The sequence below is a fragment of the Micromys minutus genome (assembly GCF_963924665.1).
Source record: "Micromys minutus genome assembly, chromosome: 1".
In the NCBI taxonomy this organism is placed as follows: Eukaryota; Metazoa; Chordata; class Mammalia; order Rodentia; family Muridae; genus Micromys; species Micromys minutus.
Window position 1 is genome coordinate 167011744 of NC_137969.1, and position 288358 is coordinate 167300101.

The following is a 288358-nucleotide window of genomic DNA, read 5'->3' on the forward strand; positions in this document are numbered from 1 at the left end:
CTTAGTCATTAGCATCCCGCACTTGGGAAATATACACAAAATGACCCTCTGATGGCATTTAGTCATCTTCATAAACCTAATTCCTGCATCAATTCTTGATGTCTTACGCTCCATAGGCCTTGAGAAATGTCTAATGGCATGTAGTCAGCGTTATAATGTAGTAAAGCCACCATAACTGTTAAACATCCTTGATGCCCTACCTATTTACCCCTCAGTCTCTCAGGAACCAACATTTTTTTTTATCTCTATAGTTCCTAAATGCTATGTTTTATACTCACAGCATATAGCTTTATCTAATAGCCCAGTTTAGCTGAGAGACGTTTGCTTCATTTTTGTTCATGTCTTTTTACGTGTTGATCAACAGAGTTATAACATTTCCTTATTTGGAAGAACAGTGGTTTAAATATCCACTTACCTACTGAAGAGCACTTGGGTTATCTAGATGTGTAGAATTAGGGATGAATATGTTTTAAACATTTAAGTTGAGGCTGTTTTGTACATATATGGTTTTAGTTTCCTTCATTGAATACCAAGATCCAAGCTTGTCTATTCTCTGGAAAGATCATGCTTGGCATTATGAGAACCAGTCATACTTCTCAGGTAATTATAGACAGTGCATTGTAGCAGGAATGAACGTGTATGGAGACATCTCACATTTTCATTAGCATTGGTGGACTGGAATTCTTGATTTGGGACTTTCTAGTACATTCGCATTAGGCAAGGCAATGCTTTGATGTGTATCCTATAGATAGGAGGAGCTCACAGACCTTTGAAGAATAAATAGACACCTGTTTATATTACTTGCTCTAGTTTTCCTCTATCCCCCTCAGACCAGGGAAGCACACTGTGTGACTCTTTCTCCTCCACAATTTCTTGCAGATTTTGTTCCTTGGCAGGTCTAAATCTGGCCTCATATCTTTTCCACTTCCTTTTCAAAAGTATGGTCCTATCAAAATTGAATTTTGCTGAGTAATAAACTTCTAAGTTCTAATGTCACTACTATCTAAAAAAGAATACTTATATGACTCACCCTGAGATTTGGGCTTAAAATATGCTTTTAGAAAAGCTTCCACTTTTTCTGAGATAGTCAAAGAGGAGTTTGGCTTGGCATTTCTGTCTGCCATCTACATTAGCTTCAATTTCTGACTTACAGTTATTTAGATCCTGTTAGACAATGTAGACTTTCCTGTATCATAGGAGTTCTGCCCTGAAGATTTTGGTTTTGGTGAATGTCAGTAAACACAGGCAGCATTTTAAAAGAAACCACTATAGGTACATATTTGTGCATATGTATTAATTTTACCCCATACCAGAAGTCTAATAATCTTCTCTGCCCCAGAAAATTATGGTTCTGGTACAGTTAGGTTTATAGTATGTATCACTAGTTTATAGTCTATGGCAGGCATGTCCCTTATGTGGTCTCTCGGTGGTAGGAGGAGATACTTCAATAATCTCCCAAAGTGAAGTGATTCACATAATGACAGCTAAGTAATCACAAGTCAGAAAACCCCAAGAGCTCACTCACATCAGCATTCTGTGTGAAGCATTGAACACATACACAGACCCTGAGACTTGGAACCCAGTTTCTTCTTAGAACAATAGGGCTAGAATAAGTTTCAAGGGAGCAAGAAAATTATAGTTTTTTCTATCAAGGCTACCATGTTTCCTAGAGCTGCATAGACCAAAGTGCCATGAATTGTGTGGAAGAAAAGAATAACAACTTACTATCATCCAGATCAGGATGCTGGGAGTTTGACATTAAAGTGCCAACTGAAGTTTTGGTGGAAGCCTTCTATGTAACCTTGGGTTGTAGCCACATTACTACAATCCCTGAGTTTGTTCTTGGGTGATGTTCTTCCTGCATGTCTCTTTTCATATAACTGCAGTTGTGATGCCACAAGTAATATGTACACTGGCTTATTATTTCCCGGGAAGGTCACATTCATAGGTTCTGTGTATTAGGACTTCAATATTGTATATTTCTGGTACACCTAATTCAACCAAAACATATATCCACAAAGTTTGAGACAGTTGGCATTTACAAACATCTGTGGCTTCAGTGCTCAACAAAATAAATGATTTGCCTTCCATCTCTCTTGGAGCTATTTAGTTCCAACATTCAGAATATCTGTTTTTTTAATTAAAAAAAAATGAATGAATCTTCTTAAAGGTGGTGTATGCATCTCCAGCCTTAAGTCTCTCTCTCTCTCTCTCTCTCTCTCTCTCTCTCTCTCTCTCTCTCTTTGTGTGTGTGTGTGTGTGTGTGTGTGTGTGTGTGTGTGTGTGTATGTGTGTGAGAGAGAGGGGCTAGAAATGAAGGGGGAGGCAGAGGTAGAGGGAGGGGGAGGGGAAGGGAGGGAGTAGGAGAGGAAGAGAGGGGGGAGAGGGAGAAGGAAGGGAGGAGTAGGAGAAGGAAGAGAGGGAAGGGTAGAGGGAAAGCAAGAGCGAGAGCGTAAAGGAGAGAACATGTGAATGGAACTTACGAAGGACAGGGAAAAAAGCACACAGGTTTCTATTGGGCCTGTTAGGAGTATGATTTCTGGAGTCTGAGCTTCCTAGATGCAGTCAGACATACAGTTGCAGGGGACATAGTGATTGCATTCTGAGAATATGTGCATAGAAGGAATTACAGTTCTTCTCAGAAAAGAGAACAAAACATTCATGAGAGGAAATACAAAGTCAAATAGAGGAACAGGGACTGAAAAAAAAAATCAATCAGAGACTACTTCACCTGGAGAACCACTCCATATGCATGCACCAAACCCAAGCACTATTGCTGATGCCAAGAAGTGCATACTGGGAGGAACCAGATATGGATGCCTCCTCAGAAGCTCTGCCAGAGTCATAGAGATACAGCTGAGGATGCTTGCAGCTAACCATTGGACTGAACACAGGGATCCCAATGAAGGAGGTAGAGAAAGGACTGAAGGAGCTGAATGGGTTTGCAACCTCATTGCAAGAACATTATCAACCAACCAAATCCTCTAGAGCTTCCATGGACTAAAACACCAACATTGAGCACACTTGTAGAGATCCATGACATATGTAGCAGAGGATACCATTGTCTGGTATCAATGGGAGAAGAGGCCTTTGGTCCAGTGGAGGCACATTTTCCCAGTGTATGAGAATGCCAAGGCACTGAGGTAGATTTGGTGATTGGGAGAGGAATCACCTTCATGGAAACAAGTGGAGGGGGAGGGTGGATGGGAGAAAGGGAGAGAATTAGGGGATAACATTTGAAATGTAAATACAGAGAATATCCAATGAATAATTTAAAAAAAATAAATCTAAATGCACATTACATTTATGAACTAATTATTTAATGTGTTCATGGGAGAAGACAACTAATAAAACAATCCCATTTTACCTATTTATTCTCATGAAGCTCAAAATTGAGTATGTCTGGATGGGACACACTGATAAATGCAATGATGAATGCAAAGTCACCATGCCTATTCCAACACCTTTGACTATAATATTGCCTTGTTCTTGACAATTTACAGCTTCTCCAGTGTCCTCAGCTAGACATAAACCAAACATCTTATTTCCAAACAGGTCCAATTCATCTTATATGTATTATGTTATTTCTAAATGATGCCATATGGAAGCTTGACTCCACCTGAGACCACACTCTTACCCAACTATTGCCTCTGTTTGAGAGTGTTCTCAGGAAAGAGAGAGAGAGAAAAAAAACAATGGGGTAGATGATATGTAAACAGACAGTTAATAGACAGATATGAATGATAGATGATAATTATTCACCTCTCATCTGGGACAAATAGTAGTCATGTTTATCTCAGTCATCAGACATGTATAGTGTATTCACTTGTATGATGCCTGGACATGTATCTAATTTGTTACTTGGAAGTCATTCACATGCACCATTTTTTTTCATGAAATGTAAATAGACATTTGAGTGGATGGATGTTCAGATATCAGGACTGGAGAGATGGCAGCTTGCAAGACGGAGAAGATGATAGATATCAGGGGTTTTTCATGGGCTTTCTTATATGATTATGGAATCTGAGAAGACCCACAAGACTAGTCTCAAACTTGAACAAGGGAAACAGTAAAGATAGCTAAAATCAAGTGCAATGTCATCTGAGCCATGGTAATCAATGAATAACTCCAGGCTGAGGGCAAAGGTTTGAGAATCTTCAGGGGCAGTTGGGTACTGTTATAAGTACTGGGGATTGAATGATGAAACTCAGGTTCTGATGCACATGAATATAAAATATGTGTTTTATTGTGAGAAAAAAGAGCAAACTCACTGCCCCTTTGCATTTTCTCATGCTTCCAGCAGACAGATGTTGTTTGTCTCCACTGAACTTCTCTAGAGACACTCTCACAGACTCAATGATTTCCCAACTCTCTGGGTATGGCTCAGTCTAACAGTGTCCCTACTCTCTCTAATTTGTTCTCTCACTTCTCTTGTCCTCATGGAAGCTCTTTTGTTAATCACATAAACAGAATATCATTTCCGACCTCACTACTACAAAAGCCAGTTGGCATAGCCTTATCTGCCTAATACAGATGTTTGCCACAGTCCCAACCAACCTGAACTGCATGTTAGGATCCATGTCATTCTGTCTCTCATCTTTAATTTTTTGGTTTCTGTATGTTGCAATCTGGGAAACGTTCTGCATTATGATTGACTTTTTTGCCTCCTCTCCCCAGTTATGTCTTAACCTTTTAAGGAAGGTCCTAAACTTTACTTTATCTGGCTCTACTTGAATGTCTTTCTTATGCCGTGGAAATCATGAAAGTACAGATAATGAGGCCACAACACCAACAGTTGCCTTGGGCTATCTGCCCCTAAGCAAGCTCAATCAGTATAATTAGTTCAGGGTAAACAAACGGTTACTGGCCAGGAGAACTGGTTACAGGTTCAAAACCTTCTTTTATAATATGCTTAGAGCTCTCTGAAAGTGTAGTTTAAACACAGGTTTTACGGAGTTCATTCCTGGAGGAATATATCCCCATAAATAAGATAGTTTGAGTAAAATAAACATGTCCTACTTTATAGCATACATGATGAAATAATATAGTAAAATAAGCAAGAAATTAATATTTGCTATTCATAAAAAGACTGATTCATATATTTTCTGTTTATCGGGAGTACTTTGAAACTGTAACTACTGCCTGCATAAAGGCAGGCAGCCATATAGTAAATGTGGTTGCGTTGGAGCAGACATTCCTTAGAATATTTGAATTGGAGTTACAGGGCTGATAGTAAAATATAAAATTTATTCTTCTTGTACTTTCTAATTGTGTCTAAAGTTGTAACCCTGGACATGAAATGAAAAATCAAGCACATAATCTGTACTTTTTGGATAATCATTAGTCTGTCCTTATTTTGTGAAATCTTTATAAAGAAGCAATCAGATTCATATTTAGAGCTGTAGGGTCTGTGACTGACTCACTATTCCCTAGATCATTCCTTATTTCCTCTTGAGGTCAACAATGGGCTAGAGAGATCCTGGAGGCAGTCAACCTGAGACAGACAAAAACAACTCATGCTTATCTAAATCACCAAACATGTATAGTGTTCTCTGGTATTAGACACAGGGCATATATACATGTTTTGTTCTCTCTGAATAAATTTCTTTCCTAGGCATGTATATGTGTATATATGATGTTCTTTAGTAACCATGTGCATAGTATTCCTTGCAATCTGAGTCAAAATCATCACATCTTCATTTTTACACATAACCCGGTGAATTTTATTCATTTTTCCTTATGGTCTATAAGTTCACTAGACTTCCTAAGTGATCATATACAATCTACTTAGAAAGAGAATGAAAACCCACAAACATCCCAAGATAGCCCTATAATGCTCTATAATGTTAGAGCTTCTCCTATGCACATTATGTATAGGCAGTTTATTGTTGTTGTTGTTTTCAGTCTTCATGGATGCTCCAGTGACTGCCAAGCCTGACTGTAGTGCTTTCATAGCAACTCTTATTGCATTTAAGAGTACATCTAGTGTTAGCTTTTGTTTTTCCTTCCGGCCCAAATGGGCTTATTCAGTCACTCAGACACCTCTGTTCTTCTCCGTTTATCCCATCCTCTCATTTGAGAAATGAACCATTTACCGTGACCTAATTTAAATTTCTTCATCTCTCTAGAGGCATTAATAATGTGGTAGTTTATTGAAAATGAAAATGTCCAGGATGTCTCCAAAAATTATAAACACTCTATCTTGTCACCTTCCTTCTGCCAACAGTCCATTAAAACACATTTCCCCTAAATGCTCTAAGTCATTTGCCCTATAAGGCCAAACACTAAGCGTAAAAGAAAAGATGCTCTAAATCTTATCTACCCATAGGCCAAACTATAATCATATAAGAAAAGACTGTCTTCTTTTCTCTGACACCCAGTGTTTCTGTGAGGAAAATGATTTGATGACATTCCTAGGAAAACGGATGCATCTAGAGAATATCATCCCGAGTGAGGTAACCCAGTCACAGAAGAACAGACATAATATGCACTCACTGATAATTGAATACTAGCCCCAGAAACTCTGAATACCCCAGAAACAACTCACAGGCCATATAAAGCTCAAGAAAACAAAGGCCAAAATGTGAAAGCCTCAGTTCTTCTGAGAAAAGAAAAAGTGCATAGCACTCTCTCAGAGTGTGGTACACCTGGACCTTAAATATGTAATAATCCAAGAGCTGCGAATATAGCCCCGTGGCAATTATTGATATTCGAAAATCATTGTGTTTAATCTATACACACCAAGAAAACTCTGTTTCCCTGTTACATTCTGTTCTACATATACTTTATGCTTATGGTAACTAGTAAGATTTCAATGCATACTATCAAACCTCTAAAACAATTAAGTACTGACAAATATATATTCATATAGTGTTATGCCAAAATGCCTTTAAAAATCTGTATATGTATCTCTTTTTTAAAAAATAAAGTTGAAAGAGAAAAAATAAAATAAGAGAGAGCGACTGGGCCTGGCTTGTGTTCTTGAAACCTCAAAGCCCACCCTCATTGATACACTTACTCCAACAAGGCTATACCTATTCCAACAAGGCCATGTCTCCTATTCTTAAACAGTGGCATTTCTTGGTGACTAAACATTAAAAGGAGCATATGGGGACCATTCTTTTCAAACAGCACACTAAGCAAACTTAGACAGACAACTTTCAGGTGTTCCTAGTCACAAGTAAGCATTAACTTAGCCGAGACAGCATGTGCCTTTGGGACTGACAGAAGAATGGTAACAATGGGAATAGAACCGATTTTCCATGGAAACTGCATTAAAAATGAATTATGATATTGTTTGTAATTTTGGAAGGGTAAGAACATGAGGACTAGAATTGGCTTTGTTCTAGGAACACACCAGAAAATTAGAAGACAAATTGGCCTCGAAATAATTTGAGTTCAGTTTCTGTTTTTTCTGCTGTTTGTGCAAAACTGAATAAATGGTTTACTTCTTCTCAACTTTGATTTTTATCATGTAGATATAGAGATTGTCTAAACTTAAACGACAATATTAACTTTCATATATTTAATAGAGTAACTCAATAATTTAAAATTACTATACATATTAGAACTCATAATTATGAAGACTAATTCATGAACTAAACCCAAACTTTACATGTTATCAATTTATAGAGAACATCAAAATCTTAAAATATTTCTGTTGCAATAAAGCTATTATGTGTGATATAAAATAGTTATCTGTAAAAATACATTTGAGTTACATATAAAATAACTTGGCAAATGATAACTATATAATAATTTGTTAAAATATGTGTTAGGCAGAAGTTATATGTACAGAGAAAATTAGGTATGCAAAACTAGTAAACTTATCTTAAGTGTTTTGCTTTAGGTATATGCATGTTTTCTACATGTATGTCTGTACGCCATGTGGAATACATGAAGAGGGTAGTGAATTCTCTCTAAATAGAATTACAGATGGCTGTGAGTTTCCTTGTGTGTGCTGGAAACTAAAGATGAAATCTCTATGAGAGTAATAAATGTTCATCACCACTGAAACATTTCCCTGGACCCCCAATTTATCATTAATAAATATTTTCAAATTTATCTCATTAAGATATCAACTAGGGGTGTTGCTACAGAAGATGAGAGGTTCGGAGAAGTAATCCTGGCCTTCTGAGATCTTAGGCAGAAGGAGGTTATCTACAATCCAGGAATGATGGTTTCCTGGCCCACTTACATGTTTAGTCTCATCCTGATGAGGAGTCTTCTTCCATGATGTTACTTCTGAGGAACTTGAAGCCTTTTAAATTTCTCTTTTTATAGGTGCTTCTCTATTTACCCCATCACTGGGCTTCCATGTGTGCCCTGATCTTACTTTGTACTTTTGTTTTTATCTGCTACAAACATCTACTTACCCCAAAGGTCCTCTAAGAGGCATGCCTGTTAAGGTTTGAACACTAGGCAGGACATTCCTGCTGCGGTTAGAAACTATTATGTATCCTGAAGCTTAGTTCTTCCACCCTAAATATTTTGGATAGTCATATCTGGCTCATGTTTTCAATAATGCACAATTCAACTATATCCCATTGATAATTATAGATTATAGACTAGTACGTCATTATATTTTGAACAACACCAAATGTTAACTTTGGCTTATCTTTCCTGTCTTTATTACCACCCCATTACCCTTCAGCTCAAAAGGATAAATGCTATGAACTTGAAGGAGAGCTAGGAGGGGTATATGAGAGGGTTGAGAGGAAGGAACGAAAATTATGCAATTATATTATAATCTCAAAAAGTAAAATAAAAATATTAACTTAAGGAGACAATCTTCTGAAATGCTCTCAGGTAAATTAGCTACTTGCCTTCTGCATATTCCCATAGGCCCATGCTTTTAACATTCATTCATCAGTAAAAGCTATAATTATTTCTCTGTATCTTCCACACTCGTGAGAGGATAAAATCAAATCACAGGGAAAAATTATTGCATGCATCTACAGAGGGACAGACAACAACCCTGGAACTAGACTCAACAGATTCTCTAATTGATGTTGTTCTTTACAATGCAGCCATGGGAGGCTTCAGGGCACAATGTCTGAGGACACAGGCTCTTGTGCCAGATGCTTTAAATTTAAATACTTCAGAACACACTTCCTCTGTTGCTTTTTTAAATTTTTCTGGAAAAAAGCTCTCTAGTGCTTCAGTTGTAATATATGTGAAATAAAGATAAACACATGCTTACATAATAGGGATTCTGAGGGAACAAAATAAATTAAAAGACACAGTATATCTTAAAAGCTCACTCACAAGTTGTAAATATATAAGAAATATTAAAAAAACATCTGCAAGAACAGCAATATACATTTCCATCTCAAAATCAACATAAAACTTCAAGACCGAATGACATTTAGCACAATGGTAAAATTAAGTTTCTTGATCCCAATTCAACCTACCATTAATAATATATAAATTGAAGAAGAAAGTCTAGTCACAATTTCATATAATAGTACACATATATTGGTATTCCATAACACAGTACTCATTTGCTTAAAGTGCACTGATAAGACCTCCACAATGTTCATAGCAGCCTTATTTATAATAGCCAGAAGCTGGAAAGAACCCAGATGTCCTTCAGTAGATGAATGGATACAGAAATTGTGGTATATTTACACAATGGTGTACTACTCAGCTCTCAGAAACAATGACTTTATAAAATTTCTAGGAAAATAGATGCATCTAGAGAATATCATCCTGAGTGAGGTAACCTGGTCACAAAAGAACAGACATAATATGCAGTCACTGATAACTTGATAATAACCCCAGAAATCTCTGAAGACCCCAGAAACAAATCACAGGCCATATGAGGCGCTAAAAAAGAAAGGCCAAAAAGTGGAAGCCTCAGTCCTTCTTAGAAAACAAGTGTAACTGGAAATCTGTCTGGCAATACCTCAGAAAATTGGATATAGTAATACCTGAAGACCCAGCTATTCCACTTCTGGGCATATACCCCAGAGACACTTTAATACACAACAAAGATATATGCACCACAATGTTCATAGCAGCTCTATTTATAATAGCCAGAAGCTGGAAAGAACCCAGATGTCCTTTAGAAGATGAATGGATACAAAAATTGTGGTACATATACACAATGGAATACTACTCAGCCACCAGAAACAATGACTTAACCAAATTCTTAAGAAAATGGCTGCATCTAGAGAATATCATCCTGAGTGAGATAACCCAGTCACAAAAGAACAGACACAATATGCAGTCACTGATAGTGGGATGCTAACCTCAGAGGCTTGCACTCCCCCAGAAACAACTCACAGACTGTATGAAGTCCAAGAAATAAAGAAAACAAAAAAATATACATATATTTACAAAACAAGAAGACTTTGACAATTTCCATGTTGCGTTTTGTTTTGCATGTACTTTACGCTTATTGTAACTATTAGGTTTTCAATGCATACTGTCAAGCCCTTGAAAAAAATCAAGTACTGACTAAAAAAACATATTCACATGGTTTTATGTAAAATTTATTTTAATGTCTGAAAAAACAGTACTGACAAAAATGTATAATTTTAAGCAAAAAATGTTTAAAATCTGTACATTTATCTTTGTTTTGTAAAATAAAGTCGTTTAAAAAAAAAAAAAGAAAACAAGTGTATAGAACCCACTCAAAGTAGGGTACACCTAGACTGTAAGTTATCAGTAACTCAAGAGCTAAGAATGCAGCCTTGTGGCAATCCTTGGTATTTAAAAATCATTCTGTTTAATCTTTCCACACCAAGATAATTTTGACTATTTCCATGTTACATTTTGTTTTATATGTACTTTATGCTCATTGTAACTAGTAAGATTTCAATGAATACTATCAAACCTTTTCAAAAATCAAGGACTAAGAAAATATATTCATATAGTTTTATGCAAAATGGCTTAAAAATTTGTACATGTATTTCTATTGTTTTAAAAATAAAGTTGAGAAAAAAATTAAAAAATGGTGCCTTTTTAGAAACCTTGGGAGTAGTATCACGGTTTAAAAGATATACTTCCTCATCAATCAGAGATAAATACAAACATTAAAACAGTATAAATAATAAGCAAGTGCATTTGTATATATGAAACAAAGGGAGAAGGAGTTTATGTAATAAAGAATAATGAATTGAGTGTCCTCTCTGTGCAGAGTCCATAGATAATTTCTTTAGGTATTGTTCTTCTGATACCTAAATATGAGAGAGTGAGAAGGCGTCCATGTAAGCAGTGTAGACATGGTTACAGATTTAAAACTCAAGTCTTTTTTTTTTCAAAGAGACAGAAGAAAGGGCTTTACATGGGTATGTTAGACAATATGAAAAATGAGCTATGATGCTGAAATGGAAGTTTGTTGAGCATTTGTAGTAGTTATGTAATACAGTTGCACCTTATATGTTTAAAGGAGGAGGACATATGAAAGAAAGGTACATTTAACAACAAGGGACCATTAACAGTGAAAGAGATAATATCAGGGTTCAGTAGCAAGAAGGGTAACTTGACCTGGGTCATTGCTAATGTTGAAAGGAGGAAGGGTAAATTAACTCTTACTATTCATCTGTTTTCAATAAATTTATTGTCTATTTTTCTTCCCTCTCCTATCTACCCTCTCTCCCTTTCTCTTTCTTTTACACACACACACAGAGACAGTGCCATATGCCTATGACTCTCTTCCTTTTACATACACATGTGTGAGTTTGTGTGCGCGCGCACACACACACACACACACACACACACACACACACACACACAGAGAGAGAGAGAGAGAGAGAGAGAGAGAGAGAGAGAGAAAGAGAGAGAGACATATACCTATCCTTTTAGAAATATAATCAGTTACACCCTTTATTTGGAATATAAGTCAGAGAGAAAGGGGGAAAGAAGGAGAGGGAGGGAAAAATAGAGAGGGGGGTGCTAGATGCCTCATCACAGTAACTTGATCAGTTGAATGCATGAATGCATAGTGTTATCACTTAATGGACTGTGGACATATTTGGGATGATGGAAATTTTAGAAGGGTAATCAACAATTCACTGCTTCTTGTATTATATTTGAAATGTGGCATAACATGGAGTCATTCAGAAAATATTTGGGGTTACAAGACCAGATTTTCAAGAAGATCAAGAATAGATGAAACTTTTGGATTAATTAACAAGTAAGCAGTGTTTATCAACCTTTGTGTAAAGACACTTTTGGGGTTGCATTTTAGATATCCTGCATATCAGATATTTACACTGTGAAAACTACACTTAGGAAGTATCAATAAAAGAATTTTATGGTTGGGATTTGCTATAGCATAAGAAACTATATTAAAGTGTTAAAGAATTAGGAAAGTTGAGAAACACTAAATAGGGTTTAAGGTCCTGTACATAGATGACATGCTATGAAAAGTAACCTCAGTAACAACTTTGAGCAACTTCTCCTTACTTGGAAGGTAACAAGTCAGCATTTGAGGGGTAGAGGAAAGAAGGTGTAATCAGAGAACCTAGAAAATAGGAGTATTACAAGAAGTTTCAAGGTCTTGGAAATATTGAGATGAATGTACATTTCATAACATTAATTAGTAAAGAAGGAAATTTCATTGGGTACCATTGGAAGAAAAAGAACAGGTCAGGGAACTAGAAGGGAAATGATGAGGAGACAAAATATAGGCAATTGAAGAAACTTGATAGTTACTTTGGTAGGGACTGTTCAGTACCTAAGGGAGACTATATTTTAGGGATGCCTTTGTTAGGTTTGCTTTAGAGGAAGGCAAACTAGGTAAATTGGAAAATATTGGAAATGATCCAGAAGCTGAACAGAAATTAAGAGCACTTGCTCTTGCATAGGACCTGGATTCAATTCCCAGCACACTTAAGTTTGTTCACAACCATGAGTAACACCAATTACAAAAGATCTAATGCCCTCTTGTGAGTAGGCATGCATGTGATGAACATACACAGATGCACATAAAACACTCCAACACATAAAGTAAAATAAAACAATAAAAATACTCACCAGATCAGACCAACTCTCCAGGTTCCTTAGCTTGCAAGAATGTCTATACTTTATGGCCTCTTTTTCTTCTCTGACCATTTGCCTCTGAAAATTCTTTACTGTTATTTGTTAAACACCTATTAATAACACAGTTTCACATTACTGTAGAAGCTATGTTCCAAAGATTATTGATAAAAGCATGGTTTATTTGAATCAATGTTTCTGCACATTTCTATATCACTCAAAACTTTAGTATTAAAATATGGGATTTGATGCCAACCATGCACTGTGTGAAGTTTCAGTGTTTGCTTAGAATTCTGGATTTGATACCTTCAAATTTTATGCTGTTCAGTATGAACCTATATTATAATTTTTCTACTTCCAAAATGGGTTAATTAAATATTAAATTAAGTATATTCTGTACAGCTTTGATATATTTGGAATATTCCACGTTTCCACACAGAGGTCTTTGCCACTTCTACAGTTCAATTCGCATATATTATGAACAATTCAGTGGCTACAGATTTGACTCAGAAAAAACAAATGAACAAAAATTGACCTAACTTCACTAAAAGAAACTATAAACATAATTAATATTATTAGATTTTGAAATGAGAATTCTGCCTTGTACAATAAAAAGTATTTATAAAGCAGTTTTGATGAAGATTGAAGCTTTTGTAAATATATGAATTTGAATTTTTCTTTGAGGTCTGAGTTAACTAGCCAGTTTTTCTTTCAAAATACATCAAACTCATCTGAAAGAACAAGGAACTAATAATATATATTCAATTGAACTTAAATTATTTGGCATATATCATTTCATAATGTACAAAGTGAGTCTATTAATTCAAGGAAAACAAATAAAACATTTGCCAACAGTGATAAAAAAATGTCTAAATTTTTTGTGGAATATCTGCTTTGGAAAATTTATATTCATGTGTTTGACTGCCTCTAAATACCTGCTTTTGTTCCTATTTATATTAGTAGTGATAAATATGGTGCCTCTTTCTGATATCAGGTGGCACATATTTTAAGATGTGAATACTCTCCCATCTGGATCAGCATATATACTCTTCAAATGGTCAATGACCTTGACTTAAAGGAAAAAGTTGCGTGTGAAAATAACCAAAGTGCAATGTATGCATGTATGAGATTCTCAAAGAATGTATAAAAATATCAAAATAATAAATAAATTAAGTGAACGACAGAAGCTGGGTGTTGTATCTTGTCACTAAGGTCATATCTCTTGGGAAACAGAGGTAAGAAGTTCATTGCAGAAAGTTCAAGGCCAGCCTCTGGTCCAGAAGAAGGATACATACTTTTCTCATGAGTGCAACACAGTATTTAGCAAAAGCATCTAAACAAAAGAGTGGCTCATTCAGGCTCATAACTGAAGAGTTTAGGTCATTATGACAATGAAGTCATGGAGCCTGGACATGCTGCCTCCACAATCAAGAAGCAGAGGAATATGAATGCACTGTTCAGCTATTACGTTTTTCCTTTATATTTAGTATAAACCTCTAGGTCATGGAATGTTCTATTTACCTTTAAGGTGGAAGACTGCATGTTAATCGACTTAATCCAGATCCTCCTAGGTCACTCAAATTGACCTCATTAGCTCTCATACTAAGGTTTTAAATTTATGCTGCACTTTGAGAAATCATCACTAGTCAGTTGGACTATAACACAACTGTAAGAGAAGAGAGAGATTCAAATCTCTGTCTTTTTCAATCACCCCTAGTAAGTTAGGGCATATGAACATTATAGAAGAGAGATATTTATCATCACAATTACCCAATAATTAATGTTGGAAATCCAATATCAAAAGTCCAATTATATTTCTACATGAGGCTGAAAAATGACCTAACATAACAGATCGAATATAATAGCAGAATATTTTACTAGACACAAACTTTAAGCAACTCATTAGAGATGCTGTGAAATTAGAAAGCTATGTCATTCTTCAGAATCATGTTTTCCTACATGAAAAGAGTTACTTTTAAACAATGTACACCACTTATGTCAATATGTTATATAATATCTTAAAATTAAACACATTTAAATTTCAATACTTTTCATTTGTCATGTTAAATATGAAAAGGAACACACACGATTTACCCTCTCTGGCATCCTCAGAAATTTACAGCATCGATGCTGTCTGAGCTCAAAAAGAAGGAAAGCCAGAATGTCAATGCCTCAGTCCCTCTTAGAAGCGAAAACAAAACACTCACAGGAGGAAAATATTGGGACAAATAGGGGAGCAGAGTTGAAGAAAACATCATCCAGAGACTGCCTATCCTTGGGATCCATCCCATATGCAGCCACTAAACCCAAGCATTATTGCTGATGCCAAGAAGCCCTTACTAGCAGGAGCCTATGGATACCTCCTCAGAGGCTCTGCCAGAGTCATACTGATACAATGGAGAATGCTTGCAGTTAACCATGAGACTGAGCACAGGGACCCCAATGAAGGAGCTAGAGAAAGGACCCAAGGAGCTGAAAGGTTTCGCAACCTAATGGAAAGGACAACATTATCAACAAACCAAACCCTCCAGAGCTCCCCCAGAACTAAAACATCAACCAATGAGCACACATGGAGAGAAACATAGCTCCAGGTGCATATGCAGCAGAGGATGGCATTGTCTGGTCTCAATGGGAGGAGAGGCCTTTGGTCCACTGAAGGCTTATTTTCTCAGTGTAGGGGAATGCCAAGGTGCTGAGGTGGGAGAGGGTGAAGGAACACCTTCATGGAAGCAAGGGGAGGGGTAGGGGAGATGGGAGTGGGGAGAAAGGGGATAACATTTCAAATGTAAATACAGAGAAAATTAAAATAAAGGAGAAAAAAAAGAAGCTGTTCTGAGACCCAAACACTGTGCATTCCTCACAGCACTTCTGTAGCGTGAATTGGGTAACGCTTGTAACATCCTCCAGCAGCTCCCATATAGTATTGCACAGGTGCTTTTTCACACATGTCACACTGTGTTATTTTTTATTAGATACAAAATAGAGCAGGTGGAATTGGAGAAATTCGGCCATATGGTAAAAATTGTAATAACACCCAATCTTCATATCCTTTCTACCCCCTTCTTCATCTGAATCATAAATCCATAGTAATGCATAACTTGTGAAAAAAAAATTTTCTTTTAATTTATGCTTATTTTCCCTCTAACTTGTCTCTACTTCATTATTTCTCATTTTCTTGTTTAATTTGGACACAGTAAATGAATGTGCTCTTTAACTATGTTTCATGTTACTGGGAGCTAAGAAGGAAATGATTTGTAAGACCCAGGATTTTCCTAAATTTAGCCTAGTGGGGGAAATAAAAATACAAACACATAATTATAGGCTTGTATATAATATATAGATGAAAAGAAATAAGTAACCATAGAGAAGCAGGTGCCTACTTATTGAACAAATATCTCAAATAAAGGAATTAATCTTAAATGGAATTGTAAAGAGAAATAATTTTCTGGTTAGACAGAGATGGATGTATTTCCAAGAATAATTGCAACACAACAAATGATAATGAAATATTTAAAGGCTGTAAGTTTTAAATTTTATCAAGAAAGTTGGATGAATCTGGGGAAGACATGAAAGAATGAATAAAATGTGTTGGGGTGTCTTGATGTGGATGCTCATGTTGCCCATGCTGAATAGCTTCCTGGAGCCTTGAACAACTGAAAGAAGTGATAGCATGTTATTACTTTTCTCTTGTTTTATCCCAAGGTGGGACACCTTTCCTGTAAGCAGAATAGTGTGTCTAGATTCTTTATGTTGACGTTGATGTCCTTAATATTGGTGGCAGTGTCAAATCTGGATACCTATAGACCTCTGGACCATTCTAAAATTCACAATCAGAATTGAATTTCTTGTTTCTGAAATTTGCAGGGGTGGGCCAGAAAAGTACCGTAGCAGGAAAGGCATCAGCAGAGCAGAGTACTGAAAACCTAGTAATGAAGACAGAGTAACAAAGACAGAGTACTGAAGATAGAGTACTGAAAATAGAGTACCAAAGACAGAGTACCGAAGATAGAGTACTGAAGACAGAGTACTCAAGATAGAGTACTGAAAATAGACTACCAAAAACAGAGTACTGAAGATAGAGTACTCAAGATAGAGTACTGAAAATAGAGTACCGAAAATAGAGTACCGAAGACAGAGTACCGAAGATAGACAGAGTATGGAAGACAGTACTGAAGACAGAGTACCGAAAAACTGCAGAAACGAGCAGCCAGCTTTTCTGTGAAGGACAAGCTGATAGGGGAAGTTAAAGAAGAGTGAGTGTGACAATGTTTGATGGCGTAACGGGCAAAATTGTGATGGGTACATATATAAGAAAGATGTGAGTGTGTCAAAGTGACTTGCCGGGATAAAATTTCTTCAAAGTTTAAGATTGTTTCAAAACTAAAATTTCTCCCACACTTGTGAAGGTTTTAAAAAAAGAAGAGTATTCTATCTCTGTTCTTGTCTTTGGCCCCGTTTAATTTGTGTGGTTTCAAGCCACCTGCTCTATAGTCCACTTTAGCCTTAAATTCTGTCCTCTGAATTATCTTTCCAAGTGGCAATGAGCCTGATCACAGAGAGAGTGCAGCAGTGTGCCCGCACACAGAAAGAGTGCAGCAGTGTGCCCGCACACAGAGACAGTACAGCAGTGTGCCAGCACACAGAGTGCAGCAGTGTGCCCGCACACAATGGGAGTATAACAGTGCCCCGGGACACTATTCTGAAAAGTGGGACATTTTTTTTACCTTGACTTTGAAAACTGAGAACAAAACAAAATAAAACAAGAATTAACTACTATGTTTTAAAGTTTAGATAGTTTTCCATGCAGTTCATCACCCTTCTATAAAATGTTTACCTTTACTTTACCTTCTGATTTTCTCAACACTATGACCAGAGAAAACATTACAGCAACATTTTTCAGTGAAGTCCACTGTAGAGCAGAATTCCTCTGTATCCATGGGACACACTGCTATAGCAGGCTCCATTCTCTGTTATAACAGGAGGATGCCAGAAAAGTGGAAGGCAGCCCTCTGACAGCCTACCAACTTAATCAGACAGTAACTCAATCTTGCACCACAGGGCTGGTGACAGCAGCTGTTGTCCTTATAATTATGTTTCCTGAGGCAGTGAAGGGGAGTCCTGTGGCCAAGCGAGTGTGACTAGCCCATACTCCCTGCCTCAGGCTTGTTTGCAGGGGAGGTGGATGAAGCTATTCTCAGCAACGCTTACAACCAGTTATAAATTACTTTCAGAGAGCTAGGGTCAAAGGCATGGGAAGAACGGAAAGTGACGCTGGTAAGGATTTATATTGCCTCTTCCTACATGAAGTCCAAGCACTTCAGATATATGATCTAATTTGCCCTCCTCTGATCCCTGGGAAATAGAGGGCTTGGGGAGAGGCGGGTAGGAAGCCTTTGGTTAACAACCTTGAATTATCAATAAGACAGCGTGGTTTCTTCTCTCTCTCATTTTCCTTTTATTTTTTTTTTAAGGCAGTAAAGCTGATTGACTTTTCTAACATGATTTCTAACCACTTTATTTTCCTGATCCATTTGGTCAACATGGGAAGGATAGTGAAGAGATCCTACATTTAGCAGAGTGCCTTTGACTTGATTGCTTGAGAAATTGTCATATAGTGATCAAATGCACATTTGATATCAGGCTAAATAAACCAATGGAGCTTGCTGTGAACAAAAACCTCCGATAAGATCATTTAAAGCAAAAGCTGTTAAATATTGAAGAGTAAGTCCTCATGGCTGAAGGGTGTGCCCAGGATTTATTTTTCTTGTATTTGTATCCACAGTGAGCTTTCTGCATCCCTTCCATGAATAATAATCCCAGGCACTGTTGATGGTACATATCTGAGCTGTCCATCTTCACTCAGAGTTTGCAGGAACATTGGCCTTGTTCTAGTTTTTCAGATGTCTGGCATCAGGCTCAGTTTCAGTGGAGAACTATTTGCTACTATTTTCTCTCACACAAAGAACAATGGTGTTAATCAGGTAGAAATAAACTATGTAGAGGCAAAGTAGCAAGGTAGGATGGGAGGAGTTCACAGGTAAAGATGGGTCAGGTATTTAACTGCATACTCCTTTATTTAACAGGAGTGTGGGTGTAGGTTTCTCTGGGTACATGTGTGACCACATATGGTATATGTGTATGTGTATGATTATTGACAGTTGTACAGAGCTACAAAACGATTTGAGGATCCTGGACATAGCATAGAGTATGTGCATATATCAGATTTTTAGGAAAGTCATCCAAAAGAAGAAATCAGTGAGGACAAAAGGAAATCAATGCCAACAAAGGAGACTTTGAGATTAGCTGAATATGCTATAAAAATTAGACATATTTCATTTTTATGTACTGGACAAGGGAGGGTTTCATATAAGAGTATATTTTCTAAGTTTAGCGCACTCCATGGAAAACCACATATCTATATTTGGGCAGCACAAATTTGCTTTGATATTTGTTTTTAAGGACACAAAGTTAGCAGAGAATGGGAAAAAGTGGCTCTGAGAGGAGGTGAAAAGGAATGAATATGATCAAAGCTATTAGTATGAAACTTAACCTTTCACAGAATTGAATAAATATATACCTATGGTATATATGGTAAATATAAATGACTTAATGTCTTTATCCATATTTTAAATATAAATAATTTTTATATATGGTAAATGTATGGTATTTATTTATTCATATATTTACCATAGTCATCTAGAAATATCAAAAAACGAAAAGGAAAAACAATCCACTGTGACAGAAGATAAGGTGCGTGTAGCTAACAGCCTCATGGGATGTAATTAGATGTTGATGCTGAAATTTAGCCAGTAGTGTTTTTTATCTAGATACTAGAGTTCAGAATGAGGGTACAGCATGGGAACAAAAAAAAAAAAATAGCTGCAGGAAGTGGGTACATCAAATGATTTTTTTTTTGGTTCATGTGCATTAGATATCTGTTTTAAGAATTTTTTTAAATCAAAACTTCTTGTTTGTAAGCAAAAGAATGTACTTCTAAGAAGTGCTTAATCAGTACTTGATTTTTTTCAAGGTTTGATTCATATAGTTTTATGTAAAAATTATGTTAAAATCTGAAAAAAAGTACTGACAAAAATGTATAATTTTAAGCAAAAAATGTTTAAAATCTGTACATTTATCTTTGTTTTGTAAAATAAAGTTGTTTTTAAAAAAAGAAGTGCTTAGAATTCCAATATTTTCAGAGATAATCTGGGCATAATATGCTGTGTATAGTTTCAGACATACTTTAAAATCTATTCCGTGTTTTCAGTGATTCTTGAGTCATAATTTAGGAACAAATATGTCACAATATTTATTTTTCTTTTTAATAGAAATTAAGTGAGTAAGACACTTTACCCCTTTGATGAAAATCAGAGTCCTGGGAATAGATAACTTTATATCAAAGAACAAACTGACATCTGTAGACAGTAATTACAGCTGTATATTTTATAGAGGAATCGAGCTTAGGGGATTTATACAAACTATACAAGGGGATTCATTAACTTGATTTACAGGAAAGGGATTTGGTCTTCTAGCAATGGTTCTCACATGCTAGAGAGGCTAAGATCATGGGAATATTAGGTCCATGAACCTGGGAGCCTCAGCAGTCCCAATCTGATGCTGAAGGCCTGGAAGATTGGGTACTCATCTCACTGAAGTATACCAGATGTAGCTAGGATGGAACAGACATATTCCTCAGCAGAAGCACAGACTGCATAAGCAACGCGAGTTTGCCTTAGACCTCTTTTTAGTGCTGCTTCCTACTGGAAGGTGAGATCCATTCTGAAGATTCTGCCCTCAGTTTCTCATTCCTCAAAATGTCCTTTCAGACTTGCCAAGAGAGACAGGACTTAGGGGATTTCAGCAGCCATCAAAATGACATTCCTGAACAAGAAGAAAATGAAGCTACAGCACTAATTTCTGAACATGATGAACACCTAGAGAAGAGGCATCTTGTCATTTCAGCATGTGACAAAAGAAAGCTGGGGAAGCCAAGGCTGGGGATTTTGAGTTTCAGTGATTAGTATAGATTTTTCCCCCTGTCTCATTGTCTTTCTTTCTTCTCTCTCATTTTGTTTTGATTATCTTTCTTCATCTAATATCACAAAATTAATAATTTAAAACATTATGTAAGTGGTAGGTTTTACTTATTCTTTTTACCATTATATTTACTATTTCTTGTCATTTGATGTTTTCATTTTTGTTTGAAAACTTATCCTATTATATACACTATATTATGAATTAATTATCCCATAGGAATATTATAATTAAAGAAATAGGTACATGCACTTATTTAGTGAGCAAAGAATTTCTCCCTTTTTTCTTTCTTTTTTTTTTTTTTTTTTTTTTTTTTTTTTTTTTTTTTTTGGTTACCTCACTCAGGATGATAGCTTTAAGTTCCATCCATTTGCCTAGGATTTTCATGAAGTCATTGTTTTTTTTTTTTTTTAAACTTTATTTAAAAAAAAAAAAAAAGATAAAAAATTTTAAACATTTTTGCATAAATGGATACAAATACAATTGTGTCAGTGCTTGGCTTTGTTTTATTCTTTTTTTTTTTTAAGGTTTGATACTCTGCATTAAGGTCTTGCTAGTTACAATGAGCAAAAAGTACATGTAAAACAGGATGTAACCCCGAATTAGTCGACGTTTTCTTGGTGTGTAAGGATTGAGCATGACATTTTTTTGTTTGTTTTGTTTTGTTTTCTTTTTTTCTTGAACTTCACACAGTCTGTGAGTTGTTTCTGGGGGCAGTCCGAGTCTCTGGGGTTAGCTTCCCACTATCAGTGACTGCATATTATGTCTGTTCTTTTGTGACTGGGTTATCTCACTCAGGATGATATTCTCTAAATGCAACCATTTTCTTAAGAATTTGGTTAAGTCATTGTTTCTGATGGCTGAGTAGTACTCCATTGTGTAAATGTACCACAATTTTTGTATCCATTCATCTACTGAGGGACATCTGGGTTCTCTCCAGCTTCTGGCTATTATAAATAGAGCTGCTATGAACATTGAGGTGCATGTATCTTTGTTGTATATTGGAGTGTCTCTGGGGTATATGCCCAGAAGTGGAATAGCTGGATCTTCATGTAGTACTATGTCCAATTTTCTGAGGAATCACCAGACTGATTTCCAGAGTGGTTGTATCAGTTTACAACCCCACCAACAGTGGAGAAGTGTTCCTCTTTCTTCACAACCTCGCCAGGATCTGCTGTCATCTGAGTTTTGGATCTTGGCCAATCTGACTGGTGTGAGGTGGAATCTCAGGGTTGTTTTGATTTGCATTTTCCTGATGGCTAAGAATGTTGAGCACTTCCTTAGATGTTTCTCAGCCATTTGAGATTCCTTGATTGAGAACTTTTTGTTTAAGTCTGTACCACAATTTTTAATAGGGTTGTTTGATTCTCTGGTGTCTAGCTTTTTGAGTTCTTTGTATACCTTCGATATTAGGCCTTTCTCTGATGCGGGGTTGGGAAAGATCTTTTCCCACTCTGTTGGCTGAGGTTTTGTTTTTCTGACAGTGTCTTTAGCCTTACAGAAACTTTGCAATCTCATTAAGTCCCATTTGTCAATATTGACCTTAGAGCTCGAGACATTGGTGTTCTGTTCAGGAAATTTGCTCATGTGCCTATGAGTTCTAAGGTTTTCCCTACTTTCTCATCTAATAGTTTCAGTGTACCTGGTTTAATGTGGAGATCTTTGATCCACTTGAGCTTTGTACATGGAAATAAGAAAGGGTCTATTTTCATTCTTCTGCATGCTGAATGTCAGTTGGACTAACACCATTTGGTTGCTAACAGCAAGAGCATGAATCCCCTGAAACTGTAAGCCCAAATAAACCTCTTCTTTTCATAAATTAGTTAATTCAGACATTTCAGGAAAGTAACAGAAAACCCACTAACAAATACATGCTCAATGAAACTTTACTATTGACACTATTTACAATATTTTGTTGTTATTTTAGGTTTTTTTACCTCTAGTTTGCTTTGTATTTCGTAGACTTGGGTCATTTATAAGCTCTTTAAGGTGAACATGTTTCTACTTGAACTTTTGAACACTCAGCAGTCACTATAAACACTAGCAAACTATACCTACTTAGTCAAAACGCATGTGGATTTTACTTAGGCACTAGACTCCTAAATACACTTAGGGAGACTTAATTTCTTCATCAAGTTAACAATATAATGCATAGGGGAATACTTGAGGAGTTGAAAAAGCTTTCTCAGCTCTTGCTGTTAGCAACCATGATGAGTTAAATGGACATTTCTCATTAAAGTAAAATTTATAGTAATATTGTAGCAAGTAGATACCTGATTTTAATTGTTTATAGTCAATTAATTGTGTGCTTTTTTTTTCCATTCCAGTCAGAGACAGTGAAAAGGTAGAACTAGAATATACAAAACAAGCATGCACCTTTATCTGAATGATGAAAATTAAAGCTGTTTTAGCATTTCTTGGAAATTGTTCTTACCATAGTTGCAAAGAGAGAGTAGTCTGAGTTTTTTCCAATCCAAACAAAAAATATTTCTATAGCAAATCTCTCTCTCTCTCTCTCTCTCTCTCTCTCTCTCTCTCTCTCTCTCTCTCTCTCTGTCTCTCTCTCTCTCTCTCTCTGTGTGTGTGTGTGTGTGTGTGTGTGTGTGTGTGTGTTTGCATCTCCATAATAACACTCCATGGAAGGTGTCCACATGTTCCTTTTTCCTTGCCAATTCCTTTTCTTCCTCCATGCAGTTATACCTTAGTAATGGTGAACTCACTGTTTCCTTCAGCTGTAAATGCAGCATTCTATTAGCTAATCAATTGCTGGAATTGATTGGCAGATAAGGGTTGACCATAACCAGGGAGAGGAAATGAGAGTCTATGGATTTCCCTTCTTCATTATGTTTGTAAGGTAATTTGGACTTGCTGCTGCCAGCCTTAACAGCCTTTCTCATTTTGCATTTTGCCTTCCCAAAGGCCTTGCAGAATAGAGGGCACAGTGCATATCTGACTAAGGCCATGACTGGCTCATTCTGCTTTGATTTTTGTCTGCAGCTAATAGCTGTGTTGAACTGTTTCTGAAACATCTTTTACTTTTCCACTCCCATTTCAACAAGCACCATTGCAGAAATGACTCCCTTGACTAAATCTTAAATGATGATCAAGAGGCAATTATAGAAGAATGTGGAAAAGAAAGGATAGGATTTTCCTGTGACATTTTATAGGCCTCAGATGCTGTTATTGCTGTTGTTGAAGGCGGTATTTCCCATAGAAGTTAATACCTATGTAACTACACTCTTTATATATATTTTTTCCAAAAATTAGCATCTTATATGAACATGTATACAAACACATATATAGCTATATATAATATTTGCTAGTTCTTTTGTCAAGTTGACATTAGCTAGATTCATCTGTTAAGAAGAAACTTCAATTGAGGCAATACCTTTACCAAAGGGTCTATAAATTTGTGTGGGAATTTTCTTGCCAGATGACTGTGTGGGAAAGGTTAGCTCACTGTGCGTAGTGCTATTACTTGGGCAAATGATATCTGAAGTATATAAAACAATTTGTGTGAGTCACAGTTCTGTCTATTCCTCTACTCTCTCTGCTTCAGTCCCTGCCTTCAGGTAAATTTAAATTCTTTCCCTGACTACCATCACTGATGTTCTATGTTGGGGAAATAAAAACCAAGTTACACTCTTTCTTCTTCAAGTTTGTTTTGGTTATTGTATTATTATAGCCACCAGAAATCAAAAGAGAACACATACACACAGACACACAAAACATAACATGTACACAACATGAGCACACACACACGGGCATACACACACACACACACACACACACACACACACACACACACACACACACACTCAGGACAAAATTGTAAATACATTTTAAGACTTCAAGAAATGACTAATGACTAATATCTTCTTTTTAAAATAAAATTTTCTGTTCATTTTAGAGAAGAAACATCCAAATTTCTCCAGGGGATAAAGTATTTATGCAAAACTCTCTTCAGTGCCTGTTTGTTTGTTTATAAGAAGAGGCAGAGATCAGAGTAATCTTCCTCCAATAAACTGTTCCCAGTCTGCTAAAGCTTTAAAGAACATTTCAAGCAGCCTCAGCATTAACTCCACTTGAGGCAGCATTTTATTTTCTGTTTTCTTTTTATTGGGCATTTTATGTATTTACCTTTCAAATGTTATCCCCTTTCCTGGGGATATTTCCCCCCTCAAGAATCCCCTTTCCCCATGCTTCTATGAGGATGATATATAGGGGGTCCAGAATTTGAACAGCTACCAGCAAGTTCCAAATGCCAGGAAAGCAAGAGGGTCCCTGGACCCACCAGGGGTGAGATTAGCTAAAATGCCTAGGAAAGTATAGGAAGAACCTGTAGAAACTATATCCAGAGGTTAGGCAAGGGCTAAGGTTGAGGGATGAGGCCTCTCACTCATCTCCACATTTTTAACACAGAATTGTTCCTGTCTAAAGGAAACACTAAGACAAAGTGTGGAGCAGAGTCTGAAGAAAAGGGGGGGGCACCCTCATAGAAGCAGGGTGGTGGAATAGGTTGATTATGAATGGGAAACTGAGAAAGGGGATAACATTTGAAATGTAAATAAATAAAGTATAAAATAAAACTATTTTATGTAAAAATATTAAACAAATCTTTAAAAATTAATATCAATAAAATTACTGTGGACTTTTCATTTTTGGTAAGGTAAAACCTGGATTGGATCAGTGGATAGCTTTTGTACCTCTATAATTTACATACATGACTGTTTGCTCAGGAAAGAACATGAAATTTCAAGTAAGGCTAGGGCCTTAGTCCTTGACTTTATCTTTTCACAATCTTAATGGTGTTAGTGGCATTACTGTGTGCCTGATCAATGGGCAAAGGTTTAATGACATTTTATCAGTGAACCTTATCAATTATATACTTTGAAGATGTTAACAATCTTATCTCATTTTTCTCTTCCAAAATCAGAATGATTTTGTGTTTAATCTATAAGTTGTTAGAGGTGCCCAGACTCTAAGCACTTGAGAAACAGAAGCAGAAGGACCAGGATTTTAGCAGCATCCTTGGCTAAATACCTTATTGATTGACAGTATAATTGACAATTTACCAGTTCTTCTATGTCTCCTTTTAAAGAATGGCACACACTTAACGAATGGTTTTGTTTGTTTTCTACTTTGCCTTTGTAAATAAGAATATAAGAACATAATATATTGTTTAAGGTAATTAGGGAAAAATTTAAGAAACTCTGGAAGTTTTCACTTTCTGTTTACCACGTCAATCTTTACACAGGACAGAAAACAGGTAAGTGAGTTCTGGGTTGACCTGCTCCTGACTAACTAACAAACTGTAAAAGCTATTGCTGTCTGGTTTTCTGCTTCTGAATAAGAAAAATGCTTATTGGCTCACAGGCATATCATCAGGTATCTACATTGCCTAAATGCTAGCTGATAGTTCTCTGATAAGAACAACAAAGTAATAATTGCACAGAAAAGGTCTCAGAGAGAGTAGTTTCTAAGACATGCCCCAAGATTCTGTGCTTTTAGCTAATGGGACTCATTCATTGTTCCTTAGAAATAACTAATGGCCTTATTCCATTCTGATTCTGATAGGAGAAAAGGCAGTGCCTTGTAGCCCAACCCAGACACTAATGTATAGGTAAAGAAGCAAAGAAAAGCATGACCAATAGTTAGAGCCTTAACTCCACCATCTGACTTAGTCAGTTTTCAAATCTTAACATAGACATTTGTGATGGTTAATGTTGACTGTAAACCTGACAGGCCCTATGATTGCCCACAAAACAAGCTTGTGGACATATCTGTGATAATCTTCCTGGACTAGAATATCTTCTGGGCATGCCAGAATTATTATACTGCTTATGTTAACTCCAATGGAAAGCCCAATCTGGAATATCTATGGCTCTCTGTTCTTCTTGCCTATACATAAAGAGAACTGAAGGAAAGTTTTTTTTTTTTTTTTTTTTCCGCGCTTTTCTTTGTGTTTTGTTTGTGAGTTAATCCACTCTGCTGCAGCAGATAAACTCCAGGGACCTCAGAATCTAACTTCTTCATCCTTTCAATATGAACTGAAGACTGTGGGTATCCAGGAATACACTAAGCCATCAGTGCCACATTCATCGACACTGCTGAGGTATTTAAACGCACAGGCTGATCAGCTGCTAGGTTTATTGGCTCTAGTATGAAGACATATATATTGTATAATCCAATAAAATAAACTCACCTTGAATATGTATTCACTATATCACTCTGTTGGCAAATATAGCATGCTGTTTAGCATCTTTCAGATTCAGTTGTTTTCCTCAACTCTCAGGAGGTGTAATAAACAGTGTTTGTAGCTGTGGATATAATATGGGTCTCATAGAACTGAGACCAAGACTGAAGTCCTGCCTGCAACTGAAAGAGCTTCTGTATGTGATTGGCCTAAGCAATTGAATGAGTCATCTTTTCTTTAAGCTCTTCACAGTTTTCAATGTCTGGGAGGACTGAAAATAAACAAGCAACACACCTAATAATAAACACATACATTACTGCCAGTTTCCTCTTGTAGGAATGTTGCAAATTAATTACAAAATTAGTGAATGGGTTATAGAACAAAAGAGTATCTAAAGAATAACACTTTAATCAATTATCTTTTCATCAAACCAAAATCTATTAAGTATAAGTATGATTTATACTTAGTAAAACTAGGTGATTGTCATGGAGACGATAATACGTGATTCTTTTAGCAACAGCAGTATCAGCTATTTTGCTGTAGGTCATCTTTTAATTGTCAACGATAACCCATTAAAAGCTCTTTCTATCATTGAGTGCAGCCTCTTTTATGGAACTGCATAGTAGACAATTGTCTGATATTGCTCCGGAGCAGTGCTTAATAGAAATCTTTGAACTTTGAAAATTAGAGACACAGTCTTTATGGGGATTTGATTAGTTGGGAGTTGGTGGGCATGGCAATTCTTGACAGCTCCTGACATTTTATCCAGGGACATGTAATTGGAGACTGTGAAAGACTTTAAACTTCAACAGACTAGTTTTCCTTCCCTACCCCGTGTATACCCATTGGGACTTTACTTTCATGTTTCAGTAAAACTTTGAAATCTGAAACCTGAGAATAGAAGACTCACTTAGCTTTCTTACAGTTGACATTTGTTTAATGTCACTGTCTGGTTTTGACTAAACAGTTGAATCTGTTAAAAGAGTAAAAAAAAAAAAAAAAAACGGTGTAAAGTTAGGCACATTAAGTTTTCCTCCTATGTGAGATGAATTGCTTAACTTTGCCAGGATTTCAGAGTGTCATGGTTTAAGCTTGAAGTGGGAATGTTGACAGCTGTGCTTCTGATGCTTTCTTAAACCAAACCCAGTGACAGCAGCACAGCCATCAAGAAATCAGGTTTCAAAATGGTAGATAAGGAGCTTTCCACTATTGAAAGAAGACATGTTTACTGTAGTGCCCTCAAATTTTATTCATCCCTCAAGTTTTATGTTGTTTTCTCTCTTTGTTTTGGTATTGTTTCACTCTTTCCCCTGACTTATTTCTAGATTCTGGCTTATGAATTTTTCATCCGATGCAAGCACTTACTGCCACAGAAGCCCCCTCATGATTGGACTGACAAAACCGTGCAAATTTGGTAAATTTTAACTTTCATATATATACCTATAATCTCTCTCAGATTTTTTTTTGCCAGAAGTGATTACTTCTACCCCATCCCAATTTTTCCTGTAGCCCCTCAATACAGACTCTCAAATTGATAATCGATTGCCATGATTTGGTATATTTACACAATGAAATTTTGTCTAGAAGGAGTGTCAGAGACAGGAAAAGAGGTGGAAGATGTTAAAGAGGCAGAGCTAGAAAGCAAAAAAGGAAAGGTGCTAAGGAGAAGAGACAATAAAGGAACAAGATCCATGAAGAAGGAAATGGCAATGTGGAAGCTGCTTTAAGTTGAAAGCCAAAGAAACAATCTCCCACGCACCTTCAGGAAAAAACATAGTTGTCTTGATTAAAGAGAACAGATCCTTTATAATGTTTAGGATATTCGATATAGAGTATTTTTAAAGTCTTGTGGTAAAGTATTAGAACAAAATGGCATTTTAATATAACATATTTTAGTTTATATATTCTCTTTGCATTATGTACAACTTCTTTAGGCAAATGATTTATTTTATTTTTTATTTTTAACATAGCATATCTTTAAATATTTTTCAACTCCCCTCCTCATTCTTTTCTGTTAGAGGCCTTCTGTAACTACAGAGAGCATCTAATAAAAAATATACATAAAAATAGGGGCTAACAAGGCTGATGGAATTTTTCTGTTATGGTTCTATAGTTATACAGATTATCCATAACCAGTCTAGTTCTTTAAATTTATCAGATTATATTTATTTCCAAATTCTTATTGTTTTCCTTGGTCTTTTCTATTCCTCTATAAAGCCTATTTGCTAGTTTTAATACATGTACTCATTAGATGTAATCCAAATTTTTAATATATTTTTATATATTATATTGCTTTATTGAGTATTTCTGTCTCTCTTTCCCTCTTGTAACTGAAGAATTATTTATAACTATTCACTGAAAGTTTTTCGTGATGTTTCTTTGTCCAAAAAAATCTAATATTTCTATTGTCCTAAAGTAAATACTTATTGTGGTTTGGAAAGGTTCATATTTTCCAAGCTATTGATGGACTATTTTGTATAAAAACTAAAGCATTTTCATTAATTGTGAGGGATAGGGAAGTCGGGAGATGGAACACCTTCATGGAGGCAATAGGAGGGAAGATGGGATTGGCAAAAAGGGGATAACAGCTGAAATGAATATACAGAGAATCTCCATTAAAAATAATTGTGAGGTAATAGGTTTTGTTACATTTCCTTTAGCTGACTTTCACTACCTTCTAGTCAGCGGAGCATGTAAGGCTCAACTCTGTTTACACAGAGTCTAAATTAGTTACTCTTTCTCTGTTGATACCAACAGATTTCATCACTGCTGAACATGAGTGGCAGTTCTGGATCTCTGGCCAGCGTCTGCTGTTAACATCCTGGGGATGGTGGTATGAGTCTCTTGTCAATGCTCCTATGCTGGTCTCCACTGATACTACCTTAAGCCTTCCCACTGACTTCTGGGATGTGGTCAAAGTGAGACTTCTCATTAGTTCTTTATGTCATCAAAATGAAGTACAAGAAGGGGGACTCTGGGTAGTAACAGTAGTATGTTGGGATAGAATCCAGGGCTCTTATGTGCTCCAGGAACATGTGGGTGGATGAAGAAAGGTTAGAATTTTTTTCAGGAGCCATTAGAGACACTTTTTCTTCCATTGGCATATTCTGCTCTATCCCATGGAAGCACTGAATACTTTTTATTGTTACTTTTCTTTTTTATTCTTCTTTTACAATCCATTCACCCTTCTCCTCATCTGTCCTCCTACAGTTTCTCATGCCATCCCTCCACTGACTACCCTCCCCATTAGCCCCACTCCCTGATTCCTCAAGTCTCATGAGGGTTATCTCTACTCTCACTGAGGCCAGAGCAGAAAGTCTCCTGCATTATATGTGTTGGGGATCTCGGACCAGCTCTTGCATGTTGTCTGGTTGGTTGCTCAGTGTCTGAGAGATCTCAAGGGTTCAGGTTAGTTGAGACAGCTGTTCTTCCTATGGGGTATACTTTTATAGAAACTGTTGAGTTGGCATTCAGGGCTTCCAATTCAGCTTTTCAGATCTAATTGAGAACAGATCACATTCTTTATTTTTACACCATAGTTTAGATTCTCCAGACTGACACTTTTCTTTACAATTTGAATGGAAATAATAGGATTTTGGTTAAAAATTTGGCCTGCCATCATTGGCATGTTTAAGTTGCAACCCAGTATGGTAAAAATCTCAGAAATTGTGCTACAAGTTGTCCTTTAGATCATCAGGTTATTTCTCAGCCCACTGCTTGTCTCCACTTTTCAAAGTTTTCTTGCAATGGTTTTGTATGTGTAATACCCAGGGATTTGACCTATAAAGTCAGGAAACAGGAAAAATATATTTTCATTTTTCTGAAAGCTAAAACTTATTCTCAGTGATTGTCTTATTGCTATGGCTATGTTTATTACATTTAAAATCTATTTTGCTTTATAGTTGCTATCCCAATATGTAGTTTTGTATTTGAATAGCTCTTTGTTTCTTTATTCTTCCTTTGTTGATTGATCATTTCTTTATCTCTACTAGTGATATTTACTTAGTATTTATTGAGAATGTATATACCTTTTCAACATAATTGTTTTGGGAATTCAAATAGGCATTCACTTAATTATTTCTTTTAGAATAATTAGAGTGTGGGAATTGTTAATTAAAGAAGACATTGGGTATAATCTTCCTACTCTGTTTCTATGTGCCCACTTGCTCATGTCCAGTGGCTAGAGACTAGGAGACCTAATTAATAATACTTTAATTTTGGAGAGATATTTTGCTTGAGATTAGTTTGAAATCATGAGGCTTTAAAAAGTCTATGTATAACTGAAATTGCCTTGCTATGTGTGTGGACTCATGAGGAGGTTATAGCATAGACAGAGGGCGTGAGAACTTACTGAGCTGACACTGGTACTACCCAAATGATGTTTGTCCCTGGAAGAAAACCAATGATAGAAGGAAAGGCAGGGTTTACAATAGAAACTACTCAACTATTTGCTTTGAAAAAAATAAAAAAATTGTCTTCTAAATTTGAGAATACATTAAAAATGTTCTCAAAAAATGCTACCAAATCATAATCATTACAGTCTACATGACATTGCCAATAATTCATTATGAAGCAAAACTAAAGTTTGTAGACTATTAATAACAAAGTAAAATTAAATTCATTCAACCATTGAGGAAAGATTAAATTATCTTCTGATATGCTAGCCACAGGCACTGCCACTCAAGCTCTTCTTTCATTCAAAATAATATTGCAAAATTGTTGTCTTGAGAAGATATAGCCTATGAGTGTGTACACAAAATACATAAGGAATATGCCTCAGAACAGGATGCCACCAGACACTTCTTTTAGTTTTTAGATTTTCTTGATTATAGTACTATCTAACTTTTGAAAAACCTGTAGTTTAAATTTTATTCTTTACAAAATATTCATGTTTATACCTAATATTATAACTCTTGTCTTAAAAATAACTCCCAAATATATATAAAAAAAGGCTTTATGAAACTGGCCTGTTTCTAGAGTCACTTTTACAGCCAGCTCCACAAGCCGTTATATGAAAGAAATATAAATTATTTTAAAGAAATATTAAAGGTATTTTAATAATACATACTTTCCTTTTATTCATCACATTTCACTGAGTACAATATGGAACTAAATACTTTATGCTTATGGTAATTAGTGGGATTTCAATGCATACTATCAAACCTCTAAAAAATTAAGTACTGACAAAAATATATTCATATAGTGTTGCCAAACTGTATGTATCCCTCCTTTTTAAAATAAAGTTGTAAGAGAAAAAAAGAAAAAATATTCTAATACCAGGAATGTTAAATGAGAATGTGAGTTTTAATTCAACAAATTGTTGTATATTAAAAGACAGTGCTCACAGGCATATGGAGACATATTTGTTTTATTGCAAAAAGTTCATTTAAGAACTACAATTACTTTTATAATAAAGCTAATAATTGAGCATATTTGGGGAGTTTAAAATTTTAATCTTAGACATTGCCACTGCCATCACTGTAATTCTGTTAAGTGGATCATTTCATATTTTTTTGGGAACTGTGGTTTGGGAAATTTCATACTTATGTTTTCTATTCAACATGTGGCTTATTCTTTCAAAGACATTTCAGAACTATTGATGTTAAATATTGGTAGCAACTGATAATAATTTTCTGTTACAACTATGACAAATCATCAAGAAGTCAGTGGCTTGAAACCACAAAGAATAACTCTTTTATGGTTCTGGGATCTGAAGGTTGGATTAGGGCTGACATCAATATTGGAAGGACTAAATCCCTCCTAAAGTCCCTGGGGGTCACCTTTCTATTCTATTTCTGAGAAAAATTTATATATCCTCTGTCTCCTGCCATTTCCTGTATTCTAAAAAGATAACACTTCATGCTCAGGTGTTTCTTCTCATAGGTTACTTTTTCCAAAAGTAAACCTCTGTATTTACATTTCAAAAATTTTCCCTTGCCCCCTCATTCCCATTTCCTCTCCCCCCCAATGTGTCTCCATGAAGGTACACCCTGAACCAATCACCCTCTTCACCATAGTACCTTGGCATTCTCCTACACTGGGAAAACACATTGGACCAAATGTCTCTTCTCATATTGATGCCAGGCATTGCTGTCCTCCTCTAAATATACAACTGGAGTGATGGTTCTCTCCATATTTACTCAATGGTTGGTGTTTTAGTCCATTGGAGTTGTGGAGGATTTTGTTAGTTGATAGTGTTGTTCTTCCCATGGGGTTGTAGACCCTTTCATCTCTTTCAGTCCTTTTTCTAACACCATCATTGGGAATCCTATGTTCAGCTGCAAGTATGCTCACCTCTATCTGTATGACTTTGGCAGAGCCTCTGAGGAGACATCCATGTCTGTTTCCTGCCAGTAAGTACTGCTTGGCATCAGCAATAGTGGTCAGGTTTACTGGGTGCATATGGGGTGGATCCCCAGGTGAGGCAGTCTCTGGATAATCTTTTCTCCATTCCCTGCTCCTCTATTTATCCCTTTATTTGCTCCTGTGAATGTTTTGTTCTTCTTTCTATGAAAGACTGAGGCATCCACTTTCTGGCCTTCCTTCTCTTTGAGCTTCTTAAGTTCTCTGGATGGTTTCTTGGGCACTCAGAGCTTTTTGGGCTAGTATCTGCTCATAAGTGAGTACATACCATGAATGCTTACAGGTCCACTTTTTGTTCTTTCAAACTCCTACCATTCTATAGGAATAGGTGTGTCTTAATTGGATCCATCCATACAATGTGTTGTTTTATCATTTTCTTAGCTTTTGTTAAAATTTCCATTAGCAGTTGAAATTATTAATATCTTTCATTACAGTATTCACAGAGGCATCCGATTCCATATGAGGAAGTTCACAAACATACCACTGTCTGCCTTTGTTCCTAGTGTCTAAGTGAAAAGAATTCCCCAGGACCTTGTAAGTGTGTCTCAAACCACTCTTTTTTTTTCTAAATCATAGTTCAAGATAAGTACCTCAAATCTAATTCACTTCTCAAAACCTCTCTTCATCACTTTCAGCTGATAACCTACCTTCATATTTCAAACTGAAAACTGGAGCCAACAGATATGAATTGCTTTATCATTTTTGTCATGGAATCCCTCTTAATATGTACTGTGTGACAGCTGGTGTTCATCTCTCAGATGTGTGCATCTAGGACCATAAATTCTAAGATTAAACTGTAACTCCCTTCACATCTTCCAAGTTGTTTATAGGTTTACCCTATATTTATCTTGAGGTGAATTCCTAACTGGGAGCCTAGGCTGGTATTTTTGCCATAATAAAGCTGTTCCACCAACATCCTCATTAAGATTTTGTTTTCGAGAAATACCCATTTTCAGGACAGTTGGCAATCATCTGCATGGAGCTATGAATGTGGACCTCACAGGGCATGGAAGTGTAAGGACATTAATGCTGTCTTTGTAGGCTCCCATCTTTAAAAGCACCCTATTATATTCTGCAGCAACTCAGCCACCTCTGGAATCCACTTCTACCAGATTCAATTTCAGAGGCAAGAATAGAATAGAAGGTTCCCTTAGTTTTTCACTCTTCACTGGCAACAAAAGCTCCATGTAAGATGATCTGTCAAAATCAAGCAGGAGACTCCCAATATTATATTCCAAACTGTATAAACTTGACCCGCATTTTCTTTCTGTCTTTTTGGTGCATAAAATATTTCTATATCAGTGACTTCATTGCTATATTGAATGCCTTTCTCTTTTGCTTTTCAATGGCACCTGTCATTGGCTAGTCATTCTCTCACTTGAATCGTAAATTTCTCCAGTGAATTATTCTGTTTCTTAGGAATCATATTTAGCTTTAACTATCTGAAAAACAAATTATTTTTCTCCATCACTCAGTCTTATTTTACAAACTATTCTATTTATTTGGTCTCCACTAATCAATTTATTAGGAGGCATCTTACTCATTTTCTATCTGTTCATCAAAAGTTAATACCAGAAATTTGTCCACCTTTAGAACCAATAAAAATATCTCATTTTATGTTATTTATTATATCACTAGAACACTAATCATGTGATGCTTGCTCTGCTCTACTACTTCCCCTCTGAAACTTTGTCCTTACTATGGCCATCTGGAATTTGTGGTACAATTTGGTATTCATTGTACCTCATGTGTTCATGGGAGTAACACCCCACTATTATAGGATTTAATATTGTGAACTAAAAAAAAATTCAGCTAGAATATGTTAGTTTCACAGTAGCTTGTTGCACAAATGCACAGCACTATTTGTGCTGCTTTAGGACTTTTATTACATTTCTGAATTTTTATTTTGAATGACTGAGGGGCTGAATTTCATTGAAGTAAGATGTGTATGTTTTAGTTCTGTCAAGTTTTTAATTATTTTCCAAATTAGTTTTATAAATGTCATATCAGGCTCCCTGAAATTTGCCAGTCATTTGGTACATGAGCAATAGTCTCTTTTCGCTTCTCTGAACTTTTCTGATTTCCTGGGGAGCAGTGTGATTTTCATATTTATTAGTTATTTTGTCTTCTGAGAATGATCTGCTTAATTCAATTTAATTTCTTATTCTTTAAAATCTTGACTTGTTGACAGTTTTGTCTTACAGAGCCTTAATTTTCTTTGATATGCCCTCATATGTATGTGAAATAGCATGGCCAATTCTTTTCTAAAGATTCAGTTGTTGCATTTTTTTTTATTTTCTGGTGACCTTAATTTGTTTACATATAATGAAAAAATATAAAGCATACACATATATGTATACACATATGTATGTAATATAAAATATCTGGTGTAAATTTATACCTTTTAAAACAAAATTGATGTTATACATAGGAGTATAAATTATTACATAATTAAGCATATCTTTTTTTCTGTTTTATATTGTCTTTCCTAAGAAGTGTTTGCTTTTACAGCTTTTCTGAAGTCATTTGTCTACATTTTTCTAAGTGTGTTAAATAATTGGCTTTCTAAGTTTGATAATTCATGTTTTTGGGGGTTGTTTCTACATTTTTGGGTTGTAAAACAATAGATTTTATTTTCCACAGGCAAACAGCTGAATCCCATCAGTTGTATGAGCTCCACAACTCCACATTGCCATACACAATGATCCTCATATGTATTTTTCTGCATCTCTCGTATATCATATGTTATCTTTATTTTTCTGCTTCTGAGGCCCTATGTTAGTGTTATACTTACTACAGTCATTTAAAGTCCTACGTATATTTATAAAAATCTACTTTGTTGTTAGACCATATTTAAAAATTAGTTTTGATGTATCAAACAATTATTGCTTCAACTGATGTTAGAATTTATTTAGTTCTAAGTTAAATCATGTTAAGTTTTTGATATAAGTAGCCATGACATAGAAATTGTTCTTATGAATCCTGGTTATTTTAGAATGGTGAAATTTTCTGCTTATAAATAAGTTATGTGAGTTGATTTACATAATTTTCTTCTCTTTAAAGCAATTATTAATTGAAAATACTTTATATACTTTTATTCACTGTGCATATGAACAGTTGTGTATTTCACGTGTGTGCACATACCCTAGGGCACTTATAGAGGTCAGAGAACCTTCCACTAAATACAGCTTAGGGATTGAACTTACATTGTCTGGGTTAATGGAAGCTTCGTACACCTGCAGAGTCATCTCTCAGACCTGTTTCATTTTATGTTTTTTCATAATGTAATTTTTAATATAGTTCTTGTTATTCTGTTCTGCTCACTTCAATGTACCTTATGTTTAAATTGGTTGCTCTTGTAAATTGTATTGTACGCAATTTATTGTTTTATACTAAATATAGAGTTTATGTCTGAGTTCTGATTTTGAAGTTATTCCTAGTTTATTTTCAATTTTTTAAATAAATTTTTCAATAGGCTGTGTGGTGATAAATATTTTTCTCTTTATTTTTGAGTTATAAAGCTCTCTTTACTGTTAAATAACAGTTGATATGGTCTTATAGATCTTTAAAGTAAGGGCAAGGATGTGTAGCAATGCATAGCCCAAGGGATGGGTCTACCAGAGTAGGCACAGAATGTGGGAGCATTTATGTTTCTTGGGCTCATCTAAAAACATCTACTGGAAAACAAAGCCTTGATAATTAAATGGACAGAATATCTTTTATTTGTGACACTAAAAGAAAAATCTTTCTTGCTTTTTCTCACTCAGTGTTTTTTAATAATCATATGTGTACTGTAGTGGTTGAAAAATAAATAAAAATACTGTATAAATTAAGCAACATTAATTATTGCACCAAGAATTGTGTGGGAATCACCACTACTGAATTTCTTACTTTCCAACAGCGGAGCCCAGTACTGGGGCCTAAAAAAAGGAGACCACTCTCGAAGAGAACCAGATAGGCATGTAACAACTTGATTGCTATGGACTTAATCTAGAATGGGATGGTGATTTACTTTTTCATATCTGTAATAATTATTTTATAAATGAATTGGCTTTTCAAGATCATTATATTATTCATACCTCATAATATACAACCTCAAAAATAAGGTCTTAATTGTTTTGGCAAAGAAAATAATTTGTATACATGAAACCAAGGCAGAAATCAGGCTAGAACTTCTAAACATCACTAGTCACTATCTTTTTTATATATGCTGTTACTCAGCAGACCTTGAAATGAACAGAAGATGGAATGACACACTACAGGCTCAGCTATGACCAAACTACAGGAGTAAATCATGGTGGTCTGAGTAAACAGTTAATCTGTGGCATCATTTCAATAGCAGAATCACGACTGGGAAAACAAGTGTCAGACAGAGAGTGACTCTCCACTATTTGCTAAGGCTTATTTATGTGTGTATCTATTTTTGTATTGTAACAGCCTCAGTGCCTTACTTGTTTTTCTTTAGCTTATATAAAAAAAACTCAACAGTGGTTGCATTGGTTGGCAAGTTGATATTACCATCTTTCACAGTGACCCTGCATAGCCGTGGTTGGTAAGGATTGATTTTGTTTCTTTTTTAATTTTTATTTTTAAACTTTATTTTAAAAAACAAAGATAAAAGTAAAAATTCTTTAAACATTTTTGCATAAATGTATACAAATACAATTTTGTCAGTGCTTGGCTTTTTTTTTCTTTTTTTTTTTTTTTTTGGTTTGATATTATGCATTAAGGTCTTACTAGTTACGATGAGCAAAAAGTACATGTAAAACAGGATGTAACCCGCAATTAGTCAACATTTTCTTGGTGTGTAAGGATTGAGCATGGCTTTTTTTTTTGTTTGTTTTGTTTTATTTTGTTTGCTTTTTTCTTGAACTTCACACAGTCTGTGAGTTGTTTCTGGGGCAGTCCGAGCCTCTGGAGTTAGCATCCCACTATCAGTGACTGCATATTATGTCTGCTCTTTTGTGGCTGGGTTATCTCACTCAGGATGATATTCTCTAGATGCAACCATTTTCTTAAGAATTTGGTTAAGTCATTGGTTCTGATGGCTGAGTAGTACTCCATTGTGTAAATGTACCACAATTTTTGTATCCATTCATCTACTGAAGGACATCTGGGTTCTTTCCAGCTTCTGGCTATTATAAATAGAGCTGCTATGAACATCTAGGTGCATGTATCTTTGTTGTATATTAAAGTGTCTCTGGGGTATATGCCCAGAAGTGGAATAGCTGGATCTTCAGGTAGTACTATGTCCAATTTTCTGAGGAATCGCCAGAATGATTTCCAGAGTGGTTGTATCAGTTTACAACCCCACCAACAGTGTAGAAGTGTTCCTCTTTCTCCGCAATCTTGCCAGCATCCTCTGTCATCTGAGTTTTGGATTGGTCAATCTGACTGGTGTGAGGTGGAATCTCAGGTGGATGTAGACATTAGCTTGACATGATAATAACATATACTTGCATTTCAGTTGTGTTATGTCTAACGTTATTGCTATATTGATTGAATTAAGGAACCTCTAGTGTATTAGTGAGTCACAATTGGGATGTATTTGTAGGTTCATTTTTAGAGATTAATGGAGGGAAAATGATCCATCTTGAGTGTGAGTGGCATTCTCTCATGAACTGGGCTCCTGTATTGAATCAGGAGGGGAAAAGACAGCCATCTGAAAGATGAGATTTTTCTTTTCTATGTTTCATAATTCACCTGGGTGAAAACACATGGTTGTCATGCATCCCCAAAACAAAAGACTGTACATCAAACTACAAACCCGAATAAATGCTTATTTTCTTAATGTTGCTTTTAGTCATGCACTGTGGTCATAGCCATGGGAAATGCAACTACAAAATTACTATTTAATTTTATTTTGCATTTTAATAGGCTTCAAGATAGGAGATGTATAAAGATGAACTCCTCTCACTATTATACATTTTGCTGCTTGTCTTTGGATATATTTCCAACATGTTAACATTCTTTTCAGAAAACTACTCTTCAGAATGCAGTACGAATCTGCAAATAGCTTTCCTAAGGATACTCTCAGAGCTTGTTTCTTGCAGTCTGGTTCCGCCATTTACTTTTTGTGGTGATTATAATATTCTAAGTCATCTAAATTTCTAAGTGTGGTCTTACTGCTTTTAGTCAAATGTTGCTATCTTTATAAATAAACATCCATGTATGATCAGCAAGTGCATATAGTACATTTCAACTAGAAAGTGCTTTTGATTTTAAGATTTGGACAATAAAGGGCCTAAAATAAGGCAAGCATTAGCTTTTCAAAAGTAAAATCATAATAAATAAAAAAGTGACACTGGCTGTGCTATTAAGTTAATAGTCCCCAGTTATGCCTGAAACTGAAGAGAACAGTATAAACCCAAGCCTTACTGTAGAAGGAAAAATATATTTACTAGTGTTTTGTTTCTACACGATTTAAATTCTCAATATATTAGGTTTACCACCTATAGAGGACTTAAAATATTAGCTGACTGTCTATTATTCTTTTCCTGAGGACAAAAAGAGTTATATGTGAATAAGTAGATGATTATAAATTAGAGCATAGCAGAATCTCTCTCCTGAAATCTAAGCATAGAGAGATACATTACACTCTGATAAAATAATTAGTAACTACTGAATAGTAAAAAACCCTATTTACATTTTAATACAAATGTTGATTACAGTGATTACTTGAAGGCAGTGTTTTAAACTATTCAGTGATGTACAGTAATTCAAAAAGTTTTTTTACCAATCCTCATATACTCAATGCACAGCATACTTTGATCCAGGAGCATAAATATGAGACACAAAGATGAGAAGGCCCAAGTTTCTGTAAGAATGGTAGAGTAGGCATGAGATGTGAATACCCAGTGTCCAGGCACTGATACTGGCCATGAACTCCTAAAGAGACAAAGTTCGTATCCATTCAAATTGTATTTAAATCACTTCTAAAATGTTACATTCGTTTCATACTTTTAAAAGAAGCAATTATTATTTACAGTTTGGGAAGTTCAGTAGAAAATAAAAATAAAAACTCTTGTCTACAATGACTAGCATTAATATTATAAAACTATTTTTAATTCATGTCTACTTTGTTTATTTGTTGTTGGTTCGTTGCATAAGCAATGTCACAGTGTATGGATCACCTATAGTGTAAATTGGGAAAACAATTCATCTTATTTATCCTTTTAGCACTAATAGTAGTAGACTTCTACTCTGTTTCCTTACAGAATCTTTTACCATATTTCTGTTACCCAGGTCATGCTTTTGGCTTCATGTTGCTAGCAAATATTTCTCTGTGGGAACAAAAGGTAATGAATTCCTTTGGACATGACTTTTTATCCATTTTCAGATTGCTACACAGTTGTGAAATTACATGGTCAAAGCCAGGCACCTTTTATCTGATGCACTGGCTGACTCTTAGAAACTTAATCATCTCCAGCTTTGGCATTTTAATAATATAACATATAACGCCAATCCATCTTTAAGTCTTTAATAGTGGTGCCCTCTACTTGCAGAGGACATTGATGTTCTGCACAGCCTGGGTTAGCTGTACTGATAACCTTGTTAACCCTCATAGATGCAATGTGAACATAAACTTTTCCTCTTGTTCCCTAAGGAGCCTTGCTTGACAGCAGCAACATGAGTAGATTTCTGCCCAGACCTTGCTTGGCTATTTCTTCACTAGCAGAGATTGCAAAATCAGTGGTATATAATAAATGAGTATAAAATAAATGAGTGTAAATATGAATCCCCCTTTTGAATTTGTATACATCAACTATACAAAATAGTGAGCTGTATTATGACATTTTCATACATATGTATGATGTATTGAACTACATTTTGATAGGAATACTACTCTGTTTTTTTGTCCTACCATGTATTTTCCTTTCTCAAATAAACCCCTTTATGTTTAATAGTATTTTATTGTTTTTAGTTGTTGTGTACATATGTTTTTATGTTTATTTGTGTAAGGGAGTGTAGGTATTCATGGAGACCAGAGATTTCATAGGATCCTATGAAGTTTGCAAGTACATAAAGGTGCTTAGAACTGAATGTCCACAAGAGTGGACTGTGTTTCATCTGCTGAGCTGTCTCTGTGACTACGTCCTCCCTAGTTTTATCCATTGTTAAATCTAGATTTCATGAGAGAAATGTGACATTTTTCCTTCTAATTCTTGTATATTTTTCTTAATATGATAGCAAATAGTTGTATTTTCCTATAATGATCATATATTTTCTTTGTAATTGAAAACATTTTATTTCATTCCTTCTTAACTTTCCTTTCTTCTCAATAGATTTTAAAATAAAAGATATTGAACACTAGCTAACTTTTGTGTTCTGTAATATGAATTTAGTAAATTATATTTCTATTTAATGGAAACTAATTCAGCACATATAGTATAATATATATATATGTATATAACTGTGTATATAAGTATGTATATAAGTACATATGTATGTGTGTATGTATGTATGTATGTGTACATACACACACACACACACACACACACACACACACATATATATATATATATATATATATATATATATATATATATATATATATATATATATATAATCCAGCCAATCTAATAAAGCAGTTTTGCCAATCAACCCTTATCATGTTTACTTAGCCTCTAAAATGACCAGGAAATATAACATAAAGTTCTATTTTTTATGTTTACCCGGTACATGAGTGTGTGTGTGTGTTTGTGTGTGTGTGTGTGTGTGTGTGTGTGTGTGTATGTATTTGTGTGTGTGTATGTTTTCCAATTTCCCATTTGTAATAATACATAGAGTGATAGTAGTAGCAGGTCAAGTTTTGGAACCCTGCACCCCATGTTCTATAATATACCAAGTGAATGATTTCATATTTCTCAGATTTAAATTTTTAATATTCAAATGATGTTAGACTTGTGTTATTAAATTATTGATATCCTACATTTCTTGGAACAGAAAGTTAGTTCCCCTCTTATCATTTCTCTTCTTAGGCTTTATCACATCTTCCTAACCATTTTTAGACTTGACTTTAGGGATGTTAAGCATATTAAATTAGTTTAGACAAAATTTTGAATTAAACACTTTCTACTTCATTATAGCGTTCAATCCAGAGGTGATTTCCTTTTGCATGATTTTACTTTGAACATCTAGAGTCAGTATTTGTACTCCCTCATACTTTACTCTCTTCTGTTTCTCTACACTGGTTGAGGAATATATATTGAATTATTTGAAACAGAATTAAGAGTCACCAACATTGACAAATGTTTTCCTTGAGATGGAAAGTTAACTTGGAGGTGATGGTCATTGGGCAATAAAAGGTCATAGACAACACTGACAGGTTGTTTGTCTTTCGTGGGTCTGCTTTGTATGTTCTTTGGCAGTTTTCTTCCTGGAGATCCATTCAGGTAATCTCTCCTGAATGCCAGCAACTAACTAATGATGGTCTTTGCCTTCCTCAATGTCAGTGTCTTAACACAATTCCCTCTACAACTCTGGAGATCAAAGACAGAAGATCTCAAAGTTAATATATGCTCCCCCTGATAAAGGTGCAATGCCCCAGTGTAGGGTAATGATAGAAGAGTGAGGCAAAAGTAGGTAGATGGGTGGGGGAGCACCCTCACTGAAGAAGGGGAGGGAAGGATGGGATAGCGGGTTGGTGGAGAGGAAAGCATGAAAGGGGATGTCATTTGGAGTTTAAATAAATAAAATTACCGATTTAAAAAGGACATAAAACCTCATGATTTTGAAAGTGGAATAAAATAGTACCATTCTGAAATAACCCTGCGTGACCCCCTCACTAGATAAGTAACTTCTTTTAAGTACTTGATACGACCATTGCAGCTGATAGCAAAAATAATCATAAATTATTTTGTACAAGCTTCTTCCCAAAACTGTTTAGAATTTTTTTCATGGAAATAGCAAAGTACAAGGTTCCTTTCAATATTTCTTTCACCACAGTATGGGAATTAAACCTGGGATTTGATTAAGGTCATTGGCAGTGAGCAAGCTGATCCACACTCTTCTGAATGAGAGTTTTGTTTGTTTAGCCTCAAGTGATGAAGGACATTTGTTTTCTAATTTCTTTTGGTTAAGATAGTGCTTGTTTGTTATCTTTAAACAGATTTTCTTTTAGTGTCGTGGGTTTTCTGTGCCAATTGGTGTCCACTGCGTATAATGAAGGGCACTTAATGAAGCAAAATTATTCATCTAGTCAATGTAGCCTGTGTGTCCCATGTGGAGTCTTTTGTTTGCAGCATTCTTTTTTTTTTTTATAGACTTTTTGGTTTATCATCCACTTATTTGTCCAAAGCAAATTTATTAGATATGGAATCTGTGACTTGTATTTCTATTTCAAAATTCAGCAACTTTGTTAAGAGACAGAAGAATCATTATTAGAATCCCAGAATGTAGATGACAGAAACATGACAATTAGATAGTTGAGGCTAGCCTGGGCTACATAATGAGTTCAATCCTGCTAAATGAAATAGTGTAAATCTGTCTAAACTAAAAACAAAGATGACAGATGTATCTCAGTGTTAGAACACTTGTTTTGCAACATGATGCCATGTGTTTAATCCCCAATAAGTCAAAAACAGCCAATAAAATGGCTCACTCTTCTGTAAGTCTAATCCTTTCTGCTTAACTGAAACTAAAATTTCTCCTTTATTGGCCAAAGATAGTCTGTTTAAATAGTTGTGTAGTTTGCTCATAGTATAAACATTTTTTCATAACTGAATTCATTGATTGGAATTTTTCTTGGTTTAATTTCAATGTATTTTAGAAGATTCATCAACAGAATAATCTGATGTAAAGCCTAAATGCAACATTTCCTGTCTTGTACCACACAGATCTGTCAGACCAGACAGCTAATTCTCATTTATTTACAATATATCTTTTTATTTCCTAGTACATAGGAGACATGGAATAGACCATTTTTAAATAATCATGTAAATAAATCTTACATAAATTTGAGTTTCAGAATATGTCAATATGTCATAATGGGCAGTGATGCAGACTCCCCAGGATTTCATATTACACAAGAAGAATCCAGAATGGGCAGAAAGGTTTTGATTATTATCAATCTTAACATTATTAGTAGTAATTTATCATAACAACATAATTTTCATTAAATTCTTAGTTAACATGTAAAACAAATATACTGTTTACATCAATTGCAAATTTTAAGATGTGTGTGTGCTCCTACTATCTTGTAATAGGCTGTATAAAAATCACAAATTTTACATTGATAATAAACTTCTAAAATATTCTAAATACTACTACTTGTTTACAAACATAGGCTTGGTTGTCAACAAACAATCAGATCCACTTTATTTGTAAGAGAATAAATATATTTCTTGTGGTTACTGTAGTAACAGTCCTCTTACTATTTGACTGACCAAATAGGAAGTAACTATAAAAAATTTTATTGTGAGGAGCCATATTTTCACCTGGGAGATCTCTGTTAAACATCTCAAACATTAGATAGTCAATAAAAATACATTTTATAATCATGAAAAATTATTAGAGTATAACTGAATATCACAAACCTCCCCTCAAAAATATTACCAAGAATAACATCAGCCCTATAATGCTGCCAAAATACAAAACCTTGAAAGTATAGCAGCAGTGATATAGATAAGAACTGGAAGTAATATGAAAATCTGTAGTGTGTCTATAACCTGAAAGCAGAGTTCCAATTCTAAAACAATACAAGTCTGGGAGACTAATTTTTTAAAAGCTCTTAAAAACTCATCTGCCTTCTGAAAACACGATCTATGCGAGATTTATGGAAAATTATCTTCAAAATCCACTCAACATTATAGAAGACTTCAAAATCATGACCAAGAATAAACATACCAAGCCATAAACCAAAATATAATCACATAAGCTAAGAAGAACAATGTAATTGGAATAACTGTATGTATTAATCAATTTAGAAACAATAGATGGTTGGAGAAATAATCATGCCATGTGATGATAAACTAAAATTTTGTTTCTATATAACTCATCCATTCAACTACAAGGTGATCTAAGGGCTCATTATATATAATACACATGTGTTTCTTATGAAAATATATATATTTTCATAAGGTATATGAAATATTTTCATAAGATATATATATGTGTGAAATATATATGTATATATATTTCATAAATCATATATGATATATATATATATATATACATATATATATATATATATATATATGATTTCCTCTCCTTATAGCACACATATATTTACAGGTACATATTTCCACAGTGGAGATTTTACATCACCACTCTGAGTAGATCCTGTAATTTCGTGATGCAAAATAAGATTTCAGAGTGTGAAGAGAGTGAAAGAGATAAAAGTTAGACACATCAGGAAGGGAAACCTGAGATCAGAGGATGAGAAAGGTTCATTGGTGGCAAGTGGAAGAAATCAACAGAGTAGAAAAAATGAGTATCAAGTGAGGCTGCTAGACATTGAGTAAAACCCAGTGCTTTCTGTATGTAAATGTTGCAATGGCAGAATAAATGGCCAAAAGCTTGTACTTCAGCTTGACATAATACGTAGATGAGCCATTTAGTGGACACACCATGACTCTGGTCTCAGGATGAAGATACTCACATCACAGCTGTCAGCAATACTAATCAGAGAGTGCACAGGTAGATTTTGTTCCTGGCTGAAATTAACTCTATGGTCAAACATTACACACATCCCATGTGTGCATCATACACAATTGGAAGGTAAATGTCAGGTGAGATGCTATGCCTGGCATTCTACCTACAGTGCCAGGGCATCTGGAATCTTGTGTGGTTATCTATAACCTGTGATGAGACAAGCACACTGCAGTACAACATCTCTGCCAAAAATGCTTTCTCATACCATCACAGGCAAAAGTATCAAGGGCATAACTCAGTTTCTGTGTGTAAATCTTCGTGGAGTGAAGACATTAATAATGCAGTTTAGGGTGGTTTTGATTAGAACAGTACTTTGACTGGGTTGGAGCTGAGATGGGGTCGTAGAATGCCTAAAGCCCCAGAATTTCTCATCCTGAGACCTCCTCCCTGGCCCACCTTACTCTAGTGACAACAGATCCCAGCAGATAGGCTACCCCAGGTGCCAATATGCTCCTTTGCATAAACACATGTATCTCCAGAGTCATGAGGGCTGGTTACTTTTTATCCGACCTCTGAGCCTAAGACATCCATGACTGGGCTTTTTTTCTATATGATCTTATAAGCTTCCTTTCTCTGGCCCCTCCTATCCTTAAATATGCAAATAAGATACCCTCAATGTTCTGGACCCAGTAAATAATATAACACCACTTGGACCCACCTGGCTAACATCAACGGTGTAAATACTTCCTGCTCCCTCTTAAAATGCTTCTTCTGACACAGTCTCTTATCATATTGAAACAAAGAAGAATTCACATTTCTCAATAATTGGTGTTCATATTAAGACACTATTTATGTATAAGTCCATATATTTATTCAGTGCATAATGATCAAACTAGTAGCATTTCCATATGAAACCTCAAGCATATCTGTGTTGGGAATCTTTACACTTTCCTGGCTACCTTGAAACACACCATTCGAGTGACATGTGGAACGCCAGAGAGAATTTGCCTGATGTGTTGAGCTTTGTCTAATTGCTTCCTTTCTACACTCCCTGTCTTAGTTGGGGTTTTGCTGCCGTAAACAGGAACAATGACCAAGACAAGTCTTATAAAAGGCAACATTTATTAGTGGCTGGTTTATGGGTCCAGATGTACAGTCCAGTATCATCAAGGCAGGAACATGACAGCATTCAGGCAGGCATGGTGCAAGCAGAATGTAGAGTGTGACATTTTTATCTGAAAGCAACTGAAGGCAGCTACTGGGAGACTGACTTCCAGGCAGCTATGGTGAGGGTCTTAGTATTAATCCCACACCCAGAGTGATACACCTCTCCAACAAGGCTACACATCCCAATAGCGCCACTCCCTGGGCCATGCATATACAACCCATCAGACTCCACTTTTGTATCTTACCCCTCTTCAGTTCTTAGCGACCATTATCCCATGCTCTTTGATGAACAATGATTGAGAACCCTTTGGTAAATGATAGCATATTGCCACATTTCGCCATCTATCTACAGAGAGATATTTTGGTCGATTATTTATATTATATTATTGTGAATACTGCTTCTACATACATGTGGGTATTGGAATCTCTTCACCTTGCTACCTGAATTTCTTTTGGGTATATGTTTCCAGTGAACCCTGCCTAACCTTTTAACTTATTTCTGCAGTTGGAGATTAAACCCAGGGTCTTTTGTCTCATGCTAAGAATGGTCTGTAACATTGAACCAAATCTCCAGGTCCAGTTTTAGGTATTAAAAAAAAAGAGTTTCTACACGTTTTTTTCTATAATGGCTGAAGTAATCTATATCACCTCAGCAGTGATTCATGAGAGTTCTGTTTTTACATCTATACCTGCATTGGCTCTGTTTTGCACTCTTTTGATGCTAAGTGTTCTACCTGTCATGAGGCAGTCTATTTCTACTCATCTGAAGATCAGTGATGGTCTTCAGTGTTTCAAATGCTTGCTGTTATTGCATGTTTTCTTGTAAGAAATACCTATTGAGGTATTTTGCCTTGTTTGAAATTTGGTTATTCGAGCTTTGCTGTTAACCGAATTAAAAGACATATGTGCTACAGAAATAAATCCTCATTAGATGAGCAAAAGATACTTCTAATTTTTCAAGTTTTTCTATCTTGAATTTTCCCTTTTTGGTCATATATGTGTGAATTCAGTTTTTTGGCTTATTATCAACTTAAATGAATTGTTTAAATTTTTACTTTACGTTCTTAACATTATGCAAAGTAATTGCTGACATAAATAAAATTCCTTCTATCTGGATCATATTGTTGAGTTGTTTTAAATGATGGCTATCAGAAATTCCTTGTAGTTGCTTGGATCTCAGGCAGTTTTCCCATTTTATTATTTTATTTTCATTTTGTAACTTGGTATCATGCAGCTGAGGTACCTGGGAACGTTTGTTTAGAGTCTTATCTATTTATGTAGGGCATCCAAGAAACTTGATAAGACCTTATGTTATTTCCGGAGACTCTGCGATCTCCACAACAATCTGCTACACAGAAGGTAACCTACTTCAGGTACTTTATGTTTTAGTTTAATAACCTGGTGCTTCTAGAATAAGGTTTATCAAGGATCTTTTAAAGGAAAAATATTTAGTCTGTCATCTTTACAATTTCTACTATTATTAATCAATGTTTCTCATTTCCTGCTGATTTAAACTTGCTCACTTTAAAATTAAAATATTCATTTTTTTCTGTTGAGATAATAATTTACTTCCTGCTCACTTCTTAGAAATTAAGATTATCCCTACCGGCATGTATATGTAAGATTTAATTTCAAAGTGAGGACAAGATTTGTTTTGTTTTGTCAGTTCTGCCATTATTCTTTTATGCCTTTAATAGTTACTTTCAGCATTTCCAAAGTCAATTTGGGCTGCTAACATGGCACAAACCCAGAGTTATTTGGGAATAGGAACCTTTAAGTGAATAAGTGCTCAGGTTCTTCTGGACTGTGGCCATGTCTATGAGCCATTTTAACTGGGAAGCAATGAAACAAAATCCCATCCAATGTGCTAGTGCCATACCTAGGATGTCTAAAAAATGTAGTCAATCAGGGCATAGGGAGCAAGCGATTGGGATGCATTTCTCCATGGTTTCTGACTCATGCTCCTGCCTTTATGTGTCCAGATGATCGTGAAGTAAACCCCTTCTTCTCCCAGTTCCTTTGGCTTTGCCATTTATCACAGCAATAGAAGAGTATCAAGAACAAACACATTTCATCTATTCTATTTTCTCCATCCATTCTCTCCTTTCAGTGACCCACTATACGAATAATTGCTTCTCCAAGTCGGTTACCAATGTCTAGTCTTTTCTTAGGGACTTGTGGTTTGAATGAAAAAGATCCCAAATTTGGGTTTTTGAACACTAGGAATCTCCAGTTGGTGGCAGACTCTGGAGAGGTGGTACAGCTTTGCTGGAAGGAACATGTAACTGTGTTGGATTTCGAGAATTAAGTCTTGCTTTACTCCAGTTTGTTCTCAATCTGCTTTGTATTCTCGGTTCACGAGAATTCTAAAAGCTTCCCCCAGAGCCTCTCCTGCAATGCTTTCACACATACAGCCTCTCCCTAGGAAACCTTCAGCAAAAAGATAACTGTTCCTTCCTTGTTTAACTTTTTGTCAGAGTATTTTATTACAAAAGCAAAGAGTAATGAATGTAAGCCGCCTTTATTTTCTATTTGATAACACTGACTTGCTAAGTGGACATTTATTTCTCAATCTTTATAATATTATCTAATGAGTGCTAATATATTGATTTAAGTCAAATCCTATTGTCAAAAAATTTTGTTCTTACTAAGTTAATTCTCTTCTTAAGATCTACTAACAGATATTGTGATTAGATTAGTGTTTGTTTATATATTTTAAGATATTAAAGTCTGGTATTGTTATAATTTTCACTTTCTAAACTCCCTTTTTAGTGTTTTGAGTCACCATTTCTCTTTATACATTATTTATTTTTTTATTGAATATTGTGCTCCTCTTCTGTTGTTGGTTCATGTCTGTATAGATCTCAAAATGCAAGCTTTGATGTCCATGTAGACATGTTTGTTGTTGTTGTTGTTGTTGTTGTTTTATCATAGGGAGGTCACTATATATTTCATCTGTCAGGAGTCTCCTCCAGAATGGCAGTGATGACAGTGATTACAGTAATCACAGTAAACACAAACCTTATAGATTGTTTGCAGTGAGGGGGGACTTGCTTGGTACAGAAAGCTGGTGGGAAAAGAAATGTTAATGATAAGGACTTGAGGAATTTCACACCATCAGTTGTTCCTTCTTTTAGCCTTGAGTAGGAAGGTTTGGGGCCACATTCTGTAGAAGCTGAATGTTGTGAGGTTCAGTGTGGAAGTTAAATAGAAAGAGTATGTGGGAAGTTTCCTCTCTCTCTGGCTCATTAAACTGCTTAGAACATCACTTCTCTTTGCCATGTTTTTTTTTTTCTTCTTTCATTTTTCTTTTCCATTCTCAAAATTTCTTTCTGCTTCTACAGTTTCTTTCTTACCTCATGGTCTTATTCGCCGCATCAGCAGTGTTACATGTTTTAGATAAATTTTGTTTGCTGTAGAATTATTCAGCTTCCAAAATTATAATGCCAAGAGATTAACCAAAAACTGTATTCCCCTGCAGCTGGGGGTTCTTCCACATTTCTCTATGTATGGAAAAATGACTGAGATAAAGAAAAAGCATGATAAAACATTGGCATTTTGTTTAATAAGAAAGTTTCTTTCTTAGTTTATTATTAGACATTAACAGAGTAATTTGAGTTTCCAGGAAAAAAATGCCTCCAAATACATGCCCCTGTAATTATTAAACACCTCCTATTTGTGAGATAGATAATTTACAATTAATGATCTAATATTGGCACATTCGGATTGACACTTCTACACAATTCATTCAGATCACCTTAGATTTTACATATGACCCTATTTCTACTGCAGGATCTCATTCAAAAGATAAACAGGCAGAGAAAGAAATTAGTGAATGAACACCCTTCACAATAGTCACCGATAATATAAATGAAATCCCCATCAAAATTCCTACTTAATTCTTCATAGAGTTAGAAAAGGCAATTTGCAAATTTTCTGAAATAATCAAAAATTTAGGATAGCAAAAATAATATTAATAATAAAGAACTTCTGTGTAAATCACCATCTTTGACATCAAATTGTAATACAGAGCAATCCTGATAACAGCTACACAGTATGGGTAAGGAGACAGGCAGGAAGATCAATGGAATAGAATTGAAATCCCAGATATGAACCCACACACCTATGGTCACTTGATCTTTAATAAAAGAGCTAAAATCGTCCAGTGTAAAAAAGACATATTAAACAAATGGTGCTGATTTATTTGGCAGTAAGCATGTAGAAAAATGCAAATCGAGCCATCCTTATGGCCTTGTATAAAGCTCATGTCCAAGTGGATCATGGACCTCCATATAAAATGAGATACACTGAAACTAATAGAAGAGAAATTAAAGAAGAGCTTTGAACAGGTGGGCACTTGGGAAATATTCTTCAGGGGAACACCAGTGGCTTATGCTCTAAGATCAACAAACAATAAGTGGAACCTCATAAAATTGCAAAGCTTCTGTAAAGCAAAGGACACTGTCAATAGGACAGGATGGCAATCAACAGATTGGGAAATGTTTTTTACCAATCCTACATCTGATAGTGGGCTAATATCCAAAATATACAAAGAACTAAAAAACTTAGACTCTTGATAATCAAATAATCCTATTTAAAATGGTGTAAACAAAGCTAAACAGAGAAAATTCAATTGAGGATTATCACATCACCTAGAAGTATCTAATGAAATGTTCAATATTCTTAGTCATCAGGGAAATGCATATCAAAACAACCCTGAGATTTTACCTCACACAAGTCAGAATGGTTATGATAAAAAAACTCAGGTGACAGCAGACGCTGGTGAGGATGTGGAGAAAGAGAAATAATTCTCCACTGTTGGTGGAAGTGCAAGCTGGTACAGACAAAGACTCTGGAAATCAGTCTAACTGTTCCTCAGAAAATTAGAGATAGTACTACCTGAGAACCCAGCTATTTCACTCCTAAGCATATATCCATAAGATGTTCCAACATATAACAAGTACACATGGTCTACAATGTTCACAGCAGTCTTATTTATAATAGTCAGAAACTGGAAAGAACCTAGATGTCCTTCAACAGAATAATGGATACAGAAACTGTGGTACATTTAGAAAATGAAGTACTACTTAGCTATTAAATAGAAGCACTGTATGAAATTCTTAAGCAAATGGATGGAACTAGAAAATTTAATCCTGAGTTATGTAACAAAGTCACAAAAGAACACACATGGTAAGTTCTCACTGATAATTGAATATCTGCCCAAAGGCTTGGAATATCCAAGATACAATTTCCAAACCATATGAAGATTGGGAAGAAGAAATTCCAAAATATGGATGCTTCAGTCCTTTGCAGGGGGAACAAAATACTCATGGGAGGTAGAGAGTGTGAGGGATGGAGAGGGAGAGAGGAGGTGGAAGGAATAAAAAAAGGGGGCAGTATCTGGTATTGGAGAAGATAGATATGATATACAGAGGATCAGGAAATTGAACAAAGGTGTGTAGTAAAAGGGGATGAGAAATCAGGGGATGAGCCACCAGCCAGTTCCAGATGTCAGGAAAGTAAGTGCCTTCCAGGACCCAACAGAGATGAGATTAGCTGAAATTCCCCCCAAAAGAGGAGGGAGAAACTGTAGGAATCATCTCTAGAAGTTAGCCATGCCTCCTGCTTGGGGGATGGGGCTACACACTCATCTCCAAATTTTTACCCCAGAATTTCTCCTGTGTAAAAGAAATACTTAGACAAAGTGTGGAGCAGAAACTGTAGAAATGCCAGAGACTACCTCACCTGAAGATTCATCCCAAATAAAAACACCAAACCTAGACACTATTGCTGATGCTAAGAAGTGTTTGCTGACAGGAGCCTGATACAGCTTTCTCCTGAGAGGCTCTTCCAGACCCAGATAAATACAGATGCGGATCCTCACAGCCTACTGAACACATTGGACTGAACACAGGGACCTCAATATTGGAGTATGAGAAATGACTGAGGAGCTGAAGAGGTTTACAACCCCATAGGAAGAACAATATCAACCACCCAAACTCCTGAGCTCCCAGGGACTAAACCTCCAGCCAAAGAGTACAAATGGAGGGACCCGTGGCTCCAGCAGCATATGTAGTAGAAGATGGCATTGTCTGACACCAATAGGAAGAGAGGCCCTTAGTCATGTGAAGGCTGAATTTCCCATTGTAGTTGAATGCCAGGTGATGAGGTAGGAGTAGGTAGGTGTGAAGAGAAGCACTCTCATAGAAATGGGGAGGCAGGATATGATAAGGGGCTTCTGAAGAGGAAACCTAGAAAAGGGATAACATTTGAAATGTAAATACAAAAATATCCAATAATAAGATATTAAAGGTTATTTATGGTGACCTGTAAAGTTTTCTTTGTTCGGACAGTTTTCAAACTCCCTTTGCTTTGCCAGTTTGGAAGCGCTGTTGGTAGTGTCTTGTGAATTAATACATTGGGATTTGTCTCATTGATCCCTTGAATGGACTGAGGCTGGATTTCTTCCTTCCTTTCTTCTTTCTTTCCTTCCTTCCTTTCTTCCTTCCTTCCTTCCTTCCTTCATTCCTTCCTTTCTTCCTTTCTTTCTTTTTTTCTTTCTTTCTTTTTTTAAATAAAGAGTGGCAGAGGGAAGTGTTAACAGTTCATACTGTTGTGATTGATTTGTGACTCTGCTTACTTGGAGAAAGCAGAGAGTATGTCAGGTTGTCAACCAAAGAGTTGCTTTTTTGTTGTTTTTTATTTTTATTTTTCCCTTCCTTGTCCTCCCTCCATAAGCCTCTTCCCCCCCCCTTTTCTCCCCTTATCTCTAAGAGGGTGCTCCCCACCCACTCATCCATTCCTACCCTATCCTTCTAGCATCCTCCTTCTTTATGGCATCAAGTCTTTACAGGAGCAAGCTCATCCCCTCTCACTGAGGTCTAACAAGGCAATTCTCTGCTACATATGTAGCAGGGGCCACAGACCATTTGAAGTATGCTCTTTGGTGTGTGGCTAACCCGCGAGCCCTAAATGGTCTGGTTAGCTAATACTATTTTTCTCCCTATGGGATTGTAATTCCATTCAGCCCCTTCAGTCTTTTCCCTAACTCCTCTAACTAGAAGTCCCAGGGGTCAGTCCAACTGTTGGCTGTAATTATTTGTATCATTGGTTTCAGGTAAGTGCTGGTTCTTAAAAAGTACTAAAAGTAAATACAAAATGTTGCCCTCCACCATCCCTCTCCCAAAGTTCTTTGACCAATTCCGTTTGCCTCTGAGAAGGTACTTCCCCCTTCCTTGAGGCATCAATTCCCTACAGATTAGACACACCTTCTCCTGATGAGGCCAGGCAGGTCAGTCCTCTGCTGCATATAAGTGCCGAGGGCCTTGGAACAGCCTGGGTATGCTACTTGGTTGGTGACTTAGTCTCTAGGAACTCTCAGTGGTTTGTGTTGGTTGACACCTTTGGTCTTCCTATAGAGTTGCCATCCCTTCTGCTCCTTCATTCTTTCCCATAACTCCTCTATAGTGGTCCCCAACCTTAGTCTTATGGATGGCTGTATCGGCTTCTGTCTCTTTGTCTTACTCCCTTTCTTTTATAGTTTCTCTCATTTCTTCTTTTCTTTTTTCTCCTCCTCTCCCTTCCAAATTCTTTTCATGATCCCTACTTTCTTGTACTTGGGAAATATTTCAAGCTCATTTCACATATTTATTTACTAATTAATTAATTAATTAATTAACCTATTTATTTATTTTTACCTAGCCAGAAATCTGACTCCATTTATTGAGTCACTATTATAAACCAAGGTCTTGGTGCAAAGTATGTTATTTGTGCTCAGGCTATTGCTTTCAATATCTCTCACATGACAGAAAGATGTTGACATTCATGTGTAAATAATCCATATATAATGAAAAAGTAAGAAATAAGCTCAATTTGGGAGCTTGCATGATATCTGTACAAAATTAACTACAGCTGCATTAATGTTCAGAGTCAGTCTGAGCTTCATGAAAAATCGAGCGACATGCTGCTGCTTTGTCCTGTCAATTCAGAAATCTGCCCCAAGGAGAGGAATAATATAAAATGTGGAAATCACCTTTCTTGAGTGTCTCAAATAAGTACATTGGGGCTCTGCACAAGCTTTAATCCCTTAATTCACATTCAGTATTGGCTTCCTGTTCTTGTCCCCAAGCTCCCCTTTGCTACATTTCCAAGTCACCTTCTTGAAATAGTGGCTTCTTTGATCCTAGAATATCATCATTTGCACACGGACCTTTGCCATTTGAAGCTCGGACTGATGTTACCTCTGTGGTTTAACCCTGAAAACCAGATCAGATACTTGAGCTCCTATTTCCAGTTGGTGTTTGTTGATTTGCATTTCTGAAAAGGTTGCCCATTTGGAAAATTTTATAAGACTAAGTGTTTGCATCTTTTGAGTTCAGGTAAATACATAATTTTTAATGACCATTCACTTGTAATAAGAGATTTTGAATTTATTTCTTGACTTTTATCCCTAGAGAACACATCTAAGGAAGGGCTCTGATGGATAGTTGAGAATTTCTTTGAGGTTTTCACACCTTAATTTAAGCCATATCATAAAAATGTGCAATATAAATACTAAATCAAGCTTTAGATCAGCAGCAGTTTCATTTTGGATGTTTTTGATGCAAGAACATCGGAATAACAATCTTCTAGTTGTTTGTGTTTAGAAACAACTCTACTGATGAAATCTCAAGAAGCTTCTAGCACTGAGTTCTATTTTATGTAATAATACTAGTCAAATATAAAGACCTATCATGGCCATGTTTGAGTTCTACATGGCAAAGTCTCTTAAGGTGCAAAGTGAACCATCAATAATCCCAAAGAAATAAACTTGCTATTATATCTAGACCCAGTCTATGTGCTTCCTCTGGCATTTTCTTTCTTTCTTTCTTTCTTTCTTTCTTTCTTTCTTTCTTTCTTTCTTTCTTTCTTTGTCTTTCTTTCTTTCTTTCTTTCTTTCTTCCCCCCTCCCTCCCTCCCTCCCTCCCTCCCTTCTTTCTTTCTTTCTTTCTTTCTTTCTTTCTTTCTTTCTTTCTATCTTTCTTTCTTTTATCATTTTTGCTTAATATTCTACTACTTCTCCATTCAGCATTGCCAGGGTATATACACATTCTCCCACTGTCATGTTTATAGTGTGTCTCTCCCTGGATACATGTGTATCATGATGTCTTGCTATGATCTGATTCTGGTAGGGTTATCGTCTAATATTACCCAAATTATTAGCTTAACATATGATTTAGAAAGTGCTGGTAAGTTGTATTAGCATCTTTGTTTGTATCAACTGTAAAACGAGAGTAACAATATTTAGCCTATCATCTTATTGAATTTTAATGAGTTCATAGCAAACTGATTATTTCTAATTACAATGGTATGTAGAGTATGTTTTCTTTCTCTATTTTTTTTGTAAACCAGTGGCCTTAATTATTAAAGGGTCATGGATGAGGTGTTATTTTATGGAGTATGGGCAACCTATCAGTAGCTATAACACTGAAGAATTTTTTTCTCTCTTCTCCAACAACCATTAACTTCCTTTAAGTATGCAAGAAAAATTGAGTCGTGTGACCCACTCCCTCTTTTTACAAAAGAATATTGATTAACCCAGCACATCTCTTGCAGGTTTTGTTCAGGTCATCACAGCTGCTGAGAATTTCAGAGCACAGTGTTAATACCATGGCTGGAAGTCAATGTTCTACAGCACTGTATCCCGTCCTCTGACTCTTATATTTGTTAATTGCCACCTACTCTAAAACACCATTTTTCTTATTGGATAACATAACATCTCTGAAATACTCTGGAGATCAGTGGAAGCGATACTTATCTTCAAAAGAAGCCTATTTTCTTCTTGCCTCTTTTTCACCCACTTAATAAAAATTATATATCTAGAGAACAAGTCCTAATATTTTTTATTTTAAAATATCCAATGCAAATCCATTCCCTCCACTCTGCCTAAAATTAAAATATTTATTTTAAAAAAAGAAAGACTAATTTCTTTGGTTAGCATGTTCATGTGTGCAGCATACATACTTTGATTCTGTGTCTGTCTCTGTCTCTCTGTTTCTGTCTATATCTCTCACTGTCTCTGTGTCTATGTCTCTGTCTCTCTGACTCTCTTTCTTTATCTCTCTCTGTCTCTCATCCAAGATTAAGTACAAATAAGATTTTCTCATCTGCAATCTTCAGACCAACTGTGTTTGTATTAGTAATGATCTAATTTTCTATTCAATTTCTCAAGTTCTGACTGAATGTGAAGATTTCTGTCTCACTGGAGATATTATATAAAGGCATAATAGAATACACACACACACACACACACACACACACATGTATTATCTCAAGATCATTTCAATTTCTTTATTTTGTACTAAATCTCACTCTCCTTACAAAATATTAATGTCTTCATGAAAGTCCCAAAGTTGATTAAAAGTAGTATGTCTATGAAATTATACTTTTTAAACACAACAAATCTCAAATATCACAAAATAACAAACTCTGAGGACTTATGATAAGATGAATCACTACCACCCCAGTCTATGTGTTTGTAGGATAACACTGGAGTGTGACTTTTTTCTGGCTATTAATTAAAATATTGATAATTTTATAATTACAATATAAAATGTATGATTCATTTTAGCACAATATTCCAGGCCTTACAGCATAGTCTCTTGTTTCAGGTGAGTTTACCAAACAGCCATAGTCAGTAAATTATTTGTTCAACCCTCACCTTTTCTCTTTGCTTATATTACCTAACATTTAGACTAAATTTGAGACCCCGTATCTGTATTCTTTTATAAGTTTGAAATAAGCATAAAAGCTAGCTCCATACAAATACTGGTAACATTTTCTATTTTTCACCCCTAGTCTCTCAAAAGGGTGAACAGTGGAGTTTTCTGAAAGCTACATCAGTGACAATGTGAGCTCTTTGGATGGACATGAGTATGTTGATTCTAACCTACAGTCTCAGAAGTTAACACTCATTATGGCTACTCTGAGCTACATAAAATCTTGTCTTAAGAAATAAAGAGAAAAATAAAGTAGAACAATAATGTGTAGGCAGAAGCAGATATCAAAGCCACCTGGTTTCTAGTAAGCCCAGAGAGACGCAAATAAATCCAAAGTAATAGAAATTATCAGAATATTTGATAGTCAGTAGTAATTAAAATTATGTTCATGAAAGTGACCTAAAGTTACTTTAAAAAAAACAAGTTAATATTATATTTTATCATATTACTGTCAATAATACTGTAGCTGTTATTAGGCATAATTAATAAAATAATATAGGTATCCTCAATTTTATAGGCCAAATATTTTTTGTGTTTTGATACAAGGAGCCCTGAGGTCTTGGGAAGAATTTGTGATTAAAAATTACATTATTTCAGTATGCATCAAAGTGATCAATGATATTATTACTACTAATATTCACTTGAGAAGGGTCAATAATATGACCCTGAAATTAAACCAGCTGCATACTTTACTTCTGTCTCTCCAAACTGTGAAATGATTATTCTTATTTCCATGTTTAAATCATGCAGTCCCTTCTGTCTATTATTTCAAGCTACTGGATGAGGAATGCAATCCTCTGATGAGCTTTAAACTTTTAATTTTGTAATTTAGTATGCTTTTAGTCAAATTGTGTGATTGTTGGCTCATTTTCTCAGCACTAGGACTTCGTAATACAAGCCATGCTTACTTTCTTTATATTGTGGTTCAATGGAGATGTGAACATTGCTGTGTTGTTTTGACATGATGTGATAGAATAAATTACAGAGAAATGAAGTGAAAAAAATGTGAGAGACCAGAGCAGACCCCACAGAGAGATCAGGAAAAGCATTCTGAAAGATGCGATGGTTAGTGTGAATTGTGAACTTGACACACTACTGAATCACTTGAGAAGAGAGTCACGATGGGAGAATGTTCTAAGTAATGTGGATATTTGCGTGGAAAATTATCTTTATTTTATTAGTTAAGGTGGGAAAAATATAGCCACTGTGGCCACTGCTCCATGGGAAGGTGATTCTGAACTGTGAATACTAACATGTATTCATTTCTTGATTTCTTCTTTTATGTTTGATGATTTATTTATTTATTTATTTATTTATTTATTTATTTATTTATTTATTCATTCATTCACTTTACATCCTGATTCAAGCCCTTCCTATTCTCCTATGTCGCCCCCCCCTCCCGGGCCAGGTATGGCTCCTACTCCACTTCCCCCTCTTCTTTTTCTCTAAGAAAGGGGAGGTCTTCCTTTGGCAATAACTTACCCTGGCACATCAAGTCACTACAGAACTATGTGCATTCTCTCTCACTGAGGCCAGACAAGGTAGCCCAATATGGAAAATGAGGCCCATAGGCAGGCAAGGGAATCAGGGGTAGCCCCCACTCTAATTTTCGGGATACCTGAATGTAGACCAAGCTGCACATATGTTACACATGAATAGGGAGCCTTGGTTAAGCCCATGTATGCTCTTTGATTGGTGATTCACACGCCAAGTGCCTAGGTTAGTTGATTCTGTGCTCTTTTTACAGAATTTCTATTACCTCCCAGGTTCCTTAATTCTTTCCCCATCACTTATGTAGACTTCCTAAGCTCCATCTAATTTTTTGCTGTTGGTCTCTTCACTCATTTCAGTCAATGACTCAGAGAATCTCTCAGAGAATAGTTATGTTAAATTCCTCTGTGTAAAAAATGTATGATTGTGTCATAAATTTGTTCTTACCTATGGGAAAGATCTTACGTCAGGGCCAGTCATTGTTTGACCATTTGCTAAGTTTCTGCTCCACCTTTTTCCATGTACTTCTTGATAAAACAAATAAATGTTGGGTCAAAGTTCTTATGGGTGGGATGATGTCCTTATCCCTTTACTGCGAGTGCTACCTGGCTACAGGAGGTGGCAACTTCTGAACTTTTCTTTTGAATGTGTATATCATATGACCAGCTCCCCCAAACTCCTGATGCTGTAATCTCCCTGTCATATTGTGCTAACCTGGAACTGTGAATTAAATGAAGCCTTTCCTACTAGGTTACTTTTATTAGAGTACATACCTTCTTGTTTCTAGAATAATCAATCTACATAGATTATGATTTATGCAGAATGACTACTGGATGCCATAGTGCCTGAACAGATTTTGAAAATTTGTGGTCAACAAAATGTAGCGAGCCATCTAGGTGTTGTGTAGACATCAACACTCCACATTATTTCTCTTTAGCCCTTGAGGAGAACTATAGCCCTTTGACCTTGACCCTAAGTCAACTTACCCTGTGTTGGTTTTCATTTGTTTGTTGTAGTTGTTTTGCTTATTTGTTTTTGTTGATGCTGCTGCCATTTTTAAACACATTTTGATTTTTATTCCAAAATGCTGGTTCAACTTCTTTACTCAGATCTGATTGTGTGTCCTAGCGAAATGGCAACATCCATGATTCTAGTTAAATATGACTGCAGATATATCTATACTGCCAGATATTTCACTGTCCCACTTAGTAGGTTCTACTGTCTGATCTCTTCTGCTTCCATTACTTTCCACTGAGTGTTTAAATGTTGTCTTTAATGATTTCTCAAAAACCTCACTAATGCATATTTTTAGTATGAGCTCTCCAATCTTCATTACAATGTATGTATAAGACCTTGTAAAACTTTATAGTTTTCTTGTTGAGATTATATTTTCCACTCATGCTTTTAAAATTTATTTTTTGAATGGTTGTATCTTGGGAAGAACAGAGCATTGCAAATAAACCATGAGCTTTGGTTCTTCACAGGACCATGTGGTGTAGCAGAGCTCTTCAAATTGTGGTTCCAAGAACAGCAGCAGCAGTAGTATGTAGGAGTGGATGTTGTGTATACTCATACTCAAAATGTATTTAATCATCCCCAAGATAGTTCCCATTTCTGTGGTCTGTGGCTCAATAATTTTTCTGCCCAGCTGGATGGACATAGAAATTAAGGTTCTTCAAATTTAGAACTATTATATTTTGTATCACAATAATCCAACTTTTTGATTCTTGGTTGAAATTAAGGGCAAAAAATACCTATCAATGATAAAACTTGAATATTATAATAACTTAATAAGCAAAACCTTATAAATGTCACTTAGGATATTTTTGTACTTGTATTTTATTTGTCTTCCATATTATTATATGTTTGGGTCATACTTATTAATGTTAGTTCTAGCTACTCATAATTCAATTACTCATAGAAAATGTTTTATTCTACACTGTTCTTGAAAATATTCATATGTCTTAATTGTTGAAGGTTTTTCCCTTTTGTTCCCTCTCCAACCTGAACTTTCACTCTTAAATACCCAGTTTTTTTATGTGGTGATATTCCTGTAGTCTGAGGGGGTAAATACAAATGATTATCTAAGTTATGTACTTTACTTTTCTATTTTTCTCTCATTTCTTAGTTGGGATTCATGCAGCTGGTATTTAATTTTCTTAAAAGTCATTTCTCTTCAGGGTGAAAATGATGCCTGGTATGCCAAGTTTCATGGCTGGAGAATTGCAGTTGAGAAATATCACCTTCTGCTCACATTCTGCCAGAGGGCTGTTCTCCACTTGGTGTTGATGGTGGCTGCAAAATGGTCTCAGTTAGCAGGAATGTAGGGCTTCCTTTATTGGCTCCTGATGTCATAGCATAAAATGGCCATCATTTCTTGTGCTACACACATGTTTCCAAGTAATTTCCAGCCCTGACTCTCTTTAGAAAGATGCTGGCTCTTCTCAGTAAGGGTAATGAATGATACTGTTTCCAAATGCTTCTAGAGAAAATACTAGCAATTTTTTTATTGAAAAAGAAAATTAATGGTAGTAAATTACATTAAGAACTTATATGTTCTAAGTTCCTATTATATTTATATATTATTCTATGTGCTTTAAAGAAACTCCCTGGATTATCTACAATAATGCTTGAAGATACATGTCATAGCCCAAACCTAACCTAGTCTTCATAGTAAAGGTAGGGTGTTTAGAAAACATATCTATTTTTGAAAATTTAACAATTATACAAAAATTTTTTATCAAAACTAAATCTGTTTGATCCTGCTTTTAGTGCCACACAGAATGGAAAAAAAGCTTATCAGAAATATTTGGAGAATATTTACAAAGTATTCTCTCTCTCTCTCTCTCTCTCTCTCTCTCTCTCTCTCTCTCACTCGCTCTCTCTTCTCTCTCTGTATATGTATGTACGTATGCATATACATATGTAGGTATTATAGGTATATATGTATGTAGATATTATAGGACAGCAGGTACTTATAGACATATTAAATGAGATATTCTGAACACCTTTTGCATTGCTAACCTTAAGGTTCTAACATGTCACATTTCACATTATTGCTGTATGTCTACCTGAATGGAAGAGGAAAGACATATTCATTTTCACTACTTGCTATACAATCATTATAAAACATATAACAAGTGTTACATTCTTATTAGTTAATATGTTCCACAGTGAGGAAAAAGATGAAAGAAGAGCCAGGATTGCCCTCTTGAGATTGGCCATTCTCTCTGCTTTAATGTCATGCAGATGCTCATGTTAGATATTTTAGAAGTATGTAATGCATCTTGTTTTAGGCAGGCTAGGTGATGAGACATTTTTCATTATTTCACCTTTAAATTTTTATTTACATATCCATCACATGTAACACAAGAATTACCACATTGGCAACTTCACACAGTCAGATGTAAGATAATGTGTGAGAGCAACATGCAATTCAAGGAATGACTAAATAGTCAATGTAACCTATTAATATTTTTGTACAACTATCACTTTGAAACATCATTGGCTTGTGAGCACCTCAAACTAAATTTTAAAGCCCAGAAAATTTTACTAATTCATGTCATTCACACAAAAATTGAGAACAGTTAGTTGAATCTTCTGTGTGTAAAATATTTTGAAGTTGACAAGTCTCTCACTTGTCTGATTGTACTTCCTGGAAACTGATCAGAACCCTCAATGTAAGTTTGGAAAGGCAGTGAGAGCTGGAAGAGGAAGGAGACATGCCCAACCTTGAGGGGCCAGCCAGATAGCTCTTTGCATAACAGTGTTTGCCAAGAAGCCTAACAACCTGAGTTTGGTACCTGGAATCCACATTCCAGAAGCAGAGAAGTAACACTTGTCCTGATCTCTCCTAGACATGGCCAGTATGTGCCCACACGTACATATATACTGTGCTGGTTGGGTTGTTTCATCAACTTGATATAAATTTGGATCCTCAGTTGAGACAATTTTTACATCCATTTGGTCTGTAAGAAACTTTGTGTACATTTTCTCAATTCATGATTGAAAAAAGCAAGCTAACGGAGCCATGGAGACCAACTAGTAAGCAGGTCTTCACCAAGGTTCTAGTCCCCAGATTCCTGCTTAACCTCTTCCATGACTCTGTGATTGTGCTGGGTAAATATTATGAATTCTGTTAGGAAAATGAAAGCCAAAAATAAAGCCTTTGTCTTCCCAGAGTTGCTTTTGTTGTCATAGTTTTTATCACAGCAACAGAGAAATAAAAGTAAATTAGAATATACACACACATACACAATGTAAATATAAAAGCCTTTATCAGTTTTGTGATTAAATAATCAGGAATAAAATGCAATTTTCATCAAGAGAAGAGTTAATGTGGTAATTAAATCAAAATACAATAATAATAATAATAATAATAATAATAATAATAATAATAATAATAAACATGTTATTTTTTTAGCATATCTACTAAGGTAAAAGCAAAGGCCTTTAATTTTAACCTATACCTTTTTGGTTCTTTCAAGAAAAGTGGTATAGCTTTTCTTTCAGCATAATGTAAAGCACAAATTTTTCTTTAAGAATCATTTGTTAATTTGTCATCTCTAGTTCTCATTTTAAAGGCAAAATACCATATTATACATAGGATGATAAATATCGCACACATATGCTATACACATATGTATATATTTGTATCTATTCATATATATATTAATTTATTGATGAGCAGTTAGGTTATTTCCATATCTTGATTAAATTTTTCCCTCCGTATATTGTTAAAGTTTCTTGCTCTGATGTATGAAAATTTTCTTTCTAATATGCATATCAAATAGTTTTTATAATTTTACAGAAATACCACAAAAGTTTTCATCTCAATTTATATCTTGAAGCTTTGTTGGAATTGCATATTGTCTTCAACATTTTCATTAAGATGTTAGGGTTTTATACATAGATGTTCATGCTATCTGTAAACATAATTTTACTTCCTTATTTTTATATGGGGATGTCACATTTTTTCTTTTCCTGACTTTTAATTGATAGTTATCAATGCTATATCTTTTTTTATTGGGCTAATTGTGAGACATTTTAAAGCTAAAACTGAGAAAAATCTTTTGGCTTTTTGATTAATCCTCCAAACAATGTTTATTGTACAAGTTAATTTAGTAAAGTGCTTCGGGTTATGAATTAAACCAGAGAGTGAAACTCCAACCTTAGAATGAGAATTGATCTTCTTATCTATAACTTTAGGGCACCTTATGGCCATCTGCAGTCATCTGAATAGGGCTTTTGTCAGTAACATTGGTGAATGTTACTGACAAAAGGTTAGAACATCAATGTTACTGACAAAAGGTTAGAACATCAATCCTTACAATGTCACCTCTCTTTGCAAAGATAGAAATATAATCTCACTGGGAGGGAGGTGGGTGGGAAGGAGAGAGAGAAAGAGAGAGAGACAGAGACAGATACAGAGACAGACAAAGACAAAGTTAGACAGAGACAGACAGAGACATACAGAGACAGACAGAGAAAGAGACAAAGAAACACACAGATATAGAAAGAGAAATAGAGATAGGGAGAACTTCTGCAACTGTTCTGGTGTATATTTCTTAAGATGAGAGGCACGTGGGCAAGACCCCAGTCTCATTTTTGTGATCACAGTTAATCACATTCTTCAAGGTTTCGTCATCCAACATTGTTCTATCAGTATTAACATATGAGTAGAATGCCTCAGAGGGTTGAAAATTGTAATATGTATATATCAGAAATTTTATTACATTTTTAATTTAATCTATTTTTACAGTCCAGATTTTATCCCTTCCCAGTAAACCCTCTGCCTTTTTCACTTCCCATACCTCCTCCCTTCATCTCCATGAGGATGTCCCCACCCATCCTCACCAGATCTCCCCAGTCTCTTAAGTGAGCTGTACTCATTTATGATAAAATGCTATATTAGGCTCATGATAAAACTGTAAGTATATCTTGAAAGTTTTACTATAAGTTACTTATTTTATTAAATGGACTTACAGAGAGCAGAGATATTGGCCAAGGTCCTAAGGGTGGCTGAGCCAAGCAAATGTAGAACTCCTTCCTCATTCTGCTTCCACTGGGCTTCTTTCTGTGACCATCTGGAATGTTCAACAGGCTACATGCCACCTATAACTGCTACGAATATGGACAAAGACATTTGTAGTTGACAAAGTCAACTTGCAATGTCAAAAACTTGACCATCCCTGGGTTTCAAACCAACTGTGGTATATTGAAAATGGAATCTCTGTGTCTATACAGGGTTTGTGGGTACCACTGTAAGAAAAGAACTGGCTGTGCAATCTTAAGATACTGAGTTCTAATTTCCAGACCCATCTGAAAATCAGGCATGGATCTGCATCCCGGTATCCTCAGCATTTGGAGCAGGAGAATGACAGTCAGGCAGTGGGAACTCACTCACTGATTAACATAGCCTAGTGGTGAGCTCCAGTTTCATCAAGAGACATTGTTTTAAAGAAATAAGGGGGAAAGAGATAAGGAAACACACTTGGCATAATTCTTTGGCTCCTGCTGATGTAGAAAGAGGCATAATCATCTACATACATACATGTAAATACACATACAACCACTTTGAATTCACACATGTGCAACCTTCTGACTCATTTTTAATGCTTATCATTTTCTTGTTTTTTCAGATACCTGCTTTTAGCTTCAGGTAACTTTTTTCTAAATTTCTTGAGTCTGCATAACTCCCACTTCTTCCCATCTGTCTCTGATGTCACATTTCTGTCCAGATCTCTGCCTTAGGTAACATTACTTCCTGGGAAAAGAAATGAACCATTATATGCACCTAAGGAACTAGTGAAGCAATTACTGAACTGTGGGAAAATGAAGCTGGACAAAGTAATACAAGTTTCTCTGCTCAAATGCCAATCTTAACATTCTTGCTGTTTCATTGATGTATCCTGTTGCGTTTTCACTTATTAGCATGGAGATTAATATTTTTTTTTTTTTGGAAAATGTCCAAGTTAAATAAGGACAGTGTAGGGGAGATGTAGTGGTAATGCCTTTGACCTAAAAAGATAAGTAATCCAGTGGGACCTTTTCCAAACAAGATGACTTATTCAAGGTAATGACTTCATCTGAAAACAATCTTCTAATCACAAAATTGCACTGCCTAACAAACTGTCTTTATTGGTGTAAGTATCCCAGATTCTTATTTATATTATTTTAGTATAAATTTTATTGTGTATAATAAAAGCTTTTTTTGTTTACCTCTTAACTGTAGACCAGCAAAATTACAGAATACTGAAGGTAAGCAGAATCGAATAGTGCTGCTCAGATTTTGACACTATTAACTATAGACTGAAGACACATGCCTTATTCAACATTACTGCTCTTAGAATGGATTTGTTCTGTATATCAACAAAGCCCTGTCAGTTGGCTGCTTATTTGTGGATCAGAAATAATTATTCATGGACACCTCTTTTTATCATTTTTATTTGATATTCTGTGTATTTACATTTCAAATGTTATCCCCTTCCTCCCTCTCATTCCCCTCCCCCCTCTTTTTGCTTCCAATTCCAACCACCCACTCCCACTTCATTACCTTGCTATTTCTCTAAACTGGAGAAACTATACTTTACTGCCTCCCCCCACCTTGAATTTTCTCTATATTTACATTTCAAATGTTATTCCCTATCCTCCTACTCCCATGCCCCTTCCCCATCCACTTGTTTCCATGAAGGTGCTCCCTGCCTCTTAAAATATTAATTTTGGCTGTTTCTTTGATTTGGTCTTTCAATCTGTCTGTTTGTCTATATATCAATCTACCTATATGTCTATAAACCTACCTAAATATATTTATTTGGCATTCTGTTTTTAGTTTCTAGCACTTTTTCATTGATCCTCTCCTAGGATCCCATCCAAGTTATCAACTGACATAACTTCCTGAAGCTTCCACAGGTGGCTTTGTCATAGTCAAAGCGATTTTATTGTTTATCAATTTCTTTTGCTGGTGTTGATGACACTAGCCCTTGTGCCTCTCTTGTGTCTCATGGCTTGCATTGTTCTTAATAAATTCTCTCATATCTCAGTCTTCAGCATTATCTGTGGCCACCTACATATAGAATGCCTTTCTTTTTATTCAGTTTGATGGTTTCACATTTGTTTATTTTCTTCCCCAGTCTCCTATCAAATGTACTATTGTTTAAAATCCAGCCAACTGCTGAGATTTGACTATGTTTTTGTAATTTAATCACTTGAAGCTTCAGGCCACAATGTTGATTTTCTTTGAGACAATATCACATAGGTGCTTCCCAGAACCTCACATTGGTTTATTTAGATGTAAAGTCTGATGTTTCTCAGGTTCACTTTTCTGTTGGGGTCCCCTGTTTCTGGTGACTGCCATTTAAATTCAATCAGTCCTTTATAGAAATGCAGCACATATTCTGGTATACTGATTCTGCCACCCATGCCCCTGTTAAATCTTAAACAAAACAATTACAACAGCAAGCAAACAAACAACAAAAATATGTGGCATAAAATGCTTAAAAGTCTAGGACACTATGAAGGACAAAATCCAAGGATAATAGAAATAGAGGAAGGATAAGAAACCTATACCAAATTCACAAAAATATTTTCAACAAACCATAGAAAAAATTTCCTAACTCTAAAAAAGAAAGGCCTTTCAAGATACAAAATATGTTCAGAATTAAAAATAGGTTATATCAAAAAATTCTCTTCAGCACATAACAATCCTAACATTAAATGTATAGAATATTATTAGAATATTAAAAGCTGTGATGAAAAAAAGACTAAGTAACATATTAAAGGCAACCTATTAGAACAACACTTGACTTTCCTATGGAGACTTTAAAGTCACTAAGGTCCTAGACAGACGTTCCACAGCTTCCATCAGATCATAAATGCTACCTTAGACTACTATACCCAGCAAAACGTTTAATCACATTAGATGAAGAAAATAAGACGTTCTATGAGAAAATCAAATTTAAACAATATCTGGTTACAAATATAGCCCCAGAATAGGCATTAGGAAGAAAACTCTGAAGAAATAAAATATATAAATAATCTCAGATTACCACATTAAAAGGTCAAAAACAGCCCCCACATATCCACATGCACACACTCACATCAACACACACACACACTATCACTGTGATAAAAACAAAATCACTGTAGTCAACAAACACTCCTCCTTGATACCTCTCTAGATAAATTGTCTCGATTTCCCAGGAAAAAGACAAACTAATAAAATGTGCTTAAAAACAAGACCCATACTTCTGACGCATTCAAGAAACACACTTTAACATCAGAGATATGTATCACCTTAGGGTCAGTTGATGATGAAAAAGATATTCAAACAAATGAACCTAAGAGGCAGGCCATTTGAATATTTCACAAAATAGATTTTCATTTGAAACTAAACAGAAGAAATAGGGAAGGACACTGCATACTCATCAAAGTAAAATCCACCAAGAAGACATTGTGATTCTTAACATCTGTGTACTAAACACAAGGGCACCCAAATTCATAAAATACTACAGTTTAAATAACCAATTGCCCCCACAGACTAAAGCTGGGAGACTTCAATACCTCACTCTCATATATAGACAGCTCATTGAGACAAAATCTAAATAGAGAACTTCTAGAGCGACTGATGTCATAAACCAAATAGACTTGCAATACATTTAACAGAACATTTCACCCAAACAAAGAACAACATACCTACTTAATATCTTATGAACTTTCTACTAAATTAAAAACTTACTCTGACACAAAGCAAATCTCCACAAATAAGAGAAAATTGAAATGATACCCTGCTACAATCTTCACAAATTAAAGCGGGACATAACAACAAAAGAAATGACAACACAAAGTCATGAAAATTGAACTCAACATTACTGAATATAAAATGGATCAGGAAAGAAATTAGGAAAGAATTTTCACAACTTTCTAAGATGTATACACTTTCTCATAGCAATATACACACACCCATGCCTAAATGTGTGTGGAGAACCCCAGGGTGGGTGGTTCTAAGAGACAAGTTTATAACACAAACTGCCTACATTCAAAAATGTGGGGAGATCTCATACCTACTGTGTATTTCATGCATTTGTTGTCTTGCTTGTTGTTTATATTTTATTGATTTCAGTATTGAATTTGGTTATTTATTGCCATCTACTCATTTGGGGTATGATTTTTTTATGTTATTCTATAGAGGAATGAAATAAACTGTTACAAGGTTTACATATATACTCATATCACATTCATGATTATACCTACTACATAAGCTCATATTTTTATATCTTATGTTTTAATGATAATTTAGATTATTGCATAGTAATATAACAAAATCTAATAAAATCATAAACTTTGATTACCTCCTCTACCAGTTAATCTTTCCAATTAATGGAGAAGAAGAAAACCATTACTTACTGAGGAAGGAAAACTGGCTCTGCAATGGACATTTATCCATTTATTTACTAAAGTGTATATGTAATATATAAGCAATGTATATAAAATAGTAATATGTATTTATCCAGAAAAAGACTAAAAGATTACTAAGTGGCAAATCCCTCAATGAATTTATTATATTATATCATGATAAGCTTAGTTCAGAATTTCTGGGGGTTGTCTAAAATGTCTTATTTAAGATAGATTTTTATTTGAAATAGAATTACTTCACTTTCCTCCTTTCCTTTTTTCTCCTGCCTTTATAGTGTATTTACTTCCAACTCTCTTATTATGCCACTATCAAATTGGTTGTTTTTTTCCTTTAATACTTTTAATAAATATGAACATTTCTATGTATGAAAAATATAGAGATGGTTCTGAAATCTCACAAAGATTGGTCTTTACTACAACTTGTAAAATTTTTAGAGGTCAGAACCAACAAAATTCAGTGCATCTCCAAAAGAAACTAGCTTATTCTCTTCACAGTGAGATTGGGGTTTTCCACTGGGTTCATAAAATTTTCTCTTATTTAGCCATGCAGATTTTGGAGTCCTTCTGGACTGGCCACTAGACACACAAAGCAAAATTCATGACCCCCTCTAGTGGACATTTTCCATGATGTGGTTTCTGCTTTACCCACTGCTCACCTTTGCTTCTCTGTTGCTGTAATAAAACATTCTGACTGAAAGCATCTCAGAAGAAAGGGATTATTTTAGCTTACAGTTCCAGGTCACAGTCTATCTCTGAGGCAAGTCAAGGTAGGAACCTAAGCAAAATCCATGCAACAGTGCTGCTAGCTGTCTTTCTCACTCATACATGCTCAGCTAATATTCGGTTTTGTATTTTAATTATTTTTGAAATTTTATAATTTATACTTTGATCTTATTTTCCCTATCACTTGGCTTTTCAGAGATTCTGTGCCACCCACTTCCCAACTTTCTACCTACTTAACTTCTCGTTCAAGTAAAAGAAAAGGAAAAGTAAAAAGAAAAGAAAAGAAAAACTCAAGGATTCCAATTTGTGTTAATCAACCACTCCTGAGCATGTAGCCTGCCTTTGCTTGGTGTGCAGTTGGTATACACAATTGAACTACTGAAGCAAACTGATGTTTTCTTTGTCCCAGAAGCTAGTATTACAGATAGCTCCCAGGACTTTGTGCTTACTTCCACTTCTCTCTATTCTGAAAAGACCATTAATATTAGTCACTGCTCTCCATATTTCTTTTATCTTGCTCTTTCATTCTCCACCTCAAAGCTGCCATCTTAACTTCTCCTTTATCCCTTTAGTACACTCCTTGGAAATTACCTTCAAATATCCACAGTGCTATTATTCCTACATCAATTACAAATTAGAATAAAGATCCACAGGCATTCGCAAGCTAGTCTGATAGAGACAATTCTTTATTTGAGGTTATCTCTTCCTAGAAGACTCTAGTTTGAGCTCATTTGACATTAAAAATAACCAATATTAATGCCAAAATTTTGCTAAGGGTGAGTTCATTTTTTCTGTTCACTGAGTAACCATTTCATTATTACATTTACATCCTATTTGTATACACATTTTCATAAGTTTTACCAAACTCTTTTTTTCTTTTTTTTTCTTACAACTTTATTTAAAAAAACAGAGATACAGTTTTTTTAAAAGCATTTTGGCATAAAAATATATGAATATATTTTTGTCAGTACTTGATTTGTTTTCTCTTACAACATTACTTTAAAAAGGATACATATACAGATTTTTAACGCATTTTGGCATATCACTATATGAATATATTTTTATCAGTACCTAATTATTTTAGAGGATTGATAGCATGGATTGAAATACCACTAGTAACCATAAGCATAAAGTACATGTAGGACAGAACGTAACATGGGAACAGATTTCTTGGTGAGTATAGATTAAGCATAGTGATCTTTGAATATCAAATATTGACACAAGGCTATATTCTTAGGTATTGGTTTACTAATGATTAAAGGTCCAGGTGTACTACACTCTGAGAAGGTGTAATACATTTTTTTCCTAAGAAGGACTGTCGTTTTCACTTTTTGGCCTTTGTTTTTCTTGAGCTTCATATGGCCTGTGAGTTGTTTCTGGGGTGTTCAGAGCTTTCTGGGGTTAGTATCCAATTCTCAGTGACTGCATATTATGTCTGTTCTTTTGTGACTGGGTTACCTCACTCAGGATGATATTCTCTAGATACATTCATTTTCTTAGGAATTTTTTAAAGGTTTGATAGTATGCATTGAAATCTTACTAGTTACAATGAGCATAAAGTACATGTAAAACAAAATGTAACATGGAAATAGTCCACGTTTTCTTGGTGTGTAAAGATTAAACATAATGATTTTTAAATACCAAAAATTGCTACAAGGTATTTTTAAGGAAACTATGAAAGTGGATGTTTAAAACAGAAAGAGAAAAGAAAGAGGAAAAAAGGAGGTAGAAAACGAAAGTAAACACACCAGGGGAGGATTTCTCTTGGTTTTATAAGGAACTTTCAGAGAGTTAGTTTAGTCCTATTTTGCACAGATGCAGATATGCTCATAACAATGTTCCTCTGTGTTTCTCATCTTTTATCCTTAGGTTCATTGTTACAGAAGATAAAATCACCTTTTGTTCCCTCAGACGCAGCCCACTCAACTATGAGACAGCCTTGCTTATCTGTACGGTCACTGCTTTGTTCTGTTAAAGCTGCCTGTGACAAAACTACCATTTCCGAAAACAAAGCATTGAGTTTTATTTAGAATCATAAGCACAGGGGAAAAAACAAAACAAAACAAAACGGATTTCTCACTTGTTTTTGTTTTGTTGTTTTTTTTTTTCTCTCTCCCTTTGAGATGACAGGAAACCCAACGCTGAGTTGTGAGAATCAGAGGTGTTAATGGGATCTGGAGGAGAGGCGCACAGTTTGATGTGATGAGCAGACAGACTATCCGCAGTGTTTCCTCTATCAAATTCTCATTACCTACCATACTGTGTCATTACTCAGCAGCCTTAGCATCAACATGCAGGTCTGACATTCCTTCCCAGCCCCTCTTCCTCTATAGGAATAAATGATTATTGATCAGTAGTGGCCATATCCAAAGCTGGCAGGAATCCACAAGCTTATTAAGTTTCTTTATTAAAGCTGAATATAATCTGGAAAGAAGTGTTGATTCCCCCTGGATTTAGGGTCATTTATAGCTTTCATTTGTAACCCTCTCTTTGTAACATTTCATTACACACTCTCTAATGGGACTTGGGAATATTTTCGTTTGCTGAAGGATTTTCCTATCCCGCTGCTTTCCTCCCCCAGTCATTAAAATGTTGACAAAATGACTACAGGGAAAGACAGGAGTGCAACTCTGAATATCCACAAGCTTAGCGTGTGCTGAATTATATTTGCTTTCATTTGTAAGGTGACCTGAGGCTGAGTTTCAGATCCAGAGTTTTGCTATCACATTCGTTCCTTGGTGTCCTTGTGTCTTAGGTATCATTTGTCTTTCACGTCTCTCAAGTTACTTCACAACTTTATTTCTCCCACAGAATTTTAAACATATGTCATAATTTCACCCAATTGCAGACTCTGCTCACTGTCTCTGTTTCTCTTATCTCTCTGCTCTTCGATCTTTTACTCACCTTGCCAAAGCAAAATGGTTCATTTAAAAGGTGAGCATGCTGTCACCCCAGTCCATGAAGTTCCCATTGCACTAAAGCCCAAATCAAAGGGTACTGTCAAACTCCAGTACCTGGCCAGCCTTCCCAACCTTGCTGTCACGCACCTTTATCTTTGGTTTTAATAAGTTCCCCACCCTTCAAGAACTTTGATGCCCAATCACTTACTTGTCTTCATCTGGCTGACTGTATTATTCTTTTGAAGGGAAACTTTCTATGCTATTTTTTTCCTCCCCTATATGAGTCCCATGCATGTGTCTATTTTTTATATACAACACAGTCAATGCTTGTATCCATGACTATGAGACCCAAGAAGAGGAGATATATATGTCTTAACATGTAGCTGGATTGTAGCTGTATGTTTCATACCTTGCATAAAGTATGCTCAGTTGTACTGAATTGTTCATGGGAAAAATAAATAAATGCATGAAATGAGCTAGTTGTGCAAAACTAATTCAGATGCTACTCACTTGAAATTATATCTTATGTGTGATAAGATTATATCTTTTCATGCATAAGATATAATAACTCTGTAAATAATTGAGTTGTACAACTCTTGAAATGTTGATCTAGAAACTACACTAGTGATATCCGAAGGAATCTAAGTCAGTATAATTCAGCTTCTTAACTAATAGGTATGGGCACTGGATTGTGAAAAAGACACAGGTATTCCTGGCGTTTCAATACAAACCCATAGAACAGGACCCCAGGGCTTTCAACTCCTGTTGGTATGTTCTGTGAAGGTTTAATCACTCAATTTTCACTAAAATTAAAGTGGCAAGGAGTCCTTCACAAATGTCTGTATCACTCAGTAAACCACACAGTTGGAAGCAGGGAATCTGTAAGGAGACCTTCAGCTCCAGTGTTTTTGAAACTTTGAAGTGTCACCACGGTGAATTTCAACAGTTTTTTAAAGCATACACTTGATTTATTGTGGGTTAAAAATGGCTTCAACACATACAGCAAAGAACATAGGTTTAACCCAGAGGTATATAGTCTAATTAAAATGCAATAAACCTAAATACCACTGTTTTTCTCATGATCGTTTTTTATTTATATAATGAATTTATGTCAGGGAAGTACTGAGCGTTTCACAATGAGCATCAGAGGACAGTTTACTGTCACATCTCCTAGGAACCATTGCAACACCTTTGAATATAAATTATTAAAGCCAATTAAGGATAATATAATAGGCTCTAGAGAAAATTTTAATGGTTTCAATGCTAAAATTGACATAATACACTAGCTCTCAACAAAATCACCCGTGTTTTCTGATATATCAAGTTGGGTGAAATGTTTAAAGCTGGAAAAATGTAATGAGTTACAAACTATTATAAGCAAGTTCGTATTTCTTTGGTCAGTAAAAAACAGGAAAAATAATGGTTATGATTGTACATCCAAAGCATGAGTGGTAGATATCAAATATCTTGTTTGTAACACCCCAACTAAAAACATGGACAAACAACAACAGTAAATAACCTTAGTAATCTATTAGACTATCCATCCATCCATCCATCCATCCATCCATCCATCCATCCATCCGTCCACCTATCTGTCTACTTGCTCACCAATGTTCTTAGTTGTGAGAAGATTGATGTACTTGGTAGTAACACCACTTTCTAAGTTTCATAATTTGAAGAAAATTCTATGGAATGTAAGCACAAAGATTGTTTCATTGAGACTAGATACTGAAGAATTGGAGTACTTATGACTGATCAGAATGGTGAATTGGGTCTATGAGGATTCTTAAGACCTCAGATAACTTGTGTTTACATAGTTACAATAGAAGAAAGACATCAATGGGATGTCATCATTCAGTAAACTAACAGAGATTTGAAGAAGCCTTGCTATTGTTTACACCATGGATGTGAAATATAAGTAAGCAGATATGAGAACTTGATGTTGCAGACATTCTAATCTACATAAGTCCTCTCAGTTGATCTGAGGTAGAGCACAAAAAAAATGCTGAATACACAGGCCTGTAGTGAAGAATTGCTTTAATATTGCAGTGAATTAAAGACCCAGCTCAGTAAATTTAGAGATGGTAAGCTTTTGACACATAGTTCATGGTCTGTAGTAAATATAAACCATGTAATGATACAAGTTTCTAATGAAGACATGATATAGAAAAGTACTTTGAGGATGAGGGTGTTATCAGTTCCTTAGTTTGATGCCTATGCTGAGCTGCTGTGCGATCTCTTAAAAGCCCTATCACCTCTCTAATCTCTAGGTAATTTGTTACCTTTCAGATTAGAATGAGTGTTTCTAAGTGTACTCTTGGGAGACATATGGCAACTTTAAAGTTGCCCTAAGAAAGGAATAAAGCAATTCTACTGAAATGAGGCCTCATTATCATCTCTTAAAGGCAGTAGTCATAATTTCCCATTTACATACTCTTCTGGCAAATGACTTTGCTGTAATTTCCTCTTAAATGTTCTCAAGTCACTGGACACTTTGAACATATAAATCTAATAAATATGAACAAGAAAATGAGCCACCTCCCTATTTTATTTTTAAGTTTTTACTTTTTTTCTCTCCTATATTATAACCTGACCAGAGTTTCTCATTCCATCCTGTCCTAACAGTCTTTCTCCATCTTCTTCATTCCACAGGAACATTCTTCACCCACTTTCCTTCAAAAAAAGGAGCAGGACTAACAGAGATATCAATGAAAAATGACTTATACTCAACAAAACTGGAAAATCTGGAAGAAATGGAAAATTTCTAGACAGGTACAAAATACCAAAGATGTATCAGAATCAGATAAACCATCCTCTTTTCTACTGGAAATTTTTTGCATTTATGTTTCAGATGTTATCCCTTTCTCACAATTCCATCTCTTCTCCCCCTCTCATTGCCTCTATGAAGGTGCTGACCCTCCCTACCACCATCACCCACCTCTAAGATTTAGAATTCCCCTGCCCTGGGAAAATGAGCCTTCACTGGACCAAAGGTCTTTCCTCCCACTGATGTCAGAAAATGCTATCCTCTGCTACATATATACTTCAGGATATCTGTCTTTCCATAATAACTTATTGGTTGGTGTTTTAGTCCCTGGGAGCTGTGCTGTGTTTGAATAGTTGATAATTTTGTTCTTCTCATGGCATTGCAGACCCTTTCACCTCCTTCAGTCCTTTCTCTAGCTGCTTCATTGGAGTCCTCTTATTCTGTCTGATGATTAGCTGCAAGCATCCTCCTCTGTATTAGTATGGCTCTGGCAGAACCTCTAAGGAGGCATCTATATCAGGTTCTTGCCAGGAAGCACTACTTAGCATCAGTAATACTGCTTGGTTTATTAGGCACTAATGGGGTGTATACCCTAGTTGAGGCAGTCTCTGAATGATCTTTTCTCCTGACCCTATTACTCTATTTGTCACTTTATTTACTCCCATGAAGGTTTTGTTCTTCCTTCTAAGAAAGACTGAGGCATCCAGCTTCTGACCTTTTTCTCTTTGAGCTTTGTAAGTTCTGTGGATGGTTCCTGGAATATTCGAAGCTTTTGGGGCTAGTATCCACTTAAAAGTGAGTGCATACTATGTGTGTTCTTTTGTCACTGGGTTACTTCACTCAGGATGATAACTTCAAGTTCAATTTATTTGCCTAGGAATTTGATGAAGTTATTGTTTTTGAAGGCTGAATAGTACTTCATTGTGTATACGCACAAAACTTTCTGTATCCATTCTTCTGTTGAAGAACATCTGGGTGTTTTCCAGCTTCTTGCTATTATAAAGAAGACTACAATGAACATGATTGTGCTTGTATTTTTGTTAGATGTTGGAGCTACTTTTTGGTATTGGCCCAAAAGTGGTATAGATGAGTCTTCTAATAGTACTAGGATTAAATTTCTGAGTAACTGCCAGTCTAACTTCCAGAGTAGTTTTAACAGTTTACAGTCCCACTAGCAGTGGATGAGTGTTCCTCTTCCTTCGCATCCATGCCACCATCTGTTGTAAACTGAGTTTTTGATCTTAGCCAATCTGACTGATGTGAGGTGAAATCTCAGGGTTGTTTTGATTTGCATTTCTCTGATAACTAGGGATGCTGAGCATTTTTTAGGTGATTCTCAGCCATTTCATATTCCTCAGTTGAGAATTCTTTGTTTAGATCTATACTTCATATTTAATAAAATTATTTTATTCTCTAGAGTCTAACTTCTTGATTTCTATGTATATATTGAATACTAGTCCTGTATCAGATTTAGGATTAGGAAAGAACTTTTTTCCAATCTGTGGGTTACGTTATTTCCTTTTGACAGTGTCCTTTGCCTTACAGAAGCTTTGCAATTTCATGAGAACCCAATTTTTTGATTATTTATCTTAGAGCATAATCCATTGGTGTTCTGTTCAGGAAATTTTCACCATGCCTATGTGATCTATAATCACCCCCACTTTCTATTCTAACAGTTTCAGTGTACCTAGTTTTATGTGGAGATCTTTGATTCACTTGGGCTTGAGCATTGTACAAGGCGATAAGAAAACATTGATTTGTATTTTTCTGCTTGCTGCCTTCCAGATGAACCAACACCATTTGTTTAAGAGGCTCTCCATTTTCCATTGAATGTTGTTAGCTCCTTTGGTCAAATGAACATAGGTGTGTGGGTTCATTTCTGGGTTTTTGATAATATTCCATTTTTCTACCCATGTCTCTGTACCAATACCATGTAGTTTTTATCATGATTGATCTATAATACACCTTGAGGTCAGAGATGGCGATTCCCTGAAAAATTTTATTGTTCAGAATGTTTTTTGCTATTCTAGGTTTTTAATTATTCCAAATGTAGTTGCAATTTGCTCTTTCTAACTCTATAAAGAATTGAGTTTGAATTTTGATGGGGATTGCACTTAATCTGTAGACTTGAAGTTCTTGCATTACAGATGCTCATTTGTGTTAGGATCACACCAACATATATGTTTTGTGACTATTGTGAAGTGTATTGATCCTCTAATTACTTTCTCAGCTTATTTGTCCTTTGAGTTGAGGAAGGTTACTTATTTTTCAAGTTAATGTTATATTAAGCCATGTTGCTGAAGTTCTTTATCAGTTATAAAATTTCTCTGGTATAATTTTTGGGATCACTTAATTATAATATCATTTCATCTTCAAATAGTGATATTTTCTCTTCTTCCTTTCCAATTTGTATCTCTTTGATCTCTTTTTGCTGTCTGATGGCTCTGGCTAGGACTTCCAATAGTATATTGAATCAGTAAGGTGATAGTGGGCAGCCTTGTCTAGTACCTGATTTTAGGTGGGATTGCTTCAAGATTTTCACCATTTAGTTTGATGTTGGCTACTGGTTTGCTCTATATTGCTTTTATCTGAAAGCTCTAGAAACAAAAGAAGCAGATACACCCAAGGGGAGTAGACAACAGGAAATAATCAAACTCAGAGCTGAAATCAACAAAATAGAATCAAAAAGACCCATACAAAGAATAAACAAAACCAAGATCTGTTTCTTTAACAAAATCAACAAGATTAACAAACCTTTAGCCAGACTAACAAGAAGGCTGGGGAGAAGGAAGAGGGGGGCCTGAGAGGCAAAGAGACAGAGAGACAGAGACAGAGTGACAGAGACAGAGAGACAGAGAGACAGAAAGAGAGATAGAGACAGCGAGAGTGACAGACAGACAGACACTACACACACACACACACACACACACACACACACACAGACACACACACACACACACACACACACACAGAGAGAGAGAGAGAGAGAGAGAGAGAGAGAGAGAGAGAGAATCCGAATTAACAAAATCAGAAATGAAAGGAGAGACATAACAACAGAAACTGAGAAAATGTATGAAATCATCAATCTTACTACAAAAGCCTATACTCAACAAAACTTCAAAATTTAGAGGAATGGGCAATTTTCTAGACAAATTCTAGGTAAAAAAGTTAAATCACAATCAGATGGATGATCTAAACAACCCTTAAGCTCTAAAGCTATAGAAGCAGTCATCAAAACCCTCCCAACCACAAAAAGCCCAGGACCACATGGATTTAGTGCTGAACTTTATCAAATCTTCATTGAAGACCTAATAACAATACTCTCAAAAGTATTCCACAAAATAGAAACAGAGGGAACACTACCAAAATCATTCTTTGAAGCCACAATTACACTCATTCCTAAACCACACAAAGACACTAAAAAGAAAAAGAACTTCAGACTAATGTCCCTCATGAACATTGCTGCAAAAATACTCAATATTTTTTTTGCAAACCTAATCAGAGAACACATCAAAACAATCATTCATAGTGATCAAGTAGGCTTCATTCAAAGGATGCAAGGATGGTCTAATATTTGGAAATCTATCAATTTAATCAGTATATAAACAAACTCAAAGTAAAAAAATGATTATTTTTTTAGCTGTTTAGAAAGCATTTGACAAAATTCAACACTTTTTCATGTTAAAAGTATCATAAAGTTCAGGAATTCAAGGCCTATACTTAACTATAGTAAAAGCTATCCCAGTAAAATTAGGTACTAGATAAGGCTGCCCACTTTCTCCCTACCTATTCAGTATAGTACTAGAAATCCTAGCCAGAGCAACCAGACAGCAAAAAGGGGTCACAGGGATACAAATTGGAAAGGAAGAAGTAAAAATATCACTATTTGAAGATGATATGATAGTATAATTAAGTAAACCCAAAAATTCCACCAGAGAACTTTTACAGCTCATAAAGCACTCTAGCAAAGTGACTGGATATAAAATTAATTCAAACAAATCAGTAGCCTACCTCTACTCAAAGGATGGACATGCTGAGAAATTAATTAGAGAATCAATGCCCTTCGCAATAGTCACAAACAATATAAAATGTCTTGGGGTGAGCCTAAGCAAGCAAGTGAAGCATCTGTATGACCAAAACTTCAAGTCTCTGAAGAAGAAAATTGAAGAAGACCTCAGAAGATGAAAAGAAATCCCATGCTCATGGATTGAAGGAACTATATAATAAAAATAGGCATCTTGCTAAAGGAAATCTACAGATTCAATGCAATCCCCATCAAAATTTCAACTCAAGTTTTCATAGAGTTAGAAAGAGCAAATTGTAAATACAGTTGGAATAATAAAAAGCCCAGGATAGCAAAAACCATTCTGAACAATAAAAAACCATCCCTGACCTCAAGGTGTATTACAGATCAATCATCATAAAAACTAAATGGTATTGGTACAGAGACACGCAGATAGAACAATGGAATATTATCAAAGACCCAGAAATGCACCCACACAACTATGTTCATTTGACCAAAGGAGCTAAAACCATTCAATGGAAAATGGAGAGTTGGTTCACCTGGAAGGCAGCATGCAGAAGAATGCAAATGAATGTTTTCTAATAGAAGAGAAAGTGGGCAAGATCTTAGATTGCATAGGCATAGGTGAAAATTTCTTGAACACAACACCAGTGGCTTATGCTCTAAGATAAAGAATCAAAATATGGGATCTCATGAAATTGCAAAGCTTCTGCAATCCAAAGGACACTGTCAAAAGGAAAGAACAGAAACCAACAGTTTGGAAAAATATTCTTTCCCAATCCTACATCTGATATAGGGCTAGTATTCAATATATACATGGAACTCAAGAAGTTAGACTCTAGAGGATCAAATAATCCTATTAAATATGGAATATAGAGCTACACAAAGAATACTCAACTGAGGAATATCAAATGCCTGAGAATCAACTAAAAAACTGCTCAAAATCCGTAGTTATCAGGGAAATGCAAATTAAAGCAACACTGAGATTTCACCTCACATCAGTCAGAATGGCTAAGATCAAATACTCAGGGGAGAGCAGGTACTGACAAAGATGTGGAGAAATAGGAACACTCTTCCACTGTTAGTGGGGTTGTAAGCTGGTACAATCACTCTTAAAATCAATCTGGTGGTTCCTCAAAAAATTGAACATAGTACTACATGAGGACCCAGATATATCGCTTCTGTGAATATACTCAATAAAAGCTCCAACTTTTAAGAAGAATGCATGCTCAACCATGTTTATAGCAGCATTCAAATTTATAATAACCAGAAGCTGAAAATAACCCAGATGTTCTTCAATAGAGAAATGAATACAGAAACTGTAGTATCATTTATATAACAGAGTACTACTCAGTTATCAAAACAATGACTTCATAAAATTTCTTTGCACATAAATGGAACTTGAAGCTCTCATCCTGAGTTAGGTAACCCAGTCACAAAAGAACACTCATGGCATGTACTCATTGATAAGCAGATACCAGCCTCATGAGCTAATAACATTCATGAAACAATTCATGGGACTTATGAAGCTCATGGAGAAGGAAAACAAGAAGGTAGATGCATCAGACCTTCTTAGAAGTGGTGAAAAATCTCTCATAGGAGGAATAAAAGGTCAAATAGAGGAACAGAAATTGGAGAAAAAAATTGTCCAAAATCTGCCTGAAGTGGGGATCCATCCCATATACATTCGCTAAACCCTGTCACTATTTCTGAGGCCAAGCAGTACTTCTTGGCAGCTATCTGATATGGATGCCTCCTCAGAGGCTCTGCTAGAGCCATAGTGATACAGAGTAATACAATGTTTAGATGCCTGCAGCTAAACATTGGACTGAACAAAGAGGAGCTTAGGAAGGAGCTAGAGAGCAGACTGAAGTAGCTAAAAGGGTCTTCAACTCCATAGGAAGAAAAAAATTATAACGTAACCAAACCCACCACAGCACCAAGGTACTAAATCACCAACCAATGAGTTGTTATACAGAGACCCATGGCTCCAGGTACATATGCAGCAGAGCATATCATTTTCTGACTTCAATGAGAGAAGAGGACTTTGAGCCAGTGAAGGCTTTTTTTCCCTATGTAATAAAATGCTGAGGTAGGAGAGGTGCTAGAGCACCTTCATGGAGGCAATGGAAGGGGAGAGGGGATTAGATTTGTGGAAAAGGGATAACACTTGAAATCAAAATACAGAGGATATCCAATAAAAAATCAACCCCAAATGGCTTATAAATTCTAATAAGAGTATGCATATCCCCTTACATTAAGGTTGATGGGGCAACAAAAATGGAGGAAACAGGTCCTATAACTAGACAAAGCAGTTAGAGGCAGCCCTCAGCCCCAACATGGAGAGATTTTCCTAAGGTGAATAGTTAAGAATTTTTCACATTCCAACTCTTAATACTTTCCTTCCTTCTCAGATTGATTGATGATGGTGGAAAATAAAATTAGAAGGTGTACCCAAACTGTGAAATGACTCACACAGATGGTTCAACACTTTTCCTGTTGAAAAACTCTTTGGTTAAGCAGGTACTTTATTGCCTTAAAATATCTCGAATGAACTGTCCAACCCACTTAGATTGATCTAATGTTAGATATAGAAGGGGCCTTAGTCTCATTTTTCAAATATATTTTTATAGATGTAAAACCAGAAAGTCAAGTTCCCTCGTGATTGGGAAGAAGAACAAGACAGAAAAGAAACAGCCCTATAGTACATTGTGTTCTATATTAATAATCATTTCTTATAGTAATGAGATATTTTAACTTTCACAAACTACATTTTTTCATCATTTATCCCAAACTATGTGGTGATCAAGATAATTCATTGGTTGCAGAAAGTGTCCTTTCTTTCCAGATGGGATGATCTCCATGTGCCAAAGTGAATAGGAAAAACACTGTAAATTGTTCAAAAGATAAAATGAACATCAATTTAAAGCCATAGTATTTGTTTTGTTACTTGTTAAAGACAAGCTCTCATGGTGACACACAGGCTAAACTCACTATCCTCCTGCATTAACACTAATGTGGTGGAAGTATAGACATGTTCCATCATGCTAAAAATCATGTTGGAACTTACTGTTGCCATGATGCAGTGGGAAACATATAAATTACTAAAATTGTTTATATTTGATTTACTTAGATAATTTGTACCTTTTTATATTTGCCAAACAGGAAAGTCAAGAAGATTCTAAGATTTACCAAGGGCTGTATGATTGTCAGGTTGATGCTGTAAATTGTCATTTCTGTGGTTCTCTTCCTGCAGATTCATTTCAGTTGCAGTGGTATTCCTATCTTGTGCTCCATCTACAATCCATTAATCCTGTCTTGTGCTCTATCTCCAATCCATTAATCCTGTCTTGTGCTCCATCTCCCACCCATTAAGCCATTATATGTCTACTGGGGTAGACTGTGTGTGAATTTCCTTATTCAGTGGCTGAAAAAAAAAAAAAAAAAAAAAAAAAAAAAAAAAAAAAACACTTTGCGTGCTTCTGGCTTTCTTGAAAAATAAAGCTCTATTTAACTATGTGTTCCTTTAAGTAACTAGTGATTGGTGACATGATTAACCCTGTCCTAGGCACAAAAAGACACAGAGGTAAAGGAACTACACATTTTGACAGTGACCTCATGAATTTCAAAGTTAAAAAGGTAAATAGAGTTCTTTTTAATTTAGATTTTGATGTGACTTCTCATAACCAAAACAAAAGTTTTGAATTTATCAACATATTCATACTTTTCCATTCTCTACTAAAAAAATACCTTCTTAAAAAGATAAAGAATGTAAGTTTTCAGTGTCTAATTTAGCTTCAATTGTTGTTCAATGGACTTTCTGGATCGATTCCAATATGGCTTCTCATATACCATGGCCCCTGAAAGGCTGTGGAGTCAACCTTTGCCTTTGACATTGCTTAGGATGATAAAAGCAAAGGAGATGGGCAAGACTTCCTTGAAGGAAGAGTAGTTGTGAGTCTTATAAATACAGATGATGATAATATTTTTCTCCCTGTCTTTCCTCCTTGGTAGCAAAATTAGAGGATTAGGACAGATACTTCATGTAGCAATGAAAACACTTTCTGTAGGCATGTAAATTTAAGAGGTATATTGTTGGTGAAAAATGTGAATGGTTCTAAAAGAAACATTTTACATTTTGTGAACAGCTAGAGCCAGACACTCAAGGAGAATCCCAGTCTAGTTCACCCATATCACTATCGTCACAATACCTCAATTATTGGTTAGTCACTTCCCTTTATAATTCCCTTTCTGAGAAGCGTAATTTTCATGACTTATTTATTTGAAACATAATTGTTCTAATAATGTAAAACAAATTTTACTTGTTGTCATTATAATATTACTATTAGAGATGAGGAAAATAATAATAGTTAATTTTATCCCGTTTCTATATTGGGAGAGCTGTAAAATTGGCATATAAAGTAAACATATATTTTCAGTTTATACATACATGCACACACACACACACACACACACACACACATAGACATATACACACACATATATTATCATTATACCCAAGCACCATTAAAGTAGGAAATAATGTAACTTTCATCAACTTCTTGAGAAAACTGCACTTAAGAATGGAAAGGCACCTTACATAATAAAGTCAGCCTGTGGCAGAGCCACTCAGTATAATACTTTTAATGGTAAGGATTCATTTTCCTAAGCCATGCATATTCTCCACTGAAAAATGTGGTAACTTGAAAGTAAGACATTTGACTCTTTAACTTTGAAAGTCCAAAGATATAACAGATTCAAAGTCTGGAACAGGTGTGTAGGTATATTTATTGAGATGAATTTTCTCTTTGAGTTCAGGCAGTGGGGTTTCTTTCATCCACCGAGCTGGGGACACAAAAACACCATCAACACATAAAAAATGTAAACCAAACCCCACTTTGAAATTGTTGATAAGAAAAGTAAGTCTTCTTTTAAAACAACTTTCTCTCTCCCTCTCTCTCCCTTCCCTCACTCCCTTTCTTTTTCCCCAACACTCTCTCTCTATCTCTTTGCATGCAGGTGTATATATGTGTGTGCATGTGTGTGTGTGTGTGTGTTTGTATACATGTGCATACAAGTGGTGAAAGTGGACCATGCCACAGAAAGAACAGGCAAGGTTGAAGTAGATTCAAAAACCTTAATAGTTGAGACTGGTGAGTGTGGAATCAACTCCTGGCCAGGCTCTACCTGTCCTGGAGCACATAACCATGATACGTCATTGAGAGGACAATGACAACCAGTAGTTACATCAAATAAAAAGTTAGAGTTCACCATGATGATTAGTTACCTGGATAGACTATGAGAGGTTTGGGCATCTCTTCTTGCCAAAAGTATTAAATACTCTAGAGAATCAAATAATCCTATTAAAAATGGGGTATAGAGAGAAACAAAGGATTCTCAACTGAGGAATACCAAATAGTTGAGAAGCAACTAAAGAAATGTTCAACATCCCTAATCATCAGAAAAATGAAAATCAAAACCCTAAGATTAAACCTCAGACCAGTCAGAATGACTAAGATCAAATATTCAGATGCTGCCAAGGATGAGGAGAAAGAGGAACACTCCTCCACTGTTGGTGGGGTGGTAAGCTGGTACAACCACTCTGGAAATCAGTCTGGTGGTTCCTCAGAAAATTGGACATAGTCTTACCTGAGGATGGAGCTATACTACTCCTGGGCATATACCCCAAAAAAGCTCCAATATCTAACAAGGACACATGTTGCACCATGTTCATAGCAGCCTTATTTATAATATCCAAAAGCTGGAAAGAACCCAGATGTCCTTCAATAGAGGAATGGATATAGAAATTGTGGTATAATTACACAATGGACTACTACTCAGCTATTAAAACAAATGGCTTCATGAAATTTCTAGGCAGATGAATGGAACTTGAAGCTATCATTCTTAGTGAGGTAACCCAGTCACAAAAGAACACTCATGGTATGTATTCAGCGATAAGTGGATACTAGCCTCAAAAGCTTGAAATACCCAAGAAACAATTCACAGAATTTATGAAGCTCAAAGAGAAAGAAGGCAAGAAGGTGAATGCCTCAGTACTTCTTAGAAGGGAAAGCAAAATACTCATGGGAGGAAATAAAGGGAAGAATAGAGGATCAGAGATTAGAGAAAAGATCATCCAGAGACTGCCACACCTGAGGATCCATCCCATATACAGTAATCAAATCCAGACAATATTGCTGATGCCAAGAAGTGCATGCTGACAGGAGCCTGATATAGATGTATTGTAAGAGGTTCTGCCAGAACCTGACAAGTACAGAGGCAGATGCTCCCAGCCAACCACAGGACTGAGTCATTGGTTCCCAATGGGAAAGTTAGAGAAATGACTAAAGAGATGAAGGGATTTGCAACCCCATAGAAAGAAGGACAATGTCAGCCAACCAGACTCCACAGAGCTCCCAGGTACTTAACCACCATCATGGACTAACCCATACCTCCAGCCACATATGTAGCAGAAGATGGCCTTATCAGACATCAATGGGAGGCCCATTTTCTGTGAAGGCACAATGCCCCAGTGTAGGGGAATTCTAGTGTGGGGGTTTGGAAGGGAGTGGGTGACAGAGTGAAGAGCACTCTCATAAAAGCAGGGGAAGAAGGGATGGAATGGGGGTTTTTGCAGGTAAAACAAGGAAAGTGGTTCACATTTGAAATGTAAATTAAAAATTATCCAATATAGAAAGAAAAAAGAAAGATTATTCTAAATATTGAACACACGATGGACTGAACTCTCATCATCCCATCAGCCATTGTGGTGCTTCTTCCACTCCCTCCCTAGAGGGCTGCCTTCACTGTCAGCGGAAAAGCCCACATGGGACGAGAGAGTGGAGAAGGAGCACTGGGAAAGTTAGTTCACTTGGTATTTCACATTTGAGTAACCTTTGATCCCCGTGCTCCTAGTAATATTTTCTGTTTACTAATTTATTTTTTAACTTTACATTTTCATCAAGTCACCCCTTACACACATATCCCTTCCTTCTCCCCTCCCCTTCTTTTCTGAGAAGGGGGAGGCCCCTCCTGGATTCTAATCTACCCTGGCACATCAAGTTACAGCAGGAATAGGTATATCCTCTCCTTCTGAGGCCAGATCAAGCAGCGCAGTTAGAGAAATGGTATTCAGAGGCAGGCAACAGAGGCAGGGGCAGTCCCTGCTCAAGGTTTTTGGGAGACTAGCATGAAGGTCAAGCTACAATTCTGCTATGTATATGCAAGAGGCCTAGGTCTAGCTCATGAATACTCTTTGGTCAATGGCCCAGTTTCTGGGAGCGCCCGAGTTTAGGATAGAAAGAATTCTCAACAGAGAAATCCCAAGTTGTAAAGATGCGCTTACAGAAATTTTCAACATCCTTAGTCTTAAGGGAAATGCAATTCAAGATGATTCTGAGAATTTGTCTCTTTTTTTCCCCAAAAATGCAACCTCTTATACTGACCAATATAATTAGGCAAAAATGAAGTTGATGGTGTATCTCATTAGCATGCTGCGGTGTATTTCAGTAAAACAAGCCCTTCCCACTCCCTCCCTGAACACTGGCAAACAGATAAATGATTGTTCACTGCAGAATGATATCCTTAGGTGAGAACTTTGGTTCATGCAGTTGGCTGCCATAAACCTTGCACCCAAAACCTACATCCCTGGCACCCAGTCAGTTAGCAGTGGTAGCTCTTCCGGCGAGCCATGCTCCTTCGCTACGATCAGGTGAATACTGTGGTCAGGCATGCTGGTGGCAAACACTAAGCCAATGTCCTTGTGCTCATCAAGTCTATTCAGCCTGGACAAATAAAATCTGAGCTTCAGGGGAAGGAATTTGAGGAAGTCCTGCTTGAGGAGAGTCTCCAGGTTATTGAAGAGATGCCTGAGCTGAACTGGCCGCCTCAGACTGTTCAGGCAATCAAGAGTTTCATTTTTTGTAAGTCTCTCAGGGAAAGAAATGTAACCGAAATATTATCAAGCCATGTCTCAAAGTCCCTTTTCTCCATAAGGTTATGGGAATATGTACCTGAGAAAGTGCCCCAGGTCTGCGACCTCCTGTCGGGTTCATACCAAGTAGGGGCACTCAGGTAGCAGAGCTTTGCCTGGCCAGGTCAGCTCTGCAGCCATGGGGCCTAAACCTGCACCTGCTGATCTCAATTTTACACCCCTCAGAATAGCTAAGATCAAAATCTTAAGCTACAGCACAATGTTGTAGAGCAAAGGTAACATGCCCACATTGTTAACAGAAATGTGAACCTGTAAAACCATTCTGGAGACCTTTTTAGCAGATTCTTAGTAAAATTGGAACAGTTCTACCTTGAAACCCAGCTACACAACTTCTGGGGATATAACCAGAATGTTCTCTACCATCTTACAAGAACATTTGTCCAATGGTGTTCATAGCAGTTTTATTAGTGATAGCCAAAATCTGGACAAAATCCAGATGCCGCTCAACTGAGGAATGGATAAAAAGAATGTGATTCATTTATACAATGAAATAATACTCAGCTATGAAAAAGAAAGACATCATTAAATTTGCAGGAAAATGGATGGAACTAGAAAATATTCTGTGTCAGGTCACCCAGACCCAAAAGGACATGCATCGTATGTACTCACTTATAAGTGGATATCAGCCATGAAGTACAGGATACCCACATTACATACACTCTACATATACAAAGAAGCTAAATAACAATGAGGAAACAAGGAATAATGCTTGGATCTCACTCAGAAGGTAAAATAGAATAGTCATCAGAGGTAGAAGGAGGAACTAAATGGGAGAGGGGATGGAGAGAGCAACATGGTTGGGTGAGCAGGTATAGAAGAGCCCTGGGGAAAGGGGCAGAGAGTGAATGAAAAGTAGCAGTAGGTAAAGGGAGGGGGAAGGCAACTCCAAGATGTAACAAATACATAGAATGCTAAAGCCTCCAGGGAATCTATGAGCATGGCCTTCTTTCCAGTTTGTTAATCCTTATAATCCAGATTGCTATTTTCAGGATACTTACTCAACAGGAATATTACTCACTGAATCATGACAGGCCTTGACTTAGCCTTTCTGTTTTTGGGACACTGGGTTTTATTTCTAGAAGCAGGGTGATTTTTGCATCCGAAAGTTCATACTTCATAACCTTCATCATGAAATTTAGTTTATTCTACTATCTCTGATTTTTCAGATCCAGTCCAGATGATGTGATCTCTGGGTCCTGGCACAGACCAAATAGATATAGGTCTGGGGAAAATGGCACATTTCCTGTCCTTAACCTTCTTATACTTTTGTTATTTGTGTAACCTTCCTTTCTGACCTTCTGACCTCTGAGATAATTTAATTCATCTGAGAAACCTTGACCTAACCACAAAAAGACTAGACAAAGCTCATGCTTTTAGACTTCCATGAGGTATACTCAGTAATGAGGAAGTAACTTGAGGAACTGAAAGTGAATTAATATCACATAATTACGCAGCAATGAATCTCGTCTTTTTGCCCCTCTGCTTCTTGTGCTCACATATGCATATTCTGGCTAGGAAATATAGGCTTTAAACTAAGCCCAGGGTCTTCCACCAGTACCTTCCCTAAGAATGGATGGAAGCAGGAGACAGCACATTGGGTAAATCAGTGCCTCTAATGAATGAGAAACCACTGAAAGACAGAAGGCACACACAACTTGGGACAGGTTATTGGCATGAATCACTTTTCTGGGTTGTTCCGCTCTTGGTTCAAAACAAATCCAGAGAAAAGTACTTTTAGCAAATGCTAATCACTACAAATGAAACCTCTGTATTTCTTACCACTTCATTTTCTAAGTTTGTGTTTCATTCAGCACTATGAGAAACAGAGATGCAGACTCTACAAGCTTGGAGCTATTCTCCTGGGATACATTGAAAATGAAAAAGAAAGCAACAGCCCTGGATAAAATCTGTTCATATTTGTTTTATAGTGATTGTACTAGGTGGAATGCTGGAACTCAGCAGGACTTGGGGACCATTTTTGAAAGCGATTTTAAAGTTTACTTTTTAAATGGGATGCTGGATTTTGGGACAGAACTTGGAAAACTTTCTCTACAGGAAGATAGTAAATACTTAGACTTTGTGATCCAAGGGGCCAGGTTTAATATATCATCTACACTAACAGAAATAAGAGAGACACACACACCTAGGGGCTTTTTGCCTACTGTGGATATGGGCAATTAGGATCTAGTGACAGATATTCTGCAGAATAGGGACATGTCTGTCAAGAAATTCAGGCTGAAGGAGGTACTTGCCTCAATCTTAGGACTTCTAAATCCAGACAGGCTTTTTGTTCTTTTTGTAATGCCTGTCCTTGTCTTTCTCAACTAGGACATCTGGGTAAGACAGGATTACTGATACAATCACTGACTGTATACTAAAATTCCCACTACCCATCATTAGCAGTTTCCAGGCAGAGGAGGTTACCCTCTACGTGTTCCATGTATAATGTGGCAGGGAAGACAAAAGTATCCCTTCAGCAAAGCATAGCTATATTCTGGCCAGCAAGGCATGGGGTTCAACAGAGAATAAATTGGAAGAAAAATCTTGGTCTGGTTTCTCCAGTTCAAATTGCTAGTCTTATGAATACATCCCTGGTGGACTTACCAAACCCAGGAAGTAGAATGGAGTTTGATTAAAGGAAACCACAATGGGATTGAAGTGTGACTTATGATGGACAGGGCAATATTATACTGAGGACAAACACTGAAAGGACAGAGGAACTAGAGAGGGATGTCCCTATATACACATATAAAGTTGCAGGTAGTTGGTTAAAGAACAAAAGGTAGAATTTAAAAGGTTTAGACATGAGACATGATTAGCACCTCAGGCACTGACATGAAGGATGAGGGTAATTTCCTAAGCAAGGACTTCATAGAGGTATGAGCTAAGAAGAAGGCATGTTTCATAGCGTAAGCCAGCATGTTGCTCTCCATTAACCTGTGGAATGATTATCCATTCCCGTCTAGTGGTGTGTGATTTGTGGGAAGACTGTGGGAAGAGAGTCGTAGCCTCATTATCAGTCTTGGCCATATAACTTGCTTTGACTAATAAAGGCTCAGCACAGATGATAGAATGCCAGTTTGGAGTAAAATTCCTCTGGATGTATTTTCTTCTCGGCCACTAATTAATTTGTTCTTTGTGGAATGTAGAGGTGGTACTTAAACAAGGTGTCACTTAACCAGTGGATCATGATCTGGAAGTTAAAGTTTGATTTTCTCAAACTGCCGAGTTTTATTCAACCTATTGTTGCCAAAACACTAGTGTTCAGTAGATTTAGCAATTAATTTTCTTCTTTTCAAATTATGATTCTTTGGTAATTTCATACATATATACAAAGTATCAATATCATATCTAACTCTGCCTTCTCCTGCCTAAGACCCTGGGGATATCTGTTTCCCAATTTCATGTTTTTTCATAGTTTCTTCATAATCTTTTAAAACTACAGTGAGTCTGATTAGTCCTGCCCATAAGTGCATGAATATTGGTTCATCAATCTCTAGACTGGCCTTGAACTCCTTATGTAGCTGAGGATGACCTTGATTCTTGACTCTTCACCTCTAACTCAGATGTCCAGGGTTCCAATGCTGGTTACCTCTATGCCTGATTTTACTGAAGCACTCTGTTCATATAGAAAGGGTTGTCCCAGTGCTCTCCATTGCTAGCTTATCTCTTCTCAGTGACCAGGCTGAGACTTGGATATAGATATTTCATTTCAAGATAACATGTACTAAGAATTTATTTCGAACATACTGTGGTGTGATATCTGAGTAGAGTTTTAAATTTCAGGACAACCTCTTATTTGAACCGCAAATGAGACACTAATAATCTTGATTAAAATCTGAGTCATTTGATAATCTGTCCATGCATAAAAGTTCACCTGATCCATACCATGAACCCAACCTAGATCCAGGACTCAGAGATTGATTTTGGAAGACATTGAAAAACTGCATCGAGCACACATTGAGAGACCTATGACTCCAGGTACATAGGTAGCTGAAGATAGCAGTGTCTGGCATCAATGTCAGAAGAGGCCTTTGGTCCAGGGAGGGCACATTTTCCAATGTAGGGTAATGCCAAGGCAAGGGGATGGAGAGAATGACTAGGGGTTAGTGATCCTTTGTGAGGACAAGTGGAGGGGGAAGAAGGAGGGGAGCAGTTTGAAGGAAGGGGATGAAGTTGCAAATGTAAATACAGAAAATATCTAATAAAAATTAAAAAGAAAGAACTATAAAAATGAAAAACTGCATACAAACACACACACGCACACACACACACAGATTCTACTAAATGCTACATAACTAAGTACCATAAGAACATGAGTGCAGTGGTTAGTTATTCATTTGGAAGAGACAACATTCAATTTCTATGTATGAAGGTACAGTTATTGTATCTGGATTGAGTCATTAGAATGTACAACGGTATGGAGCAGAATGAATGACCATGCTTTCAAATCCCTCTAGCCTAGTTATAATTAATACAAGACATTATTAACATGTGACTCCTGAGCTACCTACAGCATAAGCAATTTCATAGCACATTCTATGTTTGCAACATTTCAAATCAGAATTTTTACATCAAATATTTCAAAGAATGCTGTTTCAACACATTCAGGGACTAGTACACCAAATCTCTAGATTTCTTGTTGCATACTGAATTCATACACCATTAGAGACCATAGGCCTTAAAACTAGATTCACATTTTATCATTTGAGATGTTTAAAAACATGTGATGTCTAGACTCCACAAAAAATTTTAATTTGATTTGTCTGATATAAAGGTCAGATATTAACATGTTTTATAAATTTTACTATAGCACATAATCAGAGAACAAGTAACAGATTAGCATAGACATGAAATAAACTCTTTGTGACTTGGGATCTATCTATTTCATGATAAGTACAATTCAGGAAACTATAGGATCAAAACTAATAAAATTTATAGTAGTCATTTTTAATGAATCTTAAAAGAATATACTGTTTGGGAAAGATTGAACTTGGTGACATGTGTACCTTTAAAGTTTCATGGAGAGCAACTGAATGATATTTATTCAAAAATGCTTAGACTCTTAATTAAGCATTCAGGATTATTTATACCCTAAGCTCAAGAAAAACATAAAGAAAATCAGAAGAGAGTTGTGTCTTAAAGAGAGAGTATCCTGAATGTGGATTGGGCTCCAGCTGAGGACACAGGAGCCCATATGGCCAGAAAACATCATCTCTTTACAGGACAGTGTGGCTGAGCACATGCTTACTGTCTTGGGGACCTAAAGTTTTCTACATTCTGGCTTTGATATAGAATTTATTCTTCATACATGCGTTACCTACCAGTTTTTAGTTATGTGCATTGCATTTTGGGGATGAAATTTTTAAGAGCAGTTCCTACAATATAATTTTGTGAACTTGGAGAGCTGAACATTTCTAATTAGGTTGCTATAGCCTATAGTCAAATTACTGCAAATGTCATCTCTCTGCTCTCTTTTTGATGTGAAAATGTAGGACAGCCAGCAATATACACAATTTAGTCTTAATGCGGGCAGATGATGATCATAACGACAGAAGGGTCTGCTTTTCATTAACCCAAGTTCTACTTAGTCAAGCAGCTCCCTCATCACTCAGCTTACTTTCAAAACGATGTTCCTGCCTTTCCAGCAAGCTGCTGCTTTAGCAATTAACTGTCCTTAAATTGTGAGTAACTACCCTCTCTCAGGATAGTTAGTGTGTTGGTCTTTCCCAAGAACCAGCCTTGGACAATTTGAGTGACCTCTGTTTGCACACACCCAGGCTACAGAGACCCTACATTATCAGCATCCTTGACAACAAAGGCAGCTGAGTTTCTCCTCATGTCACTGACCTCTCCAGAGTTTAGAGAGTATAGTAATGTGTGGGTATTCCTAATCTGCCCACTAAATAAGTGAAATATCCCTTGCCTTTCCTCTCCTATCCTAGTGTTTTTTCTATAAATATGTCATATATAGTTCCAACACTCTTTTTCTAGAACAATTCATATTCAAATAGCACATAGTAAAATAAAATGAAAATGATTGAGATAAGCATAGATGACTTATATCCCTGAGTATTTTCTCTATGTATGGCATCCCAATGGCCTTATGAGTCCATTAGTCCTGTTAATTATTTATAGCAAGTACTATGCTGGTCCCACAGTTTAAGGACAGGGAACTTCAGAGGAAATAAGGGACACTTTTGAAAACAAAACCAAGTCATGGAGTGGTTTATTCTCTATGGTTCTGATTCTAGAGCCATAATGTAATTCTTTTTGAAAGTTTGTTAATTTGTTTGTTTTTAAATTTTTTACTGCATAACTAACCTCCAGGATAAATTAAGACTCTCTTATGATATCTATAACATTTAAACCTTAAAGTTTACTAAGTTTTAAAAATGCAACAGGAATGTTCCCTTAGTTCAAATTTGCAGCCAACCCTAGCCCTTCTGACACATGTATCGTTTATTAAGAGGCATTATAACCATTTTATGCAAATAGTTCTCTCAACTTGGAGTTCTTTGAGTGGTCAAGGTCTGTGTCTAATTAATTGCCACCTCATTTACTTTTAGTATAATGTATGACACTGGGTACTCAATTTGACAGCTGTTTCCTAAACACATAGATAAATCAACCAATCAGGAAAACTGAGGTTGGCATCACCTTTCCCTTCTTTCTTGCTCCTATTTCCTTAGGATTATTTTTTTTCCTGTCTGACCTTTTGATAATGAATATATTACATAGACAATGATCCCTGAATGTCCAGAGAAGTTGCAGAGATTCACTAAGATCACTTATAATCTATGCTAAAGTCAACTGAACTTTATGCTGTAGAAATAATTTAACTCCAGGTATGAAATTTTTAAAAGTCCAATTGAAATCTGTCTTAAGCTTCTGAAAGCAGAAATGATGTTGCAAAATTATTATGAAACTGGCTTTTGCAACTGCAGTAGATAGAGAATAAAAGTGAGGAGGCTGTTTCTTCAGAGGAAATGAAAAATTTGGCTGTGGATAAAGTAAGAAGCAGTGAGTAATTTTTCTACTGCCTTCAATCTCAGTGACTTTAAGACAGGGCAGAAATCTGGGAAAGTCCTAGGTGGTTCTGATATCAGACTTAAGAGCAACTACTTATTGAATATCAAATTGTGCAAAGAACTACATGAAACATTATAAAGAACCAATCAAGATGTGCACCTTGTTCCTGCAATGTGTGTAGAAGGAGACTCGAGGGACACAATAGATAATTACAATAATATGTGAAGTTTGAGAGATATGAGAGCAAGAGCAAATGCTCTGGATTTTAGAACAACATGCACACCAGGCATTAAAAACTCTCCCAGAGGCCATAAGAGGGCTCTGCAAAAGTAACAGAGATAGGAGATGGTGAGTAATACCTCTGTACATTTCTTTGGAGAAAATTGTATTCTAGACAAAGGGGAAATTTTGTGACGGTCTCATGTAGTAAAATAGCATTATTAAGTAATGATACAGGACAACAGTGACTTGGAGAACCTGGTGTGTATATTTAATGTGAAAAGTTAGGAAGGGTCACTGGCATTTTATGTGGTGGAAAAAAGGAACTCAGGACAGATGTAAAAGAGGACATTCATTCCCAGGGATGCAGGGATAGTTAAATATACAGAAATTCATCAATGTAATCCACTATAAACAAACAAAAATAAACATCTCGTTACATGCTGAGAAAGAATTTGACAAAATTCAATATTTCTTCATGTTAAAAGTATTGGCATGATCAGGAATTCAATGCCCACACATAAACATAGCAAAAGCAATATAAAGCAAACAAGTAGCGAAGATCAAACTAAATGGAGAGAAAGTTGAAGCAATCCCACTAAAATCAGGAACTAGACAAGGATGCCCACTCTTTCCCTACCTATTAAATATAGTATTAAAAACCGTAGCCAGAGCTACAAGACAACAAAATAAGATCACCGGAATAAAAATGGAAAGGCAGAAGACAGAATACTGCTAATTGCAGATGATATAATAGTATACTAAAGTGACCCCAAAAATTCTCCAAAGAACTCCTAAACTTGATAACCAACTTTAGCAAAATGGCTGAAAGCAAATTAGAGCAAACATATCAGTAGCTTTCCTCCACTCAAAGTGTAAACAGACTGAGAAAAAATAGGGAAATACCCTTAACAATAGTCACAAATAATATAAAATATCTTGGTGTGATTCTAACCAAGAAAGTAAAAGATCTGTATGACATGAACTTCAAGTCTCTGAAGAAAGAAATTGAAGATTTCAGAAGATGGAAAGATCTTTCTTGCTCATGGATTGGAGGGTTAGTATAGTAAATGTGGCCATCTTGACAAAAGCAATCTACAGATTCAATGGAATGCCCAGCAAAATTATAACACAGTTCTTCATAGAGTTAGAAAGAGCAATTTGCAAATTTATTTGAAATAATAAAAAACCCATGATAGCAAAAAACATTCTCAACAAAAAAAGAACTGATGGGGGAATCACCATCCCTAACCCCAAGCTGTATTAAAGAGCAATAGTGATAAAAACTGTATAGTATTGGTACAGAGACAGGCAGGTTGATCAATGAAATAGAATTGAAGACCCAGAAATGAACCCTTATACCCATGGTCACTTATCTTTGACAAAAGAGCCAAAACCATCCAGTGGGAAAGGCAGCATTTTCAACAAATGTTGCTGGTTCAACTTAGGTCAGTACATAGAAGAATGCAAATATATCTATTCTTATCTTCTTGTACAAAGTTCAAGTCCAAGTGGTTCAGGACTTCCACATAAAACCAGGCACACAAAACTAATAGAAGAGAAAGTGGGGAAGAACATTGAACGCATGGGAACAGGGGAAATTTTTCTGAACAGAATACCAATGGCTTATGTTCTAAGATCAAGAATCAACAAATGGGACCTAATAATACAATTTGAAAGCTTCTATAAGGCAAAGAACACCGTCAATGGGACAAAATGGCAACCAACAGATTGGAAAAATTTCTTCAGTCCTGCATCCTATAGTGCCTAATATCAAAAATATACAAAGAACTCCAGAAATTAAACTCCAGAGAATTAAATAATCTTATTAAAATGAGGTACAGAGCTAAAGAAAGACTTAACATCTGAAGATTAATAAATGATCAAGAAGTACCTAAATATATGTTCAATATCCGTAGTCATCAGGAAAATTCAAATCAAGACAACCCTGAGACTCCACCTCACACCTGTTAGAATGGCTAAGATCACAAACTTAGGTGACAGCAGATGCTGGCAAGGATGTGGAAAAAGAACACTCCTTCACTGTTGGTAGGGTGGTAAGCTGGTACAAACACTCTGGAAATCAGTATAGCAATTCTTCTGAAAATTGGGCATAGTACTATCTGAGGACCCAGAAATAGTACTCCTGAGCATGAGAATCTCCAACTTATAAGAAGGACACTTGTTCTACTCTGTTCATAGAAGCCATATTTATAATAACCAGAAGCTAGAAGAACTGAGATGTTCTTCAACAGAGGAATGGATATGAAGCTCAAAATGTGGAAGACCAAAATGTGGATGCTTCAGTCTTTATTAGAAGAGAGAACAAAATACTCACTGGATCTATAGTAAAGCAGGAACTGAAGAAAAAATCGGTCAGAGATGACCTCACCTTGGAATCCATTCCATATACAGTCAGCAAGCCCAGACAATATTATGGATGCCAAGAAATGCTTGCTGAATGGGCCTGATATAGCTGTCTCCTGAGAGGCTCTGCCAGAGCCTGACAAACACAGAGGAGGTTGCTTGCAGCCAAACACTGGATTGACAATGGAGTCTGGGGTCCCTAATGGAGAAGTTAGAGAAAGGACTGAAGGAGCTCAATGGCTTTGTAACCCCATAGGGAGAAACACACTACCAACCAACCAGACTCCCCAAACCCCAGCCCCCATACTTTCAGGTACTAAACCAGTTGATGGAGAGACTCATGGCTCCAGCTGCATACATACGGGAGGAAGGCCTTATCTAACATCAGTGGGAAGAGAGGCCCTTGTTCTGGTGAAGGGTAGCTGCTCCAGTGTAGGGGAGGCAGGTAGGAGTGGATGGGTGGGTAGGAGAGCAACCTTACAAAGGCAGGGTGTTTGGGATGGGTTAGGGGGCTGCATGAGGGGAAATCTGGAAGGGAGATAACATTTGAAATGCAAATAAAATATTTAATAGGAAAAAAAAGAAAGTGGACATTAACTTGGGAAAAGTAATGTAGTTTAAGGTTTAAAGACTGAGCCACTTTGGATATTTTGTATTTGTATTTTGTAATGATTTTAAGCTAAAAAGATGATTATGAAAGACAGGAGCTGTGAAATTAAAGAGCATCAGTTTCAAGGCAAATGATCTGAATGCATCACAGAAGGGAGACCACACTGACGCTAAGTCCCCTTGTTTTCTGGTGAATTCTGTCCTTATAGACACAGACAACAAAGAGAGACTCCTTTCGAAGAAGTAAGCTGGTCTTCAAATGATGATTTCTGCCTCCTTCTGAAAAGGCACTACCTCTTATTTTATATGGGAATGGTAGTATATTACCTGCCACACCTGAAATGGACCACTGAGTCAACAATGTAGAAATTCAGATGTGTAGAAACTTTAAAATTTAGGATTTCTGTGTTTAAATAGATGATGTTAACATTTCAGCTCTTTGCTCCATGAGGGAAATTGTAGCTAAAGCCAACCACTGCATCTACATTCTCCCAAACAAAATTATATATTAGTTCATTTGTACAGTTCATTTCTTTATCTATGACTTCCTGTGAAGAAAATATATGTAATGATTACTTGTATCTAAGATTTCTGTATCTCTTGTACTTCATGCCAGTCTTCTGCTTTGAATCTCTGATACATTTTGTAGCTTCAATATCTGTAGGGTATTATGCTATCTACAATGTTTTAACCTGAAATATATCAGAACAACATGAAGTGATAGATAATCCCCTACAGTGCAGATAAAAGGCAGCTATCTTTCCTGAGTCTCCACAGCTCATAAACAATACCTCTAATTTGAGAACTCATTCTTACAAATTCCCAAACCCAGCACTCTCTCAGGAGAGATTTTAAGATTTTAAAGGTGCTATGTTTTTAAAAGGTGTTTTTTTTTTTTTTTTTTTTTTTGCCATTATTACCCTTGCTTAGGTAGTCACAAAAATTCTTATCCATTTTATTCCAGCTGATAATTTCTCAACAAATTTTGAAATATGCCTAATGAAAATCATGAAAAATTTTAAGAATCAGCACATATTTAATTTCATTTGCCTACCTTTCAGAGATTATACCACTTTAATAAAATTATTGCAATCTCACCTCCTGTACAAAGAAGAAGATCCTTTTACTTATGCTGGACTTGGAGATTTATGAAAATGTTGTGTCTCAACCATTCAATACCATGTTATTCTTATAATAATTGAATTGTGTGTGTGTGTGTGTGTGTGTGTGTGTGTGTGTGTGTGTGTGTGTGTGTGTGTATTTCCCAGAATTTTTGACTGGGGAATTTAGGCCATCTATTTTCATATCCATTCTAGGGTCAGCACTTGTAAGCCATAATGTCTTGAAATATGTGTAAAATCCTCCTTTAAATCATCTTACTTTCATGTACAGGTTCTCATCTTCTGACTGACTGTAGCTTCTTCTGTATCTTGAAAATCTTTGTATCTTCTATAACAGAGACTAGTGTTTTTCTAACTGGTAGAATGCATAAATACATCAGCTACACCAACTTTTGAAAAATTTAAGTGCTACAATAACATCTTTACATTAGAAGTTTACTAGAGACAGCTCATGATTTTATAAAATCTTTCCAATCTGCACCTTATATGCTTATTCTTAAATCTAAAAGTTATTTATATACCTCAGAAATTTGACAAGAAGTATATTCTGATGGAGAACTTTATACATATAGAACATTTTACATGTTTCTTCTCTCTCTCTCTCTCTCTCTCTTTCTCTCTCTCTCTCTCTCTCTCTCTCTCTCTCTCTCTATATATATATATATATATATATATAGTAGATTTTTTCACATTAAGAGTTTTAACTCACATGTATAAAATTGATAATGTCTTTGGTATAGACTAAATCCCTAATCAAATGACATCAGGACAATGCAGCTTTTTTGGATAATATTTGGCATGTTCCTGTAATCAGAAATCTTTTTCTTTGACAGATATGATAATGTAGTTGTTGAGAGTCATGTAGGTATAAAGAATGAACTCTTCTAAAGGGACACAAATATATGAACAGTGAAGAATACTTTGCAAAACGGAGGATGACAATTAAGATTATTGGCATCCTCTCTCTCTTCTCTTTCCCCACCTCCTTCCCCATCTTTTTTTCCATTTTCCCTACTCTTGCTCCCCATCTACTCTGCCTCTTTCCCTCTCACTCCTCATCCCCATCTCTTTCCCTATTTCCACCTCCATAAACATAGAATGTATTAACACCCACAGAATTTTGAATTTCTTGGGATGTTTCTAGAAATGAGAAACAGAAAGTAAAATCAGTCACTCAATGAAAGCCAATATAAACAACAGCATTCTTACAGAAAATGTTGTTATTGAAATTCTACAATTCAATGTTTCCATTGAGAAATAAGTGAAGATCTATATTATCCATAAAATTATAAACTGATAAAACTGTGAGAACATCACATAGATATTACATCAGTGAGCATTCCTAGTGAAATAAAATGAAGAATATTCTCAACCCCACAGAGTAAATTTAAAATGAAGATGTTGAATTTGAAATCCAGAATGTAAGATGTTTTTCAAAAATGTCTTTGAATGCCAGAGCTAACTGATAAACCTCAAGATGTATCTCTAAATATAAATATACATATTGAAAAGAAGTTAAATTTCATGTACATGTTTCAGTGAAAAAAAACAGAGCCAGTGTTAGATATTAATTGATTTAATTAACAATCATCGTAAATACTAAAATGCTCAAAGAAAGACAAATATATCATAGTGGTAACCCTAAACTTTGCTTGGAGACCTTGTTTGTTTTCAAGAACTTAAATAACAAAGTACAACAAATTTTGGAAATAAACCAGTGAAATATATTTTCTATGGAGCTTAATGCTGATATTCTGAAAGCATAGTTTTCCTGATTTCAAAATTAATCCGGTGCTTTTGTAAGTGGTGGAAAGACTCTTTGGTGTTTTTAGTAATTTGGCATTTCTTGGTTTGTACAAATATTACCCTGTATACATTTCACCTATCATTCTTGCTGTGTGCACATCTAAGTCTCAAAATAAGTCATATCCAATCAGGGTGCAAATAAATGCCTTAATTTTAACTTAAGTATATTTGGTACATATTTCCAAATGTCACAGTATAAGGCACTGTGAGTTAGAGCATCAAAGTATTTGTCCAAAAGGAAACAACTGAATGGTAAGTACTTAAAACATTGAAGCAATCCTAAAATCTAAAGAATCTCTCTGATTATGTTAATAACAAACAAATATTAAAACAATAGTGGTCATATTACCTATGTTTCTGGCTGGTGTGGCAAATTACCTAACAAGAAGCAACCTACGTTCAGATTAACCATGTTATAGACAGACACAAAGAAGCCAAATAGCAAGAATATCCCAAGTGAGGATGGTTGAATCTTTCTCAGAAGGCTAAACAAAATAGATATAAATGTTTGATGGAAGGAGGGAACTGGGTAGAAGAGGGGATGCACAGGAAGGAGTGGGGGGAATTCTATATTGGGAGAGCAGTAGGGGGAAAGGGGAAATTGGATAAGAAACAGGGACAGTCTCTAGGACATACCAGAGACCTGAAATGGGGAGTAAGAGTTGACTTTAGCTGAGATTCCTAGCAATGGGATATATTGATCCTGATGTAGCCACTTTCTTTAGCCAGGCAGGACTCACACTAGAAGAGTAAAGAGAGAAACCCCTATATAAAGCACATATGTATCAGATGAGCACTTTTGTCTTCATGCAGGACCCTCAAAAAAGTGGAACAACTCTCCCTGAGCTTGATGCCTACCTGCCTGTCTGTAGATCCCACACTCTGAAAAAAACAGCCATGCCTGGCTTCGGTGGGAAGGGATATGCCTAGTCCCATAACAACTTGAAATGTGGAATATGGGAGAATGTAATGTGGGAGTTGACACCTAGAAGGAAGCTTCTTCTTCTAAGGGGAATGAGAGAACTTTCATGATGGGAGGAGAAAGGGGCTGGTATTCAGTTATAGAGTAAATAAATAAATGATTATTTTTAAAAGAAACAACCAAGGGAGACAGATACAGATAGCTACATCAAACCACTGGACTGAAGTCAAGGACAGCTATAGTTGAATCAGGGGAAGAATTGAAGAAGCTGAAGGGGATAGTGACCCCATAGGAAGACCAGAAGTCTCAATGAACCTGGTGTTCCCAGAGACTTGAGTCACCAACCAGAAAGCCTACATGAGCTGCTCTGAGACACACTGGGCACATATATAGCAGAGGACTGTGTAATCTGGCATCAGTGGGAGATGTGCCTGATTCTTGAGAAACTTGAGGCTCCAGGGAAGGGAGGAGGCCTGTGGAGGGGCATGCCCTTGGCAGCAAGGGAAAACTATAGGATGAGAAACTGTGGGTAGGGAACAGAGGCAAGTGGCAAAGGCTGGAATGTACATTTTTAAAAAGAGCAACCTAATGTGGGAAATATTGATGTTGGATAACAGTTTACAGATCTTTCATTACATCAAAGTCATGGCAGCATAAGGCAGCTTATTGGAATGAATCCACAGTCAGAAGCAGAGAGACAAGAATGTTAGGCTCAGTTCCCCTTTTCCCTGTAATTCCACATGGTACTTTAACTATGGATGGTGCTGCCCCAAGTTGGTCTTTCCATTTAGCTTAACCCAAGCTACTTAATCTCTACAGACATGTCCTGAAGCTAAGTGCGCACACACTCACAGCTTTGTCGATAATCTGGTCTCCTAGGTTATTCTATAGCTTCTCAAAATTACTAACAGTTTTTGGGTTTTTTTCCCTTTTTCTTCTTTTTTTCTTTCTCTTCTTTTTTTACTATATATTTTTTCTTTTTCTTTTTCAAATTAGCAACATTAACTACCACCATAAAATGGTTAAAGAATGTTTGAAACTGGTTCATTTAACACTCAAAGGAAAGGAAGTGTGGACCATTGCAAAAGCAACTTTCTGAACTCAACCAGGGACTGTTTCCTGTACTTAACTATTTGGACATAAATGCATTTTACTGGGGGACATTTTTAATACAAATATACCTAGATGTTGTCAATTCACCTAGTGTCATACACAGATGTTAAAGGAGAAATAACAACTGTAAAACCTATATCAATAAGAGTCACTTATTGTGAAAATAGATTTGCCTTGTATCCATTCATTCTATCTAAAGCTTGTTCATCAAAGTTGCTGTAGTAACCCATAACATAAAAACAGTTATCCCAAAAGACTTGCATTATAGTATTGCATAGAGAATATATTGTGTCTTTAAAACAGATCAGTAGATAACCATGGTGTTTCTCTGAGATCAAGCATTGTTGCATTAAACTTTATACATATATTCACATGTATGCACCAGCATGTTCTTTGTACTGCTACAGATAACATTAATGAAAACAAACCAAAAACCCAATGAAAATGAAACCCTCCTTATGAAAGAAGGTATCAAAGATAATGGAAAGGAGAAGGTGACCAAAATAATGAAAAAAAAGAAGATAGTTTGATTCATAAGGATTGTTTAACTATTATGTTTATTAAAGATATTTATTTTGGACAATTTCAAGAAACCTGTCAGATATCAAAAGAACATAAATTATAAATAATCCTCTTCATTAAGTCAATGAAGTGTATTGTGATCTGAATTAAGGGCCCAAGAGGATCAGACATAAGAAAGCAGAAAACACAGAGCAAAGATGTGATGGTGAATGTGAGCATACAATGCTGGCTGTGACCTATGACTCATTTGTAATCATGGCTCCAGCCAGAAACGTAAACCTGTGACCATCTGCAAACACCAACAAAGCCTCTTATTTGCTAAGGTTTAAAACCAGCAAGTAGCTAAGCAACCTCAGAAGAAAGGATAAGAAAGATAAACTAATTCTCTTTCATTCTTTCAAAAAATTATAAATTCACTGGAAATATACAAGTGTAATTACAGAGTACCATTGAATCACAGTCACTTTAAGTAAGCCCACTTATCCACGGAAATATCATATGAAGATATTAAAGGATTTTATTAAGGCTGCCTAAACATTAAAGTAAACTTTGTTAATGTCAAACAGTGAAAATCAGATAGCTGTGCAAAGAGTACCCAGGAGCCTGTATCTATCTTCAATGACCACCAGCTAATTTTTTATCTCTTGTATTTCTTCTTCCATACTTAGGTTCTTCCACTGTCCCAGTTACATGGATGATATTTCTTGTCAGTGTCACTAAGCCTATAAGCATGTACTATGATGAATGTTAGAATGTTTCAGTATTCATCTTTTTAGTAAATTTTTAAAAATTGACAGATTACATTAAAATACTGCATTGTATATATACTAGACCAACTATAATCAAAATGGTAGATTAATAAATGTCAGTGATCTAGAGAAACTGTATCCTTTTATGTGAAGGGTGACAATGTAGAATTGTGCAACCACTTTTGGGAATCAGCTATAAGTCCCTTGTGTCCAAATCATCTAACATAAATCTCCTAATTTCACTCCCACTTGTCCACTAAACAGAATGGGACACCTGAACCCACAGTTAGACTTGTCTCAAACTTATACAAATTATAAGATATAGAAGCTGAGATAGTGACTTGGCTTAGTAGTCAATGAGACTTTTGTGAAAGTTTGAGGAACTGAGCCTGGATCCCTAGCACTCAGATATGTTGAACAGTAGAATGCATGCCTGTAATCTCAGTCCAAAGGGGTGTAGACACTTGGAAGCCAGAGGCTTGCTGGCCAGCTACTTTATGGCAAACTGTGTGCTCAGTATTCTCACAGAAATGTGGTGGAGAATGATAGTATAAAATACCTAAGATCTTTATGTAGATTCCACATGAGCAAGTAAGGCACATAACTCACATACACATCCATTCAAACACACATTGGTACAAATGAGCACAACATCTGTCACCTGAAATCATGAATCAATAAAATATTATATGAAACATACAACATGATATTATGCACAAAAAAGAATGAAGAGTTGATATGTTGTATGACATGGTAAACCTTGAGATGCTCAGATAAAAATAAAAAACAACAGCAATAAAAAATAAAAATAAAAATGTCTGAAAAAATACAGAGGGAATTCCCACTTCTTTGAAAGCTTAACAACAGGTGGATCCATGGTCTAGGAAAATGATTCATGAGCCATAGAAATAAGAGGAGGTTGTGAGAGGAAGAAGAAACGGAAGAGGCAGAGAGTTGCTTTTAAAGCCACAGACTTGCATACTTTAAAAAGGCATATTGAATGATACATAACACTATTAAATTGTCTGTGAATGTGTTTCTGTGGGAATATTATCTCAGCAACACTGTTATTTTAATGATTGCCAAAAAAAGAAGTTACATGGAATAAAACAAAGGCATAATGATTTCTCATTTCCAAAAGGTAGAAGATTGATGAGACCCCCAAAGTCAATTATATATATATACATTTAATATATTATATATAGATAAAGACATTTTCACATAACTTTTTATTAATTATTACATTCCAAATGGATTCCCCTTCAAAGTTTCTACTCTGAAAATACCCACTATCCCCCCATTGCCTTTAAGAGGATGCTCTCCCTTTTACCCACTTACCGCTCCATTGTTCCCCCATGCAGGGGTATCAACTCTCCACAAGACCAAGCACCTCCCTTTCCATTGATGCTGGATAGGGCATCATCTCTTCCATATGTTCCTGAAGCCATGGACCTGTCCAGGTATGCTCTTTGGTTGTTGGTTTAGTCCCAGGGAGTTCTGAGAGGTCTGGTTAGTTGATATTCTTATTCTTCCTGTGAGGTTTCAATCTCGGTTGGCTCCTTCAGTCCTTTCCCTAAATCTTTCATTGGGATCTCTGGACTCAGTCCAATGGTTGACTATATCTGCATTTGTTTCAGTCAGGTGCTGGTAGAGCTTTTTCAGAGGACAGTCATGGCAGGCTCCTGTCAGCAAGTGCTTCTTGGCATCAAAAATAGTGTAGGGGTTTTGTGTCTGCAAATGGGATGGATCATGGATCTCTAGGTGAGGCAGTGTTGGGATGACATTTGCTTCACTCTCTGCTCCATTTTTAGTCCCTGCATTTTCTTTAGACAGGAACAACTTTGGATTAAAGATTTGAAATGGGTGGATGATCTCATTCCTCAGCTGGAAGACATGCCTATTTATTTCCTTCAGGTTCTATCTCTCTGCTGGTATTTCAGCTAATTCCATTTCATTGGATCCTGGGAGTCTTTCATATCCCTGGTGTCTGAGACTTCCTAGTGGTTTCTCTCATCCCTTATATTTCCATTAGTAGTGCTGGTCCTTTAACCTTCTTTACCATCTCTTCCCATACCTGACTATGAAACTCCCTTTATCTCTCACCTTCTCTACTGTATCCAGTTCATCACTTCCCTCTGTCTTACTTAATAATTTTTCCCCTTTTTTAGTTAGATTGAAGGATCAAAACTTTGTCCTTCCTTTTTGTTAAGCATCATATTGTCTTTGAGTTGTATTGTGAGAATTCTGAGCTTTTAGGCTAATATCCACTTATCAGTGAGTACATACCGTATATGTCTTTTCTAGTCCTGGGTTACTTCATTCAGGATAATATTTTCCAGTTTCATGTGCTTGCCTCTAAAATTCATGGATTAATGCTTCTTAATATCTGAGTAGTATTCTATTGTGTAAATGTACCACATTTTCTGTATCTATTCTTCTGTTGAAGGACATCTGAGATGTTTCTCGCTTCTGGCTATTATAACTAAAGCTGCTATAAAGACATTGGAGCATGTTTCCTTGTTATATGTTGGAACATCTCATGGGTATGTGCCCAATAGTAGTACAGCTGGGTCTTCAGGTAGCACTATTTCCAGTTTTCTGTGTAACTACCAGATTGATTACCAAAGTGTTTGTAACAGCTCATAATGCCACCAGCAATGGAGGATGTTCAAATTTCTCCATATACTTGCCAGTATCTGCTGTCATGTGAGTTTTTTATCTTGGTCATTCTGATTGAAGTAAACTAGAATCTCATGGTCTTTTTGATTTGCATTTCTCTGATGACTAAGAATGTTAAGAATTTTTTTAAGTGCTTCTAGGCCATTTGAGATTCCTCAGTTGAGAATTCTTTGTTCACCTCTATAGTCCATTTTTTAAACTGGGCTATTTGGTTTTACTTTGTGAATTTTTTATATTTTGGATATTAGCTCTCTATTGGATATAGTGTTGGAAAAGATCATTCCCCAATCTGTGTGTTCCTGGTTTGTTTTATTTACAGTGTTCTTTGTCTTACTGAAGGTTTTCAGTTTTAATGGGTCCTATTTGTTAATAGCATAAGCTATTGGTATTCTATTCAGAAATTTTTCATCTATGCTGTTATTCAAAAATTGTCTGACTTTGTCTTCTATAAGGTTCTATAAGCATGTCTTGTTTTATGTGCTGGTCCTTGATTCACTTGGATTTGAGCTTTGTACAGGGCAATACAAATGTATTGATTTCAGTTCTTGTGCATGCACACCTCCAGTCAGACCAGCACTACTTGTTAAACATGAATTTTTCCCCAATATATTGTTTTGGCTTTTTTATCAAATATCAAGTGGTCCATCCGTGTGTGTGTGTGTGTGTGTGTGTGTGTGTGTGTGTGTGTGTGTTTGTGTGTGTGTTTATTTCTTGGTCTTCAATTCCATTCAATTGATCTACCTCCCTGTCTCTTTCACAATCCCATGCTGTTCTTATTATTGCTCTGTAATACAGGTTAAGGTTAGGGGTGTTAATTCCCCCAGAAGTTCTTTTATTGTTGAAAATTGTTCTTACTATCCTGGGTTTTTTGTTATTCCAGATGAAGTTGAGAATTGCTCTTCCTATCTTGGTAAATAATTGAGTTGGAATTTTGATGGGAATTGCATTAAATCTATAGATTGCTTTTGGCAAGTAGCCATTTTTACTGTGTTAAACCCATGAAGACATGAGTATGAGATAACTTTCTATCTTCTGGGGTCTTTTTCAATTTCTTTCTTTGAGGACTTGAAGTTTTTATCATAGAGATCTTTCATGTGCTTGTTTAAAGTTACTCCAAGTTATTTTATATTATTTGTGACTATTGTAAAGGGTGTTGTTTCTCCATTTTCTTTCTCAGTCCACTTATCCTTTGAGTAGAGGAAGGCTAGTGATTTGTTTGAGTTAATTTTATATCCAGTCACATTGTTGAAGTTGTTTTTATAGGTGTAGTAGTTCCCTGGTGGAATTATTGTGCCATATATGTAATATATATATAATCATACCATCTCCAAAGAGTAATGACTTGAGTTAATCTGTTGTACTCTACAATAGGGGCCCCACTCTGCTCCTCCAGGGGAAAGTAGCTTCAAACTGCATATCCCAGGAAAGGCAATTTCTGGAATGCTCTTCCTGGCCTGCTTGAGTTCAGGCTAGGAGATGTGGGAACAAATGTGTCTTTCTTTTTGAGTGCTTCTCTTCTTTGTTCTGTTCTTTTTAAACAGCCCAGGATCCAACCACCAGATTCCCATTTGATTTTCTCTAAGATTGGCCATAGTTGTTTTTCTAATGCTGTGTGTGTGTGTGTGTGTGTGTGTGTGTGTGTTTATGTGTGTGTGTGTGTGTTTATGTGTGTGTGTGTGTGTGTGTGTGTTTATGTGTGTGTGTGTGTAGGGGAGGGACTTAGGGAGTGGCTGATCTAGCTACAGTCTATGTCACTCTCTTATGTGGAGGTGGGGTTGGGGCATGCCTAGAGCCTTGCACATCTACCTCATTGTAGTGCATCCAGGCAAAGTGGATTTACAATTGGGAGTTTATAAAGCACCTACCAATTGATGGTTATTTGCATAACCATCTCAGGGGCTTCAGCTGACAACAACCTCTTGTATTTCTAACCTTTATCCTTCAAACACACATTCCTCTGTTCCAAGTTCTATACCTTTCACCCCCTTTTGTTGTGTAATTGCTCTAGTTAGAACTGTGAGTACTATATTGGATAAATAGGGAGAGAGTGGGCAGCTTAAACTGGGTCCAGTAGAACTCTCAGTTAGGTACTGTATTGGGGCATGGGGTTGTCTCACCTGTGAGCCTGGTTATGATGAAACTTCTGGGAGTCAAGCTGTTTCTGGATGTGGGCAGCAGAACTTAAACAAACAGTTTTGAAAGTAAAATGGTAAGATAAATTTTGTGATCAAGCATTTTTTGTCTTTGGGAATGGTTGCAATTTGAGTAAATTTATGCATGCCCACCTGCTAAACTTCTTGTTTGTGTTCTGTCAAAAAAAAGTCCAGAAAATTTTGGTGAAAATGTCACCAGTTGTCCAAATTAGTCACATCACTTGTCTCTCTTCCCAGTAGCGATTCTGACCTCAGCTTTTCCATCAAATCCACAGAGATGGTGGAGCTACTCATACCTGTGTTCTTTGCTTGGGAGAATCATTATGATATATAACTCAGATAATTAAAATAAAAAGATCTTGAAAGCCAGGCATATGCCTTGTATCCATGTTTATTTCCATTGGGGTACATAGCAGTTTGTTCAATGAAAACCAAACTTGAATTTTGATGCCTGGAATACAGCTGTGATGGATCCAGCCAGCTGACTGCAGCCTTTGTCTGGGCCCAGCTACTCACCACACTGTCACTAAGTCAATTCTTTCAACTTTGCTGTGGAGCTCATTTAGAGAACATAATAAATGCTGCTATATTCATAGGTTTATCTGTGCATATATTAATATAAGAGGTGGTAGGAAGAGAGCATATTTGTGATTTTAAAGTGCAAGCAGCTCTTCCTTAGCAGGTAGCACCTGTGCTTAGCCAAAATGCCTTTAAAATTGGTAATTTTTTAAATGACACAGTAAGGAATAATAAAAAAAGAAAAAAAGACAGTTACAAAGTCTTGATAAGCTTTTACATGGTTTTAAAGTCAGCATGATGTCAAATAGTGAAGTAAAGCCATGATGATCTATCCTTACAAAAACTGAGAAAGAAGGGACAAAAGATATATATTAAAGAAAGACATTAGCTTTAGCTGAAGCCCTGACTACATGCAGATTCTATTTTAAATGTATAAATTTTATCTAGTTTAGAAGTAATTACTGGTTAATCTTTAAAGTTTAAAGGTGGCAAAGACTTAAGCTTTTCCACTGTGGATTCCTTCTGAGGGTGCTTTGCTAAGAAACTCTTCAGTTACACTGAGTAAATAGTCTCCTGAGGTGCAGGGGAGACAAACCAGCAGAGACAGCAAAAACAATGAGCATCAGAAACATGAATTCTCTAATACAACACACACATATGTCTCTTCCAAAGGTAAAACTATTTTGCTATCATTTTCTTTCTTTTTTATTGTTCAGTTTTGACAATTTTAAATAAACATGCACACATTTTAAGAAGTTGCAATGTGTCTTCTTTTCAGGTCTAACAATCCGAAGTTCCAAGACTAGAATCACATTTACAAAATTTTACATATTTGAAAAGCGTTGTCTTGATTTGTAATGAGTATTAAACATTATATAACTATTGTTAAAACTAAGGATGTATTTTTTCATTGTTTTTTAAAGTTTTTTTCTTGTATACAAATATCCTTCTATTAAACTTTGAGTCTGCAAAAATCAAAACAAAAAAAAGACTCATATTTGATACTTTTAAATACACTTAATTTTAAATGACATATTTAGTGGCAGCTTTTCTGAAGCTAGGGAAAGAACTAAGTATCAATTTTCCCTTAACAGAGGTGGTTAAAAACGTTCACATATCTTTGACTCCAAAATTAGGTCTAAATCTACACAGGCCTAACCACTTGGCTATACAAGGTTTTAGCATATTAGGCTAAGCTAAAATATGTCCCCACAATCTTAAAAAAAAGTAGAAAGCATTATATTTTATATTTAAGCTTCCAAATGAACTAACAGTTTGCTTCATAATTAAAAAACTAAATAGAACTTTTCTTTAGCTATTTTTCTCCAACTTGCCATTAGACATGAACACAAGTCAGTGCCAGTATAAAGATTTATATTTTCTAGAATCTGTGGATGCTGACATGGCAGAAGATATAAACTGACTTAAACTAAGGCTGTATGTGAGGTGACTGCTTGTTTCTGGACAGGTTTTATTTTACCCATAAATACTTCCTGGGAGTTGGTGGTTTGAGGCCTTTGCTAGAGGCAGTGTTTCTCATTCCTATTGAGTTTGATTACCCAAGTAATCCTGAATAAAAACAGAAATGATCATGAGTGGTTTATTTAGTTAACATTTGTCTGTGTATGTATACTACCTGTGATAGAGTATTTTCCTCTGGATTAGTCTGATGTATGAAATGTGGTAAGAAAATGTCTCTTCTGTCCCATGAGCTCTTGGAAGGCATGTCATGCAAGGAAAGCTGTAGTTCTGAACCAAGAGGCTTTGTGCACAAAGAATTCCACAAGGGACAGTGTCAGAAGAACTTAGTTCTAGGTGGAGCTGAGGAGGAGTCACTCACTGATTTTAAGGGGCAGTGTCAGCTAAGTAGTAGTCTAACAAAGTTCATAGTGGAGAATAAGCTGGAAGAAGGTTTATAGGAGACAGTGCATGCTGAGTGTCTATCCTCTTTCTAGTTAAACAAGATCTTTGTATCAGCAAAATATCCAGCATCTAAAAGAGCTATGCATATTGGTGGTGGAGATATTTATTTATCTAAGAGTGTGTGTGCATAAATTGAATAAAACAACAGGCTGGTGGGAGACACAGCAAAATAGATAGGCAGTCATACAGAAGAACCAGAGGCAGGTAATTTAGGATTGATAGACAGATAGACAGATGGAGGGAGACACAGAGCTGGAGTCTGTCAGAGAGTGATGGAGACAGAGAGACAGAAACAGATAGACACATACACATACAGACACACACACACACACACACACACACACACACACACACAGAGAGAGAGAGAGAGAGAGAGAGAGAGAGAGAGAGAGAGAGAGAGAGAGAGAGAGACAGAGAGAGACAGAGAGAGACAGAGAGAGACAGAGAGAGATAGAGAAGAAAGGGGCACAGTGAAACAAAGACATGGACCAAGACAGAGACAAAGACAGAAAATGAAGCAGATAAAGACAGAGACAGACAGACAAAGACTGAAACATGCATACACATACACACACACACACACACACACACACACAGAGAGAGAGAGAGAGAGAGAGAGAGAGAGAGAGAGAGAGAGAGACAGAGAGACAGAAAGACAGAGAGACAGAAGGACAGAGAGACAGAGAGACAGAGAGAAAGATGAATGGACAAACAAATGGACAGACATACAGACAGAAACAGAGACTTAGAGATAATGCCATGACAGACAGACAGACTGGAAGTAGGAGGAGAAAGTCAAGGATAGACAAGCACACAGAAGATTCTAGCTGTCCGGAAGCCTGGCTAACAAAGACTAAGCCATATGTTTAGTCCGTAAGGGCAGAAAGGAAACGAGAGATTCTAGGCAGGGGCTGAGTTCCAAAGGAGCCAAATAGTGGTAAGGAGCGAGCATATGACTTACCATCTCAAGGAGAGAGGCAAATTCCAAACCTTGGTGGTAGATTTTGGCCATGTGAACAACAGTCAGGCTCAGTTCAGATTCTTTAGGGAACTCAGAAGAGGCAAGTGTCATGGATCAGTATTTAAGACTACTGCTCTTAAGAGGTATGAGGTCAAGAATGGACTATAAGAATGAACAAGCTACCTTTATAGAGGTATAAGCAACATTCCCAGGGTGGTATTTTAAAGACTTAGGTATTGATCTATGTGTCTTTAGAAATACATTTAGGACTTTGTAGTCAATAATGATTTTATGCTTGCTTTTGTCCTACAAATGTTCATAATTGTGTTGAAAAGTAGATCTTTTAAACAATCCAAACTGAAACAAAAGAAAAAACTCTGTAGGCAAATGAGAAGTATAACATTTATTCCAACGAGGAGAGCTTTGGGTTCAAGCTACCTTTAGAGATTTAATGAAGAGCATATGCCACCAAGGTAAAACTCTCAAAGGAACATCTATTCTTAGCTGGATGTGTTCATGTGTCAATCATGGGAGAACTTTTCACCCTAGCATATGCTAATGCATACACATTCCTCAAAGTTCCCTGATATAAAAGCAGGGAATGTGGAATGTATAGGATCTAGGGCAAGGCTGAAAGTCTGGTGCTCCACTTGAATTGCTTTCTGTCTAGTCCTGTCCTTGACCTTCTTGTTTTGCTGTTACTTATCACAAGATTACCAGATCAGATAAGATGGCTGATGTGATACATTAAATATGCCTTTAATTCTCTGATCAGGCAAACTGTGGAATTCATAAATACAAGGTATGGGTGATGGGCAGGGACTAACTAATAAGAGGGCCAAAACTAAGAAATCTGGAAGCAAAGGAAGCCACCATTCAGCTAGACACATGGGATGCCTTCTCAACACAATACCAATGAATCAGTTATGAGACTCAGTAGGTGAGGCCATGAATATATAACAGCTCCTGACAGTGGTTGGAAGAAACAGCATAGAGGCTGGATAGGTCATAAGTTCTTACACAGGAGAAAAAGTAATTGTGGAGGAGGAGGTAATAGCAAAGGCAGTAGGCTGGTATGGGGAAGGGTGGGAAGGGAAGGGAAGCCAGTGAGATCTGTGCCTTTAGCCTTAGCAAGTGTGTACATTTCTCATTAAGAGCAGAAACTTATATCTGAGCAGAGTTCATATCACAGAAGAGCAGGCAGCCTTAAGCTAACAGTGAAAAATCAGGTGTCTACACCAGACATGTCCCTTGCACTAGTCCTCCTGCCACCTCCAGTGAAGTGTGTTCCCATGTCTTCACTACATCTCATGCCCCTTAAGCTCTAAAGTATTTTAGAAAACCTGAAGTCTACAGGGGCACATTTACATTGTGCTGTCAGTAACTAAAACTCACAATTGGAAAGATGATAAATGATTCCTCCTAAGGATTTCTCAATAGTGGAGCTTTCTAATTATCATAAAGATTGTATTGAGGAGTTCACCTGGCAACCAGGTCTTTCAGAATGTGACACAGTGCTATGACTGGTGCCAATGCTCATGATTCAATTTATTTGGAAGCCAAATTAGGAGGTTTAAAATTTCAAGTTTTGTCTGGGTCCCAGAGCAAGTTCAAGACTAACCTCAATGACTTAGTGAGAATCCGCAGCTCAAAAAGAAATGTGAAATAAGAGCTGGTAATGTAAGTACATAGCACCTGTTATTATTAATATTGTTAGTTCGTTAGATCATTTTTAGTTAATGTAACAAAGGGTTTCACTCTGTCATTGGTTTATCAGGAGTTTACTATACAATGAAGAGTGGCTAAAATTTACAGGAATTCTATCTCCGTGTCCAGAGTTCTAGCACTATAGGCATGAGCCTACATACTCTCCTGGCAGAAAATCCTCTTGGTTTATTTTGGTTTAGTATCTCACTAATGTTCCCCTTGTTTGCACTGTTGGGCCTCACCCCCAAATTAGATGGATTCAATCTGAATTCTGCTTGTAGAGAAATTCCCTTAGAGTAGGAACCATCACTTTTGAATCACTCTTACTAATGAATTTCAAATAGCAGTGCTTGATTTCTTAGAATATTTTTAAACTATTTCAAACTATATTTTCCTAGAAAATTATGCTGCCATGACTGAAACTGAGAAGTCTATTCAAAGGTGGATAACAACCCATTATTTGCCTTATGAAGCTTAATAAATTGTGCCATGAATGTTGAAGAACTTTGAAATAAATTTAACAAATTTCAGTATCAATTATTATAATGTTTGACTTGACAATTACATAAAAACCATCATACAACATTCACCTTAATCTAGCTTTAACATCTTTTGTCAGATGAAAAACTGGGTTTATTCAATGTCAGCAAACTGTTCAGAAAATGTTGATATTTTCTCAAGGATGCAAATTTCTAGGAAGCTCAGCTTTTGCATTTTAATTCTATGGGGTCTTTTGAATATACTTCTTTAAAATTTTGAACAAATGCTTAGAATTTAATTACCACCAAAGACAGAATATGTTGTGTAAAAATTTTCTGAGAACATGAGTGCACATAAAGTCTCCATAGATCAAGCACTGCTGATCTACCAAAAAGACAGTTCTGAACAAATCTAGACTACAAATCAATAAATTCAATTATAGTTACTAGTAGTATACACTTTTGAGAGTATCAGTAAGGGACTACTTACAATAGTATATGCAATTAACACATGATTATACCACTGGGAAAAATAGTTCTTTATTCTTGCAAAGTTTAGCAGCTTATATATTCTCAGTTTGGAGAAGAATTTTAAACCCCCTTTCCATCTATTATCAACTACATGTATAACTCCAGATAGGGGCATTCTACTGATTTTAAAACAATACTCTTATTTCTTCTGAAATTGCAGTTTTAAATATTTGTTTATTTATTGGGAAAAGGAAAATATGCCTATTTCTAAATCAGTATTTAGTTCTTTATAGACTTTAGGGCATGTCCTAGTTGGAGAGAAATATTCTATTGACCCCAAGCTTATGGATTCTAAGACTTCTGTGTGAAATGTTAAAACCAATGGTTTTATCAATCTTGTGTTCAGGACTCTTAATTAACCTTACAAGGACCTACATCAACAATGTATCCTCTAAAACTAGATAGTCTCAATCAGGACAATTGCCTGGATGGGTTTTGATACGTTTTTACTGGCTCACAATGTATATTGAATATTACTGTCCCCTAAAATTGAGTATGGACACATGAATGAACAGAAAGCAGAAGTAAGGCTCTGTTTTGCTGGTGTTTGATAAACACTAAACACCTCCCATGATAAGTTGTTTATACTTTGTTAAATAATGCTCACTGGGCAGTTGTTTTTGTAGACATTTAGACCACCACTACTCTAAATAATCCACCAAGTGCCTCCTAAGATAATTAGGACATCTTCATCCGACCAGAAAACCATCATCAGACCCAGTAACTCCATCACATTGCATAACAAATAGATCACATTTAAATTTCCAAGTTCATTTCAAAGTTATTTTCTAGATATTTTTCTGTTGGTTAATTTTACTCAATCCAAAATTTAGCCTTTTTATTCCTGTCTTCTAGAATTTTACTCATTTTCAATCTGCTTTTCTTATTTTTTCCATTCCAGGTAGGTGGTATCATGGCATGTCTCAAAATATAAATGCACCTGTTTCCTCTTGGATTCATTCATATTATTAAATACTTGAAAGTTTCCTCTACAACCTTTCCTCCGGTGCCATGTCACTTATGTAATAACTCTTCTTGATGTAATTTATTATAAATTATTCTTTAGAAGATTGATAATAAGAGTTTCTGCTACTGGATATTTTCAACATCCTTTGGATGACACTTTCTTACTATCATCTACTAGAGCTTCTTCTTCAATCCTCATATTACACAGTGTTTTTTTTTTTTTTTTTTAAGATTTCTCTTTCTGTGTGTATATCTGAGTGTTCTGTGTGTAGGCACATATTCTTGCAGTGCCCATAGAGGCTGACAAGAGGCATCAGATCCCCTGGAGCTACAATTCCAGTAGGTTATAATTTACCAAGTGGGTACTGGGAACTGGACTCTGGTCCTCTACAGGCAGAACAAGCTCTCATAACTACTGCATCGCCACTCATGTGGTGTCTTAAGTAACTGTGAATTTCATATCCAGGGTGCTTTAACAGAGTTGGAAAACATATTTTTAATAATAATATATACATCGACATCCCACCACTGTGAAGAAAATATCAGAACAAGAGCAATAAAAACAAAAACAGCAGCAAGAAAGAACACAGTTGGAAAACTTGGCTTTCCCCAGTACTTGGGTTATGAAGAATGCCTGCTCCGTTGTGCCTGGTTCCTAATGGCTTCATTGTTCTACATAAGTCTCATATCTTATAATATCACCTGAAATGCTGAAATATTTTTATAGATTTTAAAAATGTTTTATCATTATTGTGTGACATGGGAAGATCATCTGTCAACAGTATGACAGTGGAGGGCAGAAACAGCCTCTGGATTCAACTTTCTTCTTATTTGTGTGGATCCCAGGAATTCTACACTGGGCTTATCCAATAAGTGCTTTTGTTTTAAATCACATGGAGGCATTTTCTTTAAAGATGCCTTTTGTATGTTGATACATTTGTATTTGACTTCTATGTGGTATATAAAGGCAAAAGAAATTGTAGTATTCCAGGACTAAATTCTAAGATGCATGTTTAAGTGTGTGTTTGTGTGTGTGTTTGTGTGTGTGTGTGTGTGTGTGTGTGTGTGTGTGCGTGTGTGCGAGAGAGAGAGAGACAGAGACAGACAGACAGACAGACAGAGAGGGGGAGAGGAAGAGAGAGGGGGAAAGAGAGAGAGGGGGAAAGGGAGTCAGAGAGTAAGGGAGAGAAAGAGACAGACAGAGACAAAGACAGAAAGAGATAATGTGACAGAAAGTTATAGAGAGACAGAGAGAGACAGAGTGACAGAGAGATTTCTAAATGTGATACATGCTTCCTAACTTTGTTACTATGATTTCATGTTGATTCTTAAAGTTGCTGTGAAATGAAGACAGTTTGTACACTAAAACGCAGGAAATGATACAAAACAGGGCATTTTTTTTTTCTCTTTAATAGCTGCTGCTAAAATTGAACATCCCAGCAATGGATCCCAATTAATAGCTTTCCTGAGTACAGCTCAAACCTAAGTGTCCTTCTAGAGGGTATCTAGTTTTAGGCAGAATGCAGTGGCAGTCATTCAAGAATGACTATCTGGAAGGCCCTTTGGGGATTATAGTAAACTCCAGTGTATGAGTAGGAGCCAATGTTAACAAACAGCTTGCTTATAGCCAGAATCCTACTTTTTAATTTGGTAAGGTCTGTGGTGGGACCAATTAGTTTGTATTATTTTGTCATTTAAGTTCCTATGATGCTGATGCTGGGATCTCCACTCCAGGAGATCCATGGCCTTTGTGTAACCAGATGGAAAGCAAGGTGGCTGATGGGTGTTCTCACAGTCTTTTTATTCTAATTCATCAGCAGGAAATTAAGTTTTATCTTTTGTGGTTTGAATTCTGTATAGACTGAACTTCATGTAGTTCTGAAGGAAAACTTTTAAGACACAGGAGAAAGTCCCCACATTTGATGTTAATATTACTAAAACTTAGCCCCACAGGAGATAAAATGTATAGTGCAGTGAACTTGCCTTTGAGGATTACCAGGTGCCTTCAGTACCAAAATTATTTCATTTTTGAACACCAGCCAAAAATTATTCTTCTCTCTTGACATTCTGAAGTTAGTATTTTATGACTGGCTTCAACATCATAATACCATGTTTCCTTTGAGTCATTTGTGTAGTAATTGCTTTACATTTTCAAATAGCTCTAGTTTCTGATTAACTCATTAAATAGGATTTTATCAAAAATTTTGGAGAACCTTTTTAAAGACCTAGAATGTTGTTTTTCTTCTTTTCTTTTATGTGCCTGTATAATTATCTTCTGGTTAGATTTTCTTCAGCTGGACATTGCTAGCTTCTTGTCTGAGAGCTGTCTCATGTCAGAATAGCTAGCATATATTCTTTTGTGCTCACATGTCTGTTTGTCCTTTGTTTTAAGAAGGAAAAGACATAGGTCAATCATAGTCATGTGTTTGAACTGTCTTTGAGCTGTTTGGGCCAGAATAACTAATCTCATTACCCTTCTCCATGCCCTTGGGTATGTGAAACCAGAGTCTTCAGCTTTTTAGCATCTGAAATATTTTGACGTGATAATAGAATAAAGATGAAAATAAATGGGAATTTTATTTTTAATCATTTACTTTTACTGCCAATTTATTTTTTGGAAGCTAAAATTTTGATAATACTCAATATATGCCAGACACAGAATCAGATGATTTATATACATTGGTTCAGATAATTACACATGAACAGTATTAAGTGAAATTTGCCTGCAATAATAAATGTCTACAAAGCCTGGAGAATTTCTAGTATATCATTTCACATAGTATATGGAATCTTCAATGTGTCTTTGTAGTGGAATAAAGAAAGGATGGTAGAAATAGATGAGAAATCACTTCTAAAATACGAATTTGGAGATAAAGGATACCCTGGAGACAACAGGAAGTTTCTGAAGCCCCAAAGCCAACACCTGTGGGACACTTCCACCCACAAAGACATGTGTGCTAGTCCTTCTCAAACAGTACTTCCAACTGGGGATCAAACATTCACATATATAAGCCTGTGAGGGACAGGCTTATTTAAACAACCAATAAAGCTAATATTGTAAACATTCATATCAAATAAACAATGACAGCTGTGTCTCAGTTGAAAACTGGATGCTTGCAATTTTGGAAAACCTTCATTTTAATATCTTTAAATTTAAAGTATTAAATTGCAAATAAATTTGTATTTTAAAAATGGGGTACAGAGCTAAATAACGAATTTTCAACTGAAGAGTATCAAATGACTGAGAAGCACCTAAAAATGTTCAACATTCTTATTCATCAGGGAAATACAAATGAAAACGACACTGATATTTCAACTCATATCAGTCTGAATAGCTAAAAAGCTCAGGTGACAGCAGGTGCTGGTAAGGATATGGAGAAAGAGGATACTTCTCCATTGCTGGTCGGAAGGCAAGCTGGTTCAACCACTGTAGAAATCAGTCTGGCTGAAAACACTCAGGTGACAGCAAATGCTGGAAAAAGATGTGGACAAGAAGGAATACTCCTTAATATTTGGTGGGATTGCAAGCTGGTACAACCACTGTGGAAATCAGTCTGGCAGTTCCTCAGAAAACTGAACATAGTACTACCTGAGGACCCAGCTATTCCACTCCTGGGCATATGCCTAAAACATGCTCCAACATATAACAAGGACACATGTTCCACTATGTTCATAGCAGCCTTATTTATAATAGTGAGAAGCTGGGAAGAACCCAGATGTCTTTCCAAAAAAAAATGGATACAGAAAATGTGGTACATTTACACAATGGCATACAACTCAGCTATTAAAATCAACGACTTCATGAAATTTTTAGGCAAATGGATGGAACTAGAAAATATCATCCTGAAAGAGGTAACCCATTCATGAAAGAACACACATGAGATGTACTCACTAATAAGTGAATATTATGTCAAAATTTGAGAATACCTATAACACAATTCACAGACTATATGAAGCTCAAGCAGAGAAAAGACCAAAGTGCAGATGCTTCTTTTCTCCTTAGAAGTGAAGACAAAATACTCATAGGACATGGAGGGTGGGAGTGACATGGCAGGAAGAAGGGAGGGGGAGAAAAAAGGGGGGAGGGTCATGTATGGGCAGAGACAGAGATGACATACAGAAAATTGAACAGAGGTGTATAGCAATATGGGATGTAGACCTGGGGGTAACCACAAGAAAATACCAAACACCATAAAAATAAGCAGATTCCAGGATGAAAAAGGAGTGAGATTATCTGATAAGTTCAACATGGGGGAGGGAGAACCAGTAGAGACCATATCCAGAGGTTAGTCAAGGCTCCTGCATTAGGGATGGGGCCATACACCTTTCTCCAAATTTTTAACCCAGAATTGCTCTTGTCTAAAAGAATTACAGAGACAAAGTTTGGAGTAGAGATTGAAGGAAGGACCATCAACAAAATGCACTATTTGGTGACCCATCACATATAGAGACACCAAACCCAAACACTATAGCAGAAGCCAAGAAATGTTTGATGTCAGGAACCTGATATAGCTGTCTCCTGAGTGCCTGACAAAAATAGATTCGGATGCTTGCAAACAACCATTGGACTGAGCACGGGGACCCCAATGCGAAGTTAGGAAAAGGACTGAAGTAGCTGAAGGGGTTTGCAACCCATAGGAAGTAAAACAATATCAATCAATCAGACTCCCCAGGACTCCCAGGGACTAAACCACCAACTAAAGAGTATATCATGAGGGACCCATGGCTCCAGCTGCATATGTAGCATAAGAAGGGCCTTATCTGTCATCAGTGGGAAGAGAGTCCCTTGATCCCATGAAGCCTTGATGTCTCAGTGTAGAAGAATTCCAGGGCAATGAGTTAGGAGTGGGTTGGTAGGTGGGTGGGTAGTACTCTCATAGATGTAAGGGAAGGGGAAATGGAATAATGGGTTTTTGGAGGGGAAACTGTACAATTGGTTAACATTTGAAATGTAAATAAATAAAATATACAATAAAAGTATAAGACAACTAGAGGATAAGAAGATATGTTACCACATTCATACTTTATTATTGAATTGCACATCTGCATCATTAAGTATACCATTTGATAGCTTGTATACAGTTATTGCAATAAAATAATAATCTCCTTCATATACACAGTGTAACAGACAAGGATATTCTTAAGATTCATCAGATTTTAGTGTCACTTAAAATGTAGACAGGGTTTTTATGTCTATGGAATACCTTTTATGTATTAGAGAGTAGAGAGATTGTATAGTTTGTGGGATGATACAAAACTCCTGAGGATTTTGTATAGCAAGGGATGACATCTTGTAGAGGGCTTGGTATAAAGGCATTTTGCAATGGCATTTTCGCCACAATGCAATAAAGGGCAGGAGGGAATGGTGCTTACTATTTCTAGAGCTTAACCAAAACAGATTTGTTCAGAAGGTTCAGAAAAGGATTATGCACATGGTATTCAGTTACCTAATACTGTATTAATCTCTGAGATAATTAACTTATATGATTTTTTGATAAATATTATTATGTTTGTATATTGACTCTATAAATTATCTGAACTAGAAAAAAGCTAGGTTCTCACATTGCCTTTCAGAGACAGGCTCCCAATGAGCTAGAGCCCATCACTCTTTCTCTTAAAGTTTATACCACCTAAAAGCATGAAGGCAGAACATTTTAATTAACATACTGGCTTTAAAGAACATTTCAGATGCAAACTACAGCAATACATATGCTCATCCATACATATCCATACATACAACTATTATAAGTATAGACATATATAAAAGAAAATCATAAGATACATAAATACTTGTGCAGAAGCACTTTCTTGGGACTCTTTCTCCTAATTCACATCCTTGTGAAACTAATGAAAAGTTAGATATGAAGCCACCAAAGACAAAACATTGCAGCTGTGTCATGGTAGCTGTAACTTGATGGCCACAATACTTTTTGGTTAAACATATTTGATGTTTCACTACATTAATCCTGTGATGTCCAGAAATTAAAGCACCAGGAAAATTTACTAGTATATATACATGAATGAAATGGTCTTCATCCTCAATGGATCCATACTCTATTATAATATATTGATTATAATATATATATTATATAACTATATATACTTATTATAATTATATATATATATATTATAATCACTTACTTTGCAAATTCCATCCTATATCTCATGGAATTTTCTAGAAGGCGATTTCCACTCTCATAATTATCATAAGAAACATTAAAAAAATATTTACCATACAAAATCTATTTGCCACTGCTACTCCATGCCCACTTGAACAATTCTCTTTCAATTTCTCTTTGGAACGCTTGCTAATTAAGCTTTAACTTATAGCCTTTATATTTCCTGATTGAATTCTTTGCTTCTAAAAAATAAGTCCTTACTAATATTATTTAGGTATTTGTTTTCTCTATTTCTTGTCTTTTCCTATACTGCAACTCTGTTAACTACAACTTGAATCTTAAAGTTGCTTTTGACTGGATATTTGCATTATTCCTTAAGAAAACATGATCCTTGTTTTGTATAACTTTATGCTGAGCTTTCCTCACAGTGTCAGCCATTAAAAGTTCTATTCACTGAATGTCATAATTCACTGGGTACCTAACCTAAAGGGTTGGTGTAGCTGTGTCTTCTTTATTAAAAACAAGTTCTTCTATCTGGAATTGGACTTAATAAATCGTCTCTCTAGAAAATTCCGTGTGTCACCCTTTTGCCTTTGTATACAATGAGAAAAGAGACTTGAAGAAGTTTCTGTATTTCTTAATATTCAGATAACCAATCAGAAGAAATAAGCCTGAGGTTTAGCTAAAATATAAGATCGAGGTGTGTCTTAATGGTGAGGGAATATTAGAGCACCCTGATCATTGAACAAGGTTGTGGAGACCTCCTGCCACAAGGTGCCACCTTCCCTTTCACCTGTGCAGTGATGCTGTTCAGAGGTTGTCACAAAATCTGATTGTTGTGGATGTTTTATTTTCATTCTTGCCTTATTTTTACTGGCTAGTGCAATATAACTGTGGAAAACTCTCACAACTGTCACAGGGGAGCTTCCAAAAGGAAAGAGGAAAAACACAACCACATCTGGAGTTGGCACAGGAGTTATTAGTCATACTAGAAAAAACAGAAAATTAAAAGCATGAGTTTTAGGTGTTAATTTAGTAAAAGTTAGATACAACAATTGTTTCCTAAACAGAGACCTTGACCAGTTACAACTGATACTCTGTGAAGATTCCTGGAGCAGATACAATTACATTTATTTTAAAAAAGATTTATTGAAATTTTTACATACATTTTAAATGTTATACCCTTTCCTGGTTTTCTCTTTAGGTCCATCAGTCCTTTTTCTTACTCATTGATTGGGGGCACCATTTTCACTGCAATGGTTGTTTGATAGCCTCTGACTTTGTATATTTTTAATAGGGTTAATTGATTCTCTGGAGGCTAATTTTTTGAGTTTTTTGTATATATTGGATATTAGTCCACTATCAGATATTGGATTGGTAAAGAATCTTTTATCAATCTGTTTGTTGCCATTTTCGCCTATTGACAATATCTTTTGACTTACATAAGTTTTGTGACTTTATGTTGTTATTTTAGGTCCTAATTGTTGATTTATTTGATCTTAGAACATAAGCCATTGGTGTTCTGTTCAGGGAATTTTCCGCTGTGCCTATGTGTTTGAGGCTCTTCACTACTTTTCTTCTATTAGTTTTTGTGTATCATGTTTTATGTGGAGGTCCTTGATCCACTTGGACTGGAGCTTTTTACAAGGTGATAGAAATGGATAGATTTGCCTTTTTCTATTTGCTGACTCTATTTGCACCAACACCATTTGTTGAAATTGTTGGTTTTTATTTATTTTTTAAACTATATGGTTTTAGCTCCTTTGTCAAAGATAGAGTAACCATAGGTGCCTGGATTCATTTCTGGGTATTCAATTTTATTCCATTGATCTACCTGCCTTTCTCTGAACCAATACCATACAAGTTTTTTTATGATTACTCTGTAATACAGCTTAAAGTTGGAGATCTTAATTTCCCCCAGAAGTTCTTTTATTTTTGAGAAATGCCCTGTGATTTTTGTTTTTCTGAATGAATTTGCAAATTACTCTTTCTAACTGTATGAAGAATTGAGGTGGAATTTTGATGGCATTGAATCTGTAAATTGCTTTTGGCAATGTGGTCATTTTTTACTATATTAATCTTAACAATCCATGCGCATGGAATATCTTTTTATACTCTAAGATCTTCTTTGATTTCTTTCTTCAGAGACTTGAAATTCTTGTCATACATATCATTCACTTCTCTTGGTTAAAGTCAAACAAAGAAGTTTTATATTCCTTGTGTCTATTCTGAAGGGTGTCTTTCAATAATTTTTTTCTCAGCCTGCTAATCCTTTTAGAAGAGGAATGATCCTGGTTTGTTTGAGATAATTTTATATCCAGCCACTTTTCTGAAGTTGTTTATCAAGTTTCAGAGTTCTCTGGTGGAATTTCTGGGGTTATTTAAGAATGATATCATATCATTTGCAAATCATGATATTTTGACTTCTTCTTTTCTAATTTGTTTCCCCTGACATGCTTTTATTGTCTAATTCTTTTGGCAAGGATTTCCAGTATTATATTGAATAGTTAGGGGAAAGTGGGCATCCTTGTCTAGTATCTGATTTTAATGGGTTTGCTTCAAGTTTCTCTCCATTTAGTTTAATGATGAGTACTGGTTTGCTTTATATTGCTTTTAGTATGTAAGACCCTTTAATTCTTGAACTTTCCAACACATTAAACATGAAAGGGTGTTGAGTTTTGTCAATTATTTTACACCATCTAAAGAGATAATTATGTGTTTTTTTTGAGTTTGTTCAAATAGTTTATTATGTTGATGGATTTTGATATATTGAACTATCCTTTCATCTCTGTAAAGAAACCAATTTGATCATGATGAATAATAATTTTGAAGTGTACTTGGATTTGGTTTTGAAGATATTTTACTGAATATTTTTGCATTGATGTTCATAAGTGAGATTAGATTGGTCTGAAGTTATCTTTCTTTGGTCTTCATGTGACTTAGGTAGTGTTCCTTCTGTTTCTGTTCTGTGAATAGTTTGAAGAGCACTGATATTAGGTGTTCTTTGAAGGTCTTACAGAATTATGAATTAAATCCATCTGGTTCTGGCATTTTTTGGGGGGGTTGTTGGGATAATTTTAATGACTTCTTCTATTTCTTTAGGGGTTATGCCACTATTTAGATGGTTTATCTGATCTTGTTTTAACTTCAGTTCTTGGTATCTCTCTAGAAAACTGTTTTTCTAAAAATTCAAAAAAATCAAAAAACCATTCAGATTTTCAAGTTTTGTTGAGTATATGCTTTTGTAGTAGGATCTGAAGATTTTTTGAATTTTCTGTTTCTGTTTTTATGTCTCCCTTTTAATTTTTGATTTTGTTAACTTAAACACTGTCCCTGTGCCCTCTAGTTTGTCTGGCAAGAGTTGATCTATCTTGTTGATTTTAATTGTGAGAGACGTCAACACCCCACTTTCACCATTTGACAGATAATGAAAAAAATAAACTGAACAGAAACAGTAAAACTAACAGAAGTTATAAACCAAATGGATTTGAGTGATATCTATAGGACATTTCATTCTAAAACAAAAGAATATACCTTCTTCTCAGTGCCTCATAGTACCTTTTCCAATACTGACCAAATAATAAGTCACAAAACAGGCTTCAACAGATACAAGAAGAATCCCATGCATCCTATCTGATCACCATGGACTAAGGTTTGTCTTCAATAACAATAACAGAAAGGCCACACACACATGAAAATGAAAGCTGATCAATGCACTAGTCAATGATAACTTTGTCAAGAAAGAAATACAAAAAGAAATTAAAGACTTTCTAGAATTTAATGGAAATGAAGGTGTAACATACCCAAACTTATGGGATACAAGGAAAGCAGTACTAATAAGGAAAACTCTTAGTTCTCAGTTTCTCCAAAAAGAAATTGAGAGGGCTTATACCAGCAGCTTGCAGGCACAGCGGGAAGCTCTAGAACAAAAAGGAATCACAGATACCCAAGAGGTGTAGAAGACAGGAAATAATCAAACTTAGGACTGAAATCAACCAAGTAGAAACAAAAAGAACTATACAAAAATCAACAAAACCAGGAACTTATTCTCTGAAAAAATATCAGCAAGTAAGATAAGTCCTTAGCCAGATACCAGATACAATTTCTCATGATTATGTACTAAATAATAACTCTCATCACATTAAAATATGAAACTTCTTTATTAAAATAACTCAGTTATTCAACCACAGCTTGTTTATAATAGCAGACAATAATATCTCAGTGTTCAGAATACTTGCTTCACAGCATTATTAAATCCATTTTTAGAGAAGTAAATAGAACTTCAGAGACATCAGAAACTCCCAGATATCATGCTTAGTTCCCTTTGCGTTTTGACTATAATATTTCCTGCTCTAAGGGAGAGTTTGCACTAAAGCTGACTTGGTACAACTTTCCCAAATCAGGGAACATAGAAAAGGATATTTTTAAAGAAAATGTATTCTTGTTTTATGAAAGACTCAATAACTGAATCCCAGATAATAAGGATTATTCCAGAAAAATCTGAGAAGGAAACATACTTAAATAAGCATAACTGAAATGTATCATTATGATATTGAGAAAATGAGATGTTGACCGTTTCAGTATTTTTTACCAGTCTTTATCTCATTAACTACTGATGAGACCTTGTATCTCTGAGCAGCTCTGTTTGCCAGGAAAAGCTGGAATATCACCCTCTTCTGTCTGTCAAAACTAGCTTTCTGCAAATGTGCACAGTGTATTTCCCTGCTCTTTTTTGCAGGAAGGGGTTGTTACTTATTCTGTCCAAGACTCTGTGTACCTAGACCTAACAGAAGACTATAATTGTCCAACTTATAATTTCTCAAAGATTTAGTATGCATTTTTCATCTTTTATAACGCTGCTCCTAAACATAGAAAATTAATGAGTTTCATTTGAAAAGTAAGTTAATCTGCTTATTTATATGTCAAATTTTAGTATGTAATACATGAATATATTAATATATCATATATTAATATATTGTATTTATACATAATATATATACATACATATATACACACACACAATATGTATATATTGAAACCTGATATGGTTTAATACATTCTTTGTAGGAAAGGCTAGCCTTAAGTTATATTTCCTGCCTCTATCTCTCAGGTATTGTATGTAGAGTATACTACCATGACTTCCTGTATATTTTAATATAACTGATTCTTTAAAATATTTCAACGTATTTAATTTTAATGACAATTAAAATCACTTTTAGATTTCATCTCATGCAAATTGGAATGGTTATTCTTAAAAGATATTTAAAAAAAAAGGTACTGATGATGATTTTTGGCCATTAAAAATAATGAATATACAAGGAGATAAGAAAGGGTCTATTTTCATTCTTTTGCATGCTGAGTGCCAGTTGGACCAGCACCATTTGTTGAAAAGGCTGTCCTTTTTCCATTGAATGTTTACTGCCCCTTTGTCAAAAAACAGGTGACCATATACATGAGGGCTCATTTCTGGATCTTCTATTCTATTCCATTGATCCACATGCCTATTTCTGTACCAGTACCATGCAGTATACAACACAATTGCCTTGTAATATAACTTGAGATCAGGGATAGTGATTCCCGCAGATGTTTTCTTGTTGTTGAGGATGGATTTCGCTATTCTAGGTCTTTTGTTATTCCATGTGAAATTGCACATTGATCTTTCCAATTCCATGAAGAACTGGGTTGGAATTATGATGGCGATTGCATTGAATCTGTAGATTGCTTTTGGTAGGATGGCCATTTTTAAGATGTTGATTTTTCCAATCCATGAGCATGGGAGATCTTTCCATTTTCTGAGATCCTCCTCAATTTCTTTCTTTAGAGGTTTGAAGTTCTTGTCATACAGGTCCTTCACTTGCTTAGTTAGAGTCACACCAAGGTATTTCATAGTTTTTGTAATGATTGTGAAGTGTACCTTTTCCCTAATTTCTTTCTCCACATGTTTGTCCTTTGAGTATAGGAAGGCTACTGATTTGTTTGAGTTAATTTTGTATCCAGCCACTTTGCTGAACTTGTTTATCAGCTGTAGGAGTTCTCTGGTGGAATTTTTGGGGTCACTCAAGTACACTATCACGTCATCTGCAAAGAGTGATGTTTTTATCTCTTCCTTTCTGATTTGTATCTCCTTAATCTGCTTTTGTTGTCTAATTGCTCCAGCCAGGACTTCCAGTACTATGTTGAATAGGTAGGGGGAGAGTGGGCAGCCTTGTCGAGTCCCTGATTTTAGTGGGATTGCTTCAACTTTCTCACCATTAAGTTTGATGTTGTCTGTTAGTTTGCTGTATATTGCTTTTATTATGTTTAAGTATGGGCCTTGGATTCCTCTTGTTTCCAGTATGTTTAACATGAAGGGGTGTTGAATGTTGTCGAATGCTTTCTCAGCGTCTAGTGAGATGACCATGTGATTTTGGTCTTTGAGTTTGTTTATATGGTGGATTACGTTGATGGATTTCCTTATGTTAAACCATCCCTGCATCCCAGGGATGAAGCCTGCTTGGTCATGATGAATGATTGTTTTGTTGTGTTCTTGGATTCGGTTTGCAAGGATTTTGTTGAGTATTTTTGCATCAATGTTCATAAGTGAGATTGGTCTGAAGTTCTCTTTCCTTGTAGGGTCTTTGTGTGGTTTAGGTACGAGGGTTATTGTAGCCTCAAAAAATGAGTTGGGTAATATTCTATCTGATTCTATCTTTTGGAATAGTTTGGCGAGTATTGGTGTTATATCCTCAATAAATGTCTGATAAAATTCTGCACTGAACCCGTCTGGACTTAGGCTTTTTTTGGTTGGGAGGCTTTTGATGACCTTTTCTATTTCTTTAGGTGTTATAGGGTTATTTAGTTGGTTTACTTGGTCCTGGTTTAACTTTGGGACCTTGTATCTGTCTAGGAATTGGTCCATTTCCTCCAGATTTTCCAATTTTGTGAGAGTGGGGTATTAAAGTCTCCCACTATTATTGTGTGGGGTGAAATGTATTTTTTTAAGCTTTAGTAGGGTTTCTTTTATGAATGTGTGTGATTTTTTATTTGGAGCATATATGTTAAGGATTGAGAGTTCCTCCTGACAGATTTCCCTGGTAATGAGTAAAAAGTGTCCTTCCTTATCTTTTTTGATAACTTTTGGTTGGAAATTTACTTTATTCGATATTAGAATAGCCACTCCAGCTTGCTTCTTGGAGCTGTTTGCTTGGAAGTTTTTTTTCCACCCTTTTACTCTGAGATAGTGTCTCTCTCTGTCTCTGAGATGAGTTTCCTGTAAAAACAATAATGAATATATAAATTATCACAGTTATTATGAATGACAGATGTAGATGTACTGCAAAACTAAAATCAGATATACCTATGAAGCACTCCTTCTCTTCCTAGGTGAATACTCAAAAGAAGCAATATTCATTAAAAGTAGTCAGGTCTTATATTGTCAGATGGCAGGTTTTATGAGGTCATTGATTTCTTTTGAGAGCAGTTGACATGTAAACTCTGTTTCAAGAAGGACAGGTTTCACACATGGAAATGAAGATCAGAAGAACACCTTGCAGAGGGTTGTTGTGGCAACCATGACACCTTAGAATGGAATTTCACTGCCAAGTTTCTTTACAGTGATTACTTACATGAAAATTAACATTTTACAACAGCAAATATAAAAAAACAGGAAAAAAAGTGTGTTCAGATTGTGTACAGATAGAATGATGAGATATAAACATAGAAAACTAAGAGAAAGATGGGACAGCGATATTTTCTCTGTTAGTTATTTCATTCTGTGGAGAATGGCATGGTGAAGGAAAAGAGGGGAGACATAAATCCCTGCAAGGCCAGGATAGGCATGAGGGCAGAAGAAAGACAATTCACCAGGGTTGTCCTGACAAACTTCACTATTTTGAATAAGAAGGTAGTGAATGCTGAATAGTACTCAATATTAAAAATCACATCAAAAATATTAAATATCACAATTTAATATTCACATCAATATAAACCCCACATCAAAATAAATCCTGGGGTTTACATTCTAAATTGTGTGCCCTGCAAAAAGAAATGTACTTGGGTACATTCTAAAGTACAATGCTATTATTTTATTTTAAGTCTCATCATTCACAAAATTATGAGTACCCTATTTTTCTTTCTCCTCATTGAATTCCAGACCTTTTTAATATAATGCTTAGAAGGATACATTTTGAAAAAGTAACACCTTTTGCTTCTCCTTTAGAACAGCTTCCATAACATGCACCGTAGGTGACTTACACGTTGATCATGCACAGTGTAACTTCTGGGAAGAAGTGATAGAGGTGTCTGAGGAAAGGAAACTGATTATGGGTCTATGAAATTAAAGTGTTCGAGTCTCTGATCTTCCATTATGTGGCTGTATCATTTAGATTCACTGATCTTGCAATTTCTAATGATACAATGGGGTAATGCTGCTTACACAGGGATAACAACAAGATTAATTGCTACTCCAAAGGTGATATCAGCTGTCACAGACTTATGCTCATAGTTTACAAGGAGCTTTTGTACCTTCTACAAATGTTGACCAACTGCCTGAAAATAATTCTTTAAAGAAAATGTATATTGATGAGCTGGTACCAGGCTTGTAGCACTTATTAAATAGACAAATGTGCCTATTTAAGTCTGTGAGCTCTTGATACATAGAGGAATCTAAAGAGGTAACTTCTGTATTTTGTCTTTTTGGAAGCTTAGAATATGACTAAATTATTTAATCTTTTAATGTAGGCCATTTTTAGCTTAAAATAATGAAATATTGATGTCTACACCACAGTAATTAAGGTGTTTTTATTTTTCATTTCCATCATAATTTGTTAAGATATGGATTTTAAAAATTGGTTGTTATATTTACAATTGTGAACTTTGTGTGCTTTGTTTCCTAGATTTACTTAGAATAGAGAAAGATCATAAACTGACCATAGTGAACTTTCAACTTGTTAATTATGCAATCTAACTTTAATATGTAATTCCAAACTACTGACTCTTTGAATTTACTACTGAATATGATAACTTGAGAGAAATTTCTGAATCATAACACAAACATTTATCTAAGAGAAATTTTACACACTGATTTCAAACAGATAAATCTATATATAATTATGTTATTGATGCAAACATTTTTCATCAGAAAGTCACATCTAACATATAAAATTTTTAAGGTGTCTATACAGCTTATAGGCATTTGATTTTTCCTTTTGACTGTTGTGACTTATGTTCCTCCACATACACCGGATTTTTCAATACAAACTTTGCAGTCTCATATTACTCTTTCATTCAGCCATGTCTTTCTGAACAGAGAAGGTAATTCCCTAAATCTATCAACAACATAGCACATTTCAGCATTAATTTTTTACATTTTAAAGATTTATTTATTTTATTTATATGAGTACACTGTAGCTGTCTTCAGACACACCAGAGGAAGGCATCAGATCTCATTACAGACTGTTGTGAGACACCATGTGGTTGCTGGGAATTGAGCTCAGGACCTCTGTAAGAACAGACAGTGCTCTTAACCACTGAGCCATCTCTCCAGCCCTTTAAATGTAAATTAAATTTGATTTAATTACAAAAATGTTAAGACTCACATCTTTTACAAAATACTGTACGAAGTATAATAATAGATCTATACAACAAATAAAATCCATAGAGGGTCCAAATGCTAAGGTAGTACTTCTCAAATCTTTTAGTCTCAGGATTCCTTTACACCTTAATCTCGGAGGGCCTCCAGAACCTCTTCTTTAAGCATGATCCTTATCTCTCAGTACTTACTGGGAATTAAATATTTTTTTATTTGAAAACAAACGAGTTACACAGTGATGTATACACACTTTTTTTCTGTTTTCTTTTTTTTAATTGAACAACTTTATGTTAAAAAAACAAAGATAAATGTACAGATTTTAAGCATTTTTGCATAAAAGTATACAAATACATTTTTGTCAGTACTTGGTTTTTTAAAGATTTGATAGTGTCCATAAAGATCTTACTAGTTACAATGAGCATAAAGTACATGTAAAACAAGATGTAACCTGGAATTAGTCAGAGTTTTCTTGGTGTGTAAAGATTAAGCATAATGGTTTTTCATTTTCTTTTTCTTCTTGAAATTCATATAGTCTGTGAGTTGTGTCTGAGTTGTTCAGAGCTTTTTGGGGTTAGTATCCAATTATCAGTGACTGTATATTATGTCTGTTCTTTTGTGACTGGGTTATCTCACTCAGGATGATATTCTCTAGATGCCTCCATTTTCTTAAGGATTTCATAAAGTCATTGTTTCTGATAGCTGAGTAGTACTTCATTGTGTAAATATACCGCCAGACTGATTTCCAGAGTGATTGTACCAGTTTACAACTCCACCAACAGTGGAGAAGTGTTCGTCTTTCTCCACATTCTCGCCAGCATCTGCTGTCATCCTAATTTTTGATCTTAGCCATTCTGACTGGTGTGAGGTAGAATCTCAGGGTTGTTTGAATGTGCATTTTTCTGATGGCTAATGATGCCGAGCACTTCCTTAGATGCTTCTCAGCCATTCGATATTCCTCAATTGAGAACTTTTTGTTTAGCTTTGTACCCAATTTTTAATAGGGTTGTTTGATTCTCTGGTGTCTAGCTTCTTGAGATCTTTGTATACCTTGGATATTAGGCCTCTATTTGATGTGGAGTTGGAAAAGATCTTTTTTCACTCTGTTGGCTACCATTTTGTTTTCTTGACACTGCCCTTATCATTAATTTTTTTATCATCCCTTTCACTACCCATTATTATTTAAGTGATTGCTTGTCCTCATTAAAAGTACAAAGTCTCTAAAGTTCAGTTCAAATTCTTCATCTCAGAAAGACTCCCTACAGTGTCAATACAGCACTGAAGAATCACTCTAACCCAGAAATACTGTTTTAATTTATTTCTATTGACAACAGTACAGAAGAAAGTTTACCTTTGAATGCAATCCCCACTTCACCATGAGAGGTTTCTGAAAGGGACACTCAACTTTTTCAGTGATTAACTAGTAAACATTTAATCAGTTTTGTTTAATCAGAAAATTAATATAAGATGATCTAGACACAGTCCTATTGACATAAATTAATTTTTTGGTAGAAAACTATCATATCTTAAACTAGAAAGAAAAAGTAAGATTGTAAATTTCCAGTTATAGTATGAAGAAGGAACTAGGAAACAGAATGAGAAATGATATATGGAGAAGAAATAAGGGATGGATGACATAGAAGTCTCATCTCTGGCATTTGGGAAATAGCAGATAAAATGGGAGGCTCATTAATATTAATATTAATAATTTAATAAAACCTAAAGATTCAGACAATATTAAACTTACCTCTTTCATATAACTTGAGCACATTTAAGAGACTATTAACTTTAGACAATTTTTACATAAAAATGAAGAGAAAAGATTAAATTCATAATTAGAAATCACATAGGCCTTTTTGCTTAGAGAGTCTTGGAGACCATTAAATATTATTTATTTTTAAACAACTGAAGGAAATGTCTGTAAAAAGTTGTCACTTTAGTGAAGTTTAATTTAAGTTTCAAATTTCATTCAACACATTTTGGAAAATAATAATTTACCATTATGCTGCGATTAGATGTGTTCCTAAATTAGAATGTAAAACTTCTGTGATGAGTCACATTAATATTTGTTAAGATGTTTGTTCTTAGAATCATTTGTCCATGCTATAAAAAATTAGTAATGACTTTCTGGCAAGATGCTCAGTAGGTAAAGCTCTTTCAGCACAAATTTGAGGACCAAAATTCAATGCTTAGAACCCACATAAATTCACAGTACATGTAGTATCTGGCAGCCTGTCTTGACCAGTATGAGAAAGCTCTAGGTTTAGTTAAAAAAACAACTTAAATTTTTTTTAAACAAATGAGTTGAAGAGACAATAAAATAATACTGACATTAAAATTAGGTTACCCCATATATATGCATAATGATGCACTTGCAACTGTACATACATATTAATATGTACTCATGTGAACACAGTGTGTACACGTTGAAATCAATCATCAAGAATTAAATTGTGACCTCTTTTTAAAAATATCTTTCTATTTCAATTAAAAATAATAGCACTGCACTCCTGTATCTTGAAATAGTAGTCTGGTTTGTAATTAAATTTTACATTATTGTTGGAGTCAAATACTTATATCTATCTATCTATCTATATTGACAGATATAAATATAGGTATAGATATAATTATAGATATAAATTCATATAAATATATAGATATATGTGTTGGGATTCTGTAAACCCCATCCCTCAGTTATGCTCCACCCCAATGACCTGATACTACAAAAGGGGCTGCTTGCCCCCTCCTCTCTCTCTTGCCTTCTGGCTCTCTTACAGTTGTACCCTCCCTCTCTACCTTTCCACTTTCCCTTCCCTTCCCTCTCTCCTTCCACGTGCTCATGGCCGGCCTCTACTCATCTATCCCCCCAGCCCGTGCCTCTACTATGCTCTTAACTCTCCCATGTCCTGAATAAACTCTATTCTGTACTAAACCATTGTGTGGCTGGTCCCTCAGGGGGAACGGATTCCCACCATTGGCCCCGCAGAGGCAACTCCCTTGCCCTCAGGCCTCGCCACACCTCAATGGACCATATGCCCACTACTCTCTTCATCCTTCCCCTAACATTGGTGCCGAAAAGTGGGATGTCATGTTTTCACAACAATGGTGCCCTGTCATCTTTTCCTTTTAATATGGATATATGGTTATATAGATATATAGATATATAGATATATAGATATATGGATGTATAGATGTACAGATGTATAGATATATAGATATATAAATATATAGATATATAGATATATAGATATATAGATATATAGATATATAGATATATAGATATGTAGATATGTAGATATGTAGATATATAGATATATGGATATATGGATATATAGGCATATAGATATATAGATATATGGATATATAGATATATAGGTATATAAGTATATAGATTTATAGATACATATATATACAAATATATAGATTATATATATATACATATACACATATACACGTATGCACGTATCCACTTATCTGTGTATACACATGTACACATATATACATATATGTAGTTGTATGTGTGTGTTAAAATCTATATATTGGTTACCCAAACCGCTTTGATGATTTCCTTGGATTGTACATTTAAGTTAGAACTTCCTAAAGGGCTTGCATCAAAATGATGAAAGTAGGTTCAGTTTTGTTTTTTGTTCACATCATTTGCCCATTCATTTGTTCTCGCTATAGAGAATGATTGTCATGACTCAAGAATCATTAAATTTTGTGCACTAGCAGGTAAACATGGACATGGTGCTATAAACAGTGGTATGATTCATTATTTGAACAAGTCACTAAATATGCTCTTTTTCCTGACCATCTAAACCTCATCCTCAGCAGTCACTCACCAGTTCTGTCTTCAGGAGTACCAGGAACTTGGATCTGTTGTATAACTTTGCTTCTATTGCTTGTTGTTCCTAAGAGTCAGACATTCTCACATATAGTTTTATTCATATTTAATTACTTTAGATTTCTATATATTATTTTTTGTATATTTTTCCCTGGACATTAACAAATGCATTTAATTTGAGATTCAAAAAGAGAAGGACTTTGTGTATTTGTTGCTTTTATAGAAGGATGGGACTCAGTGTCTGTTTCTTAGCCTTATCATTGCCAGTTATTAACACCTAGACTTACAATGATAGAGCCTTTGAAAATTTTATCCCTCTTGGACAGTTAGCATTTACTGGAGATTGTGTTCTAGGCTTTTACCATTGTATCTACAATTTTCTTCAATTAACTGACACTAAACAAAAAATAAAAAAATAATATGCTTATTCCATACCATCTTAAAGGACTTGGGATATGCTCGGTGGTAGAGACCTTGTCTTCTATGCCCTTATCTCAAACTTGATTAATGAAAATATATATAGTTATTAAATAAAAATACAATGATTAGAAGACAATATTTGCATGTTTCTTTCACTCTTACATTCCAGTTTTTTTCCCAAAAATCAAATACTTTGGAGAGAGTGTTATATTGGTACCATGCATCACAAAGTAGGTTTAACTTCTGTTCGATTTCTTATTCTCTGCATCTGTATGGGTAGGATCTATTCAGTGAATGGATACTGTATAAACTAAATAGAAACTTTAATAGTAAAGTTGAACATGAGTGCTGTGGTGGTTTTTTAATAGTGATAATCAAGAATGATAGTTAAATCTACAAGCATTTTAAAAGACTACTTTTATAGTAGTTCTCAACAATTATACTAGTACCTTGTCTTTTCTGAAATGTTTTTTCCATGGTTTGGGTATTAGGTAAATACTAGATTCATAAGAGGAGTTTTGGAATACTTCTGTTTATACTTTTCTGGCCATTACTTCACCTAAAACCTGACCTACTTTATGATTATTGATCTAACACAGCTTTTCTGTAGTTTGTGTGTATGAACACAGATTCTTATAATAGAGATTCATCACAGTGAACATACTTCCATTTACTAACCTCTGAAAAACCTTATCTTTCTCTCTTTTCTTTTCAGTATTTTCAATTTTGCCCAATTAAAAGACTTTTAATTTTTTTTAGTTTAAATAAAATGTAATTTTTGTATGTACTTGAAGGTTCAGAAATTGTATGCACTTTGTAATTTAATGTATCCATGAAAATGAATTCTTTTATTCCCAAATTGTAATATTATAAAATACTGTTTGTAAATTTTCAAAGTTATTAGGAATTGTAGATGATCAATACTGGTTACACATAAAGGGCAGGACTGCCATCTGATTCAGGACTCCTTTCATAATCCCATTGGTAAAAAAGGGCCTCTTTATGAGACACTGCTTTTAGTATCCTTCATTACTCTTTTATTGCAAATACCAAGACCTCGCAGATATTCTGTTCTATCATCTATCATGTATTCATCATCAATTAATCAATCCTACCATCTATCTATATCCATCTATCATATCTATATAATATATCATGTATATCTTCTTTTTATCATCTACATATTTATCTTCTATCTATATCTATTTATCTATATTGTATCATCTAGCTCTCTCTCTCTTTATATGTATATATATATATATATATATATATATATATATATATATATATATACGTGTGTGTGTGTGTGTGTGTATTATCTGTTATCTGTCTCTCCATATCTTTAATCATATCTATTATCTAGGTTACATTTATTTATTTACAGTGTTAATACGGCAAATTCACATTTAACAGCACAATGGAATTCACCCTCATTGTATGATCAGTAGTTTCATGATATTGGTACCTTGGCATTTGTTAAAGTGAGAAAACTTACAGCACAGAAATCAGAAAATGCTAAAAATCACTGAGAGCAGTTAGTTTCTAGATGTCACAGATACTAAGAATAGCAATGTAGCCATGGCCCAGGAAACAAATTTTTCTTGCAGAAACAGAATCTAAGATGGAAGGGAAAGACTTTGAATATTGGCAAAGACTAATAATTAAAATGTAATGGACAGGAAAATTAATAAGTGACCAAGGAAACAGTTCGTACTTTGGGCAAAGCATTGTAATTAGACCCAAAGCATTCTGTCTCAGCTGAAATAGGAAAAGAGAGCAAGAGTCAGGGACCACAATTCTCAACACAAAAGTGTAAGTGTCACCCTTGGCCAGTGTTAGTAGATATTTGACATTCCTGGTATGCTTTCTTTTTAAATGTTGTTCTATTTTACATGTACTTTATGCTTATGGTAACTAGTGGGATTTCAATGCAGGATATCAAACCTCTAAAAGAATTGCCAAAATGCTTTTTAAATTCTGTACATGTGTCTCTCTTCTTTAAATAAAGTTGTAAGGAAAAAAAGGCAGATATCCATCTTCATTCACGCACAAATACACACACACAAACACATGTGCATGCAAAAGTGTGTGTTTGTGTGTGTACATATAATATATAGATTTCACATGTAATACAAACACACACATGTATATATATGTTGTGTGTGTATATATACATATACATACACATAAACATATACATATATATATATGGTGAATATTGGATATCTCAATTTTAGCCATATGATATTCCAATACTTATTTATATACGAATGAAACTAATATGAGTATGAATTTTTCTTTAATGGTCTTGAATAATTATTGAGTATATATTCAACAGCATTGTAGGATTGTGAGCTCACATTAGCAAGTGGAGAAAATGAACATTTAGTAAGCACTTATAAAGCATCGTAAATCCAAAGGTCCATGATGTAAGCAATTTCCTTCCGGTATTGGGAAAGGAAAGGCAGACCAGGAACAAAGTAAACAAGTGAGTTCTGAACACAGAGAGTAACCACCCATTTCAAATATTTCACTTATTACCTTTTATGGTAATGACATGTAGACCTCAGCAGTCATTAAAACTATTAGTATAAATGTGCTGCAATGAGTGTTTGGAATGTAGGCGACAGAGATAAGGAACTAAAGCACTTGCTTCCATGCCTGAGGATCTGAGTTCAGTCTCTAACACTAGCACTGCATATAAAAGAACCATTCCTACAGGTTGTCCCCAAATTCCTCACATTGTTTTGTCTGTGTATGCATTTATGTGTGTGCTTGTGTTAAAAATAAATAAATATTAAAAAGTTATCAAAGGAATGGTAGTGCCAAGATTTTAAAATGCTTCTGCAGTTATTGTAGTTATGATCCATTCATTAAACATTCATTTTCTATGTATGCATGTCACCTAAAAAAATGGAGTTGGTATGTTTAGTATGATACTATACCTCTTTTAAAAATAAATTTATGCTATTTATAGATTATATATATATATTTGTAATTATAACTCTATATAACTCTATACATGAGTATTATAGATGACCGCATTTACAGGAACTTTTGATGTTTTGGGAACTTTATGTAATCAATATAGTCCTCAGAGTACAGGAAGCTGGAAATTTTCTAATTTGTAATCTAAGGACAAACAGGAGCTATGCAGTTACAGCAACTAAACATGGTGAGTGAATAGCAAATCAGGCCGAGGGATAAAATGCAGACTGCTTGGACCAAGGGCAGCATAGCAAGTTCATCATGATAGGGCATAGCAAATTTATTGATTACTTCAAGTGATTTATTCTTTAAGCTTTAATAGAAGCCATGGGAAGACCTTGTGATCATAAATGATGTTATTTGAGCTTCTGGAATGAATAGATTTTGAAGATTCATGTCATTACAATAAGACTGTAATTTAATCTGAAATGTGTATTACAGACAGGGAAATAATATAGTCAATGTCATATTAAATTTCACTGTGCATGCATGAATGTTCAGTGTGTATGTGTGTGGGTGTCCCTGATTGTTTATGTATGTGAGTATAAGTACATATATTCCAGAACACATGTGTAGAGGTCAGAGTAAAATCTTGAGTGTAAGTTTATGCTTTCCACTTCATTTAAATCATTCTTACTGTTGTGTTCACAAGGGATCTAGCCTGTGGGTTTCTGTGGATTCTTTTGTTACCACCTCTTCTCTCCTTGTGGGAGCACATGGATTACAGACATATGCAATTGCATCCAGGGATGTGAAACCTACCTTTTCTAAACATACCCATTTGATATCTCCCTATAGAAGACTGGCCTTTTAGACTGAAACATACTGTCTATCTCAAGATGAATGCATCCAAAACTATTCTTTTGTTTTTCACCTGACAACTGAGAATATAGGCATGCACCCTGCTCTTATATTATCTGTAGGCGATTGCAGACATTTAAGAATTGTAAGAATTTGTATACAGTGAACTCAATAATTCTCTCACTGAATAGATTTTTCTACAAAAAAAAGAAAAACAAAATCCAGACATATTTTTATTATATTCAATCAGTCACACATTTTTCTAAGCCTTAAAAATAAAGTCATTTTTCTGTACCAAACCTTATAAAATTGTTTGAAACACAGAAATCAGAAAAGTTGACACATTTTTTGAAACATAATGTCACCATAGAATTTCAGACCTAAATTTTCTTTGAATGATTATGATGAGAAAAATAAAGGATAAAGGAAATGCATAATTTATGAGTGCTTCACCAATACAGTATTAAAGATTAATCAGAGAGGTCACCAGCCAAAGACTGAGTGATTAGAACACCAGGCAAACAGAATTGAAGCCACTCATCTTTTCTCTCATTTGCCTCTAGAAAATCAAGGTACTTGTCTTCCCTGTCCTATCTCCTTGACATGCTTTGATCCCTTGTAGAGTAACCCAGGCCAATCTTGACTGCTCTCTCACCCCAGTGGCAAACTCACCCCTATATCCTACTGAGTCTGTGTAAATGTTTTTGGGACCACCAAGGACTAGATGTTTTGTCATGGAGTTTTACCAGGAGAAAACTGATTCCCTTTCTCTTAGTAGCCATTGATTGATAATATGTCACATAGAGGATTTTGAAATTTCTCTGGTTATACTGGCATGTTTACTGTCATTGTCGTTATACAGGTATTATTTAGGAAACCGTGATAATGAGATTTCATGGGTTCACCTTCTCTTTTTGGTTAGGAAGGCGTTGAATAGCAGCAATCATCCTAGACATTTGGTTCTTACATTCTTTCCATTTCTTTCTTCTGTGATTATTTTTCTCTGGCACAACTATATGGGATGTATTCTATAGAATCCAATGTAGGCTGAATACCCCAAGGTCACTTCATTTCTACATTTTGACCTGTTGTCTCGAAAGACTTTCAATACATTCTGTTCTCCTCTTTTTACATATTCTCCTGTCTCGTTGCTGATTTTTTCCAAACATTTGATTTTTCTCCAGAACATATTGCCTTTACTTACAATGTACTTACTTCTCATTTTGTACTATAATAGTACATTTTTCCTTGTCCTCATGGACTGTAGATCACTTTCGATTACAAAATGTGAAGAAGTGCTTAACATCTACAAGCAGGCTCAGAGTGTCAGGACTTCTGTAAAATATCTTAGTCTTTCAAATTACCTTGCAGATGTATCCTCTCCATGCTACAGATGAGTTACCCCGCTTAGTAAGTCAACTATATCACCCAAAAGGACATTGCTGCTGTGGATACAAAAGAAAGCATGTCTGAGTCATAGTTCATTTGATTAGTCTATAATAAATCATAAGTGGGATTGCTTTAATCCTGTGCCAAATTGTTTTCTTTTATGTAAATAGGGTTTGAGTGGTATCCCTGCATCCTTTTATGTGTGTGTGTGTGTCTATCCTTATCTGTTGATTTTTCTGTTTCCTCCTCTAAAGATTTTATCACAGTAGACTGGAGTTAAGTAAAGTACTTGCTATACAAACACAAGGGTCTAAATTGAGATGCCCAGTCTAGAATTCAAGTGTTGGAAAGATAGAAGCAGATGGATCCCTGGAACTTGCTGGACAATGAGTCAACCCAGGTTGGGAAGCTTCCAGTTCGGTGAGAGATCTGGCTCAAACATAGCATAAAAATGATTGAGGAAGATAAACAATTAAACCTCTTACCTTAACATGCACTCATATACACGTACATGGATGCGCGCGCGCGCGCACACACACACACACACACACACACACACACACTTACTTACATGTATATGCATTAGGAATGAGTCACATGAAGCACTGACCACTGATAAAGTAAACAAAAATCAGAACAGAAGCAAAAGCTGAAAGATGATGGGCTGAAGACTAGCCACTGAATAACCAGCCACAGAAAGAAGTAACACTACACTGAATCACATCAACTTCATTAGCTATCTAGGGCCACATCTGAATCTATCATGGAAATCAATATCTCTATGAAGATGAATAAGAGTACATCTGTTAGTAAGAAAAACTGTTTACAATCCTGTTTGCTGTTCCCTAGTTTAATCATCTCTGATATCCCTCAATTCCTGGAAAGAGTTACTACTCTACCTAACAGACTCTCTCTTCCTCTCCTTCAACCTCTTCTCTCTATCCCTTCTCCATTTCCTCTCCCTGTCTTTTAGGGAAAGTTTTATCTTCCATGTCCATATTACAGTATTTTTGAAGGCATCTTGTTCATAATATTAGTAGAGGAAAACTGAATTCTTGAAAGAAAAAGAGTCTCCTAAAGTCACAGACCAATGACAGTAAAAAGATATAATATTATTCTAGGTCTCTTGATATTTGAATTAAAGCTTTTCCTCATTCTCTGTCTGTAAATATAACAAATTTGAAAAAAAGAATTTTTAATTGAATTTTTCAACATGCTTATATGCAGGGTATCATTAACTGGAAGCCCAGCATCTGAAATTCTTTTATTTTAGAACTACTCCGCTTACAAAGGTGTGAACAGTTCAGAATGGAAGTAGTAATGTAAACAGAGGCTCGTGTTACACAAGTCACAGCTTCAAACATTTCAGTATTTATCTAGACCAGCCATGGATGTAACAAATTCCACAAAGCAAAAGGAAGCTGATATCTTGAGTCCTCCACAGGATATTTGTGATGGCAATTAGTGTTGACAGAACAGAATATTCTTCTTCAACTTATATAAAAAAGGGTGACCGTGAACTTACTAAATGTGGGTTCTTGTGTGATTACTAACAGTAGGAACAGCGGCTGTCTCTGACTCTGTTGCCTGCTTTTGGCACCATCTTTTTCTACTGGTTGCCTCTTCCAGCCCTGATAGGAGAGAAAGTACCTAGTCTTATTGCTGTTTAATATAACATGGCTGGTTGATATCCATGGGTGGCTAACCCTTTTTAAAGAGAAACAAAGGAGTAGTAGAGAGAAGGGGAGAGAGGGGAGGTGGCATGGGAGGGACTTGGAGGTGAAGAGGCAGGAAAAATTTCAATCAGGATATAAAGTGAAACAAACCCACAAACAAATAAAAATAAGGCTTTAAATAGGAGGTGGAAGTATGTTTGACTTATGGTAGAAAGCATTCATTAAAATCCATTTTCTTATTTTCTCTGCATGACTCTTTTGGTTGTGCTCATTTGTCCTGTTCCAAATGCATCTCAGAAAGCTGTCATTCTGCAAATTCATGCACTGGAGTCTGTCTGTACCGTTATAATTTAGTAAACAGTCAAACCACTGGAAGGAGTTCTACCAAAAAGCAAATCCTGTATTTATGGTTTTGAAAATTTTCATGTTCTCAGACTTTGAAGATCATATTTATTAATTTGCAACCTTCATCTAAATTTTCTGTGATGGTAAATTACCAATTTATACTGACATTTGCAACCAGGGATCTTTGCTCTGAATAATGACACAAGGATATATTTTTGTTTATTCATGCCTAGGCCTTAATCTAGGTTTCTTATGAACCATATTGAAACTCAATTTGCCTGCATATACTATATATTTTCTATGTAAATGGTAACCTGATCAGTTTCTTACATTGACTTCCTCTATGTCTTTGTAGGGAAATTTCATAGCTCTTTTTATACATAGCTCTGCTCAACAGTTCCACCATACTATTATGCCTTTTGATTTTTAATTTTAATCAGTCAGAATGGCAGAGAAAGCATCTTCACCCAGTGTAAAAAAACTTCACTTCCACAGACTTTCCTTTCCTAGTTTTTTCTAAAATGTCTGGAAAGTTTTATGTCAAGAAATGTGCTCTGAAATACTCAGGCCATTTGTCACTGGGAACAGCCAACAGGACTGGTGAGACTGCTCTGCAAGTAGCTGGGCCCAGAGAGGACTAGGCCTAGCATGAGGTAGTTGTGGCACTACAGTGGGAACAGGGGACCAGGAATCTGGCCATAGAGACTCAGGTACACCTAGAAGGCACTTTTGGACAGAACAAATGCTCAAGTCATCTGCCACCTAAAACGACAGAGATCCAGGGACAGAGGCCAGGTACACGGGAGAGACTGGAACCAATCACTGACATCAAAATGACAAATAATCACAGACAATAAGATGGCAAGAGGAAAGCAAAAGAACTTACTCAATGGAAACCAAGACAACCTGGCAACATCAGAACCCAGGTCTCCCATCACAGCAAACAGCAGAATGCTAAACACTCCAGAAAAAGAAGAGTTAGACCTGAAATCATAACTCAAGATGATGATAGAGATCTTTAAACAAGAAGAAGAGGAAAAGCATAAAGAAATAGAAAATTTTAAAGAGGAAACAAGAAAAACACTCAAAGAAATCAAAGAACTAGAGGAAATCAGAACCAAAAAGATAAAAGAATTGAAGAAGGAATTTAAAGTGGAAATGGAAACAATATAGAAAACACTAAAACAGACAACCCTGGAGGTAGAAAACCTAAAATAGAAATCAGGAGACACAAATGCAAACATTTCAAACAGACTATAAGAGATGGAAGAGAAAAATCTCAGAGGCCAAAGACAGCATTGAAAACAAAGACAAAGCAGTCAGAGAAGATGCAAAAGCCAAAAAGCTCCTAACCCAAAACGTCCAGGAGATCCAGGACAAAATGAAAAGACCAAACCTAAGGATAATAGAAATAGAAGAGGGTGAAGGATATCAACTAAGAGGCACAGTAAATGTCTTCAACAAAATTGTATAAGAAAACTTACCTACCCTTAAGAATGAGATGACCATGAGCATAAAGAAAGCCTACAGAACTCCAAATAGAGTGGACCAGAAAATAAATTCCTTATGACACATAATAGTCAAAACACGAAGTGCCCACAGAAAATAAAGAATACTAAAAGCAGTAAAGAAAAAATTCAATTAACATATAAAGGTAGACCAATAAGAATCACACCTGACTTCTCAACAGAGACTATGAAAGCTAGAAGATCCTAAACAGACATATATGCAAGCCCTAAGAGAATAAAAGTGTCAGCTCAAGCTGCTATGCCGAGCAAAACTCTCAATCACCATAGATGGAGAGAATAAGATATTCCAGGACAAAACTAAATTTATACAATATGTGATCATAAAACCAAAACTACAACAAATTATAGGTGGAAAACCCAATACAAGGAGGGAAACTACATGCTAGTAAAAACAAGAAAATACCTAATCAAGAAAACCAAAAGAAGAAAGGTACACAGGCACAATTCTACCTCCAAAAGCAAGAATAGCAGAAAACAACAACCACTATTCCTTAATATCTGTTAACATAAATGGGCTCAATTCCCCAATAAAAAGATATAGGCTATCAGACTGAATACACAAACAGAATCCAGAATTTTCCTGCATAAAGAAAACTCATTTCAGAAACAAAGACAGACACTATCTCAGAGGAAAAACGTTGGAAAAATTTCCAAGCAAACAGCCTCAAGAAACAAGCTGCAGTAACCATTCTAATATTGAATAAAGTAGATTTTCAACCAAAAGTTATCAAAAAAGATAAAGAAGGACACTATTTACTCATTACAGGGAATTTTTTCAGGAGGAAGTCTCAATCCTTAACATATATGCTCCAAATACAAGAGTACCCATATTCATAGAAGAAACAATACTAAAGTTCAAAAAATACATTGCACACCATACAATAGTGTGAGACCTCAACACCTCACTCTCATCAACGGACAGATCACAGAAACAGAAACTCAACAAGGATACAGTGAAACAAGCAGAGGTTATGAACCAATTGGAATTAATAGACATCATGGAACATTTCATCCTAAAAGAAAAGAATACACCTTCTTCCAAGCACCTCATGGCACATTCACAAAAACTGACCATATAATCGGGCACATCAAGCCTCAGTAAATATTTAAAAAATAAAATTCTCTCATGCATCTTATCAGATCACCATGGCCTAAGGCTGGTCTTTAATAGGAACAAAGACAACAAAAAGCCCATATACTCATATAAACTAAATAATGTTTTATTAAATGATAGCCTGATCAAATAAGAAATAAAGAAAGAAATTAAGTATTTTCTAGAATTTAATGAAAATGAAAACACAACATAGACAAACCTATAGGATGCAATAAAAGCAGCACTGACAGGAAAATTCATAGCCCTGAGTGCTTCCAAATTGAAACTGTAGAGAGCATACTCTAGCAACTTGACAGCACAGTTGAAAGATCTAGAAGAAAAGGAAGCAGATACACAAAAGAGGAGAAGATGGCAAGAAATAATCAAACTTAGAGTAGAAATTGACCAAGTAGAAACAAAACGAACCATTCAAAGAATCAACAAAACCAAGAGCTGGTTCATTGAGAAAATTAACAAGATTGACAAACCCTTATCCCAGACTAACTAGAGGGCAAAGAGACAGTATTTAAATTAACAAAATCAGAAAGAAAAGTGTAGACATAACAACTGAAATTGAGGAAATATAAGAAATCATCAGATCCTACTACAAAAGCCTATACTCAACAAAGGTGGAAAATCGGGAGAAAATGAATAAATTTATTGATGACCTAATACCAATACTCTCCACAAAATAAATTCAGATGGAACACTACCCAACTCAATGTTTGAGGCCACAATAACACTTGTTCCTAAACCACACAAAGACCCTTCAAGTAAAGAGAACTTTTGACAAATTAAACTTATAAACATTGATGCAAAAAAAAAAATTCAACAAAATCCTTGCAAATCGAATCCAAGAGCACCTCAAAACGATCACTCATGATGATCAAGTAGGTTTCATCCCTGGGATGCAGGGATGGTTTAATATACAGAAATACATCAATGTAATCCACCATGTAAACACACACAAAGGAAAAAAAAAATACATGGTCGTCTTACCAGATGCTGAGAAAGCATTTGACAAAATTCAACAGCCCTTCATGTTAGAAGTCTTGGAAAAAATCAGAATCTAAGGCTCATACCTAAACATAATAAAAGCAATACACAGAAAACCAATAGCCAACATCAAACTTAATGGTGAGAAACTTGAAGCAATCCCACTAAAATCAGGGACTAGAAAAGGCTGCCCAGTCTTCCCCTACCTATTCAACATAGTACTGAAAGTTCTGGCCTTAGCAATTAGAGATCAAAAGAAAATCTATAGAAACAAACTGGAAAGAACAAAGTCAAAACATCACTGTGTGCAGATGACATGATACTGTATGTAAGTGACCCCAAAAATTCCACCAGAGAATGTCAACAGATGATAAACAAGTTCAGCTAAGTGGCTGAATATCAAATTATCTCAAATAAATCAGTAGCCTTCCTCTACTTAAAGGACAAACATATTGAGAAACAAATTAGTGAAAAGATACCCTTCACAATGATCATAAGCAATATTAAATACCTTGGTGTGACTCTAACTAAGCAATTGAAGGACCTGTATGCCAAAAACTTCAAATCTCTGAAGAAGGAACTCAAGGAAGATTTCAGAAGATGGAAAGATCTCCCAAGCTCGTGGATTGGATGGATCAACATTGTACAAATGGCCATCTTACCAAAAGCAATCTAGAGATTCAATGCAATCCCCATCAAAATTTTAACCCAAATTTTCATAGAGTTGGAAAGAGCAATGTACAATTTTATCTGGACTAACAAAAGACCTAGAATAGCAAAATCAATCCTCAGCAATAAGAAAACATTTGTGGGAATCAGCACCCCTGACCTCAAGCTATATTACAAGGCAATTGTGCTAAAAACTGCATGTTACTGGTAGAGAGATAGAAGTGGATCAATGGAATAGAATAGAAAATCCAGAAGTGAGTCCTCACATGTATGGTCACTTGATTTTTGACAAACGAGCTGTACACATTCAATGGAAAAAGACAGCCTCTTCAACAAACGATATTGGTTCAATTGGCACTCAGTATACAGAAAAATGAAAATAGACCCTTTCTTATCTCCTTGTACAAAGCTGAAGTGCAAGTGGATCAATGATCTCCACATTAAACCAGAATCACTGAAACTATTAGATGAGAAAGTACGGAAAACCTTAGAACACATAGGTACAGGAGAAATTTTCCTGAACAGAACACCACTGGCTCCTGTTCTAAGGTCTAATATTGAAAAATGGGACTTAATGAGATTGCAAAGTTTCTGTAAGGCTAAAGACATTGTCAAAAAAAAAAAAAAAAAAAAAAACAATAGATTGGGAAAATATCTTTTCCAACCCCACCTCTGATAGAGGCCTAATATCCAAGGTATACAAAGAACTTAAGAAGCTAGACACTAGAGAATCAAACAACCCTATTTAAAAAATGGGGTGCAGAGCAAAACAGAAAGTTCTCAGTTGAGGAATATAGAATGGCTGAGAAGCATCTAAGGAAGTGCTCATCATCATTAGTCATCAGGGAAATGCAAATCAAAACTACCCTGAGATTCTACCTTACACCAGTCAGAATGGCTAAGATCAAAAGCTCAGATGACAGCAGATGCTGGAGAGGATGCAGAGAAAAAGGAACTCTTCTCCACAGTTGAATGGGGTTTTAAACTGATACAACAAATCTGAAAATCAGTCTGGTGGTTCCACAGATAATTGGACATATTAGTACCTGAAGACTCAGTTATTCCACTTCTGGGCATATATCACAGTGATGCTCCAACATACAACAAAGAAACATGCACCACAATGTTCATAGCTGCCCTATTAATAATAGCCAGAAGCTGGAAAGAACCCAGATGTCCTTCATTAGATGAATGGATACAAAAATTGTGGTATGCTTACACAATGGAGTACTAGTTAACTATCAGACACAATGAGTTTATGAAATTCTAAAGAAAATGGATGCATTGAGTGAGGTAACCCAGTCACAAAAGAACAGACATAATATGCAGTCTCTAATAATTGGATACTAACCCCAGAAAGCTCTGAACACCCCAGAAACAACTCACTCACTACATGACGTTCAAGAAAAACAAAGGCCAAAAAAAATTGAAAAATCCTTATGCTTAATCTTTACACACCAAGGAAACTTTAATTATTTCTAGGTTACAACTTGTTTTACATGTGCTTTATGCTCATTGTAACTAGTAAGATTTTAAGCCATACTGTCAAACCTTTAAAAAAATCAAGTACTGACAAAAGTGTATTCATATACTTTTATGCAATTGCTTTTAAAATATGTACATTTATCTCTTTTTTTTACAATGAAGTTGTTCAATTAAAATAAAACAAATAATAAAAACAAAAAAGAAATGCTTTCTATTCACTTACTAATATAATGCTACAAAGATCTCTCTATTACATAATTAAATCATTCAGTAAAACATATAAATAACAAAACCATTAAATTGAACTCATCTTTTTTTCCACTGAGCTACTTGAACTCTTGAGTTTTTTCTCCTTTCGTGTGTGGCTTATTAATACTAGAATACTATATGCTTTAACATGCATCTAAACGTTTTACAGTCTTTTTCTGAGTTTATTTATTTTTTATTCTTGTGATAGTCATCACTAATCTTTACAAATGTAGAAAACTCCTTTGCTGTCTTAAGGAGAAACCTGGATAGTTGGGGAAACATCTTTCATTATCTGAGGCAGATTATCCAGATCAATGCACTTCTCCCCGGTGATATTTAGAGTTTTTCCTGTTCATTCTACTGTCCTCATCTGCTTCCTATGAGCCTTCAAGATTGTCTGCTCTTTTTCCTATCATTTTGAGTTAATTTTGCACTCTGATTATTTCCCTAAAACTTCTCCATAAATGTCCTAGCAGTCACTTTCTTTAATCAAGACTGATTTTCTACTCTCAGTTTCAAGTCTGTATCTGTTAGAACCCAATCAAATAAAATTACATAAGTGGAACTGAAAATTTGAATATAAAGAATTGTTATTGATAACTTTAATGAGAATAACTTCTAAATGTTACAGAGAATGTTAAAAATAATTCATGTTGGCTGGTTATGTAATTCAGTGGGTAAAGCACTTACAACCCAAGCCTGCATTCAATTCCCTGTTCTCAGTAATTGAGTTTATTATATGCATGACTGACATTGTTGTTTGGTGACAAGACATTTCCTAGGAAAATGCAATACTGACATCTACTCATCATAGATAGGAAGTTCATAACAGAATAACACATGAATAGCCACCAAGGTCCAACTTGAAGAAGCAATCAGTTTTGTTAGGGTTGTTTTCAGAAATATGGGTGAGGGTTTAATAATTGGAGAAGAAAATACTCAAAACCAGCTGCATGACCAAAGGCGAACACCACATAAGTGACAGTTCATCAATGCTGGGAACTTCCTGTACACTGTACAGCCTACAAGAAACTCATTAGGTTGGAAAGTGTCCTTTGCAGTATCTCAATTGGTCTAAACAACTTCTAGGCAGCTCAGCTGGTTTTTGTTTCTTCCTGGCTTACCTGTGTCTCATTTGAAACATTTTTTTTTTCTGAGTCTTCTTTTAAGGTTGATGTGTTTGAGAAGGACACTTATCAGAACTTATTCCTCAATGGTGTGAAGGAAAAGCTGTCAAGTGAATCTGTTCAGTTTCAGGTATATCCTGGGTTGTCTAATTTCCTGTAAAGGAATTTCCTTTAAATATAGAAGAGTTCAACTTCACAGAAAACTATTACACACAATAAATTCTGAAGATTTATGAAACTCTGATATGTGTGACATCAAGATAGGCCAGAAGGATCTTGCTAAATGTGGGATTAATACTTGATAAAAATGGAAAGATTTGACTCCACAAAGTTGTTCTCTGACATATATGCATGACAGGCAGTATGCCAGGAACCCATCTTCCCACAGCAATTATGAATGAAATACTACAAAACTTTAACTATTTCCACTAAGTTTATAACTTTGGGATAGAATGAAGTAACCCACTGCAAGACCACGAGAAATGAATATGTCATTTTTTCAGAGAAAATGGAAAGAACTTCAGCAAAGGTTTGACCTCCTCAGAGAGTTGCATTCAGTATCTATTCAGTCAGCACAGATTTTTCTTTGAGAAGCTGTCATAATCAAGTGAGGAAGAGTTTACTCTTCGGATATCCGTACAAAGCATCATTTCAGAGACTATCAAAGACAAAAATATAAGTTTTTTTTTATCAGACAGATTCTCTCCCTGACTTAAAGGCATCTCAGCTCAGGATTAGATGAAATCTCCATGTGAGTGACATCTGCATAGTGTGAAATAAGCAACCAAGAAAAACACTCAAATTGGTTTTTATTCTGTTTTCTTGTGATTTCTGGGGGTTTCATCCACAGTTGATTGGTCCCTTGTATTTGGAAAAGTATTATGATGTGGGAGAGTGTGGAAGAAGGACATCTGTACTTCACTGTGAACAAGAAACACAAAGCAAGACATGGAATTACAATTAAATGATGTTATTCATAAGTTTTGAAGAAAAAAAAGATGCTGGTATGATTTTCTCAGTTGACACAGTGAAAATTAATTGGAAAATGTCACCATATATTCATGTTTAAAAATTCCACATTAAAGTAGTCATTCTGTGGGAAAGTCTTCTGGATTCACAAAGGACATCTATGAAAGACTCAGTGCCAATGCTGTGCTTGATGAAGGTTGTGATTTTGTTAAACAGACAGTATCATTTCTCTAGTATTCAGAAACAGATACCCCTTCCTTCAAACACAAGCCACTCCTGAGTAATTGTTTCCTTCTCACAGCTTATACATTCCATCTCTGTATTTCACTATTATTCTTAACTCACTGGAGCCCAGAACGTTTTTACAACACCTATTCCCAGAGGTGTCAGGGACTGAATCAAATTTGCCTTTGTAAGTCAAACCCTTGGCATGGTTTCTTCCTTTATACTTTTAACTCTGCAAGTACCTGAAACCATTTTGCAACTTCCTAAGAGGTCTGAATAGTCCAGCAGGCTGGACTTACTATTTTTATGAGGTGCTAAATTAATTCCAGGTCTAAACAATGCTTTATTTTTAAACTTATAAGGAAGGAAAATTTAATAAGTAAGAAGATTGCCTCACCAAATTTAAACTTGCTCCAAAATTTTTTAAGGTGTTTTCTTATGATAGAATATTCTTGAAAACAATTGCCCTACTTTCGAGAATCTAGACTTATTCACTCTTTTTTTTTTTAAATTAATTGGGTATTCTCTGTATTTAGGTTTTAAATACTATTTCCTTTCCCCCAATCTCATCCCCTCTCTTCCTCACATTGCCTTCATGAAGGTATTACCTCGCCCAAACATCCTCTCCCACCTCAGCACCATGTTTTTACCTACACTGGGAAAAAAAGTTTCCTGGGAAAAGAAAAATACCCTCCCCTCCCATTGATGCCAAAGAATGCTATCTTCTGCTACATATGCACCTTGGGCCACACAAACTCATTGGTTGGCATTTTAGTCAAAGAAAATGACTAAAATGGGTTTGGTTAGTTGATAATTCTTCCTGTGGAATCGCAGACCCTTTCAGTTCCTTCAGTCCTTTCTCTAGCTCCTTCATTGTGGTCCCTGTGTTCAGTCCAATGGTTAGCTGAGAGCATCATCCTCTGTATTGGTATGACTCTGGCAGAACCTCTGAAGAGGCATCTATATCAGGCTCCTGGCACTAAGCACTACTTATCATCAGTGATAATGCCTGGTTTTAGTGCCTGCAAGTGGGAAAAATCCCCAGGTGAATCAATCTCTGGATCATCTTTTCTCCTTTCCCTATGTCTCTATTTATTCCTTTATTTCCTTGCATGTGTGTTTTGTTCTCCAAACACTGAGGCATCTACATTCTGGCCTTCTTTCTCTTTGAGCTTCATAAGTTCTGTGAATTGTTTCTTGGGTATTCTGAGATTTTTTGGAGCTAGTATCTGCTTATCATTGAGTACAAACTATGAGTGTTCTTTTGTGACTGGGTTACATCACTTGGGATGATAGCTTCATGGTCCATCCTTTTGCCTTGGAATTTCATGGAGTCATTGTTTTTAATTGTGAACATTAAGTACTCCACTGTGTAAGTATACCACAATTTCTGTTCTTTTCAGCTCCTAGTTATTATAAATAAGGCTTCTATGAACATGATGGAACACGTGTCATTGTAGGATTTTGGAGCTTCTTTTCGGTATGTGCCCAGGAGTGGTATAGCTGAAGAACCACCAGACTGATTTTTAGAGTGGTTGTACCAGCTTACAACCCAACCAACAGAGGAAAAGTGTTCCTCTTTCTCTGCATCCTCGCCAGCATTTGCTGTCATCTGAGATTTTGATTTTAGCCATTCTGACTGGTGTGGAGTGGAATCTTGGAGTTGTTTTGATTTTGCATTTCCATGGTGACTTAGGATGTTGAGCATTACTTCAGGTGCTTCTCAGACATTTGATATTCCTCCATTGGGAAGTATTTGTTTACCTTTATACGCCATTTTTAAAATAGTGTTATTTGATTCATTGTAGTCTAACTTCTTGAGTTCTTTGTATATATTGCGTATTAGCCCTCTCTCAGTTGTAGTATTGGTCAAGATCTTTTTTCAATCTGTTGGTTGCCGTTTTGTTTTTTTGACATTTACCTTTGTGTTTCATGAAGTACCAATTGACAATTTGTGATTTTAGAGCACAATCAATTGGTGTTCTCTTCAGAAAAATTTCACCTGCTCTAAGCATTTCCACATATTTTGTTCTCTTACTTTCAGTGTACATGGTTTTATGTGGAGGTCTTTGATAGCTTCTTGTATTGGTCTGTATGATGCTTCCAAGAGACAAGGTTTTGACTGTGCATCTTCAGTATGATTATTTGTATACTTTGTCCAGTAATGTGTATGTTTTTCTTCTAAGTAATCCAACTTTTTGAGCAGATGTTATATGGAGTGCTTGTTAGGTGTAGTTCCAATTTGACCCAATGTAGAGTCACCTTGAAAGATAGGACCTCAAGTGTATAATTTTCAAGAGCAGATTAGCCAATGGCATTTTTATAGTATTTTTTTTATTGGTAATTGGTTTAAAAGGGCCTATCCCGCATGGGAAGCACCATTTCCACCAAGGTAGGTTTGTGCTATCAAAGGAAACTTGCAGAGGAACCTGTATAAAAAAGTCAATACATTGTCATACTCTTACACTATAATTGCTGCTTCAGTTCTTGCTGGAGTTATTGCTTTCAATTTCTTCAATCATGGACTATAACCATGAAGTAGAAAATAAAGTATTCCCTTTGTTTCTCCAAGTTGCTTTTTTGATTGCGCTTCTCATAGAAAAATAAAATAAATTACAACATATAGTATATGAATACATGCATGTATGAATGAGAGAAGAAGTTTTGTGTGTGTGTGTGTGTGTGTGTGTGTATGTGTGTGTATGTGCATGTGTGTGTGTTGTATGCATGTATTTATTCATTCTTGCATGTAGAGGTCAAATACCCAATGCAAATATTTTACTCAACTACTTTCCACCTTATTTTTACATCCAGGGACTCTCTGAAAACTTAAACTCCACTAATTGGCTAGCAAACTCCAAAGATTCTTCTTTCTCTGTCTCCTCAGCACTGGGAATACCAAGGTCACTGGATCTGAATTTGTGTGTGTGTGTGCACGTGTGAGTCCATGTGTAAAGGATCAATTTAGTTACCGAGTTTACCAACTGAGGCATTGCCATAAATTGACTATTTATATTTTAAGGAACAAAATATAATCTAAACAATAACAGTGGCTGCATTTGGTTAACCAACATCCATGAGACAATGTTACCTACCTGGACTCTTGTTTCATGTCCTTTTACAATATATGTGGATAGAATAAAATCTTTAGGAATCTATCAGTCAAATAATGCATACTTACCTATTGTATATTTAGTCATTGCTTGTTTCCTAATATGTCAGATGAGTCTGTATCTGGGGTGATATATAAACCTGTTTTTAGAACTAAAGTTATTCCCATGTTAAGCATATGAAGTGTACTAGTTTGTTGTTTTTGTGCTTTCTCCTCCTCATTGTCTGCCATTGCCAAGCACAATGTGAATGTTATCAAGTGTGTTCATTTTGGATTACTTTGACCCCTGCACAAAGCCTTCACGTAAAAACAAACCAGTATTCTTGAAAGAAGTGAGCATAACATGATCAGTTAAAGGAATAACAGTGAGTCTTTCCTGCTGTGGACATGAGCCCACATCTATCTTTAGTGGAGCCATATGCTGATGTTGTTGCAGGCTCTCAACAGCCTTTTCAAAGTTCCAGACGCTCAAGGAACATTCAGGCACTGAGTTCCTTTTCTTTCTTGGGTGGTAGTGAAATAAATTTGTTTTGGTAAAAGAACACTGGGAGGGTGTCAGCAGGATAGCTTTACCATCAGGTCTTTGATGTTCACTCTGAGAGTTCTTTCCTCTTCGGTGAAACCAGGATGCTGTACCATAAATATGTAGGAAAGTTTTTGAGTACTCAATATGATCCTTTCTTTTTTATATACTTTGTAAATCTTGTAATTTTAAAATCTAATGAGACGTAATACTGATGACTTATTATAATATGGGACACAGAGATATTTTATACAGGATTCACAGTGACTATGATAAAATACCATGACTAAAAGCAATGAAGTTGAGGAAAGAGCTTATTACAATTTCATATTGCAGTCAATCATTAAGGGGAGTCCAGTCAGGAAATGGAGGCAGGGACCTGAAATTGGCCTGCTTGCTATTCCACACAGCAATAATCTTAATCAATGAATTAACATCATGGGTTAAGAAGAAGAGCACTAACTATGGAGAATTCTGTATGGTTGCTGGGTAGCATGCTGAGTTACACTTGATTTGCATTCTTACACAGTTTAGGACCACCTGCCTAGAGAATGGTGCTGCTCAGAGTGACCTTCCTGTATCTATTATTAATGAAGACACTCTTCAAATAACATACTCATAGACTAATCTAATCTAGGTAATCCATCAACTGAGATTTTCTTCCCAGATAATTATGAATTATACCTAATTGAGTTTAACCTGACTAGAACACTAGGAATTAAATCTTTTCCAACATTTGTGAAAAGAGGTCAGAAGTCAAACAAGATGGCCTTTAAACATCTCCAATTCATAGAATCCTGAGGTTCCAACAATGTTAACTGTATCAGTAATAACAATAACTACATCTACAACTTCATAATTACAATTCCAGTCCTACCATTTGTCCATTATTTTACTATATGCTGGGCATTCTTTTCATGGGTTTCTTGTAGGTTACTCTTTGTCTCCTACAACAAAAACCGGTTGTATTACTATCTACTTTTCTCAGTGAAAAGACAAATGTTGAAGAATAATTATTGTGTAAGACAAGGAGTCACTAATAGTAAAAACAATATTTGAAACAAGAAACCAAACTTCAATCTTAATCACTGTATATCTTTCTCAGCATAAGAAGACAAAAATCACTTTGCCGAAGTTAATTTTATTCTCTATCTCCCTTCCTGCATCTGTTTTCTATTTCCCTATCCAAAAAAAGATGCACAGCAAAGCAACATTTCAGAAAGAAAGATTTCACTCACAACCTGATAATTTTCAATTCTGTTTAACAATATCTCCCAATATACAGCTCTGATTGGTCCATCATGTAGGAACACTTGTGAACCAGTACTTTGTGAGCACTGAGTCTCTTGATTACTGAGCTAGCATGAGAGGGATGAATAAGAAACGATGGTGATCTGTTAAACTGACAGTATTTATGTGAGGTATATACTTCAGTGCCCATGTTTATGAATATAAATAATATACAGAGAACAAAGAAGAATTTCAATGGTCTTTTTCTACACTTTTTTCTTCTTATACTTATTTTTAAATTATTTTATTGGACATTCTCTGTATTTACATTTCAAATGTTATACCCTCCCCTCCTGCTTCCATCCCACTCCCCCTTTACTAGCTTCCATGAAGGTGCTCCCTCTTCCAACCACTCTCTCCCACCTCCATGCCTTGGCATTCCCCTACCTTGAGAAATCTTGCCTTCACTAGACCAAAGGCCTCTTCTCCCATTGAGGCCAGACAATGGTATCTCTTGTTACATATGCTACTGGAGCCATGGGTCTCTTTATATGTGCTCAATGGTTGGTGTTTTAGTCCATGGGAGTTTTGGAGGGTTTATAATTTTGTTCTTCCCATGAGGTTGCAAACCCTTTCATATCCTTCAGTCCTTTCTCTAGCTCCTTCTTTGGGGTCCCCATGTTCAGCTCAGTGTTTAGGTACAAGCAATCTCAGCTGTATCTGTATAACTGTGGAAGAGTCTCTGAGGAGGTGAGGAGACATCCATATCTGGTTTCTGCCAGTAAGTACTTCTTGGAATCTGCAATAGTGCTTGGTTTGGTGGCTGCATATAGAGTGAATCCCCAGGTGAGACAGTCTCTGATTGATCTTCAATCCCTGTTCTTCTATTTGACCTTGTATTTCTCCCATGAGTGTTTTGTTCTCCCATCTCAGAAGGACTGAGGCATCCAAATTTTGTCCTTCCTTCTTTTTAAGCTTCATAAGACCTGTGAATTGTTTCTTGGGTATTCAGACCTTTTGGAGGCTAGTATCTGATTATCTTGTTTGTAGTATTCTGCCCTTCTCCCCCATGTGTGTGTGTGTGTGTGTGTGTGTGTGTGTGTGTGTGTGTGTGTGTGTTAGAAAATCTTGATAAATAGGACTGACCAAGAATGGCATCAAACAAAAAGGCACAAAAGTTGGTACTTTAGAAATTTAAAATGTGTGTGACCCTCTAGACTTTTAGTGTATACCTGTAATTTCACCAAATACATACCTGAAAAGTGTGCTTAGAATAAAATTATCATATTTAAATTATATCATCATTCTTTGCATATGCTCACTCTCACCTTCAACATTAAAGATTTAGGTGGTAAATTTACTAAGAAATGTATAAAGAAATTCTGACTCTATTAAGGTATAAATCTAGTAACATGTATGATTATGTTGTAAAGGAGGTAGAAAATGAAGCTAGGGAAGTTTGCTAACATCCTAGCAAATTCTACAAGTCTATATATGTGTATGATATTTTGGGGATAAAAACATAAAATGAGTGACAAGAGTCTCATTATTAATACATTGGGGAAAACCTCAAGCTTCAGTAGTGGATAAAGTAGAGATAATCCTAGAGACTCTGGGGTTTAAACTAAAAAGAAAAAAAAAACAGTGAAAAGAATGTGTTTCCACCATCATCATGGACCTATAAGTCCTCTATTAAAAGCTCTATATATGTCCTAACATTGGTCTATTCAAGTATGTAATGTTTTACTTAATCATTAAATAAACCTTCAAAGAAAAGGAACTCTACCACAGGTTTTCCTCCACCATTTTAATTGTATTACACTTAGTCAGATGGAACTGTGAATGGGAAGTTTAGTTACTCAGAGTGAAGATAAACATCCCACTATGGGTTGGTAACAAAGTTATTTTGAAATAAAAATTAAATCTTTTGGTTGAGGATTCAGAGTCCAAAGCTTAATATCTTAGGTTCAGCTTCAACACAATACCACATATTTTGGACTGCAGTCCTTCACCTCAGAATGGGTTTTACATTTTTCTAAAGTACTAAATATACAAGTTGTGTGTGTGTCTGTGTGAATGCCTGTGTGAGTCTGGGTCTGTGTGAGTCTGTTTGTGTGTGTGTGTGTGTGTGTGTGTGTGTGTGTTAGTTTGTGTGTGAAAGCAGGAAGCAGCAAGGGAAAAGGAAAGAAAAGGTTAATAGATGAGAGAAGAGGAATCCTTTCCTCCAGGAATGATAGGAAGGGATGCCTAGGCAGGCCAGTCAATGCTGTGCATCGTGTATATACATTGTGCAATAATAGTCTTAGGAAAATATAATAAAAAAGAATAATTGCCAATATTATTTTGGTAGGCTTTTGATTTTAATAAATTTCTCAATTATTCTTAGAATAATAAACTATGTGTTATACTAATTGGGTGATTTGTGCTAATTACATTATTTTTGTTTATTTAACAAGTTTCAAATAGCCGCATTATTCCTTTATGTGATTAAATAAAGCCAAGATTTTTGGTTCCTTCAATTACTTCCATTGTTCTGTCTCACCCCTTTCACCCTTTCATACCTTTTTTCTTTCTTTTTTTTTTCTTTTTTTCTTTTTTTCTTTTTTTTTTTTTTTTGCTATTTTCATGACTTACGAGGGATAAGAATTAGTGTTTTGAAATATTGCTCCCGAAACTTGATTACTCACACTTGCCTGAGTAATAGAAAGGACAAAAGATTTAGAGCTTCCACTCTGACTATCTAAGCACCCCACATCTGTCTTTACATTGTACAGCTTCTTTTTTACTATGTAGTAAAGTATGGCAAGGGTGGGGCCAAATGATATAAGACTAGGGTATTCTACACCAAGAGGTAGGAGACACCACAAAGCAATGCTTTCTCATATACAGGCAGACAGCAACCCACCTCCCCCCACCAGATGTTCAAGGTAAGTGTAGGATCTTATTACTGCAGAGAGTCACTGACAAAATTGCTCTACAGCTTTGTTCCACCTTTCCTAGAGATGTTTTCTTTCAATGTTTGCCCCACCATTTATAGATTGCAAACCATTCCAGTTTCTCCATTTGGCTTCTGTCTTATTTTCTTGCATTTAATTTCCCTAATATTATCATGTAATTTGAGGTGGAAACTAATCATTCCCTTACATTTTCAGAACAAGATATAGTAGCATTTCCTCCCCACAACAGAATTCAAATGCCCCAAAGCATATGTCACAGTTTTATATTTTGTCAAATAATCTCTGCAGATTCTTATATTAACATCTATTTTTTGCTACTCAAATCCTTGTGGCTGGATGAAGACATGCATGCCTCGTGTTACCGGGTGGTGTATAGAACAGCCTGCTGGTCTTGCTTGTGTTTGAGTTATACCATTTTGTAGAGCAACTGTCTGGATCTGGCACTCTTTGTTGTGTATGAACATCAAGGCAGAATAAATAGAGAACATATATTTGGTTGTTGGTGAATTTTGTTTTTATTTGTTTTAATATTTACACTCTATTATTATTGGTAGTGGTGATGGTGGTTAGGTATCTACTTACTTTACATTGAGATTGTAGCTTCCCCTCCCTCCTCTATTCCCATTGCCTCCTTCTCATCTTCCCTCTCCCTACTACTTCTTCTTCCCTCCAGAAAAAGAGGAGGCATGCCAGGAATGTCAACCAGCCTTCCTATATCAAGTTGCAGTAAGATTAGGCACATCTTCTGTGGAAGCTAAATGGGGCAGCCAAGTTATGGAAAGGGATCCAAAGGTAAGAAATGTAATTAGAGACAGAACCTGCTCCCACTTTATAATTCTCACATGAATACCCAGCATCACAACTATTATGTAAGTGCAGAGATCCTAGGTCTGAGTTTCTTTCCTGACTTCCTTTGGTGGTAAACAGCAGTGTGAAAATGTAAGCTGAATAAACCCTTTTCTTTCCAACTAACTTCTTCGTTATGATGTTTTGTGTAGGAATAGAGACAATAATACAATTATTACCAGCATAGTGGGGTATTCCTCTGACAGCCTGACCATGGTTTTGGGAGGACTATGGAAAGACTTTGAAACTTTGATCTAGAAGAGCCATTTGGATGTTAAGAGCTCTGTGGAATGTTCTGTAGGAACAAGTAAGATAATGTTGACAACAGAACAAATGAAGGAGGCCTGGCATGGGAAATTTCATAGGGAAAATTAAAGACCCTTATCAGGGTCATTGCTGTTTTGATTGTGAAGATTCTGTGGTTTTGGTTAGCTGTGGCTAAAGAATTATCAATGATTAACAAGACACCAGAACTACTAAATCAAAACATTTGTATTACTAGGATTATTGATGCTGGTTAGCTAAAGCGAAAAAATTAGCAGTGATAAAGAAAAGACCAGCATCACTAAGGTAAAGTCTTTTGGGAAGTGTTTCCTGAGAGGAAAGAGAAGCTGTGTTCCAGATGGAGTAACAGTTGTAGCTTCTGAAAATGACCAGACTTGGTAATGTATGACTAGCTAAGGTATGACTGGTTTTGAAACATGAATAGGTAGCAGCTGTTGCTTGGCACTGTGAGAGGTCATGGAAGGCCATTGGTAAAGGTACATCCTTCATGCACTTGACGGCACAGGACTGAAGGGGCCATACCAAGAAATTGAGGCTTAGCATCATGAAAACAGCCTGTAGGAGAGTATTTGTGAAAGTACTGTCAAGTTTCAGAGGAAGACAGCACTATTTTGGAGATGCCAATACCATGAGATGACCAATAAGATCAGAAGTAGAAATGGAGTACAGATACCTGGAGCTTAGAAGACAAGGTGTGGGCTACAAAGGGCAGTTCAAGTCCTTAGAGGAGCCCCGATGATTTTGAGTGGATCCCAAACATAGAGCAGTTAAAGTCTGATTTTGATTGTGACTGGTCCCTGATATTTTTCCCTCTTGAAGAAGTATTTTAGTGGTTCCCATAGTTAAGAGACTTTGAATTATGAAAACAAATTGGTTTTCAAAAGAGATTAGATATTTTAAAGAGACTGACCAATTTTACTATCTAAGAGTATATAGACTGGTATTTTTATAATTATTTAGATGCTTTTCCCTTTTTTATTGGATATTCTCTGTATTTACATTTCAAATCTTATCTCTTTTCTCCCCACTCCCATCTTCCCTCCCCTTGCCTCCATGAAGGTGCTCCCACTTTCAACCTCCCTCTCCCACCTCAGCACCTTGGCTTTTCCCTACATTGGGAAAACAAACCTGCACTGGACCAAAGGCCTCTCCTCCCATTGACAAAAGAAAATGCCATCCTCTGCTGCATATGCATCTGGAGCCTTGTTTTTCTCCATGCATGCTCATTGGTTGGTGTTCTAGTTCCTGGGAGCTATGAAGGGCTTGGTTGATTAATAATGTTCTTCTCATGGGGTTGCAAACCCTTTTAGCTCCTTCAGTCCTTTCTCTAGCCCCTTCATTGGGATGACCCTGTTCAGTAAGATGGTTAGTTGAACACATCTTTATCTGTATCAGTATGATTCTGACAGAACCTCTGAGGTGGCATCCATATCAGGCTCTTGCAAGTAAGCATTTCTTGGCATCAATAATATGGCTTGAGTTTAGTGGCTGCATATGGGATGGATCCCAATGTAAGGTAGTCCATGGAGGGTCTTTTCTTCAAACTGTGATCCTCTATTTGTCTTTTTATTTCTTCCCATGAGTAATTTGTTCTCCCTTCTAAGAAGGACTGAAGCATCAACATTCTGGCCTGACTTCACTTTGAGCTTTATAAGGCCTTTGAATTATTTTGTGGGCATTTTGAGATATTTAGACTAGTTACTGCTTATCTATGAGTGCATACCATGAATATTCTTTTGTGACTGGGTTACCTCACTCAGGATAGCTTCTAGTTTCATCCATTTGCCTAAGAATTTCATAAATGCATTGTTTGTAATAGCTGAGTAGTATTGCATTGTGAAAATGTACCAATTTTTTTTATTCATTCCTCTGTTGAAGGACATCTTGGATTTTTCCAGACTCTGGCTATTATAAAGAAGGCTGCTATAAATATTGTGGAGCATGTATTCTTGTGATATGTTGAAGCATCTTTTGGGTATATGCCCAGGAGTGGTATAGCTAGGTCCTCAGGTAGTAAGTACCATGTACAATTTTCTGAGAAACCAACAGACTAAATACCAGAGTGGTTGTACCAGCTTGCAGTCCAATAAACAATGGAGGCATGTTCCTTCTTTTTCCAAATTCTTGCCAGCATCTGTCACCTGGTGTTTTGATCTTAGCCATTCTGACTGGTATGAGATGAAATCTCAGGATTGTTTTGATTTGCATTTCCTGGATTACTAGGGATGTAGGGATGTTGAACATAATTTTAGGTTCTTCTTAGCTATTCAGTATTACTCTGATGAGAATTCATTGTGTAACACAGTATCCTGTTTGTAAATAGTATTATTTGTACTCTAACTTATTGAGATTTTTTTTTGTATATATTGGATATTATCCCTCTATCAGATGTAGGATTGGAAAAGATCTTTTCCCAAATAGTTACTGCTTTGTTCTTTTAACAGTATTCTTTGCCTTCAGCATTTTTGCAGTTTTATGCAGTCTCATTTGTATTTGATCTTAGAGCATAAACCACTGGTGTACTTCCAGTTAAATTTTCTCTGTGCCTAAGTGTTCTATGCTCTTCCCCACTTTCTCTTCTATTAAATTCAGTGTACCTGTTTTTTTGTGGAGGTCTGTGATCTACTTGGACTTGATATTTTTACAAGGAGATAAGAATGGATTGATTTGCATTCTTCTTTGTGCTGATGACTGCCAGTTAAACTAGCACCATTTTTTGAACCTGCTGTTCTTTTTCCACAGAATGTTTTTAGATCCTTTGTCAAAGATTAAGTTACCATAGTTGTCGGCCTTCAACTGTATTACATTGATCTATCTGCCCGTCTCTGTACCAATACAAAGCAGATTTTTTTTGTTTTTGTTTTTGTTTTTTATTTTTGAATCATAATTCATCTGTAATACATATTGAGGTCAGGGATGGTGATTCCTCTAAAAATACTTTTATTATTGAGAACAATTTTTAACAACTTTATTTTACAAAACAAAGATAAGTGTACAGATTTTAAGCATTTTTTTGCATAAAATTATACAATACATTTTTGTCAGTACTTGTTTTTTTTTTTTTTTAAGGTTTGATAGTGTGATAAAGATCCCACCAGTTACAATGAGCATAAAGTACATGTAAAAAAAGATGCAACCTGGAAATAGTCAAAGTTTTCTTGGTGTGTAAAGATTTTTTTTACAATGAGCAGACAGTACATGTAATACAGGGTACAACCTGGAATTTGTCAATGTGTTCTTTGCGGGTAAGGATTGAGCATGACTATTTTTTTTTTGTTTTGTTTTCCTTTTTTCTTGTACGAGAACAATTTTTATACTGGGTTTTCTGTTATTCAAAATGACTTTGCAAGTTGCTCTTTCTAACTCTATGCAGAATTGAATTGAAATTTTGGTGGAGATTGCATTGAATCTGTATATTGATTTTGACATGATGCCCATTTATTAATATTTTGATTTTTCCAATCCATGAGCATGGGAGATCTTTCCATCTTCTGAGATCTTCTTCAATTTCCTTCTTCAGAGTCTTGAAGTTCTTATCATACAGATATTTCATTTGCTATGTTAAGGTCACACCAAGGTATTTTACAGTATTTGTGACTGTTGTGAAGTGTGTCAATTTCTTATTCAGTCTATTTATTCTTTGAGTAAAGGAAGGCTACTGATGTGTTAGAGTTAATTTTACAGACAGCCAATTTGCTGAAGTTGTTTTTCAGGTTTGAAAATTCTCTGGTGAATTTTTTTGGGTGACATAAGTATACTATGTGTACTAAGTATACTATAAGTAAACTTATCATCTGCAAATACTGTTATTTTGACTTCTACCTTTCTGATTTGAATCTCTTTGACTTCCTATTCCTGTCTGATTGCTATGCATAGGATTTCTAGTACTACATTGAATAGTAAAGGTGAGAGTAGACATCCTTGTCTAGTCCCTGATTTTAGTGGGATTGCTTCAAGTTTCTCACCATTTAGTTTGATGTTGACTACTGGTTTGCTGTATATTGCTTTTATTATGTTTAGGTATGGGCATTGAATTTCTGATCTTTCCAAGGCTTTAACATGAAGGAGTGTTTAATATTTTGAAATATTTCTCAGCATCTAATGAGATCATCATGTGTTTTTTTCCTGTAAGATGGTTTACATACTGGGTTACCTCGATGCATTTCTTTACATTAAACCATTTCTGGAATGAAACCTAATTATTCATAGTGAATGATTGTTTTGATCTGTTCTTAGATTAGGTTTGCAAGAATTTTATTGAGTACTTTTGCATTGATGTTCTTGAGGGAAGTTGGTCCAAATTTCTCTCTCTTTCTCTCTTTTTTGTAGAGTCTTTGTGTGGTTTAAGTATGAGCTTAATTGTGGCTTTGATGAAGGATTTGGGTAGTATTTTATCTTTTTCTATTCTGTAAAATAGTTTGGAGAATATTGGTATTAGGTCTTCTATGAAGGTCAATTGAATTCTCCACTGAACCAATCTATTTTGGTTTGTTTCTTTGATTTGGTTGAGAAGCTTTTGATGACTGCTTCTATTTTTTAGTGGTTATGGCTTGGTTAGATATTTTATCTGTTATTCATTTAACTTTGGCACCTGGTATTTGTCTTCTAGGATATTGTCAATTTCCTTTAGATTTTTCAATTTTTTAGAGTATAGGTTTTTGTAGTAGGATTTGAAGATTTTTTTTAAATTTACTCAGTTTCTGTTGTTTTTTCTCCTGTTTGATTTCTGATTTTGTTAATTTGAATGCTCTTTCTGTGCCCTCTATTTAATCTGGCTAGGAGTTTATCAATCTTGTTAATTTTTTTTTTTGAAGAACCAGCTATTGGTTTTGTTGATTTTTGTATAGTTTTGTTTGTCTCTATTTGGTTGATTTCTGCTCTGAGTTTGATTATTTCCTGCTGTCTACCCCTCTTTGGTTTACCTGCTTCTTTTTATCTAGAACTTTCAGATATTCTGTGAAGCATTTAGTGTATGCCCTCTCCAGTTTCTTTTTGGAGGTACTGAGGGATATGAGTTTTCATCTGATTTCATTGCATACCAAAAGTTTAGTTATGTTGTGCTTTCATCTTTGTTATATTCTAAAATGTCTTTGATTTATTTCTTTATTTCTTCTTTACCAAGATGTGACAGAGTAGAACATTGTTTAGCTTCTATGGGTATGTGGGTTTTGTGTTGTTTTTGTTGTTATTGATGCCAAGCCTTATTCCATGGTAATCTGATAGGATGAATGAGAGTTTCACTGTGTCTCTGTTCAGTTTCTGCTTCCATGATATTTCCATTGATGAGAGTGTGGTGCTTTAGTAGAGTTTCTTTTATGAATGTGGGTGCCCTTGTATTTGGAGAACAAATGTTCAAGATTGAGAGTTCATCTTGATATATATTTTCCTTAGACGAGTAAAAAGTGTTCTTCCTTAACCTTTTTTGATAACTTTTTTTGTTGAATATCTATTTAATTTGATATTAGAATGGCTACCTCAGGTTGCTACTTGGAAAATTTTTTCTAGTAATTTTTATGAGGCAGTTTCTGTCCTTGTTTTAGAGATGAGTTTTCTGTATGCAAGAAAATGCTGAATTCAGTTAATTTTTCCAGTTTAATAGTCTATGTCCTTTTTTGGGAAAATTAAATCCATTTTTATTAAGTGATATTAAGAGCATGCGGACCAACAGCTCAGGCCATCTCCCACAAGGAACAGCAGAGATCAAGGGACACAGGTCTGGTGAAACTGTGCTGTGAGTAGCCAGCGCACAGAGAGTTCTGGGCCAAACATGCAGAAAGCAATCTCCCCCGATTTGTTCAGAGGAGAAGGAACACTATCAAAGGGACTCAATTTCCACACAAAAGGCACATGCAGGCAGACCAAACTCTCAGGAAACTGGCCTCCAGGAAAAGCAGCGATTCGGGGACACAGGCAAGGTACACGGGAGAGATGGGAAACAATCACTGACAACAAAACCACTTATAATCACAGACAACAATATGGAAAGAGGAAAGCGAAAAAAACTTACCCAAGGGAAACCAAGACAACCTGGCAAAACAAGAACCAAGCTCTCCCATCACAGCAAACAGAAAAATGCTAAACATTCCAGAAAAAAAAGAATCAGACGTGAAATCATACCTCAAGATGATAGAGATCATTAAATAAGAATGGGAGGAAAAGCATAAAGAAATTGAAGCTTTTAAAGAGGAAAGAAGAAAAATATTCAAAGATATCAAAGAACTAGAGGAAAAGAGAATGAAAGAGATGAAAGAATTGAAGAAGGAATTTAAAATGGAAATAAAAAACAAAGAAAACAATAAAAGAAACAAATCTGGATGTATAAAAACTAAAAAAGAAATCAGTAGTCACAGATGAAAGTATCTCCAACAGACTACAAGAGATGGAAAAGAGAATCTCAGGGACTGAAGACAACATTGAAAACATAAACAAAACAGTTAGGGAAGATGCAAAAACCAAAAAAGTTCCTAAGCTAAAATATTCAGGACATCCAGGACACAATAAGAAGACCAAACCTAAGGACAATAGGAAAAGAAGAGTGCAAAGAATATCAACTAAGAGGCAAAATAAAATCTTCAACAAAATCATAGAAGAAAACTTCCCTACTCTTAAGAATGAGATGACCAAGAGCATAAAAGAAGCCGACAGAACCCAAATATAGTGGACCAGAAAAGAAATTCCTTAAGATACATAATACTCAAAACGCCAAATGCCCAAAATAAAGAAAGAATACTAAAAGCAGTAAGGAAAATAAGGTCATGTAACATATAAAGTCAGACAAATCAGAATCACACCTGACTTCTCAACACAGTCTATGAAAGCTAGAAGATCCTGGACTGACATCATATAAACCCTAAGAAAACACAAGTGTCAGCCCAAGCAGCTATACCCAGCAAAACTCTCAATCACCATGGAGAGACAAATTTATTCCAGGACAAAACTAAATTTACAAAATATCTGCCCACAAACACAGCACTACAACGATTTATAGGTGGAAAACCCAATACAAGGAGGGAAACTACATCCTAGTAAAAATAAGAAAATACCTAAGCAAGAAAACCAAAAGAAGAAAGATACACAGGCACAATTCTACCCCTAAAAGCAAAAATATCAGGAAAGAGCAACAAATATTCCTTGATATCTGTTAACATAAATGGACTCAATTCCACAATAAAAAGATATACACTATCAGACTGGATACATAAACAAAACCCAACATTTTGTTACATACAGGAAAGTCATCTCAGAGACAAAGACAGACACTATCTCAGAGTAAAAGGTTGGGAAAACAAACCTTCCAAGAAAAGGTCCTTAAGAAGCAAGCTGGAGCTTGCTTATCTCACTTATGAACATTGATGCAAAAATATTCAATAAAATCCTTGCAAACCGAATCCAAGAACACATCAAAACAATCATTTAACATGACCAAGTAGGCTTCATCTCTGGGATGCAGGGATGGTTTAATATATGAAAATTCATCAATGTAATCCACCAGATAAACAAACTCAAAGAAAAAAACCCATGGCTATCTTGCTAGATGCTGAGGAAACATTTGAAAAAATTCAACATCCCTCCATGTTAAAAGTCTAGGAAAGAACAGAAATCCTAGGCCCATACCTAAACATAATAAAAGCAATATACAGCAAAACAATAGCCAACATCAAACTTAATGTTGAGAAACTTGAAGCAATCCCACTGTAATCAGGCATTAGACAAGACTGCCCACTCTTCCCCTATCTATTCAACATAGTACTGGAAGTACTGGCTGGAGCAATTAGACAGCAAAAGGAAATCAAAGGGCTACAAATTGGAATGGAAGAAGTAAAAACATCACTGCTTGCAGATGACAAGATAGTGTACATAAGTGACCCCAAAATTCCACCAGAGAACTTCTACTGCTGATAAACAAGGTCAGCAAAGTGGTTGGAAATAAAATTAACTCAAATAAATCAGTAGCCTTCCTCCACTCAAGGGAAAAACATGAGAAGAAAGAAATGAGAAAAAAGATAATCTTCACAATAGTCACAAATAATAAGAAATACCTTGGTGTGACTCTAAGTAAGCAAGTGAAGGATCTGTATGACAAGAACGTCAAATCTCTGAAGAAGAAAATTGAGGAAGATCTCAGAAAATGGAAAAATCTCCCATGCTCATGGATTTGAAGGATCAACATTTTGAAAATGGCCATTATTACCAAAATCAATCTACAGATTCAATACAATCTCCATCAAAATTCCAACCCAATTCTTCATAGAGCTGGAAAGAGAAATTTGTAATTTCATCTGGAATAACAAATAACCTAGAATAGCAAAATAAATCCTCAACAACAAGAAAACATCTGCGGGAATCAGCATCCCTCACCTATAGCTATATTACAATGTAATTGTGTTAAAAAGTATATGGTACTGGTACAGAGATAGGCATGTGGATAAATGAAATAGAATAGAAGATTCAGACATGAGCCCTCAATTATATATTCACTTGATTTTTGACAAAGGAGCTGTAAACATTCATTAGAAAAAGGACAGCTTCTTTAACAAACGGTGTTGGTCCAACTGGCACTCAGCATGCAGAAGAATGGAAATAGACCCTTTCTTATCTCCTTGTACAAAGCTCAAGTTCACATGCATCAAAGATCTCCACATTCAACCAGAAACACTGAAACTGTTACAAGAGAAATTAAGGAAAACCTTAGAACACATAGGCACAAGAGAAAATTTCCTGAACAGAACACCAATGGCTTGTGCTCTAAGGTCAAATATTGACAAATGGGACTTAATGAGATATCAAAGTTTCTGTAAGGCTAATGACACTATCAATTAAATTAAAAGGCAGACAACAGATTGGGATAAGATCTTTACCAACCCCATGTCTGATAGAGGCCTAATATCCCAGGTATACAAAAAACACAAGAAGTTAGACACGAGAGAATCAAACAACCCTTATTTAAAAATGGGGCACAGAGCTAAACAAAAAGTTCTCAATTGAGGAATATTGAATGACTGAGAAGTACCTAAGGAAGTTCTTAACATCCTTAGCCATCATTGAAATGCAAATCAAAACAATCCTGAGATTCCACCTCACACAAACCATAATGCCTAAGATCAAAAATTCAGATGACAGCAGATGCGGGTGAGGATGCTGAGAAAGAGGAACACACCACTCTTGGTGGGGTTATAAACTGGTAAAACCACTCTGGAAATCAGACTGGTGATTCCTCAGAAAATTGGACATAGTACTATCTGAAGACCCAGTTTTTCTACTTCTGGGCATATACCCCAGAGAAACTTCAACATACTATAAGGTCACATGCACCACAGTGTTCATTGCAGCCCTATTTATAATAGCCAGAAGCTGGAAGGAACCCAGATGTTCTTCAGTAGATGAATGGATATAATTTTTTTTATATTTACACAATAGAGTACTACTAAGCTATGAGAAACAGTGACTTTATGAAATTCTTAATAAAATGGATGCATCTACAGAATATCATCCTAAGTGAGATAACCCAGTCACAAAAGAACAGACATAACATGCAGTCACTGATAATTAAATACTAACCCCAGAAAACTCTGAACACCCCAGAGATAACTCACAGACTATATAATGCTCAAGAAAAACAAAAGCCAAAGAAAATGAAAAACCATTATGCTTAATCTTTACACACCAAGAAAATTTTTACTATTTCCAGATTACATCTTATTTTACATGTACATTATGCTCATTGTAACTAGTAAGATCTTAATGAACACTATCAAACCTTTAAAAAAACCAACTACTGACAAAAATGTATTCATATACTTTATGCAATAATTCTCTTAAAATCTGTACCTTTATCTTTGCTTTTTAAAATAAAGTTGTTCAATTAAAAAAGCGATATTAAGGAGTAGTAATTGTTTTCTGTTATTTTGTTGTGAGACATGGTATTTTGCTTGTGTGCTTTACTTCTCCTGCGTTTGTTGTTAGAAATTTGTTTTGTTGCTTTTCCTAAGATGAAGTTCCCTCCTTGTAATAAAATGTCCCATCCATTATCCTTTGTAGGGCTGGATTTGTGGACAGATATTTTCTAAATTTGGTTTTGTCCTGGAATATCTTTGTTTGTCCATCTATGGTAATTGAGACTGTTTTGACTATTATGTGTTGGGAGGGATTTTTAATTTTTTATTAGATGCTCTCTGTATTTATATTTGAAATATTACTTCCTTCTCCCACCTTGCTTTCATCTCCCTTGCCCTATACTTGTCTTCAGGAAGGTGTACTAGCTCCTAATCACCCTATCCACCCTAGTTCCTTGGTTTTCCCCTATATTGGGAAAACATGCCCTCCCTAGACCAAAGGCCTCTTCCAACATTGATACCAGACAATGTTATCTTCTGTTACATATGCAACTGGAGCCATAGGACTCTCAATGTGTGCTCAATGGTTGGTGTTTTAGTCCTTGGGAGTTGTGGATGATTTGGTTGGTTGATGATGTTGTTCTTCCCATATGGTTGCAACCCTTTTCAATTCCTTTAGTTTTTTCTTTAGTACCTTCATTGGAGTCCACTGTTTACTTCTCTGGTTAACAGCATGCATCCTCAGCAGTATCTGTATGACTCTGGCAGAGCTCCTGAGGAGGCATCTCTATCTGGTTCCTGCCAATAAGTACTTCTTGGCATCAGCAATAGTGCTTGGATTTTGTGGCATCTATACGGAGTTTTGTAGGCTTCTTCTTGTATGTTCATGATCATCTTGTTCTTTAGGTTTAGGAAGTTTTCTTCTACAATTTTGTTGAAGATATTTACTGGATCTTTTAGTTGGGAGTCTTTGCTCTCTTCTACTCATATTCTCCTTAGGTTTTTTCTTTGTATAGTTTCCTTGATTTCCTGGATGTTTCGGGTTATGAGCTTTTTGATCTTTACATTTTCTCTGACTGTTTTGTCAATATATTCTATGTTATCCTCTGACCTAAGAGTCACTCGTCCATCTTTTCTATTTCATTGTTGATGTTTGCACCTATGACTCCTAATCTTTTTTTCTGGATTTTCCGTCTCCATAGTGTCTCCTTTTGTAATTTATTTGTTGTTTCTTTTATTTCTGTTTTAACTTAATTCATTTGTTTGGTTGTCTTTTCCTAAAGATTTTTAAGTGATATTTGTGTTTCTTCTTTAAGGGTTTCTACTTGTTTACCTGTGTTCTCCTGTATTTTTTAAGGAAATTATTTATATGCTTCTTAATGTCCTCTGTCATAAATGTAAGGTGTGACTTTAAGTTCAAATATTGTTTTTCTGGTGTGTTGTCATATTCTATACTTTTTATGGTGGGGGAACTGGGTTCTGGTGTTGCCAGGTCTTCATGGTTTCTGTTGCTTAGGTTCTTGCACTTCCCTCTTGCCATCTTGTTATCTGTGATGCTACTTAATCTTGTTGTCTCTGACTGGAGCTTGTCACTCCTTTGGGTCTGAGGGCCTGTGCGCTCAAGAGGGAGATTGGCCTGGGTTTTCAGCTTTCTGTGGCTAGGCTATGAGACCTGATGCTGGTGGACTGGCTCATGGAGATCAAAACAGTCTATTTTCGAGCAGTGATGCAATGTTTTGTTCCTGAGAGTTACTGGTTGTATGACCCAGAATAGTCCAGGAAGAGAAAGTGGGGACTCACCTGTGGTCTCAGGAAGGAGAGCACTTCTGGGACTCCTCTGGGTACTCAGCTCTCTGCAGGCAGGCAGTGAGTTTTCATTGGGTTGGGCCAGCTATTGCTCTGAAACTTTTTATATATTGTAGATGAATAAATTGGTAAGGGTGAAAGCTTTATAGTGATGTGTTTGTGTGTCGAGTTGATAAGGGGTCAATTGTTCTGGTGCCTTTGTGTGTGAACTTGGCACAAAATAGTGTTATCATAGAGAAAGGAGTCTCTCTTGAGGGAATAACTCCATGATATTCAGTGGTAATAAATTTTCTCAACTGTTGATCAAGGGTGAGGGCTTAGCCCATTGTGGGTAGTGCCATTCCTGGGCTGGAATTCCTGGTTAATATAAGCAAGCAAGCTGGGCAAATCAGTAAGTTTCATCTCTCCATGACCTCTGCATCAGCTCCTGCTTCCTGACCTGCTTGAGTTCCAGTCCTGACTTCCTTTGATAATGAACAAGAATATGGAAGTGTAAGCTGAATAAATCCTTTCCTGTCCAACTTTCTTCTTGGTCATGATGATTTGTTTAGGAAGAGAAAATCCCACAAGCTGGGACAGTTATTAGCGACCCTTCCCTCAAATTCTGTTCCAACTTTTACCTCTGAAAATCTTTTAGGCAGGGCAAATTTATAGGTTCACCGCTTTAGGAATGTTGAGAATCACTGAAACACAGGAATTTCATAGCATGCTATACTATAGGGTTATATAGGACCCTACTTAAAACACAAAAGCCAAATAAAGAAAGGTAAATAAGTATTTAAATTTATTTTTTTTAAAACTTGACTGTTATTTCTGGGTTTGTCTTTGTATGCATGTGCTTATGTGCTTGTCTGTGACATATGTATGTATGTATATATATATATATATCTATATATATATGTATATATTAAAATAAGAGAAAGTTATTAGGTTATAATACAAGTAATTAAAGGTAAAGAAAAATCCTCATTCATGAGTGTGATGGACAGAAACTTAGCAATTTCTATTCAGTGTAAATCACAGAAAGAGCAAACAAGCATTCAACTAGGAGAGAAATAAGGGTCAAGAAATGATTTCTCACTGGTATGACATTTGGAAGTCACCCTGTCCTTTATAATCAGAAAATGCCTCAGATTCATTGTTTGGACAGAGAATTTTGGTATTAGAATGTGTTTTCAATCAAACACATTGACCTATAAATTACAAAGACAATAATCTCTAGTTAAGTGAATAATTCAGTGTGAATACAAAGTCATTTAACCATTACTTATTCAAAACCGAAGGCACTTCTGCCTCCTCAATCATTTCGTTAATGTTTACATTGTATTTACAAACTAGTGATACACTGGTCATACACTCAACATAGCAGGTTAGAGATTATTCCTACAGTGGCATAAATCAACCTTCCTTTGTATTCTCCAGCTGTGTCATTTCTCCCTATTAATGTAGCACAAATCATTTATTTTTGCACATTAGATAAATTTTGTTTTCCACTAGTTTTTGCCTTTTATCAATAGTGTGTGCACTTATGTATAATTACTTAATTGAATATAAAAATTAATTTTCCTTGGGGATATATGTTAATTATTTCACTGTGCTTTTGTGTGCATTTATTTGGTGATTAATGATGTAGAGATCTCTAATAAGCTTCTTGGGTTCATATACTTTGAACAAGAATTATTTTACTTTTGCACTTTTGTTAGTATAAATTTTTAATTAATTTATTTATTTTATAAAATATTATTACAGTTCACAAAATTTGTTACATATTATTATATGATAGCATTCTGTTATTGAGTTGTACATTTTAAAAAACTAATTTTTCTTTTTTTAAAACGACTTTATTTTACAAAACAAAGATAAATGTACAGATTTTAAACATTTTTTGCTTAAAATTATACATTTTTGTCAGTACTGTTTTTTCAGACATTAAAATAATTTTTACATAAAACCATGTGAATATATTTTTTAGTCAGTACTTGATTTTTTTCAAGGGCTTGACAGTATGCATTGAAAACCTAATAGTTACAATAAGCGTAAAGTACATGCAAAACAAAACGCAACATGGAAATAGTTAGAGTCACACCGAGGTATTTCATAGTTTTTGTAACGATTGTGAAGGGTACCTTTTCCCTAATTTCTTTCTCTACATGTTTGTCCTTTGAGTATAGGAAGGCTACTGACTTGTTTGAGTTAATTTTTTATTATATTCACATATTCACTGACTGTAGCAAATATCAAAGTAAGTGAAGAATTTGTTACAAATGTAAAATTTTCTCTCTCTCTTTTTTTTTTTTTGGTGCTTCTCAGCCCTTTCTTCCCTCTTCTCAGTCCTTTGTTCCTTCCATTCTTCTTTCAATCTCTCTGTTTAGACAGTGTGTGTCGGTCTCTCTCTTTCTCATTTGCTTTCTTTGACTCTGTCTCTCACTGTCTCATTCTCTGTCTCTGCCACCGTGTATGTATGTGTGTGTGTGTTTGTGTGTGTGTGTATGCATGTGCATGTGTGTGTAAACCTCATGCTGGAATTGGACTCATACTTAAATTTCAACCTTTTCCTCAGCATAGTTTTTTAATTTCATCTGAAGCTTAGAAGGTTGTCTTTATAATACAGTATAATTACTAATTTATTCCCACAGTTTAAGTATCTTGTCTACCAAGAAATTTTTAGTTTCTTCAAAATCATAAATAACTTTTCTGTTTCTAATCTATAAAGATTAGAGCACTGCATGTATAGATTAGAATATTCTTTTTTAATACAAATAACTTAATTTAATTAACCACCATGAGCTGTAAATAATGTTCCATTAACTTTGACACAATTTCATTAGTCATTCAAATTAGATTCTCATTATCTTATTATTTTTCTTTGATAGGTTCTGCGTCTTAGAGAAAGCTATGCCAGTTTAACAAATGCGTGGCTTTTTATGCTCTTTACCATGCTTATTGTTTCTTCTAACTTTGATCCTTTTATCAATAAATAAAATACTTCATGTATGTATCATGCATTCCTGTATTGAAAGGTAAAATTCATTCATAGAAAAAACTGTGCATTTGTTTATATTTTGAGTTTGATAATCATTAATTACAGGCACTTTTAACCTCTGTCACAACATACCAGACATTTGCAATTATCTATATTTCTAGTTTTTCTCTCTTTTTCTTTGGGAAGTTTTCTACACAGTGTTTCTTACCATTACTTTTCCCAAAGTCTACGTCATTCTGTGATTATAAGCACTTTATTGGTACTGATTATCCCTCTATTGTTTACTTTTAGACTAGCCCCTTCTGAGTAGCTAGCCTGTTGTACCTTGCTTTTATGGTTTGCTTGGCAGCATATCTTTTAGGGCAGCATAGCTTTTAATTGCTATGTTTAGAATATCTCACAGGATTGGCATTTGATTTATAATGACAACCATGCTTATTACTTTCTGTGTACTTCATCTTCTCTTTGTCTGTTTTCTTTCCTTTTTTGAAAAAAAATAATTTTGTTATTTAAAGATTAAACTATATCACTATTGTTACTTTTATATTGCAATGATTTATTTCATTATACTGGTTTCTAAGAATTTCTGTTAATTTCCCTTTAGATTAAGTTTTACTTTCAAATGATATTGTGCAAGTTTTCTGCTAATGAACTTTAAAACCTGCCTCTTATTTTTGAGCTATTGCCTGAGGTTTTAGATTCCCACTAAGTTGTAGAATCTACAATGGAGGATTGCTCTTACTGCCTTTTAAATGGCTGTGATCTTAAAGAAAAGTTAAAATTAGAAATACACCTTTGTATGTGTTCTTTTTTAAAGCAGATTTACAATGATAATATAGGCTGACCTCCCAAGTCACAGCAATCCTTCTGCCTCGGCCTCCTGAATGCTTTGTCTTTTACCAGAAATATGTCTCACAGTGATCACACATTCATTGTGTATTCATTCTCTCATATAATCGCACTTTCCATCTATTAGAGGTAATTCATTTAAAATTTTGCCTTGGGAATATGATGCTTTTCAAACTATCTCCTTAGTTCCTCCTTTGTTTTGGAGAGACATCTTTATGTGGTTTAGCATTGCAGCTTAGTTGTTTAAAACATATCAGCACTTTCCAGATCTTTCTATTGATCTCTTGCTTACCAGCTTCAGGAACATTCTCATTATTTCTCTATACAGAAATAGCTGATTTTCAGTTTTGTCCTTATACGTGGTTTTCTTAGTAATTAAAATATTATTTGTGAGTGTCTGTTAATTTCTTGGATGTATAGTCTTACAGTTCTTATCTAATGTTGATTATTTTGATTCATATTTTAAGTCCATTTCTGTCCTTTCTCTCATTGTGGCATTTCTGCAAGGTTAATAGAAGCTATTACCACTATCCTTATATTCCCTACAGAGCCTTATTTTCACCAATTTTTAGTTATTCATTGGTCTTTTTGTTTTTTCTTAATTATTCAAGTGTGCTAACTCTATTTTTTAAAATATCTAAACTTTCAGATTGTACACTTTCCTTATGAAGTTTCATTTTGATCATTTCATTACATTCCTGCTCTTATTTTATAGTATTATTTTATGCCAGTCACCAGGATGATGATTTATTGCATGTGTTAGCAAATCATGTATCATCCTGTTCTCAGAAACAATTCTGAAATGCCATGAAACTTTTTTGTGAAAACACTTGTAGCACCCTCTTGTGCTTAAACAATCTTCTGCTTTCTCCTTTACATTCAGGGGAACAGTGTTTTATTAAAAGGAAGTAATCACATGTTCTGTTGTGATATTCATATATTTGATTTTCTGTGACATAAATATTTCTGTGTGATTTATAATAAGATTTAACTCACTATATAGTCTAAGTTTACCTTGAACTGCACAGATTCCCCTGCCTCAGTCTACCGACTGCTGGATTTACAGCCATTCAAAATCTTAGTTATATTTTCTACTTGTTGGCAACTAATAAAGTAACTACGATGGCTTCAATATATTCACGATAATTATTATTTGACTAGATATCATTTCTAAATGTTATTACTAAATATAATTTATAGAATAATTTACTCACCTTTTAATAACGTTTCTGTTAACTATGTTTTTAAAAATGTTTTACTTTTCATTTTTTAATTATGTGTGCACATGTATGTTTGTATGTGGTCATGTACCCATAAGTACTGGGCTTGTGGAGTCCAGAAGAGAGAATTAGATCCTTTAGAGTTCTTGTTATGAGTAGGTATAAATTGTATGAACCATCAGAGGGGTGTTCTGGCAAGTAAAGTTGGGTCTTCTAGAAAAGCAGGAAGAACTCCTTACTGCTATCTCTTCAGCTTGTAACTGTTTTCTTCTATTCGTATTTAAACTATCTCATGTGATACTAACAACAGCCTGTGAAAGTTAGTATTTCATTCTGGGCTTCATAATTCTAGTTTAATACTTTTAGGGCCTAGAAATTGGAGGCTCTTGGGTATTTGAAAATGTTTATTATTATAATATTTAATATCTTGTGCAGTATTCAAATTTAAAGTTGGTTCATAGTAGCATTAGCTGCATTACTGGGAGTAATAGTAAAAAAAAAGTTAACCATTTCTTACTTGTTAAAATTATTGTTATTTGAAATAATTGAGATGTCATTTAATTTCCTCTAGTGTAGTACATGGCATATAGTATCTGTTAATTAGGCATATTTATGATTATCTTAAAATGTGATGTTAATTAATTTAAAAAAATATAAATACACTAAAGGAATTTTGGTCAATTCTGTCACTAACTTGATATTGAGTGGATTTTAAAACATAGAGTCCAGAGAGAAAAATAGACAAATCAAGAATGTATAGCCATCAAAGAGTGACTGCAAAAGGAAAGTCTTTTCCAACTATCATTTTCTCCATGAGCAAAGCAATGACAAGTGTAATTGCTTTTTTCATCTTTCATGTCATAGAGACAATACACTCTGTTATCAACCCCTTGAGAAGTGACAATTCAACTGATGAAAGACAGTGTTTTTCATGGAGGAAGGATGGGAAGGAAAGCACACAGGGTGCAAGGAAGCTGTGGTTTGATTAGCATTATTATGGGCCAGCTTCAGTCCCCAAGCATAGAACGTGTTTAAATGAACTTTTCTGTTTCTCACACAGAATAATGGTTGGTGATCTTAAAAGACCTGCTCCTCTTACTCCCCAGGGCAAATAGGTTCTGATCCTTTAATGTTGCCAACCTTAAACTCACCACACCCCAACATATGGAGCAACTCATCGCCTTTATATAGAGTTCTTCATAAATAGTCTTAAGCTATGTATATAGTCTGAGTCTGCTAATATAGTATTTCATAACACTTTTTATTGAGCTAATATGGAGATTCCAGAAGCAAACCAGAAGAATTGAGAATTCTGCATTCACTGTTTATGTGTTTTGAGGCCACATCTAGAAATTATGGTGATCATTAGGTATGTCCGGAGAACTAGAAATACAGCCAGCCATGTGAGTCTGCAGTCTTGTATGGATTCAAAGGTGATCAGACTTCCAAGAATGACTGCCTGGTAGGACCTCAGTAGGTGAGGATGTGCCTAATTCTGCTGGGAATTGAGGTCCTAGGACGGGGTGTTACACAAGGGATGTTTCCACTTCTCTGAGAAGAGGGGGAAATACAAGAAGGGATTAATAAGGGTAAAAATTGGGACAATAGAGGGGCAGGGGGCTGAGATTGTGATGGAAAATTAATAAATAATAAAATATTGAAGAAAAAAAGAATGACATTCTGTCATTTACTTGTAGTTAGAAACCCATGGTAGTGAATCTAGATAAAAATTGGCTGTTATGTTCCAACGAACAGAGGGCAGTGTAAAGAATACATGAGTCTTTTTCCCAATAAGTTGACAGACAAGGAAAAATGTGAAGTTCAGAGAACTCAAAAGTTTCAAAGAAACTGACTGGCTAGATCAGACTAGAAATGATTTTGTCTGTAGGTCAACAGTCTATGCAGAATAGGGAAATACTTCAGCATGGTTTGAATTGAAGTCCATGACAATTTTGGAAATATTCATTTATCTCTTGCATAAAGATAGGATTTCAAAATAAATGGATTTTCAGTAATAGAATTTTATTGATAAGATGGTGTTTCAGCTCTATCTTCTGAGAAATTTCACAGAGCCCGTTAAGGTGTGGTTCAGAATAAACTGCATTCACACTGAGAGCCATCTTAAGATTCTAACCACATTGTGTGTCTCAGTTCCATTAAATCAAGTAGAGGAGGCATGGGAGAGTTTCTAATAATCCTTCAACTTTTGGTATGCAATTATACTTTTGACTAAGCCACATGTACCTGGTATAAGATTATAGATATAGTGATTGCCACGTGTCAATTTTCACATGTATGAGAAACCCTGAAGCATTTTACGAAGACAAGAGCCTTGGGGATTCTTTGATTTGCCTGACTTTTCTCAAGACCAGCAATAATGCTGTCTAACCTGATTAATGGAGTGGTAAGAGAAAAGCATACAAACACAAACAAGACAGCAAAGACTTTCTGCCAAATTGAGTTCCCAGGTGGGCAATCATGACTAAATATTTAGACCAAGCTTTCTTTACTCAAAATATGCCCACAGGTAGAAGTGGGGCAGGGTGACTACAGGTGTCTAATGATGCACAGGAAGAATAAATCAGAATAAGAGTATAATCTTTACTCCTGATCTTCTTTGCTCCCTCACTGAACTGCTGACCACTAAACTGTCGATTTTACCATCCCCACATCGGTCTTACCTGGTTCCTGGAATGCCATGCAATTCTAAAGTAATGCTATTGCATTAAATTGGATAATAAAAGTCAGAACAAATTAAAGGCATACTTAAATCTATGTAGTAGATTTATGGATTGTTAAATGGTCTTTCAAATACATAAAAAGGTTGTTTGGAGAGTACCACTATGGACTTGAGACCATAATCCACAAATAACACACAGAGAGCCACGCTGGCATTTCAAGTACATTTAAAGTGAGGTAAAGAGTTGTATCTGCATTCACAAGACAAATCTAGCTTTCTATGCTTAAATCTTGTCAAGTAATGGTCAATGTACATGCACTTAATCCAATAAGTACTTTATTTTTTCACATGCTTTTTAAAATCTCGGGATTTTTATTGGATATTGAAAAATAGCCCTAGGTTCCTGTTGGTAATCATGAACATTAAGATGCTGATGGTTATGCTAATGTTGCTGTTTAGAGCTCTATATTTGGGGAAATTTCTGTCTGTCATATACAGTAAGCTAGGATATAAGCTTATGTGATAGTGTATAGCATTATTAAAATATTGAAAATAACATTTGTCTAAATTGACAGTATATTTTAATAGTTCAGTATTTTTGTCTCATCTTCCATAAACAGAGTACACCCACATACACACACACACACACACACACACACACACACACACACACACACACACACACACGTACACACATATCTTTATATGTAACTAATCTTTATTGATACACCTTGTTATATAATTTGACTAGCTCTGACAAATGAACCTGTAAAACCATCATGAGGGCAAAGATCTACATCAAACCTTTACATTTTTTGTGCTGTTGTCTATCAGGACCCATGCTTTATAATACTATTGATTATTTCTCACCTTACAGAGCATGTGTAAATTGAAACATATTGTATATATTTTATGTTTGGTTTTCTACTCAATGTAATTATTTTGAGATTTGTTTATGTGTTGATATTCACCAATATTTTATTCAAATGAATAAAATGAAATTTTATGATCATCCTTAACTGTAATTTTCTCAATTCATTCTATTGTGGGATATTACAGGACAAAGAAAAATGTAGGCAGATTTCGAATAGACTCCACTGGTCATTCCAGCTCTGTATGGGAAATGATCCCTGCCTCTCAATTGCTGTACTTAAGTTTTGATTCTTTGACCTTTGAAGAGACATCCCATGATAATTAGCTATCTATAACAAAGCAATAATTTTGTCTGAAGCAACAAGATTTCAAATATTTGCTCAGCTTATCAGAGGGAAGAGCCAAGAACACCAGCAACCTTTCTACCCCTGTGTTAAAAAAAGTACCTGTGGCTGTTCATGGACTCTTTTAAAGCTCAAATACTCTGAAGTATTACAACTTCTATTGCACAGCATGACCAATTATTGATTTTTAGTGTTATCATAAAAGATGACAACTTATTCTTCTGACTTTAGCTTCAGATATTTGCACTGTATCTCATTATAAAGGTGATATAAAAAGGTGTCATTCCTGTGAGTAGTGAGCATTATGATGGTGGATATTACTTTAAGTAATTTATTGATTTGTATACAGGTATGTATATGTCATTAATTGTCTTTGTATGGCTATGTTCTCAATTGTGGATATAGACATACAGGTGTATATAGATGTCCATACTGGTATATGCACATTTATGTGAACCAGAAAGTTAACATTTAATTACTTTCCTTGATCACTCAGCTTCTTATACATTGGTACAGAGTCTTTTACTTAAATCTAAAACAGTACAGTTATGATAGGTTACCAGACCAGTTAGGCTCCAGGAATTTCTGCCTCTGCATCAAAAGGATTACAATGGGCACTACCTCCCAGATGGTGACGTCTTCATTTGGGATCTGTATTTAGCAAGCACCATTCCACTCCACAGAATCCTTCCAGTCTCATTCTTTCTTTCATTTAGTCCCATTTTGATATACATTACTATATGTTGAGGACACACCTGACCCATACCATATCCTACATGTGTTTCAAAAACCCGTATGTCTGTGAGATCTTTATGTTTAGGGAACAAACCTCTCTTTTAAATTATTTCAGAGCAGAGTATTTCCATTTACCTCACATTTGCCAGGGCTCTGTTGTCAGAAACTGTTTCCTAAGTCAACTGTAATGTGATGAGACATTGCTATTGTGTAGGGTGCATATCAATTTTGTACTGAGGATGTAGGCTTTCAGACATAGATTTAGAATTGAAGAAGGGAGAATGTGAATAAAATATAAAATATTTGGAGTGAAAGTGTAACAGACTGTCCAGCATTCTGGTGTTGTGGAAGGACTGACCTGAGAACTTTGGTTTGAAAATGAAGCCTGCTGTGCTTCTGAATGAAGGTGAGCTTTAGTTAAGCCATTAGTAAACTATTGATGGTGTGACAACCACCCCCAAGCCCTCCAAAATTCTCTCTAAGTTCTCGGCCCTAGTTCCCTTACTTTCTGAATTTTTGCTTCATTTAAATTCTATCTGTGACTTACATTGTTGAAAAACATTTTACTTCTTGGATTTTCATGTCCCCTCCTCTACCGTCAATATTTTATCCACAGAACAGCACAGTACCCGTGGGCTCCTTTCTCCTAATGACTCACTCTGGCCTTTAGACAGGAGCAGGCCGCTTCAGAAGTATGAATGCCCCCCAGTTTTATTGCCCTCCTCTGCACATATTCCAAGAGGATACCTATTTACATTTTGATGATGTCTTGGTCCTTGATGAGACACTAATATCAGTCTGTGTGTATTTCTCGGGACCTCGCTCAATTCCTGTTTTCTTCATCTAATGCCAAAACTTGCTTCTCAGGATATGGTTTCTTAAGAATCTCTTATGTTTAAATCATCATATCAGAATTAGGTTTTTTGGAACCCTGCCCAACTTACTGAAGAGGAAATAATCATTTAAACAAAACAACAAATTCATTTTAATGCTTTTGTTCCAGTTTAAGGTAAATGGTAGAACTCAAAAAGGGCTTGTAATTTGGTTGTAACATCTGAATTCGTACTTTCTTTTTTTTAAATTAGATACTCTGTGTTTATATTTGAGATGTTATCCCTTTACCCCACCCTGCTCCCATCCACGCTACACCTCCATTTGCCTTCACAAATGTGCATTTTCTCCTGATCACCCTCTCCACCCATTGCCTTGGCATTCCCCTACATTGGGAAAACGTGCCCTCCTTGGACCAAACGCCTCTTCTCACATTGATTCCAGACACTGGTATCTTCAGCTATATATGCAGCTGGATCAATAGGTCTCTCAAAGTGCGCACAAATGTTGGTGTTTTAGTCCATGGGAGTTTTGGAGAGTTTGGTTTGTTGATAATGTTGTTCTTCTCATAAAATTTCAACCCCTTTCAGCTCTTTAGGTCTTTTCATTAGCAACTTCATTGGGTTCCCCGAGTTCAGTCTGATGGTTAGCTGCAAGAATGCTCAGCTGTATCTATATGACTCTAGCATAGTCCCTGAGGGGCGTCTCTGTCTGAGGACCTGTACTTTCCATGTACAGCATTAAAGTCTTAATTACTGCAGACACATCTGTAAGATTCATATTGGCTCCCTAGTCTTCTCTTTTGATTTCACGGCCTCTGTTGAGACCTCAACAACATGTTTAACTTTCAAGATGTGTTTTAGGTGTCAGCTGAAATGTTATGTTCTAAAGACATATTTAATGGGGTGCTTTATAATACTTAAAATTTTTCTATTTAGCAAAAATCAAAGCTGATATGATTAAAAAAGATTTTTACATAAGTTCTTCTAAGGTCACAGTGTGTGTATAATGGAAAGAACATGATACCATATACCTATACACCCTGCATTCCTGAAGCAGGGACAAGAAGATGAGGTGTTCAAAGCTTTTGTAGATGGTCTACGGGCAGCCTGAGTTACAAGAGACTCTATACCCCAAATAAACTCAAAAACAGACCAACAAAACAACTAATTAACCAAGGAACCAAACCACAAATCAGTAACAACCCTCCACAAAAATTTAAAGTCTCTACACATACAGTTTAGAAGGACAACTTGTATAATCATTTATGGACTGGAGTCTTTATAATTGCATGTGTCCTTCAAATAACATGGCTACTTAAATGTGCTTTTTAAAAAACTATGATTACTTTAAGAAGCCAATAATTAAAGTAATATTTGTGAAGGAGGATAAAGAGCAAGTCAATTAAGTTTCAAGGAAAGCTTTGTTTTAACTTGATTCTCACAGCAAGAGTATAGCATTTCTTGTTAAGGTCCCTGTAAGTGAGAAAGGGTAGCATTCCCAGTCAGGTGTTGTTATGTGTATGCATGTAAAAGTATAAAGATATATATTTCTAAATATAACAAGTTTAGTCACTTCAATGTTACTTATATGTATGTTTCCAGTACTGGCAACTTAGTAATTGCTGTTTTCTATTCGGAGGAAAACTATCTATCTTACTCTCAGCTTTCCTTTAGTGGCTTGTACTTCTTAATGCACAGTTGATGTTTTTTTGCCACACCACACACACAACATGCACACATGCACATGCACATGTACACATACCATTTTCTTTAGAGTGTCAGAAAGATAAGTATGCCTACAGTCATATATTTATTCTAATATAATGCCTAGTATTCCAGTAGCAAGTATAAATATTAATGTTGGCTTTAACTCAACATTATATTACTTAGTTGTTAGAATCCTTGCTCATTTCATCTGTGACTTAATACGATTTATAATGAAAACTATAGCACAACCTGGAAAGTAATTGGGGAAACTTAGAACATGGACTCTAGGTGCATGCTCTCAATTCTATTTTTAGGAACAATAACAAGATATCACATTAGGTATCTGTGGGCAGCTGCTCATGACTGAAGTGTTTATGCACTAAAGCAGAACACTATCAATATTCTTACTGGGTTGGGTCCTTGATGAATATGCCTCATTTATCTCTATGACAGAGCAGTTAATTCTTTTACTTGGACAAACTACATAGCATTGTTGAGTATTGTCAAACTCAATAAGTCAATGGTAATTTCAGGCAAGGGAAAAATTGTTTGTTTTAATTGAATCCCAATAGAAGACCTAAAGAAAAAAGGTCTGTGGTATAGGAGCTTAATGGCTTCAGGCTTTTCATCTGTACTTTTGTTTAATTAGACACATGGTTGAGCTACCCAGTAGAAGAAAACATACCTCCTTATGCACGGTCTAACTCTTTCTAGGCCATGTACAGGTTTAAAGAGTCTAATGCAGATCTGAATACATACAAGTAAAATGTGATAATTCATGTACCACCAAGTATACCTAATAATAGTTGTGTTCCTGAAACTAACAGAAGTGAAAATACGTTGAATATAACATTCTTAAGGCAAGTCAGTAGTTAAGAACCTAAGTGAGTTTACCTTGGCTGGCTCATGACCCCCTACATCTCCAGGTTTAAGTCACTCTCTGGCTTCTACAGACAGCTTCACCCACATGTACATGCACACACAAAACAAACATATTTTAAATAAAATAAATTAAATGTCCTAAAAGTAGCATTGTCCTCAGTGAAGGGGCTCTTAGCTAAACTGTCAAAGAAAGAAAGAAAGAAAGAAAAAGAAAGAAAGAAAGAAAGAAAGAAAGAAAGAAAGAAAGAAAGAAAGAAAGAAACAAACAATGGGCTTCTTGATGCAGAGAATCAACCCCACCCAAGAAGCCTCTCCTCCCCTCCTGGTTACTGAAGAAGGCCAGCATGCATGGCCTGTGGGATGAGTTTATCCACCTGTCATCCGAGCTTTGTCTTGTAACAGCTGGTAATTCTGGAGCAAATATCCTGTCAAGGTGAGAGAAGGAGTTTTAGAATAAAATAACAATAAAATTTTAAGTTTTTTCTGTATAGAAGACAGTAACACCCCTAATCTAGTAAATACGCAAACATTATTTTATATTTAACAGTTTGCCATCTATTCTTCTCATCTTTCTGACTGAACTTCCTTAATTTTTTTCTAATATTTACCAACTATTTGTTGATTTCCTATTTCAAGTCAGATACTGATCTAGTTATTGGATTGTATATATTGATTTTCTTCCTGGTGTTTAATCAACTGGCATATACTTCATGGCCAGAAACTGCACACATTTATTCCCTTTGAAATGTACCAGCCAAAACCTAAACTGAATCTTACACAGTTGAACAAGGTGTCATAGGGTTGTGTTCTTCTAAAACTCCCTTAGCGATAAGCTCTCTACTATGTCCACAGCTAGGTTGTGGTGTCTGCCATTTTGTCTTACTGTGGTAGTTTTTTCTTCTGCCTTCACTTTCTTGTAACAAACAGTGACAAAGAAGATCCCACACAGAGAGCTCCAACATAGCTGCCCTGAACGTCCTTAAAATCTATATACCGTTTTTTTTTTTTTTTTTTTTTTTCATAGAAGGTAACATACTTGGGCTTAACCATTTATGGTTTTGGTATCATTAAGGACAGATATTCAGTCTGCCTTAATGGAAATAAATATGCACCATGCTTCTTCTCTTCACCCAGTCTCACTGTACCTGTTTAGCTCCTGTTAAACCATGGTCTGTGGATATCCATAGGAGACCTGCTGTGTTTGTTTTTGATTTTGTTTTTAATTTTTGGAAACCAAATAAAAAATCATTTTCTGGTAGTGAATTATTTAGAAATAATTTCTTCCATGTATTAATTTTAATTCTATTGAGCAATAAAACCAATCAAAGTAATTGGATATATAAAAGCATATTTATGTCCAGGAAAAGAATCGGTATCCTTCTTTGTCAGTCATATGGTGGACAAAGATCACACACACAGACATCACAAAGATACATATCCCATACTCACACAAGCACACTTTCCCATTACACACATACATATGTACACACACATCACATACTATATACACTTACACAATCACATATACAAATATATATGCATCAAAACACATACACTCATATATACAATCATAAATTGCACATAAACATACACACACACACACACACACACACACACACACACACACCACGTCACAGTTACACTTACCATACACACATACTCACAGGCTTTGTCTATGAATTCTGCAAATATTTAGGTATCAATATGTTTTCTGTCAACCAATTACGTTGAAATGACGTAATTGTTCTGAATTTAAGCTAGCCTTAAAGTAAAGATAAAGACCTGTATAAGAATGATAGGGAGGCTATGTGGAGACAGGGGACAGGACGGTAGGGTGATCCTCTAACTAAAACATGAAGATAAGAAGCATCTCCTTCTGGAGGTGGAGGAAGATGCTGCGTTGAAACAAAGCATTCAAGGCACACAGCTTTCAGTCTGGATAAAGCTAGGCAATAGACATTCTCTAGGGTCTAGTACTGACAACCTTACTGTGAGCCCAGTGAATAGATCAGGAACATTTGACTCAAAAAACTGACCACGAATAAACGTGTCTTGTCTGAAGCCAACTGATTTTTTAAAATTTATTACAATCAGAGTATTAATAAATACAAGTATTTATTAATCTTTTTGTAATTTGATGTACCAGAAAGCACACTGGCCTGAGAGCTGTAAGGCAGACGATATAGCTGCTGCTTTCTCCCCAAGCATAGAGCTATTTGTTCTTAAGCCCAAGTCTTCTTTCTTCACCATATGTAGCATGGCTTCTTTTCTCATCCTACAAGGAATCCATACATTTCATCTCCTATTATTATAAATATTTAAATACCCAGTAAAGTTTAATCCAACCAAGAAAACACCCTTGATTAAATTTACCTGTCCCAGAACTGAGCTTTCTTCCAGAAAGAGACAAGTAATGAGACAACCTCTTTTTCTATTCTGCACATTGTCAAGAGACCCAGTTCCAGTGAAAAGCCCAGGTCAGAACACACAATGCACCTACTTCTCATGCTTCATTGGTCTCCTTATTTCTGGAACAGTTTCTTTGTATTTCTGGGATTGTCATCACTTGTAATTTCTTCAACAGAAATTGTTATTTTGTGTTGGGTCCCTTAGAGTAAATTAACCTGATTGTTTCCCTTTATTAATGTACTTAGGGATTCAATGTAAGCATAAATTACATGGAAAGAATAGCTGGTCCTTTTACTGTATCAGAGTTCACATGGAGTCAGCTAATTCCACTTAGAGAATGTGAGTAAGAAGTATGTGAACGTTCATCATACAATATTGTAATTTCCAGAAAAATAATTAGTTTCAATTAAAAAAAATTGTCCTTAATCAATATTACAGAAACTGGTAAGGATATGTACATGTATGTATAGCATGTGACATAAAAATTTAGAACAATATGTAGATATTTAATGTTACTTACATATGACAATCATAGAGTTTGGAGAAAAAAACAATGAATAACTGAAGAGGAAAGAGTGTTAGATTGGAACTAGTATTTGAGAGTGTGAAGAAACCTTCGTTTATGCTAGATAAGAAATCCATGATAGAATAAATTAATTACTCCAACAAAGTCCTAATTTGCAATAAGTGAGTGTACTGGGTTGCTTACTAGATTGAGTGAGTTATTACTTACAATACATTGATAACAAAAAGCCACTACACATCCTAACAGCTCACCCAAGCATGAAAGCTGCAACCCTGAAGCTCCTTAAATAACTTGACTGAGCAGGTGGAGAATCCTCTTCACCCATCTTCATGTGGTTTTGTAAATTTTAGAAACTTCCTGAGACTTTTGACTTTACTTTATGAGTATTAAGGAGTTTCCTTATAAGACAGGATGTTTTAATTTGGATTAGTTTGCTGAACATAACATTAGTTTGCTACCAGAACATAGCTTATATTTTTCTCTCTGTCACTTACTGATTGTGTGATCTTGAATAATGAAGAATTATGATGACAATTAATCAATATTTATTGATAATTACAGTGTTCCATTGCTGTCTGTAGTGATGTATATTATTCTACATAATTCTCATAATAACGATATGAATATTTTGATGCTTTTATACTCATTTTTAAAGTGAGATAACAGTGGCATAGTGTTAATTAATTTTAACATCAAAAAGTTAGAATGTTTTGGACAAAGAATTAACCCACCGGACTCGTTTGACTTATTATCATGTAATTATTGTTTGCAGGACTCCTCCACATCATGTTAACCATAAATCTATGATCTAAAACTAGTGGCAAAAAAGACTATTTGTATTTTAGATTCTATGATTTAACAAATACCTTTAAATTTATGACTGCCTCTTTTTAGGCAAACAATTAACAGTAATCTCATTATTTTATAGTTGTCATTGTGACTTTGTTTCCCTAAGGGAGAAGAAAAGAATTACCAGTATATTTAACTATTTTCCTGCAGAAGGTTTATGTACAAATACAAATTTAAAAAGCAACTAATAATTTCTTCAATGCCCCTTTTCTTTATACAGGAACCTTTCTCTCTAAAATGATAGTTACAGAGTGGTGGATCTCCACCTAGTCATCCAATGAGTTCACACTTGTCAACAAAAGTAACAATCTATTCTGAACTCAGCAACCTAACAAAGGGTAGCAAAAAAGAGCTGTTCGCTCAAAAGCTAGTGAAAGCTCATAGTACTAGCTAGATTCTGAAGTTATTTCTGGATCCCCAAGTGAGTACCTTATACCAACATGAGCCTTGAATTAGAAACTTCAGAAACTGCTTAAAGTCATTAATCACAAGCCAATTCGTTCCATTAACTCACCTTCCACTATCAAAAAGGAAGACACTGGGCTATAGAAATTCTAATGCAGCTAAAAATTATAATTGCACTTTATTCTGAAATTCATGACTGTTACCTTTCTGGATGCTTTTGACTCTCAGAACAAATGCTGAGAAATCAATTAGATATTATTTAAACTTATTCTTAATGATGGGGTAATATTCATGTTTTCACAAATTACATACCATTTTCAACCAAATATCTTAAGTTGCAAATATGACTGTCCCTGTGCTTACCTTTTACATAATGTCTTCTTGAACCTGCGTCCTCTGCAGGAGTAGCCAGTGTTGTCTTCTTGTGTTGTTCATAATCTGGCCTTTTCTGGATGCTTACTCAAGAACCCAACTTTTATAGAACACCAGACAATTTTGTATTAACTGTACTTGGTAATAACTGAAGTAGATTTGCACAAATTCTTTTGTCTCTTAAGCTGACTTGTTGACTTCCTGGAATAACACCAAAGAACACAAAGAAGTCAACCGAGCTTGTTGAGGCACCAGTATTTTTTTAATTTGTTTGTTTTTATATGCAAAGATATTCATAAGAGCTGGAGAAAGAATGCATTTGCTTTGAATCTGCTCACCATATGCCACTCATTTTAACATCAAGTTTAGAAAAAAAAAAAACAAAAGATTGGTCAAAGAGAACACGTGACTCCTTCTTACCTCATATTTTTAAAGTTATAGTAGCTTACAATGATATCAAAAAGATAATACTGAAATTTTAATTAAGGAGACGGTTGATAAAATTTTAATGTAATTAAGTTGTTCAATATTTTTCACAAAAACTACTGAAAAAATAATCTAAGCTACTCTTCTCAAAGAAAACAAATCCAAACTGAAAATACAAAACCTTTTTATGTTTATTCTTTGACAATGTCATGTATGTATACCTTGAATTATGATTACTATTTCTTCCTGTTCTCCTTCATTATGATTCCAACACTATTCCATTCTTCAAGTACCCATCCTATATGTGGTGGTAGTGTTAGTGTATTGCTTTATTTCCAACAACTAGTTTCTAATATATGATTTTGCTGGCATTTTCTTAGGCAACTTACTGAAAAGTTAACCAGACATCAATTATGTTCCTTAAATTTAATGTTTTGCTTCTTTCTATGATGAAAATGCTAATATTTTATAGTTTTAATTTTTAACATTTAATTCATGTAAATTTGATTCTCATCAACAATAGACTTCCTAAGTTTGTGATTACTTCTGGTGAAGAATGGAAATTCTTGCCTAACCCAGAATCATTGACACCATTTGATGCACACAATTCTCTTAACTTGAGACACTAAAGACTGAGAGAGAGTACAGCCCCAATCTTGTGCCCAATTTGCTGAAAAACATCAGGTGAAAGATAAATTCAGATTGACTTAGTGCCAAGGAAACAGTGCTATATAAGCTGTTATGTTCAGAAAATACTTAGTGTCTTTCAAGAGAAAGTAAACCTTTCTAATTACTTATTGAACCTTATGTAAATCTTTGCACATAGAAGAACATATACATTGGATCCTGGAAAACCAGTGAAGGTTGGACTTAGACAAATTCAAGGTAAATAAATTTGAAGGAGAACAGATAAAGAATATTAAGATTGTTTATCATTTGAAATGTGGATATAATTTAACAAGAGCACAGATAGTAAAGAAATTCTGTGGGGGACTTTAAATATAGATAAGTACAGTAATGGAAATAAAGTTGATTGAAAGGATAGATTCTAATCCCAAATTTCACCCTTGTGCTGTTCACACTGTGTTTGCATTGTGTATTTATTTAATGAAAGAGAGTGAGGCACAACACAGGGAGCAAGAGGTAAGATGTTTAGTCGGCCTCAGAATTTTCCCCTAGTGCAAATTTCATAATAAATCATTATAGTCAGAAACATATCTTTAGTAGGTAGAAAGAATATTTCAAAGGGAAATAAAAGATCAAATTCTAGAACTGAGATTACTTACAAAGCAGCAGTGTCACTGGAGTTGCCCAGAGTGTCAAGTTTTTCTTTGTGAAAGATGTCCAAAGAAATACAAAGTCGGGATGCAATTCTAGGAGGAGAATAGGTTTGTGGACCCTATCGTCTTTTCATTTTTGCCTCTATGCAAGGAAAATTTTATCTCACATTCCAAGTCACAGTACATTTGTCTGCATATTGTTTTATGCCATATACTCACTACCACAAATTGTCTGTCTAAATGTTTACACTATCTGTGGTCTATTTCAAAAACTAACAACAATTGTTAGGATGAAAGAACAAGGTTTCAGTGAGCTTAAGCAGTATTTTGCCTTCCTCACCAAGTTCAAATGCTGCTCATAAATTATGTACCACTGAATGGCTGTCTCCCTTATTATTTAATAGAGCTCCTTGAAATCCCAGATTTTATTGCTTTATTATTGAAATAATCGGGAAGCATGATCTGAACCATCCTGATGGGGACTGAACTTTCCTTAAATGAATAATTAGATAAAACAAAGACTGTTTCCCTTTTTTTTCTCAATATGCTGAATAACCACTCATGGTTATGTAGTTTTTCTTATGAAAAGTGATTTATTTCAGGCCCACTGATGACAGATGAGCTCTTCATGATTAAAATGCATACTTTCCCACATTGGGATATGGCAGATGGGTAAAAAATGTACAAAATAAAAACTGAGCCAAGCATTGACTTGTGTAGTTTTATTCCTCGCCTTTCTTCAGAACTCTTTATTTTAATTTTATTTTAATTTATTTTTATCTCAGTGGTTCTAAAAACAGTTGATTAAATGATTTAAACTTCTTGGCTCCAAAGTCCCATGCTTCATTTTGACAGTTGACAGAGATTTTACTTCACACTTAGACATCTTACATGGTCCATTTAATTTACACAGTTGGAGCCTGTCAATACTTGGATTTTAACAGCGATAGATAAGATATTCTATCTCCCTAGAATTACCAGGGTTATAGAGTCTTTTTCTTAGAAAATTAGAAGAACAACTAAAAATAATGTAAGATGTAATTTATGGTTATTGTATTTTTCCTACACTATTTTTCAATGGTATTATAATTACTTATATAAATAAAGCGCATGAATGTTATTTAGGATGTCTTCAACAAAGTGTTGTAGAATGAGGAATCTTGCCTCCTAAAAATATTAAGTGCCAGTTATGTATACACCTGTAATCCTACCACTTATGGTGCTAAAAATGGAGGATAGAGACCTTGGGAACAGCTTGGGCTATGGATATTATCTCAAAACAACAGTCTGAATGAATAGTAGTGGAGAAAAACATTAAATGAGATGGGCTAGATGTTATGATGTAAAAGCACAAACACCTTTTAAGGAGTAATTTTAAAATGACATCTTCCCAACAAGGTAGTAAATAGATAAGAATCATAGAAATATGCTTCTAGCTTTCTAGTTTTCTTCCCTAGGATGATTAGAATTAGCAGTGCATATAGTAAGCAGCGACTTCTGTCCTATGTTGTGCCTTAGCTATATTGTTCTGAACATGACTCATTCATTACTGATCATATTATTCATTCTCTACTTAGGATCAACAAGTGCACATTGCTATTCGTGGAAGGTTGCATAGGAGGGAAAAAATTTGCTAGCTGGATTTAGCAAGTTGAGAACACAGAAGTTCAGCAAGAAGTTTGTCTGGGAACAATTGTGCTATCTTTGGACCAATTCAGTGAAAATGTTATCTGAAAATTAGATATCTAAACCTGGAGACTGGAGACTCTTCCAGGTTTCTTAGGAGTCATTGCAACGAACATTAAAGCAGGAGCCAGATGATAACACCAAAAGAAGGAAAAGAAACAAAGAAATCCACAAATTAATCCTGAGTAATGATAGCCATATATAACTGTGCAGTAGCAATACACAAGATTTTGAGTATGCAGACAGTGAACTCACATTGGCCTAAAACTGTGTTTTGGGTGATGGGTTGTTTGCTGATTTGTGTGAGAGAATGGTGAATACATTTTATTTGGCGTCACCATATACATAGAGATATGTGGTGATACTTAGCTCATCAGGGTGTTTTGTAAAGGGATCAGGACCCTTAGCAGGTCTGAACCCGGGTGATAAGGAATAGAAGAATTACAGTTGGTCCCTATTGTGTAGCAGGTACTTATTCATATTCTGCAGGAGAGAGAAGGCTGGCTTCAGGCTCAGAGGCTTTAAGTAATTTCTCTGTTTTCGAAACACGCAAATCATCTTTCTTCTGTTATTCATTCAGTCAGCTTCTCTCCATCTGAAGGGAGATGTCTTGGCAAGTGTGAAGGTACTTCCATTTTCTCTCTTGTTAATTCTTTTCACATGATAAATTGCAGGGAACTCTGCAGAAATCCTTGGAATTGAAAAGTCAGCCTTCATGAATGCTTAGGAGCAAAGGTTTAAAACATAATAAGTCTGTAGATATTCAGCAGAGAGAGTTTTTCTGAAATATTTGCAGCAGATTTCTTTTTTGTATAGGTCCATGTAAATTCCCATGGCTACTTTGGACTTCCTATTCATTTGACCAATTAGAATTATAGAAAATGACTGTAACTCTATACACAGATTACCAAAGTTATTTCATAGTTTTGAAGGTAATCTTATTCATCAAACAGCCATGTCTCTAAAATCTAGCATGTTAAAAAAAAATCCTTTGTGTTTCTGCCTCTTTCTGTCTATATATGACAAAGTGCCTTTGTTTTAAGTCAGCTTCCCTGTCTCTTTGTCTTTTGCTCCTAACAGACGTCATCAATCTGTATGTTTTAAATGGATTGTGTTCACTAAAAAAGTCAAAGCAATCTCCACCAGTTTCAGCATTTCAAAACATTTTATTATCTCTAAACCAACGTTCTAGAGATTAATGTAAGATACCAAAAAATCACTATTAAATTTAAAAAGGCAAAATTAACAATATATAGTGTATTTAGTATATGTACTTTTGCATATTAAAGTTATATACACATATCAATGTGCATTATGTGAAATAATGAAAGAACACAAAGCAATAGAACACAAAACCAGAACATAAAACATTCACTATTGAGCGAAAGAATTGTAAGACAATATTCTACAGTATTAAGTAAATTTCAATTAATAACCTTGTAATTTATTGGTGAGGAGGACAAAGCCTAACTACAATAGAAAGTTAATAAACATGAGAGGCAATAGCTGGTGGTTAAAACTTCAGATTATTCTAGTGGGTGAAGAGGTGGCTGTTTATTCTCTAGAAGAACTGGGGAGCAAAATTCATCTTTCATAAAGCACATTGATACAAATGTTTCACATTTAAACAAGTTATCAGGAAATCTCAGTGGCATGTGCAGCTCACTAGTGGAGTGTTTACCTGACTTTATTGGACACAAGCTGCGTCATTGATAAACTTATACTAAATGTAGCCTGTTGATTAAATAAACATCAAATACGTAATAAAAGTAAAACATTCTCTAATTAAAGAAAATTAACATGAAATATTTCTGTAATCTTTCTTATATTTTAGGCATAATATTTAAAGTGTGTTTTCCTAATCACATTGTTGTCTTAATGGATAGTTGGGGGCTGTGATTATAGAATGACAGATATTAAAGACAGTTTTGCTTTTTTTTTTTTTTTTTGGAAGGCTCAGATAGTTTTGCAGTGCAGAGATGTCTTCAGTTTGGATTTATAAACTTTTAAAGACATAATTAAATACAGACAGGAATAGGTGACCAGACAAAGGATGCATAAATTTGAAATCTAACAATATTTGTGAAGGACTCAGCAGTGCTCTTTTGTGGTCCTTCAAAACTTGAGAAAACAGAGGCATTATATCTGAAAGCAAAACAGAATGAGGAAGTAAATCCCCCTTAAAGATGGCCTAAGCTATAGGAGTCATTATGAGAAATCCTGCTGTGGTGACTTAATTCTCATACAGTGCTACATTCTATACTAGACACCATCAATTATTGAATGTTCAAACACATGGCCTGGAGATAAAGCTCAACTGTTAAGAGCACTGGCTGTTCTTCCATTAGTCCCTAGTTCAATTCACAGCAAAGAAATGGCACACATGTATGCATGCAGATAGAACACTCATATGATACACAAAATAAATAAATAAACTTTTAAAAAACTTGACAGCTGTCATGGTAAACATCTATCTATATCATCGGTATATCTGTATATATCAATACCTGTATCTCTCTACCTCTCAATCTCTCTGTCTCTCTGTCTCTATCTCTCTATATATTGGCTCTGTAGGCAGACATGGAGCTATTGGAATGTCTATGTTCCAGTTCTTTCTCTCAGTGAGTCTGCCTCTCTCTTCTTTATACTCACAGAGAGAGAGAAAGAGAGGGAGAGAGAGAGAGAGAGAGAGAGAGAGAGAGAGAGAGAGAGAGAGAGAGAGAAAGAGAGATTAAGATCCATTGTTTTTATTATTCTGTTAATCCAGCATTTCTTGGTACTGTTATAAAATCAATGGTGTTTTAATTAGGTGGCCAGACCATCAGAAAATGGTAGCTCAAAACAATGAATACACAACTAGGGAAGAATGAACCCAGACCACTTACCAGTACTTTCAGCAGATGACTAGAGACTTAAAACAATAACTGAAAGTTTGAAAGCACTAGAAGTAAACAAGGGGAGTGCAACGGGCAGCTTTCATATTTCAAGGAAAATTGCTTAATCCAATGTCTCAGTATTGTGAAAAATCTGTGTTTTGTATATTACTTTGAACAACAAATTCACTAATTGAAAGGCATTTCTAAATATCCAATTTCAAATGTTTCTTTTCATATTTTTAGAAACTGGATACGAATGGAAATTCAAAGAAATCTGGGCAGGTGGTATTGTATCCAATTTAAAAGATTTTGCATAACAAAGAGACAGTCAATATAAACATTAAATTTGCTAAGAATTTTTAAAAACTGCTTGAAATGCATATGCATAATAAAGAACTAGGACTGACAAGAAACTCAGAGACAGCAAGTCCCACATAATTTAATATTTGACCACAGATCTGAACAGGTATTTCTCAAAGGAAGCACTATAAGTGATAAATAGGTACATGGACAAATGCTGGACATTATTAGTCATCAACACAGATCACAACCACAAGAAAATCCCACGTATTCTAATAATGGTGCATATCATTCAAAGGACAAAGATAGATATCAAGTTCTGGTGGGCCAATGGATTAAGGAGTGCCCTGGAATTCTTGATTGAAGTATACATTTATCCAGCCATTATGGAAAACATTATGGAAAATTGTCAACTTAAAAAAAAAAAAACTTCAAACAAAACAAAATAAAGAATGCCACCTGATTCAGCTTCTCCATGAAGCCAAGTGAAATGAAGTCAGTATGCTAAAGAGGCAGGCGTCTGCATTCCCACAGTTATTGCCTAGCTATAGATTCAACGGAGCTGCCTAGAAACGGATGGGTGGACAGAGGAAATTTAACATCTATAAATAATGCAACAGTAACAGCTCTGACAATAATAAAGTCTTATCACTTACAATAATATGAACAAGAGTGGAGATTCTCATAGGATGGCATAAGCCAGTTATCTAGGGACAATATGGTACCATTCATACAGAATCTAAAACAGCCTCTTAGGAGCTAAAAGAGCAATAGTGATTATCGGGTTCTGAAGATGGGTGTGACTGTGTGGATGGACAGGAACTTATGAGGGTTGATACTAGGTTATAGTCAGATGTAACAAATAAATTCTGGTATCTTATTGTAGGATAGTGTAATAATAATAATAGTAAATAACATATTTTCAAAAAGGTTTAAATGATTTTGAAAGTTATTACTATAAAGAAATGATACATGGTCCAGTAGATCCTCATAAATTAATCATTATACAATGTTTACAAATGTCAGAAAACAGCATAGTACTCCATATATATATATATATATATATATATATATATATATATAGAGAGAGAGAGAGAGAGAGAGAGAGAGAGAGAGAGAGAGATAGAGAGAGAGACACTCATATTGTCACGCGCCCACGATCCCGCCGCTAGGAACAGGCGTGCAACAAACAAACAGATTCTTCTGCGGATAACCTTTATTGTACAGCACTTTGAGCAGGGGACTTCTTGAGCAGGAAACTTCTCTCTGGGCCGGGGACTCCCTACCGGGTTCTACTGTCTAGGTGACCTCTCACGCGCAGTCCCCCACGTGCGATCTCTCTGTGCAGTCTCTGTCCACACGGGATCTCCCGCAATCTCTCCTATCGGGTCCTTCTCCACGTGGTACCTCTCCGCCATCCCTCCACGTGGAGTCTCCCGCAATCTCTCCACTGTCTTCCTCTTCTCCCACGTGGGGGAGAAAATGCACTGCTATATATGCCTAAGAGACTTGTGTTCCTACCTGATTGGTGCATCCTCCTGTAGCTCAATCACGTGCCCTAAGAGTGGGCTGTGACTTATGTGGTGCATGCACATTAAGTATCTTGGCTGGGCAACAGCTCTGTTTGCTGAGTTCTCAGTGGGAAGCCTGCGCCATGTTTGGGTGCGGCACAAACGGCTCCCTACATCATATAAGTTTTATTTTGGCTTAAAATTTGTGAATTTGATTACCTCATTTTTATATGACAATGAATCTGAATAACCTAAATGATTACAGTTTGTAATAGTTGATATTTGCTTGGGCATTTGAATAATAATAAACTTAAATTAAATAAGGGCTTCTGTTCATACTTTGTAGATTAAAACCCAAAATGTTATATTCACTTCATATATTCCACAAGAAAAAATGGTTACAGAAACAAACATCTTGCAGTTGTATTTGTGAACATTTTTATTCTGGTTTTTAAGTGATAAGTTAAACAGTTGCCATGAGCTTAAGTTTTCAGTTTCATTTCACACATTCATAACTTTAGCAGACTTTTATTAACAAAAGCAAAATGGTTGCTTTAAGTGTTTAATGGCATGAAGTAAGCTGACCCTTAAAAGGTGTTTGGCATACTGTAATTACATAACTATCCATAGTAAATTCAACGTATAAGTTTATATCTGCTTCTTTAATCATTCATACACATTTTATGCTTAATATATAAGAAGTAAGGTTATAAATGGATTAATATGCACCCTCTCATGCTGTTACCCTGCTGGCTACTGGCTTCTCTTCTGTTCCTTATACCTGTTAGAGGAGCTGGAAAATGAGCTGACTCATTAGCTAGCCCAATGTAACCATCCATTCTCTTCCTTCTCTCATGACGTTTTCACTTATTTATTAGACTGTAGCCTTGTGGAAATGAACCTGAGAACAGGAGACCATTCTAACAAGTACTGAAGTACATAGCTACAATAATTTTGAAGTAAGAACTGATAGTAAAAAGAAAAATCAATGGAACCCAGGACATGACTAGCATTAAAAAGATTATGGTTGAACATCGCTGTGAAAAGAAAGAAGTGTGATCAATTGCTTCATAAGTATAAATATTGAATTAAGATAAACTCTACTAGTGACCAGTTCTTGGGAAGTTAAATACGTTTAGGTTATCATGTAATAATATATAACAAAACAAGTCCTTTTAGGTTAACAGATTAAGCATTTATGAATTTGTAAAAGAAATAAAGCAATAAAGAACAGAAACTAGATGCATGCATTTGATAAATACATATCACACATGGCAGGTACATAATAGACTATATTGAGATATCTTTTTTTGTGTATAATTTAGTTTAATAAAATGAAATATAAATGATGAATAAGTATTTGTCAGTGGATATTAAAACTAGTTACATTCAACAATGTTTACAAACTAGGCTAAATCTTCTCAGCTGCTTGGAAAAATCGACTTATTAATTATGATTGTGGATACTCCCTTTGTGCATAATATGGAAATTATTTCCAGCCAAATAAATAAGATAATTAAAGCTATGGATTATAAATGTGTGTGTTACACCATATGATCAATTTACTCTTATGAATCCCTTTTATAAACATAGATATGGGGTAGAGGACATTGAAAACTTTTCTTATCCAAGTTCCTGATAGCTCCTCAGGTTGGGAAATCTTGAAAGACTATTTGGAAGCTGGCTGTGGTGCACACCTTTAGGCTTTATTACCAACTTTGGACAATTTAATAGTTATTTACTAAATCTGTCTTCAGATAATTAGCTCCATGAATGGTCAAATGTAGTTTACCTTTGAATGTTACTACAAGGAGAGAAGTCAGCAAACACAATCCAAGATTCTTTGCATGGAACACTTAAACAAATCTTACCAAGCATCTGACTACTTGAACCAGGAAGGTGCAAGGTATTGGCCAAGTCTAGATGCTCAATTCTGGGCTTCCAGTAAACTAATGCCACCCAAACCTACAAAAAACAATAGTGAAAAGCATAAAAGGAACTTCATCAATATAATTACAATGAAATGAGAATAATGCCAGCCCTATCTCCATGGGCTCCGGCATAGACTTACTCATTAATAAAGGAAGAAGTGGGCAGAGGGTAAAAGTTGTGTATTTTTAGCATTCTGTTGGTTCTAGAGAATGACTATTTAGTCTCTTGCTGTGAGGTGTCAGTAAAAATGATTCTTGAGGGAGCAATTGGATTCCTTGATGAAGCTTGCTCCTGCTCAAGATATGGGTCAGGTAGGATTTATATCTTAGAATAATTACTCTCCCTAGGTGATGTAGTATCACATGAGATAGTCTGACTTCAAGGCTTTAATGATATTATTCTCTGGAGAATGAGATTCATGAATGGTCAAATGTACTTTAGTTGCAAATGTGTGTGCGCGTGTGTGCGTGCTCACAGGCACACGCATTTTGTGGTATTAAACTATGCTTTTAAAATTTGTCATGAGTACATGTACTTTATGCTTATTGTAACTAGTAAGATTACAATGCATACTATCAAACCTTTAAAAAAATCAAGTACTGACAGAAGTATATTAATATATTTTTATGCCAAAGTGTCTTTAAAAATCTGTACATGTATCTCTCTTTTTTAAAAAAAATTTGTAAGAAAAAATTGTCATGAGTATTCTTTAATAAAATTAATCTACATATTATTTTTAATAATATGCTTGATGTCTAAGTCAGGTTGTCATAAAAACTGTTTAAAAGAGAAAAAGACAGAACAGCAGCAGCAGCAGCAACAACAATAACAAAACCACACAAAAGATGAAACCGAGAGGAAGAACACTAGACTTTAATTGCTATTAATAGGAGAATCATTCTTCCCCAGAGAGAAATCACCAATTTGTTACTCAGTAGTAAATGAGAATATATACATTAGATTAACATTATCTAAAGGTTTCTAAATGAAGCACACACACACACACACACACACACACACACACACACACACAGCCTTTATATTAAGATATACTTTAAACAGCTCAATGTCTGGAACACTTCTTAAGCTTTCTGTGGCTGTTCTACATTCGGATAATTCCGACCCATCACTTATTAAATGCAAACTCCATTTTGGCCGCCCCCCACCCAGACATGCAGCCCTCTGGGGTTGTATCTCTCAGCACTTACTCTCTGCCCTCTGTACCTCTCAGGCAAGATGTCTCCTCTCTTTCCCCATCATGGCAGCTTCTCTTTCTGTTCCTCCTAAGTACCTTGCCTGGAATCCTAAAAGTCTTGCCTGTTTCTGTCTTCCTGTCCACCCCACTGGCCACTGACAAGTTTATTTACCAGTCAAAACCAACTGGGGGCAGGATCCCTCAATCTTATATGTGGGAATCTGTAAACAGGTTTTTGAAAACTTAATTAGCACGCAAATACAAACAACTTCAACAAATATTACAAAGAAACCATGTGTTTGAAATAGAGCAAGGGGCTTCTTGGGAGGAGTTAGAGAAAGAGAAGGGTGAAATTCTACCATAATCTCAAGATTTTTCTAAGAATAACAATAGAAAACAATGAAGAACACACAACAATACTAAAGTGAGAATCTTTGTAGCAATAGTCAAATTCTAAAGGGAAGAGAGGAATGAATCCCAGAAGTAAGGCAGAAAGGAATCACTGAAAGAGATAAACAATCATTGAAGGATGAAAAATATCATCTGAAAATGAGACACACTCTCTTCATAGATAGGAACATATTTTACGAAGTCATTTGCCCCTTGGCTTCTCTAAGTTGTGCTTTGTCACTTTTGAGAGAATGTTTGGAAAATAACAACAAACATAAAATTGCCTATTGTTTAGAAACACAAGTTTGTCCAGATATTTTAATCGTAATTTTATAAGCATGAACCACATAAAAGCTTTCTATATAGAAATATTTACATAATGTTTTTCAATATTGAAAAATGATAGCATTGGGTAGTTAGGCTATTGCTTCTAAAGTTATTCTGTGATTTAAAAAAATAAGTAAAATAAAAAATTGCTCATATTTGAATATCGATTTATGAAAAATGAATAATATATATGTAAATGTGTTCAAACTGTGCATTTCTCAGTGAAGTAAAATGAAAATAAAAAGTGCTATTTTAATCTATCATATTTTCCGAGACCAAATCTAGCACACTAGCCAGTATTATTAAGTCTATAGTGAATATAGTACCTCCATAGATTGAAGTGAAATTGGTACAACATTTTTAGATAGCAACTTGTCAGTCTCAATCAAATACAAAATACATAAAACTGCTGACCTGCAAATTCTACATGCAAGTTAATCTTACACAGAAGCATCCCAAGTTTGCAGATATGGAATACGAAAAATGCTGCAGAAAACCTACATTTTCACTAGCAAATAATTATGACTCAAAGAGTGAGGACTAGTCACTGAATAGAGTGAAGTTAGTTCTATTTAATGAAATGAATATACATTATATACTGTTGAGGAATTTGCAAGACACACAAAGTATAATGTGAGCGAACTGTGCTTCTTTACACAGTGCTATTTGGCTATCAGTCCCTAAAGTTATCTATCATCTACCAGTCATTCAGCATTCTTCCATCTATCAATCTAAAGTCTTAGTTATATATCAATCATCTTTCTGACAATCATTTACCTCTGTCTATATATCTGTCAATTACCTCTCATTTATATGTATGTATCATCTCTCTAGCAATCATCTGCGTATGTCATTAATCTAATATCTACTTATCTATCAATTGTATTTCTGTATAGGTATCTACATAATTATATGTTATTCATTCCTGTTTGAGAATTTGGAAGTGCATATAGGATCCATACAAGCTAAGAGGCAAAGACTTGACAATATAATTCCCTGCTGTTTATTCTCATCTTCTTTCTTATGTTCAAAATAATGAAGAGAGAAAGAAGCATAATGTTCTTAGGAAATTTGTACAGCATGGTAATTTAAGTTTATATTGTTCAGTATAAACAAGGAGGAACAGTAAAGTGGTTATACATATATAATAAATAATTATACATTTAAAACAAAAACACAAAACTTCCAGCATGAAAATACAGAAGTATACAAACCTAAGTACTAAATGTGTATATCCCAGAGACTCAAGGGTGCATAATTAAAGGCACTGTTTCTGCATTTTTAAGTATTGTATAATATTACCGAAGGAAAAAATATATATGCAAATAGAAAAATAAGAATATATGATAGTATTGGTCAAAGACTTAATTTGCATAAAGTGAAGTTGTCAATAAGATTAGGCAATTGGACTTAAAGATCCAACAACAAAAATCTTGTATTATTCTGTAGATAGGAACAATGTGTTTCACATCCTACAATAATTTAATTAATTATTGTTATGGCATCTTTTAATTACGAGAGTTTTGTCAAACTTATGTTTTTCATCAGGCTTTTTCTTCTAAGGCTGGAATTGTGTTATCATGCCCTAGACATCTAGACAAGGTCTGTACTCTTTGGACAATCAGTTTTTTTTTCCTTTTCACTAGAATCAAACTTCTGAATCCTAGTCTTTGTTCTATCTTTAAAACTGTAAAAAGCCTGCTTCACAGTTCACATCACCTCTTTCATTGTTAAATCACTGCTATTTCTTTTTACACTTAAGCGGTATTTAGTCCTTACTCAGATAAATGAAGATAATCTCTACATTTTACCCACCTCATTCTACTCAAGTACGCCTGCTTCCTGAAGCACACATGGTAACATTCACAGCCTCCTGTTCAGACACAAAGGTGCTATTATCTGGCTTATTAGATGCATGGACTGAGGAACTGTCTCTATTACAAAAAAGCTGAGTAAATTCTCATCATTACCACTTTGAGATAGTTTAAGATAGAGTGATATAGAACCCCCAGTAAAGTGCTAGGGTTCTACATGACAATTTTGTGGGGCCGGCTTTACTCTTATCTGGGGATATTACAAAGAACTCGATACCACTGTAAGAACTGAGAAGAACCACTGGTGTTGGATTCCAAAGCCAGGGTCACCAGGGTCAAGAGGGTTAAACAGCTTAACAACCCCTTCTCCCTCCATCATACACCCCTTCCTTCTACCAACCCCTTTCTTGGTACAAACATATCAGTGAGGTTACAATCTGTGCACCTGCATCTAACTTTGCTCTCAATATATTATTTTATGTTACCATCATCCTCTATATGATGAAAATTTAGGTACCTCCCTTGCAGGGCTAAAGATGAGTTTTCTTTAAGTCAACTTAGCCCTCAAATATTCATTTCTTTATTCATAAGAATATACAGCCTATGTTATCTTCAGGAATAATACAATAGTTACCATTAGAATCTGATCAGAAGTGTAGATTCATGCTTATAAAGATTTAGACTATTTAGAACATAAGCAAAAAAATCTATGGCTGATTTTAAAAATCAACTTAAAACCTTTTGCTAAAATAATGAAGGTGCACCTAAATGGCTGGTTGAGGCAATTTAAAATTCAATCCTCCTCCTTCTTCCATCTCACAAATTTGCCACCCTCCCTCATGTTCCACCCTCCCCTTCTTCTCAGTACTGTTGAGCTCTCCATGTGAATCAAGTCAATCTGGCCAATGAAGTGCCATCAGGACTAAGTCCATTATCTTTCACTAGGGTAAACAATGCAGCCTAGTTGGGGCAAAGGTCTCCAAAGGCAGGCAATGGAGTTTGAGTCAGTGGAAGCCTCAGCTCCACTTGTTAAGGTGACTATCATGAAGACCAGGTTGCACGTATGTTATATATATATGTAGGATAGCTAGGTTCAAACAATGCATGCTCTTTGTTCTGTCATTCATTCTCCATGAAGAACCATGGGCCAGGTTATTTGGCACTATAGGTTTTTTTTTTACTGATTATTTTATTGGATATTATTTGTATTTACATTTCAAATGCTATCCCCTGCACCACTCCACCCTGCTCCTATCCGCCCTCACCTTACCCTTGCTCCCATGAAGGTGCTCCCTCTCTCAGTCACCCTCTCCACCTCAGTGCCTTGGCATTACCTTACACTGGGAAAACTTATCTTCACTGGACCAATGGCCTCTTCTTGTATTGATGCCAGAGAATGGTGTTCTCTGCTGCATATGCAACTAGATCCATGGATCTTTCCATTTGTGCTCATTGGTTGGTGTTTTAGTGCATGAGATTTCTGGAGGGTTTGGTTGGTTGATCATGTTGTTTTTCCCATGAGGTTGCAAACCCTTTCATCTCCTTCAGTCCTTTCTCTAGCTCTTTCATTTGGGGTCCTTGTGTACAGTCCAATAGTTTTCTGCAAGCATCTTCAACTGTATCTGTATGAGTCTGGCAGAGCCATGTCTGGTTCCTGCCAGTAAGCACTATTTGCCATCAGCAAATGTGCTTGGGTTTTGTGGCTGCATATGAGGTGGATCCTCAGATGTGGCAGTCTCTGTATTTCCTCTTGTGAGTCTTTTGTTCTCCCTTCTAAGAAGGACTGAGGCATCCACATTCTGGCCCTCCTTCTTTTTGAGCTTCATAAGGTCTGTGAATTTTTCCTTATGTATTTGGTATTTACTTACTGATGAGTGGATACTTGCCACCAAGGAGCCTAGCATGACTCTATTCTGAGAGGTGTTGTTCAGCAGCTGATGGAAAAAATGCAGAGACTTACAGCCATACATTAGGTGAAGCTCAGAAAATCTCCTAAACCAATGGATTCAACAATATTCCTTATATTCTTTTCTCTTGGATTTAGTGTATTCAATTTTATGTTGAGGCCTTTGGTCCACTTGGACTTGACATTTTGTGGAGGGCAATAATTTGGTTCTATTTGTATGCTTCTACGTGCAGACATCTAGTTAGACCAGCGTCACTTGCTGAAGATGGTTTCCTTTCTTTATTGTATGGTTTTGGCCTCTTTGTTAGAAATCAAGTGATTATAGGTTGAAGGTTTATTTCTGAGTCTTTCATTCTATTCCATTGGTGAATATGTCTGTTTTTATGCCAACACTTTTTGTTTTTAAATTAATATTGTTCTGCTGTATAGCTTCAAATAAGGGAAGGTGATACCCCCAGAAGGTCTTTTATTATACCATATTGTTTTAGCTATCCTCAGATTTTTGTTTTCCTATTCAAAGTTGAGAATTGTTCTTTTAAGGTATGTTAATAACTTTGTTAGAATTTTCATGGGAATTGTATTGAATCTCTAGATTACTTTTTGTATGATGGCCTTTTCCCTTTATTTCTGTTTTTTTTAAACTCTTTTTAAAAAACAAAGATAAAAGAAAAAAAATTAAACATTTTTGCATAAATGTATACAAATACAATTGTGTCAGTGCTTGGCTTTTTTTTTTTTCTTTTTTTTTTAAGGTTTGATACTCTGCATTAAGGTCTTACTAGTTACCATGAGCAAAAAGTACATGTAAAAGAGGATATAACCCGGAATTAGTCAACGTTTTCTTGGTGTGGAAGGATTGAGCATGACCTTTTTTTTGTTTGTTTGTTTGTTTTCTTTTATTTCTTTTTTTCTTGAACTTCACACAGTCTGTGAGTTGTTTCTGGGACAGTTCGAGCCTCTGGGGTTAGCATCCCACTATAAGTGACTGCATATTATATCTGTTCTTTTGTGACTGGGTTATCTCACTCAGGATGATATTCTCTAGATGCAGCCATTTTCTTAAGAATTTGGTAAAGTCATTGGTTCTGATGGCTGAGTAGTACTCCATTGTGTAAATGTACCACAATTTTTGTATCCATTCATCTACTGAAGGACATCTGGGTTCTTTCTAGCTTCTGGCTATTATAAATAGAGCTGCTATGAACATTGTGGTGCATGTATCTTTGTTGTATATTGTAGTGTCTCTGAAGTATATGCCCAGAAGTAGAATAGCTGGATCTTCAGGTAGTACTATGTCCAATTTTCTGAGGAATCACCAGACTGATTTCCAGAGTGGTTGTATCAGTTTACAACCCCTCCAACAGTGGAGAAGTGTTCCTCTTTCTCTACAACCTCACCAGCATCTGCTGTCATCTGAGTTTTGGATCTTGGCCAATCTGACTGGTGTGAGGTGGAATTGCAGGATTGTTTTGATTTGCATTTCCCTGATGGCTAAGGATGTGGAGCACTTCCTTAGATGTTTCTCAGCCATTTGAGATTCCTCAATTGAAAACGTTTTGTTTAGCTTTGTGCCCCATTTTTAATAGGGTTGTTTGATTGTCTGGTGTCTAGCTTTTTGAGTTCTTTGTATACCTTGGACATTAGGCCTCTATCTGATGTGGAGTTGGTAAAGATCTTTTCCCATTCTATTGGGTGCCATTTTTTTTCTTAACAATGTCCTTAGCCTTACAGAAATTTTGCAATCTCATTAAGTCCCATTTGTTAATCTTTGACCTTAGAGCTTGAGCCATTGGTGTTTTGTTCAGAAAATTTTCTCCTGTGCCTATGTGTTCTAAGGTTTTTCCTACTTTCTCGTCTAATAGTTTCAGTATATCTGGTTTAATGTGGAGATCTTTGATCCACTTACACTTGAGCTTTGTAGAAGGAGATAAGAAAGGGTCTATTTTCATTCTTTTGCATGTTGAGTGCCAGTTGGACCAGCACCATTTGTTGAATAGGCTGTCCTTTTTTTATTGAATGTTTACTGCTCCTTTGTCAAAAATCAGGTGACCATATACATGAGGGCTCATTTCTGGATCTTCTATTCTATTCCATTGATTCACATGCCTATTTCTGTATCAGTACCATGCAGTTTTGAGCACAATTCCCTTGTAATATAGCTTGAGGTCAGGGATAGTGATTCCCGCAGATGTTTTCTTGTTGTTAAGGATGGATTTCGCTATTCTAGGTCTTTTGTTATTCCATATGAAATTTCACATTGATCTTTCCATCTCAATGAAGAACTGGGTTGGAATTTTGATGGCAATTGCATTGAATCTGTAGATTGCTTTTGGTAGGATGAAGATGGCCTTTTTCATTATGTTAATGCTACTGATCCATGATAATTAGCTGTCTTTCCATCTTTTGATAACTTTTTCAATTTCTTTCCTCAGGAATTTTAAGTACTTATCATACATGTCTCTCACTTGATTGGTTAGAATTACACCAAGATATCTTATATTATTTGTAGCTATTGGAAAGGGTGTTAAATCCCTGATTTCTTTCTTAGCTAGTTTATCGGTTTTATAAAGAAGGGCTACTAATTTTTTTAAAATTAATTTTGTATCCTGCCAATTTGATGAAGGTGTTTATCAGCTTTAGATGTTCTTTGTGAGAACTTGGTGTCACATATGTATACTATAAAATAATTTATGAATAGAGACACTTTTCTTCTTTTCCAAATTGTATCCCCTTTGATCTCTTTTAGTTGTGTTGTCTGTCTAGCTAGATTTTCAAGTAATATACTGAACAGATATGGTAAAAATTGACAGCCTTTTCTTGTCCCTGATTTTAAAGGGATTATTTTGAGTTGCTCTCCATTTAACTTAGTTAACATTAAATTAAGTTATTGGCTTCTTTTATATTGCCCCTGTTATGTTTGAGTATATACTTTATATTTCTAATCTTTCCAAGACTTTCAACAGGAAGCTGTTCGATTTTTCAAAGATTTTTGAAGCTGATTTTAAAGTTTATTTTTAGCATCTAATGAAATGATCATATGATTTTTTTTTCTTTCAGTTTGCTTATATGTGAATTACATTGACCAACTTTTATATATTTACCCAGCCTTGCATCCGTAGGATAAAAGCCTACTTAATCATAGTGGATGATGTTTTTAATGTGCTGTTAATTTCAGTTTGCAACTGTTTTATTAAGTATTTTTGCATCAATATTCATACAAGAACTTGTTCTGAGGTTATCTTTCTTTTTATCATGTTTAAATGTCAAATTTATTTATTTGTAGTACGTATGCATGTGCCACCATGCTCATATGGAGATCAGATAAAATCTATGGCAGTTGATACCCTGTTTTTAAAATTTGGGTATTCTCTGTATTTATATTTCAGATGATATATCCTTTGATGGTATGTACTTCTTTTTGGTATGGAGCTTTCTGTTATCCTTCTAATTTGGTAATCTGGGATCTCCCCAATTTCCTTATGAAGACACTTAAGACTATGAATTATCTTCTTCATTGCTCGGTAAGTTTTGCTTTCATTTTCATGTCTTTCCTGATGTCTTTTCTGATCCAGTGGTCATTAAGTATAAAGCTGTTTAGTTTCCAGATGTTTATAGTCTTTCTGCTGTTTTTGAGGCCAAGCTTTATTCTTGAGGTCTGACAGATATAAGGAGTATTTATAAGAAAATTATTGAGGATTGCTTTGTGACCAGTATATGGTCAATTTAGGAAAAAACTTCATGACATGATAAGAAGAAGGTATATTTCTTTGTATTTTTGGTGAACCATGTTGTAGATATCTGTTAGGTCTATTTGAATCATAGCCCCTGTTCTGTTTATTATTTTTGTTTAGTATGTGTCTGAATGCTATGTCCATTGATGATAATGGATGTTGAATACTCTCACTATTAATATATGGGATTAGATATGTGCTATAAGTTTTGGTAATGTTTCTTTCCAGAATACCCCTGCATTTGGTGTATAGATATTTAGAATTAAGATATTATCTTGGGGGAGATTTCCTTTGATGGGGAGTTTGAAGTGTCCTTCTCCATCTAATTTGATAAATTTTGTTTGTCTATTTTACTAGACAGAATGGCTACTATAGACTATTACTTTGGTCTCTTTGCTTAGAAATACCAGGTTTCTGCCCTTTACTTTGAGGTTATATCTCTATTTGTTGCTAAAATTTCTTTCCTTACACAGCAGAATGATGGGACCTGTTTCTACATTCATTATGTTAACCATTGTCTGTTTATTGGAGAATCAAGTCTATTGATATTGAGAGATATTAGTGACAAATGATTGATAATTTCTTTTATATTGATAGTGGTGGCACTGTGTGTGTATGTTTCTGTGTGTGTGTGTGTGTGTGTGTGTGTGTGGGTATGCATTCTTTCTTTTTGTTTTGCAGGTATCGGGTAATTTATTTTCTCTGGTTTCTCGTGTGTATCAGCTGCTTTACATTGATGTTTTATTTTATTTTCTTCCATAAGGTTGCTTTTGTAAATATATATTGTTTAAATTTGTTTTTGTCATAAATATCTTGTATTTTCTATCTATAGTGATTGGTATTTGCTGAGTATAGTATTTTGGGCTGACATCTGTGGTTTCTTAAGGTCTGCAAGATATCTGCCACTCCCTCCAGGCTTTGAAAGCCAATGTTGTGAAGTCATGTATTATTGTAATAAGTATGTCTTTATATGGTATTCAGCCATTTTTCCTTGCAGCTTTTAATGTTCTTTCTTAGTTCTATACATTTAGTGTTTTATGATTATGTATTGGCAGTATTTTCTTTTTTTCTTTCAATCTATTTTGTGTTCTTTAAGCTTCTTTTATATTTATAGGCATCTCTTTCTTTGGATTGGAGAAGTTTACTCCTATAAGTTTGTTGAAAATATTATCTGGGACATATAGTGTGGCTCATATCCTTCTATTTTTAATATTCTTAGATTTGTTGTTTTACTAACTTCCAGAGTTTTTGATATTTTCCCAGCAGAAAGGACCATGTGGAAGGGGCTTGTATCAGGAACATTTGAAATTAAACATTTTTTGATTGGTATGTCAATTGCATCTTCTGTGTCTGAGATTCTTCTATTTCTTGTATTCTGCTAATGATGCTCTTATATCCGCAGGATTTCAGTAGTTTGTGTTTTCCTTATTACTTTTATTTTTATAGTCACTTTTTAAACAGTTTTATTTATTTTGTAACCTGATTCATTGTATTTTCTGAATTTCTTTGAGGGACTTTATTTATTTATTTCTCTTTAAAGGCATCTATTGTCTTTATAAAATTAGATTTAGGGGCATGTTTTGTGCTTCAGCGATGTTGGGATATCCAGAGCCAGCTGTAGTAAAATAACTGGGCTCTGGTAGTGTCATACATCCCTGCTTCTCGTTGGTTGTTTTCTTACACTGTCCTTTAGATATCTGGTGTTTCCTGGTCTTTACTGAATGTTCCTGTTGCTGACAGGACTCCTTGGAGAGGAAGGCAGAGTTGTAGTCCTGACAGTGGAGTTCAGGAAACAGCATGTTGCTCACCTCTGGTGGCTGTGCCTCAGGCAAAACTGAGTATTCCTTGGGTCTCACAGGCCTCCTCAGGAGGGGAGGCAGAGCTGAGGGCTTACCATGGAGCCTAGGGAACAGAATATCATTCACATCTGCAGGCTGTGCCCCAGGTGGACCCACCAGACCAGGCACAGGTGAGATGGGTTTTCACAGGCCTGGATATTCCTGGGGCATGGAAGTACTCATTTTATGAAAGGGCAATGGACCTGGAGGACAGGTGATACACACCAGCCTATAGCTCACCTCTGCTGGTTGTGTTCTTTTTATGATTTAATGGCAAAAGATTTTTATCCAAACTTGTTCTCCCTAGATAAATTATTTGGAATCAGTTTCACCTTTTTTTTTTGATAACTTTCATATAATACCTAAACAATTCCTTCTGTTGTTGTGTAACTTTCTTTTCTCATTGGGTGGATATAGTCAATATTGAATTTCCAACAATAGCTCTCTCAAGTTGTTGAAGACAATGGGTTGAATAACATGTGCATAGACCATTATGGATCTTATATGGAAGATCACTTCAATTATAAACGTTTAGCTTTACTAATTAAAAAGATATTTCTGAGTCTCTTGCTGTGCAAGAAAATGTTTCAGGTTAACTAGAATCAGTTAATAGAACATAAGGGAAATTCTGTATTTGCCATCATCCTTTTGTTGTTGTTGTTAGGAAAGAAAGAGGAAATCCAATCTAGTTACTAGTCACATCTAAGTGTGGTTGAGAGTTCCTCTTTCATTGTTAAGCAAGAGGTTAGTGCTTTTTTAAATATTGAACCAAGACTGGACACCCATTGGTGCACTTATTTAAGGGATATTATAGAAGATTTGTGCAAGGCAAGAGATATCTACAATCCACTGGGTTCTGAGTGATGCATATCTGAAAATAGTTGTTCATGTTTATCTCCTAGATAAGGCAGTAGGATTGATTTCAAGGAGTTTAGAACAACACAAATAAAAAATAAAAAGTAATCGATTAATTCTCCTGATTTAAGCACTGATGACAATATAATTTATCTATGCTTTTGATTCATTCTGTCTCTGTCTCTGTCTCTGTCTGTCTGTCTGTCTGTCTGTCTCTCTCTCTCTCTCTCTCTCTCTCTCTCTCTCTCTCTCTCACACACACACACACACACACACACACACACACACAAAGAAAAATTGGGGATTGGAGAGATAGTTTAGTGGACAAATTCCTTGCCATATGGATGTAAGAATCTAAATCCAGATTTTCAGAATTTATGTACATTTAGATGTTAAAGCATGTATATGTAATCCTGGTGTTCCAGTGGTAAGACAGAAGAGCAGAGATAAGAGATTCTACAAATTCTGGAACCAGCTATCTTGCCTACAGGGAAGCAAACAAAAGACAATCTAGAAGAATGAACCCAAGAACCTACACACTGAATTTTCTATGACTTCCAAACATGTGACATAGCATTCTAATGCCAGAACCCGCAGCTACAAATATTGCACACTCCTCTCTCCCTCCCTTCCTCCCTCCCTGCTTCTCGCCCTCCCTCCTTCCCTCCCATCCTCTCTCTCTTTCTCCCTCTCTCCTTCTCTCTCAATATCTTAATCTCTTTCCCACCTCCCTCTTTGCCCCTCACCCCCTCTCTCTCTCACATACACACTAAGAATAAAAAAGTGAAACTGAAAACTTAAGTTTATATTATCATTTACCTCAACTATTAACTGATAAGTGGCTGTAAAAATGGTCTATAGTTGAATGCTGCAACTAATGTACTTTAAACACTAAACTTAATCTTAAAAAAATAAAGCACATTGTAGATTTATGTTAAGTGTATATACATCATTGGCCATTTTTGAGGTAGGTTAAGAAAAGGTAGGAAAACAGAAGAGGAACTGGAGAAAGTAGACCTAGATCCAAGGGAACATAATGAGTAATAAGTAGATATAAATATTTTAAGAGTTCCTTTAGGACATTTTATCTTGTATAGAAGGGCAGTTTGTGTCTTTATCATTGGATCTTATTGTATATAGGGTTTGTAGATTGAGAATTTAATATATAAACCTGTATGAAAAGCCTTAGGGTCATGTTTGTGCCAGGAAACGGGATAAAGAAACACACCAGAGAAGGACAGGTGGGGTGAACCACCTGGCTAGAAAATAAAAGTCCAATAAAAGGTTAAGCATCATCCTTTTAATATTTACAGCAAGAGCAGTAACCCTGAAGACATGAACATTAGTCAAGAACTTTGAAGCTTTGAAAATTTTCAATAGCCTACTTTCATTCCCAACTAGAACCTTTGGGCAATGACAGTCAACCTGTTCTTTAAACCAGAGAACTGAAAGAGATCCGTTTAGTTTTTCCATCACTCACACAGGTAGGGAGCAAGAACAGAGCTTGGGATGGGTTTGTAGCTTTGACACAAATTTAACAATCTCTGCTCTCTAAACAGTTTCCCATCGAGAGAAATGATTCATGGTTACTGTGTATTCTTGACACCACACTGCAGCCTGGCATTGTACTGACTTGAGTAACCACTTCTCTAAGCTGTAAGCAAGTGTCTTGGAAGGAAAAAAAGTGTCAGAATGCCAGATTATATTACAGGATGTGTAAGTTTTATAAAACAAGATGAGGTCTGAAGGATGCATGCACAGCTGACATGGGAATGGGGTAGTTATGAAATAGATGGTGTTTTAAGCACTGGTTTGTGTGCAACCTTATATGTAGAGAGAGATATCAAGGTTCTATGATAGCAAATATCTAGCCTCATGAAACTCAACTTTATCAAATCTATAAAAATGCCAGTGCATACAACATATTCATGGATCTCTGATAGATATATCCTTTAAAGCATATTGAGTAAATAACATCTTATCAACCCAGACATGCCAAAATAGCCCGCCCCATACATTAGAGGACAGAAGGGGAATATGGCTCATTGGAATTTTATTGGCTTTAGAAAATAGGACAAAATATTTTCTTACTACAGCCCTAGAAGATTATGCAGAAAACTCAAATTGAGCAATTATAGCATACACAGTGCCATTGGCAAATGATAGCACTAGAAAAGTGGGCATATCACTAGCACACAGGAGGGTAATAGAAGTCCACATAGTGTGGTCTTGTGAGCTCTGTCTAGGTTTGAACACTGGCTGTGCATTCATTTTTTCTCAGTACTGCCAGCTGCAGTTCTTAATGAATTATCACTTACCAGTACTGGCAGGCACCACTCATGTTAGAAAACAAGTTAAAAAAAAAACTCACTATCATTCTGAGTTTATATTCTTAAGAGACTAGAAATGAGTCCCTGACATAGTTCTTGAAAGGAAGTTAAAATGGAGAGAATTCTATAAACAAGTCAAGGTGACTCTTCTTTAGTGACCACAAAGCTGATATTCAGCTTCCCAATATGCAGAAAGCATTTATTAGAGTCCTTCCATTCTTAAAACAAGGGGGATTTCATTATTGCAAATGAAAACATCAAAATAGATGTTATTATAGAGAATGAACTCAGATTGTCACAATCAATAACTAAATTAAAAAAAGCAGGTGCTATACCAAGTAGGTATTCATTAATTTTTATTATCATTAGCATTGGATGCAAAAAAAAATTCCCAAAAGTGAATATCAATAAAATAAGCATAAGAGTAAGGGAGAGAATGAATCACTCCAGAGGCAGACAAATTTGTTTTTCACTTCACAGAAAAATTAAAAGAGGAACATTATTTTTAATGAACACCTGTTAAGTGAAAGTTGTTTGATTGTTTTTTTTTTTAATAAATGGTGTGTTTAGCCACCCAAGAATTCTAAAAGGTGAAAATCCCAAAAACATTAAGAGCAATTTTCACACAATGAAACAAAAGATGACCTCAAATAATCCTTGTTTTCATGACTAGATCCCTGTTCCATTTCAACCTCCCAGCAGTTTGCATGATGCTAGCCTTCCTTTTAGGCTTTCTCCAAATCTCAGAGTCCTGCAAGAGCAAGATGAGCCCCTGGTGAAATCAGCCTGTTCAGGAAAGTCCAACATTTCGCAATGTGATATGACACTGTCACCTACAAGTGTGTGTTGAGCCATATTCCTTACTATCTTTTGACAGGTGAGGCACACAGACCTCAGCATGAGCACAGAAGGAAGTCATATTATAGTAGATGATTTGACACCCATTGTCCACCCTGTTCCTTAAGCACCACAGATTCCCAATGTCTATGTCTATGTCCAGCACCTGATTGCTGTTCTGCTCATCTGTCTGTCTGTCCTTCCTTCCTTCTTTCACTTTTTCATTCTTTTTGGTCTTCATTTCCTCCTTCTCCTCCTCTTCCTCCTCTTCTTTCTCTTTCTCTTCTCCCCTAACCCTTTCTCTCTGCATGTGTGTGGGAGGATATACACCTGCATTGGTTCATGTATAGTGGTCAGAGTGAAATGAATCATTTGTTGAAGGTATTTTCACCCTGAGAGTTTTGAGGTTTGACCTCAGGTGATCAAGTTTACATGGCCAAAGCACTTATATTGGATTATCATGCAATGAAATAATGACACATTCAGTAATGTGTGTGTATAAAGTTAGCTCACCTATTTAAACTAGTTTTAGTATCTCATAATTGCTATGTAATAGTTTGCATATAATTACTAGTGTTTTTATTATTCTTTTAAAAACCAAAGAAAGTTTAAAAGGGTACAAACATTCATCTTATTTCTATTATCAAGGGCATATTCCAAAATCACAACATTTTATGTTGTTATATTGTCCTATATAAATACGTGTTATATGTCTTCATGGAATTAGTCTCACTCCATAGTAGACTGTAACTGTAGGTATCAACTTAATATGTCTATTTTTATAACAAAATTGTTCTTTAATCAATGCTTTTTACTCTAACATTGATCCAAACAATTTCCCCCAGGCATATATCATTTCTATTTTTCTGAAATAATTATTAATAGGCCATAGTGAGCATGTTCTAAACCACAGTTTTTACTATGGGCATATGGAATCTCAGTACTGAAAAGAGCATATCACCAAAAAAAAAAAAAAAAAAAAAAAAAAAAAAAAAGAGAAAATCAAGAACAAAGCACATTTAGTATTTGTCGGCCTATGGTCATGTGACCCCTTGGAGGTTGGGCATCACTTTCACAGGGGTCACATATCAGATATTCTTCATCTCAGATGTTTACATTACAGTTCATAACAGTAGCAAAATTGCAGTCAGAAAGTAGCAATGAAACTAAGTTTATGATTGTGGGTTAAAACAGCATGAATAATTGTATTAAAGGGGTGCAACACTAGGAAGGTTGGGAACCACTGGCTCATGTGTTCTGCCACACAAATTTTGTAAAATCCCACAGTGCAGTCACCCTGTTAAAGGCAGAAGGAACAGAGCAGGACCTCAGCAACAATGCCACTTTAAGGACAGTTCCTGTCAATGCATGATCTTCTGTTTCTGCCTTGAAATGGAACTCTCCATTTGGCTTGAATCTCTAAAAGGCAAACCAGTAGTATAACAGGCTGACTCTTGGGATCCAACAAATATTTTATAAAATGTATATTATATATTTATACTTGTCTTCAAGTCCTTATATCATTAATTTTACATGATCAGAAGCTGAAAATATAAAAACATGAGTGTGGGTGGATTCATTTTATCACCGTGGAATATCTAGGTGTACTTCTCATTAAAGTCATTTATCATTTTAAATTCTGAACACTGTATCAGCTATTACCTATACTGAATATAAATTACTGATTTTAGTATATCAGCATATTGGTTTTTTTTTTTGTATCAGACTTTTTTTTTCTTATTCTTTTCCTTCTGTGGATGGTATATGTTTGAGAGCTCTTTATAATCGGATGACTTGAAAGGTAAAGTAGCAGAGTATTTCCATTCTAATGAAACCTTTATTTTTATAGTCATAATTAACTTGTAATTTAATTAAAAAACAAAGAAATAGATCAAAGTCATAATTTTCTCATATATGGACTTCTAAGCATTATTCTTCTGTTTTATTTTTAATACCATTTGTACTTTTAAGTCATACACATTTATTATCACAATGCACATGTGTGTACTACAGCAGATAATGCTACCTTGTGCATGTGGAGTTCAGTGGTCAATTTTGTGAAGCATCTTCCTGGCAACCTTTTTGTAGGGTGGGAGACCATCAATAGTGTTGCCCAGGGAGTACCTTCTGCTGAGCCATCTTGCTGGCTCAGATGCCTGGTTTCTATCTTATTTGGCATTTTCTCCACATATGAATATTTAGGTCCCTTTTTAAACACTGGGGAATTCACTTGCATCTAACTAGCACTGTACTGTTATCATCCCCCCCCTCTCTCTCTCTCCTCCTCTCTCTCTCCCCCACTCTTTTCCCCTCTCCTGATACTTCTTCATTTTCATCTCCTTACTATTTTCCTCATCTCTCCTCTCCCCTTGCTTTTCTTTCTGCTCTCTTTCCACCTTCCCCTCTGCTTCTTCTTTCGGAGGACAAACCATTCCATATGTTTTACTGTCCTGGAATCCTAGATGACATGTGCTGGAGTTTCTGAATCTATATGGTTTAACTCTTTTCTTACATTTTCTGCTGATCTTAGTAAACTACATTCTAAAAAAAAATCTTATTTTCTCCTTTTATTAATATTTGGCCACGTTTGCATTTAGGCATTCAGTACAACTGTGCACATGTTTGTTTATTTCACACATACTCAGCATCTAAGTATTCTAATTAGCTTTTTTTCACAGCACCCTGCTCTCTTTGTTTATAGTGAAGACTTCTCCTTATCCTAATAGTGTGGTCTGTTAAAATGTCACTATTTTTCCTCTGCTACACCCAGCTCCCAGAGCTCTAAATTTCTGCCCATTGAAAGACATATGTGTCTTTCAAAATATTATTGTACTAAATGTTTGAGGATTCATGATATGCTTTTTTGCCATTCCATCTGAAATCTCTTCTGAATCTTTTCATGGACCTTGTCTCAGACTATGTGACTGAGCCTCTGGGGATAGAGATTTCTGCTCGAAATCATGGCTTTGCTATAGCTTAAATCTCAAATGTTATCTGAAGCCTTCTCTGCTCAAGGTTGGATTTTCACTTCTGATACAACTCTAGAACCTTTAATCCCTAGAGCTTATGAGACAATGATGGGAAACTTGAATCTGCTTTGTTGGCCTTTGTCTCTTTTGTCACACAGCAACACTGGGGATCACTATTACCCACCTGATTCTCACCACAGCTACAAAGGCCTCAGGACCAACTGGCCATGTATGTACTGGAAGCTTCTAATGCACAAGCCACAGCAGCCTTTCTCTTTTTCTTAGACTGAAATTCTTAGAGTTTTGCCAAAATAACATAAGACTAACTAGCACCACCTCTCTTGAGTTTGGTGGCAACTCACACTTCCAAAGGTAAATAGCTACCCGAGGCACTGATATGTGTTTAGCCTCTGTACCTCAATGCACTGTCCCAGCCTTGATTCCCATGCTGAAAATAAATGTGCTGTGGGAAGGTCGAAAAGCTGCCTTTTCATTAATCACTGTCTAAAGTACACAGAGAGCCTGTTCCTTTCATTAAGTCTTTGTTTGAAACATATAAAGTGACTTTTCTGATGGCAGAATGGTCCTCAATGTACAAAGAAGCACCTTTTTTATTTACTTTTTTTTACAAGAGAATGCTATTTTACTTTGTCTATGCACAAACAGGGCATATACACAGAAATATAAACATACACAAACACAGAAAGATTTAAACAAAGACATACAAAGACACAGAACCATAGAGACTTATACCAACACAGACAGTCAGACAGACAGATGCACACATAGATAGATGATAGATAGATAGATAGATAGATAGATAGATGATAGATAGATAAATAGAATGATAGATAGGTAGATAGATGATAGATGATAGATAGATAATAGATTCTCTCTCTCTCTCTCTCTCTCTCTCTCTCTCTCTCTCTCACGCACACACACATGGAAGGGGGAGAAAAGGAGACAGAACTATTTAGACACACATATGCACAGGCACAGAGACACATGGGCTAACATTTTAAGCATACACATACAGGGACACAAACACAGACACACAGACACATGCATATGTACAGACATACACACAGATATACACATACACACACATAGACACAAATATATACTTGTACGTATATGATCAGTTCAATATACTTTCTCTTCTCTCTCTCTCTCTCTCTCTCTCTTTCTCTCTCTTTCTCTCTCTCTCTCTCTCTCACACACACACACACACCACACACACACACACACACACACACACATACACACACACACACATACACAATCACCCACATACTCACACACATACATGTACATCTCTCTTTGATGCATATTTCATTGTATTGTTAAAATGTTGTCACTTCATCAAAGACCTTAGGTGGTTAGTGAGAGGGACCAGTATTTGGAAACAGTAATGCAGACATCAGTGCTGATGGATGCTGACATTAGTGTGTAGTGAGGTTACACATATCTTGCTGACTCCAGCACTGTTTAGTAAGCAACTAGAATCTCTTAACTTCTACTTTAACAAAAAGAGATCTTCTTCAACTTTCATATTATATATCTTTCTCCTGCTTTACAGTGAACATGTTGATTCTGAACAGTGTCAGCATGCTCTCTAGCCTTTGTTGTGGCTTGTGAAGAGTTGAATCATTAACCTATGTTATTATTTGTCAGGCTGGATCTCCTGCCTGTGGTGGTGTTTGGAGAGTGGTGGATGCTTCATGGTGGTGGGGAGCAGGTTTTAGAGGTTTACTAGGGAAATCTTGGTGAAGTTCACACTATCACACTTACTTCACACTTCAGTCTAGAGCTCACTACTGACATGTCCCTAGCCATGTAAATTAGCCCCTACTATAGTCCAGCTTCTTTACTTTTTGTCTCCTCCCACTGATGGGTTGTGTCTTAGGAAGACACTTGCTTCCTCAGTTGTTTAGGTGTAGTCATTTAGTCACAAAATTTCTATGACAGCTTCTAATGGCATACTTTGACAGGGAATTTTTCCTACATCACTCACTGTGAGAAACCAAGAGCAGTGTCTAGGCCTCTAGATTCTGTGCTGTTTTGTGCGTTTATTTTTATTTTAGTGTATATAATCATCATTATGAGTCTGAGTATTGTTTGGCTCAACTTTCCTCTCTCTACAGGGTGCCTGTTATTCATTAGAAATACAGGAGTCTATTTGAGATTATGTATGTTTTGGGGGTTTTAATCCTCCTTCCTTACTGATTTAATTTTGTGTTTTAAGTTGAATATCCACCTGTGTCTGAAAGTGATAACTAGGGAGGAGTTATGCTCAGACAAGCATTTCTTTTCATCTGTCTTTGCACACCTTTTATCCAGTGCTCAAATTTTATTAATCTAGGCTCACCATTTCTTCCTCTTCATGGCTCTGTGTGGATATATGACCTGATAGGTGTGTGATGTTTAACAGAAATTAACAACACAGGATGATATCCAGTGAGTTTATGAGCTAGGCACCGCTTTTTGTTACCCTTCATCTCCATCAGAAATACGTCGATTTTTAGGTATGGTATCATGGGGATCACGTCTCACACTCCTATTATGGAGAAAAAGCAAAAAAGCAACGTCAAACATCCCATTCTCTGGATTCTACCACCAAGTGTATCATATTACTGGTTTGTCTGGTTAAGATGGAGTCTCCCATTTCCTAGTAATTGGTAAACCATGCCAGTCCTGTTTGGGGTAGTCATTCTTGTAAGTGTTACATTATATCCAACTGGAGAATTGAGAGAGAAAGGTGGAGAAGCAAAAAGAAAATGGAGGCAAGGGCAGAGATGATCTTCCCAGCCTTCATGTCAGTCATACCAAGCATGCTATGAGAACATGTCTGTACATCACAAGGCCAGCAACTGTGGACCATGGCTTAGGTGACAGTGAATAGGAGAGGAAGGCTGTCACTCCTCTAGCCACAATGTATTCAGCCACAATCACCTGACACCAATCTGTGCCCCACATTACTCAGTCCTTCTTTTCCTTTCTCTCTATCTACTTCAGATACTTAGTGTTGTTTATATAGTTTTGAGAAGTTAATCTTACAATGTGTCTTCAATGGACATCCTCAGTGACCTTTATTCTTTTATCTGTTTATTCACTATCCATTTTTTAGTATTATACCATAATCTTTGGCTCACTCATACTTTATACTGGAATTAATGCCAATTTTATTTTTATTTCTTATACATTTTGAAATTACTTTTTCCTGTTTCTTGTACAATTCGCAAATCTATAGCTATAGCCAATATTAATCTACTGCACATTATCAGTCCGTCTCTTCAGTGATGATTTTTAATGGGTTTATTTGTATTTAATACCAATTAAATATGAGATATATTTTGGTTCTAAAGTACTTCATAAATTTCAAGTCAGGTCTTTATTAATATTTATATTTTATTTAAAATATTTATTTATTATTTGTGTCTATGTCTGCATTTAAATATATATATATATATCATATCATATCATATCATATCATATAATATTATATATGAGTGGTGACACACGGAAACTAGAAAAGTGTATCTAAACACCTTTAACTGGAGTTACAGGCAGGTATGAGTTATTTGATATAAGTTCTGGAACCTGAACTTGGGTTCTCTGAAACAGTAGGCCATGCCCTTAATTGCTAAGCCATCTTTCCAGTCCTGTTATCAATATTTGAAATTTCTTGTCTAGTTTTCTCTGTTCACTATTTATATAATTTATATTTTAATAACATTTATGCTTTGCAATTTGACGGTGTAAAAAAATGCATTTACGCATTTGACAACAACCTAACAGTACTTTTAAAATTACTGCTGCTGCTTTAGAATGAACTCATGCAGTCTATTATTTATTTATTTATTTATTTATTTATTTATTTATTTATTTATTTTTGGCCAAATGGGAAACTATCTTTTTTACTCTATCAGACAAAGGTCCTAGAATGATAAAATCTTAGCTTTGGCATACATTTAGAAAGGATATGGGGGGAAAAAAACAAGTAACAACAACAATAAAAACCCACATTATTTTGATATGGTTTGACAAGAACATAGCAAACTAACTGAAGTCTCACATTGTATCCAGGAATCCCATGATATCTTCAATCTCACCAGTGCTGAGTCTTGTACAACTAGAATTGGGATGGGTATATACATCAAGTTGGCTGCAACATGGTGCTTGGAAGGTAGGCAAGATCTAGGAACACAAGATGGAAGAGATGAGTCAGTGTGAAGGAGATGGGATAGAATGTGCTGCAAGGTTGATATGGGAAATTAAAGGCCCCAGAAACAATATACTTGAGTGTGGTATTGAGAAGAAGTTATTTAGATAGAAAATACGGGACTACAACACAAGAACTTTCTCTGCCCAGTGTGTTGCTCACATGCGTTCACTGGAGAGGAAATAAATTCTTTAAATAGACAAAACCCTCCAGGAAGAAGAAACTGCCTATAGCAGTCATGGTCATTGGTCTATTATAACTTCCTTCATCTTGACACCTCTAAGGGAGCTTCATGTTTTGTACATTAGAAAGGTAATCCTCAGCCATCAATTGTTCTCCCTCTCTACTCCTTTGGTAGTTTTCCCATATCCTTACATATGTTGATGGTTTACTGATATTGGGGCGTGGTTTAACAGTAGGGGTCTCAGGTCTCCAACTGCCCAAAGGATGACTATGGCCATACTCAGGGTGTCCAAATACAATCAGATAGCATTGATTATATTCAGGACAATAACAGCTCTTGAACTTTGGTGGTTAGGATTGACAAAAATAATTCAAGATCTTGCTTTAGAAGGTGTGTGTCATTATTTTAGACTGTAATGAATAAAAGGAATGTAAGAAGAGTTGAAAGGGAGGATAAAGGGTACAGATAGAAGTGTAGATCAGATGGGATAGCAAGAGGAGAGAGGAACAATAAAAAATGAGCATTTTAAAATATGAAGTCCAACACAATTATGTTCCCTCTTTTATATTTATGAAATTCTTCAAGTATTAAAAACAATTTGCCTCATCCCATATAATTCTATAACTTTTCTTGGTTAAATGTCTAACCTTTGTATTAATTTTGCTGACCACCTTGACCCATGATTCAGACTATGTGAAACATGCCCATTTAGTAGAGACTGAATTAAAGAATAATTCCCAAAAGAATCCATTAAAGTGAGAATGGCCTCAGCAGCCATCCAAGTTGCTAAATGGAGAATAGCCTTGCATAAGAGCTTGCTACTGTCCAGTTGCTATGGTTTGAATTGAATCCTAGACCACACCTCCCCAAAAGTATTATTTATGAACGATCAGCACTTAGGCATTATTCTGGTTACTGTACTTGTTTATTGCAAGTGCTGACCACCTAGTCTTCCAGAAAGCAGCTCAGTGCTCAGATTCCATAAGTATGTTCTATGTATCTACTAAGAATTCTAATTAATGTCGCATTTCAATCACTTTGTCTCATTGGGATTCAGCATGCAAATGACCTGCTAGGTTATATATTTCAGTAAGTCAGTTTAGTGTCAGATAAATGACCATCAAATACATTTTATATTATAATTTTTAAAAATGAAAAAAGAAGTCTTCAGATTGAATAAGTCAGAGTGTGGCTGGTTTTGACTTTTCAAACTATTTCTCACACCTTCCTTATTCTCAAATATAAAAATGATACATAGATGGCAAGCAACTTCATATTCCATTTAGAAATGTCACCTCCACAATGAATGAATATTAAAGACAGACAAGAGACTTTTATTTGGTAAGGTGTTGTGTTGGCTATAGTTCTAATGGGAAGTTGTCTTTCAAAAGGATGTGTAATTTGCCACTAAGGACAAAATAACACACTCTAGGGGACTGCAATGTTCAGACTGAGGAGATAATAAAAGGGCTTGAAATGTTATCTGAAAAGAAAAGGACCTCCAGGGGAAAGGCTGAGCACTGGAACTTATAAAGTGTGTGTTCAATTACTTTGCAGGGGAGGAAGAATCAAGACATTTTATTTTGAAGAAAAATAATATTTTCTTTCAAACTATTCTCTTTTTTTTCTTTAAAATATTTCAAAATATTTGACATTTACAGACCTTTAGGGGAATAGATGACCCCCCCCCCAAGGATGATAGAATATAAATATGTTGTAAAGGTAGTTGAGTTTTCTTGAGCTGTGACACAGATTTATCCCACAGAGTATGGAAGTTGTAGTTGAATTTACCACATGCAAATTTTTAAAGGGGTAAATTTATGAGTACAGACTTCACAAATAAAAATCGTTGAAAAGCTGACATAAAGCAAAGGTTCTTCTAACATTTAAGATATCTATCTCCCTCTCCACAGCCTCTCAACAAATGCTGTTTCTTGAGTTTTGGATCTTAGCTGTTCTGACTAAAATAAGTTAGAATCTCTGGCTCATTTTGATTTGCATTTCCCTGATAAGTGACAATATATTGAACATTTCTTTAATGGTTTCTTTGCCATTCGAGATTTTGTTTTGTACCTCATTTTTTACTGGATTATTTGGATTCTAACTTCTTGAGATTATTCATTTAGATATTCGCCCTCTATTGGATGTAGGATTATTAAAGATCTATTCCCAATCTATAGTTTGCTGTTTGGTCCTATTGATAATGTCCATTGCCTTACAGAAGCTTCTCGATTTCAAGAGCTTTCATTTATTAATTCTGGATCTTAGAGCTTGAGCCATTGGTGTTTTGTTCAGAAAAATTTCCCTTGTGTCAATGAATTTTAGGCCATCTCCCACTTTTTCTTGTATTAGATTCAGTGTACCCAGTTTTATGTTGAGGTCCTATATCCATCTGGACTTGGACTTTCTCTTCTCTCTCCTTCCTTCTTTGGAAGAAAAAGGGGTGTATATAGTATATTATAGAATTTAGAGAAATAAACAAGTAGGGATAGGTTAGCAAATTTGTTATTATACAAAATATTGCATAGCTATATTTTACTTTGTTAGGAATCTCTGTAATTGATACAACATTGAAGTTATAGTATCTTACATTGGTACAAAATTTATTTGATACAAAGTTAATTTTTTATTGGTATTTTCATTGAAATAAAATTGAAATAGATATTGTTACTCTTATATAAGCAATGTGCCTATACAACACATTGAAGATTACAAGGCATAGACTCAGGCCAATACTGCAATTATAAACTGTTTTTTTAGATGATTAAGCTATACAAGTTAAGAGCCATATAGCAAAGTCATGGTTCTGAGTAGTTACAAGGTTTTTTTTTTTTTTTTTTTTTTTTTGATACAATTCAATTAGAAATAGCTAATAGTAGTCAAGGCCTAACAGTTCAGAAACTCTTTAAGTGGATAGATTAAAGGCATCAGAAGTCCACAGAAAATGAAGTTTATAGACATTTATTTATTAAAGATAATTTCACTAGAAACCTGTCTGTTCCTGACAGCACCTCTTTTTGAATTCTAAGAAGAAATTGAGAATAGATGGAGTTGCAACAATTGTTGTGAGACAGCCAATAGGCAAGAATTGCCTCAATTCATCTACAGACAAAAATCACCGTCCCAAAAAAAAAAAAAAAAAGACAAACTATGAGGAATAGTCGACTAAGAATCTCTTCCAAGAGAGGGTTTTCAGTCCTCCAAAGTTCTGCATTATAAAGATCTGTCAGATGATCCCAGGTCATAAGGCTGAAGTCTGATGCTGCAATGTTTTGAGAACTGAGGGACTGTCCAGGTAATCAGCAGTCTCTATAAATTGGCTAAGTTTTGGAGGAAATGTTTTGTGCTTCTTATAATTTCAGGTAACATTTCTGACATGGTTGAATATTGGTAGTCTCATAGCCAACCTAAACAGTTTAACACTGAGAAAAATTATACAGATTTGAGAGAGTGGTTTTTAGATGATATGCAATCTAAAGCCAAGATATAAGTCAGTTGAAGATTTAGAGTCTTTTAAGATAGATATCAGAGTGCTTTATTTAATCGACATAATTAATAGACTGGGTATTGTGTTTACCTTATACATCATAAACTGTAGAATGGCTGTACTCAACTTTTATGTGAGGAAAAAGAGGCTCCCAACTGGACTAAAAGCAAAAATTGTGGATTGCCCTGATATTGCTCATATTTGTAATTATGCTTTCCTAAGAGGAACTGCCTGCGATGAGGAGTAATCATGGAGGAATCACAAACTCAGGTGACTTCATCATTACATTTTCCCCATTTTATCTTGTAACATAAAGGTGAGAGTCAGTAATTGGTCAGGGGAAAGAAAGGTAGAGTGAAGAGTTGGGAGTGGTGGAGAAAAGAAACAAAGGAGAAAGTAGGAGGTGGAAGTAAGATGAAGCTGAAACACATGATCTGGAGAAACCACAAGTTACAAGGGATCTCATAACTGGGGAATAGTGTAGTGGTAGATTTGCCCAGTCTAGGCGTGTATTTTGCATTCATATTAATTGAGGTGTGTTTTCTTTGCACGGGCTTATCTGGGTTAGAGAGGCTACTGCAAAAAATATGTAGCAGAACTCTGCCCTGTCTGGCCTCAGTGGGAGAAGATGTACATAATCCTACAGAAAATTGATGGCTCAGGAAGGGGGATGACTGGGGAAAGAGAGCAACCACTCAGAGGCAAAGGGGCAGAGAATAAAGTGAAGAACACTGGAACAGGGTGATCATAAGTGGGGAAAAATAAAGCACGAAATGATTTTAAAAATTCACCCCAAATGATTTTCAAATATTCTAACACAAGAAACAGAAATGCAAAAGTGGATAGTCATGTTGTTCAAATCATCTAAAAATTACCCATATTTCTGACAAACATCTAATATTTAATAAACGTCTAAATTCTCCCTCTCTGACATGACAATGCTAGTAAGAAGTAAGTCCAACTTCCTCCTCACCCCTCTTACAAAGCCATCAGACTGGTGCACATGAGGTTTCTGGTACTTTGTTACATGTGTCCTTGCATATAGTTATTATAGAGAGTGTTTGGGCTTTGCTAAAGTCATTTAGAGTCCTAGACCGTATTTTACTTTCCTTGTGGTATGACTTGGACAACACATGTCTTTACCAAATATATGATAACGTAGTTTGAAAACATTTGATTTCAAAGTTTATGAAATAAGCTGTTGAAACAATGTAAGATTTTCAAGGTGTATTTTGGATTTAGCCTCAAGAAAAATGTCAGCATGTTGTTCTTTTGTATACTAATTCACAGATATAATACTTTCTTAAACGACAATTTATTGAGAACACAGTAGCTCCTGAATTTTCGTGGGTATTGTGACATAATAAGGATTAAACAATTCATATCTGATGGCATTGTACAGAGTGAGAAAAACATTTGGATCAAAATTGTACCCATAACTTTTAAATAGAAATGTAATACAAGATGATGAAATATGCAAAATAGCAGAGAACATTGAATGTGTTGCTCCAGGTTGCTTTACATCTTATTGTTCCAATAACCAAAAAATTGTTGGCATATACTCCTTTCCTTACGGTCAACTTAATGATATTCATTTCTCATTAATCGTACTGTCAGAACTGGAAATTGAGAGTTGAATTTCATGAGATTGATCGAAAACCTGCTCTGAGAAATATGTTCTGAGCTACAAATGGAAAATGGACCTAAACTTCTCTGATAATAGCAAGCAAAGCTGCATAAGCACATGTATGGTTACACGAACTGTAGAAGTACATGAAACTCTCAGTGCAGAGCTGAAGGTACAGCTGGAGAATAATTTCTGTCTAAATGCAAATGTGCTCATAAGAAATACTAATTGTTTAACTGACCATTCATCACTAATTTTAAGGTAGTGTTTAAAATTTGCCATATGTGGTTAAGAAAATATTTTTTAAAAGTTAAAACAAATTCATATAAGTACGTGAGATTTAGAGTTAAATGGGGTAAGAATCACACACACACACACACACACACACACACACACACACACACACACACAAACAGACACACACACCACACACAAACACACACACACACCACAAACATACACACACACACACATACACACATACACACACACTCACACACAAAGAACCTCACCAAGAATGAAAAACCATCATGGACTATGTTCTTTTCCATAAATTATAGCCAAGCACAACTAAGTTAAATTAAAAATATCAAAGATACAGACTTGCTATGTTTGTAAATATTAGTGCCTAGTGTTCCAGACACAGAGTTTGAATGAGAAGTGCTTCTGATGATACTTAAACCATTCTACAAACCTTCATATAAATATGCAAAGTTCCAAGTTATAAAAAGGTTAATTTGCTCTCTGTATGCAATGAGATCCTTAAGGTTTGGAAACAATGTGGTACAGAAACAACACCAGAGCAGTTTCTCAGAGATAGGTATTCTTTGTGCTTGAGTTGGGTATTAAAGGACAAGAAAGATTAGTAAGAGCAACATCTAAGTGATAGTTATTTTACATGTGTCACCATGCAAGACACCATGCAAGCAAATCTTGACTAAAATTCTGAATGTGGGTAGTCAGTCATATATGTGAACAGTAATGGAAAACTGTACAATTAGGCTGTGTTGACTAATGTTCCAGAGTGTCTTTTGTTCATTTCTGCAATAATCAATAAATAATTAGTAGGGTCTAGAGATGAAATACAATTAACTTTAAAATATTCTTGGGGAAACTGGTGAGCTCAAAGTTCATTGATCATAAAGTTTGATAAATCCAAGCCTGTGAATAAAAGACAGTAGCAAGGCATTGCAGTCAGTTCACGTACTAGGAAGAGACATAAAACTCATGTTGATAATTTCATGATTTAGTAACATTAATTCACCATCCCTAGTGAACTGGCTTGCATGGGAAACTCACTCAGCCAAGCACAGCTATTGGAATATCAACATTCTTTCTGTTGCCGTGACTCTTCGCTGCTGCTGTGTCAATTATTCTGAAATTAGCTTGGTTTCCTGTCTACTGCTGACTTAACCTGGAATTAGTATTTGGGAGACCATCTGAATATTTTCCATGAGGCATTCATATTCCTCCTGATCTCAAGCATTTTGTGTGTTTAAACATGTTTTCATATCCTAGCAAACTTTTGTTATTTCTTTTTTTTTCTGTACATCTTCACAAATCACTTAAGGAAAATGAAACTAAAAAGGCCTGGTACTAAAGAGTCCTGGTAGTGTCAGTTATTAATTGAACCAAAGGCTTGCCCAAAGTGATGGTACTGGTGTGTTCCTAGTAATGGAACCTTCATACAAATACCCTGCAGGTTTAAACAATTCTATTTTTTCTAAAATATTTCCCAATTTTTTCTTTGTTCTCCAGATGTATTTATCACTATTGTACTGCCAAAGACATATTTCTCTTGTTTCTCCACATCACTATTTTCTGTCTACATCCTCTCAGTCATCTCTGTCCAGCATAGTTCTTTACCCCTTCAATGTCTTTGCTTTATGCTCTAGATAAACACAATGAAATTGAGAATCAAGCCAAAGCCTGGGCAGGAAGCATTCTACATATGATGTTCTACCCAGATATGTCTACTGTCATATGTCTGTAGGGAAAGTTTCTCATTAATTATTTAATAAATACTTACTAAAGCATGTTTCTCACAGGGTATTCAGCAAATTGTAGGAGTGTAACTTAAAAAATGAGTAGCATGAAGCCACTGTCAGGTATCATAGTAAGAACATGAAATAGGTGAAGACAAGGGAGTAAGATGAATGTAGCATATGAATAAGTCTCTCCTAAGAGCAGAGCAGAGGAGAGAGAAGAAGAGCCTGTGTAATACCAAAGTGGAAAAAAGGAGTCTTCAGAGGTCAGCCAGTGGGTTATATATGAGCAACAAGTGATCAAATCAAAGCAAAATGGTGGGGTGTGTGTGTGAGACTGTTTGTGTGTGTGTGTGTGTGTGTGTGTGTGTGTGTATGTGTGAGTGTGTGAGTGTGTTTGTATGTGTGTAAGGTCAAAGATATATAATTCAAAAGATAAACTTATTGAAATCTCAGTGGCCAAGCTGACAGAAAAGTTCCTGCACATACAGTAAGGGAAGAAAATGCTTTACTAGGCTTTTGAAGTGAATTTGTTGGGCTTTTACTTATGCATCTGAATTTTTGGATTCAATTCCTACGTTTGAAGCCTTTCAAAGGCAATTCACATAAGGTACAATAGGCAGAAATCATATTATACTTTAGAGATGTTTTCTGTTGCTTACCTATTCACAAATCCTTTCAATTGCTCAACTAATTTCTGTCTTTAAAATAGTTTATAAGAAGCAGCTGTAGAGGCATACAGCAAAGAGATGAAAGTAAATATTTATTGGCCCAATTCATTTTCTCATAAGCTTTCAGTCACACTTAGAATCAAATAGAGTAAAGTACTTCAAGGATCAAAGGACCAAATATCATGAAGTGGCCAAAGAAATTCCAAAGCTATCTTTCATTTTTAAATATATTATGAGCGTCTTCAGTAACCTGCAGAAGATGATTTTATGCTTTTGCTCTCAATTTCAAATAAACTCTGCCTAGAGCAGAAGAGGTGCTCATAATTGGCCTAATGTCTCCTGTAGACAAAACTGAAATAAAGCCCAATAAATTGTCATGAAAAACCAGTTTTTGCTGCCTGCACTTTGAAATAACACATTTATGCCCTTGTTTATTTAACCCACTGTTTGTTCTGTTACTGTGTTGTTACATTTTGATTCAGGGAAGATGAAGATTTCTGCATCTGAAGAGTCCTGGAGGTAACTTGAAAGAATGCTACCTGTAGAAGAATCTGAAAGCTACATGCTGGGGCTCTTAGATAAGAAATAGCTTGGGGATGACACACATTAGATAGCACACAAGAAAAAGTTCCCTTTACCATTCATTTCTGTTTTCCAGGCTTCTTTTTATACTATGTAAAATGGGCACCACCTCATTCATGGTGCTTTGGCGAACATTAAATGAGATGTTGATTTAACATAAGCAAGTGGAGTATCTGACAGTCCATCATACCTGTCAGTATTATGTGATTATAGGATCGATGTTACACATAATATCTGAAGCTCACAAAGTTACACACAGAGTGCCAAAGGCAATTGTTGTCCATCAGGATTTGTTAGTATTTGTTCTTCACTTATGCTGTGACTCACAGTAGGTCAGAAGATTTTGAGAAATTTGACTTGGATGGGCAATAGTATTCCAATACCCATTCTGATCTTCTCCTTACATGGTGTTCAATGACTATTTTAAAATCAATAACAGGGACCAAGATCAATATGAGGAATTATGGAGCTGACTCACTTGGAAAAAATGCTAGGACCTGAGTTCAAATCTCCAGTACACATATAAAGAAGTGCAGGCATGGAAAAGAAAGTATCTGTAACTTCAGTACTGTGAATGTAGACAGGTTTGATGGAGCTTGCTGAGTTTCGTATTAATCCCAGACTCATGGACAGAACCTACCTCAAAAGAACAAGGTGGAGGATAAGAGATCAGGAAACCTGATGCCTTACTCTGACTCTGTCCTTACATGAACATGTATCAATATATAATGTGCATATATCATAAACATGATATTTAGATGAAACCCAACCCATAATGACATTTTTCAGGTCATAATGTCTTAACTGGCACCTGATGAACAGAATCGGTATCTGCGAGATGGTTATAAACCAGGATCTTTGGAAATGGAGAAAATGATACAGAAACTAAATAATCTTCTTTCAAAACCCCCTGTGGAAATGAGAATTATGTCTATTTTATGTCCAATTATCATTTCAGGAATTGAGTTTGATTACTCTTTTGGTTCTCCTAGGATAGTGCATGAGTCTGGCATTGTCAGTGTCTGAAGATAATGTTGAAGCTATGATTGACACTTTAAATTCCCTTTCTTTGTGATCCAGGTTTCTGTCTGTGATGGGCAGCCTGCTAGAAATGGGCATGATTAATTCTCCAGGAAAGCATCTGGGAGACGAAGATGCTATGTAATCAATTTTGTTTCTTTTTTTATCTTGGCTTCTGGGGAGTCCTGAATAAACTTCAAATTGGATCCTGACATAGCTATCACCTGCTTTCTTCATAAATTCTCTTTTCTCTGTTCATTTTCATTTTAACTTTCCTGTGGGCATGTTTTATATCTACATTGATATCTTCGTCTCTCTCAGTTGCTAATGCTACATTTACACTTGCATCTGGTGGCAAGCTGCCGCTAGCTTAGTTGGAATCAGGCAGGACATAAATCATAAATATACAATAGAACTGTTTCACTCAAAGCAACATAGCAACGTGTGACTCCAGAGGGCATGAAGCTTGCCAATATTCTAAAGTGTGTTAACCTGAATAAAGACACAGACCTAAGCAAGCTTGGATCCTGCTGTAATATAATTTCGATATCATTTATTTAACATATTTGTTCATTCTCAGACCTAAATAAATGCCACTCCCTTGTGGAAGTTGTTATTGTATTCCAACAGTAATCTAAAGGAGCAAGTTAAGATAAAAACTATCATTATTAATTGCAAAGGAAAGTTCTGTTTACACAAAATTTGGGTGATGCTTTAGTAATTTACCTGTCAAAATATAATTGCACTGTATGCAGATTACTTTCTCTTTTGACTGACACATTTTGATGGCTAGGTGGTAAAGACCTCATTACTTTTTAAAGTCAATTACAGACATGCAAATAAAGAATGTTAACGAGGATCCCTCAGTGATACATAAAAATAATAATAAAAAGATGCTTATGTTTTTATGTTGGTATAAAAATTGTTTAATTCATTTTTATATCAGTCAGTATAAGTCTCTATATTGTTATGGGACCATGTATATATGTCCATATTGTGTCTGTGTTAACCCTTAAATTTGCATGTTCTGAGACCCACCCAGTAAGTAATCCCTTAGGAACACTCTTGGTTTGAAGAACTATTTCATTTACAGGAAGTGTTGGTCTTTGAGTGTGTTAGGCAGCACTTTACTGCAAATGTAAAACACGAATAACATAAAGACCCAGCTATCTGTTTTGGCTCACAGTCTCTAAGATTTGCACAGTCACCTGGATCCACTACTGTAGAAAGAACTTTGGAAGAATACCACCACAGCATGGTTCCCAGGCATGCCACACTACTGACTCTCTGCCAGGTACTCTAACTTTTATTGTTGTCCAAGGAAAAGTCTCCTCTGGGGGCTTATGTTTATTGATATTCCTGGCCCATCCTTATCTTTCCAAAAGCAGAAACAGGATGGAATGAGGCATGGGGTAACCCATGCAAGAACCTCTAAATCATGAAAATGCATTTCAAGTTGAGGGGCGACAAGGAAATATGAGTAGTGCCCATCAAGGAGAAGAATGGTACAGACTTGTTCTCCTTTTCTTGCTATTGCCATAATGAAGTAAACTGTTGACATGAATTCATCAATTCCTGATTCAGTCTAATCTCAGTTACTTAATCATTTATAGGTCCTATCCCAAGTGAAGTTTACTTTAAAAAAACATCAAAAAAAATCACAGCTAGGAAGATAGCCTCATGCCCTATTCAATAGCCTGACACACAAGGGTATTCAGAGAGGATTTATGACAACATAACTTATATTTTCAGCTGAGGGAAGTGATTTCTTTCTAAGTAATATGCTCATTTAAGACCAAGCATAGCAGCAAGGTCGCAGGTCTTTTGCATTCCCAGGGAAATCAATGTTTGTGTTGGTGTTTGTCATAAGTACAGATTTCCATCTTCACAATGCAGTCTGTATGTAATTTCTAGGATATTTGTATTCTTGGTTTAAAATGTCAATATATTATCTACATTTCTCATTGTTGCACATTGTTTGCTCTTCTCCTGACCACCCCCCCTACTTTGAATGACATTTTACCTTCAAAATTAATGCTCAGCTCTTGGCCAGACCTTTCTCAAAAGTATGAGAGTGAGAGAGAGTTTGAGCTGGGACTCCATCAATTGAAGATCAAGTAGCATGCCCACCGTGTTCCATTCCATTGCTTTTTTGGAATACATAAGATAGAATACTTCTAATTAGTATTGCTTAATTCTTAAATTTTATTTATTTAAACTTTATTTTAAATAAACAAAGATAAAAGAAAAAAATTTAAACATTTTTGCATAAATATATACAAATACAATTGTGTCAGTGCTTGTCTTTTTTTTTTTTTTTTTTTTTCTTTTTTTAAAGGTTTGATACTCTGCCTTCAGGTCTTACTATTTACAATGAGCAAAAAGTACATGTAAAACAGGGTGTAACCTGGAATTAGTCAATATGTTCTTGGTGTGTAATGATTGAGCATGACTTTTTTTTGTTGTTTTTTGTTTGTTTGTTTTTTTTGTTTTTTGTTTTCATTTCTTTTTTTTCTTGAACTTCACACAGTCTCTGAGTTGTTTCTGGGGCAGTCCGAGCCTCTGGGATTAGCATCCCACTATCACTGACTGCATATTATATCTGTTCCTTTGTGACTGGGTTATCTCACTCAGGATGATATTCTCTAGATGTAGCTATTTTCTTAAGAATTTGGTTAAGTCATTGTTTCTGAAGGCTGAGTAGTATTCCATTGTGTAAATGTACCACAATTTTTGTATCCACTCATCTACTGAAGGACATCTGGGTTATTTCCAGCTTCTGGCTATTATAAATAGAGCTGCTATGAACATTGTGGTGCATGTATCTTTGTTGTATATTGCAGTGTCTCTGGGGTATATGCTCAGAAGTGGAATAGCTGGATCTTCAGGTAGTACTATGTACAGTTATCTGAGTAATCGCCAGACTGATTTCCAGAGTGGTTGTATTAGTTTACAACCCCACCAACAGTGGAGAAGTGTTTCTCTATCTCCGCAACCTCACCAGCATCTGCTGTCATTTGAGTTTTGGATCTTGGCCAATCTGACTGGTGTGAGGTGGAATCTCAGGGTTGTTTTGATTTGCATTTCCCTGATGGCTAAGGATGTCTAGCACTTCCTTAGATGTTTCTCAGCCATTTGATATTCCTCAATTGAGAACGTTTTGCTTAGCTCTAATTCTTAAATTTTATAAAGTTTCCTAATTAATTATCATTCTTTCTATCAAATATAATTACATTCTTTTCCCTGAGAAGGACTAAGACCTTAGGTGAGTGTCCAACTCTGTACTAGTTTAGCAGACAAACTAGATTATAGATTGTGTTCTTTTAAACATTATGAAAAAAATTGAACTCTAGTACTGGTTTTATGTATTTTAAAAGATATGACAATTTTATATACTAGATTAGAGATACAGTAGTTTGAACTAAGTTCAAGATATAAACAGTTCCCAATGGCACATGAAACTAAGGTAATTATAGTCTGTGGTTCATTTGAAACAATGGTCCCCAAAGTTATTATAGCATGACATAAGAATGCCGGATATCATTTTCTTTTGACAAGAACCTTAAAAAGATAAATTGAGGAAACATGTCCTAATTATGGCTATTATACTGCTGAGGCTCTGAGGACCAAAATCATTAGAGCTTTTATAACCAGTAACAATAAATATGTGGTTGAGCGAATGTGTATTCAGACAAAGAAAATAACAGAGAGACTTTGAACTGGAGTTCTGGTTTTCACAGCTATCTCTGGGCACATATGTGAGTGGGAAAGACAGCACGGGGGTGTTCATATCTTCAGATAAGTGTGTGAATACCTTAAATGTTTGTCATGGTGTTTACAGATAAACATACTGTGCAGAAGAAAGGTGAGAAAATCTGTCCTAGAGAGGAATAAAAACCAAGCTTCTACTCAATTTCAGGTTTATGTATCATGGCCACTGGGTAAAAGAACAACATGATAACACCTCTGCTCACACTTGAAATCCAAGATAACTTCCTCTACACCAAATGCTTTTGAAAAGGAAAATATACTTGTAAGTATGAGAGATACCAGCCTTTAAGAAGAAAAAGAAAAGAAAAAGCCAGGGAATCTTATTTTCGTCCTTCACACCTTTTATCATTGGAGGTATATAAGCACACATACTTAATGAACAGTTACTATACTTAAGATATAAAACACAATTGAGAATTTACAAATTCTTGTCAATACATAACGTCTGAGAATAAAAAGGCATTTAGTCTCTGGATAGATGATGCAACTAGAATTTGTGATTTCCTAATTTTTGGAGTCAGTGTCTGTATAAATACACATGAAATACCTGAAATCCAGAAATGATCAACTGAAGAACGTTGTCTTTATATTAAAAGCAGCAATATTTTTATTTTATTGGAATATATCTACATCCTTTCTCTTTTCTTCTTCCACATCCTTCTCTTGTTTCATCCTTGTCCTCTAGTTTCCACTATAATTTATGGCCTCTTTTTGTTTACAAAACTTAAGGGGAAATTGCTACTGGGCTACTGGTTTACTGGGCTGGAGAGATAGCTCAGTATTTAATAGCACTTGATGATATTACAGAGGACCTGTGCTCAGTTTTCAGCATCCATATGTCAGTCTTAATCTGAAATTCATTTTCAGAGCATCACACACTCTACTCCAGCCAACATGGTCATCAGGTACATAGGTGATGCCCACATATACAAAAATTTAAAATATATATTTTTTTTAAAAATGAAATAAACAATTAAGAGCTACTCTTTGAAGAACTTTGTCTGTGACCACATTGTTACATGCACAGGGTTATGGCAGGCTTATCTCCTACCTGCTAGGAAAATTATGATGTTCATTTCTTTGTAGATTATGTTTTAAAATTTTATATTAAATACTGATTTCCTTTATTATGGAGTTGATTGGCACTCTTTTAACTAGTGATATAACTTTCAAGATAAGTGAGACATTAACTTCACATACTTATAAGTGTATAATATTTCAATTCATGATTTAATTTTGAACAAAGCATATTCTCAAAATCTTTCACATTGCAATCTTAAAATGTGAACAGTGACAGTAAATACTAATCTTTTATTTATGGGTTAGTGAGGGGTCAGTATAGGCAACAGATTATTTTTTTTTATGCTTGAGGTACTGAGATTTCATTTCTGCAATAGATTTCTTTATGCTTAAAGTTATTGGCATTACTGAATCATTATTACTCTTATAGTTTTCAGCTGTTTTCTGTGTGTTAGCTATGGTTGCTTTTCTACTAAAAAGGTTCTTGACTCACATAGAAAACAAGTCCACAAGATGCCTGGGATGGATTGCCAAGTTTGGGTTAGCCTACAATCAAGCCAGCCAGAGACTCTCTAAATTGGGTTGACCAAAGATAGAAGACCGTGCCTTGGCTTGACTGAATGAAGATGCTAAAGTCCCTGAGTGCAAGTGTTCACTTCTCTGCTTCCTAATGCACATTTACTGTGAAGAGCTGCTAAAGGATGTACATTATCTGATGAACTACAGCTTAAACCATGAACTAAACACTTACCCTTTCCCTCTTCAGTTACTTTCACTGAATATTTTATCACAGCCACGGGAAACGTAGGTAAGGCATTATATGTTACATTACATACTTATATTAGACTATATAACATATAATATATAAATATAATCTGAATATAGGTACAACATGTAAGATGATTAATATTTAAGAAATGTATATGTGCTTAGAAAGAGGGTTTATGAAGTATCTACCTAGTGTATCCTTTATGCTACTTACATGATATAATTTTCTTTCTTTCATTTAATTGGTACTAATTTTTCAGCACAATAAACTCTATTCATTTTTTTCCTAAGTCCCTCAATAACTTGAATGTATATAAAAGTATATATAGTTCAAAAGAGGTCAGATAATCTGTATGATTTGTACAAGATTTTTTTTAAAGCCACCACTTCTATTTGAATAGTTTCAAAGAAATTTTATCCATTAATAAATGTAACAAAATACTTGGTTTTTATTTCATTACTTGAAATTCAATAGGTGTTTTGGTCAAGAGATGTATTTCTTCTTGCAATAATGTCAAGTGTTTTTTGGGGTCTCAGCACTTATTAGTGCTGAATAGACGGTTATTCTCATATGGAGAACTGCTATTTGAAATTACCCTCTTTTTAGCAGCAGCCCCTGTAACCTTCCTGAAGTCATTAATTTTCATTAAACCCTATTCAGGAGCTGCTTCACTCAGTAGTGAGTTGTTAGTACTTAAATCAACTTCATGTGTTCAGGTCACCAAAAAGAACAAAAAAAATCAATAAATAATATGTGCATGAATATTGGCATTCATGTGAAAACAATATGTCCTGTGATCCACTGGCATTAAAATGAGCCCTTCCATGCCCATTTCTCTTTGTTACTAATAACACCCGTGTCACATTCTTCTTCGGTTGATCTTGAAAGTTACGCATTATAATAAATGAGCACACGATGCCTTATTAAGCACATGTCCTCCTCCAATAGCTTCCATATATCAACATTTAACTTTGTGTGTCAATAACTAAATACTTGCTATTATGATGCAATAAGTTAGATGTGCTTTGCATCTCTTGGTTTGATTGCATATTTACTGATATTTTGTAACTAGTTCCAGGTAGACAGCAAGTGTCATAGTGGGCTGCAGAGCTACATACATAAATAAAACACAGGCATTCCTGAAGTGAATGCTTGTAGGAGACAGACTGTTCACTGGGTGATACAAAGCGCTCTTTATTGGGCAGTTATGTTTTAGTGGCTGCAACAAGAAACTGATACAAAGTCAACCCCCAAAACACCTTTTATAATAAAATTCTGCACTGTCATTTTGATTAGTGTCATTGGACATAATTATAAAGAGATGAGTGTACAAAATTTATGGTGTAATAAAACATAGTTCCCACGGAAGAAAATAATTAATTTCTTATAGTATTATAATACCCCACAATGATTTAAACAGACACAGTTGATAAATAAACTTGGAAGAACATTTAAATAAGTATTTGAGTCTTCAACACCCACCTCTTGTTAAATTTTTTCATATCTATTTCTTTCTCTACTGAATAAATGCATTTTTTTCTTCTGAAAATTGAACTCTGTGGTCCATAAGGTTGTGTCTGTCCTTTCCCTAGGAGAAAAGTGATTTAAACAAATTAAATTTCTTCCACTCTCTAAATTGAACAAGACAGGATTCTTTTCCTCATATCTTTCACTTCCATGCTGAAGAAAATGAAGACCCAAGTATAATTGGCAATTAATAACATCAGTTTCTATTATAAAACCTTTGTTACAAAATTCATCTGCACAGGAACTTCAGTAGTACATTCCTAAGTTACTATGAGAAAAAATTGGACTTTCCAACAGAAGTAAAAATGTCAGAATTACATTAAAGCTGTAGTCTTTGACCTTGGATCATCTGACCTTAGGTCATCATGTGTCCCAATTCTTCATAGCATAGAACAGGCCAGTGGATTTCATAATATGTCAGGAGGGATACAGACTTTTATGAGACATAAGCTTGCCCAGCAGCTATCTAAACAGCTTTGTCTCTGCCAGCACCTCACTGGTAAGAGTTGCAAAAAACTGTAACCTCGCGTTCAAGAGCCTTAGGCAAGGATACTGCTTCACGTTTGAAAGTAGAGTGGTATACAGAGTAAGTTCACGTCTAGACTGCTATATCCAAAATCCTTGTGCAACCACTTCCAATCCTCCAATGTTTTAAATTTTTAAAGCTACAGAAGCCACTATTTAGTATATATAAATTGCAATTATAAGACACATGAAAAAAATGTAAATAGGTTATGATGGCTATACATTCAAGGTAATCACAAAATGCAAACTACAATGATAAGTTATTAGCTTACTTCATGAATTAATACTCAAGCACAAAGGAAAATGCTAGTTTGAACAGATGTCTATCAAAGTGCACACACTCATAAAACTTCATGGCTGAGAACTAGAACTCATATAGAGTAATTATGTGTGTCATTTCAAACAGTAATCCCCTATTTTGAGAACTAAAATGACAAAATTACCTAGGGCATGTTCACTGTTTTCAGTGTGTATTTTAGTGATCTTTTGTAAGTATTATATTTGCTTTTTATTGACAGGAGTAAAAGACAATAAACCATGTAAACATTCAAGCATTATTAATAATAAATGCTTTTCTGCATTAAATACAACCTAGAAATGGATGCAACCAGTAAAATGATATTTTATTTTGGATTCTTTTACTTTGAATATCATGTAATGCTCTACAGTGGTAAGAGTTTCCTTCTTTGTAATAATATAGATCTACACATAAAAATTAAAACAAATACAATAAATTATTCATCCTTCAAAGCAATTACAAGTTTTAGGATTACCTAACCTCTAAGTACTGGGGAACATTTTGATCTATAATTCAAATATATAATGATATACCAAGTACCATGGTTTAATTTTGAGTTGAGGTAAAGATACTAATTATCTAACAAAAATACATATAATTATAAGAGATGAATGGAGGAAGGTGTATAATCTGAGAGAAGTAAATTCCTCTTGAAAATAAAATTGAAGATTAGCTTTTTAAACTACAGGAGTCCTGGGGAGAAATTTACTTGATACCACAAAATTGAAGACATTCACCAAAAAAAAAAAAAAAAAAACACTGTAGTGAGGATTGAATTTAAAGATAGAACATAAAAGGGTCATGACCTTTTCTGTGCTGAACTGTAGAGGAATAAAGGTCCTCACACTCAGATAACTTCTCAGTCTAGTGCCTCATTTCTTTCTATTCCCTGCAGCCACAGGCTTAATTGAAGCCTGAACAATGAATTTCCGATCTATCTCCTACACAATGACACCTCATGGCATGTCTTAATTTGCAATTATTCTCAGATATGAATTTGAACAAAGCTCTGAGGCTGTGGATCTTTTAAACCCAAGTTTCATTCAAGAAGTGCTTTGATGCTGACTTTCTGATGACCTGGTGTCTGAATCAAGTCTGTGGATGGTTTGTGTAAAAAAATTATGCCACATGAACAAACAAAAACTTAATGAAATCTTAAATAACCATTGGTGGTAGAACAACCTCTACATTAAAACAACAACATAAACAGAAAATACAAAACAGCAAAACACAAAAACCAGGAATCTTTATAACAGTGATTCCTGGAAAAATCTACATCCTATATCACCTTTCCAATGTTCTCAGACATTACCAATATATATTCAGGGAGGGAAATAAATTATCTCTAGGGCAAAGTATAAATATTGTAGTACTTAAAGACTGTCAGCAAAACAGAATTCCTTTCAGAAAAATTGGATGAATGTTTAATCAGTTTTAATATGAGCAGGTCCTAGCAGAACAGATGAAATTTTAAAGTAAGGACAGAGGCAGAAATGTAAAGTTGCTATAAATCATTGCATTGACATTGAAGGAAGCCAATAGTCTTCATAAGGAAGTCAATCTCTTGTTCACACAAACTCGATTATACAACTGCATTCCATTGGGTGCTTCTGTTGATAAAGCCCACAGCAACAGAATATGAGAAAATAAAAGCAGCCTTGCTTCTCTGTCTTGCAGAGTTCTTCGAAGTATAAGAAGAAATAAAGCTGTACCAGGTTGCTCCTGGTCATGGTGTTTTATTACAGCAATAGAGACCCTATCTAAGACTCTAAGCATTGTCCATATTCTTTTGAACAGTTTTTGTTTTCTTATATCTATGGGTCTGCCATGGCTCTACTCTCTACTATATTCCTAAGTGTGTCTTCCCTTTTCTTCTCACCACACTGACTTAGCAATTTTATTATACATCATTACATCTGACTAGTACTTTGAGTTTACTTCCTGCAAATCCTCTTTATATTGTTTCTGCATTTCCATCTTTTCATCCAGCAAAATGTAAATTTTAATGCATATCTATGGCCTCATTGGATTCAACTTTAAAAATGGCATATAGTTGCATTTAACTTACTGCTTTGGGTAATGTAAGTCTAGCTGGATATTGTACTTAGTAGTGGCATGTTGAGTTTATTAAGTCTGTTCTTATAAGGTTTCCTATATCTCCTATAGGCCCATTTTACGTCATATCATCTGCCTATCTGGTTACTCTGCTGTTGAAAGAAATATATTTAGAATGTTAAGTTCATATTATGAACTTCTTTGTATTTTTCTATAGGTTTTTTTAACCAAGATTTATTGTATATTTTTTCTTTGTTTGAGATTCAGTTTTTTTAACTTTATTTTAAGAAACAATAATAAAAGAACAAATTTTAAGCATTTTTGCATAAATGTATACAAATACATTTTTGTCAGTGCTTGGCTTTTTTTTTTTTTTTTAAGGTTGGATACTCTGCATTAAGGGCTTACTAGTTACAATGAGCAAAAAGTACATGTAAAACAGGATGTATTCCGGAATTAGTCAACGTTTTCTTGGTGTGTAAGGATTGAGAATAATTTTTTTGTTGTTGTTGTTGAACTTCACACAGTCTGTGAGTAGTTTCTGGGGCAGTCTGAGCCGTCTGGGGTTAGCATCCCACTATCAGTGACTGCATATTATATCTGTTCTTTTGTGACTGGGTTATCTCACTCAGGATGACATTCTCTAGATGCAACCATTTTCTTAAGAATAAATCAAGTCTTTGTTTCTGATATCTGAGTAAATGTACCACAATTTTTGTATCCATTCATCTACTGAAGAACATCTGGGTTCTTTCCAGCTTCTAGCCATTATAAATAGAGCTGCTATGAACATTGTGGTGCATGCGTCTTTGTTGTATATTGGAGTGTCTCTGAGGTATATGCCCAGAAGTGGAATAGATGGATCTTCAGGTAGTACTATGTCCAATTTTCTGAGGAATTGCCAGGCTGATTTCCAGAGTGGTTTTACCAGCTTACAACCCCACTAACAGTGGAGAAGTGTTCCTCTTTCTCCACAACCTCGCCAGCATCTGCTTTCATCTGAGTTTTGGATCTTGGCCAATCTGACTGGTGTGAGGTGGAATCTCAGGGTTGTTATGATTTGCATTTCCCTGATGGCTAAGGTTGTGGAGAACTTCCATAGATGTTTTTCAGCCATTTGATATTCCTCAATTGAGAACATTTTGTTTAGCTCTGTACCCCATTATTTTAATAGGGTTGTTTGATTGTCTGGTGTCTAGCTTTTTGAGTTCTTTGTATACCTTGGATATTAGGCCTCTATCTGATGTGAAGTTGGAAAAGAACTTTTCCCATTCTGTTGGCTGCCATTTTGTTTTCTTGAAAATGTCCTTAGCCTTACAGAAACTTTGCAATCTCATTAAGTCCCATTTGTTAATCTCTGACCTTAGAGCACAAGCCAATGTTGTTTTGTTCTTATCATGTCGAAAAATATAGTATAAGAATTTCATATTGAATACATAATATTCATTAATCCAAATAAAAGGGAAAAAGTTGGAATTTGCATCAAGATTTTAGATAAATTGGTGAAATGAAAGCAAATATAAGATTTTATCACTGAAAAAAAAATCTCAACTGTGTTGCTTTATCAGGAACTTCAACTGAACCTAGAACTTTTTGACATGCCAATTTGAAAGAAGAAATAAAATAAAAAACCATGAAACAATAAACTATAATTTGATTGTCTGCTAGGACAACAAGGACTTTTAAAGATACCTCAAGAGGATCACACCAAAGGAGACAATTCTGGTATGAAATTAAATAGCTGTGTCTTGCTTTGGGCAGGTCACTAACTTGTTAACTCACCATGCAATAAAGGAATAGCTGGGAAGGGGACAAAATTGTGGAGATTCAAGGCTGTGTGAAATGTAAAATGTCATTTAACACCCTGACCTTGTTCTACATTTTTAAGTCATTTTTAATAAAAGTATTGTTATTCTTGCTTTCTTTTTTAAATTATGCAGTTTTTATGGTGTTGGCACTATGTAAATCAGTACTGAGGAAATGGTGACATGCTGGCACATGTACATTCAGATGGAATTTCTCCTGTTCTTCCCTCCCAGCATCTCTGACCTTTATATTCTGTCTACTTCCTTGTCGAATCCCTTTCATGTCTTATCTGTTCATTGCCCTTCCTCCCATTATCCATTTCCTTAAAGTCAACTTATTCCCTAACTCAAGGGCTACTTTTTAGTCTTCTGTCTTCTAGAATAGTGGTTGGCAATCTGCATATTGCAACCCTGTGGACTTTCTGACTCTCTTGCAAACTCAGGCATCTTTATTTTGTTATTCATTGCTTTTCTCTTGCTGCCTTGAGAATCTTCCCTCTGTTGTTCAACTTTAAAATCCTGACTGTAATACGTGTTGGGGATCAATTGACTAAATTTGACTGGTAACTTATGATCCCTAGGAATCTAGATGATTACCTTTTTTGTAGAGTTGTAAAGTATTCCTTCATGATTTATTTGAACCAGCTTTGTTTTCCTTCCCCATCCTTAATCCCCCAAACACTATTGATTCAAATATATTATTATATCTACTATATATTTCCTATATAAATTACATATTAAATATACTGCTACTACACACACACACGCACACACACACACACACACACACACACACACACACACACACACACACCATAAATTCATTCAATATTTTGACATCCTTATTTTTCAACAAACTTGATGGATGTTCATTTCTTTACCCTGTTTTAATCTTTTCTGTTCTTTCTTGTCTAATCTACTCAATTGATGATATCATCCATCACATTACCATTCCTTTAACATCCTTTATTTCATATATTTCTGATTGATTCTTAAGCAATGTTTCCATGCATTTTTAATCTCTACTTTTAGAATTATTTTTTCTAATTTTTGTGACTTTGTGAGTTTTATGAATGGCTTGTAGATTGTTGCCTGTGACAACTGAAAAATCAAGGAACAGAAGTTTCATTCATTCTTCTCAATCTGACTTTGTACTTCTGCTTCCAGAAACTGTGCATGGTCTACTTGATTTATGTCTGAAGGCTTCCATTGTTTCACATGATCATGAACCATAAATCTTGATTTACTGTGAATCTTCTATTGGTATCATTTAATATGTAATTCCTAGAGGGTATCACTAGTCCAAGGATACATAAATTTATAAGAAATATTGAATTTGGTAATTTTTATTACTCAGAAGATATCTGAGATAAACAAATAAAGGAAGGATGTATTTTGACTTCTGGTTTCAGAGGAGCCAATTAAAGACATTTGTCTCCACATGATTGTTTAGACTTTGTAGCAAGAATATATAACCTAACAAATATGGCCTCAAAGAAGTAAAAAACCCTGGGCCACCTATTCACAGCAAGGACACTTATAGCAATAGAGAGGCTCTCAGTTGCTAAGGAAGGAGGCCCATTCCAACTTGTTCCCCAACACTGATCATCTCCCTCACAATTTCCATCCCAGACCCCCATAGTAGTAATAGGGTCTTAGGGAGTCCTCCCTACTGTCTTGAATAGCATCAATAAAGTTCCACTGCATACAAAAAGCAAAAAAAAAAAAAAAAACCAACAACAACAACAATAACAAAGAAAAACCCCAAATGCACTTCTTCACTGTATTGTGGACAGGAAGTAGTCTCATAGAAGAAGCCATGAACAAAATATCTACAAGACCCTACTTGGTCCTGGGACCCACAATTCCATCACTTAAAGTTATTAGAAGCTTGGAATCTGATAATCAACAGAGAGATATGTTGTAATATTAGAAATTAAAATCATAACAAATTATTTCTAAATGATCTGGATGTTTGGTTTAAAAGTTTGAAACATTCTGAAAACTGCTCACTTATTGTCAGAATATACCCAGATCCTCAATAAGGGTAACTGATATATAGCAAGAATATACTCCAGATTTTAACATAGAGGTTCTTTTCTGAAAAGGAGGTATGTTTCTTAGAGGCAACAAAAAGATGTATCTTTTTTTTTTTTCATCCAATCTCACAGTTTGCATTACTTTATTGGGAAATTAAGGCTACTAAATATTGACAGTATTGACTGTATAGATTAATTATTGTCATTGTGCTGTTTAGCTGTGTTTTTCATACTTTTTTTTAGAGGTATATAAATCCTTATTTAAAAGGAGCTCTTACATTTGGGACTGGAAACAATCAAGACACAGCTAGCAAAACCTACTTAAAATTCATTAGCAACTTATCCCAAGAAAACCTAACAATGTTTGATGGCAATACATGTATCCAGAAGACACAAATCTCTAGCACTTCAAATCAACCAAATAAATAAACAAACAAACAAATGCTCACAAATCACCTGACAACTGGTTTTGCCCTCCCTTTTAATGAGGAGGAGCTGTCTCTTCATTCTTTGACCAGTTTGGGGTGCTTAATTTTGCTTTTGGATTAAAATATCCCTTCCAATATTACTTGTAGAGCTGGTTCAGGGGCTATAAATTCTTTAATCTGTTTTTATGGCGAATTTTTTCATCTTTCATTTCAATAGATACATTGTCTGTGTAAATACTCTGAAAATTGTTATCTTTCAGAATTGAAAATTTATGTTCCACTGCCACTCAATCCATAACAGATTCTTTCAAAGAATCAGGAGCTATTCTAATGGGCCTGCATTCATAAGCAACATGACTTTACTCTCTTGTATCTTTTGGTATCTTGTTTTATTATTTGTTTTTAATACTCTACCCACACTCTATACTGTAATGAGAATTTTGTTTTCTTTAAAATCCAATTATGTGAATGCTATTATTTTAACCCCAGTTGTGGGATATGAGGAAGCTTCAAATTGTCCACAGCAGCTAACTATAACTTGCACAGTGCTCTGACAGAGGCATGATTCTGCCAGATGATGACAGTTTAAATTTGGAATTGTGGTGACTCTGTATATGCTATATAAATGCTAAAGTCCAGAAAGAGAGAGGTGGTAGCAACTGCTCCCTTAGTTGCTGCTCGTGTTACTGCTGGTCCCTGATACTGATACTCTATTCCTGATTCTGGTTCAGGTAATCCCTTCCCATGATGTTGGTTTCTGATGCTACTCCTACTGGTTCCTATACCTGCTGCTGGTGTCCCTGCTGCTTGTCCTAGCTGTAGCTGGTGGTCCTTGTCATTATGTTTTTTTGTTTTGCCATTTTCTGGTTTCTGATTGCTTTTGCTGTTTTGCTGGTTGGAGATATCCTGAGGATGAAGATTGGACTTGTTTTACAGAACTTGGAACTCATAATTGTCAGGAAGTAATGTAAAGAGATCTATGCCCTCTTTATCCTCTAACCTTTCTTACTTACCTAGTGTTGAGGGGTTAGGAAAGTATAGGGTCGGGAAGTGTGGTAGATATAAAAACCTAATGAAGTGGTAAATAAAAAGGTTACAATATCATGGTCTATTGAAAATATTCCCCGTGTCTTCACAATGATATTCTACTTCTTGTATGCTCTTAACCTGAAAATTATATTTTCTCATGGTGTCATAGAGTACTGCTCAATTCTCTTTATACATGTTTTTTAATGTGTGTTCACCTTGACTGTGTGATGCAACTTCTCTACTGATCATGGTTTCTACATAACCCATTGGTTAGACTTTCCTCTGAGGGTTTAGTCATTTTGTTGGGCCATGCAATACAAAAGTTCCATTCATATTGGCTCTTTTTGGCAATGGTTTCTCTTTGTGGAATTGAATCTTCATGTCTTCTATTGACTTTCATATTTCATTGATCTCTTTGTTTTGTTCTTTGGGGTATATTAATATCTTCTTTGTGGTGTCTGAGTATACCTAATGATCATACTTTCAAAGTCATTTTCTAAAAGTTGCTTCAGGACCTTCTCATTAGGTATAATTATTATTTGGTTATGAAGTTATACTTGTGCTTTTTTGGTATTTTTGTTTATTTGTTTTTAAATATGGTTTCAGTTTTACGTTCAAATTGTTTTTTAATAGTAGAATTGACAATGTTTAGACAAGGACCAGGACTTGGAGTGCTGAAGTACATGGGATGCATTTTTTTTTGTACAAGTTGATGCCAGAGGCACTGTGGGCCTAGATCCTGGGGCAAAATTCTGGAAGACATATGTAGACGTCATGTAGGAGGCCATGGCAGGTCATGACAGACATCTGTAGTGTAGTTCTTAGTGGTAGAGAAGGGGATCTTTACCTTCTGTGAGGAGATAGGAGAATAGTAGGAGAAATTTGTAAGGGGGAGACTGAGAGAAGTGTAAAGAGGGAGCTGCAACTAGTATGGAAAATAAAATTTTTTAAAGAAGAAATTATTGAAAAAAAAATCTAGCCTGTTTTTAGAGAATAACTTGCGTTCTAAATTTTTTTTCATATAACTACTTGGAAAACTCTATCCATCTATATTTGTATGCTTCTCTTATAATTAAATATGTCTCCATCATTCTCAACTAAAGGACATCCAAACTACAAGGTCATCTTTATGAGTTATTTATTAAAAGAAAAAAGTTTTGTCCACACATTTTCTTCTGCTTACAGTGAACCTGAGTCAGTGTCTTCTTCACTCCTTTACCGGTTGACAGGAAGTTGATTTTGTTGTTTGTCTCTGTATCTCCTAGACCATATCAGTAACCTTGGATACCTTCAGTGGCTGCAGCAGCACAGGCAGCTCAGTAAGAAGTTGATGAGCATTAGTTTGCTGAATAATTGAAAATAAACAAATAAATGTCTGTAACTAAAATAGTAGCACATGAGGCAAGAAATACATTTATTTCTATAGTGATAACTCTTGGTATTTTTAGACCTTGCAAGCTTTGTGATAGAATTTATAGTAAATAATCAAAGTTTATTTTGAAGGAGTCTTTCTGATTCTTCTGAACAATTGGGATTTATAATACCCCATATTATTCTTCTCCTTCTATTTGGAAAGCATACCTTTAATGTATCATATATGATTCACAAGGATATGCAGGAGTTTAAAATAACTTACTACACATCTTTAAACTACTTAAGGCTTTATACCTCTCCATTATTTATTTTTCACCTATTTATTTTCCCCTTCAATCAAACATTTTTATTTGTGCATGTCCTAATTTTGATATATTCTTCCTTGATCTCAAAATAGAACATCCATATATACAGACACACATGCACAAAGATGCAAAGGCACAATTCATATAATAATCTAAAATAAAAATAAAACCTATTTGTACCAGTTATAACTTGTAACTTGTAATACATGGTTTTAGACATCCTAAACCAGCCTCAAAATCCTCACCACGTGGCTGAGGGTGACTGGATGATCAAATCTGGCATTTCTAGCATACAAGATGAGCACCTATCAAATAATGTGTAGCCACAGCACTGAAATTTGTAAAATTGACGGTACATAATATCTAAATGGAAGGTATATGCACCCTAAAATGTAGATTTGCTTTTGTAGCCAAATAAGTGTGTATGCCATCTTTGGGCATCATGAATTGAGAGAAGAGTTTTAAAATGTTCTGGCTTACATTAAACATGAACCCTTCAAGAAGCCGGGTTGTCTCACTTCGTAAACTTTTTAGAAGTACTTTATTCTTACTAAAACGACTACAAGGTGCTGGCGTTTCATCTCTCTTATTGTGTGGACTCCTTTAAGAGAGGATCATGTTTTATTTATGGCCATATTCAAACTATAGATTAGCAGAGGTCCATTCTCTACTATACACTGTCAAATGAATAAACATAATAAGAAAAACAGTCAATTTTGCAGATTTCCTCAATTCTTTAAAAGCCTAGTAGTTAAAGGATTTATTTGCGTTGCTAAATTTATGCAGTAGATTATGCAAATACAAAAGGTGAATGATGTTGTGACTCACATTTTTTTTCTACTAGAAATAAGCAAGGACTTTGATATATTCTGAATGTAAGTTTTCTTTCAGTAATAATGCTACTGTGCTTGAAATTGCAACTTTATAGCAATATGGTTTAGCTGGCAAAAGTGCTTCCCAGCATGCCTGACAACCTGAGTTCTAACCAGAGCCTACAGGAGATTAAAATGATAGTGAATTCAGGAAAGTTGTTCTTTGTTCTCTACACATGCACCAGAGCATACGCACCCCACCAACACTTCACACTTTATATCCACATACTCTCACCACCACAAAACAGCACACACACGTACACCATATGTACATTCCATCCACACACACACACACACACACACACACACATTTACATTCCCCTTCCTCTTCTTCTCTCTCTCCCACCTCTCCCTCTCACCCTACAAATTAAATAACTGTTAAAAAATGTGAAGTAGGACTGTTTCCAGATGGGGGTATGAGATTCAACCACTTAAGGGAAAATCTCTTAAATATCTAAGTTTATCAGACTATGCACAAAGAAGTCTATGTTCAATGCAAAACATGCATGATAGTACTGATTTTTTTCATGGACCTGTTTGATTACGTGCATATAATAATATTTAAAAGTCCCCATTTTGGAATCTAACTTTAATTTGTATCAAATATTAATCATGTGCAAATGTCATCATAGAAAACATGTAGTTTTTAAAACACAAATATAAAACTGGAGAAAATAATTACAGTTCTCTAAGGAAATTAAAAATCTTTGTGTACAATTGCAGAATTGTATATAAGGAGCAAAGTGCTCACCCCCTACTGTTAAAGTAAATACAATTTTACTTTTTGTCAGGAAATGCAAAAATGAAGACAGGATGATTTTGATATCCATATCTATTCAATTATAATACTCTAGAACAAATGATAATTATTTTTAATCAGCAACTCACTTTGTTTTTATAATGAATTGTATAAACACAAAAGGTTTATGTAAGTAGCATTTGCATATGTCAATTCCAATAAAAATTAGACTTAACTCCCACAAAGCATATGAGTTATTAAATATGTTCCAAAGAATGATGTATAGGGCTTGTCCATTTACCATTCGATTGTCTTCAGAATTTGAGAGATTCGTGTCTACTTTGTGAAGAGAAGGGTTGCTCATTCTAAATTGGATTGTTTACTGAGTATCATGTGCCAATGATGGCTTACTTTAAAACATTTTATTTTTAATTATGTGCATGTATGACTTCTCTTCTGCTTTCTCTCTCTCTCTCTCTCTCTCTCTCTCTCTCTCTCTCTCTCTCTCTCTCTCTCTCTCTCTCTCCCCCCTCTCTCTCTGTCCCTCCCTCCCTCCCTCCCTCCCTCTCTCTCTCTCTCTCTCTCTCTCTCTCTCTCTCTCTCTCTCTCTCTCTCTCTCTCTCTCTCTTTCTCTCTCTCTCTCTCTGTATGTTTCTGCTTATGACAGTGAGTCTGTGTGAGTGTGCATGTGTGTGTGTTTGTATTTACTTTTGATTGCAGGATGCAGAAGAGAGTAAAACGTTCTCTGACCTAGAAGTAAAAGCAGTTCTTGGCACCCTAATTTAGGTATCAAGAATATTCATTGAGTCCTCGGGAAGGACCCACTTTGAACAACTGCTAAGTTCTCAAACATGATACCTTGCTTTTAACTTATTTAAAAAGAGACTGTTTTCTTCTTGAACCTGACATCCTTTATGTTCTTTACACTTTAATCTATTTTTTAAAATCATTACCTTATGATATAATGAGGTTTAAACTTATGTTTCAATTCCAATTAAGATATTTTCTTTAGCTCATTGCTCATGTACAAAGACTTTGTTACCTTAAAGCAACGCTATAATTGGTGGTTCACCATGTTGCTGTGCTTGACACACTATCACATTCTTAGTTTACTAGAAATCCACAGAAAGGTCAGTTGTTCTGTTCTTAACTGAAAACACTGTCCTTTAGAACATAGTCATTTTAGCAATATCCTGGAACAATAAACTGTACACAGAAACATCTGTTTCTCTCCTTTTCAAGCCATTGTTCTCTACACCAATCAGGAACTTGCTTTGCATCAGCACATCAGCACAATTGAGTGGCTTTCCCAAATTGCTACTCATTTTCAAATCTGTTTTATCTCTTAAAAATGATTTTCTTTTGTTTCGTGATTTCGACACAAAACCCTGAAGATTTGTTGATTAGAGTAATTCTGGCTATAAAGACTGATTTACAGACATTTAATATCTCAATAATATTGAGCTTTTTGATCTAGGTCTTGAAACATTCCAAACTTAGTTTAGGTATATTGGCAAACATTGAACTTTTTTCCATGGTGAATGATAAGTATTTATTTTATGTGCTGTATTATGAATGTGTGGATTCCATCTGTGCTTTCTAACAAGTTTAAAATTATTCTAGTTCTCACGTATTTGGGGCTAACATATAACAATGTGTTTAATATAAGGAAATGTGACTAAGATAATAAATGTACATAAAAATGTTCTAGATAATATTGTAGTTACTTGTAAGTTATCATTATAATGTTATCAGGGAAAATAGTTACTTAAGAATTTGTAGTGTATATCTAAACTCTAAATGGAGAATATTTTCCAGACATATTTTCAAGTTTATTCAAAATAGTTTGTGTCTATTTTCTAAGTACTTTGTCATGAGATTTTATTCCTTATTTCATTTTAATTGATTTATATTATTAATTATAATATGTAAAGTACAAAGAAATCAACAAATTTCTCCAAGGAACAATAATATAACCTTGAGTAAGGAGAAAATCGAGAGACTATAATAACCTTGTATTATTGCTTTTTATATCATGATCTTAAAGTACACAGATCGAAAGAGACTTAGATTGAGAAATAGAAGAAAAGAGAGTTAATTATATTTTGAACAACTAATGCTATATCATTTTGCAAAACTGTTTGGTTTATATGTGTGTGTGTATTCTTCTGTATATAGGTCTACATGTGTGTACAAATATGCTTGCCTGCAAACATATATATGCAGATATCAGAGGACAGCATCTTAAGGTGTTATTCCAAAATACATTGGTCACATTTATTTTATTTATTTACATTCCAAATACTACCTCTATCCTTGTTCACCTCCATGAAGTCTTCACCACTTCTCCCCTCCCTTTTGCTTCTGCAAGAGAGCTCCTCACACCCCCACCCACCCCATTTCCACATTACCCCACTAGCATCCCCCCTTCCCTGGGCCATCAAGTTTTAAGAACTGACCTACAGCCCACCATGTAAGCCAGGAAGTTTGCAGGCTTTGCTTGAGATTCTTACCTATTTCTACTTCTTCACTGCCGAGACTATAATTATATGTTTCCAACCTGTCTTGTTTATCTAGATGTTGAAGCTTATACTCAGATCTTCATGGTTTCCAGACAAGCATCCAAAATATGCCATCCAAGGTAATATTTTAGCCTAGATCACTATTGTTTATAAAACAAAATTCTAGTCACTAAGCCTTCTATCATAATGACTTAGTCAAATGCTGTATAAAATTGAACATTAGACTTCTGCTTTTTCTTTGTGATTTGTCTTGTCACTGTTTGAAACCATCTCTACAGCTGGAGAGATGCTCAGTGACTGTGAGCACATATTTCTGAAAAATCCACTAATTTCTTATGGCATCCATAGACACTGGGAACACAAATGATGTACATATATACAAGCAGTGGAAACACCTTTGAGCATAATATTTAAAACAAAAGAAAACATGAATATTTCATTAATGTATCTGTTTATTCACTCCAGTTTAGTTCACGTGCTACAACTCCTTAGAGATTCCACTGTCAGTCTCATTCAGAAATGGAATTATCATCACCGTTACTTCAAGTCCTTATTCTGTGAATACCATGGCTTTAATCAATTTAAATTGCCACCTCTTACATCTGTACAACAGCATAATGATGTCATTAATATGGTTATCTACCTGGGAATAGGAAATTACTATTGGGTGAATAATTTCTTGAATTTAAACATACAGTAAATAATAATAGGGAATGTATAGCCATTAATTCTTACCCCAAATCATGTGATCTAGAGTTACCTACTTAAATATATTTTTGATCTCTGTTGGTGTCAATGGCTTTAATAACATGTTCAGGGCCTAATGATGTCTGTAGTTACCTGTAACAATTGTCCTGGTTGTTATTTAGGTAATACACACTCTGTAAAGTAGAAAACCTAAAAGCAAGTTTTCTAGACATAAGTATTAACATCTGTATTTTAATTTCTTTGTCTCTGTTTTTGTGTATGTGCATATGCATGCATGTGTGCCTCTCTCTCTCTCTCTCTCTGTGTGTGTGTGTGTGTGTGTGTGTGTGTGTGTGTGTGTGTGTGTGTGTGAACTTTTCATTACATTTACTGGGACTATAGCCCTGACATTTGGCATTTCCAAAGGGAATAATCTTCTGGCTCAGTGAATGGCATTTGGTATTCTACTTACCATCTCAGTGAAGGCGCCAATGAAATATCCACCCAGTGATGGAGAAATTCAATCTAGTGTGGAACATATTTCTTTTGCAGGCTCTGCAATTTCACTCTATGGAAAGGCAGGTGATCTCAGCAGGAACCAGGCCTCCACAGGAAGAATTCCTCTGAGGCCCTGGGATGCCAGAGTTAGAGACACACTTTCTCTACTATGGGCTCATGAGATTATTTTGTTCAGACACTAGTTGTTATAGGGAGTGGTTGGGCCAACTGCTTTCACATGCGGTTACATTCTGGGGATATAAGTTTTATATATATCTTTCTGTTTCTCTATATCTATATTAAGAAAAGACCAGAAATTCCCACAAATACTGATATCTTGATGATAAAATTTCTTCTAGGTTAGCATAAATAGAATTAACTACTAAATTAGCTAAATTCTGGTTTAAAGTCATGGTTCAAATGAGCATTTAATAAGCTCTCTGTTTTTTCAGTAACAACTCATTGATTTTTTTCTCCCAGAATGAGATTAAGTATTCATTTTAAATGGATAACTAAACCAGAAACAAGAATTCTCTTTTTAAGTTACTGTGTAAACTATGTAACAAAAACTATATTGGAAATCAAAACAGCATTATAATGTCAACTATATCTAGCCAGCATTATAATACCAAATAATTGTGTTTTGCAATGTTCTGAAAGTGTAGAATTTAAAGAAAAAACTAGGCAAAGAATTTCCACTATGTGAAGTGAATCTGAATTTAACTAAAAATCCAAAATAATTATATATCATATGTCTTATAAAGTAACATGTAATGATGTCTATGAAATCATATTATTTTAAGAGCACAAAAGTGGTCATATTATTAGCACTCATGGAATAAAACTGAGGCAGAGATGAGGATTCTGTATAAGTTTGTATAAATCTTTATAAAGATACCAGTGATGGAGCCCAGGTTCAAAGATGTATTCACTCCATTTAATGTCTAATGTCTGCTGAGGAAAAGTAAATGAGAGAATGAGAAATATGTGAGGTAAAGATCAGAGACTAAAACTCAACGGAGAAGAGATCTATCCCAGGTACCCCAGGTTGACCTGAGTAATAATGAAATTTCTAAAATAACGGTAAATATTCCATTACCATGAGCATTAACAGCTCACTAATTGCCCACCTTAAAATGATCTTGAGATTGATAAGCACACACTCATGTTTCTATCATCTGCAAGTTGATGTTAAACATTTAGAGATACTCTGTGGAAATCCCAGTGGTTCTGAGTCAAGTCATATTGCCCAAATACTAATATACAAATCTAATGGATTTTTAAAGATAACCATGCCAGAACAATGTTGTATATTCCAATTCTTAAAGTTGTAGGCATCTACAACAAAACATGATTTAAACAAAGAGATTTATTTTTAGCTCTGTATGTTTTCTAAAATATATAAGAGAATTTTGGGGGCGAGTGTTTACACTTCAACCCAAGTTATAAAATTAAAGAAAAAAATTATCCTGAATTCTTATAACAGTATTCTATTTAATTATTAGAATACTTAAAATGTCTTCTGTATGTTTTTTGTTGTTCCAGTATTTCTTTAAATATCTTCGAGAGCACAGTGATTATCCATTATTTACATATTGTTACTAAATTAGTTAATTTAGTATGACAGATAATAAAATCAGAGTTAGAATTTGAATTATTCATCCAATAAATAAATTAGTGGTCAGAGACTTATGCTTTTATTTCTAGAATATTCTATTAGTTTTTTATTACTTAATTGCATACATATTTTAATAGGCAGTAAATATTTATAGAATAGTATTATTTATCCACACAATGTTGTTAATTTTCTTACATTACTTTGGCTAAAAGAATCCTTTAGCAGCTCTTAATAAAGTTTCTAATTACATCTGATAGCCTGATATAGTATATATTATCAAATTGTGACATTAAGACTCTGTTTTGACAACAATTACAGAAATTGAATATACTTAATGTATCAATGCTCTGTCCTCTGAGTAGAAATGCCTGTAGGGTTTACAGCCTGATTGCTGGGACTAATATAGGAAAATGTCTAGTAATAGATACATTGACAGTTGAGGATACCTACATAAGCAATTATAAAGCCATTCATATGATCTTACAGCCCGGAACATGCAGATATTCACAAACTAATGTGCACAGTATATTTTGTGCCAATTTGAATAGACAACATGCAAGGGGTGCAATAATAAATTGTTCTGTTAAGCTCAATAAACAGCTGGCTTCGCTATTCAAATTTTTGGCTTCTGTATTCAAAAAACAAAAATATTTTGAATACAAAGATCACAATTATTTTCTTCTCCTATTCAAACATCCATTTATAAAGTCTATTCATAAGAAGAAAATAATGATCATGAGAAGGGAATATGTTCATATAGAGATGAGAAGTACACCGGAGGAAAGAGTGGATGCTACTAGAACACAGCAGAAAACACCTCTGGAGTGGTCAGGAAAGCTTGTGTTAAAAGATGATGTTTGGTGCTCACTGTCTTTGCTGCAGAGGAAGGATGCTGCCAGGGCTTTTGGAAGGTCATTGTCTCACAGAGCATTGACACTTTTGCTGAGTAACTAAATACCTCCCAGGCAATCTGGAAGATCTTTGAAACAGAAATAATTTGTAAATAATAGCATCCTGGTTCCGTTCATTAAGCATGAAATACTGCTCAACTATTTCATAAGTGCCTAACATCATTGTATCTTCTTGCTTATGTCCATGTGTATCCGATTAATTTTAACTAAATATAAGACTAAGTCTTCCTAAATATATGAGGCAAGAGAAGATATTTTCTTGTTCCCAGAGCCCTGAAATTATACCAAAAAGTGTGAAAGAGAGATCCAAAACCATATTTATACAGTAAGAGTTTAGGATGTGATGTTTCAATAAAGATGAGGGTTCAAATAAATCAAAGAAAAGGACAAAGAGATTCTAGTCACAGTTAAAGGAAAATCTCAGATGAAGAAATATGGTTCAAGTCAGTAAATCCATGATGTGAATGCGGTCTTGAGGTATGCCTATAAAAAGTCCACAAAATATGTTAGAATGAAGACACGTAATAAGCTTACAGTTAAAACTTCAACTGTAAGGCCTCTGCTAAAACTAACATGTATCTGGATCATTTCTTTTAAACAACTATTTATACATAAATTTCCATTTCAATGTATCATTATACAGAGAGAATTTTATCTGACATTTCTATACCAAGTCCCTTAGCAATATCAACACAATCTCAAGTAGATATTGCTGAGATTCAAATAAATTGCATAAAGGGTTTCACTTCCATTGTCTGAGCTTTTGTGATAGCTTCAAACACCCACAGAAGTGGTGCAATTCTTTGATAGCCAGGGTTCTCCTTTGGATCAGCAGATATCTAACGAATGAGTAGAATATGAAGCAGATGACTTCCTGTCCTCCATTTGAGAACTTTCCATCATGTTGATAGGGAAATAAATTCTGTATAATTTTGATAGCTTTTGTTTTCAATTTTATGTATACAAAATATATTATAATTTTATTCACTTTTTATTCTCTCAAACACCTTTCCTCTCTCCTCAAATTCATTCATCTTCCCCAGAACTTCCCTGCGTCATCCATGACATTTTTATGCAATAGAATGTTATAGTACTAAATCATGTACAGCCCCTGTGAAGGGTTGCATACCTGCTATTGGTTTGTGTTCACAAAAGCCACATCGTATCTACTTGGTAGTAGATCACTGTTTTTCCATACTTTTACTTTGCCTCTTTTTGTCTCATATTCTTAAGTGTTTCACTGGGCCCTGTAGATCATGATATATATATCCCATTCCTAATTATGCATTTATAAATTGCTTATGAACATATATAGAATTATGCCAGAATATTTAACCTGTAGCAGAAAGAAGCATCCTGGCTCAACACATTTCTACAGGTATGAACAGAAAGCTTTAGAAGGCAGTTTGACAGTATACCTATGCACTTAGTAATATTAACGAGAGTAGTAGGTTTATCTCAGAGCCCGTGACATAGAGTTTTGGCTTGTCATACAGTAGTAAGACTGAACTTTCTATTGAATAGTATGCCTCAGTCCAATCAAAAAGTCATTGGATTCACCCCCCAAAATACCTCTCTTGCACCAATGGCCAGTTTTACCTAACATTTCATAGTTAGACAAGACAATTAATTAGTTTTGATTCCAGCAACCTGCCTACCTCCTCCCAGCCTTGTGTACACCAGCCAACAGAAAAGAAACTTACAGCTTGGTTCCAACTTGACTTCTCTGTGTCTTATAACATGAGGAATGTTGTTTATCTATAGGGAAGGTCTTGGTATCCAGTTTTGGTAAGCCACACAACAGAGTAATGTATATTGTTTGGGAAGCCTCTGATGAACAAGTCCTAGGAAAGAATCCTGAAATAGCACTGTCATTTTCCTACAGTGCTAATGACATATTCAAATAGTATTATCTTCCCATGCAGAATAACTTTATATTATGCTCATTATTAAAATATATTTAGTATAATTTAGTATAAATATTAAGTGCTTACATAATGTTTATTCATAAACCTTGCTAACTCTTTCTGCAATCTCCCTATATTCTTCAAACTTCATGACCCCGTCTTTTTTAACATACTGAATCCACACCATTGTGGTCATTTGCATCTCAGTGTAGAACAACCTTCAGGAGAATGGGCAGACCATCATGGGCCACAACATTGAAAAAAAGAAAACCTATCTGTCTCGACTCCAACAGCCACCGGCTGCAATAGTCCCTCTGCTAGAAACCAAAAGGAGATCACTTTGACATTCCTGTCATTTTTCTGCATCTATAAGACATTCATTATCTCCATTGGTCACCTTAATTTCTTAGAGATTTTTTAAAATCATTTATCCATTTAGCAATTTGACTTATAAAACCATACCAATCTGTATTTATGTTAATAATTTGTTGCTTCAAGTCTTCTGTCTAATTAAATACACATGACTTTTACAGAGGCATAATTACATAGGCATACATAGGCCATACATAATAGGCAAAAACACAGGCAATTTATTTAGCCATTAAGAATAGTTTCTTATTTTCTCATCGCGGTGAATGTACATTTAGGAGTAATTGTCATCTTATTTCTACATTTCTCTATATTGAGTTCATTTTTATTACAATGGTTTAGTTAGCATTGTCCTATGAAGAGGTTTCCTTTACAAGTTGGAAAATATAAATATTACCTGGACCCTTAGGATTAATGTATAATTAAATAATATAACACATGTCAGGGTAGTTTGATAATATCAATACATGATATAATATTGATCATTTAATTATAAATAACATTCTTAAATTATATATATATATACATATATATATATATATATATTAGTATAACTCTGCACAGTTACTTTTAAACTATATGATTAACAAGATGTAAAAATAGAGATCTGATGAGATATTCTTGTTATAGTTTTGGTTACTTACTCAAAATATCTATACATGTAAATAACATGAAACAATAAATGTAGATAAATTAAAGCATAGAAGAGAGAGAGAGGGAGAGATTATAAAGGGATATTTAAAGGAACCTAACAATAAACATAACTGTCTACCTCATGAAAAAATCAGAATCAATCCCAAGGCATGTTATATAATTGAAAACCATCAGTGTTTTTTCTCATTTATAAAGGGGACTAAGGCCTTTACAAGAGGCTTCCATTAAATACTGGAGTGGGGGTTATTGTTTTTGCTTTACTTGTTTTCAATTATTTTTTCTTGCTTATTTTTTTCTGACCTGGGAGCAGGCTCAATTACAGTAGAGCCTTCACCAAAAACAACTGCACTTGTTATAGTAACACAGACACATTAAGAGAATGGAAAATGTAAAAGCTACGAGGAAAGGACATTCATGCATTTGGGTTAACAGGTTTAGATTGAGACTCAAAATCAACTTCATATTTTTGATATTCCAGATTCTGTTTTATTTTCAACAATTGGAACTCCCACTTTCCACCATTGGGAAACAATACAGTTTTCTTAAAAAACGGCACCTGCTACTCACATCTGTAAGCTTGTAGAAAGAGCACATCTCAAAGTCTCTTTGGCCTTTAAGACATGTTTTGCAAATCATCTTGAATTAGAAAACAAGGAAAGAGGGAGAAAAGTCTTTCCTTCATGATTCTTTACTTCAGGATGTGGGGTGTTTTTTCTCAGTATGTTTAAAGTCTGACTTGATTCATTTTCAGCCTTAATCATCTACTTATTCTTTGAGTGCTCCCTGTGTTCTCTCAAGAGTCTTGCTGGGGAAAAAAAAAGACCTTTTCTTCACAAAGAATGCCTGGACTACTGTAACTTTTTTTTTTTTAAAGAACACATTCTGAGCTCTCGATCACAAAAGAGAGAATAAATTTAAACTCTGCTTCACCTTTTACTGGCAAAAGGAAGCAGATGGCTACTGTAGTGATTGACGATTCTGTAGTCCCCTCCCTGGGACATTCTAGGTTGCTAGACAGGAAGTAGGAAACACAAAGTGCTTTTGGCCACTCAGAAATATAAAGGCCATAAAAATAACACCTCCTGCATGCATTTCCCATAAAGCAAAGCTGTTCATATTATTCTTGATTTATAATAGAAATGCCAGCTGCATACATTTCTCCATGAATGTAACACAAAGCATAAACCTTCCTATACAATTCAGGTCTCATCAATTAGTTTTTCTTTTCTTTTAATGAAACATTTTCCTCCATTTTAAGAACTTGAAAAATACTCATTTGGAGAAAAGAGGAAGTGGGAGTTGAGACATGGTATTATTTCATAATCCAGGTAAGTCAAAATGATGTGTTCATTTTTCAACCTCCCAAGTGCTGAGATTTTCATCCTGAGCCACATGACTAACAATAAAATAATAGCAAAAAAATGTAGGTAGTTTTAACCAGGAACTTACTCAAATATCTACCAGCACAGTATTGAATTACTTATTTCATCAGTATTGCCAACAATTTACATTTGAAGTGAACTTCTGTTTGACTAATTAAAATATTTCCAAGATTTTCTGTCACCTTAAATAAATTTCATAGCATTTTTTACATTTTGGTTCTTTTAATTTGTTTAGATTTATTCATTTTAATTTATGTGTGTATTTTACCGATATGTGTGTATGCTTTTCAGGTCTATTCCTGGTGCCCAAAGAGACCAGCAGAGGGCATTGGGTCCTCAGGAAGTTCAGTTCTATATGATTGTAAGTCACCCTGGGGTTCAGGAAATTAAGTCTAGGCCTGATGGAAGAGCAGCAAGTGCTGTTAACCACTGAGCCATCCCTCCAGCTCCTCATACAAGGTAGAAATTTTTATATAAAAATTTCATTGTGTGTATGTAACTTATCTAGGTACCATGTTTTACAGAATAGTGTTTTAAGAATTAACAAAATATAGATGTCTGCTTGACACTGTCTTAAGGCTGCATGATACTTTATCCTTAGATTCTCAGAGAAGTCACACTGCATTGCAGAAATGGGATTTAGTTGGACAATTAGTTTACAGAACATGTTTCTATAGCTGCCTTCCAACCTAACTTAGAGGGAAGTGCAAAGCACATAGTGCTTCCATATGAGGTCTCCTTGCACATTCTTATCATCGATATCAATGTGTCTACATCAAGTTTTTAGTGATTTTGTCTCCTCACAGCCCAGAGTTTCATGCCCAATATTTCTTTTTCTTCTCTATCTCTCCATGGCTTCTGGGTTCACCTACATCACCATCTGCTCACAGCGTACTTAGCCTGTTATTACTCCTGGATATTTGGACTGTGTCAGACGAGAAGGCATGTGAGAAATAAGCCTCACATTTTCACCTTAAATTAGTGAGCTTTGAGTCCCTATGAAACGATCTGAGGTAAACAACTTATGTGAAGGAGGGGCTGATAATGTCTCAGGATCTTGGAACTTATAGCTTGTGTCTCCTTAGCCTTACTTTGGATCTGTGGTGACTCTATTTGGAGAGACATGGCAGGAGATGTTAACCTCAGTGGCACTGAGAATCAAAGAATGGTAAATAGAAAAAGCATGGGTTCCAGTGTCACGTTCAAGCACTTTGTTGAGTGACTTATTTCCTGAGGCATCTTTTGTTACCCACTGGCTCAGTGTGACCGTGACTACGCTTCCGTCAGCTGTGGAGACCATTTGAGAATGCAATGCTATCAAAGGGAGAGGAGGTGAATGATGATATGGATGTGCAGACTCACCTGAAGAATGCACATTAAGTAATCAGTGTAAAAGAGAAATTGGCTTTATTTCAAGAGTTCAGAGGAAGATCAAGTCTATCAAGAGCTTGGTGGATAAAGGTTTCTGCAGACATAGTTGACCACCTGAGTTTAGTTCAAGAGACTCAGAAGATTCAGGAGTGGAAAGATTCCTGTAAATTTTTCCCTGTGTCCTCAGGTGTGTAGTGTCACTTGTCTGTCACCTATACATACATACATACATACAAAATAAATAAGTAAAATATAATGACACTTGAAATATTTTTGGAACCTAAGTTTAATTGGCATTGCATACCGTAGTACATAAAACTTTAAGGTTAAAAAAAAGACACTAAATTGAAATTATATTTAGTATACTTCATTAACAGTTGACAGTTTATTACTAATAGAATGAGAAAGTTAAATAATTTGAGTTCAGTTGACTCAATAAATACAATGGCCATCTGTGCTCATTCAGAAAATATCACCGTGGGTATGGGAGTAAGCTCTCTGGCTTCAAGTTAATTCGTTAAAACTTTCGAATTTATAATTTACATATAATTAGCTTCACCTTAATTTTCTATGTGAAACATACTGAGGTTAAGAAACATGATATGATCTCATATCTTACAGAATAACATGGTAAAATAAAGAAGGCTATTTCCTGATATCTTATTTCTTTGCCATAGCACAATGTTTCTATTTTATATCTTGGCAAATTCATGTCCAAAAGGCAGCAGCCCTTGGCTTAGTAATAGAGCCAAATCTTTTTTAGATACACTGTGTATTCATTCATCGCCCACCAGTGTGTGCATTTGGGTTGCTATCTGTAAGACATGAATATCACTATGCAAAGTGGGCTACAACTACTTACTCGACAGAAATCACACTCTATCTGAGTCAGTGGGGAGCCTTGGAGGACTCAGATTGTCTCATTTTTTTTCCATCTGCAAACTACTGATCCAAGTTGCATATCTTAAAATGTCTGCTCTGGCCCAACAGAAAGGTATGGGTATCTCAAATTCTATTAGCTGCTGTGGAATGTTAGGTGAAAAAGAGGATAGAGGCAGAAGCAGGAAAATAAATGGATGACTGTCATAAGTTATAATTGCAATAATCCATAATTTTTAGTCCATGTACTTCTTGTGACTGATAAAATATCGCATATGGAGCTAGCAAATTATAAATATCTCAGTTTTAGTATAATATGCTTTGCATTTCTCTCCATAAGAATATATGTGGACAAACTAACTGTGGCTGTTTCATTTAACAGAGACCTAAAAATTAACTCTGATGTTCTTATGTTTGTCTGATTGTTTTATATGTTAAAAAATCTTGAAGTTACTTGTATTAACTTTATCAAATTCATTTTATATGTTTTTCCTGACCTAAATTTATTTATTATCGTAATAAAAACATGAGAATATTTCAAAGGAAAAGAAAAACCTGGATTCAACCTTTGGAGCTGAATTAAAATAGAAGGAAAAAAATATCTCCTGATTGTATGCTTTATAACATAAAATGGTAAGAAGGTTCCAGAACCCTTTCAAACATTAGGAGAGGAGTTGAGTTTAGGCTAGAATAAAGTTTGGTGCCATTATAATTCCATTTTTCTATTCATCTCAAAGGAAGAAAGAACATCCTCTCTGAGAATGTCTTATCTACTAATCAATTACTTTTTACTGCCAAATGTATAAAAATCAGAATGACATTTTAAAAGGATATGTGCAATTTAATTCATAACAAGAAGTGAGCATTTCTGTAGGTGGATACTTTGGCTCCCTTGAGGGAATGACTCTTAGTGTTCTACCCTATTGTCACATTTAAATGAACTGCACCACAAAAAATGGCTGGTCCACAGCACTAACTAAGTGGCCAGCCAGAGTAAGTAACACAATTAGCAATTAATTTTTATTTGATCTCCATATTCATCAGGAAAAATCTTTATGATATCTCTGATTCATTTCACTTGAGAAATATTCATAATGCTATTGAAAGGTGATGTGAACAAGAAAATACATTGCCATAATTGTTGAGATACATAAATTACACATTATGAAGTGCTCAATATTCTGGTGATACTTAACAGTGGTTCATTTACATACCTTTGCTTAATCCTTAATATACATGAGGCTTTCTTAATTTGAATCTCAGAGACATGCTGGGTGCTAGGCAAGTAGAGTGTTTTCTTTTATTTAGCGCTCTCTCTCTCTCTCTCTCTCTCTCTCTCTCTCTCTCTCTCTCTCTCACACACACACACACACACACACACACACACACATATATATATATATATGTTCATATTCTTTTCTAGAATAGAGAGAGCAAACTCTCTGTGATGAAAAATACACAAAATAATGTTCACTGTCTTCCTTAATCTTTTCTTCCCTGTCTCACTATAATCTGAGACATCTTTTGTAAGGAGAAGAGCATATTAGTGTATCATTATAAAAGAAAAACAACACACAATAATTGAGATCAGTGAGATGTCTTAGAGTGTAGAGGTTTGTGCTATCAAGTTGAAGGCCTAATATTGACCTGAAGAACCCACATAGTGGAAGTAGAGAACCAAATCATGTAAGTTGTCCTCTGACTTCCATGTGTATACTGCTGCATATGAGATCATGTAAACTGGCAAACACATGTTTCCCCCTAACTACTTCTCTAGGTATCACCCCTACCCTCACCCACAGATCCTCCCTCGACATATCAAGTCACGGTGGGACTAGGCACTTCCTCTCCCACCAAAGAAAGACAAGGTATCTATTTAGTGAAATGGATCCTCTGGCAGGCAGTAAACTGGATAGCCTTAATCCATAGCCCAGCAAACAGGCAGGAACTCATGGACACAGGCAGGCAGGTAGAGAAGCAACAAGCTCAGGGACAGCCCCTGCTGCACATGTTGGAGGACCTGCAAGAAGACCAAGCTGCTCAATTGCTATACATGCACAGAGACACTAGGTCCAGCTCCTGCTCCCTCTTTTGTTGATGATTAAGTCTCTGGGAATCCAGTTTAGTTGACTCTATTTGTCTTCCTATGGAGTCCATGTTTCCTTTGTGTCCCTTAATCTTTCTCCCAACCCTTTGGTAAGACTCCATGTCTTCCATCTAATGTTTGGGAGTAAATCTCTGCATCTTCTTCCATTCACTGCTGGGTGGAGCATCTCAGAGGACAGTTATGCTTGGTTCCTGTCTTCAAGAGTAACTGAGTTTCATAAATGGCATCAAGTATTGGTTCTTGTCTATGGGATGGATCTCAATTTGGTGGAGTCATTGATTGGCCATTTCTTTATTTAGTCTGTGCTCTATCTTTGTCCCTGCATATTCTGCAGCTGAGATACCTTTTGGTTTGAAGGTTTATCTCTCTACTGGGAACCTTGTCTAGAAATGAGGAGCAGCCAATTTAGGACCCACATCCACCAAAGCTAGGGTCTCAACTAGAGTCACCCTTGTTGAAACCTCTGGGACATCCTATCTCAGGTCTCTGGCATGTGAGATCATCTGACTCTATCACATTCCTCTTCTCTCTCCACTTCTTTCCATAGATATAATCTCTTCTACACCACCCAACCCTGTTCTCTTCCAGTCCCCTCTTTGACCCATTTATCTCCTTGAATCAAATTCACCTATGTTTTTTTTCCTTTTGAAAAAGATTCAATCACCCCATCTTGGGCTCTTCTTGTTATTTGGCTTCTTTGTGTCTGTTGATTACGTCATGATTGTCCTGTACTTTATGGTTAATATCCATTAAAAAGTGGGTACATGTCCTACATGCCCATTCTGCTTATAATACCTCACTCAAGATGATGTTTTCTAGTTCTGTCCATTTGACAGCAAAAATTATAATGCCCTTGTTTTTAAATGGTTGAAAAGTATCTTTGAATGTAAATTAACAGTATTTTCTTTATTGGTACTTCAGTCAAGGAACATCTACATTGTTTCCAGTTTCTGGCTATTATAAATTTGCTATGAACATAGTTAAGTAAGTGTCATTCTTGTGGGCTGTTGCAGCATCTTTTGGGTAAATATACCAGGAGTTACCTATTGGATCTTGTGGTAGAAATATTCCCAATCTTCAGAGAAATTGACAAGTTGATTCCCAGCCTCTTACACTTACACAAGCAGTGGGTGAGTGTACCCCTTCCTCCAATGTCACCATCATCTATTGTCTACTGAGTTTTTGATCTTGGCCTTTCTAATGGGTGTATGGTGGAATCTCACAGCCCTTTTGATTTTCATTTCTCTGAATGTAGGGTATTTCTTTAGGTACTTCTTGGTGACTTGAGATTTCCCTGTTAAGCATTCTTAGTGTAGCTCTGTACTCCATTTTTAAATTGGTTTATTTAGATTATTGGTTTTTAACTTTTGAGTTCTTTATATAATTTGGATATTAGTTGTTTTTCTGATGCTGGCTTAGTGAAGATCTTTTCCAAATCTGTAGGCTGCCATTTTGTCCTAATGATAGTGTTCTATTACTTCAGTTTCTTAAGGTCCCATTTATAAATTCTTGATGTTAGTGCCTGAATCATTGGTGTTCCATTCAGGAAGTTGTCTCCTGTACCAATAACTTCAATTGTTCCCTAATTTCTGTTCTATTATGTTTAGTGTATCTGCTTTTACATTGAGTTCTTTAATTAACTTGGACTTGAGTTTTATGCAGGGAGATAAATGTGTATATATTTGCATTCTTTTACATGAAAACATCCAGTTAGAGTCCCTGAAGATTTATGTTAAGGTAATATATGATTGGACAGTAAAGAGGCAGGTAAAAAATAGGGTGGAGGAGCAGAAGATAAGGCAGTAGGCAGATATTGATGGAGAAGAAAATTGACAGAGGCAAAATGTGAGCCAACATGTATGTTTCTCTTGGTGCATCTCTAGTTTGATGAGGTTGTTATGATAATCCCTAAAGGTTTATATGACTCTAATTTATCTTTTCTGGATGGGCAGTTTATATCTTTGTCCATTGGTTGTAAGCTTATTTTATAGAGGGTTTGTGGATTGAGAATTTAACATATAAACCTGTTTAATAAGTTAACAGATGTGGAGTCATGTTTCTACAGGGTGATGGAGGAAAGTGAGTAAAATCAACACATTGGGGAGGCCATACACCACCTGGGACAGAAGCAACAGGGGCAGTGGAGTGAACTGCACCTGAGTTCTTAGAGCGAGCATGGAGTGCCAAGTTAGAGATATCCCTAGTGCCAGAGTGACTCTGAGAGCCAGCACTAGGGTGGGATAAAACGCGAACACATTTTAATATTTACCACAACAGACCTCCACCATTATCTCTCCTTTTTCCAATTTATGGTTTTGGCTTCTTTGTTAAAAATTAAGTTTCCATAGATGTGTGTGTTTATTTCTGGGTCTTTCATTTGATTCCATTGATCCCACATCTGTTTTTATATCAATACCATGTCATTTTTTAATTACTATTGTGTGAATTGCAGCTTGTAGTCAGGGATAGTGATGCCTCTTAAATTCTTATATTGTTTAGGATCATTTTATTTTCCCTGTATTTGTTCATTCATAGGAAGATGAAGGTTTTTATTTCAAGTTGTTTTATTGAGGGGGTTTGAATCAAATCTGGTGATTGCTTTTGGTAAGATGTGCATTTGTAGAATGTTAATACTACTCCATGAGTATTAATAGAACACTAATCCATGAGTGTTCTTTTCATGTTCTGATATCTTCCTCAACTTCTTTCTTTAGAGACTTGACTTTCTTGTCATATAGATATTTATTTCCCTTACTTGGTTAGAGTAATACCAATATATTTTATATTATTTGTGTCTAATATAAAGTGTATTGTATCCCTGATTTCTTTCTCAGCCTGTTTATTGCTTGTGTCGAGGATGTAGCGGCTTCTATCAATCCACTTTGCTGGAGGTGTGTATCAGCTGTAGGAGTTCTCTGGTAAAATTGTCTGGGTCACTACTATGTCACCTGTGAATTGTGATACTTGGCTTCTTCCTCTAAATTGTTAACCTTTGCTCTCCTTTAGTTGTCTTATCCTCTAACTGGAACTTCAAGTATTATATTGAAGAGATATGGGGAGAATGGACAGCCTTATCTTGATTTTAGGAAAAAAATGCTTTAAGTTTTTTTTTTTTCATTTATCTTGACTTTAGCTATTGGCTTTCTGTACACTGCCTTTATAGTAATTAGATATATACCTCATGTGACTACTTTCTTGAAGACTTATTATGAAGAAGTGTTAGATTTTTGTCAGATGCTTTTGTGGTATCTAGTGAGATAATTTTGTGATTATTTTTTCCTTTCAGATTGTTTCTTTGGTGGATTATGTTCTTGGAATTTCATGTATTTAACCAACCCTGCATCCTATGGATGAAGCTTACTTGATCATGGTGGATGATGTCTTGGGTTTGATCTTAGATTCGGTTTACAAGTATTTTATTAGTATTTTGTGTCAATGTTTATAAGGAAAATTGGTTTAAAATTCTCTTTGTTGAGTCTTTGAGTGGTTTAGGTATCAGGGTGACTATGATCTTATAGAGTGAGTTTGTCAGTATTTCTTCTATTTCTACTTTGTGGAATAGTTTGAGGAGTATTTTCTTTAGCTTTTCTTTGAAACTCTGGAAGAATTCTGTGCTATCCCATTTGGGGAAGTGTTTTATTGATAAGGAAACTTTAATGACTGCTTCTGGTTTCAGAGAGGTTATGAGATTAGTTTAACTGATCTTAATTTTACATCGGTAATTTTAGAAGAATCATCAAGTTCATTAAGGTTTTCCAATTTTGTGGTGTGCAGGCTGTAGGAGTATTACCCAATGAATCATTGTATTTCTTCAGTATCTGTTGTTAAGTCTCAATTTTCATTTTTGATTTTGTTAATTTGGGTACAGTCTCCCTGTCTTTTGATAGTGTGGGTAAGGATTTGTCTTGTTGATTTTCTCAAAGAATAACCTCTTGGTTTTGCAATTTATTTCTAATTGCTTGATTTTAGTTGAGAGTTTGATTATTTAATGCCTCTTGGGTTCTTGCTTGTTTTTTAAATAGTACCTTCAGATGTACTTTTAATTACTTAGTATATGAACACCTCAATTTCTGTATAAAGGCACTTAGTTCTATGAAGTAATCCTCTTAGCATTTCTTTCATAGTGTTTCATCAGTTTGGGTATGTTGTGCCCTCAGTTTCATTTAATTATGATTTCTTTCTTTCTCTTTTCACTGACCCAGTGATACTTGAGTAGAGATTGTTCACTTCCCATGAATATGCAAGATTTCTGTTATTTTCTATTGTTGTTGAAGTACAGCTTTAATCAATTGTGATTGCATGGGGTTATTTCAGTCTATGTGTATCTGGTGAAGCTTGTTTTGTGATGAATTTAATGAGACAGTATCATAAATGCTGTGAAAAAAACTATATTCTTTATTGTTTGGGTGAAATTTTCTTTAGACCATGTTAGGTCTATTTGAATAATAACTTCTTAAGTTAGTTTTTTGGTATGTTTTTTTTTCTGCTTAGTTTCTGTCTTAATTACCTGTCCACTGGAAAGACTAGAATGTTTAAGTGTCCCACTATCAGTATGTGGAATTTGATATGTGGTATAAGTTTTAGTAAAAGATTTTTTCTTGAATGATTGTTTTTGTTTTGCTTTTTTTTTTTTTTTTTTTTTTTTTTTTTTTTTGTCGAATGTGGGAGCCCTTGCATTTGGGACATAGATGTTCAGAATTAAGATGCCCTCTTGGAAGGTTCTTTTCCTTTGATGAGTGTGAAGTATACTTATCTTTCTCTTTCATTACTTTCAGTTGAAAGCCTCTTTTATTAGATATTGGAATGGCTAGTCCAGCTTAACTTTTTGGTGTGATTGCTTAGAAAAAACATTTTTCAGACTTGTATATTGAGGCAATTAATACTTTTGTGGTTGAGATGTGTTTCATGAATTCATCAGAATGATAGATTTTTTTATGTATAAATTCTGTTAGCCTATGTCCTTTTCATTAGAGATTGGAGTCCACTAATATTGATAGATATTAATGGCCAATGATTGTTACTTTCTGTTATTTTGATGATTTTTTGTTTATATCTGTGTTTATTTTCGCTTGGTTTAAATAATGTGAGATGATTTGTTTTTTTTTTTTTTTTTGTTTTGTTTTATTTATTTATTTATTTATTTATTTATTTATTTGGTTTATTGTGTGTAGTTAGCCTCATTGTGGTAGAGATATTTTCTGGTATTCTCTGTAGGGATGGGTTATTAAAAATATTTCGTTTAAACTTATATTGCCATGAAATACCTTGGTTTTTCTATCTATTGTGTTTGAAAATTTTCCTTGTTATTTTAGTGTTGGCTGATATCTATAGTCTCTTTGGGTCTGAAAGAGCCAAGGTGCTACTAACTTTTAGCATCTCAGATGAAAATTTAGATGTGATTTCGATAGGTTTGCTTTATATGTTACTTGGTCTTTTTTACTTGTTGCTTTTGCATAGCCATATACTGGTGTGGTTTCTTCTGCTCTGCAGACCTTTGACCTCACATTTCCTAGAAGAAAAACATCTAGATGGAAGAAACTTTGTGACAAGGACATTGAAGTCCAGCAATAGGGCTCTACTTTTCAAAGACACTGTTTAAATATCATAACAAGCCAAAAAGAAGTCAAAACATGCATTTTTAGAGGTTCATTGCCTACAGCTACAGTAGGCAATGTTCAATTTAGTTAACACCTAAAACAGACATGAGGTGCTCTGATTTTTATTTTAACTGTATGATTGAGAAAATGAACACTGATAGTGATCAGTTTTATGTCAAATTTGGATTTCAAACACACATGACCTACAAACAACATCAAGTTTATTTAATTTTAGTATTTTTTTTTCTTTAACCCTGGTGCCTACCACTCGTTTTAAGAATGGATAATACATTGAAACATACCTATCTGTCAATGTACGGTTTTCCAGTTTTGTTCTTGACATATTAGTCTACAGTGCATTTCCTGACTACCAAAAGACCCTGACTATAAGAATAGAGCTATCATGCTGAGTGTGTCTAACTATTCTATGTAATCATAATGAAAATATCTATTTCTCAGAGGCAGAGAATGAGGACACACTCAGAACAGAAGTATAAAAAGTGGAAGGAGTAAGAGAAGAAGCAAAAACAAGAATCTAAAATTATCAATCAATAATCATCTTCTTAACTTTTCTTGACATTTAGAGATGTAGCATTTTGGAAACTGCAATAGCCACAACTTCCTTATTTTTTATGTGAATTATGCACAGTATTCTGGAATCTAATGGTCACCATCATACTACAAATGTGCCTTCAGGTCAGCTTCCATAACCTTCTGATTCCCCACCAGTGATATCCTTGAACCTCACTTTTCCCAGTATGACTTTCTACATCTGTGGTCTCACTGTGCACTCAGCACAGCTGGTCTCTGTAAGGTGGGCCTAGAGCCAGCTATCTCCTCCCTGCCAAGCCTTCAGACAGGCAGCTGGGACACTAGAATAATATTCCTGGGAATTCCCTGGCTGTCATACTTGGATACTATATCCTTGTTCAATGAGCCAAAATTAGTAGAGACTGGCAAAGATAAATGAGTAACTCATTCAGGAGATTTGCAGGTTGTATCCAAAAATTTACCCAACATTGATTCCAAATAGCATCCAACTTTGTCTCTAACAAGCAAACAGATGTGGACACTGTCAGCAGAAGTTAATGGGGATTGTTCACAGAGATAAGCTGGAATTGGGTAGTTTTCTTGCTCAGTTATGTTTTGAAGCAAGAGACCAGAAAATGTCAATCTACTCTGACATTTGATTTAAGAGAATACAGAATATTACCTTATTTTCTTCCAGCACTTATTTCTTTAGACCCAATGAGTTTCTGGCCTAAAGTACTCATAGTATACCTGGAGGCTACAATATCGGTTAGAGTGTTCTGCAAGCTATAGTATGTGACTTTGAGAAAAGCCATTTGTTCCTGGCATTGAATCTATTACCTGGAACTAGTGGTTTATTGAGCAGGCTTCCAGAGTTAGGAGTCTAGCTGTGGAGAGAAGTTGAGAACTACAAGTATACTGGAAAAGTGGAATCTCGGGTCATGTGGATTTGTAGTCATTCATGCCACAATAAAGTGACCTGCTGAGCACTCATTCTTTGTGACACATCCATCATTTCCTTTAATTATCATAGCAACCTGAGCAGGCATAAATAGTGATAGTTTAAAACCAAACAAAACAGGCAACTAATCAAACTAATGATAGGATATTTACCTTGGGCCAGAGACTGTTCCATAATGAACTCTGTATAATAGATAGATGTTCTAGGTCCTCACAAATACATGATGGAAATCTGAATTTGATGGTGTAAGCTTGTATCAACTGTAATCAGTTAGTGTACAATGGGATAGGTTTAACATTAATCTTACAATGAACCACAATGTAATATTCAGATGTAGAAGCATGGATATAATGTTTGACTCCCTCTGCTCATTATTTTGGTTGCAATGTTGAATTAACTTCCAGAAATATCAGAAAGAAGAAAAAAGAAGGAAAGAAGCCTTCACAAAGGACTTCTTCAGTAGGTGATGGCATTGACTTATTTCTACCAACAGCCAACTGTAGCAGGGAAAAGAGAGTGCTTAGTTTTGTGGCACATATATTTAACTTAAGAATTTTCTGGAATATAAAACTGGAAAGACATACCATTTCAGAATTTGATTGTCTCAGTTTATATAAAACAGAAAGCAGAAAATGAAAGAAAAAGGAGAGGTTAAAAAATCCTTTCTAAATAGATAATTAATTCCATGAATTTAAGGTGATTCAGGCTCCTCAGTGCCTGACTGGCTGGACGGTGGTGGAGATCACATTCTCATGAGGACCATCTGAAAATACTCCAACACAGACTTCTTGCTTCTTTTGATATTGATATCTTCTTTATGCCCCCAAAGAGTTGATGGTTGAAAAGTGCTTGATGTTTGGTGTGAAAGGAAAGACAAATTCAGGATGCTGAATTTTGAAGACTAGAATTACCCAGAAGGAAAAGCCTTCAAAGAGAAGAGTAATATATTATCTATGAGGTAAAAAGCTTTTGATACAGTTGGCCATATTGTGCAGAGCACAAAATTCTTCATTTATTTGTCTGAGACATTTTATCTCCACAGGATTTTATTATAAGAAGAGGTACTCTGGGACTTTTCTCTAGTTTATTGCTGAATGCTTCTTCAAGAAATAATTAAAATTAATAATTTTATTACTTTCAGGGTAAGCTGTATACATTAAAAATAAGTTTCTAGACTGGTTTATATGTACAGCAGCACAAGGTACATAAGTCATTTGATCACAGCATGAATATTTGTTTGACCCAGTATCACATAATCAGTAAAATTTGAGACATAGGAAATTGAGTATCGGACTCCATGACAATTTAAGTAAAGTGAAAATATTCATCCTCAGTGTATGAATCTTTTAAATGTCCAAGTATGAATTAAATAGAAAAACTAAAAACAAAGCAAAACAAAACAAATTAAGCTAGTTACAAGAATTTTTTTCCTATATATCTGCCTTATGATATGGGTACAGTGCCGCCAGCTCTCAATATCCCCACCCCACACCTGCACCAACATGGTGCCTTATCCTCCATGATGAACAGTAAAATTAGGTTGTTCTTTATGTTCTGTAAAATAGCATTACTAAAAAGGGGATGGAATACTTGGGAAAACCAGTAGAACGTGACACATTGTGTCTTTTATGTATGGCAAGGAGACTGCTCACATAAAACCTCAACAAAATTGTTGCTAACACAATGACAATACCAATTGACATGTCCATGTGGATTGGAGAATATAAATATAGCAATGCCTCCCACCTAGATGAATAGCTACAGGCAATTAATAACTGCTAAGAGTGAAATAATCCAGTATATATATATATAATATATATATATGTATGTATGTATATATACATATATATATACTTACATCTTAATATATATATATATATCCATATATATATATATTAAGATGTAATGAGGTTGAAATTAGGTAACAGAGGAGACACAAAACATGTTAGAAAAAAAGAGAGCACTGTGGAATTGAGGTTAATATATTATTTATATATATTATCAAAAATAATAATACAATAAATACTAGTAAGTATTGGGAAAGTGGAAGTATAAAAGCTGAAGAAGGTCTTGATGGTAAAGCCATATAAATCCTCAAAGCCTAATGTAGGTAGATAGCTGTTAACTACTGATTCTGTGGGACCATGGGAAAAAAGAAAGTAGTAGTGTGCTCATCACTGTCTACAGCTTCAGTAAGCACAATGTGAATTATCTTACAGGGAATGTTGGAAAGCTAAGGTCAAATAAGTCTCCAACAGACTGCCAAATGTTGATCTTATCCTTAGTTCCCCTTGACACTGAGGTCAACTCTCGATGGTCTCATGGTCCACTGTGCTACTGTTATTAGTATTTCAGTCTTCACATGACTCACACTAGATTACTCCCTCATCATAATGGGAGATCTCATATGAAAAGAAGACAGCTGCTGTCAGTGTTTGTGATAAGGATAAAAGGCAGAAGGTTATGCTGTAATCATGATTATTAAATATGCACATGGTTAGAGATTTCTGCATCTACTTCACATTTAGAAACAATTACTATAAAGCAATTGTCATGTAGAATCCCAGTGGCCTACCAGGGAAAATTACTTTTCTAACATCAAATGTACCAATAGCAACTATTTCTTTGGAACTACAAAATATAAAGTTCTAAAAAAAATGTGTGCGTGCGCGGGCAGATATGTCAATGTAAAAAGCATTAACATTCCCCTGTTCCTAGTGTTTCATTTTGTTTTCTCACTCCTCCCAATTCTTACTTTTTATTCATAGTCTTTTTTTTTATTTAACATATAATTAGGACATTTAAAGCACTTTGCACCTATTAAACAGCATTGGATTAAAGTGTGTAAATAAATATAGGATGAGGAACGCAGGTGTTTTCATGATTCAATTAGTGGGTCTTTACTCCTATCTCTTCCATGACTTACTGTCTCTTTCTTAATTCAAGAGATGAAAATAAATAGTCATCTGGCTATTCAGGGAGCCCATGGAGGGCTCATTAGCTGGGTTCTAATTGGGTTCTTTCGAAAATCTGTCACTCAGGATTGAAGGTGAATCTGACGCCAGCAGCAAATGAATGCACAGAGGCCTCTGAAGTGGAGTGACTGAAAGTACTTCAGAGAAATTGGGGGAAATGAGATGAGTTCATTTGGGACAAATTAAACGCACTTTTAATACAGGAGAGAGGTAGGGGGTTACTGCAAGACCTTGGGAAACTCATGTTTGGGAAAAGTGATTTAGCTTGACTTCCAAAATTCGCTTCAATTTTATGGGTAGGATAGATGATTGTGTAAATGAGTGTGACTCCATGAGAGGCCTTGCAGGCCCATCAGCTCTAACATATTCTCCTCTTGTATTATTACTAAAGCAGTGGTTTCATTTACTCTGTTCTTCTATGAAATAGTATTTCTGGCATCAGCCCCATCTCCTCTGTAGTGTGATTTGTATAATATTTATTCTTCAAATCAATCCTCAAGCAATGTTTTACAATTAGTTGACCTGTCAATCAATTGGCAGAAAATAGAATTTACTGCCAATACCATGACTTTGCTTAGTGTTTCTTTGCTGTTAGTATCCAGTTATTCTTCTATTTCAAGAACTTTATAATATGCAGTGGTCCAGTTGGGTAGCAATCAACCTTGGTCAGAGAAGATTTCTATTATTTAAATGGGTAGTGATTATTAAAGAAGACAGTGAATTTTCAAAATGCTGAGAATAAGCAATAGTGACTGCTCAAACTTAGAGGGTCCTAGCTCATCAAGCTTTCATTGCAAAGGTCACAGACTATCTCAAAAACATGGGGCTGTAGGAAGAATAGGAAGATGAGAGGAATATTTGAAATGCTATTCCTTGGGCACAACATTGCTGATATATCAATGTGCTCATAGCAGCTGTGTATGACTTGCACAAATTTAAGCCTGTTTTAAATTCCACATGGATGGAGGCATTAATCTGAGAATCTCTTAATATTGTATGGATGCTTCTCAATGGAGAGTCAGTATTCTATGGAGGATAGAAACTGTTACCAGTGGATGATCTCATATCCATGTACAGATGGGAAACACTAAGTGGACTCAGTGCATTGTTGTCTAAATGAGCATGACTCTGAGAGATGGCTTGCTAGCTCATAAGCTGTAACATGTTCTCCTACTGTATTATTAATGCTGATTACTATACTACTGTGGTTCCATTTATTCTGTTCTTCTATGAAATAGTATTTATGACATCAGAAATAGTATCTACATTTTTGCATCAATTTTCCAAGATTATAAATTTCGGTAAGTTGAATTTATAATTTAAGTCTATAGAGTCATCACTAAGCAGTATTTAGGAAATGGTGCTTTCCAGGACATACCTGTGTGCAATCTAGCATAATGAAGCTTGAAATGCACAGACAGAAGTTGGTAAATCATATTTAGGAACATACTAATTAGGTGTCCTAAGTGATCATCCAGTGAGTCTGAAATGTTAGCTAAAATGGTAGAAATCTTATGTATATTGCTGTGCAAGCAATCACACACATACAAAAGCCAGACTAAATATTTGTTGTTATTGTTGTTTTTGTTTTGGTTATTTTGTTTATTTACATTTCATTTTATCCCCTGTCCCAGTTTCCCCTCCAAAAACCTCCTATTCAATTCCCTTCCCCCACCCACTTACCCACTCCCACACTATTGCCCTAGCTTTCTCTTACACTGGAGCATCAAGCTTTTACAAGGCTAAGGGCTTCCCCTTCCATTGATGCCAGAAAAGCCCATTCTCCTACATATGCAGCTGGAGCCATGGGTCCTTTCATGTGTACTCTTTGGGAGCTCAGGAGGTCTGGTTTGTTGATGTTGTGGTTCATTCTATGAGAATGAAAACCCCTTCTGCTCTTTCAGACCTTCCCTAACTGCTCCATTGGGGCCCCCATGCTTCGTCCAGTGGTTGGCTGCAAACATCCACTTATGTGTTGGTAGGGCTCTGACAGAGCCTTTCGAGAGACTTTCATATCTAACTCTGGTCAGCAAACATTTCTTGGCATCAAAAATAGTGGGTGGATGCATATAGGATGTATCGTCGGATGGGGCAGTCTCTGCATGGCCTTCCCTACTGCCTCTGCTCCACTCTTTGTCACTGTATTTCCTTTAGACAGAAGGAATTCTGGGTTAAAATTTTGTGAAGGATAAATGGCCCTATCCTTCAACTAGGAACATGCCAAACTTCTGGATATGGTCTCTACAGATTCTCTCCTTTGTTGGGCATTTCAGATAAAGCCTTTTCTACTGGATTCTGAGAGTCTTTTGCTTCTCTGGCATCTGGAAATTTCTGCTGGCTACCCTCAGTTCCCCATCTTCCACTGCTACACAATTCTGTTCAATTTTCAATCTTTCAGTACATCTCTGTTTTCTTCTCCGACACCTAATCCTGTTTCCCTTTTACCTCTACCCTCCTCTTTCTCCCACGTTTCACCCACCCTCAACCTCTTATAATTATTTTGTTCTCCCTTCTAGGTAGGACTAAGTCACCCACACTTTAATGTTCCTCTTTCTTGACCTTTATATGGTCTGTAAGCTGTAACCTGGGTATTCCAACAATTTTTTTTCTAATATCTACTTATCAGTGCGTATGTATTATGTGTATTGTTTTGTGACTCAGTTACCTGACCCAGGATGATATTTTCTAGTTCCACCCATTGGCCTGCAAATTTCATGAAGTCACTGTCTTAATTGACTGTTTAGTACTCCATTGTGTAAATGTAGTACATTTTCTGTATCCGCTCCTCTGGTGAGAGACATTTGGATTTTTTTCCAGCTTCTGGCTATTTTAAGTAGTTCTGCTATGAACATAGTGGAGCATGTCTTGTTATATGTTGGAGGACCTTTGGGTATATGCTCAGAAGTGGTGTAGCTGGATCCTCACCAGACTGATTTTCAGAGTGGTTGTACCAGCTCACAGTCCAACCAGCAGTGGAGTGGAATTCCTCTTTCTGCACATCTTTGCCATTATTTGCTGCCACCTGAGTTTTTGACCTTAGCCATTCTGCCTGGTGTGAGGTAGAATCTCAGCATCATTTTGACTGTTATTTTCCTGATGACTAAGGATGATGAATAATTTTTAGTGCTTCTCAGTCATGGGAAAATGGCTATTTAGCTCTGTATTCCATTTTAAATGGGTTTGTTTGCTTCTCTGGTGTCTAATTTTTTGAGGGTTTTTTTTTTTTTTTTTTTTTTTGATATTAGCTCTCTGTTATATCTATGGTTAGTAAAGATCTTTTCCTAATCTTTTGGCCATTGTTTTGTTCTATTGAAAATGTCATTTGTATTACAAAAGCTTTTTAATTTTATGAAGTCTCATTTGTCAATTGTTGATCTTAAAGCATAAGCCATTAGTATTCTGTCCAGGAAGTTTTCCCCTGTGCCTAAGTTCAAGACTCTTTCCCGCTTTCTCTTCTATTAGATTCAGTGTGTCTCATTTTAAGTGAAGGTTCTTGATCCACTTTGACTTGAGTTTTGTACAAGGAGGTAAGAATAGACCAATTTGCATCCTTTTACATTCAGACCATCAGTTGAACCAGAGCACTTTGATTAAAATGCTGTCTTTTCTCCACTAAATGGTTTTAGCTTTTTTCAAAGATCAAGTGACCATAGATATATGGGTTCACTTTTGAGTCTTCAATTCTGTTTTATTGATTTACTTGCCTGTTTCTGTACCACTACCATGCAGTTTTAATCAATATTGCCCTATAATATAGCTTGAGGTCAGGGAATGTTATTCCCTCAGAAGTTCTTTTATTGTTGAGAATGATTTCTGATATTCTGGGTATTTTTTGTTATTTCCAATAAATTTTCAAATTACAGTTTCTAACTCTATGAAGAAGTGAGTTGGAATTTTGTGGGGATTACTATGAATCCCTATAATGCTTTCATGAAGATGGCAGGTTTACTATATTGTTCCTGATCCTGCCAATCCATGAATATGGATGGTATTCCATCTTCTGAGGTCTTTTCTTTCTTTTTTCAGGGATTTGAAGTTCTTGTCATAACTTGCTTGGTTAGAGTCACACCAAGATAATATATATTATTTGTGAGTACTATGAAGGGTGTTGTTTTCCTAATTTTTTTTCTCAGCCTTTTTATCCTTCGAGTAGAGGAAGGTTACTGATTTATTAGAGTTAATTTTATATTCAGCCACTTTTTTGAATTTGTTTATCAGCTGTACTATATCTCTGGTAGAATCTCTGCGATTGCTTATGTAAACTATCATCTCCAGCATTTTGCTGAAAACAGGAAACACACCTCTATGACAAATACAGACAATACTTCAGACTAACTGTTATTAAAGTGAAATCTATGAGCTTTTATAACACACAAATGTCATTTACCAGTTATTTGCCTTATGTCCTAAGTTAAGATACTAGTATACTACATTATAGACTTTTTGTTTCTATTTAGATTTTTAAATCAACTTCTCTCTTTTCAGTTTCTCCCTCCCTCCATCCCTACCTCTCTCCACCCCCGTCTCTCTCTCTCTCTCTCTCTCTCTCTCTCTCTCTCTCTCTCTCTCTCATATGTGTATAGTTTATTAACATATTTATATATATGGAAAGACCAGCCGCTTATTTTTAATGCCTTCCTCTATTAATTCTCTCCATGTTTATAAAGGCAGAATCTCTCACTGAACATGGAATTCACTGATTTGTTAGAACAGATGGCCATGGAACTCTAGATACCTGTCTTTTTTACAACTGACCCTCAACTTTGGCATAACACAAATGCATCCTCATGCTACCTTATGGGGTAGAGAATTTACTAACCGAGCCAACCATTTTCTCAATGCCAGAAAATGTTTTTCTTGCAAATAGTTAATTTTTTTCATGACTGAGTGAATTGTTTATTGGCTTTTTAAAATGTTCTCATCAAACCCCAATGAAATTGAGTTTAATAAAATTATAGTCTGACAGAGTGAATTTAACTTTACTGAATATTATGCTGGCTTTCATTTATATGCCTTCTCAAGGGAATGTTTAATAAACTACAAAAGCATTCAGCTAGTAGCCAAAACCTTCTTAGAATTTAAGTAAATTAAAAACACAGAAATACTCTGTTTGGTATTGCTTATCTTAATTAATTCAATAGCTGAAAGCCACTATCTCTGAATGACTAGTAAATATTTTCTTTAAATTAATACAATCAGTCATCTGTCCTAATTAAAAAGCATCCCAAACATTAGATTACCATGTGGTAAAGTGACTATTATTTATATGTCTAGTAATATTCAGCAACCAGGTCTCATTGTCCTTGTGAAAGCCTTTGACAGTCTCCTCATGTCTTCTTACAGAAACATCACTGCATAGATGCAAAACGAATGAGAAAATATATCACACACTGAGAGAACAGAGTGTATTGTGAATATAGAGTCTCATTTGGGTCAGTCCAGCAGATTTCAGGTCCATGTTATCTTTTATTATCATTATTATTATTATTACTACTACTACTACCATTATTATTATTATTATTACTACTACTACTATTATTATTATTATTCACCTTTTGAATCTTAGCAAAACCAAGATTTTGAGATAAGTCTGCAGAGTGTGCAGATATCTGCTTTTGTGTTCTATTTGCAGAGTATAGTAAGAAAAACCTTTTTTTCTTTTTAACTAGGGTATACATTTCAGTTCCCTAGGGCAGAAAAAAATGTAGTAAAAATTACAAATAAGTTGCCAAAACTGACTAAAACCTCCACTGTTTCATGTCTCCTGAGAATGTCAGTGTGTGAGCCCCTTTAGAATAAAGAGAAATGACTTTGAAATGACGATTACATCTTGGAAGAAGCGGGGGAAACCATTACATCACATGATTATGTAATTTTACATAGAAATTTTATGTACAATTTTTTAAATTATAAGTTATGTGTCAAAGACACATATCTTCTTGTTTAAGCTTTAAAAATGCTTTGGATATATTGTCTGTGATTTGGCAAAAGAACTAATGATAATCTCCAAATCCCAAGAAGTAATCTTGATATGATACCAGCCATATAATGTTCTTTCCTAAGCTATTAGTGGAGAAATGTATATATTTGTGTGTGTGTGTGTGTGTGTGTGTGTGTGTGTGTGTGTGTGTGTGTAGGATATCTACAGGCCATGAACGTTTTGAACATAATCAATCCTGTGATGATTCAAAATGATCTTTGATGATGACTAACACATTCTTTAGAGGTCAGTATAAATTTGTATTATATTTGTGGTTATCTTGGCAAGGCCACATATAATATATAGATAGGTATAAAAACACATTTTCTCTTGTTTTCTTGCAATATTCAATGTTTTATAATTTTCTAAAGACTACAACAAATAAGGTGTGGAAGAATAAACATTTTAAATATAAAATATATATTACTATAGTACATCTTTTTTCTCTTACTTGCTAAGAAAATATTAGTTGACTACATATCTTGTTAAGTGCCACTAATGGTGGATGAATACAAAGAAAAATGTTTCCAGATTAATTTAACTTTTATATTTTTTATTTAGATATAAATTTACAATCAACAGTATTAATATAACTTGTATTTGTCTGTTTATAGTATTAAATATTTCTGGTTATTATTAATATCCCTAGAGCATTGAAATGTTTTTATTATTGTTATATGTATCAGACAATTAATTTACTGTTTCTTAATTATTTCAATGATGCATATTTTTATTTTTAAATTTATCTTTTTATTTTTTTACATACGTATTTGTGTGTTTCAATATATCTGCAGGGTGTGCTTAGAGTTAGATGACACATTTTCAGGTCATTCATTTTTCTCTATAACATATCTTCATTTTTTTTAGTGTGGGTATAAGTTAATTTGCTGTGTGTGTGTGTGTGTGTGTGTGTGTGTGAGTGTGTGTGTGTGTGTGTGAGTGCGCGCGCACATGCGCGTGTGTATTTTGTTTATGTGTGTGTGTATGCACACGAATTCAGGTCAGTGTGCTTATATAAAAAGAGAAAAAATATGTTTGTAATGATGTGCTCCAGTTTGACTGAAACATACCAAACAAACAAGCAAACTAAACAAAACAGCTATAAAATCCAAAGCAAACTTGACATGGAATATTGTATCAAAATCACATTTTTGTTTGAACAGTGGTGTTTAAAACAAAAGCTATGTAACTGACTGAGTATTATTGATGAAACAAAATATAAAAATTTTCTTTTGATTATCTTCACACACAAAATTATTTGTAGATAATGTTTTGGCTACACATTCACAGAAGTTGTAGCTTGTCAACAACCAGGTATACATTTTGAAATAAGGTAAGCCATGCCATTTCATAATAAAGTTCATCTGTCTTTGCCTGGTGCAACAAATATACCTAAAGCCAGCATAAAGCATTAAATTCATTCAGATGCTTTAATTATTTTTGAAGCGTTTTTGGATCCTAGTTTGCAAAAAGTAATTTGTGTACATATTTCTAGTTCTTTGGATCCTGGCTAAGTTCCACTAGTAGTTCTTACAATGTTCATATGAAGATTTGAGCATATATTAAGGAATTATCTGTCAACAATAGATTGCTTTATCTCATAATTTATTTCATTTTTAAATATGATCTCTTGCCTCACATGCTTGCCTAGAAATTAATATACTTTTCTTCCCTCCATCCCATTTTTATTGGAAATTTTACACATTTACTTTTCAGATTATTATCCCTTTCTCCCAATTCCATTACCATACCCCTCCCATTGCCTCCATTAAGGTGCTCCTTCTCCCAACCACCTTCTCCCACTTCAGCACCTTGGCATTCCCCTATACTGAGAAAATGAGCCTTTGCTAAACCAAAGACCTCTTTTTTCATTGATGCCAGAGAATAATATCCTCTGTTGCATATGCATCTTGAGTCTTGGGTCTTTCCATGTGAACTCACTGGGTGGTGTTTTAGTCCAGGGGAACTGTGGTGGGTTTGGTTAGTTGATAATTTTGTTCTTCTCATGGAGTTGCAGACCCTTTCAGCTCCTTCAGTCCTTTCTCTAGCTCCTTCATTGGAGTCCTCGTGTTCAGTTTGATGGTGAGCTACAAGCATCATCCTCTGTATCAGTATGGCTCTGGCAGAGGCTTGAGGAGGCATCCGTATCAGGTTCTTGACATTAAACACTGCTTGTCATTAGATATGCTATACTTTTCAATAGCAGTGAAGAAATGGCACTTATCTTTGATTTCTGGTTTCTGAGAGGAAAGCTTTTTGTGCACACTTCAACTGATAGGTGGATGATAGACTTGTGTACACTTAAACTGATAAACTTTAACAAAAGTTAAGAAACTGGATATGTATTTGTAGAAGAAAAATATTGACCCTTCTCTCTCACCCTAATCAAGAAACAATTATAAGTAGTTCCAAGTTCCCAGGGTTATATGTTATATAAATTTCTAGAGAATAGTTGAAGAAACATACTTTATGGAATTTTGTAATCAAAGTCCTTCCCATCTTAATATCTTCTCATTTCCACTTACCCTCAATACTAACCACATATATGTATACACACATTCAAACATATCATTTATCATATGAGTTATTATTATACTTTTCCAGTTTTTATAATTTGCTCTATATACACTATAGAATGCATCAAATTATATACACAGTATAATATTAGTAGTTAAACAGCATTAGAACTAGAGATGTAGCCAAGATGATAGTATTTTTCTTATAATAGAAGAAAGAGGTCTTCTCTTCAATCACAAGCACCACAAAATAATTTGAGTTCTATTTCTAGTACCAACTGGTTTGTTCATTTACTAAGGTCCATTATGCCTGTGACTTATGAAATAAACAATAAAATTTTATTATAGTTAAGTCAATTAACTCTATGGATCACGGTTCCTTAATTAAAAGCATGAAGTAACATAATGAGACCAAAATCTTCTTTACCGTGCAAAGTATAATCACATTTAAGTAAGATGGAAGGAACTGTACTAAGTTTGTAACAGTTTTAGCACAGAAGCTAGCCATGGTAAACACTTCGTAAATGTCTATATAGATATACTTATTATAGAACTTTGATATTTTTCTGAAAACAGTTTCAGTTATATGAGTTTAAGTTTGACATTAAACAGCTCCTTTCAATATTTTGAATTTTTCTAGGTATTTGCTGGTGACTAGTTCTTCTCTTTTCTTTTTATTAATAAATTAACATTTACATTAGTTCAAAAATACATTAAGAAAATGTCTCTAAAATATAAATATCAGTCTTACTTAAAATATGTTATTTTATGCAACTGAAGGAATGTTATGTGTTATTGAAAAGTAAATTAAAGTGCTATATATTTTAGTGGCACACACTACACTGTTACCTAGCTACAAAATTCAATGTGAACAATGAAAGAAAGGAGATCCATTCTCCTTTTCTAACACTGCAGATTTTTACTACAAAATATTATTAAAATATGAATATGCTGTTTCCGCATCAATCCTGGAAACAAACTCAGGAAGGTGGTGTATAAATGGGAATTGTTGCTACGCATATAGTGAACATGAGAAATTGGGGATAATTGTCCTAAAAAGTTCTTAATGCAATGCTCTCAATCCTGTCTAATGTTTCTTAATAATTAACATTTTCCTGTATTTTTCTGGTATTTTATTTAATTATAAGGTAAAATGATCATTAAATATTTGACTGTATTTTATTTTTCTGCATTAAATTAAATTTTCTTGATTTTATCCACATAAAATGGTGCCATTAAATAAAAAAAATATGATCTAACATCATGGGTGATTGAAAATTATGTATCTAGCTGTCCAGCTTTCCCTTGTAAATGTATTATAGCGAGTTTTTTTCTAAAACATTTTAGGCTCTTTTCCTTTCAGATTTTTTTATGTGATTTGCCAATGTGCACTGTATTAATGCTTTGCCTCCTAAGATTTTAATGTGCTGTAGTATTTGGAAGAGGCCAGTGAGTCTTAAAAATACAGGAGATAGCATGGGATTTTATTTTAATCCGTGATTGTTACTAGGTGTGTGCATGTACCTCTGCCGATCAGGCCCTCCCCTTTTTAATGGTTTCAGGACTTGAACAGAGGTTGTCAGACTATGTGGCAAGTGCATTTATTCACTGTACTCTTACCTCAGATTTTTAAAAATTATCACTAGGGGTATTAGAGACTCTATAAGGATATTTGATGACTGATGATAATGTTGATGATAATGACAGGGAAATCCATGTATATGTTCATGTGTGTGTAGTTATGTACTTCCATGCAAGCTCAAGGAGAGAACACAGGAAGATGTCAGAACATCTATCACTTTCTTCCAAATTTCTTTGAGTCAGTGTCTCTCACTGAACCTATACTTCACTGTGGCTTTGGATGAAAGGCTGCTGATCTTCCTGTCTTTCTGTCCCCTCCTATCTGCACTGGGTTGACAGGTGCACATGTAGCCATACTTGGCTTACAATGAGAGTGCTGCAACTCAAACCAGTGTTGTCAAACACAGGAATTATCCACTGCAATATTGCTAACTATTAATACCATTTTTAAATCTACACAGCTAGTTTCTCTTGTAGGCAATACAATAAATAAGTAGTAATCTAGCTAAACTAATGTTTTAGAAATATTTTTATTAATACCTTATTAGATGACTTATAAATAATTTTTTATAAGCCAACCTGAGAATAAAAGTTAATAGATAATAAATGCATTGATAACCAAGTAAGACAAGAATAAAAAGTGTCTAATTATAATTATATATACTATAACCTATTATATTATTACTAATAACTTAGAGATAGAGTATGTGTCTTAGAAAAGCATATTCCCTCCAAGTTGCATACACAGAAGAAAAAACATAACAAGCTATATGCAGATTTTTTTAAAATCATCTTTTTGTAGAAGGTTTCAGTGTATTCTCCAAGAAAAAAACAAAAGAAGTTATGAACATGAACACAGCAAGTGAGTTTCAGAAGGTAGAAAAACTCTTGCAAATCAGTTGTTTAAAGTTAGTGTATGATAGAGGGCTGATATTCAATATATACAAAGAACTCTAGAGAAGTTAGATTCCAGAGAATCAAGTAATCCTATTTAAAAATGGTGTGGAGAGATAAAGTATTCTTAGCTGAGGAATACTGAATGGCTGATAAGCACCAAAATAAATGTTCAACATCCCTAGTCATCATGGAAATGGAAATAAAAACAACCCTGTGATTCTAATCTCACATTAGTCAGAATGGCTAAGATCAAAAACGCAGGTGACAGCAGATACTGTTAAGAATGTAGAGAAAGAGGAATACTCCTCAATTGTTGGTAGGGTTGTAAACTGGTACAACCACTCTGAAAATTAGTCTGGCTTTCCGCAGAAAATTGGACATAGTACTACCTGAGGAACCAGCTATACCTGGGCATATACTCAAAATATGCCCAGCATATAACAAGGCCACATGCTCCACCATGTTCATATCAGCCTTATTTATAATAACCCAAAGATGAAAAGAATCCAGATATACTACAACAGAGAAATAAATACAGAAATTGTGGTACATTTACAGAATGCAGTACTACTCAGGTATTGAATACAATGACTTTATAAAATTCTTATGCAAATGGATGGAATTAGAAGTTATCATCCTGAGTGAGGTACCCAGTTACAAAAGAATGCATATGTTATGCACTCATTGATAAGCAGATACTAGCCCCAGAACGCTCTGAATACCCAAGAAACATTTAACAGACCTTATGAAGCTCAAATTGAAGGAAAGCCAGAATATGGATGCCTTAGTCCTTCTCAGAAGGAAGAACAAAGCAGTCATGAGAGGAAATACATTGGCAAATAGAAAAGCAAGGATTAAAAAAAAGATCATCCAGACATGGTCTCACCTGGAGAACCACCCCATACGTAGCCACTAAACCTGTGCACAATTGCTGATGATAGTAATAGATAATGAGAATTTGCCATCAATTGGAAGAGAGGCCTTTGGTTCAGTGAAGGCTTCTTTTACCAGTGTAGGGAAATGTCAAGGCCTGAAGTAGGAGCAGGTAGGTGGGAGAAGGAGCACCTTTATGGAAGCAAAGGGAGGAGGAGAGATGAGAGTGGGAGGAAAGAAGTTAGCATTTGAAATGTGAATAAAGATAATATCTCTCTGAGTGTGTGTGTGTGTGTGTGTGTGTGTGTGTGTGTGTGTGTGTGTGTGTGTGATACAACAGTATCAACCAACCAAATCCTCCAGAGCTCCCAGGGACTAAAACACTAATGAATGAGAACTCCAAGAGCTGGAGCTTTGAGAAAATCAATAAGATTCATAAACCCTCAGCCAGACTAACCAGAGGGCACAGA